The sequence below is a fragment of the Salmo salar genome, chromosome ssa16 (assembly GCF_905237065.1).
Source record: "Salmo salar chromosome ssa16, Ssal_v3.1, whole genome shotgun sequence".
NCBI lineage: Eukaryota > Metazoa > Chordata > Actinopteri > Salmoniformes > Salmonidae > Salmo > Salmo salar.
In genome coordinates this window covers 30,101,452-30,325,973 of record NC_059457.1, presented here as the reverse complement: position 1 = coordinate 30,325,973, position 224,522 = coordinate 30,101,452, and the positions used below count along the sequence as shown (strand labels likewise).

Genomic DNA, 224,522 nt, shown 5'->3' with positions numbered 1-224,522 from the left:
ACATAAACCCATGTAACCGCAGTGATGATGTTATACATTTATTAAGCAGAATAGAAAACTGTCATTATCTTTAATTCAGGTCACAAAATTATAAACTTAGTTTTGAAAATCCATTATTCTAGCTTTAGTCAACACCTTACAGTTGCTCAAAATCACAAATTACACAAATTACCTTCTATGTCCTTCTACAAATCACATACTGTATCGAACCCATGACCTGAAGTCTTCTGAGGACCATGTTCCATCTGTGCTCAGGTTTAATCTAATGTCCCAGCCCGTTTGGAATTAGCACTCCTATCAGCCTTGTCTGCCGGTGGCTTCACTCTTTTACTCCTGTGGTGATCACAAGATGCTGCATCACTGGTGGCAGCCAACCCATCAGCAAACCTATAATCAGGTGACTACTTGAAGGAAGTGTTAGGCAAGAGGCAGATAGTACAGTCATGAATACACATTCCTCAGAAAAGTAGGCTAAATCAGATGTAAAATATTTGATTACACATTGATTCCCTAACCCATGTATACAAGGCTTCTTTTCCTCCTACATCTTAGAAATGGTCTTCATTACAAGATCCAGTGGTTGCTAAATTTGTTGTTATGGACCCCAAAAGTCACCAAAACACATTGTATGTCCAGGCAAAAGTCCGATTTTTTTCTCAAATTGTATTGCTTCGCTTCTTCTTCTTCAATGTTGTTGGACATTGCTTCTCACTTGAACCTACAAAGACAACCCCACTTTACAAAGATACTTCACACTGAAAATGAATGAAACTAACATGGAAATAAAAAAGCTATAAAATCCTAACATCATATAATCAAACATAATCTTATTCACAAGTGGAATGCTTTCAAGGTGTGCTTTCTTGTCTTACAATTCAGAGACCATGTTATGTTTATAGTGATGTCTGTCTGTCTAACGTTAACACACAACGTTTGCCTTGGTACACCCTGATTCAGACCTAGAAATGGCCTCTGTTTGTGTTGCGGTTGAGCTGTATGTTCAGCAATATGTTCCATCTCTGGCGCCAGCCCCCAGGAGCCTCCTCCTCATAGAGCCGATCCCTTTGTTTCTGGTGCATCAACAGGTATTTCCTGCACACTGGAGAGGAGTAGGAGACATACAATGGACAGTTTACTGGAATTGAGACTTCTCAATTGGTAAAGAAGTCATTTCAACATCTATTCCACATTGGTTCAACGTAATTTCATTGAAATTACTTGGAAACAATGTTGTTTCAACCAGTGTGTGCCCAGTGGGTTGAATACAATATCACTGTGGGTTGAATGGGGTAACTTTGATGTTGTCCTGTATTTGTCCTGAATTTTCCATAAAGCATTTATTGTAAATTAAATAAAATGTTATTTGTCACATACGCCGAATACAACAGGTGTAGTAGACCTTACCGTGGAATGCTTAATTATAAGCCCTTAACCAACAATGCAGAGTTCAGAAAATAAGAGTTGTAAGAAAATATTTGCTAAATAAAATAAAGTAAAAAATAAAAAAACACAACAAAACAACAATAGCAAGGCTGTATACAGGGGGTACTGGTACCGAGTCAATGTGCGGGGGAACAGGTTAGTCGAGGTAGTTGAGGTAGTATGTACATGTTCATTGAGAAAACCTCCTTGTTAACATTTTGGAGTCCATACTTACAGTATACTGTGTGTAACATGGTTACATTTTATCTGGAAGTGTTACCTCAACATTTTTGAAGAGGACAAGCTGGCTAGCATTATTTAAAATGTAATGTCATCTAAAAGTGTGGGTCTATGTCTAAAGATCCATTAGGTTAGTCCCTTCCTGTAAAATAAAGTACAGCTAATGTGAACTACCCATCCTCTCCTGGCTCTTAGATATCTTGGTTTGGGACTAGGTGAACAGTCCTTCAAAACACACCATAAATTGTTGTGCATCCAACCTAGTCATAGCGTGTGCCATCTCCAAACTGAAACATGACTGGCAGCACTTAAACTTACCTGATTGCAGTAGCGGTGTGTGCGTAAAATCACTGAGGAAGCCAAGCCAGTAAAAAATACATATTGCAACCTACAGTACCAGTCAAATGTTTAGATACACCTACTCATTCAAGGGTTTTTCTTTCTTTCTTTTTTTTTAACAATTTTCTACATTGTAGAATAATAGTGAAGACACCAAAACTATGAAATAACACATATGGAATCATGTAGTAACCCAAAAAGTGTTAAACAAATCTAAATATATTTTATATTTGAGATTCTTCAAAGTAGCCACACTTTGCCTTGATGACAGCTTAGCCAAACACTGATTGGCTAATTATTATTATTTATTTTTTTATCAAGGGAGGCTACAATGTCTATATAAGGGTGAAAATTAAAAATACTCATAAAAGCTCTGATGAAGGCCTTGAGGTCGATACGAAAAACTTAATAAAGAGAACTGAGACTAGAAAGAGCAGTGTGCGGGTTTCTTCTTTTTTCTCTCATGTTATCAAGGGAGGTCAAATGCTTGCTGGCATCACCCCATCAAATGCTACTGTGGCAACATGTTATATTCTTTTGGTCCAGACAGCATCAGATACATGGGCTACACATAGCCTACTGAGACCGAGGGGCTCCATTTCCCTCGCTCAGATGATTTCTCCGGTGCGATTCAGGCCCTTGCAAATTGACAAAACATTCGGAGAACACAGAGATAGACCAAAGATAAATTATTTTATTATTGGTCAAATATTCGGGTAAGCCTGGCTTTCCTTGGCATCCATGAATACACGCCACTGCCTGACTTTGTCCTAATATAAATGTAGCTATCTTTCCATGGTACAACCAGCATTGACATAATTGGCCTTTGAATTTCTAATACTGACCCACCTTTAATCATGCTTGGGGATATGGTACAGCTGATTCCTATCACTTCCTCATTGGGGAAGGATGTATACGTCTGTAAGGATCTGCAGTGCCATACCTTTCCTCCTCCACTGAGTCCTCACACACAGTGCCAAGAACAGGAAGCTGATAGCTTTGATTTGTGCATCCGTCACACAGACTTCCTGAAAGAGCCAATTATACATGATGTTGCTTTGACCAAATGATTAAAAACATATGCAACAGAAAAATGTATTCCTCCCTATACTGTTTAGCTTTTTAAATTATTGACTTGAAAACAGGAATGGGATGATTGAATCTGACACTTTCCCCTAATTCTGTCTCACCCAAATTCAACATGTACAATACAGAGCCTTTTGTGTAAACCAAGCACAGAGCATAAGGTAATGGTTTTGATTTTCACAACTGCCTGTGCAGCTTTACTATTTTCAATATCATGTAACCACATAACATGTGTTGACATAGCAACACTCCCTGTTCTAAATAGAAATTGCGATGAGAGACGATGGGCATTTTCCTATGCTTAGAATTTGCTGATGCCTGACAAATCTAGCAACGCCTGGATTGGTATTTTAAGTATCAGCTAACCATATGTAATAGCAATTTGTCAATCGAGTACACAGTCGATGACGTAACACTCACCCATTAGTTGTTGCGTCACCTCGCATTAGCTGTGAAACAGGCCCTTTGACTGCGTTTACACAGGCAGCCCAATTCAGATTGTTTTTCTCACTAATTGGTTTTTTGACCAATCACATCAGATATTTTCACATCAGATCTTTTTCAGATCTGATCTGATTGATCAAAAGACCAATTATTGAAAAAATATCCAAATTGGGCTGCTTGTTTTGTGAACTGGCAGCAAATTGGAATCAAACACAATGTGAGACTGCCTTACCTTTCTTTTTGATGGTGTAGAATCCAACTGCCTCTCCATTGTGCCATAGAATTTTGCCAAATTCCCTCAGAAGTAAATCTCTTCCCCAACCTCTCCAAAACTCCCCAAATAATCTAAGCAGGAACAGTATATCTTTCTGTAACAGACTTCCCCTGTGAATGACCTACACATCTAAGCCATATCCTAAACACATAGACAAAAACCCCATTCAGTGGTTTAAAACCTAATTTGATGTATTTGTGGGTATGAAGGGGCCTTTGCATGTTACTACATGTAATAATACACCCTTTAGATGTAATAACCATGTAAAAACATAGCATTTACGGTATTATATTTAATATATGTGCACCTATCCCATCTAAACATGAAGGTAATGGGAAGTCCTATATTTAGTGACACCATTGCCAATTACTTACCATAGAGGACATAAGCGCAAATGAAAATAACATACAAGACCAGATCTGTATTTGCTGGATGTCTTGAACATCATTTAAAGACCACCAGTTTCCAGGCAGGTTCAGGGCCACCACTGTGAAAACATATTACATTTTCTGTAACATTATACTGTAGCCTATATAACATCAACCAAACTAAGCGGATCTGAAAGTTTCTCTGTAGGGTATCAACATTGAGTTTCAGCTGCAGGCATGTGCAGAGCCAGCACAGTACAAGGTGGATCATGATCACCGAACAGCAGGAGTTTGCCCTCATTGTCGTGTGTCACCACCACCTGATGGAGGGAAGCAGGGGTTCTATGTGCAGGGGTTACATTTGGCAGGTGATAGATCTGTCACAAACATTGGATGGTTGTCACTTTAGATAGATGCTCAACTCTAGCCTACAGCAGCATGATGATTTATTTGGAGTGAGTGTAACCAGAAACTCGTATAATTGAATACCTTGGAGCCAGAAACTCGTATAATTGAATACCTTGGAGCCATTTGAGGATATAAACCAATGCTCTCCTTGATAGGTTTTTGACTCCAGGGATAACAATATGTTCTCAGAGGTTGAATTCAAGGTCTTGTGATCTAGATCTGGGGGGTCAATGGGATATATTTCCTAGATTTATCCTTAGGCAAAAGTAACATTAGTCTACACTAAAAGTAACTTGAAACTTTATCTGACGTCTATCGCTGCTTGCACATGGGCTATCACCTATTTAATAATGGCACCGGAGGGGATGGCTGCCGTTTTATGGGCTCCTAACCAACAGTTCTATTTAATTTGTTTTTACGATTTGTTTGTAACTCATTTTGTACATAATGTTGCTGCTACCATCTCTTATGACCGAAAAGAGCTTCTGGACATCAGAACAACGATTACTCACCTCCAACTGGACAAAGATTTTTTCTTTAATGAGTCCGTGTCACGTCCTGACCATAGAAAGAGGTTTTCTATGGTAGAGTAGGTCAGGGCGTGACAGGGTTTTTTCTCTCTCTATGTTTTCTATTTCTATGTTTAGGTTCTAGTTTTGTATTTCTATGTTGGGGTTTTGTTTGGGATGATCTCCAATTAGAGGCAGCTGGTCCTCGTTGTCTTTAATTGGAGATCATACTTAAGTAGGGTTTTTTCCACCTGGGTTTTGTGGGTGATTCATTTTGAGTTGTGTATGTGTTCATCTCTGCGTCACGGTTTGTTGTTTTTTCATTCAGTGTATTTATGTATTGCATAGTTTCACAGTATAAATAAAATGTGGAACGACACACACGCTGCACTTTGGTCCTCTTCTCCTTTCGACAACCGTGACAGTCCAACGCAAAGGATATACTGTTTTGTCAAGACAAGGCCCAAATCCCCATCATCAGCGTAAGAATTCGCCAACGAGTAGGTAAACCACCACTACCCTCTGTATTATTGGCCAACGTGCAATCATTGGAAAACAAACTGGACGATCTGCAATTAAGAATATCCTACCAACGGGACATTAAAAACTGTAATATCTTATATTTCACCGAGACATGGTTGAATGACGACACGGATAATATAGAGCTGTCTGGCTTCTCCATACATCGGCAGGACAGAGCAGAGTTATTTGTCAATAACTGCTCGTGCGTAATTTCTAATATTAATGAAGTAGAATACTGCATTATAAGCTGTAGACCACACTATCTACCAAGAGAGTTCTCATCTACATTATTCGTAGATGTCTATTTACCACCACAAACCGATGGTGGCATTAAGACCGCAGTCAACAAGCTGTATAAGGCCATAAGCAAACAAGAAAATGCTCATCCAGAAGCAGCGCTCCTAATGGCCGGGACTTTAATGCAGGCAAACTTAAATCAGTTTTTACCTCAATTTTACCAGCATGTCACATGTGCAAACAGAAGGAAAAAAACTAGACCACCTTTACTTCACACACAGCGATGCATACAAAGATCACCCTCGCTCTCTATTTGGCAAATCTGACCATAATTCTATCCTCCTGATTCCTACTTACAAGCAAAAACCAAAGCAGGAAGTACCAGTGATTCACGCAATATGGAAGGGGTCAGACGATTTGGATGCTATATGACTGTTTTGCTAGCACAGACTGGAATATGTTCCGGGATTCATCCAATGGCACTGAGGAGTATACAACCTCAGTCACCGGATTCATCAATAAGTGCATCGACGACGTTGTCCTCACAATGACCGTACGTATAATTCCCAACCAGAAGCCATGGATTACAGGCAACATCCACATCGAGCTAAAGGCTAGAGCTACTGCTTTCAAGTAGTGGGACACTAATCCGGATGATTATAAGAAATTCCACTATGCCCTGAGATGAACCATCAATCAGGCAAAGCATCAATACAGGACTAAGGTTAAATCCTGCTACACCGGCTCTGATGCTTGTCGGATGTGGCAGGGCTTGAAAAATATTACGGACTACAAAGGGACACCCAGCTGCGAGCTGCCCAGTGACTTGAGTTTACCAGATTAGCTAAATGCCTTTTATGCTTGCTTCGAGGCAAGCAACACTCAAGCATGCATGAGAGCACCAGCTGTTCCGGACGACTGAGGGATCACGCTCTCCATAGCCAATGTGAACAAGACCTTTAAACAGGTACACATTCACAAAGCCGCGGGGTCAGACGGATTACCAGGACGTGTACTCAAAGCATGCGCATACCAACTGGCAAGTGTCTTCACTGACATTTTCAACCTCTCCCTAACTGAGTCTGTAATCCCTACATGTTTCAAACAGACCACCATAGTCCCTGTGCCGAAGAAAGCGAAGGTAACCTGCCTAAATGATTACCATCCCATAGCACTCACGTGGGTAGCTATGAAGTGCTTTGTTAAAGGCTGGTCACATCAACACCATCAACACCATCATGCCGGAAACCCTAGACCCATACCAATTCGCATAATGCCCTAGCAGATTCACAGATGATGAAATCTCAATCGCACTCCATACTGCCATTTCCCAACTGGACAAAAGGAATAGCTATGTGAGAATGCTGTTCATTGACTACAGCTTAGCGTTCAACACCATTGTGCCCACAAGGCTCATCACTAACCTAAGGACCCTGGGACTAAACACCTCCCTCTGCAACTGGATCATGGACTTCCTGACTGGCTGCACCCAGGTGGTAAGGGTAGGCAACAACACATCTGCCATGCTGATCCTCAACACTGGGACCCCTCAGGGGTGCGTGCTTAGTACCCTCCTGTACTCCCTGTTCACCCACGACTGCGTGGCCAAGCACAACTCCAACACATTCATTAAGTTTCCTGATGACACAACAGCGGTAGGCCTGATCACCGACAGTGATGAGACAGCCTATAGGGAGTAGGTCAGAGACCTGGCAGTGTGTTGCCAGGACAACAACCTCTCCCTTGATGTGAACAAGACAAAAGAGCTGATCATGGACAATAGCAAAAGGAGGGCCGAACAGGCCCACATTAACATCAACGGGGCTGAAGTTGAGCGGGTCGAGAGTTTCAAGTTCCTTGGTGTCCACATCACCAACGAACTATCATGGTTCAAACACACTAAGACAGTTGTGAAGAGAGCATGACAACACCTTTTCCCCCTCAGGAGACTGAAAAGATTTGTCATGGGTCCCCAGATCCTCAAAAAAATCTACAGCTGCACCTTCGAGAGCATCCTGACCGGTTGCATCACCGCCTGGTATGGCAACTGCTCGGCATTTGACCGTAAGGCGCTACAGAGTGTAGTGTGTTCGGCTCAGTACATCACTGGGGCCAAGCTTCCTGCCATCCAGGACCTATATACTAGGCGGTGTCAGAGGAAGGCCCAAAGAATTGTCAAAGACTCCAGTCACCCAAGTCATACTGTTATCTTTGCTACCACAAGGCAAGCGGTACCAGACCATCAAGTCTAGGACCAAAAGGCTCCTTAACAGCTTCTACCCCCAAGCCATAAGACTGTTGAACAATTCACAATTAATCAGATGGCCACCCGGACTATTTACATTGACCCCCCCCCCATTATCTACGCATAGTCATTTTACAAATGACCTCGACTAACCTGTACCCTCGCACATTGACCCTGTATATGTCCTCGTTATTGTTATGTAATTTTCGTGTTAGTTTTGGATTTTATATTTTTACTTTGTTTAGTAAATATTTTCTTATTTTCTATATTTTTGGAACTGCATTGTTGGTTAAGGGCTTGTAAGTAAGCATTTCACGATAAGGTAAAATACACCTGTTGTATTTGGCACATGTGACAAATACAATTTGATTTGATTTGAACTCTGAACTTTTGCAAAACGCTTGGATTACAACTGTGTAACTTGCTCAACTGTCAGCGATCTCTTAAGAGGATAAAAAATGTATCATATATCGGCTACTGAACATTATAACCAATTGTCATGCTAACATGTCACATTATGTGCTCACATTACTCTCTTTTACCTGTGTTTTGTGTTTGGAATGTCTGGTTGGATTCCATTTTGAAAACTGTCAACTGGATGACAAAAGTTATGCAACACTACCACCTTTTGGTGACAGAGAAAACATACATTAAAACCTTGTTTTTTAGAAGCACTTCAGTAGACAGCAATACACAATGAGTGCCTTCCAATCTGTCTACTTTGCAGATGGATTGGGCAAATTATCAGGGCCTGGTCTCCCAAAAGCATCTTAAGGTTATGCTGGACCAAACCTGCCATAGTTAAAAATAAATGAATAAATACATGGACTCATAGAAAAATAAATAAATAATGCACACATTAGATAAATAATTATTTAATTATTTAATCACATTTTATTTCATTTTATTCATTTATATTATTTCTTCCTCTATTTACAGTACCAGTAAAAGGTTTAGATACAACTACTCATTCAAGGGTTTTTTCTGTATTTTTTTTACATTTTCTACTTTGTAGAATAAAGGTGAAGATATCAAAACTATGAAATAACACATATGGAATCATGTAGTAACCAAAAAAGTGTGAAACAAATCAAAATATATTTTAGATTTGAGATTCTTCAAAGTAGCCACCCTTTGCCTTGATGACAGCTTTGCACACTCTTGGCATTCTCTCAACCAGCTCTCTCAACCTGGAATGCACCTGGTGTGCCTTGTTAAAAGTTAATTTGTGGAATTTCTTTCCTTCTTAATGCGTTTGAGCCAACCAGTTGTGTTGTGACAAGGTAGGAGTGGTATACAGAAGATCACCCTATTTGGTAAAATATCATTATGGTAAGAACAGCTCAAATAAGCAAAGGGAAACGACAGTCCATCACTATTTTAAGACATGAAGGTCAATACGGAAAATGTCAAGAACTTTGAACGTTTCTTCAAGTGCAGTGACCACCACAGAAAAGGAAGACCCAGAGTTACCTCTGCTGCAGAGGATAAGTTCATTAGAGTTACCAGCCTCAGAAATTGCAGTTTAAATAAATGCTTCACAGAGTTCAAGTAACAGATACATCTCAACATCAACTGTTCAGAAGAGACTGCGTGAATCAGGCATTCATGGTTGAACTGCTGCAAAAGAATCCACTACTAAAGGGCACCAATAAGAAGAAGAGACTTGCTTGGGCCATGAAACACGAGCAATGGACATTAGACCGGTGGAAATCTGTCATTTGGTCTGATGAGTCCAAATTTGAGATTTTTGGTTCCAACCGCTGTGTCTTTGTGAGACGCAAAGTAGGTGAACGGATGACCTCTGCATGTGTAGTTCCCACTGTGAAGCATGGAGGAGGAGTTGTGATGGTGTGGGGGTGCTTTGCTGGTGACACTGTCTGTGATTTATTTAGAATTCAAGGCACACTTAACCAGCATGGCTACCACAGCATTCTGCAGCGGATACGCCATCTCATCTGGTTTGCGCTTAGTGGGACTATCATTTGTTTTTCAACAGGACAATGACCCAACATACCTACAGGCTGTGTAAGGACTATTTGACCAAGAAGGAGAGTGTTGGAGTGCTGCATCAGAAACTATTGAGATGGTTTGGGATGAGTTGGACCGCAGAGTGAAGGAAAAGCTGCCAACATGTGCTCAGCATATGTGGGAACGCTTTCAAGACTATTAGAAAAGCATTCCAGTTGAAGCTGGTTGAGAGAATGGCAAAAGTGCGCAAAGCTGTCATCAATGCAAAATGTGGCTACTTTGAAGAATCTAAAATCTAAAATATATTTTGATTTGTTTAACACTTTTTTGGTTACTAAATGATTCCATATGTGTTATTTCATAGTTTTGATGAATTCTACTAGAATGTAGAAAATAGGAAAAATAAATAAAAACCCTTGAATGAGTAGGTGTGTCCAAACTTTTGACTGGTACTGTATTTCTGTATTTCTTCCTCCAATATTAAAATGAGGGGGTTTCAAGCAAACTCATGTGGGCAGTATCTAGCACACCATTGGTTACACACAATTAATGCATTACTTATTTTTATTTTATTTTATTTATTTATTTCACCTTTATTTAACCAGGTAGGCCAGTTGAGAACAAGTTCTCATTTACAACTGCAACCTGGCCAAGATAAAGCAAAGCAGTGCGACAAAAACAACACAGAGTTACACATGGAATAAACAAACATACAGTCAATAACACAATAGAAAAATCTGTATACGGTGTGTGCAAATGAAGTAAGGAGGTAAGGCAATAAATAGGCCATAGTGGCGAAGTAATTACAATTTAGCAATTAACACTGGAGTGATAGATAGATGTGCTGATGAGGATGTGCAAGTAGAAATACTGGTGTGCAAAAGAGCAGAAAAAGAAAAAACTAATATGGGATGAAGTAGGTAGTTGGTTAGATGGGCTATTTACAGATGGGCTGTGTACAGCTGCAGCGATCAGTGAGCTGCTCTGACAGCTGATGCTTAAAGTTAGTTAGGGAGATATAAGTCTCCCACTTCAGTGATTTTTGCAATTCGTTCCAGTCATTGGCAGCATAGAACTGCTAGGACAGGCGGTCAAAGAGGTGTTGGCTTTGGGGATGTCCAGTGAAATATACCCGCTGGAACGCATGCTACAGGTGGGCGTTGCTATGGTGACCAGTGAGCTGAGACAAGGCGGAGCTTTACCTAGAAAAGACTTATAGATGAGCTGGAGCCAGTGGGAATATGTAGCGAGGGCCAGCCAACGAGAGCGTACAGGTCGCAGTGGTGGGTAGTATATGAGGCTTTGGTGATAAAATGGATGGCACTATGATAGACTGCATCCAGTTTGCTGAGTAGAGTGTTGGAGGCTATTTTGCAAATGACATTGCCGAAGTCAAGGATCGGTAGGATGGTCAGTTTTACAAGGGTATGTTTGGCAGCATGAATGAAGGAGGCTTTGTTGCAAAATATGAAGCCGATTCTAGATTTAATTTTGGATTGGAGATGCTTAATATGAGTCTGGAAGGAGAGTTTACAGTCTAGCCAGACACCTAGGTATTTATAGTTGTCCACATATTCTAAGTCAGAACCGTCCAGAGTAGTGATGCTAGTCGGGCTGGCGGGTGCGTGCAGCAATCGGTTGAAGAGCATGCATTTCATTTTACTCGCATTTAAGAGCAGCTTGGAGGCCACGGAAGGAGTGTTGTATGACATTGAAGCTCTTTTGGAGGTTGGTTAACACAGTGACCAAAGAAGGGCCAGATGTATACAGAATGGTGTCATCTGCGTAGAGGTGGATCAAAGAATCAAGAGCGACATCATTGATATATACAGAGAAAAGAGTCGGCCCGAGAATTGAACCCTGTGGCACCCCCATAGAGACTGCCAGAGGTACGGACAACAGGCCCTCCGATTTGACACACTGAACTCTATCTGAGAAGTAGTTAGTGAACCAGGCGAGGTAGTCATTAGAGAAACCAAGGCTATTGAGTCTGCCGATAAGAATACGGTGATTGACAGAGTCAAAAGCCTTAGCCAGGTCGATGAAGACGGCTGCACAGTACTATCTTTTATCGATGGCGGTTATGATATCGTTTAGGACCTTGAGCGTGGCTGAGGTGCACCCGTGACCAGCTCGGAAACCAGATTGCATAGCGGATTAGGTACGGTGGGATTTGAAATGGTCGGTGATCTGTTTGTTCACATGGCTTTCGAAGACTTTAGAAAGGCAGGGGAGGATGGATATAGGTTCAATCTTTAGGAATCTCAGATGATACGAAAGAGAGGTTGAACAGACTAGTAACAATGGCGGCGGATAATTTTAGGAAGAGAGGGTCCAAATTGTCTAGCCCAGCTGATTTGTAGGGATCCAGATTTTGCAGCTCTATCAGAACATCAGCTGTCTGGATTTGCGGGGGGGGGCTTGGGCCAGTTACTGCGAGGGGTACAGAGCTGTTGGCCGGGGTTGTGGTAGCCAGGTGGAAAGCATGGCCAGCCGTAGAGAAATGCTTATTGAAATTCTCGATTATCGTGGATTTATCGGTGGTGACAGTGTTTCCAAGCCTGTGGGCAGCTGGGAGGAGGTGCTCTTATTCTCCATGGACTTTACAGTGTCCCAAAACTTTTTGGAATTAGTGCTGCGGGATGCAAATTTCTGTTTGAAAAAGCTAGCCTTTGCTTTCCTAACTGACTATGTATATTGCTTCCTGACTTCCCTGAAAAGTTACATATTGCGGAGACAATTCGATGCTAGTGCAGAATGCCACAGGATGTTTTTGTGCAGGTCAAGGGCAGTCATGTCTGGAGTAAACCAAGGACTATAAATTCCTTGATAATTTGTGTGAGATCGACAGTATCTAGTTTAGATTGTAGGACGACAGGGGTGTTAAGCATATCCCAATTCCAATTCTTTGCATAGTCAATTTACACACAGCTCTGACACACACACTTACCCACCAGACATGCAACCAGGGGTCTTTTCACAGTCCCCAAATCCAGAACAAATTCAAGAAAGCATACAGTTTCAAATCAAATCAAATTTATTTATATAGCCCTTCTTACATCAGCTGATATCTCAAAGTGCTGTACAGAAACCCAGCCTAAAACCCCAAACAGCAAGCAATGCAGGTGTAGAAGCACGGTGGCTAGGAAAAACTCCCTAGAAAGGCCAAAACCTAGGAAGAAACCTAGAGAGGAACCAGGCTATGAGGGGTGGCCAGTCCTCTTCTGGCTGTGCCGGGTGGAGATTATAACAGCACATGGCCTAGATGTTCAAATGTTCATAAATGACCAGCATTGTCAAATAATAATAATCATAGTAGTTGTCGAGGGTGCAACAAGTCAGCAACACAAGAGTAAGTGTCAGTTGGCTTTATTATAGCCGATCTTTGAGAGTATCTCTACCGCTCCTGCTGTCTCTAGAGAGTTGAAAACAGCAGGTCTGGGACAGGTAGCACGTCCGGTGAATAGGTCAGGGTTCCAGCAAGTCTGGGAAAACAGGTCTGGGACAGGTAGCACGTCCGGTGAACAGGTCAGGGTTCCATAGCTGCAGGCAGAACAGTTGGAACTGGAGCAGCAGCACGGCCAGGTGAACTGGGGACAGCAAGGAGTCATCAAGCCAGGTAGTCCTGAGGCATGGTCCTAGGGCTCAGGTCCTCCGAGAGAGAGAAAGAAAGAAAGAGAAAGAGAGAATTAGAGAGAGCATATTTAAATTCACACAGGACACCGGAAAAGACAAGAGAAATACTCCAGATGTGACAGACTGACCCTAGCCCCCCTACAAATAAACTACTGCAGCATAAATACTGGAGGCTGAGACAGGAGGGGTCAGGAGACACTGTGGCCCCATCCGATGTAACCCCCGGACAGGGCCAAACAGGTAGGATATAACCCCACCCACTTTGCCAAAGCACAGCCTCCGCACCACTGGAGGGATATCTCCAACCACCAACATACCATCCCGGGACAAGGCCGAGTATAGCCCACAAAGATCTCCGCCATGGCACAGCCCAAGGGGGGGCACCAACCCAGACAGGAAGACCACGTCAGTGACTCAACCCACTCAAGTGACGCACCCCTCCCAGGGACGGCATGGAAGAACACCAGTAAGCCAGTGACTCAGCCCCCATAATAGGGATAGAGGCAGAGAATCCCAGTGGAAAGAGGGGAAACCGGCCAGGGGGTGGTTCGTTGCTCCAGCCTTTCCGTTCACCTTCACACCCCTGGGCCAGACTACACTTAATCATAGGACCTACTGAAGAGATGTGTCTTCAGTAAAGACTTAAAGGTTGAGACTGAATCTGCGTCTCTCACATGGGTAGGCAGACTATTCCATAAAAATTGAGCTCTATAGGAGAAAGCCCTGCCTCCAGCTGTTTGCTTAGAAATTCTAGGAACAATTAGGAGGCCCACGTCTTGTGACCGTAGCGTACGTGTAGGTATGTACGGCAGGACCAAATCGGAAAAATAGGTAGGAGCAAGCCCATGTAATGATTTGTAGGTTAGCAGTAAAACCTTGAAATCAGCCCTTGCCTTAACAGGAAGCCAGTGTAGGGAGGCTAGCACTGGAGTAATATGATCAAATTTTTTGGTTCTAGTCAGGATTCTAGCAGCCGTATTTAGCACTAACTGAAGTTTATTTAGTGCTTTATCCGGGTAGCCGGAAAGTAGAGCATTGCAGTAGTCCAACCTAGAAGTAACAAAGGCATGGATTCATTTTTCTGCGTCATTTTTGGACAGAAAGTTTCTGATTTTTGCAATGTTACGTAGATGGAAAAAAGCTGTCCTTGAAACAGTCTTGATATGTTCTTCAAAAGAGAGATCAGGGTCCAGAGTAATGCCGAGGTCCTTCACCGTTTTATTTGAGACGACTGTACAACCATCCAGATTAATTGTCAGATTCAACAGAAGATCTCTTTGTTTCTTGGGACCTAGAACAAGCATCTCTGTTTTGTCCGAGTTTAAGAGTAGAAAGTTTGCAGCCATCCACTTCCTTATGTCTGAGACACAGGCTTCTAGCGAGGGCAATTTTGGGGCTTCACCATGTTTCATTGAAATGTACAGCTGTGTGTCATCCGCATAGCAGTGAAATGTAACATTATGTTTTCGAGTGACATCCCCAAGAGGTAAAATATATAGTGAAAACAATAGTGGTCCTAAAACGGAACCTTGAGGAACACCGAAATTTACAGTTGATTTGTCAGAGGACAAACCATTCACAGAGACAAACTGATATCTTTCCGACAAATAAGACCTAAACCAGGCCAGAACTTGTCCAGTATTACTGTATATATAGAGCCATAATTGCATGGAACTCTCTTCCATATCATATTGCTCAAATGAACAGAAAACCTGGTTAAAAAAAATAGATAAAGCAACACCTCACGACACAATGCCTCTCCCCTATTTGACCTAGATATTGTGTGTATGTATTGATATATAGACGTTGTGTGCCATTTTAAAATGTATGTAGTTCTATCCTTGAGCTGTTCTTGTCTGTTAATGTTCCGTATTATGTCATATTTCATGTCTTGAGGAAGAGTCGCTGCTGCTTTAGCAACAGCTATTGGGGATCCTAATAATATACCCCAAAATTGGTTGATCAGTGCCATAGTGCTTTGCTCGATTGCATTTGCCTGGGCTGCGTTCAGTATGACAGAACAGTGTTCAAGGTTTAAAGGCCATGTTTCACATTGGCACCTCCCCAACAGTAATGTGTAGCGCATATACATAGCTACAGTATGTTGTATGTATCCAGTGGTGATTTAAGCATGTAACATTTTTTCAAAAGAAAATGATGCATGCCAGCAAAGCCACAACACAACACAACCAACGCTGTACAATACATTCATTGCACTATAACGTGAAAAACGGTGCCCACAAACTGTCCCAACAGCAAATCTTTCTTTTCAGCACTATGGAGTGAATCCTTACCACGGCTACACCTGACTATCAGCGGAGCCTTGTCTCCCAGCAAAACAGTTCATTCAGCCTCATTTACTGTCTTTTTAAAAAAACATAGCTGAGATGTCTGACTTGCATAAACAAATGTGGTGTCTACTGACAATTGAGATGTACAAACTATGGGATAAGGGAACGACAAGCGGATAAGAGGCAGTCCGTAATTTAGATTAAGTCATTTAAACGTAGTCAATATAACGGACGTAGTCAATATAACTATTAGTTCAGCACTTTTGAAATGTACAGCGACAGAATTCAGAACATGGCCCTTTCTTACAGTATTCTCCCTGTATGTCATGGCCGTCGTAATAGAGCATTCACGGGTACGTGAATGCTCATTTTTATTCATCCAAAACAAAACATTAAAAACGGACGACAAAACAGTCTTGTTGGCAACACACAGCAATACAAGAAACAATCTCCCACAAACCCCAAAACAAACATAGTCCTAATTATAGGACCTTCAATCAGAGGCAACCATAGACAGCTGCCTCCAACTGAAGGCCCCAACACCAATTAGCAAAACATAGAAATACAAACGACTAGACAGAACATAGAACAATAACCAAAACCCCCGGAATACATAAATCTAACACCCCTCTACATACACAACCACCCCGAACCATATAAAACAAATACCCCCTGCCACGTCCTGACCAAACTCAAATAACAAATAACCCTTTTACTGGTCAGGACGTGACACTGTACACCAAGTCAGAACCGTAGGATAAATAAAGGGGGCATATAAGCAGACAATGAAAGCTCTTACAATATTTGCTGATTACATTTCTCTAAAACAGGATATAGGCTACATGTGCACCATCAAGTCAGAACAGTAGGCTAAGTTATGACGGAGGAAAGGCACCAAATTATTAGGGTGAGGCACATGGGCTACTAACAGCTTACTATACAACATACACTTAGTATTACTTTTCTGGCTACAGTATACATATCTCCCTGGCATATTACATCATTTATACAGCAGCATACAAGACATTTTTGGACTCACCTTGTTGTGCTGTGCTCACATGAACAGGAAGGTGGCGCAGCAGTCCTTCATGTGGGCTCTAGAAAGAGGCCCGAAATCCCGACTTGGAATTCCGAGTTGGATGACCTTTCAAAATTATTTTCCATATTTTCCCAGTCAGAACTAGTTTTATCCAAGTTCCCAGTTGTCTTGAACTCACTGAAGTCTGAGATTTCCCAGTTCCGATTTTCCAGTTGGTTTGAACGCGATTGACAGCATGGCCAACGTATTCAAACTTTTCTGGCCCATGGTGTTACCCCCTCCTTTTTCATGATATTATCCAATTAGTAGTTACAGTGGCTTGCGAAGGTATTCACCCCCCTTGGCATTTTTCCTATTTTGTTGCCTTACAACCTGGAATTAAAATAGATTTTTTGGGGGGGTTTTTATCATTTGATTTACACAACATGCCTACCACTTTGTAGATATAGAATATTTTTTACTGTGAAACAAACAAGAAATAAGACAAAAAAACTGAAAACTTGAGTGTGCATAACTATTCACCCCCCCCAAAGTCAATACTTTGTAGAGCCACCTTTTGCAGCAATTACAGCTGCAAGTCTCTTGGGGTATGTCGCTGTAAGCTTGGCACATCTAGCCACTGGGATTTTTGCCCATTCCTTAAGGCAAAACTGCTCCAGCTCCTTCAAGTTGGATGGGTTCCGCTGGTGTACAGGAATCTTTAAGTCATACCACAGATTCTCAATTGGATTGAGGTCTGGGCTTTGACTGGGCCAGTCCAAGATATTTAAATGATTTAGGTGCTTCATAGCAAAGGGGGTGAATACATATGTACGCATCACTTTTCCGTTTTTTCTTTTTTAGAAGTTTTTGAAACAAGTTATTTTTTTCATTTTTCATTTCACTTCACCAATTTGGACTATTTGTGTATGTCCATTACATGAACTCCAAATAAAAATCCATTTAAATTACAGGTTGTAATGCAACAAAATAGGAAAAATGGCAAGGAGGATGAATACTTTTGCAAGGCAAAGTATGATCTTGTCTCATCACTGCAACTCCCCTACAGACTCGGCGAAGGTCGACAGCCAAGCCTCACTGCTTCTTGACACACTGTCAAACTGATGACCGAAGTTAGCTTGCAGGCACCCGGCTCGCCACAAGGAGTTGCTAGAGAACGATGAGACAAGGACATCCCAGCCGGCCAAGTCCTCCCCTAACCCGGACGATGCTGGGCCAATGGTGCACCAGCTCATGGTTCTCCCGGTCACAGCCAGCTGTGACACAGCCTTTGCACTCATTGTTGAATTTGAAATTTTCAACTTGTTGTGTAATGTTTATGTCCAATGGCCGATGAGCAACGATACGTTTTATCCATAATTTCTCTTCATATGACAAGAATTGAAAAGGATTGCCAGTAGATTGCCGACTTGATGCATGGTGATGACTGCCTTTCTAGCTTGATAGCTAAGATTTTGAAAGTATGATGTTGACATGCTCTATATAAAATATAACCCCACTACGGTAACATGCAAAAAAGAATTGACAAAAGAAAAAGGAGAACAGACGAGGTACTTGAGCTAGCTACCGAGCTAGCATACGAACTCAGTAGCACCACTGAGTGTATTTTACTATCTGTATTTTTTTCCCTCAATATATTCCATAATGTGTAACATGTGCGCAATGATGTGCCAAATCAGTGATTTGGCGCATTATTATTGGGTAGGCTAGAAAAGCTGCAATATTTGTAACCATATAGGTGATAATATCACTCTAGGAGCTGCTCCATCATCAGTGTTGTGGAATAATTCTAATGTTAGGGTAAGATTTGAATGGAGAAAGCAGGTCTGAGATTAGAGATTCTATCAGTAGGCCTATCAGTAGGCCTATCAACACATGCTGCAATGATGCATGATTGAAAGTTCTCCCTACATGGTGTTTTGGGAAACACATGTAAGTTGTTTGGCTGTTATATATCACAATAGGAACGATATATTGTTAAAATACTTATAAGTTTAAGTTCCATTGCTATCAGGAAACCGGGCCCAGATCGTTATCATACTGATTGTGGTCCTGCAATGTAAAACTCTACTTCTGCATTTGTAGAGCGCTATCAGATCTGTATCAGGACCATGTTCATTAAGAAAACGTTTCAGAAAGTTGCATTCAGAAATGAGCCGACGTGATTATTGTCTGCTAAATGACTTAAATGTAATGTAAATGTAATTATTGTACATGTCAAAGAGGCATGTTTGTTCTACATATATTTCTATCTGAACTTAACAAAACGTTACGCAACTTTCATTATGTGACAGTGCAGGGGCCTTTTCTCAATTAGATTTGCTCAACTCGTGTGTTCTCTGTCCTCTATCGCCTCCTTTTGAAAAAGGTCAAAGGTAATCGTTGAGAGGCAGTGAGGAGAGAGGAGAGGAAGAAAATGGAAGAACATGGAAGAAAATGCGCTTGTATGAAATGAGAAGCTCCTCCACTTGTGTGTCATCAAGCCAATTACGTTAACAGGGGTGTATCCCAAAATAAATGTTTAAAGTGATAAAAATGAATAAGTTAGTTGTGAAAGACAATTTATATTGTAGATAAAAGGATAAGTCCCATATAGTTTTTCATGTGTGCATACTTTTCTCCTCCAAAAATACAACATCTGATTCAAAGGGGGTGTGTAAAATATCAAACTATTTTGAGGTAGGATACACTTGTGCTTCCCCACTAAAAGGAGGCTATTGAGGAGGGGAGGACCATCTTCTGTTTGCCTACTAAAGAATTGACACACTCCTCGACCAATTGACCACTTATCGTTTCTGAGTCACGGAGGAGAGAGGACGGAGGAGAGAGGACAGACTTGGGTAGGATCCTTAATTTTTGTCAGTGTTTCTCTTAGGACCCTAATTAGGGAGGGACAGGTCAACAAGTATAAATCTGGGACACTCTTTTCAAGCCATTTAACCCGATGGGCGATGCTACAGTGCCTTACAAAAGTATTCATCCCCCTTGGCGTTTTTCATATTTTGTTGCATTACAACCTGTAATTTAAATTGATTTTTATTTGGATTTCATGTAATGGGCATACACAAAATAGTCTAAATTGGTGAAGTGAAATGAAAAATGAAAAAAATTACTTGTTTCAAAAACTTCAACAAAAAAAACCCGGAAAAGTGGTGCGTACATATGTATTCACCCCCTTTGCTATGAAGCCCCTAAATAAGATCTGGTGCAACCAATTACCTTCAGAAGTCACATAATTAGTTAGATTGCACACAGGTGGACTTTATTTAAGTGTCACATGATCTGTCACATGATCTCAGTATATATGCACCTGTTCTGAAAGGCCCCAGAGTCTGCAACACCACTAAGCAAGGGGCACCACCAAGCAAGCCACAACATGAAGACCAAGGAGCTCTCCAAACAGGTCAAGGACAAAGTTGTGGAGAAGTACAGATCATGGTTGGGTTATAAAAACATATCTGAAACTTTGAACATCCCACGGAGCACCATTAAATCCATGATTGGAGTATCTGTCCATAGGATCACTTTAAGCTGTACACTCCACAGAGCTGGGCTTTACAGAAGAGTAGCCAGAAAAAAAGCCATTGCTTGAAGAAAAAAATAAGCAAACACGTTTGGTGTTCGCCAAAAGGCATGTGGGAGACTCCCCAAACATATGGAAGAAGGTACTCTGGTCAGATGAGACTACAATTGAGCTTTTTGGCCATCATGGAAAATGCTATGTCTGGCACAAACCCAACACCTCTCATCACCTTGAGAACTCTATCCCCACAGTGAAGCATGGTGGTGGCAGCATCATGCTGTGGGGATGTTTTTCATCGGCAGAGACTGGAAAACTGGTCAGAATTGAAGGACTGATGGATGGCGCTAAATACAGGCGCTAATGTTTCAGTCTTCCAGAGATCTGAGACTGGGACGGAGGTTCACCTTCCAGCAGGACAATGACACTAAGCATACTGCTAAAGCAACACTCAAGTGGTTTAAGGGGAAACATTTTACATGTCTTGGAATGGCCTAGTCAAAGCCCAGACCTCAATCCAATTGAGATTCTGTGGTATGACTTAAAGATTGCTGTAATTCAGCGTAACCCATCCAACTTGTAGGAGCTGGAGCAGTTTTGCCTTGAAGAATGGGCAAAAATCCCAGTGGCTATATGTGCCAAGCTTATAGAGACATACCCCAAGAGACTTGCAGCTGTAATTGCTGCAAAATGTGACTCTACAAAGTATTAACTTTGGGGGGGTGAATAGTTATGCACACTCAAGTTTCTTTTTTTTGTCTTATTTCTTGTTTGTTTCACGGTAAAAAGTATTTAGCATCTTCAAGGTGGTAGGCATGTTGTGTAAATCAAATGACACAACCCCCCCCCCCAAAAAAAATCAATTTTAATTCCAGGTTGTAAGGCAACAAAATAGGAAACATCCCAATGGGGTGAATACTTTCGCAAGCCACTGTATATGTCACAGTGGATGTAGATTTCAGCGTGCATACAGATGCACACATTGTGGAATCTAGTCAACACTACATGACTCAAAATCCTAACATCGCTGCGCACCTCACATTAAATGACAGTCTTTCCTTTTGTTATTTTGTCTTGTAATGGATGTTACTGTTTCATCAGGGAGCTACAAAGATGACATCAACAAATGTCATCATGTTATGTTTGCTATTTCAAATGATTTTGTATTCGAATTTTACATTGTTTAAGGTTGAGAGATATCATTCACGCAAAGTAAGGGACTGTACAATGAGACTGTGTGTGTAAGTATGGCTCCAGGATAATATGGTAAAGTTTTCCTCATGTATAGGCCCTGAACAAATAAATAAGACCAAGGACATCCAAAATCCATCATATTAATAGTTTTTAATGAAGCCAGCAACGCTGATATCAAATGAATTTCCTAGAAGAGGAAAAAGTTGTCACATTGAGCCCGTCCTCCCAAATGAAGGTCCCACCAACCTCCTGTGAACTATTTCGGGAGATTCTCCCATTCTTCTCTGCAGATCCTCTTAAGGTCTGTTAGGTTGGATGGGGAACATCGCTGCAGAGCTATTTTCAGGTCTCTCCAGAGATGTTCAATCGGGTTCAAGTCCGGGCTCTGGCTGGGCCACTCAAGGACAATCAGAGACTTGTCCCGAAGCCACTCCTATGTTGTCTTGGCTGTGTGCTTAGGGTCGTTGTCCTGTTGGAAGGTGAACCTTCACCCCAATCTGAGGTCCTGAGCGTTCTGGACCAGGTTTTCATCAAGGATCTCTCTGTACTTTGCTCCATTCATTTTCCCTTGATCCTGACTAGTCTCCCAGTCCCTGCCGCTGAAAAACATCCCCACAGCATGATGATGCCACAACCATGCTTCAACGTAGGGATGGTGCCAGGTTTCCTCTAGATGTGACATTTGGCTTTTAGGCCAAAAAGTTAAATATTGGTTTCATCATGCCAGAGAATTTAGTTCCTCATGGTCTGAGAGTCTTTTAGGTGCCTTTTGGCAAACTCAAAGCAGGCTGCCATGCGCCTTTTACTGAGGAGTGGCTTCTGTCTTGCCATTCTACCATAAAGGCCTGAATGGTGTAGTGCTGCAGAGATGGTTCTCCCATCTCCACTGAGGAACTCTGGAGCTCTGTCAGAGTGACCATTGGGTTCTTGGTCACCACCCTGACCAAGGCCCTTCTCCCCCAATTACTCAGTTTGGCCAGGCGGGCCGGTTCTAGGAAGAGTCTTGGTGGTTCCAAACTAGAGGCCCCTGTGTTCTTGGGGACCTTCAATGTTGCAGAACATTTTTGCTACCCTTCCCCAGATCTGTGCCTCAACACAATCCTGTCTCGGAGCTCTGCAGACAATTCCTTCGATCCCATGGCTTGGTTTTTGCTCTGACATGCACTGTCAACTGTGACCTTATCTAGACAGGTGTGTGCCTTTTCAAAATAATGAACAATCAATTGAATTTACCACAGGTGGACTCCAATCAAGTTGTAGAAACATCTCAAGGATGATCAATGGAAACAGGATGCACCTGAGCATGAGTAGGATGCACCTCAACTTCGAGTCTCATAGCAAAGGGTCTGAATACTTATGTAAATAAGGTATTTCTGTTTAACAAACAAACCAAAAATTGCAAAGAAAATGTTCAACCTGTTTTCGCTTTGTCATTATGGGGTATTTTGTGTAGATTGGTGAGGGAAAAAATATTTTATACATTTTAGAATATGGCTGTAACGTAACAAAATGTGGAGAAAGTAAAGGGGTCTGAATACTTTCCGAATGCACTGTATATCATTTGTATTTATTATTTGTTATTTGCAAACTTTGCCATGAAATGAGCAGCAGCAGTACAGAACCATGGCTAGGTCAGAACATTAGACTGCAATTCCTCACTTGCTAGATGCGCAATTGAAGGGTCACGTGCACAATTAAAGGGGAATTACACAAAAAATTTAAATGTGTTAGTTTTCTTCCAGACTTAAAATAATTTTTTCTTCTGATGTGATTTAAGCATTGGCATGGACTCAGAACTTCCAATTTTGTTGTTTCTCTATGAACAATTGTAATTTTGAGAGTGAAAAACAGAATTCGGGAAAATATTAAATATCATTTTGGGTGCTGCGCAGGGGGAACAAATCGCAGATTTTATATTTAATACTCACCCCCCCAGTGTTTTTTATGAACCATTATCTTAGAAAACCAAAAGTAAAAGATGCAAAAACTAAACTTAAGAAAGGGAAGCATAGAAATAGCGCACATAAAACCAATCTACTGCTTCTTAGACTTCAATGAGAATGACAGCTCTATAACACACATTTCTATGTGAATAGTTAAATATTGCAGCTTTAATCTGATTTTGTTAATCGAAAAGCAAATAGAGCCGCGACGCTTGGTTGGAACATTAACACAGATCGCTTGCGGTACAGTTTTGGAAGCATAAGGACCTTATCTTTCATATCGGCAAGAAATAATAATAATAAAAAAATGTGACATTTATACCTTTAGAGGGTTAAGGTTTCCCAAATGGCCATTATTCCATGTTACAGCGGTTGCTTACGGAAAACAGAACAGATGGAAGACAGAGTGGACTACCTGTTCTACTTAGCTATCTGCGTCACCTTAACACCTGTGTGTAAACGGAAGACGGATGCCACAAAATTGTTGTCACTGAAAAATTGTCGACTGCAACTATGTTAACACTGGTTTAAAAAATGTACATTAAGTGTGTATTTTGAATTTCTGAAATGATTTTGATGTGATATTAAAGTAGAGGGATTTATGTTTCTAGAACTGTACCACTGCAATTGAGAATTGATTCACATTTAGACTTACACAGTAATTATGACAACTTCCGGAGGACGTCCTCCAACCTATCAGAGCTCTTGCAGCGTGAACTGGCATGTTGTCCACCCAATCAAAAGATTAGAGAATGAATCTAGTACTGAAAGCATAAGCTACAGCTGGCTAGCACTGCAGTGCATAAAATGTAGTTGACTCAAAGAGTGAAAAAGACAATAGTTGAACAGTTTAGAACAAATGTATTTATTTAAAAATTAAGGAGACGCGAGAGAGAGAGAGAGAGAGAGCAAGAGAGAGAGCTAGCTATATTTCATTCTATTTTTTTCACTTTGACTTTCACTGAATGCAGCTAGCTAGTTTAGCCTACTCAAACACCCAGCTCAAGCAGAAAGGGATGCTTTGTTAGTTATCTGGCTATGGCTATCCAACACTGGAACTCTTCCAAGTCAAGGTAAGCTTTTGGTTTTATAAATTAATTGCCACCGGGGCCCACCAGTGTAACTGCTAAACTGCTTGCTGACTGTACACTGTACCGTGATTGTAGCGGGTTTACTAATGTGTTAGTTCTAATAGCTATGTTGACTGTGACGTTAGCTAATATGGTGACAATGATGTGTATAGCGGTTAGCGGTTATGATATGAAAGTTTGGCTTAGAAAGGTTTTTTCGCCAAGTCACAGACAGCTGATGTGTTGTTCACTGAAGTCCACAAGCAAAGGGAAAAGGTGACAGGAGGAGAGTGCGTAGATGTGAGAAGGAATTATACAGCAAGCAAAATGATCATACTGTTTGTATGAGGCTGCTATGAAAGTGAACTGTGTTTGCGTGTGATCAGTGGTGTATTCATGCCGCCGATTCTGTTGAAAAACGTTTCTTAAACGTAAGCAAACGGAACAAAATGGGGATAAACATACCTGAATTTGTCCAATAGAAATTCCTGTTTGCAACTGGTGGACTAATGACTACACTCTAGATCAGTTAGATGCAGGCAAGAGTGTGCAAGTTGGTATTGAATGTGTCACTGTCTGTCACCTTGATTACTCAAATTTTTCTCTTGACCTGTGCACCTACGTTGTAAACTTTCATTCATAGGCTAGGTTGTAGCAACCTCATGATTTGTATAGGGAAAATCCGGGTATCACGGAGCCTAAACCTATCAATGTTACAATGAGCTGGGTGAATGGAATATGAATGACTGACATCCAATATGGCTTAATAGAAATATGGCCATGCTCATAAACAAAATAATCGTCCTCCCCATCTTAAATGTTACCGACCGCCGCTGCTGCATACGGGTCTGAATACCAACTACTGAGAAGTGCTTAAATCAAATTGGCCTAAATTACTTTAAATATGCACTCAGAATACTAAAGGTACATAATGTAGTTAGGCATAGTGTTTAAGTTACTGTTGGCAAGTATGGATTCAGTGACAATTATCCATTAACATGCTCCAGATTTTTGGGGGGATTAGGATTTCAGAACTGTAATTTATTTTCTCTCCCAATCATAACTTCCTAAAATGTATTTTCTACTGCATGAGTGCTGTGAAGAACAAACAGCCACTCATTAGCATATATGACCCACTGGTGGTAAACACTTATTTCCACTTGAGTGCTAGGGCAGAATGAAATCAAACAAGTGGTGGTCAAGGTAGGTAGGCCATTCCGCCACTCTTTATGAGAAACTGTTTACAAGGATTTAACAAATGCAAGTGGACAGGCAGGTCAATCACTGGAGACCGGGGATAATTATGCAGGGATGACTCATCATATCTGCAGTCTGGGTGGCCAGATATCCTCTGCTTGTTTTTTGTAATATTTCTCAGTGGAAGGCTTTATCTCATTGATACAGTTTTATTTTCTGATACAAAAAGGTTCTCCTGACACGCAAACAAGTTACCAACATAAAAGTTACCAACATAAAATAAAGTATTTATGTTGTCAGTCATTACAACCAGAACTACTATTTAACCATTAATTAACTAATATGACCTTGGAATATTTTCCTTCAAAAACTACTTCTACCTATTTGTGAGGATTATTGCAGCCTCAAAAATCCTCCAAATCGAAGTGTTTGGGCCACACTACAAAGCTTTGATACACCTTTTCACTGGTTCTAGTTAGGATCAAAAGAACAAAGCGAGAGTAGTCTAGATTTATAACTGATTGACCATTTGGTCTATTGGCTTGCAATAATACTTGCAATACAACAGGGTTTCAGACAGAACAGACTCTGAAAAAGCTTTGACAGAGCAACACAGTCATATACCCAACACAGTTTCAAATACCCTAGCATCAAGGTGAATTGTCCTCAGTAGTGCATCAATACTATCTTTGTAGCAACAGAGGGCGCCAGTTATAGAAATTGTGCATGATATAGCTCCTTGATTGCATGGCATAGAAGTGATCTAGACATATGGCAAAACAATGCTGAAATGAATGGTTTGCAAATGTTTATAGGAGCAGTAGTTGATAGTAACATCAGTAGTGGTGGTATAATAGGGGCACAAGAGTGCCAGTAAAATTGCTTCTATTCTGTGTCTCATTCGCTGTGTTATTCTTTTGCCTTGGGTTCAGAGGCATCTTTAAATATACTGCTCAACAAAAATAAAGGGAACACTTAAACAACACAATGTAACTCCAAGTCAATCACACTTCTGTGAAATCAAACTGTCCACTTAGGAAGCAACACTGATTGACAATAAATTTCACATGCTGTTGTGCAAATGGAATAGACAACAGTTGGAAATTATAGGCAATAAGCAAGACACCCCCAATAAAGGAGTGGTTCTGCAGGTGGAGACCACAGACCACTTCTCAGTTCCTATGCTTCCTGGCTGATGTTTTGGTCACTTTTGAATGCTGGCGGTGCTTTCACTCTAGTGGTAGCATGAGACGGAGTCTACAACCCACACAAGTGGCTCAGGTAGTGCAGCTCATCCAGGATGGCACATCAATGCAAGCTGTGGCAAGAAGGTTTGCTGTGTCTGTCAGCATAGTGTCCAGAGCATGGAGGCGCTACCAGGAGACAGGCCAGTACATCAGGAGACGTGGAGGAGGCCGTAGGAGGGCAACAACCCAGCAGCAGGACCGCTACCTCCGCCTTTGTGCAAGGAGGAGCAGGAGAAGCACTGCCAGAGCCCTGCAAAATGACCTCCAGCAGGCCACAAATGTGCATATGTCTGCTCAAACGGTCAGAAACAGACTCCATGAGGGTGGTATGAGGGCCTGACGTCCACAGGTGGGGGTTGTGCTTACAGCCCAACACCGTGCAGGACGTTTGGCATTTGCCAGAGAACACCAAGATTGGCAAATTCGCCACTTGCGTCCTGTGCTCTTCACAGATGAAAGCAGGTTCACACTGAGCACGTGACAGACGTGACAGAGTCTGGAGACGCCGTGGAGAACGTTCTGCTGCCTGCAACATCCTCCAGCATGACCGGTTTGGCGGTGGGTCAGTCATGGTGCTCGCCAGAGGTAGCCTGATTGCCATTAGGTACCGAGATGAGATCCTCAGACCCCTTGTGAGACCATATTGCTGGTGTGGTTGTCCCTGGGTTCCTCCCAATGCAAGACAATGCTAGACCTCATGTGGCTGGAGTGTGTCAGCAGTTCCTGCAAGAGGAAGGCATTGATGCTATGGACTGGCCTGCCCGTTCCCCAGACCTGAATCCAATTGAGCACATCTGGGACATCATGTCTCGCTCCATCCACCAACGCCACGTTGCACCACAGACTGTCCAGGAGTTGGCGGATGCTTTAGTCCAGATCTGGGAGGAGATCCCTCAGGAGACCATCCGCCACCTCATCAGGAGCATGCCCAGGCGTTGTAGGGAGGTCATACAGGCACGTGGAGGCCACACACACTACTGAGCCTAATTTTGACTTGTTTTAAGGACATTACATCAAAGTTGGATCAGCCTGTAGTGTGGTTTTCCACTTTGATTTTGAGTGTGACTCCAAATCCAGACCTCCATGGGTTGATAAATTGGATTTCCATTGACTATTTTTGTGTGATTTTGTTGTCAGCACATTCAACTATGTAAAGAAAAAAGTATTTAATAAGATTATTTCTTTCATTCAGATCTAGGATGTGTTGTTTAAGTGTTCCCTTTATTTTTATGAGCAGTGTATATATACAGTTGAAGTCGGAAGTTTACATACACCTTAGCCAAATACATTAAATCTCTGTTTTTCACAATTCCTGACATTTAATCCTAGTATAAAATTCCCTGTCTTAGGTCAGTTAGGATCACCACTTTATTTTAAGAATGTGAAATGTCAGAATAATAGTAGAGAGAATGATTTATTTCAGCTTTTATTTCTTTCATCACATTCCCAGTGGGTCAGAAGTTTACATACACTCAATTAGTATTTGGTAGCATTGCCTTTAAATTGTTTAACTTGGGTCAAACGTTTCGGGTAGCCTTCAATTAGCCGATCAGAAGCTTCTAAATCTATGACATCATTTTCTGGAATTTTCTAAGCTGTTTAAAGGCATTGTCAATTAAGTGTATGTAAACTTCTGACCCACTGAATTATAAGTGAAATAATCTGTCTGTTGTCACGACTCCCGCCGAAGTCGGCCCCTCTCCTTGTTTGGGTGGCGTTCAACGGTCGACGTCACCGGTTTACTAGTTACCACCGATCGATGTTTCACTGTTCGTTTGGTTTTGTCTTTATTGTGTACACCTGTTTTTGATTTCCCTAATTATGTTCATTATTTAACCCTCTGCCTTTCCTGTTTGTCTTGTCCGTGATTGTTTCCTGTTTTGTGGTTGTTGGTGGTTTTTAAACCATGTTATTTTCTGTGAGAAGTTTATTGATAAATTTGAGTAAACACGTTTTGTTTACACTTATTCCTGTGTCCTGCGCCTGACTCCTCTACTTGTCAATAGAAACCATTACATCTGTAAACAATTGTTGGAAAAATTACTTGTCATGCACAAAGTAGATGTCCTAACCGACTGGCCAAAACTGTAGTTTGTTAACAAGACATTTGTGGAGTGGTTGAACTTCCGACTTCAACTGTATATGTCTGTCACAATACATTTGAACAGACAGTATGTATTTTATGTTTATACAATTTTTAAATTCATATTTCCTAAACAATTACTGAATTACACCTGAGCAGTGGCATCATGCACCAACAATTTTTGAGAAGGCACTGATGGTCACTGTGTATATATATACTGCTTAGGTGTAATTAAGTAATTGTTTATGAGATATGAATTTATAAACATTAAATACATGCTGTCTGTTCGAATGTATTCTGACAGACACACATTCTAATGAGAATGCCTTCATAAAAATAAATGAGTAGCAACACTAATTGATTACATATCAAAACATTATTGGAGGTTTGGGGCCACCCAGATAGCAAAATGTGATGAATTGCAGGAAATTAGCTTTAAAACTGCAACATTCTCTCTCAGCATCATGGCAAAAAATGTAGAATTGCAGGAAATTTGCTTTAAAACGGCAACGTTTTCTCATAGCTTCATGACAAAATGTTTAGAATAACATGATAAAACGGCACCTTTTTCAACAACCTGGAGGTTGTTAGTCCGGCCCTGATTCTCCACATTATTTATGTATTATTGCTGGACAAATATGCTATAAAAAATATTTATTAATATTTCGTAAGTAACAAAATATGCTGCAAAATTAAATACGTTATGAAACAAATGCAAACAATTGAAACTTTGTGAAACAAAAAGCATGCACCTGCAACAAAGATGGCTCAGAAGTGCAAGTGCCTTTTGAATTTTGAAACAACAAGCATGTCATGACGTATCTATAAGCTAACACCACAAATTAAAAATAAGAATTTGTGACCTGGCTGACTGCGCCGGCTGTGGTGTATCCTATTCAAATTATAATGTTACTTTTGCAGAATTAACATTGATTATTTCAGCCCTGCCCATTGCGCGCTATCTATACAAAACAAGCTAGAGAGAGAACACAGATGAATGAACGCTAATATTGAGTCCAATCCGTGTATTTGAATGAAACTCCAGGGCGGATTTTACTACTCGCTTTGGGCTATCGTGTGTCAGGCAAAGTACTGTAGGTGCACATCAAAAATGTGGAACTGGGTAAGATTATCAATTTGAAAATGTTCAATATAGGCTATACAACACATACGGCAGTCTATTATAAGACTAGAATCAATAATCATATACATTTAATTCCAAACATAAAGGTAGGCTATATAAACCTACATTTCCATCCATGTACAACCAACATATCCCGAAAGAATCAAACAGGCACTGCGGAAAACAGACTAGCATTGGCTAGGCTATTTATATGTTCTGTGTAAATTTATAGGCCTACCAATAATCTAATATAACAAATTGTTTTGCATTGTAAGCACAATGCATCCAATAATAAAATGTTGTAGCCTACTGTGATTGTAATTATTTGCTTGCTAAATGTTTATCCCGGACACAGGATATTTTGAATTCAGAGGGAGCTGGATTCTAAAGTGTTTTTACATTTCAAATAACGTTCAGGCAACTGTTAAATAATTCACTACTCCCAGGGAATAACAAATAAATGAGCTCTTCTTCCAGATATCGCACTTATTAGGCTACTACACAAAATAATATATGGAAAGTAGATATAGCCTGTAGGCAGAATAATGTATATTTACTTTGCTTTTATTACCCTATAGACGAATATGGAACGTTATAACCTAATGACCATCAATCAAACCAAATAGCTTAATTTAAGGCAACACCGTTGGCTACATGGCATAACGGTTATAAAAGGTTTAGCTGTATGTAGATTATAAACTCTTAATTATTAGTTAAGATATTATAAATGTAAATGTAATAAACAGCTATAACACATTGTTTGAAACTGTGTGTTTGTTATGGTGCTTGCCCATGACTGCACGGGAAATAATAAACGTAGCCTAATAATGAATAACAGTAGCCTGGTCATATATAAAGATACTTAGAAATAACAATCTCACAAATGTTTATTACAGATTTACAAATGTAGCCTATACAACGGGAGCTATAATTAACCGTTTACAAACGATGTATAACCTTTTGTTACACTTTTTTTTGCAGGGCTGCGTCTTTTTTAATAGGCTAAATTACATTTAAAATTACCTTAACATTGGTTATCCATGTCATTGGCTGCCTGCTCCATTCCAGCTTTTCTCCGTGACTTGCCGTATGCTTAGTGCTATGTGTTTCTGTGTGAGCGGAGCTTACTCTTGTTTACAGCAGTGATTCTACGGACTGGAGACCGACAACTAGGGCAAGTGATAGGATTGCTGCTTACTGGAGCTATACGGGAAAACAAAAAAATACATTTCATCACCCATAAATGGCTCACAGGACATAACGGAATCTTGAGTTTGGTGCAAGTATACCATACTACACCCCAACCGAAGCTCTTAAACTTGATAGTCTACTGTTGCGTGGCATAAGTCTTTTTTCAGCCGCAAAGGAGACGATTGACTGCGTTAACGGCGAAAACAGACACTGCAGGGGGCGGGAGAAAAGGGGGGTGAGATTGGTGAAACAATTTCTGTTGTGGAGGATATTTTGGATTGCGCCCTGTTGGAAAGGCTCATTGAACGGAGTTACGTTCTCATTCATTTCCCATCTCAGCCACCACCCTGTGGAACTGGCCGTAGATTCTCCTTCTAATTTTCATCACTCAGACTGAAATGAATGATAGAAGATTGGAATTCCATTTGGTCTACTACAAGTGAACGTTGTTCGATTGCGAGTCATAAAAACTCCTGTGCACAATTACTGGGGTTTCAAGAAATGGAGACTGAGGATGCGGATTACCATCATCTGTCGAGTGAAATCAGTGGCACGAATGTCTTGCCAGCAATCCTTAAATCATTGTGTCGTTGGCAAGAATAACGAATTGTTTTAATTTATTTAATCTTACATTTTTTTTAAATATATAGGCATATGCTATATATAATTCCACCAAAACACAAAACTTGGAAATATAGTAGACTATACTCTGAACACGAATTTGTATCGACCTGTCAAACAGTGTAGCCTATTTGCTGGACCACGTTTTTTTTCCTTTTTACTTTTTGTGAACTCGGTGGCATCATCTCCCTTTTCCACTATTTTGGAATTAAGTGATTTGCTTTTTAGAGAGGTGAATAACTAATTGATCAGGAATGAGATCTGGGACAGAGAGGAATAATTTGACCTTGTTTTGGGGTCTGACGCTATCTGTCTCCACTATCTGCCTATGGACCGCAAATGGAGAAAGTAAGTGCCATTGTGATGTCCTACTCAAAATAATACGGTATACCTTGTCAGGTTTCTTCGGGTTTATCCTCATTCATGCGGGCCGTTACAATGCAACAATGTTTTGCCGCCAATGGTTTAACATTGTAGCTATTTTATGTTATTATTATTTAGTTACAGCTGTATTGTTGGTCTGACTACAGTATCAGTATCTTGTTTTGGTCCACATGACTACTGTAAAGAGATACATAGGCCTACATGCTAGGCTACATGTTATTGTAGGCTTCATCGCCAGGCTCACGTCAGTTCAGAGATTAATTAATTTGGGACTAGGCTGAATAGCAAAAGCAAATTGATGATTTTTTAAATAATGCCGTATCTAGCTTGTCTTAGCTATGGAAATATCTTAAAATATGGTCACATTGCATAATGTAAACATATATCATATTAGGCTTTGGGATTGTTGATTTTTCCACAGTAGCCCACAAACATATTATCCTATATGTTTTTGATTTTGTTTCAATCTTATAGGCTCATATATTTTAGCAATGAATTAGACCTACACCCGTAAAAATGTGAGCCTTTATAATGATGCTTTCCCGCAAACGAACGAGGATGAATCCATGGATGAAGGATAGCCTACTACTTCGACCATGTGGCCATTTTGCATTCGTAGCGGTGGTGGTAGCGCGCGGTTTCCGAGTCCCACCAATGTCATTATGTGTATGCACATGCACGCGCATAGTATAGGTAAATACTGTCCTATTGGTTTAGCTTAGCTTTTGGCCTTTTATTTTAGCGACAAAAAATGCATTTAGGACCTGATGTCACATCCTGGTGGACTGTGTTAAATGAAATAAGCCTAGTTTTTCACCAGTTTACAATAGCCTATACAATGGAATAGTGTGTCTCTTTATCCACTTCAGTGCATTCAAATAAAGGTACAGTCTTAGAATAAAAGGTGCTATCTAGAACCAAAAAGGGTTCTTTGGCTGGCCCAATAGAATAATCCTTTGAATAACCCCTTTTGGTTCCGTGTAGAACCCAAACTGGTTCCACAGTTGTTTTTTTAGTTTACTCAACTTTTCGATCAGTCTTACCTGAACGTAACATTTTTTTGTTGGCCCAAATTTAAATCCAACTTGAGAAAATGTTGTCGATTTAAAGTTATGTGTTTGTTCAACTTGTCTCATATGTTTACTCAACTAGAAATTATTATTTGGGCATCTTCACTAAAAAATGCTGTGGAACAAGTTACACACACAGTGCTTTTGGCATACAATGTTTTCACCATACATATTTGACACACTTTGACATACATGATGACATTGTGCATGTTCATTTATACAGTAATTATTATTCAACATCTCCTCACCTGGGATTTTAACTCATAATCTCTTGGTTCACGGCACACCGATCTTCCTCCTACGCCACCAATTCTGCGTCAATGACTGATTTAATCTGTATTGCTATACTTTACACTTCAAAGTAAATCTCAGCTCTGTTAAAAGTACACTCAAGTAAAAGTATTATTAAAGACTAACATTAAAACAAAGTAATATTCCCCACCAACATTAGACAACTATACAGGGGAAAAAAACAAATTTCATAAATAAGTCAATCAAATCAATGATCAGTCAGATTAACTGCTAATTGGCACAGACATGGTGGCGTAGGAAAAAGATCGGAATGCTGTGAACCAAAAAGTAGTGAGTTCAAATCGCAAACACGTTGAATAATAATTACTGAATAGATGAACATGCACAATGTAATCATGTGTGTCAAATATGTAAGTTGAAAATATTGTATGTCAAAAGCACTGTGTGTGTGTGTGTTACTACACAGACTTTTTTTGTGTGAAAATGGCCAAATAATATTTTTCAAGTTGAATGAACATATGAGACAAGTTCAGCAAACACGTAATTTTAAGTTGACAGAATTTTTGCCCAAGTTTTCTCAAGTTGGTGCAAAGTTTGGGCCTAAAAATGTTACGTTCAGGTAACACTTTGACCGAAAAGTAAACTGAAACAGGCTGTGGAACCAGTTACTTAATAATAATTAGTTGAAACTACTATATATATTTTTTTTGCAGTGTATGCAACCTCTTAAAAGTGGTTCACTAGGCCTATTCAGAAACAAGGACAAAGTCATTGGATACCCAAGTATCCAAAATTATTGTTTATATGCCATGAGTGGGCAAACAAGTGGTGGAATGCATATGAAATGCAGAAGACCTTCTCTGCCAAATTAAATTTACAACTGAGCTGCTACTCAGTCCTATTTCTATTGACAGTGCCTCCAGTCTTATCCACATGCATGTTCTATGTCAAGGAAATAAACAGTTCTCAACAATTTTCTTTAAAGAATTTATATCTAGCTCACACAAGTGCACCACAATGACTTTGAAGGAATGAGCAGCTTGTAAAGATGTGGATTATTTCCCATAGCATAAAACAGTGCATCACTCAATGTTTTGAGGACTGTTGCTGTTGTCAGATCAGCGTTATTCTTTACATTTCCTGTACCTCATCTGTCTTGCAATTATTTTACATTTTAGTCATTTAGCAGACACTCTTATCCAGAGCAACTTACAGGAGCAATTAGGGTTAAGTGCCTTGCGCAAGGGCACATTGACAGATTGTTCACCTAGTCGGCTCGTGGATTCAAACCAGCAACCTTTCGGTTACTGGCCCAACGCTATTAAGCGCTAGGCTACCTGACAGCCATTAGCTATTGCTTGCTCTAGTGGTTACCCTCAACAGCTCAGGGAACCTGGGCACCTGGTTCCTGCAACATGTCATAGCATCTTCCAATTGTGCTGATTTATGTTAATAGTGTGCTTCATCATGTTTTGAGAAGGCTATGAAAAGGCAATGGCTTATTAGTTAGTGGAGAAGACAACTGGGCTTTGCTATAGCTTCTGACATCACTATTTGGAGCCGAGTTTCCAGCCAGCCTTCAAGAAGGGGCAGGTGTTTTTGGAGAGTGAATAAAGGGGTCAAATGTAATAAGGTTTCGGAGCAAGGTTTGTGCAGTATCCAATTTTCTTGTCTCATTCATTTACACCAGTAAAGACAGGTGGAGGTGTCTAACTAAATAGAAAATAGAACAAATGTTTAATCCAGTCATTTATTATCGGAATGGGAAAAGTCTAATGAGGCTCAATGCATTTCTGAAGATTGTGTCCCTCTGAATTGAGCATATGCCCAGTTTGTGACCATTAATAACATTTAGGCTACTGTAACAGCTCACTTCGATCATGTTTGAGTTTGACTGCTGTTAAGCAACTTAGTGGAATCTCTAAGGCTAAACACCATGTGGTGGAGCAAAGTGACCCAACAGTGATGGAATCATGTCTCCTGCAAAATCGATTAGGGGTGTAAAGGTACACATATTCGCACCGAACACGGGAGTCAGTTCAGTCCGCACTGTGAACCTGAATGAATGCATAAAAAATATACTGAACAAAAATATAAATGCAACATGCAACAGTTTCAAAGATTTTACTTAGTTACAGTTCATATAAGGAAATCAGTCAATTGAAAAAAATGTATTACTCCCTAATCTATAGATTTCACATGACTGGAAACACAAATATGCATCTGTTGGTCACAGATACCTTAAAAAAAAAAGTAGGGGTGTGGATCATAAAACCAGTCAGTATCTGCTGTGACCACCATTTGCCTCAGGGAGCGCAACACATCTCTTTCGCATAGAGTTGATCAGGCTGTTGATTGTGGCCTGTAGAATGTTGTCCCACTCCTCTTCAATGGCTGGTTATGGGAGGAAACTGGACACGCTGTCGATCCAGAGCACCCCAAACATGCTCAATGGGTGACATGTCTGGTGAGTATGCAGTCCTTGGAAGAACTGGGACATTTTCAGCTTGTGGGAATTGTGTACAGATCCTTGCGACATTGGGCCGTGCATTGTCATGCTCAAATATGAGGTGATGGCGGTGGATGAATAGCATGACAATTGGCTTCAGGATCTCATCACTGTATTTTGGTGCATTCAAATTGCCATTGATAAAATGTAATTGTGTTCATTTTCCGTAACTTTTGCCTGCCTATACCATAATCCCACCGCCACCATGGGGCACTCTGTTCACGATGTTGACATCAGCAAACCGCTCAGCCCACACAATACCATACACGTGGTCTGCGGTTGTGAGGCCGGTTGGACGTACTGACAAATTCTCTAAAATGACATTGAGGAGGCTTATGGTAGAGAAATTTACATGAAATTATCTGGCAACAGCTCTGGTGGACATTCCTGCAGTAAGCATGCCAATTGCACACTCGCTCAAAACTTGAAACATCTGTGGCATTGTGTTGTGTGACAAAAGAGTGGCCTTTTATTGTCCCCAGCACAAGGTGCACCCGTGTAATGATCATGCTGTTTATTCAGCTTCTTGATATGCCACACCTGTCAGGTGGATGGATTATCTTGGAAAAGGAGAAAGGTTCACCAACAGGGATGTAAAAACATTTGTGCACACCATGTCTGGGATCTTTTATTTCCGCTCATGAAACATGGCACCAACACTACATGTTGTGTTTATATTTTTGTTCATATAAAAACTAAAAACACTAGGCCTATAGGCTATGCTTATGCTGTGTTGTATGCCTCTTGAGTAAATCTGAGCTGTAAAAAAATTCAGGCTATTCCGTTAAAACAACTGGAGCCTATGCGCACGTTGTAATCAAAATTCAAATCTTAATTGGTGCATTTCGTACTGTCCTTTTGTGAGGCGGAGCCGGGAACTAGTTCTGTACGATGGTGAGGGGTGGGGTCGATGAACCAGGAGGATTTTCCATCATTGTTTAAATCTCCAGTTTGGGAACATTTTGTCTTCCCAGTAGATTAAATAGCGTTGGACAGAGAGTACGTCGCCACTGCTCAACGTGAATAACCTATACATCTGCCAACACCTCAAACATGTTGATGCATTTACACCGACATCACCCCAATATTCCTACCTGCGGAGCAAGACGGAAACGCAAAAAAAACAACACAACTACGTCTCCCCTCTGCACTCAAGCAGCCCTTCGCAGCTGATTCTGACCGGGACAAAGAACTTACCAGAGCGATAGGTATGTTTATAGCCATGGATATGCGCCCATTCTCGGTGGTTGAGAAGAATAAGGGGTTTCAGCACCTCGTGAAAGTGCTCGAGCCACCTTACGGACATTGTCCTCGGACCCATTTTAGCAAGCATGTAGTACCTGCTCTATATAAGCAGGTTAAAGCCGAAGTTGTCAATGAATTGGCCAATGCATCTTGTGTTGCGCATACTACAGATGGATGGACCCCCAGGTCTACGGAGAGCTACTTAACAGCGAACGCCCATCAACAACAAAAACAAACAACTAAAACTACAGTAACTGTTGGCATTTCATTTCCCCCCTGTACTGGAACCGAACTGAACCGTGACCTCAAAACCACATTACCTACCGAACTGTGGGTTTGGTGAACCGTTACACCCCTAAAATCAATACATTAAGGCCCTTCAGAAGCGAATGTTCAGAATTACTCAATAAAGGGGTGCCATTTGTTTATTAGTTAAACAATGACATTACAACTCACAGATTATACTCACATACAGTCTTTATTGCTACTGTCTGTTAGTTGCTATTTATTGGTTGTGGGCTGTTTATTTTAGATAGAGGCCTACATCTGTAGTACTTTGGTGGTTGCATTTACGTTATAAGTGAGTATGGGTATCTATCAGAAATTAAACTGACACTTGGCTTCTTTAGGAGGGTTGGTTGTTTATCTATGTGATGTCTGGTTGATTTTGTATAGTTACTAGCTAGTGTGTTTGTGTAGCCCTGTGGATGTAATTCATGAGAACGGCTGTGTTTTGTACTATGAGGAAAGGAAGGGGATGTGGGATATTGGAGATGATTTTGACATGGAAAGGAAACGGAACGACCTCAATTAGCATTAAAAAAGGAGGAGGACTCAAGCAATTGAGAGCTATTGACCAGTGTGGTCAGGCCAGTGTCCTCACCACTGTGAATCACAGAGTGGGGCATTTCTCAGCATCCTGCTGAGCACGGCAGAGTTCCACCGCCTCTGTAGGGGCATGAACATTTTTTACTCTTGAACTTTGGAATTCCATTGGACCTCAGTCCCTCAAGCCATGGGTGGAGTTTCTCAACATATAGCTCACCATCATAAGTAGGAGGACTGGAGACAAGTTCAGAACTTTCAGGTGTCAGACCAATACAGCCAAGATAATGGTAAATAAGTACATGTTTACCATTTCACTTAGAGCAACAAACCTTGGTCGCTTTCATTTCGTGGTAAAAGTTTTTTTTACCCTAAATTAGTGTTGATGCCGGTCAATCTGTTTTTACAATATACACGGTACAGAATATACATGTATATTACTATGATATTGCCCATTTCCCAAAGGTTTAAAAAAATCAGTCTGGGCAGTCCGGCGGCTCGGGGCAGTCTGGCCACTCCGGCAGCTCGGGGCAGTCTGGCCACTCCGGCAGCTCGGGGCAGTCTGGCCACTCCGGCAGCTCGGGGCAGTCTGGCCACTCCGGCAGCTCGGGGCAGTCTGGCCACTCCGGCAGCTCGGGGCAGTCTGGCCACTCCGGCAGCTCGGGGCAGTCTGGCCACTCTGGCAGCTCGAGGCAGTCTGGCCACTCTGGCAGCTCCTGACTAGTGGGTGGCTCTGGCGACTCCTCACTGACGGGCGGCTCTGGCGATTCCTCACTGGCGGGCGGCTCTGGCGACTGTTGACTGGCGGGCAGCTCTGGCGACTGTTGACTGGCGGGCAGCTCTGGTGACTGTTGACTGGCGGGCAGCTCTGGTGACTGTTGACTGGCGGGCAGCTCTGGTGACTGTTGACTGGCGGGTTTACGCACTTGAAGCCTGGTGCGTGGTGCTGGTACTGGGCGTACCAGATTGGGAACACGCACCTCCAGGCTAGTGCGGGGAGCGGGAACAGGACGAGTCGGACTGGGTTGACGCACTTCCGGGTCCGCACGAGAGACAGGAGCTGTAAACCCAGGGCTATGGAGGCGCACAGTCGGTCTTGATCTTACCTCCTGCACAACCCGTCTTGGCTGGATGGAACTAGTAGCCCTGTACGAGCGGGGTGCTTGAGCAGGGCAGACTGGGCTGTGCAGGGGCCTGATGGTAGACGTGCGTAGAACGGGAGTTGGGTAGCCTGGTCCTCGGAGGCGTACCGGCGACCAGATGCGCTGCGCAGGCATCCTCCTACCAGGCTGGATGCCGCTCTAGCACGGCACCTGCGAGGGGCTGGAATAACGCGCACCGGACTGTGCGTGCGTATGGGTGAGATAGTGCGCTCCTCAGCGAAACATGGCGCTCTCCACCTCATACGCTCCTCCATATAACCACGGGTAGCTGGCTTCCGGCTCTTCCTAGGCCTAGCCAAACTACCCGTGTGCCCCCCCCAAAATATTTCTTGGGGGTGCCTCTCGTGCTTCTCCCTCAGCGCTTCCAAGGCCTCGTACCTCCGCCTCTCTGCCTTGGCTGCCTCAATTTCCTCCCGTGGGCGACGGTACTCCCCAGCCTGGTGCCAAGGTCCAGCCCCATCCAGAACTTCCTCCCAGGTCCATTTCTCCCGCCAGTCCAACTCGAAATCCCTTTTCTTCTGCTGCTTGGTCCTTAGTTGGTGGGAGATTCTGTCACGTTTATCGTCGGTGAAGGAGGACCAAAATGCAGCAGGACTGTGTTTGTTCATTTTGAACATTTATTAAATCAAAATGAACACCAAAAACAACAAACAAGAGAACGAACGATCCACAGACAGTTTGGCAAGGCACAAGGCTAAACACAGAACAATCTCCCACAAATACAAGACAAAACACACCCAACTAATATAGGACTTCCAATCAAAGGCAACACCAAACAGCTGCCTTCAATTGGAAGTCCACCCCAATTAACTCAACATAGAAACACACTCACTAGACTACACATAGAAATACATAAACATAGACCATAACTCAAAACCCGGAAATAATAAATCAAACGCCCTCCTAACTAACACACCACCCTGAACCACATAAAACAAATACCCTCTGCCACATCCTGACCAAACTACAATAACAATTAACCCTTTTACTGGCCAGGACGTGACAATAGAATATACAATTATTCTGGGCATAGCAAATTAATGGTCATGCTCCATCAGGTCTTGTATACTTTCAACCCTATGTATTTTAATAATCTGTCCAACGCTAATAAAATGTAATTAAGCTCGCTTTTAACTCTCACCACAGTAAACTTTCCATGCCATTGCTTCCAAGTATACAGCAAACAAGGCTCAATGATACATTGAGAGGGAGGGAGGGGGAGAGAGAGAGAGAGGGAGAAAAGGTGTGAGAAAGAGTTAGAGAGAGGAGAAAGTTGGTGTTTGGAAATAGAATGTGCAAAAATACTCCCACTAGGGAAACAGACATGGTTTTGTTGATTGAAAGAGTAGAGAGTTTGTGAACTGTTTTATTGGTCTTTGCTGTTCACACGAGCGGTCTCTGGACAGCCTGGCCTGGCAGCAGACAGATGCTCCTATCGAACCCCAGCTCCAGCCACACTCTGACACACACACTATTTGAGGTATTCCTTTTGGCTAGCATGACTCATCATTTTACTCAGCTGCCTCCTTGTTGGAGCTCAAGTAAAGGTTTAAGTGAAGTGTGGGATTCAGGGCTAAAATCACAATTTAGAGTAATGATGCTATCCTCACCTGGAGGGTCTTGAATGAAGACAGATCTCACTGTTTGTGTGTATTGTTAGACTCAGCTTCCACTGTTTGTTCATGTCCTGTGACTGCTGGCTCTTGTTTAACACATACGCACTGGCATTGCTATTGCATAGTTACGACAGGACCCATTCCTCCTGGAAAGCAGAATGGCATTAGCTGTCACCAAAGTTACGCAGAATTGGGGTTAGATGTTCCTCTGCACTTGACATCCACGCTCCCTCTCTACCTTTGGCTGAGTGGTACAGAGGACTGTGATGCAGGGGTCCTCGTGACTGGGGCTTGGGCTAGTGACTCAGACATGAATGCATCCTCTCTCTCTCTCATGGGTGAGACAGTAAGACTCTAGGGATGTAACGATTAACCAATACGCATCAGTCCCCGGTTCAAATGTTTAAGATGCTAATGCATCGGTTTGCGGGAGCCCAAACTGATCCAAAATAAGCATGCATCGGAAAGAAAACCGATTCAAACGTTACGAATCATCGGTTTATTCATGTTTTTTTACTCCTATTGTTTTATTCTGAAAATAAATCAATTTTGTGACTGAATTGATGCGTCTTCTCCTTCCGTTCTGTAGCCCAGGGGTTCCAAACTTTTCCCTCACGCCCCCTTTCCAGCATTGGGGAACGTCCCACGCCCCTGCTGCACGAGCTCGTGCCATATGGGCGCAAGCTCTGTTCATGACATAAATTGTTCACCTCTTGTTGCCGGAAAGAAAATGTTGCAGATTTAAAGCTTATTTCCTGCAGTCATGCACATGTTGTCATAGGGTACAGAGAAAATGTTGCAGGTTTAAAACACATTTTCTTGAAATTCTATGTATTTTGCCATGTTAAATGTGTATTCATGTGATATTTGAGTAACTCGAACATTACTACAAAATCTACGGGATAAAAAGCCTAGCTAAAAAATGTTAGCTGACATGAGCTAGTTGATCTGGACATTTCTGACTAGTTATAAATAGCTCTCTAAGGTATACAATGACTAACATGACAAGAGGAATACTGATGATGCACTACCCAATTTAAAAATGTCACCTTGTGCGTTCTACTATTACAACATTCAAGAGTAATTTGATATACAGTACCAGTCAAAAGTTTGGATACACCTACTCATTCAAGGGTTTTTCTTTATTTTTACTATTTTCTACATTGTAGAATAACAGTGAAGACATCAAAACTATGAAATAACACATATGGAATCATGTAGTAAGCAAGAAAGTGTTAAACAAATCAAAATATATTTAATATTGTAGATTCTTCAAGTAGCCACCCTTTGTCTTGATGACAGCTTTGCACACGCTTGACATTCTCTACTTTGGGCTATTTTTAAATTGTTTAACACTTTTTTGGTCATTACATGATTACATATGTGTTATTTCATGGTTTTGATGTCTTCACTATGTCCCATAAGGCAGCACACAATTGGCCAGGCGTCATCTGGGTTAGGGTTTAGCTGGGGTTGGCCATCATTGTATTTAAGAATTTGTGTGCTGCCCTATGGGACTCCCAATCACGGCCGGTTGTGATAAAGCCTGGTTCGATTCCAGCCTGGAATCAAACCAGAGTCTGTAGTGACGCCTCTAGCGCTGAGATGCAGTGCCTTAGACCACTGCGCCACTCTGGAGCCCAAAATGGGTAGAATTGTGTTATAAAACCTGATATTTATTTTTAGGATGAATAAATCCCCTCCCCCAAAAACAATATATACCACACGCGATTGTCCTGTCCTTTTAATTTCTAACATGCTGACCACACCGATCGCGTTGCAAAATAAGTTTAAACGTACATGTTATCCAATTTTTGCACGCACACTGCTCGTGCGCACCAACGAGCGTCTGATTTGCCAAGCACTAAAATAGAAGTCAGTTCTATTTGTGAAGCTGAACGCGATGCAAGTCCTGCCTCTTCCATCTCCTCATTGGTTTATAGAAGCAGATACCCACGTGCCATCTCCTCATTGGTTATTCCCACGTGGGTGATTGAAAGATGAACTGAGTTCGGTCGGTAGTCGTGGTAACTATGAAAGTTAGATGCCAATCGCCATATAAGTCCAAAGAAGAAAAAGCCTGGAAGGAGGAGAGATGACTAGAAAATATTTGGTTTACCCTTTTATCTGTGGATTAATTGTCAGAGTAGAGGACCTTGTGCATTTGAGATAAAATAACAACTCACGGTTTATATCCTAGGAGAAATTAGCTATCAACAGCAAGCTAGCTAAATAGGACAAGTTAGCTAGCTAAATTGCCATAAATGTTTAATGCTTTTCGACCTGTCCCCAAATTAATATAATTGGTTCAGAGTTTGTTTTGATATTTAAACCTGCGTGTCATGATCGGGTTTGATGTGGGGGGACAAAATCAATTTGTGCAAGATGGCGCACGCTCGCGGCCGGTTTGGGTATGGTGTAATTGTAAATGTTGATATAGTACTATCTCAAAAAAAAATATGATCTGCAAACATGACAAGTTAATCATTGTGTGAAGATGATTTCAGATGAAAGTGGGATGGTAGATGCTGAGTCTGACCTATGGCTCAGCTCAGGTGCCTACACACACCATTGACAATGACACACACACACACACACACACACACACACACACACACACACACACACACACACACACACACACACACACACACACACACACACACACACACACACAGAGCTTAGAAAAGTAATCTCAGAACGATCCAGCTCAGAGAGGCCCAATTCCTGAGCTCCCATCAGCAGCAGATATTCATTTAAAATGGAAAGTAATGTGTCATTCAAAAGAATTGTGTGCATCGAATTGTATCGAATTGAACCGAATCGCATCAATTCGTTCCCCTAATCAAACCGAATCGTACACTGAATCGTTTCAGACTAAAACGTATTGTTCCTGTATCGTATCAGAGCCCATGTATCTAGATGCGTATCAAATCATTCATGAAAGGAGAGATGCACATTCCTATAAGACTCCCACTCTGTCTCGTGACTGGAAGTGCTGTCTTTCCCACTGTGCCTCTGCCCATCCCTTAGCCCTGGTTCCGCTAAGGGGGCAGTGATGCCGGCATATCGTGTCTCACCCCCAGCGAGGGAGTCAGCGCCGTGTGCATGCCTGTGTGTGTGTGTGTGTGTGTGTGTGTGTGTGTGTGTGTGTGTGTGTGTGTGTGTGTGTGTGTGTGTGTGTGTGTGTGTGTGCGCCTTGTGCTTGGCTCTGCTCTCTCACTGCAGTCCACACAGCGTGGCAGGCAGCCTGACAGGGACTGTGCAGGCAGGGATGGGAAAGTGTGTCACTGTGCTAGTTTATGAGAGTGCAGTCAAATCCTGTCCTATGGCCTCTCTAGACCGCCAGCTGAGGTTTACAATGCTTAATTAAACACTTATTTAAAGTGGGCTGTCAAGAGTATTTGCTCATATGCAATCTCTGGCCAGACGCATACATGGTCATGTACTGTGGCCCACGGGTTTAATAGCCCATGGAGTATTGTACAATTTGCAGTATGATTGCAAATGTTATCTCTTCTAATAGATTGCACAGTGACAGGCTGCAGATCAAGAGACTGTGGCCAGATCCATATTGAAACAGTGACTTTCATCATTTTTATGATTGTTCTGAGGGAAGATCCTCTCTTTGGTAATGTGCAGCTCTTTGATTTGTAACACTTGATATGGACAAACCATATAAATAAGCTGCAACATACTGTGGATGTCGTTTCAAATGGCTGGGGAGGTAATGTTTCAGCCTTAGTAGCTCAACTGCTAAACTTAAGTGGTATTGGAATGTGACCTGATTGTGCAAACCCATTAAATGTGACTATAAACTATATTTAAAAGACGGCAGGTATGCGTGTGTTTACCCCTTCTCTGCCATGCTGCAGTCGGGCCGAGGAGAGGGTTTGGAGTGTGTGTAAGGGGGTGACAGTGTTGTGTTACTGGTCTGGGCCTGATATCTGAACCTGTGCTTTTGAAGTGAGGACCATGCAGGGGAAGTGGCCCACCAGACCACTGGTCAGATGACTTCCAGCATGTGGACGATTAAGTCGAGTTGAGGTGTCAGGTGTAAGGGACAAGTTTCAAGTTTTATTAGTCGTATGTACAGGATACACCTGGTATACACCGTCCAATTAAATCGTTACTTGCAGGTTCCTTCTCGGCAATACAACAGCAATAAGAAATAAGAAAAGATAAGAATACGAACATAAAGTACATGGCTCAGAATAGAATAAACATTTGAGCACAGTATAAAAAAACAAACCAAGGTTGAGCAGGACCTGGGAAGACTCGTGCCCTCCTCAGCGCTGCCATCTTACATTAAACTCAGCGGGATGGAGCGACCTGGTCCACTGCATTTGCAACTGCTCATCAGGCTCTCACATTTGTCTGCATTAGAGGTCGACCGATTATGATTTTTCAACGCCGATACCGATTATTGGAGGACCAAAACATGCAGATACCGATTAATCGGATGATTTTTATATATATATTTGTAATAATGACAATTACAACAATACTGAAAGAACACTTTTATTTTAACTTAATATAATACATCAATAAAATCTATTTAGTCTCAAATAAATAATGAAACATGTTCAATTTGGTTTAAATAATGCAAAAACAAAGTGTTGGAGAAGAAAGTAAATGTGCAATATTTGCCATGTAAAAAAGCTAACGTTTAAGTTCCTTGCTCAGAACATGAGAACATATGAAAGCTGGCGGTACCTTTTAACATGAGTCTTCAATATTCCCAGGTAAGAAGTTTTAGGTTGTAATTATTATAGGAATTATAGGACTATTTCTCTCTATACCATTTGTATTTCATATACCTTTGACTATTGGATGTTCTTATAGGCACTATAGTATTGCCAGCCTAATCTCGGGAGTTGATAGGCTTGAAGTCATAAACAGCGCAATGCTTGAAGCATAGCGAAGAGCTGCTGGCAAATGCAGGAAAGTGCTGTTTGAATGAATGCTTACGAGCCTGCTGCTGCCTACCACAGCTCAGTCAGACTGCTCTATCAAATCATATACTTAATTATAATATAATAACACACAGAAATACGAGCCTTAGATCATTAATATGGTCAAATCCGGAAACGATCATTTCGAAAACAAAGCGTTTATTCTTTCAGTGAAATACGGAACCGTTCCGTATTTCATCTAACGGGTGGCATCCCTAAGTCTAAATATTGCTGTTACATTGCACAACCTTCAATGTTATGTCATAATTATATATAATTCTGGCAAATTAATTCCGGTCTTTGTTAGGAAGAAATGGTCTTCAGACAGTTCGCAATGAGCCAGGCGGCCCAAACTGCTGCATATACCCTGACTCTGCTTGCACAGAACGCAAGAGAAGTGACAATTTCCCTAGTTAAAAGAAATTCATGTTAGCAGGCAATATTAACTAAATATGCAGGTTTAAAAATATATACTTGTGTATTGATTTTAATAAAGGTATTGATGTTTATGGTTAGGTACACGTTGGTGCAATGACAGTGCTTTTTTCGCAAATGCGCTTGTTAAATCATCACCCGTTTGTCGAAGTAGGCTGTGATTCAATGATAAATTAACAGGCACCGCATCGATTATTTGCAACGCAGGACAAGCTAGATAAACTAGTAATATCATCAACCATGTGTAGTTAACTAGTGATTATGTTAAGATTGATTGTTTTTTATAATATACGTTTAATGCTAGCTAGCACCTTACCTTGGCTCCTTGCTGCACTCGCATAACAGGTAGTCAGCCTGCCACGCAGTCTCCTCGTGTAGTGCAATGTAATCGGCCATAATCGGTGCCCAAAAATGCTGATTACCGATTGTTATGAAAACTTGAAATCGGCCCGAATTAATCGGCCATTCCAATTAATCGGTCGACCTCTAGTCTGCATATCTGAGAAAAACAAACTGTGAAAAATAGACTAGAACTGAAAAGTGTACAGGATAGCATAATGTGTTCTGATGGACAGGAACTTGTGGGTGAGTAAATTCAACAAGGTCCAGCCCCAGTGTTTTTTCCCCCATCACATTACATTACATTTCAGAACCAAGAAAATACTTCCTCCTCATAACAACTTTTCTGGAGTTTACAGTGGGAAAATATACAATTAATCCCATTCCAAAAATGGTATCATACTGGTCTTTTAAATGGTTTCAGTAACCTCTGATAAACAGATACTGATCTTGAGTTGGGACTGACTTCCTCTCCTGTTATGGGACGCAGCTTAACCGTGAAAGTTCAGTTAACGCAGAATGTGCATTTTTTTATCTGTTAAAAGATTGTGGCTGATATATTGTGATAGTCAAGTGGTTTACTACCCTTGGATTTTTACTTTGTTTGAGGATAGCAATATGCTGCGCAATGGCCATGTCTTGATTTCACTCTTTCACAGGGTCACCTGTGTGTGTGTTTGTTTGTGTGTGTATGACTATGTGTGGAAGGTCAGGGCAAGGTTATCAATCATAACCATGAGCCGCTGGATTCCATTACACGCTGGAGATATGTGTGTTTACTCAGCAGTGTGAACAGCGCAAAGGGACAGGAAGAAGCACTTTATTCTATGTGTGCTTATCCCACTGTGAGGACAGTGGCCAGACACAGCTGTTACACAACAATAGGAAATTACACCTGTCATGGTTGGCATTTTATTCATTTCCCCCATACTCTCTGTTCAAATGAATTTGGACAAATATGAAGATTGTTTTAGATATAAAATACAGTCAAAAGGGATGTCAGTGTAATGCACCATAATTCACCTTTATTGCTTATTAAGTGATAGCCCATCACAACATATGGATCAGGCTTAGCAGGATGCACAGATCTCCGATGGCTTACCTTTGAGGCAGATCTACTCAAGCCTTTTCCAAGGAAATTATTGGAATTCCTGGTGCTTAACACAGTTAATGACTATAACAAGTGGGTGAGAAAGGAGGGAGGTAGGAGTCTCTTTCTCCTGCTCTCTCTTTCCCCCTTTGTTGGCATTATGTGGGAGAAGAGGATGTGGTGTTTTGTTGGTTTGAGAACAGAGATGTCGCGACATGTTCAGGTGGAGGAGTGTCACAGGTTTACTAGTACTATTAGACATTCTGCTAGTGTGGTCTTTTGCAATCAATCAATCAATCAATCAATCAATCAATCAATCAATCATCAATCAATCAAATGTATTTATAAAGCCATTTTTACATCAGCAGTTTTCACAAAGTGCTTATACAGAAACTGAGCTTAATACCCCAAAGAGCAAGCAATGCAAATGTACTTGCAACAATAGCGTTACTAAATACTTCTAATTTAATTCACCTTCTCCTTTTATCACCGACGGGTTTTACACCAATAGCAAGGCCTCAGATAGTCTTGCCTGGCAGAAACCCTATCTCCTCCGTTGCCACAATATCCACCACTGCCCCTGCTCCTGTCTCTTCCCCAACAGACTCCCCCTGATTCTATTAATGCCTCCAACAGGAAGTGAGGCCAAGAGTTTCTCTTTACTTAACAAACAAATTAGTCTTTGTGTTTGAGTTGCTCCACCCCTCCTCCCCTCTCTCTGGCTGGTCGAGGAGCAGAAAAATTCTCAATGAAACAAAGAGGACATGCAACTTGATGGCTCAGAAGTGGATCCCCAGAGCTTTAGTGTCGATAGGAGAAAGCAAATACTATTTTCAACGAGAGTAATCATTTCCGTTCTAAATTTGAAAAAAGTCTACCACACTGACAGGAGAAAATAAAGTCCATTCATCCTGATAAACAATGTGCTCACTATTTTTGGCAGGATAGATTGAAAAAGGAACTTCAAGCAGGATATTTTGTTATTACTGAAGTTGAATCTCTTTTAGGCTAGCCTACTGCTAGAAATAATTTGAGTAAATGTTTGGCCGATGGTGCAGTATGTGTTCTATGGATGTCATTCATATGGAAGTAGAGATGGCATCTTTTGGCTTCCATTCAATTTCAATAAAATTCAAATCTAAGTAGCAGTAGATCAACATGATTCAACTGAGAAGCTTTTGTTATGGTCATTGTTGTGAAGTTAGATACAGTTTAGCTCATTGTTCAACTTTGCGGAAATTAGCAGAAAACATAGCGTCAATTAAATAGTGTGTTGACATGGATCAGGGCCGGGCGGTTTAAAACAGGACTATTTGTCACTGCACAGGCCCTGTGACGCTGTCACTCATTGAGAGGGTGTCCTAAGCCTCTGTAAGAACATTACAGGTTTAGCCAAAGGAGCTCATATGTCAAGACATTTCTTCTACTGATTACTTCACCTTCCAAGTAGCATTTCAAACCTCTTGTAGATCTGTTGGGTTTTCTATGTTTTTTTTTGTAGTGTTTAAAAAAAAAATTACAAAAAAAAAAATATATATATATATATATATATATATTTTTTTTTATATCACACATTACTGCCTTGACCAATACCTGCCTTGACCAATACCTGCCTTGGACAGGGAGTTGGTAATGAGTGTAGCAGGTCTCCCTCCTATTGTGAAAGGGCATATGTTAATACTGCTTGTTTTGTTTTGCCTTTGTACTACAGTCCTGAGAATTTTAACACATTCCATGGTATGTCATGGCTACAATGTAGCTCTGCTTCCCTGGTGTGAATGGACTGTTAGAAGAAATCATTATTACATCATTACATACTGTACGTGTCAATAGACCCAGAGGAGATGGCTTGCTCCAAGTGTTACAGTGAAAGGATTAGCTTGGGTTTATAGGGAGACAGGGGCCAAGCAACAGCCAATACAGGTAGATGTGGGACATATATTTGTGTTTACATTCTGACAGTACATTTAGTGTTATCCATGAAACACTTAGATAAACAGGGACTGGGTTTTATATGGTTTATTATCATAGCAGTCTTTCAGTGGTGATATCCCATTATGTATGCTTGTATCCATTCCCACTTTGAGTAATTGACAGACACAATTAAAAGCAGAGATGATTGTCATTAATGAATAATTGATCAAGGTGTCTGTGCGTATGAGTGTGTGTGTATGGGAGAGATAGTCAACTTCGGGCACTTTGGTTTCGTGTGTTGCTTTCTGTGTGCTGAGCTAAGATGGATGGGATCTTTTTAAACACGGGTTATCCCGGTAAAGGAGAGGAACCTAGGATCCCAGATCTTACCAAAATATATAGCAAGAGAATCTCAAAATATTGACCCTTGTCATTGAGAGAGAACTTCCTACGCCTGCTCAGAATGAAGAGCACACTCACCTCAGATGACCCTGTCTGTTTGTCTCTCTCTTTTGTCACAGTAAAATGAATAGTTATATCCATAAAACAAAAGCAAAAATACACTTTTGTACATGAAGAGAACAACATAACATAAGACATCCTGTTTTAAGCACTATCAAGTCCAGATATTTTCAGAGATGATCTCAAGAAGATTAGATTACATCCTATTAATGGCTGCTGTGCTTGTTATTTTGGTGCTGTCATCTTACAGTATGTCTGGGACTGGCTACAGTGAACCTTTAAGCCAGGTCACTACCTGAAAATACTTGAAATTGGATTTACATCATAGGCATGGTAAAGAGATTAACACAGTGAATAGGTATGCAGACAAATTGATAAATAAATTCTAAAATCAAATTAAAGGGTACATTTTATTTAGGTACATTGAATAAAGGAAAAACAAATACTGTGTTTTAAAATGATAAAGTAAGATGTGTAATAATTATGTAATGTGTGATTTTTCTTTCCCTTTCTCTCTCCTCCAGTCTGTGGTCCAAGTATTGACATACGTAATGACATCAGTGAGTTCAAGCGTCTGGAGAACTGCACGGTGGTGGAGGGCTTCCTGCAGATCCTCCTCATCGGAGACAAGACCAACAACCTCAACCAGGAGCTCTTCCGCTCCCTCAGCTTCCCCAAGCTGACCGTCATCACCGACTACCTGCTCCTGTTCCGTGTGTCCGGCCTGGACAGCCTCAGCACGCTCTTCCCCAACCTCAACGTCATCCACGGACGCAACCTCTTCTACAACTACGCCCTGGTGATCTTTGAGATGACCAGTCTGAAGGACATCGGCCTGTACAACCTGAGGAACATCACGCGAGGGGCCATCCGGATCGAGAAGAACCCGGAGCTCTGCTACCTGGACTCTGTGGACTGGTCTCTCATCATGGACGCAGAGTTCAACAACTTTATCGCGGGGAACAAGCAATCCAAGGAGTGTGGTGATGTGTGTCCAGGCATCACGGAGGACAACGCTCAGTGTATCAAGACCAGCTTTAACGGCAACTTTAACTCTCGCTGCTGGACATCCAACCACTGCCAGAAAGGTAAGGAGCTCTGAGCTTTTCTCTTTACAGTGTGGGCAGCAGAGACCCAGTCAGGGTCACAGAGGACAGCCTGTCCACAGAGCTCCTGTTTATTTCTAGCTAATTTTTTTTTTACGATCTTTGTTTACACCTGCAGAAAAGGAGATATTTTTAATTTTTTTAAAAGGTTTTAAGGTAGATTATTTCCCAAATACCTAGGGTATTTGGCAGTGTTTGTCTATCCCACTTGTGATGCAAGCCTTTTGCATAGGTCTCTGATATAGGTAGGTGGGTTCCAGTCTCGCAAACATTCTCAAATTGTGCATTTCTTCCCCAGTGAACAAATCCCATGAATCTATGCAGTGTTTTCCCTTCATATTCAGCAGGTAGGAGGATTGTCCCTTGTCCAGTTAAAACCTTTCCTTTCTATTTATTATGGAGGCCTTTTCTTTAGATCAACCTAGTTGCTGACAGAACTAAGGATGGGTGCATTATACAGCTCTTGGTATTAAATACATGCTCAGTTGAGGTTACTTTTGCTCTTCCTGTCTGGACCATATCAGGTCAATATTTACTATATCTTACCTGATGTGATGAATAAGTTATGACACACCACACTACAGCACAAGTATTTATAGGCTATGAAAAATGAAGGATATGTTTCAGGTAGCCCAGTATTTCTACTTTGCACATCTACCATTCCAGTGTTTAATTGCTATATTGTATTTACTTCGCCACCATGGCCTATTTTTTGCCTTACCTCCCTTATCTCGCCTCATTTGCACACATTGTATACAGACTAGTTTTTCTACTGTATTATTGGCTGTATGTTTGTTTACTCCATGTGTAACAACTGTGTTGTTGTATGTGTCGAACTGCTTTGCTTTATCTTGGCCAGGTCTCAGTTGTAAATGAGAACTTGTTCTCAACTTGCCTACCTGGTTAAATAAAGTTTTTTTAAATTAAAAAAAAATATTATTAAGATGTATATCTGTCTGTTACTCACAGATATAACATTTTAATTAAGTAAATAAATGCAATTAATGTCTGGTTGTAAGACTTTAACAGCTAACAATTTACTTATTTAGGACTGGACTCCTTAATTGGTGAAACTGACACACCTGTTTGGGATATTGCAACAAGAAAGATGTTTCTGCAAACAACAAACACAGTTTTTTCTCATCATTGCACACATGATAGGACAGCAAAATATGCACTGCAATGCTCTTCTTTCTTTTCATCAACAAAACAAAAACAATAACAAAGACACTGGGCGAACAGTGGTGCTGTTCCCCCTAATGCGGATTCCATCTTTAAGGGAAAGGCATAGTGTAAAAAGTAGTTTTGTTGTCTTCCCTACGCATAGTGGGTGTTGTTGTTGATGTTGATGTGTGGTTGAGAGGGTGACAGCATTGACCAACCAGACTCCCACCATAACGTATTTATTTGTTTTGTCTAGACTATTAGTGAGAGCTTGAGTGAGACGGTGCCTGTTTAAAGCCTGTTTAGAGTGTCTCTCTGTGTGGACAGTTTCTGCCGAATCTCCCAGGTCCAAATCAAAGGGGTTCACATAAATTTGACAGGTGAAGGAGATGAGGTCGACCTTGACTCCAAAAAGGTTGGGATGAAAACAGGGCTTCTAAGCTCCTACTCCTCCTGCCTGCCTGTCTGCTCCCCTTTTCACTCATCAACATGGAATAATGGTGGTAAAATGTCCTCCCAGCCCTGGCCTTTTGAAGACCTGTCTACAGCTCCCATGGATAACTGGTAGTTCTAAACATCTCCCCTTCCCTTCAGACCCAGAAAACAAATAGAGGAAATCAACCTCTAGCGACTTCCTTAGTGACCATTTATGTTTCTATAAACAAGGAATTGTCTTTATTGTTGTGATTATTGTTCTTTGAATGCAGAATTAAATTAATCAGGATGTTGAAGGTATTTGTAGGGCCTCTGGTGTAGCTAACTGTATGTTGCATTATAGACAGTCTGGACTGGCCGTGATGGACATACAGTTGAAGTCGGAAGTTTACATACACTTAGGTTGGAGTCATTAAAACTCATTTTTCAACCACTCCACAAATGTCTTGTTAATAAACTAGTTTTGGCAAGTCAGTTAGGACATCTACTTTGTGCATGACACAAGTCATTTTTCCAACAATTGTTTACAGACAGATTATTTCACTTATAATTCACTGTATCACAATTCCAGTGGGTCAGAAGTTTACATAAACTAAGTTGACTGTGCCTTTAAGCTTTTAAACAGCTTGGAAAATTCCATAAAATTATGTCATGGCTTTAGAAGCTTCTGATAGGCTAATTGACATAATTTGAGTCAATTGGAGGTTTACCGGTGGATGTATTTCAAGGCCTACCTTCAAATTCAGGTCCTCTTGCCTTGACATCATGGGAAAATCAAAAGAAATCAGCCAAGACCTCAGAAAAGAATCGTAGACCTCCACAAGTCTGGTTCATCCTTGGGATTAATTTCCAAACACCTGAAGGTACCATGTTCATCTGTACAAACAATTGTGAGCAAGTATAAACACCATGGGACCACGCAGCCATCATACCGCTCAGGAAGGAGACGCGTTCTGTCTCCTAGAGATGAATGTACTTTGGTGCGAAAAGTGCAAATCAATCCCAGAACAACAGCAAACGACCTTGTGAAGATGCCGGTACAAAACTATCTATATCCACAGTAAAATTAGTCCTATATCGGCATAACCTGAAAGGCCACTCAGCAAGGAAGAAGTCACTGCTCCAAAACTGCCATAAAAAAGCCAGACTACGGTTTGCAACTGCACATGGGGACAAAGATCATACTTTTTGGAGAAATGTCCTCTGGTCTGATGAAACAAAAATAGAACTGTTTGGCCATAATGACCATCGTTATGTTTGGAGGAAAAAAGGGAGGCTTGCAAGCCAAAGAACACCATCCCAACCGTGGCAGCATCATGTTGTGGGGGGTGCTTTGCTGCAGGAGGGACTGGTGCACTTCACAAAATAGATGGCATCATGAGGTAGGAAAATTATGTGGATATATTGAAGCAACATCTCAAGACATCAGTCAGGAAGTTCAAGCTTGGTCACAAATGGGTCTTCTAAATGGACAATGACCCCAAGCATACTTCCAAAGTTGTGGCAAAATGGCTTAAGGACAACAAAGTCAAGGTATTGGAGTGGCCATCACAACGCCCTGACCTCAATCCCATAGAACATTTTTGGGCAGAACTGAGAAAGCGTGTGCGAGCAAGGAAGCCTACAAACCTGACTCAGTTACACCAGCTCTGTCAGGAGGAATGGGCCAAAGTTCACCCAACTTATTGTGGGAAGCTTTTGGAAGGCTACCCGAAACGTTTGACCAAAGTTAAACAATTTAAAACCTGTTTGGTCGCATGAACCGCTAGCGGGACACCTACGACAACATCCGGTGAAATTGCAGAGCGCGAAATTCAAAATACAAAAATCATAATATTAAGCTTTCATGAAAATACAAGTGTAATAAATCATTTAAAAGCTTAACTTCTTGTTAATCCAACCGCATTGTCAGATTTCAAAAAGGCTTTACGGCGAAAGCATACCATCGAATTATCTGAGGACAACGCCCCACATCAAAATTATTTTTCAACCAGCACAGGCGTTAGAAAATCACAAATAGTGATTACATAAATCACTTACCTTTGGAAGATCTTCCTCTGTTTGCAATCCCAAGGGTCCCAGCTACAAAATTAATAGTAATTTTGTTTGATAAAGTCCTTCTTTATATCCAAAAAAGTATGTTTAGTTGGCGCCAATGATCTCAGTAATCCACTCGTTCAACATGCATACAAACGAATCCAAAAAGTTATCGGTAAAGTTCGTCCAAACAAGTCAAACGATGTTTCTAATTAATCCTCAGGTACTCTAATATCGAAATAAACTATAATATTTAAGACGGAGAATAGTATGTTCAGCAGGGAAGATAAATAACGAAGAGCGCGCACCTCATTCACTCACCAACAAGACTACTTTTCTAATGAGAGACACCTTGAAAAATCTACAAATGCTTGCTAATTTAAAAAAAAACAAGTGGAAGCCATAGGAACTGCAATCTGGGTCCTATCTATTTGTATTTCCCATAGGCTAACATTGAAATGTCCTGTGACCTCAAAAAGAACATTTCCAGATGGATTTTCCTCGGGTTTCACCTGCCATATCAGTTCTGTTATACTCACAGACATTATTTTAACAGTTTTAGAAACTTCAGAGTGTTTTCTATCCAATGCTACCAAGTATATGCATATCCTAGCTTTTGGGCCTGAGTAACAGGCAGTTTACTTTTGGCACGTCAGTCATCCAAAATTCCGAACAATAACCGGTATGCTAGTGAAGTTAAAGGCAATGCTACCAAATACTAATTGAGTGTATGTAAACTTCTGACCCACTGGGAATGTGATGAAATAAATAAACGCTGACCTAAGACAGGGAATTGTTACTAGGATTAAATGTCAGGAATTGTGAAAAACTGAGTTTAAATGTATTTGGCTAAGGCGTATGTAAACTTCCGACTTCAACTGTACTTAAGTGACCTTCCACTGGGCACAGACATCATTTCAACATCTAGCTTTGATTTATGTTTGCTGGAGATGTCAACAGAAAATACAAAATTCCCTTACGTTGATTACTTTTTCCAAATCCAATCAGTTTTACACATTGATTCAGCATCATCAGATTTAATTTTGGGTTGAAATAACATGGAAACAACGTTGATGCAACCAGTTTTTGCCCGGTGGGCTATGCGGAACGAACTTCCCTGATGTACAAAGATTTGCTTGTTCTTTATCTGATGTTGGTTGGAACCAATGTTAGGGGCCAACATCTTTGTTTTTCATAAGATTTGTAACAGAAAGTAGACAAAGGGCATTTTTGATCAGCTCCCACAGATCCGCTCTCCCACCTTAAAGTAGGATAAATCCTCTGAGCTTTGAGGTCTCAACTCTGAAGATAAAGGCTATCAGAGATAGACTGCGTTGTGATATCACGATAGAATGGCTCATTTAGAGGGTGTGTGATTGTAGTTTAGTGGTAGTACTGCTAGATTTGTAGGCTCAAGTCTCACCCATACAATGGTCAAGACTCTGAGTCTAGTAGAGATGAGACTTTCTCTGGCTCTCACTGAAGGGCGGATATTCCACTTGTCTCCACCCCTCTGCATAATTGCCTTGTTTTTCTCCAGTACAGATGTTTCTTCAAGGGCATGCAGTGCAGTGGTTTCCTAGTCAATCCAGACCAGTCCTCTACTCTGAATGCCTCTCTTTAATTACAGTACGTGACTAGGAGATGCTTTTTGCTAGTAGGACTAGTTTAGCCTCCGGCGGATGTTTTTTGGAGCACTATTGTTTGTCAGGTCAAACAGGCCTTTACTCTATACTTGCCTTGCCTGCTTGTATATACACACTGTGTACAGATTTAAACACCAACCTGCATAATGTTAGATTAAAAGGAACAGATAGCCTCAGAGATGCGCATGAAAATAGCAACACATGACAGGTTAATTCCTGGCTCTATGGCTGGGCGTGGGTAGGACAGGATAGGGTTACCTGGCTGGTATTTGGCTCTTTGTCTGGGATAAGGCAGAGCCGGGCCGTGGAGATTACTGAGTTCTCTTTAGTAGCAGGCTGCGGTGTGTGGCGAGGCGCTAACGGAGGGCTTATATGAGGAGGGGGTTGAGGGAAAAATGTCACAGAAATGTCAAGTGCACAAGCACAATGGCAGGCTCTCACTAACACCCCGGAGGAGGCATAACACAGCCCAGCTCCCTCCTTCTCCAATGTTCCCCCTTTCCCTCCTTCCCTCCCTCCTTCCCTTTCTCCTTCCTTTCATCAAGTTTGGTCCGGACGTCTTCTTTTATTGCCCTTCTTGATAGTTTTACCAGTAATTTCTCTTCTCTCTTCCACCAGCCTTATCAGAGGCTGTTAACAGCTTTGACTGTGCGATATCTCTTGACCGTTTACACACCCCAGCCGCCATGCAGTGAAGTTGAGTGGTTTGGCTGGCCATGGCCCTGTGACATTGCGTGTTGTCGGTGTGTGTTTTTGGGTCTTGTGACTGAGCATGCTCTCTGGCCTGCTTCAAATGGTCCCCTCAGGTCGCTCTGTTCCAGACAGGCATGTCTTCCTCCCCCAGAGGAGAAGGGAGCAAAGCCGGCCAACGGGAGAGAGAGAGGCTGGTTGATAGGCAGCATACAGGCAGGCAGGCAGGCAGGCAGGCAGGCAGGCAGGCAGGCAGGCAGGCAGGCAGGCAGGCAGGCAGGCAGGCAGGCAGGCTGTCCCAACTAGAGCTGTTGCGGTGACCGTATTACCGCCACACCGGCGGTCACGAGTCATGAATGCAGTCAAATTCTACGTGACCGTTTAATCACAGTAATTAGGCTTCTCCAAACTCTGATGCTGCTGATGGTCATTAGTAGCCTATCAAACTTGCTAACTGCTTGGTACTCAGCACTCTATTGTCCCTCTAATCACTCTGACAACAATGCAAATGTAATCGGAAATATAATAAAACACTTCATGAGAGCCCATGAGTTCATGTTACGCAACATTTCTGTAGGCTATGCAATTGCGCGAGAAAACAGAGTGATGGCCTCTGCTAAAAGGAGGAGGTTCCCATCAGCTTTCTATAGACTAGGCCTACTATATTTATTTCTAAACTTTCCTAATATTAAGCACATTGTTTATCTTTACAACAGGATAATAGCCTACCTGGCTGGCATGAAAATGAACAACAGGAAAAGCATCTTTCATTTGCTATTTAAGTGCATTTTTTGAGAGGTGCATGATAATGGTCCATTCAAACACATAACAAATTTCACACATATATTATTTAGTATATGTAAAGAAAAGATTAAATCTAGAATAGTCTGATGGATGACAATATTAGCCTATCACTTATATATATATATATATATATATATATATATATATATATATATACTTATATATTGTCACTTGTGAATGATGCCCAGCATAAGAAACAAAACATTTTTTGCGACTTTTTCAAATCATAGTCACACACCTCATGTAGCCTAGCCCATAGGCCTATATGTTTTGATAAGGTTTGTACCACAACTAAAGTGGCCAAATAACTTCTTAAAATTAAGCACGTTAATCCGCTTTACAAGGGGTGTAGAGCCTAACTGGCATATATAAGCAGCGTGTGAGTTTCAAGTTTGAGGAAGATAATTTTCACCATAAAATGCACCTTTATAATAAAAGCATTACACGCTTAATCACATTTGCTGTCACTTTTGATATTGGTGTTGTCCCACTCATGGAACTTTCGCGGTTATACTGCCCTAACAAGCAAAAAGGCAGTAACTGCTAATTTGGTCGAATAATGAGTTAATGTCATTTTTGCTACATTAAATACATGCTTAATCATGTGGACAAGTATCCTGCCTCTATTGTGTTTTGGAGAAAATGGGGGTCATGTTAGCAGTAACTGCATAAAGTTACTGTGAAACCAAGGTAAATAAAAGCCATATTTCTCAGTTCCACGCTATGAGCAGTTACTGCCTTTTTGCTTGGTAGGGCAGTATAGCCTACTGCCATGTGTGGATAGCTGTGCTTATAATGTGAAAAAAATAGCCAAATAGTTTATCAACATTTGCGTTTGCCACATTGCATAAAACATGTTTTTTTTTATGCCAGTGGTTGTATTTATTTTGGATTTATTGCACCCCACAACTGCCCCAGACGATGTTTGGGATATTTATTTTGCACACAGGATCAAATAGGTTGACTTTTGTACTATGGGGGATAGTAGATTAACATAGGCTAGTACTTTTGCTGTTCATTAGGCCTACTCATCTTGTTGGCTGACGAAAAGTAAATGTGAACAGTTCTTCCAATATCTTCAATATGCACCTGGGAATTGGATAAGGACACGCACAGTTTCATCCTCGATGTGTCTGTCTTCACTTGTAGCCTGTGAGAAAGCACCGATCACGTGACGAGAGCCATGTGAGTGAGAGGCGCTTCGGATTGCGCAGCACTCGGGGAGAAGGGCACAACGCAGCATTCCGGGCCGCAAAAGACATGGATTTTTTGAGGGTGCATTACGGCCACAAAGGGGAAGCCTGCACAAAAAACAAAGCAGAGCTCATACCTTTCAAGCAACGTTTTTCAAATCATCATTAGAGTCTCATCATGCAGCCTTAGAATGTATTAAAAATCAAAACATATTGTATTCTTCATGCTATAAAATTAAATAATGCCACAGAATTATAAGAAAATCTTGTCTGCTAAATAAACTAGTGTAGTCCACAGCCATTTAGCATAGCCACATCAGGACCTAACTCCAGAGTATGCTATTCTTTTCTTCTGAAATAAAATACATTTTCTTCATAGAAATATAATACATTTTCTTCATATCATGCTTCTTTAGACCTGTCTAAAATAAATAATGGATTTATTGTGAAGGTGAAGGTGTACATGGATTTATTATACTTTTAAAAATGTAAATGTTCCAAAGGTCTGCATCAGTGGAAGCCAGGAGATGCTAAATGTGTTTATGTTAATGAACTGTCATTTACCGTGAGACCGACAGTTATTTAGTCCCAACCAGCCTTGTTCTATAAGGGCAGGTCACACCACACAGCTCTGGAGAAAACTACTGAGTAACAGTAACAGACACTCCTCGTCTGACCTCACATATCTAGCATATTTGTGTTTGAATAATTACTTAAAAATTGCTCAGCTCCAATGAAACTCTGTTGTCTGGTTTCTTAACCACACTGCCCTTGACTTACATATTATTAAGCAATAATGCCCGAGGAGGTGTGGTATATGGCCAATATACCATGGCTAAGGACTATTCATTAGCACGACGCAACGTGGAGTGCCTGGACACAGCCCTTAGCCGTGGTATATTGACAATATACCACAAACCCTCGAGGTGCCTTGTTGCTATTATAAATTGGTTTCCTACGTAATTAGAGCTGTAAAAATACATGTTTTGTCATACCCGTGATATACGGTCTCATATACCAAGGCTGTCAGCCAATCAGCATTCAGGGCGCAAACTACCCAGGTTATAACACATTTACATTTACATTTTAGTCATTTAGCAGACGCTCTTATTCACTTTTTTCCAAATGTGTCAACTGTCCAAGGCAGCTGGTTTGTGATTTGTGATAAATCATCTGTGTGTCTACACGTTTCTACTATGCCCCGTTAGTCTGCATCTTGCAAGACTGGTTGTGTGTTTTCCTCAGTCTACGTAGTAGTAAAACTAGGCACTTGCCTTTCCTCGTTTGATGAGAAGGTTAATAAAGGGTCTTTGTGTGAGTTGATATGAGGGTGGGTCTTTAGGAGTAACTGTGGTATTAACTCAACTAGTGTTGTTGTGTCAGTGTTAGGGCCAAGGTTGGAATGACTGGTCACAGAGAAAAAAATCAGATGGCAGCTGATTTTACAGTTTCAAAATAGCCTAGAATCACAAGTTATCACTTTTAAACTAAATACCTTTTGGGGGGATTCTAATGAGGCTACAATGTTTTTTTGGTTTATTGTTTGAACAGTCACTGAGATTATATTTGGTTATCAATGAAAAAATAGGCTACTTTGATGCATAGCCTATATAGATCAGCTCAGGGAACCAAGCGAGTTGGTGGTAAAATACAGCGTCATTGCCTACACAACAACTGCCTCCACGGCTACGCAAACAATTATACGGTGCGTTCCAAATTTAATGGCACACAAGAGTACATAGAATGTTTGCACGTACTACAAGTAGCCACCCCTTTTGTGACGAAAAACGAGATTGCTACACTGCGCTACGCCCCAATACTTCCGTCTCCATAGGGTATAAATACTCCTTAACAGAGTAACAGACACTCATCCTCGTCTGACCTCACATAGCTAACTTTTCCCTTGAACGTGTTTGAATATTTACGTACAATATGCTAAGCTTCAATGAAACTCCGGTGTCTGGTTTCTTACATCTGGCCCTTGACTTACATATAACACCTGATAACACCCTGTTGGTTTGTATCTTTTACTTTGCTCCAAATGTGTCAACTGTCCAAGGCAGCTGGTTTGTGATTTGTGATAAATCATCTCTGCATGTGTGTCTACACGTTTCTACTATGCCCCGTTAGTCAGCACCTTGCAAGACTGGTTTTGTGTTTTTCTCAGTCTACATTGTAGTAAAATAAAAAACGGTGTCAGCTTTTTGGCACTTGTGTTAATAAAGGGTCTTTGTGTGAGTTGATATGAGGGTGGGTCTGTAAGAGTCATTGTGGTATTAACTCAACTAGTGTTGTGTCAGTGTTAGGGTCAAGGTTGGAAAGGGAAATACCTAGTCAATTGTACAACTGAATGCATTCAACTGAAATGTCTTCCGCATCTCTGAATCAGAGAGGTGTGGGGGTTGCCTTAATCAACATCCATGTCAGCGGCGCCCGGGGAACAGTTGGTTAACTGCCTTGCTCAGGGGCAGAACTAAATATTTTTATCTTGTTAGCTCAGGGATGTGATCCAAAAACCTTTAGTTTACTGGCCCAACGCTCCTACCCACCAGGCTACCTGCCTCCCCTAGTGACTAGTGTTGAAAAATGTATATATTACACATTTAACCAAAGTAATGCGTTAATTTACAATATCACTTTGTATGGAAAGGAATGCCTTATATTACTTGTTATATTACTTTGCATTACATTCATGAAATAAATCTCAAACCTCACCTTTTTGACTGTCTGAGGGAGTGAGGCGTGCAGCACACACTATCAACGATAGGCTACTTAATAACTCAGTTTTGATCACTAGCTTCTCCTTCCATCTGTGGTGCTGCTTTCCTGTGCTAGTCAAGAAGTGCTGCACAATCATATGGGCTGCTTAATTAGCCATACTGTACCAGTCAAACGTATTAACCAAAAAAGTGTTAAACAAATCAAAATATATTATATTTTTGATTCTTCAAAGTAGCCACCCTTTGCCTTGATGACAGCTTTGCACACTCTTGGCATTCTCTCAACCATCTTCATGAGGAATGCTTCTCCAACAGTCTTGAAGGAGTTCCCACATATGCTGAGTATTTGTTGGCTGCTTTTCCTTCGCTCTGCAGTCCAACTCATCCCAAACCATCTCAATTGGGTTGAGGTCGGGTGATTGTGGAGGCCAGGTCATCTGATGCAGCACTCCATCACTTTCCTTCTTGGTCAAATAGCCCTTACACAGCCTGGAGGTGTGTTTTGGGTCATTGTCCTGTTGAAAAACAAATGATAGTCCCACTAAGCACAAACCAGATGGGATGGCGTATCACTGCAGAATGCTGTGGTAGCCATGCTGGTTAAGTGTACCTTGAATTCTAAATAAATCACTTACAGTGTCACCAACAAGGCACTATCACACCTCCTCCTCCATGCTTCATGGTGGGAACCACACATGCGGAGATCATCCGTTCACCTACTCTGCATCTCACAAAGACACGGCAGTTGGAACCAAAAATCTCTAATTTGGACTCATCAGACAAAAGCAGTTTTCCAACGGTCTAATGCTCCATTGCTAGTTTTTCTTGGCCCAATCAAGTCTCTTCTTCTTATTGGTGTCCTTTAGTGGTGGTTTATTTGTAGCAATTTGACCATGAAGGCCTGTGAAGCATTTATTTGGGCTGCAATCTGAGGCTTGTAACTCTAATGAACTTATCCTCTGCAGCAGAGGTAACTCTAGGTCTTCCTTTCCTGTGGCGGTCCTCATGAGAGCCAGTTTCATCATGACTGACCTTCATGTCTTAAAGTAAAGATGGACTGTCGTTTCTCTTTGCTTATTTGAGCTGTTCTTGCCATAATATGGACTTGGTGTTTTACCAAATAGTGCTATCTTCTGTATACCCGCCCTACCTTGTCACAACACAACTGATTGGCTCAAATGCATTAAGAGGGAAAGAAATTCCACAAATTAACTTTTAACAAGGCACACCTGTTAATTGAAAGGCATTCCAGGTGACTACGTCATGAAGCTGGTTGAGAGAATGCCAAGAGTGTGCAAAGCTGTCATCAATGCAAAGGTTGGCTACTTTGAAGAATCTCAAATATAAAATATTTTTTGATTTGTTTAACAGTTTTTTTGGTTACTACGTGATTCCATATGTGTTTTTTATATATATACATATATATATCATTCAAAATCTCCAGGTCCGGTTAGACCGCACGTACACGGACCCATAAAGATGTATAGGCATACTTGCCACTAGATGGGAAAGCCCTCTATGCGGGCTTTGCTATCAAAGAAGCGATCAATGGCAAAGATCAGATGTGCGCCCTCTATACATTTTTATGGACAGCAGCTGTCATGACATTTCTCCAAACACTCTTTCTCCTCTCGCTTGAGAACTAAATGAGGAAGCAAGTCGAGATTGGATCCTGGAAACATGCACCCGGTAGAGATATGATTCTGAAAGTAACACACGCGTTACTTAACAAAGTAACTATAATTATATTACCCAGTTTTCAAAACTAACGCAATAAATTACTAGTTACTCATAAAAAACACCCGATTACATTACGTGTCACTTTTGTAACAGGTTACCCCCAACACTGGGAGTGACTGGTCATACAGGGCTGATCACAGCATGTCCCAGCCCTGAACCCCTACAGAACCCAGCCGGCCAGCAGAGGAACATCATTAGGAGCCTTGGCAGTTGGCACCATTGCTCTCTGCTCTCTCCTGCTCTGGGAGACTTAATCTGTTTACTCCCTGGATGCCAGAGACACACTTGATATCACTGCTCTGTGTGCTCTGACCTGAACTAGGCCTATGGTACAGAGGACAGACTGTGGGTGTCATTGTGGTTAAGGATTTTAAATGAAATGTTTAGTTTGTGGGATCTGATACATTTAACCTACCTCTACAGCAGACCTAGAGTGTGTACTGGACAGGAGTTGGGAAAGGGGCTTGTGACTGTCTCTTTAAGTAAGTATATAAGGTAGGAATTCCTGCTGGGTATGTCATTGCAGCTCTGAGAGGATAAAGAGGGGAAACACACAGAACAGCCTGTATGTACAGAGGCCATGTGGTATGGGGGGGAAGAATGTTTGTGAAAAACCAAGAGATCAATGAATGGAAGTACGGATGATGATGGGGGTGGCAGAGACAGGCGCTGGGAATGTGTTTGTGTGTGTGCACAGCGTTAGGTGGACTGTGTTATGCGATCGGTTGTCTTGTTTTTGTTTAACCAACGTAATCCCAGACCTTTGCCTCGACATGCAGGGAAGGCTTTTCAATTTTTAATGGCGTCTCTGAAGCTTATCAAAGGGCCGTAGTGAGGGACAGAAAGCAGGAAAGGCTCCAGTTCCAGCAGCCTCGCCTGCCCTGGCCTCCGAGAGGCCTGTGCTTTCCTGGGGGTACGGTATTGCTGCTGGTGACTCACTGCCTGGATCCATCTCCCTGTGCCAGGCCTGCCTGGCTCTGCTCAGGCAGTGTGCCACAGTGAAGACAGAGCCATGCCACTCTGTTGATCAACCTCACACCATGAGCACTCCCTCTCTCTCTACTCCCTCCTCCCCCACAGTAAAGACGGCATAATCAAATTCATCATCTTCTTCTCCACTGCCCTCAGCCCTGAAGCATTCTCAATGGGTCACGACAGTGAAAGAGGGAAAAGCCATGGGAAACTGGGTCTGCACTACACACATTAGCTAGCTAGCCTAACCGCCATGTTTGTGTTGTGCCTCAAGGCCCTACCCACCAGTTTATCTGAGAGCAGTACAACAAAGCATTACAGGAAAGGTTCCCCATGTGGAATCTATCCCCGATAGGTGCGAGAAGGGGGGTATTAATCAACACGTGAGACACAGTCCTCCTGTTCAGTTAACCCTGAGTCTACTACTGCTGTGTCTGCCGCTGCGCCCTTGTCTTTATTATTTCCCCAGAGGACTGAGCACTGTTGATTCCTGTTGCTACTCCATGGTGCCATTGAAAATAAATACATAGAGAAGGTATACAAGCCCCTCCCTCTATTTGTTTTCTCAGACTGTCTTTTTAAAGAGAGGTCGGGGGCAAGCAAACTGACAACAGGCTGTAAATAGGGTTATATGGTAGCATAGAGAGCTGCTTTATCAGTGGACAGAGGCTCTCCTCTCTCCCCTCACTACTGCCCCCTGTAGACAATAAAATCAACACCGTCAACTTGACGACAGTGAGACACTACAACTTGTATCTGTATGAACACAAATATGTTATAGAGTGCTTATTAATGTTTAAGACTTGTGTAAGCACAATACAAGGTTTTGTTGCCCTAGAGTGTGTGTGTGTGTGTGTGTGTGTGTGTGTGTGTGTGTGTGTGTGTGTGTGTGTGTGTGTGTGTGTGTGTGTGTGTGTGTGTGTGTGTGTGTGTGTGTGTGTGTGTGTGTGTGAGTACATTCCATGCAGCTCTTCCCTCCCTCTCACCCCTTGCCCCTCTTCTGGCCTCTGACACATTTTCTCTCATCTAGGTCACATTCATAAATGTCATTCTTGAGAAATGTGAGCAGGAGATCTTAATATGTTTAGCTGTTACAGAGCCGCTCTTCAGTCGGCCCCAAGAACCTGAGCCCTCGGAAAGCAAGGAAAAAATCTATTTGGTTACAAATAGTTTTTCTTCACAATTGGTTTTATAGGTTTCCTTTGGACTTTTTCTAGCCATAGAGGTTGAGTGGCGAGTGTTATTGGTCGGACAGGAATTCTTTTCCCTCACTGTTTAGTATGTTTTTAGCTCTCCCCAAAAGCATTTTTTTACATATTATATACTGTTTCACTGCATTCACTGTTTGTAGTGATGAGGGAAAAAATCAGTATAGTAACATATCAGGTTATTATTTTTGATGATGTATCGTTTTGACAATATCGCAATATTATGTTTGCGCTAGTTGGCTGTACCTGTACCTGCACCAGAACTTCAGTATTCTTCCTTCATAGATTGTTCTTCATTTCCTTTTTAAATAGGGAGCCAATTTCTTTTCAGCACTTTTATTTCCATGACTGATCAAAACTTGTTTTCTCATGGCTCTCTCGTCCCTCTGCAGCAGACATACTGTTTGGACCATTGGATCGCAAATAAAATCACAGTATCGAATCGCAATAGATATAGAATGGTGAGAATCGCAATACATATTGTATCAGCACCAAAGTATTGGGACAATCGTGAAGTCCCTACTAGTAAGTCCCAACCACTTACATGCCTGCCATGGTTCTGTCAACAACAAGTTTACTACAAAGCATTTTGAACAGTAATGTCTTTCAAGTTGTCATTTTAAATGTTTTGTTTATCTGTTGTTTATTTGTAAAATGTGAATACTTTTTATCAAAATACTGTCCTCAATGCCCTTCTAAAGACATTAAAAGGCTGGACAGTGTAGCTTATGCTGCCACTCCGGAACACACACACACACACACACACACACACACACACACACACACACACACACACACACACACACACACACACACAGTGTGTGCGAGCCACTCAGTGCCTGTGCTGATGGGCTGCCTGCTGCCTTCTGGCCGCTCTGCGCGGCAGCTGTGACTCATCCGGCGCTCTCAACACTCTTTCATAAATCTGTGTGAATACTATAACTTCCTCTCTCAGCGCCATGGGGCCTCCGCTCCGTGGTAGATTCCGCTCAATCCCATTGTAATGGCAGGAAGGATGAGGCCTATCTCGTCTCCGCCTGTTAGCACTGCTACTCGCTAGCTGCTCCATACGGAGGTGAAAGGAGTAGCCATGCCATGCCACCCTGCTCTGTTCCTCTCCACGCTGCTGGGACTGAATGCGTCATGCCCGCAAGTAAACTCTTAAAGCCCAAGTTAATTCCACAGTTTGAAAAATAATATCTCATGCCGACAAATCTCTCCTGCAGAATTGAGGGTGTGTGCAATGTTGGTGCCTTGCAAAAGTATTCAGACCCCTTGGATTTCTTCACATTTTGTGTTACAAAGTGGGATTCAAATTTATTTAATTGTAATTTTTGGTGAATAATCTACACAAAATACTATGTAATGTCAAAGTGGAATATTCTTTTTGGGGGGGGAATATAGTCGTTGCATAAGTAGTCACCCCCTTTGTTTAGGCAAGCCTAAATTAGTTCAGGAGTAAATCACATAATAAGTTACATGAACTCACTCTGTGTAAAATAATAGGGGTTGACATGATTTTTGAATGACAAACCCTTCCTCTATCCCTCATCTTTAAGGTCCTACAGTCAAGTATTGAATTTTAAGCACAGATTTAACTACAAAGACCAGGAAGATTTTTGAAAGCCTCATAAAGAAGGGCAGTGATTGGTAGATGGGTAACAATAACAAATCAAACATTGAATATCTCTTTAATCATGGTCAATTTAATTATTATGCTATGGATTATATATTAAACCACTCAGACACATCAAAGGTACAAAGGTCCTTCTGAACTGAACTGTAGGAGACAAAATAATCTGCTCAGTAATGTTACCAAATTGGTGAATTTAAAACAGCTACAGAGTTCAATGTCTGCGATGGTAGAAAACTGAGGATGGATCAACAATATTGTAGTGACTCCACAATAATGACCTAAATGACAGTGAAAAGAAGAATACAAATATACAGAATACAAAACTTGCATCTTGTAAGCAAAAAGGCACTAAAGTAATACTGCATAAAACGCAGCAAATGAATACACTTTTTGGCCTAAATGCAAGGCCTTATGTTTGGCTGCAAATCCAACACAACACATCACTGAGTACCTGCCTCTTTATTTTCAAGCATGCTGGTGGCTGCATCCTGTTATGGGTATGCTTGACATCAGAAAATATACTGGGGAGTTTTTCAGGATAGAAAGAAATGGGATACACAGGCAAAATCCTAGAGGAAAACCTGCTTCAGTCTGCTTTAGCCCAGAGATTGGAAGAGGAATTCACCTTGCAGAAGGACAATAACCAACGACACAAGGCCAAATCTACACAGGAGTTGCTTATCAAAAAGACATTGAATGTTCCTGAGTGGCCAGTTTTGACTTAAATTTGCTTGAAAAACTTTGGCAATATTAGAAAATTGCGGTCTAGATGATCCCCAACATCTTGACAGAGTTTGAAGAATTGAAGAATATTGAAGAATATTGCACAATCCAGGTGTGCAAAGCTCTAAGAGACTTACCCAAGACGACTCACAGCTCTAATCAATGCCCAAGTTGTTAATAACATGTATTGACTCAGGGAGCTGAATACTTACGCAACGACTATATTTTTGTTATTAATTTCTAATCATCTAAAAAAAATTAATAGAATGTTTCTTCCACTTTGACATTACAGAGTATTTTGTGTAGAGTGTGGAAAAAAATGGCAATTAAATACATTTGTCCCACTTTGTAACACAATAAAATGTGTAGAAATACTTTTGCAAGGCATTGTATTTGACATACCGCAGAGAAAGAATATTTTTCTGCCATGGTTGAATAGCTAGTTTCAGGGGAAACAGGATCAGATACGTCTCTCTGCTGGCATCTTCCCCTGCTCCCTTTATGGTGTGTGTGTTTGTTTATGTGTATCTTTTCTGTTCATGTATGAGGCCCCTCACATTGCATAAATGTGAAGGCAGAAGCTTATGACAGACGCACTGAAGGGACAGTGTGTGGATGTGGAACGTGTGATAACTGAAAAGCACGTGGGTCCATCCTGAGATGCCCAGTGGAGCTACATGGATCTGTGCCCTGACCCAGTCCCTTTGGGTAGCGAGGAGATATCAGCTGGTAGGTAGACGAAGGTTGAGACCCCAATGATGTCTCAGTTCCAGAACATTGTTGTCCAATGTCTATCCTTTCTAATGTCTTTTATAATTTTGCTTATTATTTTAGCTAGGGTTTTTGTTACTCTTTACAGCTAGTATGTGATATGGGTAAAAGAAATCACTGGTCAATGCCATCATGAGTTTATATCATGACGCAATATGGTAAACGAGCAGTAAACGGACACTTTAGGAGTGTGGGGCAATTTAAGTGTGGGCAAAGTGTGTGGGGCAAAATAATAATGTGTGTGTGTGTGTGTGTGTGTGTGAACAGGCTGCAACGTGACAGCAGCACCAACGTTTGTTCTTATGCTAGCTTGTACACACTGAGGAGATGAAACGGTGTCATAAAATTACTAAGGAAATCTTATGGAGTTACTCAGCTCATTGAAATGCCTGACAGCCACACTTCCCCTTTAACCCTTTACTGAGCTTTTTCAGTCTTCAATGTGAAGAGAGAACAGAATGCCTTGTTGATATAGATAGGGCTCACTCAACGTTTATAGGTAGCTAGCTTCCAGAGTCCTTTAGGTTCTAGCTTCAAATCAAATCTAGCTTCTGTGTATCTTAGCATTGTAATTCATGTGTGCTCTGTCTGCGATTGTCGGTGTTCGAAGGATGATCTTGACACCATCTGGGAGGAGAATGAGAGTGCTTCCTTTTCCTCTGTCCCTCGTTCTGTTTGAGTGTAATCCCCGAGCAGTTGTCAGCACCCTGGGTAATATGCTCAGGTGTCTGGGGCTCCTGTGGTCTGCTGCTGCTGCTGGCCCTCAGTCTTGGCCTGTCTGTCTCTCCTGGTCCTGGCAGGCCCGCTGCCTCTTGGCCAGACGCCCCAAAGGGCTACTCCAACAGACCAACACGCCTATAACCAGTTGGCGCTTTGCTAGCACCAGGGTGGCCAAGGATGAAATATGTGATCTTCAATGCGCTGAGTTGCTCCTGTTCAGAGAAGTGTCTTTGGGCACACAATTTTTTTTCTTGAGGCAAGCCGAAGTTGGTAGCTGAAGTCTACGCCCCTTCGTGGGTGATTGGTCAACAGTAGGGATTCGTCAGTAAAGTCTTTGTTGTCATTCAACGAGAGACGACTCGTTTTCATGTACATTTTTTCATTGAGAAATAATGCACCAAAATTGCGGGACTAAGATCTCCTTAGCAAAAACATAAACATTTATGACAGATTTCTTGAGGTATCTTTGATTAATTCTGATTATTTTGAGGAAGTGTATACTGACTACGGCATCTCAAAATGGACAAACAGTAGTATTGTCGTTTTTTTCTCATTTTTCATGCGAAGGTCTTTTAAGGGAGCATGCAAGTACACTCGTTCGGTTCACCAAGCCAACTTTGGGTAGCTGCCAGCCGAACTGAAGCATGCTAACTCCTTAAAGAGGAGTTAGACAGTGCTGCAGTTTGTTTCAATATAATTTCAGGCTGATCTTGTTGGAGGTGGAAATGCTCTTCATTCTTGTAGGATGTTATGTTATTTGATATATGTTTATATCTGGGGTGTATTTATGTGCCATACCCTCACCCCTGTCCTCACCCCAGTCCTCACCCCTGTCCACAGCCCTGTCCTCACCCATGTCCACACCCCAGTCCTCACCCCTGTCCACAGCCCTGTCCTCACCCCAGTCCTCACCCCTGTCCACAGCCCTGTCCTCACCCCAGTCCTCACCCCTGTCCACAGCCCTGTCCTCACCCCTGTCCTCACCCCAGTCCTCACCCCAGTCCTCACCCCTGTCCACAGCCCTGTCCTCACCCCAGTCCTCACCCCTGTCCACAGCCCTGTCCTCACCCCAGTCCTCACCCCTGTCCACAGCCCTGTCCTCACCCCAGTCCTCACCCCTGGCTGTATTACTGTAGTAAGGTCGGGGGGCTGAGGAGGTTCAGCACAGCTGCACTCCAGTTTCATCAGCAGACGGAAGGACGGACTGTGGGCCGTTACTGTGTCAGTTAAATATAGACCATCTCTGGAGCAGCAACAACAGCAGCTCTATCTCAGCCTGTTAGGAGGCGAGGGAGAGGCCACGTCACCTAGGGAACCTCACTATCCTCATTCATCCAGCCGGCTATACACTAATTTAGTGGTCCTTATTGTCATTTTAAGGCTGTAGTTTAGGGTTAAAGAGGGGGTAAGGGTTAATATAAGGTGACACCAGGGGATAGTCTCTCTTTTCCCTGATACGTTTTCCATATTCCCACAAAGTATCCGAAGGTCACCCCTGGTATCACTACAGGTAAATTGTTGGAAAACAGCCTATTTGTAAGTGACATCATGGAGATGGACACTGTTCATGCCATGTGTGGCCATCTCTCTACCATTCCAAGATGGAGTTGTTTATTGGGTATTTGTTTATTGGGTATATGTCCTACCGAACCCCCCACACTGTCTGGGCTGTTTCCCTATTTCATGTCGTTATCTGGCTCCCATCCCCAGGCCCAGTGCTGAAAGAGCATAGTAGAGTGGAGCTGTGGGAGCGAAGGTGCATTAGTCTTCCTTTCATCTGGCCGTCCTCTTGTGTCTGATGAGAGCACGTTTGTTGATAAGTGTCCAACAGGCCTTTGAAGTCCCAGCCTCCTTTACTCTCTCCCCAACCATCCCCAACCCCCATCCCTCCCATTAGTGCATCAATTACTGAGACATGACCAACCGAGCCAGGCTTGTTTGCACTTGAGTGTGTTTTAGGGTCCACCTCTCTCTGGTCTTCTGATAAACATGACAGCGCTAGCCCACAGCGTTCATGTAAACACCTCTGATTCTCATTCATGTTTTATTAGGCCACATTACTTACACTCATTTACACAAGGCTGCCTCTTGTTGCTAAACAATGTTTTTGGAGGGTTTTTGTTATACTTGCTTGGGTCCTTTGGATATAATTGTAACATTGACTGCACAAACGTGAATTCTTGTGGATACATGAGTTAGAATGGTCTTTTCCGTCACGATACATGGCATCATATCTCCTCTGCTGTGTGGTCCCATCTCCCATCTCTCCAGTCATGAGTTTTTCCCATGTACTGCAGTTAGCGCTGTTTCTTGGCCAGGCATGTACTAACGTGTTAAAAGGCTTGTTTTTACATTCCACCCTCTTCACTAGGTGATATATGGTTTATCTTGCTGTTTTGTTTAGTTTTTCCCTCCATCTACATGTGGTAATAATACTGATGCTCTGGTTGAGGAAAGCCCCTGGAATCTCAGGCTGGTGGTTTTAGCTGTTACAGTTATGTAACTGCTCTGTCTGTCTGTCTACCGAACCAAACTACTGCTTTATCTGTCCATGTACTGTATCTGCTGTTGATACTGGCACTGAGGGTGGTTAAGATGTTTCTGAAGAATTTAAAAACAATTATGAAAACATATGTTACATAAGGTTGCTATAGGGACGCATAGTATATTGGTGAACATATCGGAATCTAGTTTAATGCCGATGTTAAAAACCGATGTCAAAGCTACTGTGCAAACCTATTTAACGTAGGTACACGACATAATGACGCCACGTAAAGTTTTGCGCTACACGTGCAACACAGCATTTCTAACCTAGCCCACACAATGTTTGTGTGTGGATCGAGCAGTCAACAAGTCGAGCAGTCATTTGAAAGAACATTTCAGCGAGACAACTCAAAGGCGAAATTCATTAAAGCCAATATAATGGAATTCATCGCTCTTGACAATCAACCGTTCTCTGTCGTGGGTGATGTTGGCTTTTGCCAACTGGTCGATCACTGGTACACACTACCAAGTGGGCTATTTTTCTCCTACCGGAGTTACACAGTAATAGCGTCACTGTTATTAGCTTCAAGACATACATACTATGGAACGCCGTTTGGGTCTTTGAGTGTCAAAAAAGATACAGTAGCATTGTAAAAGCTGCACTAAAAAAGTCTGCAAACAACAAAACCCTGGACACGAACGATGTGTTTACAGTACCGCGTTGGTAATAAAGCATAATTTGTTTGACCGCAACTTCTGGGGTAGCTAGCTTAGCTTGGTACCTAGCTCGCACCAATACAACCAGCCTAAAAACAATGACCAGTAGAAACTGCAGTCATTTTCATTATTCTTAGCAATGATTTAGGAATCCTTGTGAGTAAGTATTAGCTAGGTAGCCACTTGTTGCCACCTATTGAAATTGAACTTCAGTTCATGAAAATAAATAGCTAGCTACCTACTTAACGCTGTTGCCCAAAGCTAACGTTATAAGCAGCCAGCTAGCTTCATCAAATAAGAACTGTCTTATAAATTAGGGTTATTTTAGATGATGACACCTAGCTATCCTGAAACAGATTATGTCTTTTTGCTTTGTTTTTGGGGAAGAACATTGCTTGCATCCATCAGCTAGCTAGCTTTTTTTTATGACCAGCACTGTAGGTGCGCGAGACAACTTTACCAGCATCATAGCATACGTATCGATGAATTGTTGTGACATGAAATACAAGAGATAGTGTAATCAATGTGTAAAAATGTATGAACACATTAAATTATTATGTGACGTGCAGTCATATTCAGGTCCTGATTGGTCAACAAGCTTATTTGACACGTCAAATAGTGTATTTTTTTTTTTGGCACGCAAAGACCCAAACGGCGTTCCGTAGACATCTTGGTTGAGAATGAAACGACTGAACAAATGAGCAACGAAATAGCACAGCTTGAAAGTGAAAGAAATAGGTTTTGATTATGTTTTACTGGTAATGGGAACATACGTAAATGCCAACAAAATAACTTTTTGGTCTGTGTGTGTGTGTGTGTGTGTGTCTGTAACCTTTGTTTAACTAGGCAAGTCAGTTAAGAACAAATTCTTATTTGCAATGACGGCCCGGACGACGCTGGGCCAATTGTGCGCCGCCCTATGGGACTCCCAATCACGGCCGGATGTGATACAGCCTGGATTCGAACCAGGGACTGTTGTTACGCCTCTTGCACTGAGATGCAGTGCTTTAGACCGCTGCGTTCATGTGTGTGTGTGTGTGTGTGTGTTAACTATTTAACTGTACTAGAATACTTAAAAGGCCGCAAAAATGTTAAATATCGGTATTGGGCTTTTTTTGGCAAGGAAAATACTGTATATCGGTATCGGCCAAAAATGTCATATCGGTGCATCACTAGTTGCTTTACACAATTATTTTGTTCGGAACCACATTGTGTTCTCTCCGGCCTGGTGCAGTTGAGAGCTGACAGACCTTTCGTCTGTTACCAGCTTGAGTGTGGCTGTCTGCGAATAACTCTAGGCCTACATACTGGATGCATGTGTTTAGACAAATACGCCCTTAAACGTCAAAGCCCAAAGCCCAGCTCCAGATGTGTGTCCTCCAGGGTTTGGAGGCGTGGTGTGATAGGAAGTGTGTGTGTGTGTGTGTGTGTGTGTGTGTGTGTGTGTGTGTGTGTGTGTGTGTGTGTGTGTGTGTGTGTGTGTGTGTGTGTGTGTGTGTGTGTGTGTGTGTGTGTGTAGCATGCCTGTAGCATGCAGGAACACAAAGTGGCTTTTGTTCAAGGGGATTGCAGCATTGCTACTCTGATGCTTTTCACTCTGCATACGAAGTCATTCATCCGCACCATGGAATGCTGTTTCCTCTAGGTCATATTTATGCGTGTGGAGTTATTTTCTCTTTCGCTCCATTTTTCTCATTCGCAAATTTTTCAAAAGACTGGCTAATTTTGTTTATATCAGAGTCATTAAGGGTGAATCGTGTCCCCAGCACCGAAGAGCGTCTGCATTGTGCCACACAAATGGCCAATTGTAGTCGATGTTGATTATTAGATTAAGCACTTAGTTGACCCCCCTTTCCAATGTGTTTTCATCTGTTCTCGTTAACTGTGGATTCATTCACTCTCTGCTTCCATTGCTCTGCTCTGTGTTTTATACATGGGCAGAAAATGGAATCCAATATGTTTTTAACTGTGGGCTGTCCCACAGGGACTGTGAATATCACTGGGCTGTGTGAGAGAACAGCAGCATGCAGCATAGATGGAACTGAAATAAACCATAAACCAGGCTGTCTCTCAGTCCAAGACCTCCGCTTTCCTTTGTTTGATTACCACTGGCTGACAAGACGCTTGATCAAATAAAACTGATATGAGAGGACATTGAGTTTCATTGGCTGGCAGTGAGAGGATTATATTACGTATAGTACCAGTCAAAGGTTTGGACACACCTAGTCATTCAAGGGTTTTTCTTTATTTTTGCTATGTTCTACATTGTAGAATAAGTAAAGACATCAACACTATGAAATGACACATATGGAATCATGTAGTAACCAAAAAAGTGTTAAACAAATCAAAATATATTTTCGATTTTAGATTCTTCAAAGTAGCCACCCTTTGCCTTGATGACAGCTTTGCACACGCTTGGCATTCTCTCAACCAGCTTCACCTGGAATGCTTTTGCAACAGTCTTGAAGGAGTTCCCACATATGCTAAGCACTTGTTGGCTGCTTTTCCTTCACTCTGCGGTCCAACTCATCCCAAACCACCCCAACTGGGTTGAGGTCGGGTGATTGTGGAGGCCAGGTTATCTGATGCTGATGCTCCATCACTCTCCTTCTTGGTCAAATAGCCCTTACACAGCCAGGAGGTGTGTTGGGTTATTGTCCTGTTGAAAAACAAATGATAGTCCCACTAAGCACAAACCAGATGGGATGGCGTATCCCTGCAGAATGCTGTGGTAGCCATGCTGGTTAAGTGTGCCTTGAATTCTAAATAAATCACTGACAGTGCCACCAGCAAAGCACCCCCACACCATCACACCTCCTCCTCCATTCTTCACGGTGGGAACCACACATGCGGAGATCATCCGTTCACCTACTCCGTGTCTCACAAAGACACGGCAGTTGGAACCAAAAATCTCAAATTTGGACTCATCAGACCAAAGGACAGATTTCCACCAGTCTAATGTCCATTGCTCGTGTTTATTGAACCGAGCAAGTCTCTTCTTCTTATTGGTGTCCTTTAGTAGTGGTTTATTTGCAGCAATTTAACCATGAAGGCCTGATTCACACAGTCTCCGCTGAACAGTTGATGTTGAGATGTGTCTGTTATTTGAACTCCATGAAGCATTTATTTGGGCTGCAATTTCTGAGGCTGGTAACTCTAATGAACTTATCCTCTGCAGCAGAGGTAACTCTGGGTCTTCCTTTCCTGTGGCGGTCCTCATGAGAGCCAGTTTCATCATAGCGCTTAATGGTTTTTGCGACTGCACTTGAAGAAACTTTCAAAGTTCTTAAAGTTTTCCGCATTGACTGATCTTCATGTCTTAAAGTAATGATGGACTGTCATTTCTCTTTGCTTATTTGAGCTGTTCTTGCCAAAATATGGACTTGGTCTTTTACCAAATAGTGCTATCTTCTGTATACCCTCCCTACCTTGTCACGACACAACCGTTTGGCTCAAACACATTATGAGGGAAAGAAATTCCACAAATTAACTTTTAACAAGGCACACCTGTTAATTGAAATGCATTTCTCATGAAGCTGGATGAGAGAATGCCAAGAGTGTTCAAAGCTGTCATCAAGGCAAAGGTTGGCTACTTTGAAGAATCTCAAATATAAAACATATTTTGATTTGTTGAACACTTTTTTGGTTACTACATGATTTCATATGTGTATTTTTGATGACTTCAGTATTATTCTACAATGTAGAAAATAGTAAAAATAAAGAAAAGAAGGAGTAGGTGTGTCCAAACTTTTGACTGGTACTGTATCTGTATTGCTGACCTTGTATAGCAATGTGTTCTGTAGATCCTGGTGGTCCTTGGCTTTATCTGTTGTGCAGCACAGTGAATGTTGATGTGACATGATCTGGTTACAGCCAGACAAACGGGCTGGCTGGAGCCTCGCTAGGGGCTGAACTGAGGAGAGAGGACATCTCGCTACCTGACATTTACCCTCCACTCTGCCGTCGCCGTGGAAGACAGTGCTGACATTAGTGCCGTATCACAGGATTCCTCAGCACAGCACCTGCTGACCGGGTGGAAGAGCGGCAGGTGCAGCGAGTGCTAAAGTTCACAGGTTTCCCAGCCAGGGCTGATGACTGAGGCCCCTATTGGTGTTAATGTATTGTCTGCTGCATATCACTCCCTGTCTCTCTCCTCCCCCTCCTCTAACCAACAGAGAAGCTAGGAATTGGGGTTAGTTAGAGTCTGGAATGCTTTTTGTGTGTGTTTTTGATGTTGTCCTCAGCCAGCTGAGTTGGTGTTGGTTATCCTCAGTACAGAGTAGCATGGATAGTTCAGGCTTGAACCCAAGCAGTGATATGGGTTGAAAGGGGGAGTATGTAGAGGCTTTTAAAGTTTTACAAAGTTGCACAGCACAGGAGGTTGGTGGCAACTTAATTATGGAGAACAGGCTTGTGGTAATGACTGGAGCGGGATAATTGGCATGGTATCAAATACATCAAACACATGGTTTCCAGGTGTTTGATGCCATTCCGTTCATTGTTATGAGCCGTCCTCCCCTCAACAGCCTCCTGTGGTGTACAGGATAAAACAGCTGTAAAACAGGTGTAAAACAGTACAGTGAAGTTCTTACCTTGAGAGCTCTTTCTCAACAATGCAATGATAATAATACTAATAATATAGATAATAAAATAAAATATAATCAAAAATATAAATATAAACCACACAAGAACTACGATGTGAGTTAGAGACACGAGAATGCAAGTATATAGAGGTAAGTGCCAGTACGTCCCTCAATGGGGTGGCAAGTAGCCTAGTGGTTAGAGCGTTGGACGATCTTGCAACTGAAAGGTTGCAAGATCGAGTCCCTGACCTCGCAAGGTAAAAATCTGTCATTCTGCCCCTGAACAAGGCAGTTAACCCACTGTTCCTAGGCCATCATTGAAAATAAGAATTTGTTCTTAACTGACTTGCCTAGTTAAATAAAGGTACAAAAATAAATAATAAATAAATGTGCAGGGGTACTGGAGTGGTTGTGGTGGGTTTATACATAAAAAGTGACTAGTAGTAGGATATACAGTGCCTTTAGTATTCACACCCCTTGACATTTTCCAAATGTTGTTGTGTTACAGCCTGAATTTCAAATGGATTAAATTGTGATGTTGTGTCACTGGCCTACACACAATGTCCCATGATGTCAAAGTGGAATTATGTTTTTAGAAATGCTTAGAAATTAGTAGAATATTTTAAGATGAAATGTCTTGAGTCAGTTTGTATTCAACCCCTTTGTTCTGGCACGTATAGATAAGTTCAGGAGTAAAAATGTACTTAACCAGTGATATGAGAATGCTGAGGATGGATCAACAACATTGTTGTTACTCCATAGTACTAACTTAAATGACAGAGTGAAACTAAGTAAGCCTGTACAAATATTTATTTCCCAAAACATGCATCCTGTTTGCAATAAGGTACTAAATTAAAACTGCAAACAATGTGGCAAATAAATGTACTTTATGTCCTGAATACAAATTCATATTTTCATATTTTCAAGCATGGTGGTGACTGCATCATGTTATGGGAATGCTTGTCATGGGCAAGGACTAGGGAGTTTTTTTAAATAAAAAGAAACAGAATAGAGCTAAGCACAAGCTAAATCCTAGAGAAAAACCTGGGTCTGTCTGCTTTCTAACAGACACTGGGACACAAATTCACCTTACAGCAGGACAATAACCTAAAACACAAGGCCAAATATACACTGAAGTTGCTTACCAAGACGACATTGAATGTTCCTGAGAGGCCAAGTTACAGTTTATACCTAAATCGGCTTGAAAATCTATGGCAAGACTTGAAAATGGCTGAGGTGTGAATACGCATGTAAATTAGATATTTCAATATTTCATTATCAATAAATTTGCCAACATTTCTAAAAACATGTTTTTACTGTGTCATTAATCCATTTTGAATTCAAGCTGTAACACAACAACATTTGAAATAAGTCAAGGGGTATGAATACATTCTGAAGGCACTGTACATGTAAACACTAAAAGTGACTGGTAGCAGGAATATATAAATACGTATGGTAATATACTAATGGTAATATATACATGTAAATAGGAGTACCCGTGACCAGTAGCAGGATAATAGATAAATACTAATGGTAATGTCAATCAATAATTGTATTTATTGAACCTTTATTTTGACAGAGAAGACATATTAAGACCTAAGTCTCTTTTCCAAATGCACCCTGTATAATACAACATAAAATACATATTAAACACACAAAAAAAGAAAACAAATATATATACACAAATATAACACAAAATCATGGTAAGCACAAATAAAACACCACAAATTACCCAGAAAAACTGTTATATTATCCACAAATAACTCCCCAATCAATATTTTAAATTGCCCAGACGGGAATGTATTTTACATTTTGTTCCAGCAATACGGTGCTTTAAAACTAAAAGCAGATTTACCTAACTCGGTGTAGACCCTAGGAACCTCAAGAGTTAACCAACCCTGTGAACGGGTTAGGAAAATTAGGTGTCTATACTTCAACAGCAAATTTAGATAAGATGGAAGTTTATGAAGTAGAGGCTTGCAAACAAAAAGGGGGTAACGTAGAGATCTACGGGTCTTTAGCAAAGTGCAGCCAACCTTTTGATACAGGATACACCGATGAGTGTCAAAACTGTTGCCAGTAACAAAATAAAGGACACTATGGTAGATGGCATCCAACGGTTTAAGAGTAGTAGCAGCTGCACTTTTATAAATAATATAACCATAATCAATAACAGATAAAAAGGTTGACTGAATAATCTGCTTCCTACTGCTTAAAGAAAGGCACGATCTGTTTCTGTAGAAAAAGCCAACTTTAAATCTTAGCTTCTTAACCATCTATATGTTTTTTTAAAATCAATGGACAGCAGTGTAATGGAGTAATACATCTAATCAATAATCATTTTAGCAGCAGTGTAGGTTGTGTCTGAGTGGGCAGAGACCTGTGGATGGGCAAAGAGTCCATGTGGATAGTCTGTGGGAGAGGAAGAGCAGTAGTTGTTAGCCATTTATACTGAATGCTGATTGGTTAAAACCACATTCCAGCCGGTGTCTTTTCGACAAGTTACCACTGGCTAAATCTATGACGTTAAAATGCCTATTTACTCTGTTCCATCTGACTGCGCAATCCACTGTCTCATCAGCCCAGCCAAGCAATTTATAAACTTGATCTCCACTACAAAAAGCATCTAGACATTATCTCACATTTCTTTTAGATTAACATTTAGTTTTCAACAGCAGAGATTTGTATAAACCTTGCTGTCTGTCTCTCCGACATTTGCAACATTGTTTCAATATTCAAATTCGATCTCCATCTGTCCCATAGTAATGAGCGTGTCTGGAGTCGGGACGAGACAGACAGGCAGGCAGCATTTCTCAATCTGTCGAAATCATGAATCAGTATCATTTTTATGGATGTATACAAAGAAATGTCAATTGAAAAAAAGGTCAGACGAAACAAAGAGCATCTAGTTTGTAGTCTTTCCATCTTCAGTTTGAAGTGATTGTTTTAGCTGTGTTGTTGGCTAGCTCCTCTGAAGAACTGTGTCCTGACGAGTGAGTGCATTTTCTATGCAACCAGAAATCGCGCCTCAGTAGCTCATTGTTATGGATGTGTCCAAAAAAAAATCCCTAGAAAACAGCTTAAACAAATGCAAATGCAGCTACTTTGCTGTTATTCTGGCTGCACTTTTTGAAGTGACTGTAAGTTATCTGTAGTTGGCTAGCTAGCAAGCAAGGGATAAGAACGTTGCCAGCCAGTATAGATTTTTGTCGGGACTATATCTTGTGGAAGGATGAAATAGTAGGAATAAATTCATCAAAATACATTTTTTTACAAAAATATGTAAATCATTATTTGAATATGTAAATCATTACTCGACTTCGTCTCGGGCCTAACAACACACGTGCCAATATATCCTCCAAACGCCGGCTTCTCGGGCATTATCACTTAATTAACAGTCTTATTGTATTGATCAGGGTTGATTGTGACATCTCTACTTCAGTCTGACAGAGAAAAGGCCATGTTCAGGGTCGTCTGTGTCTGTATGCCGCACAAGCCCACTCACTGGGGGTCTGCTCTAGCACTGACCCTGAACTCACTATAATCTGCTCATGTGGCTTGTGTGAGTGTCTGAGGCTGCGATTACACAGGCAGTCCAATTCTGATCTTTTTTCCACTAATGGGTGTAATGACCAATCATATCAGCTCTTTTGGCAAAAATTGGGCAAAAGATCACAATTGGGCTGCCTGTGTAAACGCAGCCTGAGTGTCTTTGTGTGAGAGTTCATCTACACTCCAGAGAGCACAGCTAAGATGGAAAGATACATACTGCACTAGGACATCGTGTGTCCCCCCTTCCGAAATAAATGTTTAACAGTTTTCTTGAACCATCTTGGATTGCATAAATATTCTTGAACATTGTAATCCATATTGGATTCCTAGTATGTCAGATAGGCTACTGTAGGAAGGAGAAGGTTCAGTCAGCCAGGAGAAGTCAGATGGTGAGGCACTATGTTTGCATGACTGGCACATAGTCAGACATGCTGGACTCTGTCCTGCTCCCTGAGTTAGTCAGTGTTACCATTGGTACACTAAAAATGAAGTGCTTTGTAACACTAAAACTAGTTGCAACTGAGCTGCCATCACCTTAAAGGAGACAAAACCTTAATTTTGCTGGAGTATTGAAAACACATGGTTGTGAAGGCATTGGGACAGATTTAAGGTGTACTTAAACATTTACCCTGAGGTCTTCTGAAACATGACATGGTGTGTTGTAACACCACATAATCAAAAGTTGTGCAACACCTTGCCAGAGACTGGGAGCCCTAACCCAGAAAAGGTTGTACACACTTATGTTGTTTCGAGTTCTGTGTAGTGCAGAATTAGATCTCTTCTGGAGTTTTCAAATACTGTAAATGGGAGTCTCTCCGTTATTATATATTCCCTGCTATTATAAGGTGTTTATAAATGCCTCAGTAATTCTAAAAGGTCAAATGGACAGTGTTATGCTCAAAAGACACACAATTTTTTTTTTGTTAAAATAGAAATGAATACGTTTGTCCAGGATAGTAATTAATGAGTACAAAATTACATTTTCAAGACACGATTGGAGCTTTAAGTGCTTTATCTTTTAGTAACAAATTATCACATGACAAAACATTAAAAGGTCTTACAAATTTTTATATTGATAAAGACAGTTCAAAAATCTGCAAGGTATTTATCATATCCTTCAAAATCAGCGTGTGGCATATTTCACATTCATGGAAAAAAATAGACAATGACTGCTAATGTCAGAAGTAGCACTCATACAAAACCTGAAACAAAAACACTTCAGCCCAAGGCTCAATGCTATCTACCTGTCATCCATTACGCTAATTCCTGAACAAGGCAGTGTTCCCCGGTAGGCCATCATTGTAAATAAGAAATTGTTCTTTATTGACTTGCCTTGATAAATAAAGGTAAAATAAAAAAATTTAAAAAATTGCTCCGATGAATTGAATCACAGTACAGTTGAGTTAGATGATATGATCGACAGTTGACAGTTCAGTTGACTGTAGTCTGATCCTGGTCTTAATTGACTTTGGGTAGGGTTTGCCAGTCGGTGGGTAACATGTATGTTTTTCTGCAGGGAGACAGAAATAGCAAATAATAACAAGCAATAATGATAGTACATGAATACATAATTAGATTATCAAATACCATATTAATATGAAGTAGTATTAACTCAAAAGCAGGCCTTAATTTGTATATAAAACAAGTGCAAAAAATTACATGTCGATTAACAACATGTAGCATCAAGAAAACGGATCAATGAATCAAAATGTCTGAAATGCTACACAAAACAAATGTTCTTATAGAGTGAATTCCTTTTCTGTTTCCTTCAATATAATAACATTGTGTACTCATTGACGCATAATTTCTTGGATTGTTTTGGAGAGTTTCATCTGAGCGTTTGGTGTGCTGTCAGGTGTCTGAGTTCGTGAAGAACCTGAATACAGTGGACTTGCTCGCAAACTTGCCTGTTTTTATACTTGACCATAAAGTTTGCTAAATGGCACGAATGTATTCCCTCCACCTCTATGCCTCAGACTGGGGGAATTCTGAACAGTACAAAAGCACATGTTTGAAGTTCACATGTTGTCTTTAAACTAAACATCTGTCTTCTGATATGAAGGTATGAAAAAATAAAGGTAGAATTTTACGCAAAAAAAAACATTCTCCGTAGGCCCTATTCAGACTTGAGATAATTTGATTTAACGTGGACTAATTATGACTGTAGTCCATTTTTCTTCAGTCCATGTTAAGTCTACTTATGTCAAGTCTGAATCAGGCCCTATGTGATCAGTGTAACAAGGGTTGTTCAGCACAACAGTTTACTCCTGAAGACTGGCTGAGTGGACTAAAGGCGCTAGAATGCTTCAATTCGGCTGGTGGCTAGCTGAAGTTGGCTAAGCGAACCAAACGAGTGTGCTTGCATACTCCCTTAAAAGACTTTAAAAACTAGAAACAAGTGCAATAATCTTAGAATGAATCTAAGATAACTCAATAAATCTCTCATAAATTTTGACATTTTTACGGAGGAGATCTTAATTGCGCTATTTTACATCAAACTAAGATGTTTGGTGCAGTATTTTTCAATGAAAAAATGTGCATGAAAATGACTCGTCTCTTGTTCAATGACAATAAAGACTTTATTGAATAATCCCTACTGTTGACCACTCACCGGCGAAGAACCGTAGACTTCAGCTCCGAACTTCAGATTGCATCCAGAAAAAATGTTGTATGCCCTGAACAGCTGGGAAAAAAACACACTAAAAAACGCACAAAAACGTTACAAAATGTCCTCAGAATATATGCACAAACTCTACCTAACAGTTTCGGCTTGGAAGCATGCAGACGCCCAAAGGCAGTGTTTTGACAAGCAAGAGACCTGGGTTCACATCCACCTTCTCACATCCATGCATACCAGTGATAAAGGCTCACTTTATACGTGTCACCTCTGCTATAACTTACATAGCCCTAAATAACATTATTTAGAATCTCACAAAGTTGCCTGGCAACTGTAGCCTATAACTAGTGCCAAAGTCTACCCTAGGAAAAGTATTACTTTCCCAGTGTCTTCTTTAAAATGTTAATTCAAATATTGACTGAGAATTCAATCAATATTTATAATCAATCAATATTTATGTTATGTTTATATGAGAGACAGTCTGCCAAAACATTTGTGCTACCTTTTACATGCACTGAAACACCAAAAAGTGTTTTCACAACACTCTTAAAAACACAATGATTCAGAATGAAGAACCACTTTGGGTGGCTCAGAATACTTCCATTCTGTTTTAGAAATCCATTCAGTGTATCATAGCACTTACATTGGGTTTACATTCAAACACCCTCCAAACACTAAACATCTCAGCTTAGGTGCATTACTTTTCATGGTTTTACTACACAATAATGATGTTTTGAGTCTTTCTATTTTAACAGTGTATTATTTTAGCCCGTAATCCCTCAGGAAGGCCTCATGGTAATAAAAAGACTTAGCCGCTCCCTTGCCCAACTGGTTATGGTATCGGAGTGACATGGAATGCTCTTGAAGTGATACACCGGCCAATGTTTTAATTAACTGAAAGCAATAAGTGTTGGTGTAGTTGTGTAAGTATTTCAGACCACCAGGGATGCTTTTGACTCTTGACCTTTTTCCACTCAGTGCTTCCTTTGCCACTTAAATCAAGGATTACAGTAAGACTTGATTTTGAGCTCTCCTGGAATTCAGTTTTTCTAGTTGGTTTCACTTCAAGCTAGGCAATTGTTCTTTATTAATGTTCTCCGCTTAAGTGCTTGGTAGTTTTAAGATTTGTATTAGGGTCTTTTGTTTATTTTGGAGTAGATTTTTATTAATAGTGTAAAGAGTCATGCTCCATACGGTGTGAGTGAACTGCTCCTAGGCTGTGGGGGAGTACAACCTCCCTCTACCAAGCTTGATACATTAAAAGTGCTTTAAGTGATCTCCTCTTGGTTGTTTCTCTTCAAGCTGCACAGCAGAACACACTAGCCCATTGTGATTTTGCATTGAAGTGTATGTAAATATCAAAGGCGTTTGCTATTTCTTAGCGTGTAAGTACGTGCTTCGGAGAACGCACTCCCCACACTGCCATGGAGACAGACACCTCTGTGCGCTGTACGTCACTTTGTGCCTGCAGGTGACGAAAAGTGCTGCACACAAGTATGTGTTTTAAATCTTGGCTCCTCACAGGCCAGCGCAGTGGGAGGAAGCGGTCTCTTGGAGTACAGCAAAGAAAGGCAGCGCTGCGGCCTCTTTTTTCAACTGCACAGTGGAGACGCGGCCTGTGATTTATGGAGTGAGTGGGAGCTGGGCAGGTCACGTCCTGCCGGAGAGTTCTGCTACTGGGGAGGCGGATGGACAGGCAAAACTTTGGATGGAGGAAGGGAAAGAGAGAGAAAGTAGAGAGAGAGAGAGAGACAGAGAGGGTGAGAAAGTAGAGAAAGAGAGAGAGGGTGAGAGAAAGTAGAGAAAGAGAGAGAGAGACAGACTATCTCTCTACTGGGCTCAGAGGTTTCTGGCCTGGGCCACACACAACACTAAGATCTCTGGTCCCAGTGCTGGTTCTCAGGGTTGATACTGCATATGGGCCTTTACTAATCACCAACTAAGGCTGCTGAGAACCTCACAGGAGATGGAACTGAATATCAGAAGGCCCAAAACACTTCTGTTTGATAAAATAATTTTATTTCAAAGTAGGCTTACATGTAATTAGCAACGCGCATGCCCGCCCACCTGAGGATCTTTCCTTTTCAGCCACTTAAATCTTGCTAGATTGATTGCTTTCATTCTATTCTGGTGACTCTTTCCCACTCTTGCTTGTGCCATTTTGTTTTTTCCCTTTAACGTAACGACTGTGGAAACATTTGTAATGACCTGTCAAACACACTCCAGTAATGGCTGAAATGGGCTCAATTGAATACACTAGGCAGGTTTCCATTGACCCAGGTTTATTCAACAAAAGCAATGTCGCGACATTGCGACATGTGTAATGGAAACGGCAGCTAAAGGAAAAATGTTCTAAAGATTTTTTGAAATATCTGTTCAACAGGGTTAGATTTCTTTTCTCAAACTTTATTGCAACAAATTATGGAAACAGTGTTTTTCAAATAAATTAAGATATAGAGGCTAACTATAAAGCTCCACTCCACATGCAATTCTAAATGCCTATTGCTTAAAAAAAATTCAACTCTAAAATAATGTTTCTGCAGGACAAAAATTGTCCCGACTTTCACAAATTTCAGATCTACAGGAGTGCAAGTTTCCTCATGGCACGGACTGTGGTGATACGTTGGTACATGAGAATTATTAGAATATGGCAAATATTTGTCAATTCTTGCATTCTATCCATGGTGGATTTTGTGAGCTATCTGAGAAATGAAACTTTATAACGACACAGAGTGAGACCCAGATGCAGACCCAGGAGGCAGATGGTTTGAGTCTCTGATATTTATTAAACAACAAGGGGCAGGTTGAGGACAGGCAAAAGTTCATTGACCAGGTCAGAGTTCCAAACGGTACAGGGAGGCAGGCAGGCTCAAGGTCAGGGCAGGCGGGCTTAGAGTCAGGGCAGGCAAAAGGTAAAAACTAGGAGGTCTAGAAAAACAGAGACAAGTAAAAAGCAGGAACACGGAAAAACAAGCTGGTTGACTTGAGAAGACGAACTGGCAACAGACAGAGAACACATGAATAAATATCCTGGGAATAATGGGGAAAATGGGTGACAGCTGGAGGTGGGTGGAGACAATCACAAAGACAGGTGAAACAGATCAGGGCGTGACAGTACCCCCCCTAGTGATGCCACCTAGCGTCCTACCTGGGCGCATACCTGGTTGACCGGGGTGCCGGCGGTGAAAGTCAGCGTTGAGGGCCGGGTCCAGGATGTCTTTAGCGGGAACCCAGCACCTCTCCTCCGGGCCATAACCCTCCCAGTCAACCAGGTACTGGAAACTCCTGCCCCGTGGTCAAACCCTCAGGAGGCATCACAGTGTATGGTGGCTGGCCATCGATGACACGGGGGGAGGGATGGGTCTAGAAACAGAAGACAAAGGGCTGTGAGACAAGGGCTTAATCCTGGACACATGAAAAGTAGGGTGTATACGGAGGGTACGGGGTAACAGCAGGCGAACAGCAGTGGGACTAAGGACTCTAGAGATGGGGAAAGGACCAATGAAACGGTGGGAAAGTTTGCGGGATTCCACCTGGAGAGGCATGTGCTGTGTAGACAGCCATACCCTCTGCCTGAGATGATAGCGGGGAGCCGGAGTCCGGTGGCGGTCCGCTTGTTGACGGTACCCGGATGTGATCTTGAGAAGAGCTGACCGAGCTCTTTTCCAGGTACAACAGCGGCGGACGAACATTTGGGCTGAGGGTATGTTGACCTCTACTTCTTGCTCCGGGAAGAGCGTGGGCTGACTCCCCCTTTGAGTGCTCCATGGGGTGAGTCCAATGGCTGAGCAGGGAAGAGTGTTCCTAGCATACTCCACCCAGACCAGTTGCTGGCTCCAGGTGGTGGGGCTACTAGAAACGAGACACAGAAGTGTCGTTTCCATGTCTTGATTGGCTCGCTCCAACTGGCCATTGGATTGGGGATGAAACCCGGAGGACAGGCTGGCCAATGACCCGATAAGGGTGCAGAACGCCATCCAGAATCGGGACGAGAACTGAGGACCCCAATCAGAGACAATGTCGACCGGGAGTCCATGGATTCAGAAGACGTGCTGCACCATGAGCTGGGCCGTCTCCTTGGCTGACGGTAACTTGGAGAGAGGGGTGAAATGGGTGGCTTTAGAGAACCTGTCCACCACCGTCAGGATGGTGGTGTTGCCATCTGACTGGGGAAGCCTAATGACAAAATCCAGGGAAAGCTGGGACCAGGGGCAATGAGGAACAGGGAGTGGCTGAAGGAGGCCAGATGGAGCTTGCCGCAGAGTCTTATTTTGAGCACACACCATGCATGTGGTGACGAAGGCCGAGACATCAGGAGGCGTGGTGGGCCACCAGAAGCATTGTCGGAGGAAAGCCAGGGTACGACGGGCACCAGGATGACAGGTAAGCCATTCCAGGAACTGAGGCCGGGCTGAATCAGGGACGAACATCTGGGACCGTTGTGCCTGCCGGACCAGAGCTTCAATACCCCAGACAACCGAAGCCGCCAGACATGAGGCAGGGAGGATGGTCTCAGATTCCGAGGGGGTGGCAGGAGAACTGTACAGGCGAGAGAGGGCATTCCTGCTTCACATTTTTGGACCCTGGGGCGGTAGGAGATGGTGAAATTGAACCTGGTGAATTTGAACCTGGTGAATAACAGGGCCCAACGGGCTTGCCTTGAGTTAAGGCGCTTGGCAGTGCGGAGGTATTCTAAATTCTTAAGGTCAGTCTACACCAAAAATGGATGTTCCGCCCCTTCCAGCCAGTGCCTCCACTCCTCCAGAGCCATCTTAACCACCAGGAGTTCCCGGTTCACAACGTCATATTTCCTTTCAGCATAGTTGAGACGATGGGACATGAAGGCACAGGGATGAAGCTTTTTGTTCTGGACGGGTCGCTGGGAAAGGATGGCCCCTACGTCGGAAGCGTCAACCTCTACCACAAACTGACGGGTCAGGTCCGGATGGATGAGGATCCACTAAAGCCCTGTCCACTGCTGGGGACCATGTGAATGGTACCTTTGGAGAGGTGAGTGCAGAGAGGGGAGCCGCCAGGGTGCTGTAGCCCCGAATGAAACTGCGGTAGAAATTAGCAAACCCCAGAAACCGTTGTAGCTGCACCCTGGACGTGGGTTGGGGCCAATCCACCACCACTTTCACCATTTCCGGATCCATCTGGACATTCCCTTCAGCGATGACGTATCCTAGAAAGGACATAGTGGAGCGGTGGAACTCGCACTTCTCAGCTTTTATAAACAACTGTATCTCCAGGAGGCGCTGAAGGACTTGTCGAGCGTGTTCTTGTGCAGAATGAGAGAAAACCAGGATGTCCTCGAGGTAGACGAATACAAAACAATTCAACATGTCCCGGAGCACATCGTTGACCAGGGCCTGGAAGACAGCGGGAGCATTGTTGAGTCCAAACAGCATGACCAGGTACTCATAGTGTGCACTGGCAGTGTTGAAGGCCGTCTTCCACTCGTCTCCTTCGCGTATCCAGACAAGGTGGTAGGCATTCCGAAGGTCCAGTTTGAAAAAGATGGTAGCCCCCTGGAGACGTTTGAAAGCCGAGGAGTGCAGTGGTAGAGGGTAACGATTCTTGATCGTGATATCATTGAGGCCCCGGTATTCAAGGGTCTTGTCCTTCTTCCCCACAAAAAAGAGGCAGAAGGGTGAATGCTCCCAGCAGCCAGAGAGTCCTCAATGTACTCCTCCATGGCCTTGGTCTCAGGGCCAGACAGGGAATATAGCCGGCCTCGAGGCGGTGAGGTGCCCGGGAGGAGGTCAATTGCACAATCGTAAGGACAATATGGAGGAAGAGAGGTAGCGCGAGCCTTGCTGAAAACCTCCAGGAGGTCATGGTACTCTGCGGGAACGGCAGAGAAATCCGAGGCCACACTTAACACTGGAGGCGGACTTTCCGGGGGAGGCTGCGCCACCTTCAGGCAATGTGAATGACAGAACGGGCTCCAACCCAGGATTGAACCCGTGGTCCAGTTAATATCGGCGGTGTGCTTCTGGAGCCAAGAAAATCCCAAAACAGGGACGTGGGGAGACTCAATGAGGAGAAGCTGTATTGACTCAGTGATTTCCAGATACCCGCAGATTAATGGGAACTGTGCGTGACTCTTCAATGGAGCGGTCGTCCAGTGCCATGGCGTCCATGGGAACGGAGAGCAGTTGAGAGGGGATACCTAGTTCCGATACCAGGGTAGCATCCATAAAACTCTCAATCGCCCCATAGTCAGTGAGCACCCGGAGAGACTTAGACTGGTCTCCCCACAGCAGGACCACAAAAAAGGAGTTTGGGTAATGGGAATTAGAGAATTCCCAGTCTGGCTCACCAGTGTACTTGTACCTACTAATGAGTCAGATCTCTTCACTGGGCAGGTGGCAATGTAGTGCCCCGTAGCACCACAATACAGACATCTGTTGGAGCTTAGCCTACGTGAACGTTCCCTAGGCGATAATCTAGCTCTGCCCAGTTGCATAGGTTCCAGTGTATCCGACTCACCCGTCGCCGATGATTAAAGGGAACTTGGGTGACTTCGGATCTTCTCGGAAATGCAGCTGTCGGGACTTCCGGGTTCCTTCGGAGGTGAGCAAGCAGCAGCAGATGAGCGAGCGTTACCGAGACCTGACCTCCTCTCATTCCTGCATTCCCGTAGACACCCATCAATCCTAATGGTAAGAGTGATGAGGGAATCGAGGTTCAAAGGTAACTCCCGGGCTGCTAGCTCGTCTTTTATCTCCTCTGATAGTCTGTGAAGGAAGGTATCGAACAGGGCCTCTGGATTCCAGGCACTCTCGGCGGCCAATGTGCGAAAATCTACCACGTAATCTGTCACACTACGGGAGTTCTGATGTAATTTCAGTCGTTTTTGAGCCGCCTCTCTCCCGGGCACCGGAAAATCGAACACCTTCACCTCCGCCATAAAATCTTCCAGATGAGAGCAAACGGCGGATTGTTGCTTCCAAACAGCTGTAGCCCAGGAGAGCGCCCTTCCAGACATTAGCGTAATAAGATACGCTATCGTCGACCAATCCAAAGGGAACAAAGATGGCTGTAGCTCAAAAATAAGGGAGCACTGGGAAAGAAACGCCCGGCAGGTTCCAGGATCCCCAGCATATTGCTCCGGAGGTGGTAAGCAGGGTTCTTGGGGAACCGGGGTAGGCTGAACAAAGCCACCACTGGTAGGGGGGTTACTGAGTGACTGGGAGGTCTCAGACGTGGCATGCTGCCTGTGAGATAATTCACGGAACTGCTTCATTAATGCCTTGAACCCCTGGTCGTGGCGTTCCGCCAGAGATCGGAACCCTTCCATAAGGTTCTGAAGTAGCTCGTCATGTTTTTTAACGGTGGCTCCCTGCAGGGAGGAGCTGGTCCAAGTCTGCTGAGTCAGTCATGGCCAGTTCATACTATAACGACACAGGGCGAGATCCAGATGCAGATGGTTCAAGTCTCTGATATTTATTAAACAACAAGGGGCACCCAAGAGGCAGGTCGAGGACAGGCAAAAGTTAATTAACCAGGTCAGTGTTCCAAACGGTACAGGGAGGCAGGCAGGCTCAAGGTCAGGGCAGGCTGAATGGTTAGGCAGGGCAGGCAAAAGGTCAAAACCAGGAGGACTAGAAAAACAGAGACAAGGAAAAAGCAGGTGCACAGAAAAACCCGCTGGTTGACTTGACATGACAAACTGGCAACAGACAAACAGAGAACACAGGAATACATACCCTGGGAATAATGGGGAAAACAGGTGACACCTGGAGGTGGGTGGAGACAATCACAACGACAGGTGAAACAGATCAGGGCGTGACACAGAAGGTGGAAGGGCATACAGGCTGTCACCAATTGATACATTTTTGGGGGTGTGATTATGTCCAGGTGTTTTAATTCCATGACAGTTCAATGGAAACGCACCATAGCAGGTAACTGACACGTCTATTTTCTTTGCAAACTTTTTAAATGTTGACAAAAAAAATCACTGGACAAGTTTGTTAGGCCTAATGGAAAAATAGCTAATGGCTTTCTGTTGCATCTATAAAAACACTAACACTAACACACCGTCTCTATACCAACATCACAAAAAAGAGAAGAAAGATAACTTTATTTTGGTGGTTGTTGTTCTTTTGTGCATTTGAAAAAAGTAATGATTTAATACAGTTGAAATGTTTACAAATTAGATATGCTGAAATGAAAAGGAACACTCGGAATATAGTGATATTGTGTCTTATCTCGCAAACAATGTAAAGTATGTATAGATAGGTATAATCTAGAGCGAAGTGTTTTGATTTTAAATTGCGTGGGTTTCTTTCTCTTGACACACTTGTTGAATTATGAAAGTGAAAGTGACAACAACAGTAATGACTCATGAATGAGGCAGTTTAGACAGTGCAGGTGCTATAAGTTGGCCTAGCCCTGGCCCTGGCCCTAGCCCTAGCCCTGGCCCTAACCCTGGCCCTAGCCCTGGCCCTAGCCCTGGCCCTAACCCTGGCCCTAGCCCTGGCCCTATCCCTGGCCCTAACCCTAGCCCTAACCCTGGCCCTAACCCTAGCCCTAACCCTAGCCCTGGCCCTAGCCCTGGCCCTAACCCTAGCCCTAACCCTAGCCCTAACCCTAGCCCTGGCCCTAACCCTAGCCCTAACCCTAGCCCTGGCCCTAGCCCTAACCATAGCCCTAACCCTAGCCCTGGCCCTAGCCCTAACCCTAACCATAGCCCTAACCCTAGCCCTGGCCCTAGCCCTAACCCTAGCCCTAGACAGAGCAAGTTTTTGTTGGTTGCAGCACTGTTCCACCCCTTTATATTAATTTAGTCATGTATGCAAATACACCCAGTGTAAATACAAATGAAGCACATATAATTGTCTTTATTTTATCACAAAGTATTAAAAAAATACCTGACATACTAAGGCATTTTATATTTCAGTGCATATAAGAAACATTTTGAAATTTTACAATAAATGAAACATCTGGATTCCCACCAAAATGCCTGAACTGCATTCGTTTTTTGTCTGTGTCAGTACAATGTTTTATGTGCTATAATTCAGTCAGTATCTGATACATTTTTTAAATTCTAAATGTTTGTAGTATCCTCGTCCATTTATTCAAATTTGTATTCAAATTCAAATGTTTAACCTTTTAACTATTTTGATGACCGTTGCTGATGTAATGTCTTTAGTAAGGGTGAGTGAGTACCTCAGCCCATTGGGGATTATAGCTGAGGCATAGCCTTGATGCTGTGGGAGAGAAGAGTAAAAGAAAAGCAACTCTGTCTCCTCACCGTTTGCCATCTGTAATTGTAGCGAGGGCATTGTGCTGAGAAGAAGTGCATCCGTCTTTGACATTTTCTCTCTTTGTTATTTTTTTGTGTGTAAACGGACACACCCATTACAGGAATCTGGTGGTTTTACTGAGTTGAACTTTCCCATCTAATTACATCCCCTTTGACTGGGGGAAGATTAGGGTTATCATAGATTGATTCAAATATTGGCAATAGGCCATGGTAGGGATGCTTATAGTGTGGTATTCTCTGGCAGCACTCGATGGAGGAGGTCTTGTCGGTCTCCTTTTAGGTGGTGGGGGCAGGGGTTATGAAAAAACAACAGACGACAGCTCTGGGGTCTGTCGCCTGTTCCTAGCCTCTTGGCAGTGAACTTGATCCGTGAAGAAAAATACACACTCTGCCTTTACAATGAAGCCCTTTGTCTCGGGTCGGCATCAGAACCGTCAACCATTTTAGAAATAGTTTCCAGCTTATTAAAACGGTTCCAGACCGTGACTGTTGAACCAGTGAGTTTCCATTTAATTGCTTGGCATCCATCTCCCTCTTGGGCTGCGGGCATCCTTTGAGAGCAAAGGCATTCTCATTCGGATTAAAGTCCTGAGAATGATGGTGTCACCTCACTGGTATAAGCAGCAGAAAGAGGGATGGAATGATGACTGGACTACCCCCTCAGAGGGAAGACACATCGTCACTTCAATCCCCTCTGCTTGAGCCTTTCTTTCTCTCCTTTAGTTTACCCTGCCTAATCTTCCCTTCTTCCTGTCCTCTCCTCTTTGATCAACTCTAACATATTTGAAGTGTGGCCTCAGTCTTGAGGACTCATCCTGATTGTGAGTGTTGTAAGCTAAAGCTAGGCTATGTTACTCAAGAGAAATGAAGCAGCTCTCTGTGCTAATGGACTCTTACAACTGGGGATTAATGAGCTGTTTGTTTAGTTTGGAGTCAACACGGGAAGAATGCACTTATTCTGGACTTATTCTGCTCCACGCAGTTTGACACTTGGCTCTCCCATTGGAGGCCCAGACAAAAGGCCCCAGATGACCTCACATTGGTTTCTTGAAATGTACATTGGAATGGAGAAGTAATTATTTTGTAGTCTTGTTGTTACGTTGGTTGACATTTGGCAAAGTAGCACCATTGCCTTTTTATTAAATCTGAATATTGAATATTTCACCGCTGCTATCATTGTTGAATTGGTTCCAAAATGTAAATGAGCCTATTGTTGTATAATCCAAGGCTAGTCCGTGTCCATCTGGGCAGCCCGGTTGCCCTCTCTCTCTCCCAGGCCATGTGTGACTTGAGGCTGAAGGGCTATAAATCTGTTAATTGAGTTTTCGAGAGTGTGCCGCTCTGTTAAACCCATAGAAGCAAATGTCTCAACCAGGAATAAACAAGCGAGCTCACAGACGTTATTGAAAAGAAAAGCCTCTCCCATGATTTAATTTTGCCCTGGCTCTCCTGGCATTTTGTCCTCTGGGAGGGGAGTACACAATGCCTTGTATAAACTCTAGGTAATAATGCTCTGTCATCTACAGCGTTCAATGGCTGTGATGGGAGAAAACTGAGGATGGATCAACAACATTGTAGTGACTCCACAATGAGGACCTGAATGAAAGAGTGAAAAGAAGAATACAAATAAAAAATATTCTAAAACATGCATCCTGTATGCAACAAGGCACTAAAGTAGTACTGAGAAGAAAAAAACACAGCAAATGAATACACCTTTTGGCCTAAATGCAAAGCCTTATGTTTGAGGCAAATCATGGTGGTGGCTACATCATGGTATGCGTATGCTTGACATCGGCAAAGACTTGGGAGTTTTTCAGGATAAAAAGAAACGGGAAGGAGCTAAGCACAGGCAAAATCCTAGAAGAAAACCTGTTTCAGTCTGCTTTACACCAGACACTGAGAGAGGAATTTACCTTTAAGCATTTACCTTTAAGCCTACAACAACAGGCCAAATCTACACTGGAGTTGCCAAGTTACAGTTTTGATATAAATCTGCTTGAAAATCAATGTCAAGACTTAAAGATTGCTTTCTAGCCATGATCCCCAACACCTTGACAGAGCTTGAAGAATTTTGAAAAGAATAATGGGCAAATATTGCGCAATCCATGTGTGTAAAGCTCTTAGAGACTTACCCAAGACGACTCACAGCTGTAAAGGTGTTTCTAACATGTATTGACTCATGGAGGTGAATACTTATCAAATCAAGGTATATTGGGGCGGCTGGTAGCCTAGTGGTTAGAGCGTTGGACTTGTAACCGAAAGGTTGCACGATTGAATCCCTGAGCTGACAAGGTAAAAATCGGTCGTTCTGCCCCTGAACAAGGCAGTTAACCCACTGTTCTGACTTGTTCTAGTTAAATAAAGGTAAAAACTAAAAAAACATTTTGGTTATATTTGTCACTAATCTTTAGTTTGACATAAGAGTGTTTTGTCTAGAATGTTGACAAAAAATGACAATTAAATAGATTTTAATCCCACTTTGTAACACTTTTTTTTTAAAGAATTCCAACAGGGGGGAATACTTATGATAGACACTATTTCTGGCGACTGACCATGATCAAACAGACACTCATAAAGGTTACTGTGAAACCCAACAGTATATGTTTCTTGGAAAGAATACTGGCATGGAGAATGGGATATGAGCTTGGGTGGGTTATTCTTCTCTAACCTGCTATCTATCCCCTGTTGGAGGATCCTTGATCTTCCTCAGAGAGAGAGACTCACCTGAGGGGTCAGTTGTCCCAGGGCTGGCCTAAAGTGTGGGCATTCCTGCTGCATTCTGGGGATTCCTCTGTCTGGGCCAGAGATAAGGAGACGAGACAGACAATGGTGTCTGGATCCGAGAGAGACAAAGCGATGAGGGATGAGGCTCTTCAAACCAAAGTCAAACAAAAGTCAGATTCTTAGTTAGGATGGGTATGTGGTGTTGGTTGGTATTGACCCAGGCTCTCAGAGTGCCCCTACTTGATTGTCATAGCTTTGTCGTTATTCATCGCCGGGTGATGTCATGTCTAGCTTATGGCAGTTTGTTTCTTGTTATTTTTTCAAAGCAGCGTACGGTACGACTTAGTTACAGCTTACATAACAGCACAATAGGAGACGGCTAGCTCCTCACTGTTATTGCTTTTGTAGGCCACTGCTGTGGGCGCTCATTTCATTGGCTTCAACTCAAATCAAATGTTATTCGTCACATGTTCGTAAACAACAGGTGTAGACTCACAGTAAAATTCTTATTTACTGGCCCTTCCCAACAATTCAGAGAGAAAGAAAATAGAGAAATAATAGAAAAGTAAAACATGTAATAATAATAATTCTCTCAGAGAGAGAATGATTCCAGGAATGTCTATTGTTTTCTCATTACTTGTCTGATGAACTCTGGACCAGCTCCATTTGGTCCACAAGCTGATAGCCTCTCTCTTCACCTACCCTATTTATTCTTTATTTAGTCTCCACCTCCTCCTCATTCTCTTCCTCCTGCTCCCCCTGGTCTGCTCATCTTTAGTAGAACAGCTGCAGAGCAGAGCAGGGAGAACTCTCCTCACCCTGTGGGCACTGCTGGCCTGCTTACCCAGGATAAAAAGCCTTGATCTGGACAGGATTACGTAAAGGATACTTTGTCTCTCTCACGTCATGGCTGCTGCTGTTGTTGTTACTCTTCTATTGTTACAGAGGGCACAGTGTGTTTGTGTGTGAGTGAGTGTGTGTGAGTGTGTGTATGTGGCGCTTTATGTAATTACATAGGAAAAATGAGGACACAACCTCTGTCCTCCCAAGACCCAGTTCCTCAATCCACCCTCAATCCAGACAGACAGCTGGCACTCCTCTACCCATCTTTTCCTACCCTCATTTCACTGGATAAGTACAATTAAACAATGTAAGCCGGCACATTTAAGCTATGACTCATTGTTTTTCCTTGTGTCATTTTGTCCAGAGAGTGCAAATGGAAAATTTGGAGGAGTTCTGAGAGGGTATCATCTTGAATTTTCTTTGTAGTCGCTAAATAAAAGAGAGCATTGGGGATGTGGAGTTTCTAATTGGCTAGCAGTGTGTTGTTGAAGAACCAGAGGGCCTAGTTCTGGTTCTGTCCTCTCACCATGACGATGCCGTAGCATGACGTGCGTTAGATTAGTTTAAACAGTCACGGGAACACGGCTCAAGTAAAGAATGTATGATGGGAAATTAGCCTCCCAAAACGTCACTCCCTATTCAGCTCACGCCAGGGCGTCAGAACACAGCTACTCCATCATGCCTCACTTAGCCTCTTAGGCCCCAACAATCAAGGTATTTGTAGCAAATTCCGCTCTTCTTACGATTTTTAAAACTGTTAATCGCGATTAGCGGATACCGAATGGTATTTGGGATTTCCATTGTTTCTCTCCAAGCATTGGAGGTGATGGGAATCAGGGTGAAGAGTTAAGGGCTATACTAGGCTGTCATGCAGGTGGTGTCATGACTTGGCAAGTTTATGCTGTTTTAAGGAAGCTGATCTGGTGTGGAGGGGCATTGGTGTGCTGGTGCTGTTACTCATAGCCTGCCCACCACCTGTGTGTCGTTCTAACCCGGGAGAAAGAAGAGCTGGCTACATGGCCTGCTACTCCTCACTCTCCCATTGTCTCAGTGCCATATTACAACCGTTCCCTATCTCACAAGACCCTCTCTACACCCTTTATTGTAAATCAAATTAAATATAGATTTATCCACCTCCTCAACAACCCTCGGTCCCATCTATCCTGCTGCTCGGCGGTGTCTGTTTTTTCAGAGGTTTGGAGTAATGGCTTGGAATGCACTCATGGAACGGTTGCAATTGAATTCCAAAAATATTGACAAATGTTTAGACTGTCGTAGGCTTTGGCGGTATACCGTATACCAGGGTATTTAGAGCTTTTTTTTAGGGGGAGGGGGTTGGGTGCCCCCTAAATTATCTCCAGCTCAGGTCTCCAGCTATGCATTTGGTTTGCCAACTTGCTAGGTAAGTGGCTAGATTGCAAGATCAAGCTTCTTGTTTACAAGACAATCAATCCCCTGCTTGATCAAGATCCCTTTAGCGTCATTTATCAAAGGCTCTAAACCTTGCGTGCGCCAGTTTTTCCACAAAGGTTGGTTTTAATCAATTTTGAACTCGACGTGAAAGTATGAGTATCTCCACGCAAATCTCAGATCATCCGTACGCACAACTTCTAGTGGTTGATCAACTATTGCAAGCAAATATTGTTATTTTTTGGGAAATGGAGGTGTTTGATGTGCACAGGAATTATAATAATGATAAAACAGATACATTTGCTGTTGATAAGAGGATTGCATAGCAGTGTAACGGCCATCGTAGGAAGTGGACCAAGGCGCAGCGGGTTGAGCGCTCATTTTAACTTTATTAGAACACTGATTAAACAAAACAAGAAAAAACTAACGGACGACAAACAGTCTTGCAGGCAACACACAGCTATGCAAATATATTTAAAAAATAAAAATAAAAAACATCCCACAATTCCCATAACAAACACACTCCTAATTATAGGACCTTCAATCAGAGGCAACGATAAACAGCTGCCTCCAATTGAAGGCCCCAATTCCAATTACCTAAACATAGAAATAGAATGACTAGACGGAACATAGAAATACACTAACATAGAACATAGACCAAAACCCCGGAATACATAAATCAAACACCCCTCTACATAAACACACACCCCGAACCATATAAAACAAATACCCCCCTGCCACGTCCTGACCAAACTACAATAACAGATAAGCCCTTTACTGGTCAGAACGTGACAAGCAGCATTTCTCCTAAAATATTTTTTTCCCTTTCATTATATAGGCCTAAATTATAAGCATATTGCAGGGCATGTCTCTCCTTTTTTGATATGACTGGTTTATTCCTGCTACACAACAAATATTATGCTACCATTTATCCATCACTCATTCAAATGCCAAACATGCTTGAAAGTAAATAGACTGGTAGCCTATGGCAGTATGGGTAGGCTACAGTATTGTTGTGCGATAGGAGCGCAGCATAATATCCTATTTAATCTCAGAGCCTATACCAAGGCAGGATATTGTAATGACAATAATGTATTGATAAACAAAATATTGAACAATTTTTCTTAAAAGTTCTTTTTTTAAAGTGTGGGCTGTATGCTGCATTTATTTCTAAATTGTTCAATAGACAATCAGTCTTGCAGAATGTGTGGCCAATGTTTGGCACTCGCTATAGGCGGCATGCATTTTTTATTTAAAAAAGTCACTGCAAAAGATTAAAACATTCTGTCCACACCTCTACAGAAATGTCATAACATTTGTCATTGCGCTTTAGAAACTGTCATGGCCCAGTTCCAAAATCTCAATCATACAGCAAATGAGGGCCTTTTTCCTTTCATAAAATGTGAATGGAGGGCAGGGTTGTACGCTCATTCACAAGCGCAGAATATAGTATGGCTCTGATTTATCAGTGAAAACATGTGGATGTTTGTTGTGTGCGACAGTTTGATAAATCCCAATAATATGTTGCGCATGCAAATCCTAGAATCTTCACATACGCCAGAATTTTGTGAGAAATTTTATGCATGGTTGATAAATGAGGCCCTTGCTGCTTAAATTCGTTTTGTGCGTAAAAATAAATACAAACTTTTTTAAATAGCGCCCTTTGTGTGCACTGCCGGTAATACTGTATACCCGGGTTTGGTACAGGAACGGTATGAACATCTGGATACCGGCCAACCCTAGACTGGTGGAACCTTTTGAAGTCCCTCTCGAGTCTACCTTTTTTTCCTGTTCTCCTTGTGATTGGAGGATAAGTGGGATGGATGCCTTGGAACCATTACCCCTGTTTAATTCACTAAATGGATTAGAGGTACCCTCTGGAGAAAGGTGCCATAACGATATTTTACAACAGAACATGGAGGTATTCCCACAATAGCCCAAGTCTCAGCGCTCTCATGGCTATTAATCATTTTGAATCCCACCGTATGCAATCTGGTTTCAGAGCTGGTCATGGGTGCACCTCAGCCACGCTCAAGGTCCTAAACGACATCATAACCGCCATCGATAAGAGACATTACTGTGCAGCCATATTCATCGACCTGGCCAAGGCTTTCGACTCTGTCAATCACCACATTGGCAGACTCAACAGCCTTGGTTTCTCCAATGATTGCCTCGCCTGGTTTACCAACTACTTCTCTGATAGAGTTCAGTGTGTCAAATCGGAGGGCCTGTTGTCCGGACCTCTGGCAGTCTCTATGGGTGTGCCACAGGGTTCAATTCTCGGGCCGACTCTCTTCTCTGTATACATCAATGATGTTGCTCTTGCTGCTGGTGTTTCTCTGATCCACCTCTACGCAGACGACAACATTCTGTATACTTCTGGCCCCTCTTTGGACACTGTGTTAACCTCTTACATCTAGACGTTCCGCTAGCGGAACACCTGCTCCAATATCCAATGATGGGCGTGGCGCGAAATACAAATTCCTCTAAAATCCGAAAACTTCAATTTTTCAAACATATGACTATTTTACAGCATTTTAAAGACAAGACTCTCGTTAATCTAACCACACTGTCCGATTTCAAAAAGGCTTTACAGCGAAAGCAAAACATTAGATTATGTCAGCAGAGTACCCAGCCAGAAATAATCAGACTACCCATTTTTCAAGCTAGCATATAATGTCACAAAAAACGAAAAGACAACAGCTAAATGCAGCACTAACCTTTGATGATCTTCATCAGATGACCACCCTAGGACATTATGTTATACAATGCATGCATGTTTTGTTCAATCAAGTTCATATTTATATCAAAAACCAGCTTTTTTACATTAGCATGTGACGTTCAGAACCCGCAAACCTCCGGTGAATTTACTAAATTACTCACGATAAACGTTCACAAAAAACATAACAATTATTTTAAGAATTATAGATACAGAACTCCTCTATGCACTCGATATGTCCGATTTTAAAATAGCTTTTCGGTGAAAGCACATTTTACAATATTCTCAGTAGATAGCCCGGCATCACAGGGCTAGCTATTTAGACACCGACCAAGTTTAGCACTCACCACAGATTATATTAGAAAAGTTGCGTTTTGTTCGTGATGCGCTCCAGGACACTATTCTCAAATGGTTTGGTCCAAAATAACGATCGTTATTCCGAATAGCGGCGCATTCCGTGACAAGAGATTTCTAAATATTTCATTACCGTACTTCGAAGCATGTCAACCGCTGTTTAAAATCAATTTTTATGCCATTTTTCTCGTTAAAAAGCGATAATATTCCGACCGGGAATCTGCGTTTCGGGAAATAGAGGGAAAAACAGAAAGACGGGGGCGGCCAGTGCACGAGCCTAAGCCCTTTGTCCTCTGATAGACCACTTAGCAAAAGCGCTCGTGTGTTTCAGCCAGGGCTTTGAATTACGTCATTCAGCTTTTTCCCGGGCTCTGAGAGACCATGTGAGCCGTAGGAAGTGTCACGTTAGAGCAGAGATCCTTTGTAATGGATAGAGATGGCAAAGAAGTTCAAGAAATGGTCAGACAGGGTACTTCCTGAACAGAATCTTCTCACGTTTTGGCCTGCCAAATGAGTTGTGTTATACTCACAGACACCATTCAAACAGTTTTAGAAACTTTGGAGTGTTTTCTATCCAAAGCTAATAATTATATGCATATTCTAGTTTCTTGGCAGGACTAATAATCAGATTAAATCGGGTACGTTTTTTATCCAGCCGTGAAAATACTGCCCCCTAGCCATAACAGGTTAACTAACCTCCAGACGAGCTTCAATGCCATACAACTCTCCTTCCGTGGCCTCCAACTGCTCTTAAACGCAAGTAAAACTAAATGCATGCTATTCAATCGATCACTGCCCGCACCTGCTCGCCCGTCCAGCATCACTACTCTGGACGGCTCTGACTTAGAATACGTGGACAACTACAAATACCTGGGTGTCTGGTTAGACTGTAAACTCTCCTTCCACTCACATTAAGCATCTCCAATCCAAAATTAAATCTAGAATCGGCTTCCTATATCGCAACAAAGCATCCTTCACTCGTGCTGCCAAACATACCCTCGTAAAACTGACCATCCTACCGGTCCTCGACTTCGGTGATGTCATCTATAAAATAGCCTCCAACACTCTACTCAACAAACTGGATGCAGTCTATCACAGTGCCATCCGTTTTGTCACCAAAGCCCCATACACTACCCACTGTACGCTCTCGTTGGTTGGCCCTCGCTTCATACTCGTCGCCAAACCCACTGGCTACAGGTTATCTACAAGTCTCTGCTAGGTAAAGCTCCGCCTTATCTCAGCTCACTGGTCACCATAGCAGCACCCACTCGTAGCATGCGCTCCAGCAGGTATATCTCACTGGTCACCCCCAAAGCCAATTCCTCCTTTGGTTGTCTTTCCTTCCAATTCTCTGCTGCCAATGACTGGAACGAACTGAAAAATTCTCTGAAGCTGGAGACTCATATCTCCCTCACTAGCTTTAAGCACCAGCTGTCAGAGCAGCTCATAGATCACTGCACCAGTACATAGCCCATCTGTAAACAGCCCATCTATCTACCTACCTCATCCCCATATTGTATTTATTTATTTATCTTGCTCCTTTGCACCCCAGTATCTCTACTTTCACATTCATCTTCTGCACATCTACCATTCCAGTGTTTAATTGCTATATTGTAATTACTTCGCCACCATGGCCTATTTATTGCCTTAACTTACCTCATTTGCACTCACTGTATATAGACTTTTTGTTTTATTTTGTTCTACTGTATTATTGACTGTATGTTTTGTTTATTCCATGTTGCAATTGCAGTTGCAATTGAGAACTAAATAAAAATCACATACCTGTATATGTAGATGTATGGGTAGAGAGCCTAGAGCCTAGTGACAGAGGAACTCAGCTGGACACCTGTCTAGAGAGCCTGCCAAGCAGACAGGTTACCAGTTAATTTCCTCTCATAACCACTTCTTAACCTGCCCCCTGTGGAGGCAGCCTGGCAGGCAGGCTGGCAGTTGAGGGAATGTATGATGGAAGCTCTCTGCTCTGCCCCCTATGTGAGCTTGGTAAACAGAACACTCACTCTTCTGGGCCTCCCTGACGGCTGCAGCGATCTGAGAACTCCAGGAGTCAGGCGACCTGGAGGAGGGGTGTAGGGACACACCTTACAGAAACAGCATTGAGCTGAGGAGGGACAGAGAATGAGGCATAGAGAGAGAGAGAGAGAGAGAGAGAGAGAGAGAGAGAGAGAGAGAGAGAGAGAGAGAGAGAGAGAGAGAGCCATGTGTCCCTCTTACAAAGTGGGGTTAAGTGCCACCCTGCCATGTTCTATTATGAGTTGCATTTCGAGGAGGAGACTGAGGGAGCACAGGGAATTTTTCCCATCAGGACTGGGTGTAACTGAATGGTTTGAGTAATGCCTGGAATTAATGTGCACACACACACACACACACACACACACACACACACACACACACACACACACACACACACACACACACACCAGTGTTTCAGTTAGCCGGCAAAAGCCGGCTTTTGGGCGCAATTTCTATTTAATGGTCGATAAATACAATTGGCGCCTGGCCAATTGTCCGGGAGAAGAAGAAAAAATCCCATTGCGAAATAATGCTTTTTAGCCTATTCATTGATGAAATAGCAATTGATGTAAATACATTTGACTTATCGGTCTATAGGCAAATTTGCATAATTTTGTGGAATTATATTGGCGCGTGTGTACAGTATATTCGTTATGTATCTTATTTATTTCACTTGTACAGCATACAGATACAGAGCCTTTGAGTGGAAAATCTGCTGCTACAGCATCTCAAACAGCAAATGCAAAGACAACGGAAGGCAGGCTTCATCAGCGCGTCACAAACCACTTTGCAATGAGCTGGAGGCAATATGCATTTTGAAAAAATATACTTAATTGATTGAAACCTGAACGTTTTACTACATATTATGAGGCATATCTAACCAATCTTCAAAGTAGCCTAGTCAAAATCAGACCATATCCGTGGAGGCAATTATTTTATATCAACTTTCTTTCATTGTCCTGTAGCCAAAGGCACAATCCTAGTCATATTAGCAACCCATGCTAATTGTTGCATATTAGATCTCCCCTCTTTCTAAATGTCTAACGGATATTTTCATCTCTGTCACATGAAACCACTCGCATGTGCAGTGTGCGTTTGACAGCGGTGTTTTTCAGCAAATGGCATTATGGAACGAACATTTGTGTGTAGCCTACTGCCTTGTGAGCATTGAAATATCAATAATAGTTTATCAACATTTTAAGATAAATGTTCTGATCTGTTGCACCAGACTCATTGCTTTTTAACAGTTTTTTTGTTGCCTAGCCTTCTGGGTAGGCCAGGGTAGGTAACAAAACATCCGCCAATGCTGATCCTTTACACGGGGGCCCCTCAGGGGTGCGTGCTCAGTCCCCTCCTATACTCCCTGTTCACTCATGACTGCATGGCCAGGCACGACTCCAACACCATCATTAAGTTTGCCAAGGACACAACAGTGGTAGGCCTGATCACCGACAATAATGAGATAGCCTATAGGGACGAGGTCAGAGACCTGGCCATGTGGTGCCTCAACGTGATCAAGATAAAGGAGATGATTGTGGCCTACAGGAAAAGGAGGACCGAGTACGCCCACATTCTCATCGACGGGGCTGTAGTGGAGCAGGTTGAGAGCTTCAAGTTCCTTGGTGTCCACATCACCATCATCATCATGGTCCAAACACACCAAGACCTTTGTGAAGAGGGCACGACAAAGCCTATTCCCCCTCAGGAGACTGAAAAGATTTGGCATGGGTCCTCAGAACCTCAAAAAGTTCTACAGCTGCACCATCGAGAGCGTCCTAACTGATTGCATCACTGCCTGGTATGCAACTGCTCGACCTCCGACCGCAAGGCACTACAGAGGGTAGTGCGTACGGCCCAGTACATCACTAGGTGTCAGAGGAAGCCCCTAAAAATGGTCAAAGACTCCAGCCACCCTAGTCATAGACTTTTCTCTCTCCTATCGCATGGCAAGCGGTACCGGAGGTCCAAGTCTAGGTCCAAAAGGCTTCTTAACAGCTTCTACCCACAAGCCATAAGACTCCTGAACAGCTAATCAAATGGCTACCCAGACTATTTGCATTGCCCCCCCATCCCTCTCTTTTACGCTGCTGATACTCTCTGTTTATTATCTATGCATAGTCACTTTAACTCTACCTACATGTACATATTACCTCAATTACCTCGACTAACCGTTTCACCCGCACATTGACTCTGTACAGGTACCCCCTGTATATAGCCTCACTATTGTTATTTTACTGCTGCTCTTTAATGATTTGTTATTTGTTATTTTTTACTTATCTATTTTTAACTTAACACTTATTTTTCTTAAAACTGCATTGTTGGTTAAAGGCTTGTAAGTAAGCATTTCACTGTTGTATTCGATGCATGTGACAAATAACATTTGATTTGATTTGGAATTTGGGATCTAGCTTCCCACAACTGTCCCAGAGTCTGTTTGGAATAGGCTATTTATTTCTCGACAAGCTGACCAATAGAATAGGTAAACTTTTCTACTATGGGATAGTAGATTGACATAGGGTAGTGATTTTGCCATGATGTCAAGCAAAGAGGCACTGAGTTTGAAGGTAGGCCTTGAAATACATCCACAGGTACACCTCCAATTAACTCAAATGATGTCAATTAGCCTATCAGAAGCTTCTAAAGCCATGACATAATTTTCAGGAATTTTCCAAGCTGTTTAAAGGCACAGTCAACTTAGTGTATGTAAACTTCTGACCCACTGGAATTGTGATACAGTGAATTATAAGTGAAATAATCTGTCTGTAAACAATTGTTGGAAAAATGACTTGTGTCATGCACAAAGTAGATGTCCTAACCGACTTGCCAAAACTATAGTTTGTTAGCAAGAAATTTGCAGAGTGGTTAAAAAATGAGTTTTAATGACTCCAACCTAAGTGTATGTAAACTTCCGACTTCAACTTTAATTTCAAATACAAAGTGCTGGAGTACAGAGCCAAACAACAAAAAATATGTCCCAATACTTTTGGCGCCCACTGTATTCTAATATCTTCAAAGTGCGCATCAGAATTCAGTAAGAAGGGCGGCACATCGTTGCATTCTCGACTTGTTCTGTTAATTTGAGTTACCATGGTCTACATGGGATTTCTGTCATTTTGAACGCTGTGGGTGGACACCCTAATCAGGTTACTAACCCAATGGATATGGGTCTGGTACATTTGTCAAATGTCCGGTAAATTAAAATGCTGCTGGTCAAATGTCCGGCACCACATTTTCCTAACTGAAGCCCTGACACACACACACACACACACACACACACACACACACACACACACACACACACACACACACACACACACACACACACACACACACACACACACACACACACACACACACACACACACACACACACACACACACACACAGATCCCCTAGCTATCACAAGTAATTCATGCAGTCATTCCTCTCAGGCTGATATCTGGTTAACAGCAAAGGGAGAGAGGGCAGAGATAGAGAGTACTGTGCTGTACAGCTGACAAACAGGCTCCATCACACTGTTGTTGTTTTCCTCCTCCCCTCCACATTGTTTGGACCACAGTAGCTCTGTAGCTGTTATAAGCTGGTGTGGAGGGAAATGGCTGCTCTGTGTGTCACACACTCACTTTCCTCTGGTAGATTATGTCTCTTACACCATAGCAATGCCATAAATGACAGTTTGAACAGCAGGAGACTAAAGACATGGCTACTGCAGAGCTGCGAAGTACATGTTTGTGTAATACACTGAGAGAGAGACAGACGTGTGTGTAGCTGCAGTCCGATCTGTACATCAGTCACCGTCTGCTACACACCCACCCACCCTCCACAGGAGGCTGTGGGCGGTAAAGATGGCGGCTGATCCTGAAAGTCCATAACGAAGGAAGTTAATATTGCCTTTTGTTCTGATGGAGGAGAGGTTGGCGGTTGGTGGCGTAAATGGGAGGAGTGGCCGCTGCACGGGAGTGTGTTTAGCCTGTCAGAGCACTCCCTTAAGTCAGTGCGTGAGTGAGGCGCTCTCTAGCCGTCTTTAGACAACAGACAGCTGGTCAAACAGGGTTTAGGAGAGCAGTGGGCAGTCTGGACACTCACTTAAACCCATTAGGCCTCCGCCGCTCCCCATTGGTCACAAGGCTCAGTTCAAACGCTGCTCCCATGTTTTGATGGTAACGTGGTCTGGATGATGGGCGGGGAGGTCTGTAACCTTGACCATATGGAGCCTCACCAGCTCACCAGCACAGGAACATAACAGATATCACAAATCAAAACATTTGGGAAAGGCTTCAAATTTTTTTTTTTTAAGCTATATTATGACATGGCATTGTTTGTGGGAAGGTCTTTGTATTGAGGCCATGCATCCTGTTGTGATTGAGTGTTATTGGTTGTGCTGGGACTGCCCCATTCCTGCCATTGTGTCTGCCCAGCTAAAAACAAACGTTACCACAACTTTAGAGAACGTTCCCTTATGAGTCTCATTAGGTCATTAACATTTTCACAGGAATGTTCCCGTGATGTGCAAGAGACCATTCCCTTAATGTCAATTAGAACTTAAACAGAACATGGTTGCCATGTTCTCGAAACATAAGATATTAATGATCTAGACACGTTTCATGGGAACATTCTCCCTCCTCAAAAAGTGTTTCATTACCTATCATGCCCTCTTACTGTTGCCGAGCCAATCAGTATTTTTGACTTACATATTTGACAATTACATTGTCCTTGTTCTTTCATACAGTAATTATTATTCAACATGTCCTCTCCTGGGTTTTGAACTCACCAATCTCTTGGTTCACAGTAGTCCAATCTTCCCGCTTCTTTCCTTTCCTTGTCTTCGTCAGGTGACAGTTAATCTGACTATTCTCATTGATTTGATTGACTTATTTCTACAATTTAAAGGCTTTCTGTATAGTTGTCTAATGTTGGTGGGGCATATCAACCTTTTTTAATGATATTCCTGATTCACTATGATCAGTAAATGTTTATCTTGAGTGTAAACATGGGACCAACACTTTACATGCTGTGTTTATATTTTTGTTCAGTGTACATTAGTGCCTAGAGAGGAGGGGTTAGGGTTTCTTCTGGACAGGTCCTAACTATACTGACCCAATAAGCACATGCTTATTGATATTCCTTATTAGCACAGTGGTTAGGGTGCTTGACATTGGTGTTGGTGGTTTGGGTTTGATATCCACTATAAGGAATATAAATTCCACTACTCTGTTGTATCTTAATGTCATTATTTGGCAATAGTTACAACACACATATCTGATCTAATTAAAAGGAGTTTGTCAATGATACTTTTGTATATATAGTGTATGTGGACACCCCTTCAAATTAGTGGATTCGGCTATTTCAGCCACAAACATTGGCAGTAGAATGGCCTTACGGAAGAGCTCAGTGACTTTCAACGTAACAGCATCATAGGATGCCAACTTTCTAAAAAGTCAGTTAGTAAAATCCTGTGTGGCTCAGTTGGTAGAGCATGGTGTTTGCAACGCCAGGGTTGTGGGTTCGATTCCCACGGGGGACCAGTACAGGGGGAAAAAATTTATGAAATGTATGCATTCACTACTGTAAGTCGTCTGCTAAATGACTCAAATGTAAAATCTCTTCCCTGCTAGAGCTGCCCTGGTCAACTGTAAGTGCTGTTATTGTGAAGTGGAAATGTCTAGGAGCAACAACTGCTCAGCTTCAAAGTGGTAGGCCACAAAAGTTCACAGAATGGGACTTGTATTGCATAAAAATGGTCTGTCCTTAGTTGCAACAATCACTACTGAGTTCCAAACTGCCTCGAAGCAATGTCAACACAATAACTGTTTGTCAGGAGCTTCATGAAATGGGTTTCAATGGCTGAGCAGCTGCACACAAGCCTAAAATCACCATACACAATGCCAAGTGTCGGCTGGAGTGGTGTAAAGCTTGCTGACTCTGGAGCAGTGGAAATGTGTTCTCTGGAGTGATGAATCACGTTTCACCACCTGGCAGTTCGACGGACGAATCTGGGTTTGGCGGATGCCAGGAGAACGCTACCTCCCCAAATGCATAGTGCCAACTGTAAAGTTTGGTGGAGGAGGAATAATGGTCTGGGGCTGTTTTTCATGGTTCGGACTAAGGCCCCTTAGTTCCAGTGAAGGGAAATCTTAACGCTAGCGCATGCAATGACATTCTAGACGATTCTGTGCTTCCAACTTTGTATTAACAGTTTAGTGAAGGCCCTTTCCTATTTCAGCATGACAATGCCCCCGTGCACAAAAGGAAGTCCATACATAAATGGTTTGTTGAGATTAGTGTGGAAGAACTTGACTGGTTTGCACAGAGCCCTGACCTCAACCCCATCGAACACCTTTGGGGTGAATTGGAACGTCGACTGCAAGCCAGGCCTAATCGCCCAACATCAGTGCCTGATCTCACTAATGCTCTTGTGGCTGAATGGAAGCAAGTCCCCGCAACAATGTTCCAACATCTAGTGGAAAGCCTTCCCAGAAGAGTGGAGGCTGTTATAGCAGCAAAGGGGGGACCAACTCCATATTAATGCCCATGATTTTGGAATGAGATGTTCGACTATCTGGTGTCCACATACTTTTGGTCATGTAGTGTACTTTTTTTCCTACGTGGTATATGGGGTGTAGATTTCAAAAATATGATAGAGTTATATTTGAGATGTTCAGATGTGTAGAATTAATAAATACTGAATTCATGTTGAAAGTGGAAATTTGGTCATAATTCATGCTAAAAGGGAAATTGTGACCTTGGGACTGTATGGTTCAATCTGCGCAAACCATAGTTCTGAGATATTGAGCATCAAAGTTTTCACAGCCTAGATCTCAGAACTGTTTTGTAGTGAATATTTTTTTTATCAACCATTATTAAGGTCCTCACCTTAAAGGTACCTAAATTGCAGACTATCAAAATCCTTAAACATTTGTAAATAATCTGTTTTAGGGTTGTGCAAATGCAGATAGAGGATTATGGTTCTGAAATGTCCATCTGGGTTCAGCCATAAGGTTCTATCTGGCACAGAATGTTATAATTATTTACATTTCAATAGAAAAGTACAGACATTCAATTATTAAATGAAGAGAATACCCTTGCTTCTTTCTAATTACATCATTAAATATATTAATTCATGTTCATAACACATTTGTTAAAGCGATAGTTCACTAAAATTACAAGTACACAATATTCTATGGAAAACTAGCAACATTGCTAAAGCTTAGCTCTGGATGAGCAAACTGATAAATCTGGTCTCTGACACTCAAAGTCAGTAAACTACTTACTTCTTATCAATACAATTTCATTTTTTGTGAAATACTCCTTCCATGGATGTTTTCATATTGATATAGAACAGGGATGGGCAACTCCAGTCCGTGGTGGCCGGAGTGGTGTCACACTTTTTCCCCAGACCCAGCTAACACACCGGACTCCAATAATCAACTAATCATGATCTTCAGTTTAGAATGCAATTAGTTTAATCAGCTGTGTTTGCTAGGGATGGGGAAAAAGTGTAACACCACTCCGGCCACCACGGACTGGAGTTGCCCGTCTCTGATATACTGTAGAACAAGACAAAATCAGCAATGCCTCCCCAATGGGCCTTAAACATGCTCTAAGGGACCTGTATTTATTTGTTTTTACCATAAAGAGCTTAAGTGATGGCCATTCTTCTGAAAAAGTGGTGAAACAAATCAAAGTAATTGCAAAAGAGGACAATAACCTATGATATGAATAATCAAGGACTTGGGACTATAAGGTTCTATCTGCTAAATGTATGGTTTTGGGATAATGAGTATTTATCAAGTCCCAGATCTCAGAACTGTTTTTTTTTTGTCTTCCTCTTTCATGACTCAAAAAGTACATCACATTACACAGAATTATTCACAACCCAGCATTGTGTGATTGGATTGCAGATAGAACCAAGTTCAAAGGTGTTTGTGCTGATAGAACTTTAATTATTCATTTTTTTTCATTGTAAATGGACTTTTTCACAAATCTGACACATCTCACGTGAGGGACCTAAAGAGCAACTCTATGTGAATATCTCATTTTTTACCAAAATGTCAGATAGAAATGTATATTCCCAAAGTCTCGAAATCCTACATATCCCCATCTTTCAATGAAAAACACATTTTAATTTGATCAGATAGGTGTGTTGCAACTGTTGTCAAATAATGTCAGTAACATATTTTGGTAAGGATTTTAGAGTAGGGTGATTCCCTTAGCAGGTCTCGAGCCCAGGCCACCAGCACCAATGAGGAACAACCTAACCACTGTCCCAATAAGGGATATATCTAGTACATGTGCTTACTGGGCCAGAATAGTTAGGCCCTGTCCTGTACAGAAGAAAATCGACCCCCTCCTCCATAGGCACTTGTATAGATTTGAAACAACTTAATAGGTGTAAGGCTGTAAGCAATAGGGTGAATGCACTTTGAAGTAAATCTCATCTCTGTTAAAAGTACTCAAGAAAAACATTTATTGATCATAGTGATTCAGTATCCCTGACCTTGCCAACAGACGAAGAGCTATAAATGGATCAGTGGTTCACCAATCAGGGCCTTGTAGTCACAAGGTGTGAAGTGTAATAAAATATTTTGGGGTAGAGAACATTTCTTTGGTTCCATCATGCAACGTCCTGACAACTGATACACATAAATGTTCTTGCAACGTTCCCATGAAAAGTGTCAAGAAAATTCATATTGTATGTTCTGATGGTAACCACGTTCTGGCTATGTTCTGTTTCACATTAAGGGAACTCTAATGCCAAAACATGCTAAAAAGGTTCTCAGAAAGTTTTTGCTAACATAAAATGTTCCCCTAACTAATGGAAAACTGGACACTTTTGTAACATTACAAAAACGTTCTCTCTACCTAGAATTGTTAGCTGGGTAAGCTGTTGTGTGGTGTTGCAAGTATCCCTGTGGAATGTCAGACCCTGCTCATGCCTCATGCCGGGTGGCCCTAGGGGAGGAGTCCCAGACTGAGGCACAGGGAGGCTGCAGAGGGAGGGATGGAATGCACTCCGAGGTGTATGTTTATGTGTTTTTTTTCTCTCTCTTTCGCTAACCCCCTTCTCCCAACCCAGAGCTACTCCCCTTTGTTTCATTCATCCAGTCATATCTAGACAACTCAGTTGAGCGGCAACAGGATGCCATTTATTAGTTAACGTAATACAATATCAACCCTGTCATTCTGTTATCCCTCACTGGACAGAGCTGGAGTACATGGAATGTTGACTTAAAGAAGTCAGTTACATGATTTCATTTGAGAGACCTGTTTATCCAATTGGACTTGACTTTGATGTACATTGTATCTTCCCCTGTTTAAAAAGAATTGTGTTTATTACTATACACTCTGCCATCCTTATCTCTTCTCTGTAAATATAAGTCAGCACCCACAGGTCAACTAGACGCAAGTGTTTCTATGAACTCTGGCCATGCTGTGGACACCAGTAATACTTCAGCGTTATTGGAGAGGAGAGCAGACACATAATTATTCCATTACACAGACAGTGATGCTTGCATTGAAATACTGCTGTTTTATTTTGCTACTCTAATCAAAGCTGATCTCACTCTCTCTTATGGTGGGCCACATTTTCAACATGACATCCAGACAGTTTTTTCCCTCCTGTTGAAACCAAGTCCTTCAGGCTTCTGGTCAAAGCACACATCTGTTGACGTCACACAGGCTGCTTGCGGGCTGACGTCGTTGTTCATCTCTGGGTATATCAGAGGAGAGAGTGGGCTGCAGTGTGGCTGGGATCTCAATCCACAATGGCTCCTGTTCAGACCTCATACTGACTGAGATACCACAACCACACATGTTTGTGTGTGCGTGCTTGCGTCTGCTTTCACAATGCAGGCTGGTGCAAATCTGATGCAACACTGGATCAAAAGTTCAGTATGTAATTTCTGAGAATACTGAGCTGAGTATACTTATACTGAATACTTTTCTGTCCACGTCTGAAAATGCATGGGAGTACTGTACTATGATTATAGAGCCAGAGGTGACTGGATTACTGGTTGACCAGATTCTCCATTGTCTACAGTCTGAAAACCGCTCTCTTGACTGGACATCACATGTCCTGTAAGTCTATGACAGTCGAGGTCGAGAGAGAGACTTTAGTAGGGTTCATCTCTCATCAGAGGCCACTGCAGGAGGAGTGAGTGTCAGAGTGAAGACCTCCTGGCCTATGTGGCCCTTCCAACCCCCTGCGAGCTGTGTCCAGGGATTGATGATGTGTCATTGGTAGGTTGGCCACTGGCAATTCATCATGAGGGGTCACAACACATTTAGCCAGGTCTCACAAGCACTCATTGTCATTCAAATGTTGTGGTCCTGCAGGGGCGGGGAGAACTACGCTGGGCTAAGCTCTTCAGATGAGCACACACTTTACCCTGACTATTTCTTAAAATGTCCAATACAGCTTGACCAGGGCCAATTAAATATTAAAGAAAGGTTTACCCATTTTGAATGTTTTATTGTTTTTGTACATCTCTGAGTGATGTTCTATCGATTCCCTGGGTAATTTAATGTTTTGATGTGTATCTGAGTTATTGGCGTTCAAGTAGGCAGAAATCGTCCGGTATGACGCAGCACTGTGATAGTCTCTCTCAATAACTGGAAGTTAATAGGAATATGACTTTTAGATCACGAAAACATCTATCATACATTTCAGATTTCAATACTGGTCGATTTCATAAATCGGGAGGATGTCTTCTCTCGATTAAGCCATTGATCATATTTTTGTGATATTCCTACCTCGAGAAATGTGTAATTTAACAGAGGGTCTAGCATATTTTTCCTATTTGTCTGGCTCTTTCGTCCAGGGTGCATTGCATGGTGCAGTTGCCATAGATATTATAGAAAGGAGGTAGAAATCCAATGAATGAAGGAATGTATAACGCCCCCCACGTATAACTGTCGATCAATCGTGTTCACGTTGTCAAGTCAGTGTATATGTCGAAAAACGTGCCTATTTTCCTCTAAAGTAAGTAATGTCAAAATGTAATGTTCCAAAGCTATACGATACTACAGATAGCAAGTTAATTATCTCACATATCGGAAAAGATTTGTAATGTTGTACTTCTTGTTGATGAAATTCGTGCTAATGTTAGGTTTTTGAGCTAGCGCCCAATCGACTGCCATTCACTCCTTGAAGGAGAGTGCTCTTGTCCCAGAATAACCCAGAATGCATCGCGATGTCTCCAGTCTCCTCAAAACTATATCTGCCATGTTGAATGTTAGACTCCACTCTGTGAGGCACATCAATCTGCAGGTTGAACATGGATTTTACAGCTAACTAGCTACGTTACATGCGGATATTGTCTTTGGTATTATTTTGTTTGTAGCTACATTTGCTAGCTAGCCAGCCAGCCCATAGAGAGAGCATTGCATTGTGGATTTTGTAGGCGACTTGAGCCGCAACAGATTTCCACAACAATTTTCCATGTTGCTAGCAACGTTATTATGAAGCCAAAATGAAACATTTGTTCACAAAAAATATTGTTCTCACATACTAGTGTAATTTAACACTGTAAATTACTAGTGTAATTTAACACTGTAAATTACTAGTGTAATTTAACACTGTAAATTACTAGTGTAATTTAACACTGTAAATTACTAGTGTAATTTAACACTGTAAATTACAGGAATGAGTGGTTTTGGGTGGATTTTTCCTTTAAAGTTCATGGAAAAATCTGGACATCGATTCAGACACCGTGGCCCTTTTAGATTACCTACTTTCACATCGCTCCTCTTTGTGTACTGTATGTAGTCTACTGTTCAAAAGTTTGGGGTCATTTAGAAATATCCTTGTTTTTGAAAGAAAAGCTACTTTTTTGTCCATTAAAATAACATCAAATTGATCAGAAATACAGTGTAGACATTGTTAATGTTGTAAATGTCTGTTGTAGCTGGAAACGGCAGATTTTTTTATGGAATATCTACATAGGCGTACAGAGGACCATTATCAGCAACCATCACTCCTGTGTTCCAATGGCACGTTATGTTAGCTAATCCAAGTTTATCATTTTAAAAGGCTAATTGATCATTGGAAAACCCTCTTGCAATTATGTTAGCACAGCTGAAAACTGTTGTTATGATTAAAGAAGCAATAAAACTGGCCTTTCGACTAGTTGAGTATCTGGAGCATCAGCATTTGTGGGTTCAATTACAGGCTCAAAATGGCCAGAAACAAATAACTTTCTTCTGAAACTTGTCAGTCTATTCTTGTTCTGAGAAATGAAAGCTATTCCATGTGAGACATTGTCAAGAAACTGAAGATCTCGTACAACACTGTGTACTACTCCATTCACAGAACAGCGCATAGTGGCTATAACATTTTCTTTCTTCAAAACAAGGAAATGTCTAAGTGACCCCAAACTTTTGAACGGTAGTGTATGTGTGTGTGTGACTGATGATGGGTGATGTTTTGAACAAATATGTTTAGGATGTTGGTATGTGCACTGTCCCGCCCTACACATCACACGGTACTGTCCAGTAACGTTATAGGAATGTATGTGCTTGTGAACTGTTTGAATGTTCATATTTCCTGTCTTAAGTGTGTTCATCTGTACTTGACCCATATATGAATGTGAGAGTGTGTGAGAGTGACATTGATCTCCTCTGGCCTCTCTAACTTAGTATTATCTCCTACCTGTTTTTTTGTGACTGAGTGTTCCCTGTTCAGACACAGTAGGCTGCCACTCTGGCCCAGTCTGTCTCCTCCAGCTCTTGTTCTGTCTTGTGCCTTCTGTCTGTCCTCTCACATCTGGATTCAATAGGTCCAGCTTCCTTCTCTGAAGAAGAGACACATATAAATAGCCTGGCTGCAGTAACCACACTATGCAGCAGGGCCTGTGTGTTAGACCGGCCCTTCTCCCATGTCGGCCCCTCAGATATGTGTGACGTCGCCATGCTGATGCCTTAGCCCGCCCCCTGGAGTCAGGCTGTTGTCTCCTAGCTCCGCCCCTGTGGCAGCCTCTGGTCCCCAGGCTGTGGTGTGGCTGACGCAGGCTGCGTGCACCGACCGCCACAGAGCCCTTGCCCAACTGTGGAAAGTTTGAGTGGAGCTGGGCCAGGGCTGAGAGACAGGCAGGCGGTGGGTGGGTGGGCTGCCGGTATCCTGCGTGGGTAGTGGGTTGAGGAAGGGAAATTTAATATCCTGGTTGTAGCTCAATAACTCAAAAACTAAAAATACAGGCTTTTTAACAGTGTTAGACAGTACAGTACATACAGTGCCTTCAGAAAGTATTCACACCCCTTGAATTATTCCACATTTTGTTATGTTACAGCGTGAATTCAAAATGTATTTAACTATGCAAGTCAGTTAAGAACAAATTCTTATTTTACAATGATGGCCTACCCCAGCCAAACCCTCCCCTAACCAGGACAACGCAGCGCCAATTGTGCACCACCCTATGGGTCTCACGATCACGGTCGGTGGTGATAGAACTCAGGATCGAACCAGGATCTGTAGTGATGCCTCTAGCACTGAGATGCAGTGCCTTAGACCGCTGCGCCACTTGAGAGCCCCCCAAAAAGCTAAACCCATCTAAACACAATACTCCATAATGATGAAGAGAAAACATGTTTTTAGAAATGTTGCTAATTTATTGAGAATGAAATACAGAAATATCTAATTTACATACAGTACCAGTCAAAAGTTTGGACACACCTTCTCATTCAAGGGTTTTTATTTATTTGTACTATGTTATACATTGTAGAGTAATAGTGAAGATATCACAGCTATGAAATAACACATGGATCATGTAGTAACCAAAAAAGTGTTAAACAAATCAAAATATATTTTATGTTTGAGATTCTTCAAAGTAGCCACCCTTTGCCTTGATGACAGCTTTGTACGCTCTTGGCATTCTCTCAACCAGCTTCTCCTGGAATGCTTTTCCAATAGTCTTAAAGGAGTTCCCACATATGCTAAGCACTTGTTGGGTGCTTTTCCTTCACTCTGTGGCCCAACTAATCCCAAACCATCTCAATTGGGTTGTAGTCGGGTAATTGTGGCGGTCAGGTCATCTGATGCAGCACTCCATTATCCTTCTTGGTCAGATAGCCCTTACATACCCTGGAGGTGTGTGGAAACCACACACGCAGAGATCATCCGTTCACCTACAGTGGTTCCTCCTTTAAAAGTTGCGTCATACTGCAGCACACCTTGCTGGCTGCTGCAGCATTCTATGGCACGTTAATTAATTGTCAGCCATTTTTTTATCTTAATGCAAGTTAGTGCTAGTTTGATCACCAGAGGGCAACTTTGAGAAGCATTTGACAGTCTCCCATATTGGCATTATTAGAGAATTTAAACACTTTTTCGTAATAACATAGTAATGGGATTGATTTTAAAAATGTTGGCTTAATTAATTTGATTAATATTGTGGTGTTTCTATTCCGAGAAAAACTAAACGAAACGCAGTATAACATGATGGTCGGGAGTAGGCTACAGCTTAAGAGGATTGGAGGATTCAAAATGAATATCTAAGGGGCATAACATTTCCACACCCTAATTGTAGTGTAACTAATACTCATTTCACCTATGGTAGGCCTGCAGTATATCTACAAATATTTTTTTCAATGACGTGACTCTCCGCCAATAATTACATTTAGCGGATTGGAGGATTCAAAATTAATATCTAAGGGGCATTTTCCGTTAGGATCTGTGAGAATATCTAGGGGACTTTTATATACTTCTAAATTAATTAATAATAATTATCACTTTGTTTAAAAAGTAATGTTATTTTGGAGATTTCGTTTTCATTTAACCTAGAGTGAGTGAGAAAAAGACAATTATTGAACATGGGGTGAGACATTCTCACTAATTTGTAAATACAGCCAGTTTGTTATTTAGAATTATTTATTTCTGGAGAAAACGAACTTGATTATTTAGCAGACATCACTTGCTTATATTCAGTAAACACATATATGTTTCAATAAGCATTTTTCTACGGTTGGCCATGCTACCCCTAACCCGGTCAACAGCTCTGCACCCTCCACAGCAACTTGCCCAAGCCTCCCCCATTTCTCCTTCACCCAAATCCAGATAGCTGATCCCACTGGCTCCAGGTCATCTATAAGTCTTTGCTAGGTAAAGCCCTGCCTATCTCAGCTCACTGGTCACCATAGCAGCACCCACTCATAGCACGCGCTCCAGCGGGTATATTTCACTGGTCATCCCCAAAGCCAACTCCTCTTTTGGCCGCCTTTCCTTCCAGTTCTCTGCTGCTAATGAATGGAACAAATTGCAGAAGTCACTGAAGCTTGAGTCTTATATCTCCCTCACTAACTTTAAGCATCAGCTGTCAGAGCAGCTGACCGATCATTGCACCTGTACATAGCCCATCTGTAAATAGCCCACCCAACTACCTCATCCCCATATTTCTTTTGTTTTTTGTTTTCTCATTTGCACCCCAGTATCTCTACTTGCACATTCATCTTCTGCACATCTATCACTCCAGTGTTTAATTGCTAAATTGTAATTATTTCACCACTATGGCCTATTAATTGCCTTACCTCCCTAATCTTACTACATTTGCACACACTGTATATATATTTTCCTATTGTGTTATTGACTGGACGTTTGTTTGTCCCATGTGTAACTCTGTGTTGTTTGTGTCGCACTGCTTTGCTTTATCTTGGCCAGGTCGCAGTTGTAAATGAGAACCTTTTCTCAACTGGCCTACCTGGTTAAATAAAGGTTACACACACACACCAAACTGACCAAAAGGTTCTTTTGTTAGCATTTACGCATGTCCTCATTACCAGTAAAACATAATAAAATGTCACGTTCTTGAAAATGAGCGAACCAAGGCGCAGCATGAGTATAGTTCCACATATTTATTTAAGTGAAACTAACAAAACAAAATAACACAACTTACGAAGACTGTGGACGTAGTGCCCAAACACACTAACAATCAATCAATATCCCACCAACACACAGGTGGGAAAATAGCTACCTAAATATGAACCCCAATCAGAGGCAACGATAAACAGGTGCCTCTAATTGGGAACCATATTAGCGCCAACATAGAAATAGACACACTCGATCACCCCCTAGTCACGCCTTGACCTACTACACCATAGAGAACCAAGGGCTCTCTATGGTCAGGGCGTGACATCAAAACCTATTTCTTTCACTTACTTGCTGTGCTGTTTCGTTGTTCATTTGTTCAGTCGTTTCAATCTCAACCATGATTTCTATGGAACGCCGTTTGGGTCTTTGCGTGTCAAAAACACTATTTGATGTGTCAAATAACACAACATCTGTTTCAGTAGCTATAGTTAGCTAGCTAACTATATAGCTGGGGGTCATCATCTAAAATAACCCTAATTGATAAGACAGTTCTAATTTGATTAATGGTGGTCGGATCCATCTATGTGAAGCTAGCTACAATAAGGATTAACCACAATAGTGGACTTTGCGGTTAGCCTTCAAAATAAAAGTATGGCATGATTCTGCTATATGTATTCATTTGCATCACTTTCAATGACATACTTTTAGTTTGAAGGCAAACCGCAAATTCCATTATTGTGCCTAATCCTTATTGTGGCTAGCTTCACAACACATAACCCGGTCAGGTCAAGCCTCACTAGCCAGATGAAGCTAGCTGGCTGCTTATAACGTTAGCTTTGGGCAACAGGGTTAAGTAGCTGGCTAGCGATTTATTTTAGTTCAATAGGCGAACAACAAGTTGCAACCTAGCTAATACTTACTAATAACGATTTCTAAATCATTGCTAAGAATAAGGAAAATGACTGCAGTCATTGTTTTCAGGCTGGTTGTATTGATGCTAGCTAGGTACCAAGCTAAAGCTAGCTACTCCAGAAGTTGCGGTCGAACAAATTATGCTTTATTACCGGTATTGTAAACACATCGTTCGTGACCGGTGTTTGCTTGTTTGCAGACTTTTTTAGTGCAGCTTTTACAATGCTACTGTATCTTTTTTGACACTCAAAGACCCAAACGGCGTTACATAGTATGTATGTCGTGAAGATAATAGCAGTGACGCTATTACTGTGTAACACCCGGGAGGGCAACATCGGAAAAATAGCGCACTTGTTAACCGGTGCTCGACCAGTCGGCGAAAGCCAACATCACCCACGACAGAGAACGATTGATTGTCAAGGGCAATGAATTCCATTATCTCTGCTTTAATGGATTTTGCCTTTGAGTTGTCTCGCTGAAATGTTGTTATTCTTTCAAATGACTGCTTGACATGTTTTTTATTTTATTTCACCTTTATTTAACAAGTTCTCATTTACAACTGCGACCTGGCCAAGATAAAGCAAAGCTGTGCAACAAAATCAAATAACACAGAGATACACATAAACAAACATACAGTAAATAACACAATAGAAAAAAATCAGTCTACAGTGTGTACAAATGTAGGGAGGTAGGCAATAAATAGGCCATAGAGGTGAAATAATTACAATTTAGCATTAACACTGGAGTGATGGATGTGCAGATGATGATGTGCAATTAGAGATACTGGGGTAAAAAAGAGCATGAGGGTAAGTAATAATATGGGGGCCAATTATACATATAGAGGATTGGAGGATGTTTCTGTAATTCAGTGATATTTATTCCCATAGTAATTCGTTATGGATCCATAACTAAATTAACATTGGTATTTTGAAAGATTATTTTTCTCATTATTTTATTATTGAAAGCATAAAGATGACATTATTAGTTACATTGTTTTAGTTTGAAAATGCAGACTGGCGCTAAGAACAGAACAGCGGAAACGTTTCCCTAGTCAGCGCCATTATTAGTACAATGCCCCTTAAATATTTTGGAGATTATTTCATTTTCAAATAACGTAGTATGAGCGAGGAAAAGGCCATTCTTGAACATGGGTGAGACATTGTTACTAATTTCAAAATAAAGCCAGTTTGTTATTTAGAATTTTTTATTTCTGTTTTTAGAGGGAGAAAAACCGAAAACCTACAGTCATCTCAAGAGTAAAATAATCCTAACAAAATAAAATAATAAAAACCTTAGTGTAACAACAGTTTTAGTAAGTAATACTGAAGTCATGCACAATTATCTGTTTCTATTTAGGTTTATGTTGCCCATTCATTGTCAGTTAGAGACACAGTAGGACCCAAAAGCATAATCAGTGCTCTAACTCCCCCTTGCGCTGGTCTGGGGCATTGAAGTGGTGACGCAGGGTACCGTACTAAACTACAAATTACCCGCGGCGTAAGCTCGCAACTTTTTGAAGGAGGAACCACTGTACTCTGCGTGTCACAAAGACACGGCGGTTGGAACCAAAAATCTTGAGACCAGAATACATATTTCCAGCGGTCTAATGTCCATTGTTGGTGATTCTTGGCCCAAGCAAGTCTCTTCTTCTTATTGGTGTCCTTTAGTAGTGGTTTCTTTGCAGCAGTTCGACCATGAAGGCCAGATTCACGCAGTCTCCTCCGTACAGTTGATGTTGAGATGTGTCTGTTACTATAACTCTGTGAAGCATTTATTTGAGCTACAATTTCCCGCATTGACTGGCCTTCATGTCTTAAAGTAATGATGGACTGTCGTTTCTCTTTGCTTATTTGAGCAGTTCTTGCCATAATATGGACTTGGTCTTTTACCAAATAGGGCTATCTTCTGTATACCACCCCTACCTTGTCACAACACGACTGATTGGCTTAAAATAAATCCCACAAATTAACTTTAAAGAAGGCAAACCTGTTACTTGAAATGCATTCCAGGTGACTACCTCATTAAACTGGTTGAGAGAATGCCAAGATTGTGCAAAGATGTCATCGAAGCAAAGGGTGGCTACTTTGAAGATTCTCAAATATAAAATGTTTTGATATGTTTAACAATTCTTTGGTTACTATTTGTGGCCATATGTGTTATTTCATAGTTGTGATGTCTTCACTATTATTCAACAATTTAGAAAATATTAAAAATAAAGAAAAACCCTTGAATGAGGAGGTGTGTCCAAACTTTTGACTGGTACTGTACGTATTCACACCTCTTCGCTATGACACTCCAAATTGAGCTCAGGTGCATCCAATTTCCTTTGATCATCATTGAGATGTCACTACAACTTGATTGGAGTCCACCTGTGGCGAATTAAATTGTTTGGACATGATTTAGAAAGAAACACACCTGTCTATATAAGAACCCACAGTTGACAGTGCATGGCTAAGCAGAAACTATAGCATGAAGTCCAAGGAACTGTCTGTACATCTCAGATATAATTGTGATGAGGTATATACAGTATCTGGGGAAGGGTATTAAACTATTTCTAAAGTTTTAAATGTTTCCAATAGCAGTGGTCTCCATCATAGGGAAATATATAAAAAATGGAACTTCCCAGACTGCCTAGTGCTGGCTGTCCGTCCAAACTGAGCAACCGGGCAAGAAGCACCTTGATCAGGGAAGTGACCAAGAACCCAATGACCACTCTGACAGAACAACAGAGTTCCTTGGCTGAGATGGGAGGACCTGCCAGAAGGAAAACAGTCTCTACAGCACTTCACCAATCTGGGATTAATGGGAGAGTAGCCAGATGGAAGACACTCCTGAGAAAAAGGCACATGACAGCAAGCCTGAAGTTTGCAAAAAGGCATGTGAAAGACTGAGAGCATAAGGCAAAATATTCTGTGCCGTGAGACAAAAATATAACTATTTTGCCTGAATGCAAAGTGCTGTTTGGAGAAAACCAGGCACAGCTCATCACCCGTCTAACACCATCCCTTCCGTGAGCATGGTGGTGGCAGCATAATGCTATGGGGATGCTTTTCAGCGGCAGGAACTGGGAGACTGGTAAGGATTGAGGGAAGGAAGGAACAATGAATGGAGCTAAATACAGTCAAATCTTTGATGAGAACCTGGGGCGAAGATTTACATTCCAACAGGAGGAGGACCCCAAGCATACAGCCAAAGCAACGTTGGAATGGCTTCAGAACAAGAATGTTGCACAGCCAAAGCCCAGACTTGATTCCCATTGAAAATCTGTGGAAAAACTTCAAGATTACTGTTAACCTCTGCTCCCCATCTAATTTAACAGAGCTTGAGAAGATCTGCAAGGAAAAATGGGAGAAAATCTCCAAGTCCAGATGTGCAAAGCTGATACAGACAAACCCAAGATACAGACAAACCCAAGTATTGACCCAGGGGTGTGAATATTTATATAATAACTTTTTATTTTATTTTAAAAACATGTTTTCACTTTGTCGTTATGGGGTATTGTGTGTAGATGGGTGCTGAAAAACATCTATTTAATCCATTTTGAATTCAGGCTGTGGAAGTCGAGGGGTATGAATACTTTCTGAAGGCACTGTATGTGCACAACGACACTCTTTATAGATGTACAGTTGAAGTCTGAAGTTTACATACACGTAGGTTGGAGTCATTAAAACTCATTTTTCAACCACTCCACAAATGTCTTGTTATAGTTAGTTTTGGCAAGTCGGTTAGGACATCTACTTTGTGCATGACACAAGTAATTTTTCCAACAATTGTTTACAGACAGATTATTTCAGTTATAATTCACTGTATCACAATTCCAGTGGGTCAGAAGAAGTTGACTGTGCCTTTAAACAGCTTGTAAAATTCCTGAAAATTATGTCATGGCTTAAGAAGCTTCTGATAGGCTAATTGACATCATTTGAGTCAATTGAACGTGTACTTGTGGATGTATTTCAAGACCTACCTTTAAACTCAGTGTCTCTTTGCTTGACATCATGGGAAAATCAAACGAAATCAGCCAAGATCTCAGAAAAAAAATTGTAGACCTCCACAAGTCTGGTTCATCCTTGGGAGCAATTTCCAAACGCCTGAAGGTACCACGTTCATCTGTACAAACAATAGTACGCAAGTATAAACACCATGGGACGACGCTGCCGTCATACCGCTCAGGAAGGAGACGCATTCTGTCTCCTAGAGATGAATGTACATTGGTCCGAGAAGTGCAAATCAATCCCAGAACAACAGCAAAGGACCTTGTGAAGATGCTGGAGGGAACAGGTACAAAAGTATCTATATCCACAGCTCAGCAATGAAGAAGCCACTGCTCTAAAACCGCCATAAAAAATCCAGACTACAGTTTGCAAATGCACATGGGGACAAAGATCGTACTTTTTGGAGAAAGGTCCTCTGGTCTGATGAAACAAAAATAGATGGCCATAATGACCATAATGACCATCGTTATGTTTGGAGGGAAAAGGGGGACGCTTGCAAGCCGAAGAACACCATCCCAACCGTGAAGCACGGGGGTGGCAGCATCATGTTATGGGGGTGCTTTGCTGCAGGAGGGACTGGTGTACTTCACAAAATAGATGGCATCATGAGGTAGGAAAATTATGTGGATATATTGAAGCAACATCTCAAGACATCAGTCAGAAAGTTACATTTTGGTCGCAATTTGTGTCTTCAAAATGGACAATGACCCCAAGCTTACTTCCAAAGTTGTGGCAAAATGGCTTAAGGACAACAAAGTCAAGGTATTGGAGTGGCCATCACAAAGCCCTGACCTCAATCCTATAGAAAATTTGTGGGCAGAACTGAAAAGGCGTGTGCGAGCAAGGAGGGCTACAAACCTGAATCAGTTACACCAGCTCTGTCAGGAGGAATGGGCCAAAATTCACCCAACTTATTGTGGGAAGCTTGTGGAAGGCTACCCGAAGCATTTGACCCAAGTTAAACAATTTAAAGGCAATGCTACCAAATTCTAATTGAGTGTATGTAAACTTCTTACCCACTGGGAATGTGATGAAAGAAATAAAAGCTGAAATACATCATTCTCTCTACTATTTTTCTGACATTTCACATTCTTGAAATAAAGTGGTGATCCTAACTGACCTAAGACAGGGAATTTTCCCTAGGATTAAATGTCAGGAATTGTGAATAACAGAGTTTAAATGTATTTGGCTAAGGTGTATGTAAACTTCCGAATTCAACTGTATATTATCCTGTTCAAAAGGAGACTCAATTCCATTATGAAGTAATGGGTCATACAGGGGTTGATATCCATATTTGCTCATTAGAGAGTAGTGATGATATGAGGGGTGACAGCAGGTGGCAGCAGGGTTTGTTTTTGTCCTCATGCATCTTGAGACTGGCCCTTGTCAGTCACTAGCTCTGTGTGTGTCCCCTTATGTTCCGTAAACACATACCCCTTTGTGTGGCACATGTTGTGTCCTGTCCTGCCATAGAGCCCCCCCCTCCACTGCCCCTGTCTGACAAGGGGGCTGCAGCAGCAGGAGGGAGGAGAAGGGGAGTGGAGGGTAGGGTGGTGGTGGGGGAGGGGGGTATAGCCAAGCCTCTTGCTTGAGCGAGTTTTAATTTTTATCTGCTTACAGCAGAAGACACTGCAGTGTGGTGGAAAGGAGGAGGAGACGCAGTACTGCTCATGCACTCATTCACCTCATATACACACGCACACGCCTATACACACACTGGCTGATGCAGGATGCCTGCCTGCGCCCTGTGGCTTTGTCTGAACGGTTTTGGTGCTGCTGTCTTAGTCATCTCCCCTGGAACTCAACCCTGGTACCGTCCCACTCCCTCTCCCTCTGATTGATCAATTCATAAGGGTGTGTGGCAGTAGCGAATGAGCTGCTCAGGGACACAGTCCATTGGTGCTCCTTGCCTTGTCTGTTTTCTCTTTTCAGATGCAATCTCTCACTGGATCTAGATCAGGGGTGTCAAACAAATTTTGCCTCTGGTGCCGCATTTGGTCTTCAAGGATGTATGGAGGGCCGCACTGAAAATTGGCTATATTTCCTTGCCGTCAAAATGTGCAGAAAATAGTCCTCTATCAATTTTTGCAGGAATTTTCAGTGCGGCTCTCCATAGAATCAAGAAACAGAATAACTGTAGGTCCATTATCATTTCTACACAGTTTTGATTTGGTTTTAGTCATTTTAAAATATATTGAGTTTGTTTATAAAATAAAAAGTAAAAAACAAAGTGTTTCTGTAGAGAGAAACAGCAGAGCATCATACAGTAACAGTAGGTTCTATGTTTCCTTGCCTCAAGGCTCAGTGTGTGATGTAGTAAAATGGCAGACACATGAATGTTGTGTTCCTGAGCTGGAACGTGAGAATGTCCCTGCCCCCTCTCGCTGGCCTCTGAGGAGGAGCCACCCACTCCTACCCCCACTCCTGTCCCCGCTCTTACCCCTTCTACTGCTCCCTCTCTCCTTGCTGGAGACAGAGCTTCAGTTTCCCTCCCAGGCCTTTGGGGTATCAGGTTTGTTTTGGTGGGGAAGGGAAGGGGGCTAGGACTGGCATACGCATAGAGAAGAAACTGACTACTGGTGGGAGAAATCTTTACATCGTGCGTAATGAAAAAAGCATGTGTGGAATCAAACATACAGACCGACAGAGCGAAGAAAAATACAAACACCACTTCCTCCCTCCCGTTCCGCCACTGCTGATGACCCTTCATCCATACATCCCATGCCAGCAGCTGGAGTTGTGAAGCGGCCATTTTATGAATGAGGGTGGGAAGGAGGTAGGAAAAGAGAGAGGGAGGTGGAGTTGGTCAGGTGGTGTGCCTGACGCGGCTCAGCGAGACGCTAGTGGGGAAGTTGTGTGTGTTTGTGTATATTCACTGGCTGAGGAGGAGTCTGGGGTCGGCCCACACACTCTGCTTCTCCTCTCCGCAGGCTTTATGCGTTTGTGTTTTGTTCCTGCCTTTTCCGAGGCACAGCGCAGTGTAACAAAAGGCCTAGTTTGGACTGAGCTTCCCTTCCGCCCCGAGCTGCCTCCGTCTGAGGTGTTGAAGGAAGAATGGCCCACTCCAGCGCTCTCCGTTTTCCATTCTCTAATTCACATTGTGAACACCTCAATGACTTGCAGGAATGGTTTTATGTATTTGTTTGTGCATGTTTGTGTGTGAGGTGTTGACGGTCTGGCTCAGCCTGTTCAAAGCCCTTTCTCTCCTATCATGTCCCCCATACATCACCATCTGAAGATTCGTTTCTCTTTTTGCATATGCATCTCCAGTATCTTCAGTTTACCCACAAGGAGAGTAAAAAGCTGCATGTACTATTACAATTGATTGGTGCCTGCTTCTTTTCAACAGTTTTCCCAGTAGAATGACATCAATATCAGTGTGTCTCCTGAAGGCATAGAAGGAACGATAAAAACTGTGAACACTGGAAGTGCTCTCTTTGTCCCAATCTGAGGGAACATTGTTAGTCACATTTTTCTTATACATTGTCAGTGTAACGTCACAGCGAGGTGAACCCTCTGTTCTCCTTTGTGGAGGCAGTATATGGGAGCTCCTGAGGGGCTCCTGAGTGGCGCGGCAGTCTAAGGCACTGCATCTCGGCGTCACTGTAGTACCTGGTTCGAATCTACGCTGAGATTGGAGTCCCATAGGGCGTCGCACAATTGGCCCAGCATCGCCCGGGTTTGTCCGGAGTAGGGCGTCATTGTAAATAAGAATTTGTTCTTAACTGACTTGCCTAGTTAAATAAAGGTAAATAAACTTATATTACGCAGTGTGTGGGTAAGATCACTGAAGAAGCCAAGCCAGTAAAAAAGCCATATTACAACCTATGTTGTGATAATTGCATCGTTTGCTCTATATCCCATTAATTCATACACCAGCGTGATATACAATAAGACTGAGACAACAGTAGCAGAATAAAGTCAACTACACATACGTTTGTTTCATCACAAAACCGGGGAGCAATGTCTGTCCGTCCAAGTCCACAAAGCAAATATTACACCTAACAAACAGTTACATGACCTACAACATGGTCAAGCAAGTTAATGTTTCCAACAGTTTACTAAACAACCACAGATTTAAATCCACTGAGAGTTACCGCAAGTCAGCACAAAGAAAACAGGAGCACTGTTTCCGCTATTCCATCACCATTTCAACATCATTAAATCAACTAGGCTATATTCACTGAGTGTACAAAACATCCATGACATCACTGACCAGGTGAATCCAGGTGAAAGTTATGATCCTGTTAAATCCCTTTCAATCAGTGTAAATGAAGGGGAGGAGACAGGTTGAGGAAGGATTTTTAAGCCTTGAGACAATTGAGACATGGATTGTGTATGTGTGCCATTCAGAGGGTGAATGGGCAAGACAAAATATTGAAGTGCCCTTGAACGGGGCATGGTAGTATGTGCCAGGTACACTGGTTTGAGTGTGTCAAGAACTGCAACGCTGCTGTGTTTTTCACTCTCAACAGTTTCCCATGTGTATAATCTAGGCTACATATTGAACTTCAATCGTCTCAGGCCAGTGGCACAATATATGAATGTATGGTTCGATCAGAATGTCTGTTGTAATCATTGGCCTGTACGGAGAATAAAAAAAAAAGTCAAAATCCCCATCTCTATCCATGACTTATGAAAGGGCAGATTTAGCTAGCTAGCTACAGCTGGACAAAAACACAAGCAGACCAGAAACAGACACATTTTTCTGACAATGATATTTTGCTTTTGATGTGATTTGATTGGTGTGAAGCCAAATCCAAACTGGCCTCTCTCAGGGGGTTGTTTTGCTGCGCCAGGACGATCCACTGTTGAGCTCAGCTCAATGCTGATTGGCTAATTATTCTCTTTTTTTATCAAGGGAGGCCAAATGCTTGCTGGCATCAATCAATCAAATGCTATGGCGGCAACATGTCATACTCTTTTGATCCAGACAGCATCAGATACATGGTCTATACATATTGAGACAGATGGGCGCTGTTCCCCTCAATCTGATCATTTTTCCAGTGCGATAGATTCAGCGAATTGAAGGAAAATTACGAAAACACAAACTAATATATTTTTATTGGTCTGATATTTGGGGAAGCCTGGCTTCCTCTGACGTGGTGTTCAGATCGCAAAGAGTTATCGATCCATGCTCCCATTACTAGTTGACCTGCATCCATCCTTAAACCGCCAACACTGCTAACATGGCCACCACTCCGTCCCGAGAAGTCTGAGAGGCGTGCAGCTTTGTTTGATGCATGATGGGACCAGGGGCCCACATCAGGGGAAATGGGTCAACATTCACCCCCCCACCACTACTCCCTATTTTTATTTCCAGATAACTCAGGCCTGCTGTTAAATACGCAGACAAGGGCTTTTATGAAGGCAGAAGGCCATTTTGTTCAGGCAAAGAGACATCTGGGGGAGTCTTTTTCATTTAGCCTGTCCCCTCCTGACACACATTTGTATTTATCTCCCTTTTGTTCCGTCTCTGAACATTTTAGCATTTGTTTTTTCCTTACGTAAAATCACACCCTGTAAAAAGGCAATGACCTAGCTCATTAAGAAATGAGAAGGTATAGTGTAAACATGGAAGGGTAGGCTAATGCTTGATACACTGTGGATGAACTGGAGGATATTTGAACTGGAGTTAGATTTACCTGAGACTTGGCAAGCTTCCCATGAAAGCTGGTAACTCAGAGGTGAACGAGGTTGTGTTTTTCCAGGGCCTGTGAGTTGTCGTGGTGATCCCTGCCCCCCCCCAAAAGACAGTGCAGGTGCCATTACACAGTAATGGCCAGTAATCAGAGCTGACACGGAGTGGCACAGTAGATAGGAGGACATGTTGTCGGCTGGCCCAGGACATGAGTAGGACGTCCCCAGTGTTGTTTTCTACTCACCATCTGCACTTACTCAACAGAGGCTGCCCTTCCTCTCTTTAGCCTGACCTTACACTGAGGCCATGGAGACAAACAACAGACCCTGGCGCCATTACCATGCTCTGCACACTGTTTTAGAGATTGTCTCATTCAAAGTTAAAGCCATATTAATCAAAACACCAACTGCTGAGGTGTGTGAGCTTACAGGTTGTAAGGTTTTATTTGGTCTGTCTAAGTTCCCTCCAGAGAAGGTAGGCGGGCGGGTAATAAAATGTGCCTTGTATTGCATGTAGTCAGTAAGAATGTCCTCCTGCAGGCAGAATAGGGCCGGAGCATCAGAGGGAGGTTGGAATGTGCCTTTGATCTGCAGGCTGTCTGGTGCTAACCTAACCTTCAGCTGGGTTGTGTTCCTGTTCCCCCTCTCTCTCCCACACTGTAGAATACACAGACAATCAATCCCAATCCCACCCCTCCCCTTCCCAACCTTTCCCCAAACCCATACTTTCCTGAAAACAAAGTGCTGCAAACCCCTACTTGTCTGGAAGCCCAGTACAGTGTAGTGGTGGGCTGGGCAGTAGCTGGATATAGCCTAGAAGCAGGTACCACATCAGGCTGCAGGACAGAGGGAACTCTTCTCTGAGGGGTCACAGCACCAGTGGTTCTAATCAAATCACCACAAGTGAAACCAATGCTTGGAAATTTGGCCGGTAAAGTCTGAAGTCCTAGCCAGCTCTTTGAAGGGTTTCTTTTGAGTGCTAGTTAAAGGATATGGTCTCTAGTTTCCTGTTTTTGCTCCCTCTCTCTCCATCTCTTCTCTCCCTCTCTCTCCATCTCTTCTCTCCCTCTCTCTCAGTCTCTTCTCTCCCTCTCTCTGTCTCTTCTCTCCCTCTCTCTCCATCTCTTCTCTCCCTCTCCATCTCTTCTCTCCCTCTCTCTCCATCTCTTCTCTCCTTCTCTCTCAGTCTCTTCTCTCTCAGTCTCTTCTCTCCCTCTCTGTGTGATTGATGGATCATTGATTGAGCAGCGTGCTCCCACTTCCTCTCTGAGCCAGGCAGCTATCTGCTCCCTGTCTGCAACCCAGCTCAGCCAGCCAGCACTCACAGCCTGTTAGGTTAGGAGGAGACATGTTAGTTAGAGGACCTAACTAATTGATCTAGCAGGTGGGATTTGACATCTCACCCAGTCTCTACACTGTTATACCATTGTTACACAGTAATATATTTATAATATGTGACTAGCAGCAATGCAAAACCAGGGCAATGTTTAACACATTGGGGAAATATCACTTGGTACAAAATCTGTCTCAACTGACATGTGAGAGAAAATGACTTTTGATGAATCAACTTGAGCTCCTGCCCAAGTCAAGCACTGCACACTACACTCTTAAGCTCTTGATGGTTGCTAGGCAGCGCCCGTTACTACAATCCTCCTGGCAGTTCTAAACTTTGCGAGCCACGTCACTTTACCAATCTTTTCTTATAGCCCACCACATGCACTGTTTTCTTAACCACAACTGGATGGATCCATTAAGAATAACCTTGGGAATAAATATCACAGAATGACGAAAATATTGGAATAAAGTAGGCTAGTGCAATTGACGGCATCAAATTGTTGCTTACTGAAACTCCCAAAGTCATCCAATTGTTATAATACATTTGAAACAATAGCCCGCCCGCGTGGTCAACTATATCAGCACCGTTTCACGCTGCTTTGAGACTCACCTTGATAAATCAGTTAATAGGCTTCCCTGTGGCTCAGTTGGTAGAGCATGGTGTTTGCAACACCAGGGTTGTGGGTTTGATTCCCACGGGGGGCCAGTACAACAAAAAAAAAATGCATGAAATGTATGTTTTCACTACTGTAAGTTGCTCTGGATAAGAGTGTCTGCTAAATGACTAAAATATAAATATCAGATTTTTCTTTTCATTGATTTTCCCTTTGGATATTGCTTGGGCTACAATTAGGCTGGGGAAATGTTAGCTAAGTTGAGGTGAGTGCTGCTCATGATCATCTTGTCTGGTTGGCTCATTTATTTGCTCTGATCAGAACATTTAGTCAGCATGTTATGTAGCTTAACAAGTGGATTATGTTGCTCTTCACTCGCAGTCGCTTAGTAGCTTAGGCCTACTCCCGACAAAAAGCCTGTGACTTGTCTTAATCAATTATTGTGGTTTTGTTTCACTAATCAATGTGATTTTGTTTAATTGAATCTCCGCCTGTATATTTGGTTAATTCTCTGGTTGGGCAAATAAGTTGAGGGGGTAAAGCTCATCTATTCGTTGTCTCATCTATCACTGATCAGAAACATTTAGCATGCAGTAATGTAACCTGAATCAAGTGCAGGCCTATTATTTTACTCCCAACTCCAAAAGCCTGTGGAGGTTGTCAAATATGAATATGAGACTCACATGCTTTTGAAAATATAGATTGCTACTTGGCCTATTTTCTATGGGTATCATGATAAAGATACTGTCAATGTAAGACCCTATGCCTGCTCCCTAACAAAGTGGAGTGAGGGTAGGAAAGAGATGAAACATGGATAAAGACCAGCGTGGGCTTGCCTTGGCCTCTGTTTCAACATATCTATTTTTTATATGACAGCGGTTCCAAACGTTGTGGTGGCGCAAGTTGTGTGGTATTGAATTATTTTTTATTTATGATATATTTGTTTACGTTGTATTCTTACCCTACTATTAACTATATGTGTGTTGACTGTGATCAGGGTACCCTAAGTGTGTCTTGTCTGTTTAATGAACAAAATAACTGTTGATGTCCTGTGCATACCACAGCCATGTAGCCTATAGGCTGCACAGATCATTAAACCCAAAATATGCCATTCTATTCCTTTGAAAATACATTTTATTAGTCTTATAATGTTTCTTAGAACCTGCCTAAAACAAATGAATAATAGATTTCTTTGTGATGGTGCATATTCAATGGATTTATTAAAATAGAAGTCCACCCACATCGGCCCACGTCGACTTACACTCCTAAACTTGCCGCCATGTGCACTGGAGATATAAAAGGCTTATCCCAGCAAGAATGTGGTAAAAATGGGACTGTAGGAATTGGGTTAAAAAAAACAGGCAACATACCGTAAAATCTGTCTGTAAAGGGTATTAGTTACTTGGTTGTGGTAGGCTAGGTTTGGGACTTGTGCTGAAAGGCCAGGTCAGGTGCAGGAGCCTCCTTTTTCAGGTTCACACTGGCATTTGAGTGGAACAAAATATCTTCCTTTTGATTGAAGGGAAAATAGAAGTATAGCAATGTGTTAGGGAAAGCCCCCAGGCAGAATGAGCTAAGCCATAGACTGTATTCTTTGAATGAGAAGAAGTCTGATGTGGCCAACAATTGTTCCATCTTAGACAAGCCCATTAAGTTGACTCAATGAGGAATTGTTAGTTTGTTATTGTGTCTGATCGTGTAACGTGATTGGCTGGTAGTGACTCACCTTGAGTGTGACTGGAGAACCTGGGAGTCATTTTTCACTTTGGGATCATGTATGGAAAACAAATATTTTGTTTTATTTTCATCAACAGATTAAGATGAAATACTCTAGGGACCATATACAAATATGCTGTAACTAAAAACACCATGAATCTTTATTATAATATTGGGGGCTGGAACTAGGGCTCTGGTATTGGTAATAATCCCCATGATTAGGAAACAGTTGCTTCCTACATTTTTGTTTGGGTTGTTCACATGTAATCATGTGGGTAACATTAATCTGCTTCTCATTCCGCTGTCGTAAAACAGTACAAAGTGGCAGCAGCAGCTTGTTTTTCTCCTCAAGTCTAATCTGGTGTAGTCCAACCCCATAGCCCCCCATTGGCTGCCAGCGGTAGTGCTGCTGAACCTGGGCCTGCATGGCTGTTGAGCTGTGTGAGGTCTCTGGCGACAAGAAGACAAAGGGCATATTTTTCAGAGCAGGGGCCCCGGAGTGGGCTGGGGCATTGCCTGGCCTCATCAATGTCCCATCTGAGAGGGAGAGGGTTTGGAGAGGGGAGAGCCTTTTTCAAACTGTGTCTTTATGTCTCCCCTGGCTGTGAGTGTGCCACAACATTCCACAATGGCTCCATTGTTTGTTTGGGGGGGAGAGCGTGGGTATTCCGTTTCAATCATTTCTGGAAGTCTTAATGTTTGACGTGGTGGGGGCTAAGCACTTCCTGTGGCTCGGACTCTTGTTTTTGCCCCCTGCTCCTCCTCCTCTCTCAGTAGAGGTTTGTAGGGACTGACTGACTAACTGACTGACTGTTGCCTGTGTCGTGCCGTGGTGTGCCTGTGGAGTGGGAGCAGAACTTTGGCTGTCTGCCCCTGGCCCAGCGGCCTACTCCCTGAGCCCCCCGCTGTGCTGCACTCCTCACTGCAGTGCAGCCCCTTTGACTTCTCCTGCAGTGCTCTGACGACATTTCACCTCTCCTACGTGGAGCTAAAGTTGACTCCTCCTTAATCCGACTAAGGGCTAATCTGTCACGGGGGGATGTGGGTTGTTGGGCCAGGCCTCAGATCAGAACAGAACAGAGCAGAGCTGCCTAGTAGACTGGCTGAGTCACTCCTCCCCTTCCCCCTATCCATCCCTCCATATTTGTCTCTCCCTCCCTGCCCTGCCAGACAAGAGACACCTGTCTAGTACAGAGATCAATCCTTGTGATTCAGAGACACCTAAACCCCACTGTTATGTCGCACAGTCTCTCTGTCTGTCTCTCTGTGTCTCTTTTTCTCTGTCTCATTCTTGGGTTAACTATATTTTTGTGAAACTCAGCTGGTGTTGACGCAAGTTAACACACCATAGCACATCTACTTTCAGCTGGGGAGTACTGGCTAGTTGTTAGATTGAGGAGCGCTGTGTTTGGGTGCGTGCGCGTGCGCACTCCTGCCCTGTCCAAGCTGACCACACACTGACTCTTGGGAGCCCACACTGACTATGGACATTAATGTTAACTGAGTGTGATGTGGCAGAGGGTGATCACTGGGGGTGGGCTCTGTAGCCCTGCGCACATGCCACATCCTGTGAGTGTCACACACACACAGCGTGCACTTTCCACACCAACGCACGAATGCTGGCCTCGCACAGCTCAACCACCAGCCAGCTCCACCAAGAGGCACAGTATCAAAACAAGGGGAAGCACGGAGAGAGAAAACGGTTTAGTTAAGCCTTTCTACATTATGGGCTTTTGTAGTTCTGATGCTCATACCAGTGCCTACAACTTCTCGTTCTCTCCTTTTTCTCTCTTGTTCTTTCCCTTGTTCTTATTTCTCCTCTCGCACTAGGTTGGCCATATGAGCTGCTGAGGTCCCTGAAAGGGGGGAGAGACTAAAAAAAGAGAGGTGGAGAGAGAGAGGAAGAGCAAAAATCCCCTCCCACTGAAAAGAGGAGGTAAAATGATGATGTCACTGGCAGCCAATAGGAAGTGTGGGCTGCAGACTGTTTAAGGGCTGTCAGCTGTCCTGCTCCATCCACATCAGCTGCCTGCTTGTACTGTTGGAGGGCTGACTAGGCCAGGCTTTCTCTGGCCCTGGCCCCTGGCCCTTATCCTCAGTCCCGTGATCCCTGTGTCAGACTACGTGTGCCAGCCAGGGGACCTCACAGTTTGCCCCTCTTACTGACTAACAACAGGACTTGGGTTTTTCCCAGCAACCCTCTCCATGAACTAGATAGGAGCAGAGGCTACACACAGCCTATCCTTTTTTTCCTTTTAGCTCTTTATATTGTTCCTTCAACCTTATATCTGAAGCCAGTAGTGCAAAAGGTGTGGTATAATACTTTAGATAACTTCAGTTCTACTGCAAAGCTACGACTGTGTTTACTCAGTCTGGGAGAGAAACTTAGGTGACGTAACCCCCAATTTGTTCAGAGACTGTAAACAGTGACATTTTTTATACTCTACTGCATATGTGTAACTGTAGAGCCTTATTTGGTGCTGTTGTTACCCAATGCTTAATGAGGACAAGCAATTATGAGTTCATTGTTTACGGCAGTGTAATAGCTTCTTAGTGTAATCAAAGCCTTTTAATGCTCACCGTAACCCATACCGGCTGTTTTTATTGTCCTCTTTAACAAAGGAGCATAAAGAAGAGTGCTAATATCTCGTCTGTACAGTTTGTATTCTGATGTGCCCCTTTGATACAACATGATCAAATTGAAAACAGGGGAGGCTATAATACTCATAAACATTTCCTGTGTAACCTATACAAAAGAGTATATCTTCTAATATGATTACACCTCTATAATGTTATCAGTGTGTAAACATGGCAAAAATGGAGTATTAAAGACCTTTTTCTGCTCTGTATGTGTGTTCAAGTGTCCATGAATGACCAGGGAGCCCTGGGGTTTAATATAGATAGGCAGGTATGAAATGAGCAAAACAAGCATTGAACCCTTGATATTCCTGTGATGTGAAAGACCATCTCTTTCATGTGAAATGAAGCTAATGGTACTTTGTGTTGGATACTTGGTCTATGTTATCATGTCCTACCTATTGATACAGTCAGGCTGCGTAGAACCTTAGCAGGCCATTACACTTAAGGCCTAAAACCCAAACAAAGTCCTCAGTGAAGTTGGGCAGACTGCTGGAATAGTCTTTCTGCCCGATCTGAACAGATGTCAAGACCAGGCACAACTGCACTTGTTGACCCTGGGCTTGTCCTTATTAAAAGGAAAACAGCCACACACCTCCCCTATATAAGTCCCTGAGAAACACAATATGAACATGAAATGACACTGGGAAAACAGGGCTCCCTGCCAGATGTCAGATCTTAAGTGGCCACCAGCGTTCTCTTGAAGATCGGAATGCCAGCCGGAGAGGTGGCAGATGCATGCTGGCATCCCCATAACAAAATGAAACCGAGAAAGCCAGTGAAATGGGCAGCAAAACAAAATGTCTCTCGCCACAGGCTGGTCTGGGTGTGCCAGCTGCCTGGCCACGCTCGTACGAGAAAGAGGGAGTAAATAGAAAGTGGGAGGGAGAGAAGAGAGAGAGGGAGAGAGAGGAAAGAGAAGAGTGCAGAGAGTCTGAGGGACTGTGCAACCTAGACTGTGCAGTTAGATGTATCGCCCCTGACAACCTCTGTTAAAGAGTGGCTCAAGACAACATTACTGTCATCTGAGTTATAACACACACGCAGCTTTATTTTCATGAAATTTCTGTACTTTTTGGGGAGTAAAAATGTTTGACCATTAAAAATGATATTTTTTCTAAACATATCCCTACCTTTAACCTAACCCTAACCTTAACCCCCAAACCCTAAACCTAACCCTTAAGCTTAAAATAGCATTTGAACAAATTTGGACATGAAAAAAGTTTTTGTTTTCCTACCTTGTCAGGACATTCGGATGAATTGTTAGGACACCGGCATCCTGGTGAAGTAGGAAAACCAGTAGACACAATTTTGGGATTTTATATCCATCAGCTGTCTGATTAGCAATTCACTAATGACCTTATCAGTTTTGGTAACGCACTCCCATTTTATCCAAATGAGGAAGCCCAGAGTGAATATGAGCTAGAGCTGACCCCATTTAGTCGACTGGTCGATTGTTTGGTCGATAGGCTGTTAGTCGACTGAGATTTCTTTAGTTGAGTAGTAGCAAAAAAAAGGAAAAAAATGTCATGGTGTTGAAGACCTGTCTGAGTCACACCTGTCTGAGTCACACCTGTCTGAGTCACACCTGTCTGAGTCACACCTGTCTGAGTCACACCTGTCTGAGTCACACCTGTCTGAGTTACACCTGTCTGAGTCACACCTGTCTGAGTTACACCTGTCTGAGTCACACCTGTCTGAGTTACACCTGTCTGAGTCACACCTGTCTGAGTCACACCTGTCTGAGTTACACCTGTCTGAGTCACACCTGTCTGAGTTACACCTGTCTGAGTCACACCTGTCTGAGTCACACCTGTCTGAGTCACACCTGTCTGAGTTACACCTGTCTGAGTTACACCTGTCTGAGTCACACCTGTCTGAGTCACACCTGTCTGAGTTACACCTGTCTGAGTCACACCTGTCTGAGTCACACCAGTCTGAGTGGACTGATCCATTGTGGAGGCTGTGGGGATGGCACAGTCCATCACTCTAAGACATGTGCTACTGAAATTGTATATGGCTATATTACAGTAATTTAACCATATACAAATTAAAAATGATATTATTTGATAACAAATGCGCTTTCTCCCGCATCAGATAGCGGTTGCTGTCCACGGTTCTGAAACACATCAGTGCACTGTTGAATTAGCACCTTGTCCTTGACCATGTGCGTAATAGCAAAGTTAACCAGCAATGCGACGGAGGAGAGAGAACACCCCAACTTAATTATGTCTATAATCAATATCCTAACTGTTAAATGTGCCTGGCTTTATAAATCATCCATATATATCTACAGAAATAAGACAGATCCTGCTTCTGTTGCCTGTTTGAGTGTTTTTAATAGCTTACTGATTCCTTGAGCACCAAACCTCATGCAACCACAACATTCACAAACTGTTCCAAATTGTCCAAAAAAGAGTGCATCCTGTTTAGTCTTAATACCGTAACTTACTTAGGCCTATATTTCAATACTTATATAGGCTACTGTATAAATAAATAATTCAATTTGTTTAAGTCATCGCACAGCATACGAGTCATTCATGATTTTAAATGCTATCAAGGATTTTAGTTTTAAAATAAAATAACAAAGTGAAACTTGAATAATTAGTGTAAACAACAAATAAATTGTTAAATGTTTTGTGTTTTTAGTCTTTGCTATAATGTAGGCTTTACAAAAAAACAAAAACGTTACAACAGACTTTCTGGTATGCTTCATTTATTTAGTGTTGTTTACATTATTCCAAACGGTCTGAAAAATGATATTGTAATCTAACAGCACATGTTTGGCACACATATGCACGCAGCTCTTGCTCCTTATCTTATTTTTCTTGATCTCCAGTATTTTCCACAACTTGTCAAATTTATCCCATACATCTGACTTCCCATTTACCTCCTGAGCAACCAGTAAACATTCCCCCGTTTCGACATCCAATTTGCTGTCCCATGTGTTGCTGTGTGTATACTAGAGGTCGACCGATTAATCGGAATGGCCGATTAATTAGGGCCGATTTCAAGTTTTCATAACAATCGGTAATCGGTATTTTTGGTCACCGATTTGCCGATTGTTTTATTTACATTTTTTACCTTTTTTTAATATATTTTTTTGCACCTTTATTTAACTAGGCAAGTCAGATTAAGAACACATTCTTATTTTCAATGACGGCCTAGGAACGGGGGTTAACTGCCTTGTTCAGGGGGGATTCGGGGATTCGTTTTTGCAACCTTCTGGTTACTAGTCCAACGGTCTAACTGCATGGCAGGCTGACTACCTGTTACACGAGGGCAGCAAGAAGCCAAGGTAAGTTGCTAGGTAGCATTGAACTTATCTTATAAAAAACTATCAATCTTAACATAATCACTAGTTAACTACACATGGTTGATGATATTACTAGTTTATCTAACGTGTCCTGCGTTGCATATAATCGATGCGGTGCCTGTTAATTTCTCATCGAATCACAGCCTACTTCAACAAACGATGATTTAACAAGCGCATTTGCGAAAAAAGCACAGTCGTTGCACCAGTGTACCTAACCATAAACATCAATGCCTTACTTTAAAATCAATACACAAGTATATATTTTTAAAACTGCATATTTAGTTAATATTGCCTGCTAACATGAAATTGTGTCACTGCTCTTGCGTTCATTGCCTGGCTCGTTGCGAACAAATTTTCCAGAATTTTACGTAATTATGACATACCATTGAAGGTTGTGCAATGTAACAGGAATATTTAGACTTGGGGATGCCACCCTTTAGATAAAATACGGACCGGTTCCGTATTTCACTGAAAGAAAAAAACTTTTGTTTTCGAGATGATAGGTCATTAATATGGTCGAATCCGGAAACTAAGGCTCGTATTTCTGTGTGTTTATTATTTTATAATTAAGTCTATGATTTGAAAGAGCAGTCTGACTGAGCGGTGGTAGGCACCAGCAGGCTCGTAAGCATTCATTCATACAGCACTCTCGTGCGTTTTGCCAGCAGCTCTTCGCAATGCATTGCGCTGTTTATGACTTCAAGCCTGTCAACTCCCAAGATTAGGCTGGTATAACCGATGTGAAATGGCTAGCTAGTTAGCGGGTGCACGCTAATAGCGTTTCAAACGTCACTCGCTCTGAGACTTGGGAGTGGTTGTTCCCCTTGCTCTGCATGGGTAACGCTGCTTCGAGGGTGGCTGTTGTCGATGTGTTCCTGGTTCGAGCCCAGGTAGGAGCGAGGAGAGGGACAGAAGCTATACTGTTACACTGGCAATACTAAAGTGCCTATAAGAACATCCAATAGTCAAAAGTATATGGAATACAAATCATATAGAGAGAAATAGTCCTATAATTCCTATAATAACTACAACCTAAAACTTCTTACCTGGGAATATTGAAGACTCATGTTAAAAGGAACCACCAGCTTTCATATGTTCCCATGTTCTGAGCAAGGCACTTAAACGTTAGCTTTCTTACATGGCACTTTTACTTTCTTCTCCAACACTTTGTTTTTGCATTATTTAAACCAAATTGAACATGTTTCATTATTTATTTGAGGCTAAATTGATTTTATTGATGTATTATATTAAGTTAAAATAAGTGTTCATTCAGTATTGTTGTAATTGTCATTATTACAAATAAATGAAAAAAATCGGCCGATTAATCGGCAGCGGCTTTTTTTGGTCCTCCAATAATCAGTATCGGTATCGGCGTTGAAAAATCATAATCGGTCGACCTCTAGTGGATACCATGAAATTGGGGAGAAAAAAGGGGTAAAAAATAAAAAGAAATGGCTATAATTACATTGCAGCTTCAACAACGCGTACAGCGTGATAAACTGTTGATCTTCTGTGGTGATCACTGCAGCAGGGAGGAGAGCCCAGCACAATCACATCAGTTGCAGTCAGACTCCCTCTAGTCATTTGTGTGTCTTATTTTTTTCATCAAACAGTGCACTTAAAGCATCAGACAAGCTCAGTGCATACACTGTAGTTGATTTGATTAAAACATAGGATGTGTCTATATATGGAAAAATACACGTTTACATTTTTTTGGGACCAAGACTTGTCTATTCTTTCAACTAATCGATTGATAAACATTTTTTAAATGTCTATTTTTCCATATATAAACACATCCTATGTGTTATAATCAAATCAACTACAGTATATGCACTGAGCTTGTCTGATGCTTTAAGCGCACTGTTTGATGAAAAAAATAAGACACAAATGACTAGAGGGACCAAGATTTGTTTTAGTCGGGGACAGCCCTAATATGAACACAGCTTCATACACTTTTTAAATGAGGGTAAATGTTTGTATGCTTAATCAGGATTAGGGCATCCTTGAATTAAATGTAAAATACAGATGTGTCGTTTTAAATCCAGATGTTGTGCCAGCAGAGAGAGTGTGTGCAGGCCGCAGTGCCAGGATGAAGTGTGTGTGCTGTGTGCCAATCGTACTGAAGCCTGCCGCAAAGCTGCAGATGGCTATCCACAAAAATAGGGCTTGGCAGCATCAGAACCACCACAATCCAGAGGCTCTGATTGGCTCTGTGCTTGTGGACTCTCAGTCTCTGTTCCGTGCAGACAGCGTACTTACAGGCAGTGTAATAATCCAGTTAATGAAAAAAGGACCGGTTTGCAGCCAAGGTGTTGGCCTGTTTTAGTATTAGCTTTTGTTGTGATGTAATGTTCCCCTATAATGCTCCTAGTCTCTGACTCCTGCAGTCTGGGGATAGGGAGGTGCAGAGCCACACTCAGGGAGGTGCAGAGCCACTCATCCCTCCTTCAGTCAAAACAAGTCATGTAGTAGGGGACAAAGGCCATGTGTAGTGATATTGTTGTGACTGGAGTCTTATACAACTGAATAAAATATGGGATATGCTATAGAATGTGCCGAGTAGAAGAATGGGGCATGTCTTAGGTGAACATGCACACCCGTGGCCAGAAATCATGGGCTTAGTTTTTTTTTCACTTTTGGAAATGGGGAAATAGTACAAGTACATAGTGTGTGGCTGTAGCGCTTAGAGGTGTGATGGTTGGACTCTTCACTGCTGGCATATCTGGAGGGAGGCTGTGGCTGGTGGTTCTACCCCCAACCAGTCAGCTAGCCAATCTGCCAGTCAGTCAGCCAGCTAACTAGCCAGCTAACTAGCCAGCCAGCCAGCTAGTAAGCCAGCCAGCCAGCCAACTAGCCAGCCAGTCAGCCAGCCAACTCAGTGCTGCCAGGAAACACAGTGCATTTAATGAAGCAGATCTGGGAACTCAGGTATTTTTAGAAGCCACTTACAGTGAGAGGAAACACCTCTGAATCTGTGAAAAAAAGCCTGGTTTCTCTCCGAGTTTGCCTTTTCCCATACTAATGTGGGTTTAAGCCATGGAGAAGGCATGGCTGCTTTGGCCCTGCCAGATAAAACCTTGAGTGCCGGAATGCTTCCCATGTTTGTGTTCTACCAATAATGTCATCATCATCATGCCTGACCAGAAAAAAAATGGACAGTAATTTGATTTGCTCTTGCTGACAGTCTTTACATGGCTTTACATTCTTTTGTGAATGGGTTTACCACAGAAATGCAGTATGCACTATATTCCCATAGTTTATTTCATGATACACTTTGCTGGCTGTCTAGTAAGGAAGTTCACAAAACAGGCATCTCAATAAAACCCCTTGATTTAAAAGTGGTCTACAGTGGAGCAGAGTGGAGATCAAATGTTGTACTGTTGTGAATTTTAGCAATGTCATAGTGGGCAGGTTAGTCACACTGGGAGATGACAGACGAGAAAACAAGACCAAAAGAAGAGTGTTCCATGCCAGCGAACACAAACAGTTTTTCACAAACACGCCAATTCAAGACAGCCAGAACCACCGTGAGGACTCCCTAGATGAACTTGGAGAGTTTTCTGAATTAACAAGGGAGACTGCTGAAGCCACTGTTTGGCCTAAAATAAGATCCAGATGCGCCAATTCAAGACAGGGCTGGGAGACTGGGAGACTGGGCTGGGAGACTCTGTGTGTCTGTGTGTATCTGGGGATGAGCTGAGAGACTGGGCTGGGAGACTGAGCTGGGAGACTGAGCTGGGAGACTGGGCTGGGAGACTGAGCTGGGAGACTGGGCTGGGAGACTGGGCTGGGAGATTGGGCAGGGAGACTGGGATGAGAGACTGGGCTGGGAGACTGAGCTGGGAGACTGGGCTGTTTCATCTGTGAAGCCCACGACCTCACACAACCGCTATAATTAGACAACACATTTAAGATCCAGGAAGGTTCCGGGTCAAAGATATTCGATTTTTTCACTATCTATTGATTATGACCAGAAAGACTCCCTGTATATACTGTACTTGTGTAACACTCAGTACTGATAGTTGATAAATATGAGATGTGTGTCCACTCCCTGATTCCTAAAAGCATTTTGATATTACAGACATCCTGAAAAAAAGTACAATAACAATATTTCCAAATGTTTATAATAGAAGACCGTGTTTGTGGTTCCTTACTGTAGCTGCTAGAGAATAGGCCTCAAAATGATCTCCACTAAATGGTCTCACACTCATCTCTGATTGGAAAACAGATTTCTATATAATAATGTAGTGCATATGTGTAAGTACATATGAACAACACAACAACAACATCAATAACAACAGCAGCTGCAGTGGGTTGAGGCCTGAGGGTGGAAGGAAGGGTGTGTGTTGTTGTGTCTGAACGCGGGTGATGGGAAATGCCATGCATGCCTGAACACACAGACCAGCACATACCTCAGTGAAAAACACAGTGCTGGTCTTTAGTGTGCATGGGAGTGGAAGAGACCCAAACACACTGGGCTGGGAGGAATGAGTTCACATACACCTATTTGTGCAAAACACTGAAGATACATTTTTCAGGCTTACCTAAGGCAGCTGTCTGCATGAGAAAAATAGATCTGGAATGATTGTAGATTCTACAGAGTTTGACCATGAAAAAGACTGTTTAAAGCAAAACATGTACAGTAACTCCATAAACGTGCAGGGGATGTTGTGTCTCTAAGTGTACAAAACATCTGATTAAATTGTCCCATTTAAAATAGTCCTTAAACTCTTTGCTGTAATAGGTTAAATAAAGGTTAAATAAATCAAATAAAATAATAGCAACAGTAGTATTGGATTGGTGGTGCGGTTTGTCTTTCGGCTGTGCTAGTGTAGGAAGCATCCTCTCCCTGGCTCTCTGTGCTGATGTGGTTTAAACAAGTGTCTAGAGTGAACCGATGGGGGCTCCAGGGGAGAATCGGGTTGCCGGATGAGGATGTGGCCTGATGGAGCCCAGGGAGCTGGGGGTCGGGGGGAGCTACACAGCCAGACGGATGCAGACTGCTGCTCCTGCCTCTGCTGGTAATCTGAGACGCAGAGCTTTGACTGTATACAAAATGAGGGGCTACCGTACCTGACTGCTGGGGCCAGCATTGAGCTCACTATTTTCAACCTTCATAGATGGCCTTGGTGTGCAGGCTGGAAAATGCAATAAATGGATGCTTGTGCAGATTACTTGAACCATTAATGAATCTATGTTAATAGTGCAAGGAAGGAGATAACCAATCTGATCGAACATATGGTACATTTGATTTGCCACAGATGTAGGGTTTGTTTCCAGGTCAGATGAAATACGAAGATCTTGGTTTTGTTCCAGCGAAAGCAAAACAACATCCTCTACAACAAAGGGGACTGGCCTATTGGGTTTAGGAGAGTAATATTGTATTGTATCGTATCAAACAACATATTTTCAGGCTTTTCCTGAAGGTATAAAGACACTGCATGCTGAAAAGGGCATGTTTAATCACCATGGTTACAGCTCCCCCTCCCACTCCCCTCACCAGAGAGGACTTGTTTACCATCTCTACTCCAGACTCAATAACATGTCAATCATCCAGAACCGCCCCTGCAAGCCTGCTATTGGTCCACAAGAAATCTCTCCTAGTTACACCCCTCAAATTCCTCCCCCGTTAATAATGAATGATTTCCAAACAGTCTGTCCTACATCCTATTCATGACACTGGCAAATTGGATATTTATGATTAGAAAAATATGGAAAATAATACGTATACTAATACTAATAATAATCCAATGTGTATAATAATAACAGTTATTTTTATTATTACTAGAGTATATATATATATATATATATATATATATATATATATATATATATTTAAAAAATAAATGTATTTCTGTTTCTAGAGGTCATCTAAATTGGCCTTGAAAAGCATAGATCAATTGAAATAGAAATCGAAAAGATATATGATCACCTCACATTTTGTCATCTTCATGGCTTTAAATTACATTCCTTTGAATCTGTATCCAGTTCGATTATTTTACCTTCACCTTATGACTTTGTGAGATAGCAAATACAGCAGTAGAGGTATGCACATAGAATAGGCTACTATTCCACTGCAGCATCGTTGCGTGCGGGCTGCAAATGCGTCACTAGTCTCCCCAGATGTAAACACTGTAGTAGCCGACGCAAGCACCTTGGCTAGAGCGACATGCCACGCATTCAAATAACCCAGAGGAGGATTGGTGCATAATGCTCTCTGCAAGGATCAGTCTTTTAAGAAAAACTGAAATTCTGTGATAAAATATTAGGATTATAAATGTCAAACGGAGAAATGTGGTTCTCCCGATCAACGAAGCGTCATGTGGGAGAAAAACAGGCATCAATTGAAACCTCACTGTCTCCTTATCAGATCAGAACGAAGCAGAGCATATTGTGACAGACAGACAGACAGACAGACAGGCAGGCAGGCAGGCAGGCAGGCAGGCAGGCAGGCAGGCAGGCAGGCAGGCAGGCAGGCAGGCAGGCAGGCAGGCAGGCAGGCAGGCAGGCAGGCAGGCAGGCAGGCAGGCAGGCAGACAGACAGACAGACAGACAGACAGACAGACAGACAGACAGACAGACAGACAGACAGACAGACAGACGAGAGAGAGAGGGCAGGGGGGCGTCGGGCGGGCGGACACATGATGTTCCCATAGGCTACTAAACCCAAGATCGCCGATTCGCAACAGCTCCCAATCGCATGTCCCCCGCCAGCCAAGCAAGGCGAGCCCTCTCGATGCAGGGATCTGACGCTCTCTCTCTGATGCAGATGCTGCGTGTCAGCAAACCTCCGTTTGTCTCAGATCACTTATCGGCATCCTGGCCCTGCAGTCACATTCCTGCAGCAAAACAAGCATTCTAATCCTTCTGCTACATCCATAGCCCACTACAACATATCCAGGATTGATGATATACAGTATTTGAGTCAAGTCATAACAAGCTTTCATATTTCTTCTTAGTCTCCTGAAATGTGTTATTGTATGTTGGTGAAGAGGACAAAGGGATTTACATTCTACTCCTTGACTACTGAGCTGATAGATATTCTTTGTATACTCCACTGACTTCAGACCACAGGCAAACAACATGTCACAGGAAAAACATCCAAGTGGGTCAATGGGCTTTTAAACAGCATGTAGGTTTTCCAGTCTGTTACAGCACTGTTGTGACTGTAGCTCTTCGTTCATTCTCTGTTTATTGAGGGTACAGGAATGTGTGGAAGTCTCTGTGGGGAGCCCACTCTGTCGCTCTCTCTGTGTTCATTGTGTTGTTTACTACAGAGGAGATGGACCGTGCCGCTCCTTACATTGCAGTAATTTTGCTGCGTGCAGCATGGCAGGCTGGGCAGCTGCAGTGTCTATGGCGTCTGACCTGTCAGTTTTCTCTAGGAGGGAGAGATTGTGCAGAAATGAGAGTGTGGTACATAACCCCTACACCCACTCCCCAACCCTCTGGATCTCTGCAGCAGGAGTGTGTTGTCAGCTGTACGAAGCCTCTCTCCTCTACTGACAGTCACACATGACTGGGCACAACCACAACATACCGCTATCTTAGCTTTCTTAATGGGGCCATACAATCTTATCGGAGCCCAGTGTTTGGCATTGATTATTCCAGTATCATAATCAACCCTTGAGTTACTCATTTAAAGATAACTGTAAGTGCACTATTTACACTGTATCTATTTACATGTTATCCTCAATTCATTGAAATACATACATTGCCTATAGATACAATACTGTGCAATATAGACCATTACTTCCTGATAAGGAGTATTGGGCCTAACTAACTAAACTGATGAGACATACTCTCTGATCAGTCGTGCATTTCTTGTTAGGTATTCTAGTGGTCCCTTTCCTCTGAAGCAGTGGAAACCCACGATGCCACGCATAGCTGTGTGTAGAGCAGAGCAGTGTGGAAATAGGCTGGCTGCACTTGGAGCATTTATAAATATAGGATTGTATTCTTGATACCACATTTTGTTTGGTCACACAGGGAAATTGGCTTGACTTATATGGATTGTGAGGCAGCAGCTACCCCCTCTTCTTCCCAGCGAAAGGTGTACATGTTTGGAATTTCTCTTCATTGAGGGATCTGTTCAAATGATGCGGAACCTCTCCTAACGAGGCCCCTTTGAGCTTGTCTGGGCTGCCCCCTTTTGGTGGAATTCCAAAAAATGAATGGCTTCCAGTTTTTTTCCCCCTCTCTCTGCTTTTCTCTCTCTTTGCTCACCTCCATCATGGGATTCAACTTCTAGATCAGTGCCTAGTATGTGTTGGTATTGGATAGGTTACTTAAAATAATGCTTTTGTCTTCATGGGCTAGGTCCAGAATGGCTAGGTATTTATGGAGCATTGAGCTAGAGCCTGGTTAGAGAGTTGGAATTGGAACAAGTAACTGTCCATCTATATATAGCTTATAAAAGGGCCATATGGCTATTTAAGGAAGTGCAGTTCTCATTTACCACCCATACTCATTCCAACCCACCAATCCTGTGTTATGGTTTAGAAAAGGTTTTCAATCAATCCTGTGTGTTAAAGGTGATGAGCGGATTAGTAATAAACCAATTATTACATAATGGATGGCAATAAATAGAGTGATTAGCCTAAGTCTTGGCTAAAGATATCAGCAGAAATAAGAAGGATCATGTCTGTGTTCTTTTGACCAAATAGCTGATTTCTATTTAATTTTTTTCTATTGAAAAAACTTGCATCTTTCTGTTGGTTACAAAACTCTAATGGAATGTTTGATGACTAATTTCACCTCTTGTATGTTCAGCTTGTGATTTGACCAAATGTGAGAAAGAATCTCAACTATTTGAGAAATGGTTAAGAGTGGGAATGATGAGTCTCCTCCCTTGTGAAAAAGAGAAGCACTAGGCTAGTTGGTACTGTGGGAGTATGATGTGTTTGCTTTGCAACATTGCTGTAGTGCATTGTCACATTCTTCTTCACTTACACAGATGTTTGCTAAAGCAGCATGAAATATTCATGTTTAGATTAGTTTAGCAGCCCCACTCCCTCTCTCCCCTGGTTCATAAAGCACCGCTGATCTTCTGACACTAGACACATCTTACACAACCAAACACACGTCTCGAAGGAAACACTCCTACTATACACACACTCTCTCTCTCTTTCTTTTTCTAGTTCTATCTCTGCACCACACCCAGTATACACCTAATATGGAGGAGGCTGGTGGGAGGAGCTATAGGAGGACGGGCTCATTGTAATGGCTGAATGGAATCCATGGAATGGAGTCAAATGTGGTTTCCATATGTTTGATCCGTTTGATACCATTCCATTTATTCCATTCCAGCCATTACAATGAGCCCGTCCTCCCATAGCTCCTCCCACCAGCCTCCTCTGACTTAATACAATAATCATTCTATATGTCAGTATGCAGATGAATTACCCCAATAAACACACAGTTTAAAAACCTTTGATTTCCTTATTAGTGCGGAGGCTAATGAACAGACAGAATGATGAAGACGTGTCGTGTGTGTTTGGTTGTGCCCCCCCCCACCAGCCTGCAGGGCTCGGCACCAAGAGGCCGTTGCCTAGGAACCAGGAGTGTCACCGTGTCGCTCGGTGGCCTTCTCAGTTGGAGTTAGATCCTCTTCAGACAGGGGTAATCATTTGTAAAAAGCACTAGGTCACCAAGAGCTCCTCCACATCCACTCACTTGGGCCCACACCCAGGCCTGTCTCTGTGTAGTAGACTTCCCTTGGCCTCCAGATTAGAGCTCCTGTCATTCAGTTACCATGGGCACATGCTGCCTCACCTTCCCTCATGCATACCTGGGGCCCCTGATAAAGTATTTTCCCCTTTCCTGTCCAAACTCAGGTGGCCCTTGATACATTATAAATAACTACTGAGTTTCCTCACTAGACAGAATCACCTCACCTCCTCTTCCCCTCCGGGAACAACATCACCAAATAATACATAAGGATTATAATACACATAATAACTATGGTCTAAACATCTAACAGCATAGGCCTAATACCTGGGCGGATAGTCAGAGCTGATTACAGGCAGATTAAATGTATAGTATTGCGCTTATAGAGTTCATTGGGCAACAACTCCAAATGAACTGTTTGAAGCCTGTCTTTCCCACCATTGTAACCAAAGTCAGTGTATTTCTCAACCAGAGGTAATGCTGGTGTTATTGATACCACATTTCTGTGTGGTTTAGTCCCTTTGCTATTCTCAGTAAACACTGACAATTGTTATTCGTGAAGCTAAAATCTTAATTTGAAACATGCCAGTGTTCTCCACATAATTGTTTTACTGTTGATTTTCTCACGGTCTTGAAGGAAGTTCATATGTCTTGGAAGCTACTCTAGGAGTTCTGATTTCTGTAAGTGGCGTCACTTTTGTCCCGTTTCTGGCACAGAATTGGTAAACCAATGAAATGTTGTTTCTCAAGAAATTGACTGCAAATGATCTATTAGCTGAGGGGTTTTCTTTGCTGCAGTTTTTTGGTCTTGTCTTGGGTGGTAGCTGCTTTAATAAAATCTATACTTGAATAAAGGGATGCACTGTAATCTGGTAAGGGTGCGCTGTCCATCAGTAGGTTCTTGTCAGTGGGACCTGGTTCAGGTCTGCTCCCCCACTGCCATGAAGATGTAGTATCAGAGAAGCTCAGTCTGATTGGAGCCCTCCTCTGCTCCTGGAGTCAACGGCAATCCATCTACTGGCGATACAACTGCTTTATTTCTCCCCCCTCTCTCTTTCCCCTCCCCAGAATTCCCTTAATAGTCCCAAACAGCAATAATATTTATCTGTAGTGGGGCCAGCTCTGCAGTTTACTAACAAGGCTGGCATAGAGCAGAGTGGGGCCCTGCGCAAACATTCGACGCCCTGATGGCACACCACTTCCTCTCTGAGAACGTTCTCCAGCTCCCCAGCTCTGCTCAGCGATTACCATTTTACAGCCCACTAATCCTAAAGCCTGCCTCTCCTCCACCTCCAACGAGCACAGTACAGGCTAGGCATGCACACACACACACACCATCCAGCTTAATCAGAGTCTCATCATGCCACCCATCCTCACTCCTGTCCTCAGAACTTGATATAGGTCTAATAATAGTTAACCCATTTAACCCTTTTTCCTCTCCAGGGAAAGAAGCTCATAAATGTATTCCAGTTTAAAAACCGTTGAATTTATTGTAATTTGACACTGTATATAAGCTAATTAGAGTGATCTGTGCTTTATCTGTTAGCTCCATTAGTGTCTTTCCTCTCTGACCCTGTCATCCAGACCTATAGTAATATGGTGACTGTTTACTCTGACCCTGTCATCCAGACCTACAGTAATATGGTGACTGTTTACTCTGACCCTGTCATCCAAACCTACAGTAATATGGTGACTGTTTACTCTGACCCTGTCATCCAGACCTACAGTAATATGGTGACTGTTTACTCTGACCCTGTCATCCAGACCTACAGTAATATGGTGACTGTTTACTCAGACCCTATCATCCAGACCTACAGTAATATGGTGACTGTTTACTCTGACCCTGTCATCCAAACCTACAGTAATATGGTGACTGTTTACTCTGACCCTGTCATCCAGACCTACAGTAATATGGTGACTGTTTACTCTGACCCTGTCGTCCAGACCTACAGTAATATCGTGACTGTTTACTCAGACCCTATCATCCAGACCTACAGGAATATGGTGACTGTTTACTCTGACCCTGTCGTCCAGACCTACAGTAATATGGTGACTGTTTACTCTGACCCTGTCATCCAGACCTACAGTAATATGGTGACTGTTTACTCTGACCCTGTCGTCCAGAGCTACAGTAATATGGTGACTGTTTACTCAGACCCTATCATCCAGACCTACAATAATATGGTGACTGTTTACTCTGACCCTGTCATCCAGACCTACAGTAATATGGTGACTGTTTACTCTGACCCTGTCGTCCAGACTTACAGTAATATGGTGACTGTTTACTCTGACCCTGTCATCCAGACCTACAGTAATATGGTGACTGTTTACTCTGGCCCTGTCATCCAGACCTACAGTAATATGGTGACTGTTTACTCTGGCCCTGTCATCCAGACCTACAGTAATATGGTGACTGTTTACTCTGACTATGGTGACTGTTTACTCTGACCCTGTCATCCAGACCTACAGTAAAATGGTGACTGTTTACTCAGACCATGGTGACTGTTTACTCAGACTATGGTGACTGTTTACTCTGACCATGTCATCCATACCTACAGTAATATGGTGACTGTTTACTCTGACCCTGTCGTCCAGACCTACAGTATTATGGTTACTGTTTACTCTGACCCTGTCATGCAGACCTACAGTAATATAGTGACTGTTTACTCAGACCTGGGCAACCAGACCTACAGTAATATGGTGACTGTTTACTCAGACCTGGGCAACCAGACCTACAGTAATATGGTGACTGTTTACTCTGACCCTGTCATCCTGACCTACAGTAATATGGTGACTGTTTACTCTGGCCCTGTCATCCAGACCTACAGTAATATGGTGACTGTTTACTCTGACCCTGTCATCCAGACCTACAGTAATATGGTGACTGTTTACTCTGACCCTGTCGTCCAGACCTACATTAATATGGTGACTGTTTACTCTGACCCTGTCGTCCAGACCTACAGTAATATGGTGACTGTTTACTCTGGCCCTGTCGTCCAGACCTACAGTAATATGGTGACTGTTTACTCAGACTATGGTGACTGTTTACTCTGACCTTGTCATCCAGACCTACAGTAATATGGTGACTGTTTACTCAGACTATGGTGACTGTTTACTCAGACTATGGTGACTGTTTACTCTGACCATGTCATCCATACCTACAGTAATATGGTGACTGTTTACTCTGACCCTGTCATCCAGACCTACAGTAATATGGTGACTGTTTACTCAGACTATGGTGACTGTTTACTCAGACTATGGTGACTGTTTACTCTGACCCTGTCATCCAGACCTACAGTAAAATGGTGACTGTTTACTCAGACCATGGTGACTGTTTACTCAGACTATGGTGACTGTTTACTCTGACCATGTCATCCATACCTACAGTAATATGGTGACTGTTTACTCTGACCCTGTCGTCCAGACCTACAGTAATATGGTGACTGTTTACTCTGACCCTGTCATCCAGACCTACAGTAATATAGTGACTGTTTACTCAGACCTGGGCAACCAGACCTACAGTAATATGGTGACTGTTTACTCTGACCCTGTCATCCTGACCTACAGTAATATGGTGACTGTTTACTCTGACCCTGTCATCCAGACCTACAGTAATATGGTGACTGTTTACTCTGACCCTGTCGTCCAGACCTACAGTAATATGGTGACTGTTTACTCTGACCCTGTCGTCCAGACCTACAGTAATATGGTGACTGTTTACTCTGGCCCTGTCGTCCAGACCTACAGTAATATGGTGACTGTTTACTCTGACCCTGTCATCCAGACCTACAGTAATATGGTGACTGTTTACTCAGACTATGGTGACTGTTTACTCTGACCCTGTCATCCATACTTACAGTAATATGGTGACTGTTTACTCTGACCTTGTCATCCAGACCTACAGTAATATGGTGACTGTTTACTCAGACTATGGTGACTGTTTACTCAGACTATGGTGACTGTTTACTCTGACCATGTCATCCATACCTACAGTAATATGGTGACTGTTTACTCTGACCCTGTCGTCCAGACCTACAGTAATATGGTGACTGTTTACTCTGACCCTGTCATCCAGACCTACAGTAATATGGTGACTGTTTACTCTGACCCTGTCGTCCAGACCTACAGTAATATGGTGACTGTTTACTCTGGCCCTGTCGTCCAGACCTACAGTAATATGGTGACTGTTTACTCTGACCCTGTCGTCCAGACCTACAGTAATATGGTGACTGTTTACTCTGACCCTGTCGTCCAGACCTACAGTAATATGGTGACTGTTTACTCTGGCCCTGTCGTCCAGACCTACAGTAATATGGTGACTGTTTACTCTGACCTGGGCAACCAGACCTACAGTAATATGGTGACTGTTTACTCTGACCCTGTCATCCTGACCTACAGTAATATGGTGACTGTTTACTCAGACCCTGTCATCCAGACCTACAGTAATATGGTGACTGTTTACTCTGACCCTGTCATCCAGACCTACAGTAATATGGTGACTGTTTACTCAGACCCTATCATCCAGACCTACAGTAATATAGAGACTGTTTACTCTGACCCACTAACCTGTTTCTCTCTGTCTGTTTTGCCCAGTGTGCCCAGAGAAGAAGTGTGAGCGGCGGGCATGTACGGACGGTGGTGAGTGTTGCCATGCCCAATGCCTGGGAAGCTGTACGGAGCCGGACGACGACATGGCCTGCGCAGCCTGCCTGCACTACTACCACGAGGGCCGCTGCATGCAGGACTGCCCCCCAGACACTTACAAGTTTGAGGGCTGGCGCTGCATTACCATGGACCTGTGTGACCGTGTGCACCTGGCCGGTGACTTTCACTTTGTCATCCACGGAGGGGAGTGCATGCCTGAGTGTCCATCAGGCTTCACACGCAATGAGAGCAATAAGTAAGAGAGTAGAGATCACACTTCACCTCAAGGTCTCCCCAGTATCAGGCATGGTCCTGGTTATGGGTTGTCTACAGTATTATATTAAGTACTACCATGAGTTCACTCCAGTCATTGTTACTGTAAACAGTCCTCTGACATATTGATTGTGGGGTGACTTTCTGGCCATGTGTGTTTTGTTACATTACGAATCTGCATGCAGATGTCTTCTGAATAATTCACCTCTATCTCAACACCTCCTCCGCCTGGTCCTTTACAAGATAACATTCTTAAAAACAAAAAAAAGTGTTTTATTGTCACATACACCAGATAGGTGCAGTGAAATGTGTTGGCTCGGGTATTCAAACCAGAAACCTTTCAATTACTGGCCCAAGGCTTTAACCCACATGTCAAACTCATTCCACAGAGGGCTGAGTGTATCCAGCTTTTCACTCCACCCTTGTACTTGATTGATGAATTAAGGTAACTAATTAGTAAGGAACTCCCCTCACCTGATTGTCTAGGTTTTAATTGAAAGGAAAAAACAAAAACCTGCAGACACTCGGCCCTCCGTGGAATGAGTTTGACACCCCTGCTCTAACCGCTAGGCTACCTCTCCAAGGAGAAGCTTCAGAGCTAAACATGCTTCGGGCAGAATGTATTGTTCCGTCATGATTGATTGAAGCCTGTGGACTTTACAGGTAATTCCGAATCAGAGGAAGATGCTCAACTCAGTACCCAGTACACAAGACTCATCCATTGGTGAATTTCTGTAAATTACGGCCGGGCCCGTAGGGTGTGGTCATACTGTAGCAAGCATAAATGTAAACATCAGATACAAAAGGGACTTTCTGAACATTACTTGAATGCGTTCAGGAGGGATTTATCATAGCAGCGCTGTAACTCAGAACATTTCCCCTGTTTGACATTTCCCCGTTTGACATTAATAAGTTTGATTAAGAGAATGTCTTTGTTCATGTCTCATGGTAACTTATCTCCGTATTTAGATTTTTCATTCTCCAAACTTTCCATGTTGAGTCTTTGTTGCAGGTTTCATCATATTGAGTAGGGCTGTTGCGGTGACGTTATTACCGCCACACTGGCGGTCACGAGTCATGAAGACAGTCAATTTCCACCTGACTGTTCAGTCCCGGTAATTAGTTTCTCCAGGCTCTGATGCTGCTGATGGTCATTAGTAGCCTACCAAACTTGCTAACTGCCTGGTACTCAGCACTCTATTGTCCCTCTAATCACTCTGACATCAATGCAAAGGTAATCGAAAATCTAATCAAACACTTCATGAGAGCTCACGTTGCGCAACATTTCTATAGCTATACAATTGTGCGAGAAAACAGATTGATGGCCTCTACTAAAAAGAGGAGGATCTTATCAGGTTTCTATAGACTAGGCCTACTATATTTATTTCTCAACTTTCCTAATATTAATCACATTGTTTATCTTTACAACAGGAGTATAGCCTACCTGGCTGACATGAAAATAAACCACAGGAAAAACGTCCTCCATTCGCTATTTAAGTGTATGTATTTTTTCCCTCTGCCCGTTTTGAGACAGGTGCATGATAATGGTCCAATCCAAATCAAAAGAAATTTCACACATATATTATTTTGTATATGTAAAGACAAGATTAAATCACGAATAGTCTGATGAGTGACAATATTAGCATGTCACTTGTGAATTAAATATTATCACTTGTGAATGATGCCCAGCATAAGAAACTGCCTTTTTTTGCGACTTTTTCGAATCATAGTCGCACACCTCATGTAGCCTAGCCCATAGGCCTATATGTTTCGATAAGGATTGTATCACAACTAAAGTGGACAAAATTAATCACCTTAATCTGCTTTACAAAGCGTTTAGAGCCTTACTGGCACACATAAGCAGTGCGTGAGTTTCAAGTTTGGAGAAGATCATTTTCACCATAAAATGCACCTTTATAATAAAAGCATTACATGCATAATTGCATTTGCGGTAACTTTTGATAATGGTGTTTTCCCAATAATGGAACATTTGCGCTAATGGCCTACTGCCATGTGCGTATTGCTGCTCTTATAATGTGAAGAAATAGCCTAATAGTTTATCAACATTTTAAGCTAAACGTTCTGTTCTGTTGCGTCAGCCACATTGCGTGAAATATATATGTTTATTAAGCTAGTGGTTGTATTAACTGTCCCAGACTATGTTTGGAATATTTATTTCTCGCACAGAATGAAAAAGGTTGACTTTTGTACTATGGGGGATAGAAGATTGACATAGGCTAGTAATTTTGCTGTTCGTTAGGCCTACTTATCTTGTTGCCTGACGAAAAGTAAATGTGGACAGTTCTTCCAATATCTTCAATATGCACCTGGGAATTGGATAAGGATGCACACAGTTCCGTCCCCAATGTGTCTGTCTTCACTTGTAGCCTATGAGAAAGCACCGATCACGTGACGAGAGCCATGTGAGTGAGAGGCGCTTCGGATTGCGCAGCACTCAGGGAGAAGGGCACTACGCAGCACTCCGGGCCGCAAAAGGCATGGATTTTTTTAGGGTGTATAATGGCCACAAAGGGGATGCCGCCATGAAATTTCGAGGCATTATCAAGTGCTTGTCAAATTGTGAATGAGAGCACCTATTTCTTTGTTAACCGCTCAACACAGCGGTTAGAATAGAATGTGCACACAAATATTTATATTTTATTCAGCTTTGTTCAATTGTATTCTTCATACCATAAGATAATATAAAATAATGCCACGGAATTATAAGCAAATTTTGTCTGCTAAATAAACGAGTGTAGCCCACAACCATTTGGCATAGCCACATCAGGACAACTCAGAGTATGCTATTCTTTTCTCCTGAAATAGACTAAATTTTTTTCATATCATACTTCTTTAGACCTGTCTAAAATAAATAATGTATTTATTGTGAAGGTGTAGGCTATATTACATGGATTTATTAGACTTTTTAAAATGTTGATGTTCTAAAAGTCTGCATCAGTGGCTTCTAGGCTATTTGTGGAAGCCAGGAGATGCTAAATGTGTTTATGTTAATTCACTGTCAATTACCTTACCGTGAGACCAACAGTTATTTGCTTGACAATCACCAGCTGACGAAATTTCGTGACCGCCACAGGCCTAGTCATGAGTCTTGACCTGGAGGCAGCACTGAGCGATTTCCCCTTAGATAGGCCAGCTGCAAAATCAAAATTGGCTATATTGTAAAAATCCATGAAAACAAAAATGTGTTTTTTGGTCATAATTTAAGGTTAGGGTTAGGCATTATGGTTAACAGTGTGTTTAAAGTTAAGGTTAGTGTTAGGTTTATATAAGATTTTATGACATTGTGGCTGTGCCAGCTAGTGACCACTGCAGAGCTGCCTACAGAACAAGATTCATGACGAAAAACGACAACCTCCTATATTTTTTTACCATATCAGTCTTGTTTTGTCTTTAGGACTGTTTAGTGAGTCATTTTCTCATGAAACCATGGCTTCATATGAGGACTCATAAAAAATACATTGTTCACAAAGAAAGTGCCCTTGTATTTTAGAAAGCTAAAATTAGATACATTTTTACTTCTGGAAGTTTGAGATTTTTAAGGTGAGTTGGGGTGAGGCGTCTTAATTATGTTTCTTGGAAATTGTCTTTTTTTGTAGTTTTATTTAGTTAAGGTCATTCCTTGACTGATTTCCCTCTTCTCTCCCCCTCCTTTCTCTTCCTCAATCACAGTATGTTCTGCAGTGCCTGTGATGGCTTGTGTGATAAGATCTGTGACTCCAAGACCATCGACTCAGTGGATGCTGCTCAGTCTCTAATGGGCTGCACAGTCATCAAAGGCAACCTGCAAATCAACATCCGCCGTGGCAGTGAGTACCAGTAACCAGGACCACTCAGTCTGTCTGTCTCCCCAGAGACCGGGAGGGGAACACAGAGCACGGGGCCACTGGGAGAGCTAGTGTGGGCCACAGAGTCAACATTACATCAGCTGCCTGCTCTGTGCCCCAAACCAATTATCACATTATGCTATTATGCTATTTATTTGCTCAGTTGACAGAGTGACTTACAGCTTATCTTTAGATATGAAAACGTTTGTACAACTCTGGATTTGCTGGAGCCAGGGTAATTCTCCTCTAGAGCATTGAGTATAGTCATACAGTATAGTCATACAGTATAGTCATATAGTATAGTATAGTCATACAGTATAGTCATATAGTATAGTATAGTCATACAGTATAGCAGTACAGTTGCCTGTGGGATTTGATGTGTTCAGAGCTGTGGTTCTCACACACTGGCTGTTGTGTCTGACTAGTGTTTGCTGACTCTCTCCTCTCCCCAGATAACATCGCCTCAGAGCTGGAGAGCTTCATGGGGCTGATCCAGACAGTGACAGGCTATGTGAGGATCCGCCACTCCCACACGCTAGGCTCACTCTCCTTCCTCAAGAGCCTGCGCTACATCAATGGGGAGGAGCTCATGGAAGGGTACGGCAGGCTGCTCTCTGAGTCTGAGATGTGTTTGGGGACGTGTCAGCCTTGAACCACAGCCTAGAGAGGAAAGATGTTCTCACTCCAATATCAGCGTGGTCCAGCCATATTTTCGACCAGGAAAAATGACACATGGATGATTTAAATTGATTTTTGGAATCCATCTCATGTCAAATGTATCCCAGCAGGTTTTGAATGCCTCATTCATTATTTATTTATGAGTAGAGGCTACCAGCCATAACATTTACAGTACAAAGGAATTCACACAACCACCATAACAAGGCACCTCTCCAAGTTATATAGTGAAAAAGTGGATGAACTATCCCACTGGGCACACCATGTTATTTCAATGTGGATAATTGGGTATTATTTGGTTGAGATGTTGATCAATGAGATTACAACCTACAGTATATTCACTCAAAAAGGCTGCCAAAAGTTTGTTGAATTTCCAATGTGTTATCACTATGCTTTCAACCATCTAAAAACACAACCAAATTCCAATCGAAAAACAAAGCCTGAGTTTTGATTCAGTTGTCACCCAAATGTCTATCACTGTGCTTCCAACCATTTTAAACCACAGAAAAGTTCCAATGGGAATACAATGACAGATATTTTGTTTATTTATACAACAGATTAATATCACTGTGCTTCATCTAATAGCAGAATCAAAAGAACTGGATTGCAGTTGAAGTTACATTAAAAGCACATGGTGCAAGTGATCAATGCTATTCACGATTCTGCGCAGAATATGACAGCGATTGTGCATGCTATCTTGAACATGCACGCGGTCACTTTATATGATTACATAAGAAAGGTGTAATTACAGTAACTTCAAAATGTGGCCATTGATGTGTTACTCATTTCAAGGTTGAATGTTACATTCGTTTTTAAGATAGCCTTAACTTTAGGCTATTTACTGTTGACAACACAACCAAATATCAACGTTTAAAAGGGGCATATCTACTGCTTGGATAGTTCCAGCTGAGCCACTGGCTTAATCCTATTATTTAACTGTTATTTTTGGTTGAGTTGGAGACTCATACATATAATTTTCAGCAAGTTAATAGGCTATATATTCTATATAAAAAGTGATATTGAATTGTGTTTGGTTGTCAACGCAATAAGATATCAACATTAGAAGGAGATCTATCTTCTGCTTGGATAGTTCCATCTGTGCCACTGATTTAGTCTAGCTTTAAAGGAGAATTTAGAATTTAAATTTGGAATTTAATTTTCTATGTAAATGTGATGTTATAGAAGATTTCAGACATTTTCTCCCCGCTATTTGACTTGTTTCTGAGAAACTTAGCCCAACCAGTGATTCATTACCTCATCCTCATTGTGCAGTACGGGGGCTCTGAAAAAACATGAACAGACGGAAAGGCTCTCAGTATAGTGATGCAGGTCTTTAAATGTTGTACACATGAAATTGCGTCATTCCAAACTTTATCCGCAATGTTATATTCCATTTTGTTGCGACTCGAGCGATACCTCTGTCCATTCTAGCAGCAGCCTACACAGAGACTGGAACAGCTGGATAAGGAAAACAGCTTGAGTCGCACAAAATGTAATATAATGTTGAAGATAAAGTTCGGAATGACACAATTTCATCTAAAGTCCCGCATCACTATAACTAGAGCATTTCCATTTCTAAAAGGATGTATTTGGGTCTTTTTGGAGCATTTGTTCATGTTTTTTCAGAGCAATGCACAACGAGGATGAGGAAGTGAATTGCTGGTTGGGGTAAGTTTCTCAAAAACAAGTAAAAGATGCAAAACAAGTGTTTGGACCCTTCTATAACATGCCATTTACATCAAAAATAGAGATTTTGTTATTAAAAAGCAAACTTCTCCTTTAATTCCAGTTGTCGATAAATTAGTAATAGATATGTTAGATTCACGTCTTCTCAGTTAAATAAAAGACTAAATAAAATAAAATAAAAGTTCAAATGCACTTTAAATAACATTTTATTTTATTTAGTCTTATTCCTTAACTTATATTTTTGGATGAAATGGAGATATGAATCCAACATATCAATTATTAATCTGCAGTGCATATAACAATGAAGGTCTGACATCGTCTATGTTGAAATTTGGTTACCACGATGGCATAATCCTGTGGTTTAAATTTCACCCTAAACACAGCAATTGATTACTTAAAAAAAATTCAATGTGCATTATTTTCCACGTAGATTCCACGTCACAATACGCTGACAAATTACGTTGAAACAACGTTGATTCAACCAGTTTGTGCCCTGAGGGCTCTATCTGAATGGAAACCCAGGTGTCCCAGCTTAATCTGGCTGTAGCATGACATCACCAGGGTCCTATCCCCTGTCAGAGATAGGGAGAGTGTTTCTGGAGATGACCAGGAGGGTCGTGGGAAAGCCTCTCAGGTCTCTTGTTGTCATCCCTCCCAGGCTAGAGTTACAGAACAAGGAATGCTCTAGAGAAGGGCTGGCATTCCGCTCGTTCCCAAGGTATTCCATGTAGCTGAGAGGCTCTGAGTCGCTCTGTTTCATCTCTGGCCCTCTCTGTGTGCACAGTTCAGTGTTAGACAGACACACCCACGCACATTGAAACACAATCCGCTCTGACGTCTTCTCCTCTTAACACTTTACATATCCACCAGATGGAAAACTAGGCCAACCACTCCACAACATTTTGACGACTTTATCCTCAGTGCTCTATTGTGTGCTTAAAGTAAATAAACTGACTGATTAAAAAGTGGTTTGGTCCCATCTATGCCAGCACAGCTGCTAGGTGTGTTAGTAAGTTAACACCTGTCTGTTGTCTCCCCTCAGGATGTATGCTTTTTCTGCCATTGACAACCAGCGCCTGCAGTACCTGTGGGACTGGACCCAACACAACCTGACCATCAGAGCTGGGAGGCTATCCTTCCGCTTCAACCCCAAACTCTGCATGTCTGAGATCCACAATATGTGGGAGAAGACGGACATCACTGAGAAGTTTGAGGAGGGCGATTTCCGCAACAATGGAGACAGAGCAAGCTGTGAGTACACCAATGTGATTTAATAAGAAGCCTTAATCTAATGCAACACTGTTATCACAACTAAGTTTTCTGTATGTGTTGTGAGGAGGTTATCTAAGACAGGGGTTCAGAACTTTTGTGAAACAGCACAGTTAAAAATATATGGCAAATAGAAATCAAACTGAATGGACATCAGAAATCGATGGGAGAGGTTGAGTGTAGAGGAAGGACAGGACTAAAAACAAACAACATATAACTATTGTAAAATAGATTATGTCTGTAAATATATATAGTGTGTATTAGAGGTCGACCGATTATGATTTTTCAACGCCGATACCGATTATTGTGGGACCAAAAAAAAGCAGATACTGATTAATTGGACAATTTTATATATATATATATAAACAGTTGAAGTTGGAAGTTAACATACGCCTTAGCCAAATACATTTAAACTGTGTTTTTCACAATTCCTGACATTAAATCCTATGGAAAATTAGGATCACCACTTTATTTTAAGAATATGAAATGCCAGAATAATAGTTGAAAGAATGATTTATTTCAGCTTTTATTTCTTTCATCACATTCCCAGTGGGTCAGAAGTTTACATACCCTCAGTATTTGGTAGCATTGCCTTTAAAGTGTTTAACTTGGGTCAAATGTTTCGGGTTGCCTTCCACAAGCTTCCCACAATAAGTTGGGTGAATTTTGGCCCATTCCTCCTGACAGAGCTGGTGTAACTGAGTCAGGTTTGTAACCCTCCTTGCTCGCACACGCTTTTTCAGTTCTGCCCACACATTTTCTATAGGATTGAGGTCAGGGCTTTGTGATGGCCACTCCAATACCTTGACTTTGTTGTCCTTAAGCCATTTTGCCTCAACTTTGGAAGTATGCTTGGGGTCATTGTCCATTTGAAGACCCATTTGCGATCAAGCTTTAACTTCCTGACTGATGTCTTGAGATGTTGCTTCAATATATCCACATCATTTTCCTCCTCATGATGCCATCTACTTTGTGAAGTGCACCAGTCCCTCTTGCAGCAAAGCACCCCCACAACATGATGTTGCCACCCCTGTGCTTCACGGTTGGGATGGTGTTCTTCAGCTTGCAAGCCTCCCCCTTTTTCCTCCAAACATAACGATGGTCATTATGGCTAAACAGTTATATTTTTGTTTCATCAGCCCAGAGGACATTTCTCCAAAAAGTACGATCTTTGTCCCCATGTGCAGTTGCAAACCGTAGTCTGGCTTTTTTATGGCAGTTTTAGAGCAGTGGCTTCTTCCTTGCTGAGCGATATAGGACTCGTTTTACTGTGGATATAGATACTTTTGTACCTGTTTCCTCCAGCATCTTCACAAGGTCCTTTGCTGTCATTCTTGGATTGATTTGCACTTTTTGAACGAAAGTACGTTCATCTCTAGGAGACAGAACGCGTCTCCTTCCTGAGCGGTATGACAGTTGCGTGGTCCCATGGTGTTTATACTTGCGTACTATTGTTTGTACAGATGAACGTGGTACATTCAGGCATTTGGAAATTGCTCCCAAGGATAAACCAGACTTGTGGAGGTCTATAATTTTATTTTCTGAGGTCTTGGTTGATTTCTTTTGATTTTCCCATTATGTCAAGCAAAGAGGCACAGAGTTTGAAGGTAGGCCTTGAAATACATCCACAGGTACACCTCCAATTGACTCAACTGATGTCAATTAGCCTATCAGAAGCTTCTAAAGCCATGATATCATTTTCTGGAATTTTCCAAGCTGTCTAAAGGCACAGTCAACTTAGTGTATGTAAACTTCTGACCCACTGGAATTGTGATACAGTGAATTATAAGTGAAATAATCTCTGGGTCTTCCTTTCCTGTGGCGGTCCTCATGAGATCCAGTTTCATCACAGTGCTTGATGGATTTTGCGACAGCACTGACATTTTCCGTATTGACTGACCTTCATATCTTAAAGTAATGATGGACTGTTGTTTCGCTTTGCTTATTTGAGCTATTCTTGCCATAATATCGACTTGGTATTTTACCAAATATGGCTTCTTCTGTATACCACCCCTACCTTGTCACAACACAACTGATTGGCTCAAACCCATTAAGGAAAGAAATTCCACAAATTAACTTTTAACAAGGCACACCTGTTAATTGAAATGCATTCCAGGTGACTACCTCATGAAGCTGGTTGAGAGAATGCCAAGATTGTGCAAAGCTGTCATCAATGCAAAGGGTGGCTACTTTGAAGATTCTCAAAAATAAAATATATTTTGATTTGTTTAACACTTTTTTGGTTACTACATGATTCCATATGTGTTAATTCATAGTTTTGATGTAACGGAAAACCCTTGAATGAGTAGGTGTGTCCAAACGTTTGACTGGTACTGTATATTTACAAACAATATATATGGGGGATTGGAAATGATGCAGACAATTGTGTTTTTGGAAGCTACAATCTATCTGCAACATTAAACCTGATCTACCCCTAATATATACTTTTTAATAATACAAATTAAAAAAAGACAGGGGCCCCCAAACTTTTTCACTCAGTCCCCTTCCAGCATTGGGGATTATCCCATGCCATGTCTATTTCTATGGCCACAAGCACTGTTCATGACACAAACTGTTCACCTCCTGTTGTTGGCGGAGAGAACATTTTGCAGGTTTAAAAATTATTATTCACATTTTGTCATGAGGTGCAGAGAAAGTGTTGCAATTTTGAAGCAAATTTTCTTGAAATGCTACACAATTTGCCATGTCTAATGTGTATTCATGTGATATTTGAGTGACTCGAACATTACTACAAAATCTGTGGGCTGAAAAACCTATCCCAAAAAAGTTAGCTGACATGTTCTCGTTGATCTGGACATTTCTGACAAGTTATAAATAGCTCTCTGAGATGAAGATGATGATAATGCAATACCCATTTTTGGAATTGCATTTTACGTATTCTACTATTAGCTACAACTTTCAAGAGTAAGTTGAAAGCCGGACTGAATTCCTTTTTGGCAGGGGCACACAACAGTTTGGGAACTACTGATCTAAGGTGTGGTTTGTGTTTGTAGGTGAGAGTCATATCCTGAAGTTCAAGTCCAACAGCACGATGAGTAACCGGATCAAGCTGACTTGGGAGCGCTACCGACCACCAGACTACAGAGACCTCATCAGCTTCATCGTCTACTACAAGGAAGCGTAAGTATTCTCATGGAGATATACCATTCCCTATTGTACTGCATAAATGTACTGCATTCCCTATTGTACTGCCTTTATTTTTTAAATGTTTTATTTAACCTTTATTTAACTAGGCAAGTCAGTTAAGAACAAATTCTTATTCGCAATGACAGCCTAGGAACAGTGGGTTAACTGCCTTGTTCAGGGACAGATTTTTACCTTGTCAGATTTTTACCTTGTCAGCTCGGGCATTCAATCTAGCAACCTTTCGGTTACTGGCCCAAATACTTATACTTGTAGACAGGACATTATCTGCTGTATTTGTGGATTCAGAGTTGCTGTACTAAATTGACATAAGGTGTCTTAACCATGCAATCCAGACCGCACCAGAATATCACAGAGTTTGATGGCCAGGACGGGTGTGGCTCCAACAGTTGGAACATGGTTGACGTGGACCTACCGCAAGACAAAGAGATAGACCCTGGTGTGCTGCTCTCCCCACTGAAGCCCTGGACCCAGTACGCCATCTTTGTCAAGGCCATCACCCTGGTGGTGGAGGACAAACACATCCCAGGAGCCAAGAGTGACGTGGTCTATATACGCACCAGCCCCTCAGGTAAGACACTGTACAGCTGCAGTACACAGACTAAACTACAGTACAGCTACTGTACACAGCAGCAGGTCGCCTCAGCCATGGACATGTTTTCACCCAAGATAAACTGAAACACTTCTTATCAGAACTTTCAATAAGGAAATGTATCACTCTTATTTTAAGCTTCATGAAAACAACACATTTAAAACTTTATACACTGACCAAAAATATATATAAACACAACATGTAAAATAAAATATCCCAGAAATGTTCTATATGCACAAAAAGCTTATTTCTTTCAAATGTTGTGCACAATTTTGTTTATATCCCTGTTTGTGAACATTTCTTCTTTGCCAAGATAATCCATCCAACTGACAGGTGTGGAATATCAAGAAGCTGATTAAACAGCGTGATAATTACACAGGTGCACCTTGTGCTGTGGACAATAAAAGGACACTAAAATGTGCAGTTTTCTCACACAACACAATGTCACAGATGTCGCAAGTTTTGAGGGAGCGCGCAATTGGCATGCTGAGTGCAGGAATGTCCACCAGAGCTGTTGCCAGAGAATTTAATGTTCATTTCACTACCATAAGCCACCTCCAACGTCGTTTTTGAGAATTTGCCAGTGCGTCCAACCGACCTCACAACCACAGACCACGTGTAACCACGCCAGCCCAGGACCTCCACATCCGGCTTCTTCACCTGCGGGACCGTCTGAGACCAGCTACCCAGACAGCTGATGAAACTGTGGGTTTGCACAGCCAAAGAATTTCTGCACAAACTGTCAGAAACCATCTCCGGGAAGCTCATCTGCGTGCAGATTGTCTTGACTTGACTGCAGTTCAGCATCGTAACTGACTTCAATGGGCAAATTCTCATCTTTGATAGTCACTGGCACGCTGGAGAAGTGTGCCCTTCACCAATGAATCCCTGTTTCCACTGTACTGGGCAGATGGCAGACAGCGTGTATGGCGTCGTGTGGGTGACCGGTTTGCTGATTTCAATGTTGTGAACAGAGTGGCCCATGGTGGTGGTGGAGTTGTGTTATGGTATTGGCAGGAATAAGCTATGAACAACAAACACAATTGCATTTTATCGATGGCAATTTGAATGCACAGAGAAACCGTTACCAGATCCTGAGGCCCATTGTCATGCCATTCATCCGCCGCCATCACCTCATGTTTCAGCATGATAATGCTGCAAGCTGAAAATCTCCCAGTTCTTCCATGGCCTGGATACTCACCAGACATGTCACCCATTGAGCATGTTTGGGATGCTCTGGATCAATGTGTACGACAGCGTGTTCCAGTTCCTGCCAATATCCAGAAACTTCGCACAGCCATTGAAGAGGAGTGGGACAACATTCCACAGGCCACAATCAACAGCCTGATCAACTTTATGTGAAGGAGATGCACTGCATGATGCAAATGGTGGTCACACCAGATACTGACTGGTTTTCTGAGCCACACCCATACCTTTTTTTAAGGTGACCAACAGATACATATCTGTGTGCCCAGTCATGTGAAATCCATAGATTAGGGCCTAATGATTTCATTTCAATTGACTGATTTCCTTATATGAACTGTAACTCAGTAAAATCTTTGTAATTGTTGCATGTTGTGTTTATATTTTGGTTCAGTGTAGTAAACACCACTCACAGCATTTCAACATTTGTGTGTTTTTGTCACAGAGCCGTCTATGCCAATGGATACCCGGGCGTATTCCAACTCGTCCTCCAAGCTGGTGGTTAAATGGTCGCCTCCCCTCAACCCTAACGGCAATCTCACTTTTTACCTGGTCCGCTGGCAGCAGCAAGCTGAAGACAGGGAGCTGTACCAACACAACTACTGCTCCAAAGGTCAGCATTCCAACTCCTCTTTCTCTTCCCTTGTCTACTTTTCATCTTTGTGCATTATGGAGTCCAAACTGTAGGCATCTCTCCTCCCCTAGTATTATAATGCTCTGTACACACTCTGGTGGAAATTCAACACCAGCGACACCTGAAGTCAATCTTAAATGAATCACTCTTTATTATCAGCAAGTTGGAGAAGTTACAACAAACTCTGCACACCGTACAGGTCTATCAGAAACTCCGCTGGATCATTCCCAGCAGTTGTCTTATATACCGCTATACACAGACAAGTTATATTTGCATGATTTAGCATTATTAATTCATCATTACTGGTGGCTCGCACATGTGACTGACCAATACCTCACGAGGCTTTCGCTCTCCAAGTTGAGACCTTAAAACTGAGATACCTTGGTTGTTCCCATAGCAATATTCTGGGTGTACTGCCAAGTTGCTTATCAGTGATAGTGAGGATTCCTCCATACACGATCAGTCAGTTACCTGCATGAACCCAGCTAATTAGTTATTGGAAAAGTAGCATTGATTTGATACACAAACATTAGATTTCCCTCACAACACCACCTAATCCCTTTTCATTTTTGCTTTTTTTGGTGAATGCTGTCATTTGCTAACGAGTCCTGTTCCCCTCCAACTCTCAACAAAAGAGCTGAAGATCCCCATTAGAATTTCAGCCACGGGGTTGGCAGACATGGAGGAGGACACCAAGCCCACCAAGCCTGACCTGTCTGGGGGGGACAAGGGCCCCTGCTGCCCCTGCCCCAAGACCAAGGAGGACCTGAAGGCAGAGATAGACGACGCATCCTACCGCAAAGTCTTTGAGAACTTCCTACACAACTCCATCTTCACCCCCAGGTATGTGCCAGGCAGCAGGCAGTCTTTCTCTATGGTGAGAGATCATTCAACAGTGTGATAGTAAAGCGCTGGCTATAACCTCCCCCATTTGATTACAGCATTTTTGACCAAACCCTTCTTTGAGACTTTGTTGATTATTATCAAAGAGCTGAGCTCACAGTCTGGGTCCTGTTTGCTTTAATAGCCCAGAGAGATATCCAGGATCAGGAGGCAGTGGGACTGTAATTACCCAGCCCTGAGACTGGGACTGACAAGATCTAAACATCATGAGGGTTTGGAGGGAGGGAGGGTGTAGGGCTGCTGGGCTGTAGCTGTGTCAGAGGACCATGCCTGACAGGGAGAAACATGGGGAGCAGGAATTCAATGCCTGCTTACGGCACTTGTGGCTTTTCCATCGCCATGACGACGGCGGCAGCGGATATTAAGGCCTAGCAGGCTGTAATTTAGGCAGCACAAACAAACCCAGGGAGAGGGATCTGGTTAATGAGTCTGAAGGGCCTGCGCTGCGCACTGCTCGCTGGGCTGGCTGCACCCTTTCAGCCCGTTAGCCTTTTGTTTGCCAGAATGGGGTACGACATCTGTGTTGTGTTATAATTTTACCTTCTCATGGCTACGGATGCTTTACAGTTTCAACCCCTTTCCACACACACACACTCACTCTATGTCATACACACACACACAGACACACACACACACACACACACACAGATGTACTCATTGTGTTTTGAAATTGATAATTTTTCAGGGTAAACTCAGGCCACTTGTTTCTCCATACCAGATGGCAGATCAGGCCCTGTGTGTGTCTGTGTGTGTGAGGTGAATGAGTGCATGAGTGATACTGCGTTTGTGTACTCAGTGTATTCAGGGTACAGGTTTGAGTATTCACTGAATTAGTACAATTTCATCGCAAAACAAATTGAATGGAAAACAAATTCTAATGCACTTGTTAACCTCCATAGACTTCTCTGGTGCTTGATACATTCCAGTGTTTATATCTTGCCCTGACGCCAGCCTGCTTAGTACAGTATGCTCTTCATCACCTGCTAGGCTATGCTCATGCATTTATGTAATGTTATGATGCCCTTTCCTTCGCCTCTGTGATGCTCTCTTTCACAGTATTAAAACAAACAATTAAATAAGACCACTATTCTGCCCTATCAAGCAAAAAGGCAGTAACTGCTCATAGCGTGGAACTGAGAAAAATTGCTTTTATTTACCTTGGTTTCACAGTAACCGAGTGCAGTTACTGCTAACATGACCGACATTTTCTCCAAAACACAATACAATAGAGGCAGGATACTTGTCCTCATGATTAAGCATATATTTAATGTAAAAAAAAATGACTAACTCATTTTCGTCCAAGTGAGCAGTTACTGCCTTTTTGCTTGGTAGGGCAGTACTGTTACTAATTGTTTTCTTTCACTCTCTTGTTGATTTGTTATAGTTGTCTAGGAAACCGAGGAGTGCCAGGTCTCTGGCCTGCCGCTAAGGACTGTGCTTGTGTATGCACAGGTACTCCACCACAACAGAGCCAGCATTATCACAAAACACTCTAGGGAAGTGCCTCTGAATGAGTGCATTTTTTCCCCTCAAAAGTCCAGGGTTAACAGAGAAGGGGAAAGGGAGGGGGAAACAGAAACAGGGAGAAGAGGAAATGTTTTCCATTCTGTCGCCCTCCTCGCTGCTCTCCCTCCTCCTTCCCTCACATGCTCTCTTTGTCCGCGGCATGGTTCGGAGTGACCGGCTGCCAGGAAATGTACAGAGAAGCCATCTGGAATTCAAATGAATGAGAAGAGAAAGGGAAGATCCCCTTAAAGCTGGCCAGACCAGTGAACACCATTCAGCAAGACAGACTGACTGGCTGGAGAAGTAGACGAGAGTAGTCAGGGGACAGGGACGGGTGACAACCTTTCAGATTCACTGAGTGGACATCAGCTGATTGGGTTGTTGCAACCATGACATCACCTAACTCATGATGGACAAGGACATTGAGAAGTACAAGGACACACAGAAGGACATTGAGAAGTACAGCGAAGGTCCCTGTGTTTTTCCTGTTGTTGGCACTGCCCTTACCATCTGGTTATCACCCTGTATGTCCTTCAGAGAGCACTCGCCATCACAGCTGTGCTTTCATATTGTATATGATCATGAAGTAGAAAAAAGTGTCCTTTCTCTGGCCTCTCTTTTCACTGGCATGAGAGGCTGCTATGTTCAGCTGCTGTGGTAAAAGAGTACCGCTAAATCATGCTGTTCTGGCTCCAGACAGAGGGTGCAGTCATGTCTCTCTTAGGATCCCTCATACAGCGTAAAGGTGAGAAAGAGGGAGGTATTTTTTTAGGAGGGGAGCTGGGGAGGGAGTACACCAGCTGCAGTCAGCAGCGCCTGGTTAGAAGGTCACGCTTCAGTATCAGTCCTCTGTCTAAAGTTCATTTGAGGACAGGTCTGCTTTGCTCTGCTCTGCTCTGCCTTGTAGCTCTCTGGCAACCCAGCCATCTGTCCCCTCTCCTGGGCAAATTGGCACATGGGGGCGTCTACCCATCACCCCTCTCATTCATCTTGGGGCGACCCAGTCTTCAATGGCAGGCTGTCTCGTGCTCCCTTCCATGCACTTGTCTCTTATACAAGATGTTCATTAAAGCTCTGCCAGTCCTCAGTGCTGTTGTGTATTGTTAATAGTAACTGATCGTTTTGGAGCGCTGTGCAACGTGGACTTTGCTGGAGCAGTTAAAACTTTCAGGATGGAATGTTAACAGAGGTGTGCGATGGCTACTGTTTTCTTCCCACATATCTGTGTGCCTGTCTGTGCTTTTCCACTCACCGTAAATACTTTTTCCCCGTGGGTGCCAGTCAGTCTCAAGGTCTTTTGTCACCCGCTCATATTTGTAATTTTTTAGAAGAATAGTTCTGAGAGAACATTGGCTTTGTACAGTATTTCTGAAGGTCTAGATGTTGGAATGTAAAATAAATCAGAAACCACATTCTCTTGTATTCCTGAGTGAACCCTGCTGGCCTGTACTGTTAGGTGGAGTTAGAGAGAGATACTCAGGAGATCACAGTCATTTCAGACACACTCATCCATCACAGTCACTTTCATTCACTAATGAATTTATCTCTCCTTAAAGACTCTTTACATATTTACTTTATCTTGTTCATGTGTACTGTAAACACCCTATGAATCTAAATATGTTCTGGATTCATTGTTGTTTAAGCCAACATATACACAGCACATCCCACCACTGTCAGACAGTCCTGTATTCTCCTTACCTCAGTTGACTGCACTGTGGGCTGACTGCACAAGAGGCTGCTGAGGGGAGGATGGCTCATAATAATGGCTGGAATGGACAGATCGGAGTGGTTTCAAAGACATGTGAACCATGTGTTTGATTAGTTCGATACCATTCCATTTATTCTGTTTCAGCCATTACTATGATCTCGTCCTCCCTAATTAAGGTGCCACCAGCCGCCTGTGGCTGACTGTTGAATTCTTTCAGAGACCCAGAGAGAGCCAGTCGTTACACGTCTCCTAAAGGTGACTCTAGGTAAGGTCTGCTCCTCTCGGTATCGGCACAGCGCCCGTGTGTTGTGGAGTCCCAGTGGCCCCGCCTAGTAGTGTCTGGTGATCTGCTACTGCTACCGCTGCCTGCATGTTGTCAGTGGCTCCAGCCAGGGTCCACTTACAGCCGGCCGGCTCTCCAGCTTCTGTGGCTCTCCCCATCTTCTCCTCATCATCCTCATCATTGTGTTTACAACCATCTCCATCACTCCATGAAAGAGGGCTGCAGTCCTGTTGCAGGTTCTCTTGTTTGCTCTTTATGACGGAATGTACCATTTGATTTCGTGTTTATTGCTTTATTTGCCTTTTTTTAGTATCATGCAAAAAAAACGCCTCTCTATGCATCAAACAGGTGGTCATTATTCTCCCATAACTTTCCCTTGAAAAGTGCATTTGTCCTGTGAATGAGGACAGGCTAACAGCGTCAGTAGGGGTCTGTATGGACAGGCAGGGTGCTGACAGTGTGTGGATGTGTGCTCTCTCTGCACCTCTGTCCCACCTCTCTGACCTCATCACACCACACAGCTCCACAGGGATCCGACCACTGCAGCTGGACAGACACACTGCAACAACAAATACAACCAGGCCACTTCAACATACTGTACTCTACTCTCAGTTCAGTTGTATCCCACTGGAAATGGTCATTTTACTGCTTGATAGTAGTTATTACTACTTCTTATTCCCATATTATATTCCTGTAGAGGACCCCGCCCTGTCCAGTGAGGTTGAAGGGGATGCTTTTGCTCAGTGTGACTCGTGTCAATGACATCATGTGGGTTGTGTATGAAGGCTACAGTATACTGTATGTACAGTATGGTGTTCCTGAGTATATTACTGCAGCGATTCTCAACTGGTGGGTTGCGACCGGGAGGTTTTGATTGGGTCGCAGAGTTTTTTTTTTAAAACAGCAAGAAGTGTGTTGAAATGATAATGAACTTACATTTTTAATAATTTAATCTCAGATTTTTTCAATTCTATCACAGAATTTTCAATATAGAGCTATTAGCAGCACTATTTTGGTTGATTTTGTGCTCTCAAACCAATGAGTTTATTAACATTCTTCATCAAGAACATGGGAATGATTTCATTATTGACAATGAAAGAGGTGGGAATGTTGTTCCCTTGTCATATAATTGCTACATTTACTATCAATATAGCATTAAAAATAGTTTTCCATTTTGTATTTTTCGCAATATGGATATTAGGTTGCGACGGAGACAACCTCGTTCAATTTGGGTCCCGAGGCAAAACCAGTTGAGACCCACTATATTACTGTATGGCTAGCTGACTTGATATTCTCCTCTCTCCTCTTTAACTGTGCCTCCGCTCCCTTCCAGAGAAGCTGAAAGCCCACACATCTTCTCCACTCCTTCTTCTCCTCAACATTTGTCTCTTATCCTTTGTCTTTCTTTGCCACACATGCCTTTTCTGCTACAGTGAGTCAGTGGGTCTCGCTCTCTAGCATTTCTTTATGCTACCCCCTTTGTCCTTCAGGCCCCCAGACCGGCGGCGTAGGGATCTATTTGGGGTGGCTAACAGCACCTTGGCGCGGGGTGGCAACACCACAGGCCTGGAGGTTAATGGGACGGACGGAGAATCCCCCGAGAGGGAGTTCCCCTTCATGGAGGACCGGAGCAAGACAGAGTTTATAGAGATCCCCAACCTACAGCCCTTCACTGTCTACCGCATCGACATCCACGCCTGTAACCAGGAGGTCCACCGCTGCAGTGCTGGAGCCTTCGTGTTTTCCAGGACCAAACCTGCAGGTGAGGCAGTCACACACACAGACACAGACAACGTTAGACACAAAGGCTTCAACAACAACAGCTTGACCATGGCCATCTGCATAGCGTTATTGTTCTAGGCTAACTGTGCCTTTTTGGAAATGGCTTATGTGTAAGAAGCCATCTGATATTTAGTGTTTGTGTCTCTGCCCATCAGACAAAGCGGATGACATGCCAGGCAGCGTGATCCAGGAGAGGGATGAGAAGGTGGAGGGGTCGGTGCTGCTGAGGTGGCCGGAGCCTGTCAACCCCAACGGTCTCATCCTGATGTATGAGATTAAGTTTCGCCAAGGCACCGAGGTGAGTCTGTATGGGCCAGGGCCCCTGGGATTTCTGCAGGGCCTCAACCCCTCAACCCACTGTGGCCCTCAGACATCAGGTTGACACTTTGTCTGTGTGTGTGTGTGTGTGTGTGTGTGTGTGTGTGTGTGTGTGTGTGTGTGTGTGTGTGTGTGTGTGTGTGTGTGTTTTCCAGGCTGAGAAACATGAGTGTGTGTCACGCCAGCACTACAGAGTGCACAAAGGAGCTCGTCTGACCAACCTGGGCTCTGGGAATTACTCTGCCCGCGTGCGTGCCACCTCCCTGGCAGGAAACGGGTCCTGGACTGAGCCAGTGTCCTTCTACGTGACCCCACGCGCACGTATGGAGAACACGTGCATTTCCTCATTAAAATGCCTTTTTATGGATGATTTTCATGCCCAGAAATGATATTTCTGTTAATTCCTCCTTTTCTCATTGGTCAGATTTGAATAGTTGTTCTGTTATCATCTTGTTGCAGGGGACTACGACATCACGTTCTATCTGGTCATCATCATCCCCATCATAGTGATAATCCTTATCGCCAGCCTCATCACTGCACTCTTTTTTATCAACAAAAAAAGGTAAGAGGAGCAGAATGATCACTATAACAAACAACTGTGTCTCTGTAACAAAATGTTTGACTAGTGCGATATTAATCAGTTTAATAATATAATAGTGCTATTGTGATAATTTTCCTGCCTTAGGCAGTTCATAAGATTGTCGGCTTTTCTGCTGAATGAACGATCCCATTTATCTGTTGCCGACGCTGCCTCCACTGGCTCACACAGATGTGTTTGTGTCCACAGGAACAGTGACAGGCTGGGGAATGGTGTCCTCTATGCTTCTGTCAACCCTGAGTACTTCAGTGCTGCTGAGAGTAAGAACCATCTGAACACCTACAGTGTCATTTTAAATGCAAAATGTCCGACTGTCAAGGTCTCCTCGGGTGATGGTGTTTTGTGTCTGTCTCTGACTGTCCTCTCCTCCTGTGTTCAGTGTATGTTCCAGATGAGTGGGAGGTGGCCAGGGAAAAGATCACCATGCACAAGGAGTTGGGCCAGGGTTCCTTCGGCATGGTGTACGAGGGCCTCGCTAAGGGCGTGGTTAAAGACGACCCAGAGACGCGTGTGGCCATCAAGACGGTCAACGAGTCAGCCAGCATGAGGGAGAGGATAGAGTTCCTCAACGAGGCTTCCGTCATGAAGGAGTTCAACTGTCACCACGTGGTGAGAGAGACAAAACACCAGTTAACATCAGGGACATTGGCTCAGAAACACTAGCTTTGAGTGATGAGATTATTGCTTCAATTTCACAAGGTTCACAACTTCAAGGTTAGAAACAAAGGGCCCCAGGCAGAGACCACTGGCAGAGACCGCTGCATAGGGTCGGAGACACCTGGCTGGCTGATGAGGTCAGAGGTCAAAGCCAGAGCAGACGACCCAGGGCACAGGGAGCTGCAGTATAATTCCAGTATAACCTGAGGCCAGCTGTAACTGTGTGATCTGAGACCTCTGTGCTCTATCACAGCTGAATCCTCATTAATTCAGCTAAACGGAAATGTTAAGGATTTACCCCTTGGAAAAACTCTGTTACAACCTTTTAGCATGTCTGGGTGATTAAAAGCCAAACAGTTAATTATTAAGCTCAATTTGAATAATTTAGAGGCAAGGAGGAGTTTTTTTCAAAGCTCAAAGCTCCACAGTAGTTTTAGTTAAGAGGAGCCAGAGTAGTTTCAAAAGCAAGAACATTTCACATCACTTCAGTCACTTAGTGAATATTAGCACTTAGAAATCTGTTTCTTGCCCAAAAGTTTCAGAAGGAATACTACGCCAACGAGAATTGTTTGTGCTCATTTACCCTGACACCCTCTCTGTGCTGTGTTCTGATTGGTGCGTCTGCTGTAGGTGCGTCTGCTGGGCGTGGTCTCTCAGGGACAGCCCACCTTGGTGATAATGGAGCTGATGACCCGTGGAGACCTGAAGAGTCACCTGCGCTCGCTCCGTAAAGAGGTATGTACATTACCCCTCCTGCTCTTTCTAACATAGTCTCACACAGAACTCAAGTCTATGTGTCAGTGCATTAATCATGTATTAATACGGCACTCACACACCTCCGTCAGTTGGTCTCTCACATTGTGTGGTGTGGCCTGGCCATGGTTCAGTGCTGCAGACAGCAGGGAGAAGGAGGTTGGAGGGAGAGACTGAATGGCCTGCTTGTGCTCACGTCTCTGCCTCTTTGCCTCTTTGCCACAGAACACGTCCAGCCAGGTTCTGCCCCCGCTGAAGAAGATGATCCAGATGGCAGGGGAGATTGCGGACGGCATGGCATACCTCAACGCCAACAAGTTCGTCCACAGAGACCTGGCTGCCAGGAACTGCATGGTGGCGGAGGACTTCACCGTCAAGATCGGAGGTGAGTGCCTTAAAATACTGTATTACTTCTACTTCCCCCTGTTTGTTTAATGCTAAACTCCCTCTGCTCTGCTGTACTCCAAAGTAAGTATTTTGAGATCACTGAGTGCTTGAAGGGGAGGAATAGCTTGCAGATGTAAATGGACAGAAGAGAAGGAGAGGTGAGGAATGGATTAGGCCTCATGAGCATCCACTCCCTCACATTAGTGGGATATTTAGTGGCCACTCAAAATTCTCTTCTCTTCTTCTCAGACTTTGGCATGACGCGAGACATCTACGAGACGGATTACTATCGGAAAGGAGGGAAGGGCCTTCTTCCAGTCCGCTGGATGTCCCCAGAGTCGCTGAAAGACGGAGTGTTCACCACAAACTCTGATGTCTGGTAAGAGCTCCTCGCCGTCCTCTCTGACTCATACACACGCGCATACACAGACCTGCGCAGTACACTAGCTGTATGTGTGCTAGAATATTGCATGCTCTCTCCGGGACTAGCATGGGGAAAACAGGCCTATCACTTCACACACACAGTCCATGTCCTAAGGAAGTTAGGAATTCATCTGGATGCTATTATAGTTAGTAGGTACAGTACATTTTGGCAGTGAAAAGTAGTTCCTGTTTAGTCAAGTTCCTCTGTGCTTTCAGGAACATAGAGTGAGTTTAGAACAGCAGATCAAGGCTCCTTCCAGTTCTCTCTCTGGAATGGGTTGCTTTAGAGAAATATAGCTGTTTCCTAGCTCCTTAGTTTTTGTTTCCCAATCGAAAGTGTCCCACGGGTCTGTCCCTACAAGCACACTTAAACTCCTCCAGATGTTTTCAAATGATGGTTTAGAGTGCCAACAGAAATTCACCTCCACGTCCCGCTCCCTATCTTCCTCTTTGAAGTCACGCAGATGAAAACAAGCATTGTGGGAACTTATTCTGGGCTCCTATGATATTACCAGTAGGTGTATTTTCTTGTTTATCTAAAAAAAGTCTCTTAATGTGGTTTTGTCTTTCAACACACTCCTGTTTCAGCCAATTAGATACAAGTCAATGTTATAAAAGGCTTTTTTAACCCTCATACTACTAACATCTTTTACATACATGGATTACCAACTGGGGTCATTTTCACCCTAAGAAGAAACTATTGGAAAAAGCAACAATCATAGCAAACTATCAACATATTTCTTATTAAAACATTATCAGGCATGTAAATGTGTATCTGATTTTTTTGTTTTTTATTGACAAAACAGATTGTTATTCTAGCAAAATTACAGTTCATTTTAATATTCTGTAAAACAACAATATATATATTTTCCCTTAAATGATATGCAGCTCTTTTTTTTTGAAGTACAATCCACATTAGTACTAAAAAGCTGATTTGCCATAATTTGGTTGTAGTATCATTTAGTTCTTAGAATTTTGAAGTAAATTCTGATTTTGTCATATATGGTAAAAACTCGACTGCCATTTAAAGGTGTGGTACACCAAAATTTGAAGTATTCTACATTTTATTCACAAAAAGTGATTCATCTATTGATCCTGAGAGACAATGAACAAAAATATGGCATAGTTTTCTTTATTTATTTACCTCACAGATAGCATTAGTATCGCTGCTAGTGAAACAATGGGAGTGGTAAGGCAGTGGTAAGGCCTATGGCAGGATGCTTCAAAAAGCATGCCCAAATCCTCAATGTCACGTTAAACCAAATGTTATAGCAACCAAAATACCATCAGAAGTTGCACATATAGCATATAGTATAGGATTTCTGCTATTTATGTAACATTTCCTGGAGAATAACTATTATTCGGAGAATACACACTAATACAGCACTATGTGTACATTCGGAGGGTAGGTGATTTCTTTACTCTAGTTCTATCAAGTATTCATACCACTGACAGACTTTTTATGAGATGTTTTGACTGCAACTATGTATATATGTAAGGTCATTGTGATTCTGTACACAGTCATACCTAATTATAAACAGTAATAACCATAGGTGAGTATATAAGGTGATCCATCTCTGCAGGTGATATGTTTATCTGGTCAAAATCACTAATACAGGTCACCCTTCACCCTCTGATGATATGTAGAACTTAATATTATGTCTCCAGAGTATCCTGGATTCAAATAAAGACTTTTCTCTGTAGATTCAGAGTGTATCTGAGTTCTGTATTGCAGTTCTATCAAGTATTTATATGAGTTTTATATGCAAAAAAAGAAGGTAATTCTCTTTTTGTGCACAGTCATATAGAAAAGTACAAACTTAGTACATGGGGAGCTATATCTCTGCAGATGATCTGTCTGTCTGGTCAAAATCTCTGTTACAGGTCCCCCTCTAACCTCTGTTGGTAAGGATAACTTGTTATTACATCTCCAGTGAAACCTAGATTCAAATAAATGTCCTATTCATCAAATGACTAGGCGGAATTATGTGTGGGTTTTTAAAAGTCCATATTGATACAGGAACACTTAACAATGATTTTGATTTATTGAGAACAAGCTGACTGACAAAGTCATGATGATGCTGTCTACACACAATACACAAACAGGGCAGATGGAGAAATGTTGTTTTTCATCACAAAAGGGGCGGCTCTTGTAATGCGCTCCAGCATTCAACACAGTTTTTTCCTACCTGGAAATTGAGACCCGACGTATCATTCCTTGCAAAGACTGAGGGGTAGTATGAGGTGAGTTTTGCACTCTTTCATGGAGAAAGATTTGGGACCGGTATGTTCACAATCCGAAAAGCGTGAAGGAGACGAGGACTGGGGCTGCCTCTGGTGTGTCCCCCACCGATTTTCAGACAACTGGATTGGCTTCGTGTTCACGTGAAACATCTTCAGACAGACACAGACACAAATATGCCAGAAACGGTATGTACTCGTCATACAGCCGAGTCCTTTTGTATAGTCAGTGTGTGTGTTTGTGACCTTATGTTTAGCAGACATAGTTAGAACATGTGAAATCAGTTATTTTCTGGATGGAGAAATTGCGTGTGGGAAATATTCAGTGCCTGTGTTATCATAATGTTTAGCAGCCTAGTTCAAACATCAGAAAACAGACAGTGTGTTGTGATAAGTAGATTGAGATGTTGATGAAATCAGTTATTTGGGGTAAACATTTTAACTCAAAGGAGCCCATGGAGATGTTTTAAGATTGCTTACATTGTATTCTAATACATTGGCCATCTCCTTGTTGGTGTTGGAGGGAGTGGTGTTTTGGACAGTTCAGAGACGGAGCTGAGCCCTGAGGACCCATCTACAGGTGGTTCACCATGCCTTCATTCAACCCCTCTCCGACCTCTCTCCCCAACGCCCAACCCACCGTCCTGGCGCAACCTTTTCTCTTCCCTGTAACTCCATCAACCTCTACCTCATCTCCCCGACCCAGATCCAGTGGCCGGAAGAGGAAGACAACTGAGGATCCTTTGGACACTGACATTATGCAGCGGGTGGATGACTTAAAGAAATGGCAGCAGGAGTTACAGAAACAGCAGCAGTGTTCAGCAAAGGCTGTCTACAACGTCATGGTACCATGGATGGTGTCTATTCCTGCTGATCAGTCTCCCGTTTGTCTCACCCCCAAAAATATGTTGTTGTGGGCTTTTTTTTCTTATTCATATGTTAAGGTCGTAGGTCATTTCCTAGATTTTTTTGGTGCATGTTTCTTGCTTTCGGAAAGTGTTCAGACCCCTTGGCTTTTTCCACATTTTGTTATGTTACAGCCTTATTCTAAAATGTATTACATCATTTTTCCCTCCTCATCAATCTACACACAATACCTCATAATGACAAAGCAAAAACAGGTTTTTATACATTTTAGCAAGTTTGTTAAAAATAATGATATCACATTTACATAAGTATTCAGACCCTTTACTCAGTACTTTGTTTAAGCATCTTTGGCAGTGATTACAGCCTTGATTCTTCTTGCGTATGACGCTACAAGCTTTGCACACATGTATGTGGGAAGATTCTCCCGTTCTTCTCTGCAGATCCTCTCCAGCTCTGTCAGGTTGGATGGGCAGTGTCGCTGCACAGCTATTTTCAGGTCTCTCCAGAGATGTTAGATCGGGTTCAAGTCTGGCCTCTGGCTGGGCCACTCAAGGACACTCAGAGACTTGTCCCGAAGCCACTCCTACATTGTCTTGGCTGTGTGCTTAGGGTTGTTGTCCTGTTGGAAGGTGAACCTTCGCCCCAGTCTAAGGTCCTGAGTGCTCTGGAGCAGGTTTTCATCAAGGATTTCTCTGTACTTTGCGCCGTGAAGCGCCACCCGCATGCTTCACCATAGGAATGGTGCCAGGTTTCTTCCAGATGTGATGCTTGGCATTCAAAGAGTTCAATCTTGGTTTCATCAGACCAGATAATCTTGTTTCTCATGGTCTGAGAGTCCTTTAGGTGCCTTATGGTAAACTCCAAGTGAGCTGTCATGTGCCTTTTTACTGAGGAGTGGCTTCCGTCTGGCCATTCCACCGTAAAGGCCTGATTGGTGGAGTGCTGCATAGATGGTGGTCCTTCTGGAAAGTTCTCCTATCTCCACAGAGGAACTCTGGAGCTCTGTCAGAGTGACAATCGGGTTCTTGATCACCTCCCTGACCAAGGCCCGTCTCCCCCAATTGCTCAGTTTAGCCGGGCGGCCAGCTATAGGAAGAGTCTTGGTGGTTCCAAACTTCGTCCATTTAAGAATGATGAAGGCCACTGTGTTCATGGGGACCTTCAATGCTGCAGAAATGTTTTGTTACCCTTCCCCAGATCTCTGCCTTGACACAATCCTGTCTCGGCACTACGGACAATTCCTTTGACCTCATGGCTTGGTTTTTGCTCTGACATGCACTGTCAACTGTGGAACCTTATATAGACAGGTGTATGCCTTTCCAAATCATGTCCAATCAATTGAATTTACCACAGGTGGACTCCAATCAAGTTGTAGAAACATCTCAAGGATGATCAATGGAAACAGGATGCACCTGAGCTCAATTTTGAGTCTCATAGCAAAGGTTCTGAGTACTTATGTAAATAAGGTATTTCTGTTTTTATTTTTAATACATTTGCAATAATGTGTAAAAACCTGTTTTTGCTTTGTCATTATGGGGTATTGTGTGTAGATTGATGAGGAAAAAATGAAATGTAATCAATTTTAGAATAAGGGTTTAACGTAACAAAATGTGGAATAAGGAATGGGGTCTGAATACATTCTGAATGCACTGTATTTCCTCATTCACATGTTACAGGTGTTTACTTTGTTTTTTTGTCTTATTTCCCCTTTCATCACACTTTTCACCTGTATATTGCATTGTTTTACATTGCACTATTTTCCTCTTGTGATAGTAAATGCATATCTAAAAGGCTTGCAAATGTATTTGTCTGGTTCTTTGTACTTGTGGCAGAAAATATTACGGTTTTGAATCAGTCACTCAGTAAACTTGCACTGCTTTGTACATGAGCTATGTAGATGAGGTTAATGTCTTGGGGGGCGGGGGTCTGTCCTTATTGTCCACATTTGGACACACCCATGTACCAAAGCAGGAAGGTCTCCATTGAAAGGCCACTACACATGACCATGTACAAACCTGTGTTATGTAGATGAGGTTAATGTCTGGAAGGCCTAGACTTTTTATCTCCAGCTGGATGGCCGTTCTCACCCATTTACCATAGCAGGAAAGTTGTCATTGAAAGGCCACTTCACATAACACAAGGTTAGGTAAAACGAAAACAAGGACGACGTGATAGTACTCTTTATTGTGATTTATAAAGTGTGACTAAGAAAAACACCTAAATCCAAACAGCAAAACCAAATTGTGTAGTTCACAACATGAAACAAACAGTCATCAACCAGAAGAAGAGAATGTATGTGTGCTTATGTTTTCCAAACCACACCAACATTTACTGTAGGGTGCCATATGTAATAGCAGCATCTTGGAAAGACACTTGACCTGCTGGTGTGAGGAAGTAGTCCTTGAGGTTGTTGAACACGTCTATAGCCACTCTGGTTGCCCTGTCTGCCGACATGTTTCTTGGGTCCAGGAAGCTGGTGTCCCCTTTGCTGTGTGCTGCCACTCGCCAAAAACCAAAGGGTCACAGACAGCCTTTCTGCAGCACTTACGGGCAAGCTGTGAGTTCTCTCGTGCGAGATATGAGGGGCAAGCCGCTGAAGCAAGTCGTAAAATCTGGCAACCGACATCCGAAAGTATTGAAAATGTCTTTCCTCGTCAATGTTGGACAAGAGACGTGCATTCTCCATCGTCCCCTCTTATAGTGTTCAGTGGACACATTTTCTCCGTCTTTTTGTTCTTTACCTCCTTAGTAGTAGTAGCAGTTCAAACTCTAGCAATTTCAATTAAAAAAGAGTGTCACGTATACTCCCTCTCCGGCCTCACCTGTCACCATCGTCAAGCGCACCAGCGCCTCATGACACTCACCAGGACTCCATCATCTCCTTGATTATCTTCCCTACATCGGTCACTCCCCTTGGCTCTTTCCTCAGGTGTTATTGACTCTGTTTCATGTCAGTGTGTTGTTTGTGTTTCGTGTTTATTGTTTTGTTTATTTATTAAAACACTCACTCCCTGTACTTGCTTCCCGACTCTCAGTGCACTTGTTACAAAGAGACATGTTTGGTTCTGTGGCAAAAAAATGGTGTCATAAAGCATAGAACACCAGACTAGCCTGACAAGTAGCTAGCATTTGTAAACAGGCACATAAGACCGGATCCGGAAGTTCAAACGTCGTCGCTAGCTAGTCAAAAAGAGTGCCTCGGCCCCTCTTGCTTGGTAAGCTACTCTGGCTTCCCAAGACCCTAATGGATTTACACTACACAAGGTGGACTTCCTCTCTGGGTGAAACGCAACGAAAACAGTCTGCTGCTTCCCAAAAAACGACTCCACCCACGTGCATGCACGCACGTAGATCAACAGAGTGGAGCTTTTAGCCGCCTTTAGATCCCACAACAGCGGGGGAAATATGGCTTAAGAGAGCTAACAAATAATCATTGGCAACGATGAACTCGTAGTTATTTTGTGTCAAGCTTAGGTTTTAGTTTTGTTTTCTGTTGCAGTTCCTTAGTCTCTGGGTAGTATACAGGCTCATTGTATGCATAAAATATGGATAAGGCAAAATTACACAAACATTTACATTTGTCCTTAATTAATATATGTAGCATGAATTTATGAATAAACGTTTCTTCTGTTCTTTGCACAATCTGCTTCCCACTGTTAGAGAACAGTCTTACTCAACATTACACAGTGCAGCACCATCCTTGTAAAGCGCTGCCAGAGACTATTTACATGCCCTGCTGGGCCCTGTGTATGGATGTTTTTGCCTGTATTACCATGCATGGTCCTACTGCTGATGATGGAAGATGCCGTTTCCATCGCTTTTCACTAGGCCTGGACAAGAGGAACACCTACAGTATGTGAAAATGCTGTGCATTGACTAGTGTTCAGCATTCAACAATATTGTTACCCTCCAAGGTCGACACCAAGCTCAGAGCCCTGGGACTGGAAACCACTGTCTGCAACTGGACCCTGGACTTCCTGACGGTGTTCTGCACGGGCTGTGTGGTTTGGAAACAACACCTCATCCACACTGAGCTCTTAACACAGGGGACCCCCAGGGGTTTGTACTCAGCCCTCTGCTGTAGTCCCTGTTCACCCACGACTGCATGGCTTTGCACGACTCCAACTCCTTCATCAAGTTTGCTGATGACACCAGAGTTGTAGGCCTGATAACCAACAACGACGAGTCAGCCTATAGGGAGGAGGTAAGTGAACTAGCATTGTGCTGCCAGGACAACAACTTCTACCTCAACATCAGCAAAACAAAGGATGTTGATTGTTGACTTCAGGAAGCAGAGGGAATCAATTGGACTGCAGTAGAGAGAGTCAGCAGTTTTAAGTTCCTCGGCGTCCACATCACCAAGGACTTGAGATGGACCAATAACACCACCACTTTTGTCAAGAGGGTGCAACAGCTAACTAAAGTTTAAATAAAACAATTAAAATAAAAACAGCGTGCCTACTTCCTAAGGGCAGCTAAAGAAATTCAGCATGCTAGTCCGGGTCCTCTCCAAATACTACCGCTGCACAATCGAGAGCGTCCTGACCGGTTGCATCACGGCCTGGTATGGGAATTGCTCAGTCTATGACCGCAAGGCCCTCCAGCGGGTGGTGAAGATGGCCCAGTACATCACTGGGACCATGCTCCCACCCATCCAGGACATCTACCTGAAGCTGTGCCCGAGGAAGGCCCGCAGCATCATCAAGGACCCCACACACCCCAGCTACACTTGAACTGGACTGACCACCTGCACTGACTCTCCGCACCTTAGCTTAGCTCACATGCACTCACTCATGCAAACTCCCACGCAGACACACATGCATGTACACACGCACGTCACATCACATCACATCTGCTGCTACCAGACTCTTATTATTATTGCTAAATACTGCACAATTTGAACACTTGCCCCCCAATCCCCCCATCCCCAAAACGGGTAAATATTGGACAATAAATTGTGCTTTCCTGTATTATACTTATACAAATATATATATATATATACTGCTCAAAAAAATAAAGGGAACACTTAAACAACACATCCTAGATCTGAATGAAAGAAATTATCTTATTAAAGACTTTTTTCTTTACATAGTTGAATGTGCTGACAATAAAATCACACAAAAATAATCAATGGAAATCCAATTTATCAACCCATGGAGGTCTGGATTTGGAGTCACACTCAAAATTAAAGTGGAAAACCACACTACAGGCTGATCCAACTTTGATGTAATGTCCTTAAAACAAGTCAAAATGAGGCTCAGTAGTGTGTGTGGCCTCCACGTGCCTGTATGACCTCCCTACAACGCCTGGGCATGCTCCTGATGAGGTGGCGGATGGTCTCCTGAGGGATCTCCTCCCAGACTTGGACTAAAGCATCCGCCAACTCCTGGACAGTCTGTGGTGTAATGTGGCGTTGGTGGATGGAGCGAGACATGATGTCCCAGATGTTCTCAATTGGATTCAGGTCTGGGGAATGGGCGGGCCAGTCCATAGCATCAATGCCTTCCTCTTGCAGGAACTGCTGACACACTCCAGCCACATGAGGTCTAGCATTGTCTTGCATTAGGAGGAACCCAGGGCCAACCGCACCAGCATATGGTCTCACAAGGGGTCTGAGGATCTCATCTCGGTACCTAATGGCAGTCAGGCTACCTCTGGCGAGCACATGGAGGTCTGTGCGGCCCCCCAAAGAAATGCCACCCACACCATGACTGACCCAACGCCAAACCGGTCATGCTGGAGGATGTTGCAGGCAGCAGAACGTTCTCCACGGTGTCTCCAGACTCTGTCACGTCTGTCATGTGCTCAGTGTGAACCTGCTTTCATCTGTGAAGAGCACAGGGCGCCAGTGGCGAATTTGGCAATCTTGGTGTTCTCTGGCAAATGCCAAACGTCCTGCACGGTGTTGGGCTGTAAGCACAACACCCACCTGTGGACGTCGGGCCCTCATACCACCCTCATGGAGTCTGTTTCTGACCGTTTGAGCAGACACATGCACATTTGTGGCCTGCTGGAGGTCATTTTGCAGGGCTCTGGCAGTGCTTCTCCTGCTCCTCCTTGCACAAAGGCGGAGGTAGCTGTCCTGCTGCTGGGTTGTTGCCCTCCTACGGCCTCCTCCACGTCTCCTGATGTACTGGCCTATCTCCTGGTAGCGCCTCCATGCTCTGGACACTACGCTGACAGACACAGCAAACCTTCTTGCCACAGCTCGCATTGATGTACCATCCTGGATGAGCTGCACTACCTGAGCCACTTGTGTGGGTTGTAGACTCCGTCTCATGCTACCACTAGAGTGAAAGCACCGCCAGCATTCAAAAGTGACCAAAACATCAGCCAGGAAGCATAAGAACTGAGAAGTGGTCTGTGGTTACCACCTGCAGAACCACTCCTTTATTGGGGGTGTCTTGCTAATTGCCTATAATTTCCACCTGTTGTCTATTCCATTTGCACAACAGCATGTGAAATGTATTGTCAATCAGTGTTGCTTCCTAAGTGGACAGTTTGATTTCACAGAAGTGTGATTGACTTGGAGTTACATTGTGTTGTTTAAGTGTTCCCTTTATTTTTTTGAGCAGTGTATATATATATATATATATATATATATAATATATATATGTATATATTCTACTGAGCCATTTACTTTATGTTCGTATTCTTATCTTGTATTATTTCTTATTGTTGTTGTATTGTCGAGAAGGAGCCTGCAAGTAAGCATTTCACTGGACGGTGTATACCATGTCTATCCTATATATACGACTAATAAAACTTGAAATTTAAAATGTGTGTTGTTTCTAACATACCTGTCTCCTCTCTGTCTCCCCCTGCAGGTCATTTGGGGTGGTGCTGTGGGAGATTTCTACCTTGTCTGAGCAGCCGTATCAGGGCATGTCCAACGAGCAGGTGCTGCGTTTCGTCATGGAGGGAGGACTCCTGGACAAGCCTGACAACTGTCCTGACATGCTGTGAGTCCCCTGCTCTTTCTTTCAATGTCACTCTTGCTCTGGGACTGAGTCAGACGCAGGAGAATTTCTCAATGACAGTATTAGCCACACCTTTCAATATGTGGTGTTTTTCCTGTTGTCTGTTCCACTGTTAGGCTTATTCCTTAGGTGCATTTTCTGAAGATATTGTCCTCTAGTACCATCTCACTGTCATTGTTAAATGAAGGTTCAATTAAATAAAGGTTCTCTTGCAGATACTATTTAGAGTTGAGGGGCAAAATGTGCGTACTATATCATGAGAGCCATATGCCAGTGGGGAGCCAAGCGAAGGCCTGACTGGTGACATTTACATCACAGGTTAAATGGAGCACAGTGACATCATGGCCCACATGCTCAGCTGGTGTTACGGGAGCTCCCTCCTCAGCAGTAAGCCGAGGCCCATAGAAGGGATGCCGCGGCCCGTGTGTGAAAGATGCCGCTCATTCCCGATTAGTGAGGGTTCTGTACATTTTTTTATATATATTTTTTTCACCTTTATTTAACCAGGTAGGCCAGTTGAGAACAAGTTCTCATTTACAACTGCGACCTGGCCAAGATAAAGCAAAGCAGTGCGACCAAAACAACAACACAGAGTTACACATAAACAAACGTACAGACAATAACACAATAGAAAAATCTATAAACAGTGTGTGAAAATGTAGAAGAGTAGATAGGTAAGGCAATAAATAGGCCATAGAGGCTAAATAATTACAATTTAGCATTAACACTGGAGTGATAGATGTGCAGATGATGATGTACAAGTAGAGATACTGGGGGGCAAAAGAGCAAGAAGATAAATAACAATATGGGGATGAGGTAGTTGGATGGGCTGTTACAGATGGGCTGTGTACAGGTGCAGTGACCTGTGAGCTGCTCTGACAGCTGGTGCTTAAAGCTAGTGAGGGAGATATGACTCCAGCTTCAGTGATTTTTGCAGTTCGTTCCTGTCATTGGCAGCAGAGAACTGGAAGGAAAGGCGGCCAAAGGGAGGGTTCGCTTTGGGGATGACCAGTGAAATATACCTGCTGGAGCGTGTGCTACGGGTGGGTGTTGCTATGGTGACCAGTGAGCTGAGATAAGGCGGGGCTTTACCTAGCAAAGACATAGATGACTTGGAGCCAGTGGGTTTGGCGACGAATATGTAGTGAGGGCCAGCCAACGAGAGCATACAGGTCGCAGTGGTGGGTGGTATATGGGGCTTTGGTGACAAAACGGATGGCACTGTGATAGACTACATCCAGTTTGCTGAGTGGAGTGTTGGAGGCTATTTTGTAAAGGATTGGTAGGATGGTCAGTTTTACAAGGGTATGTTTGGCAGTATGAGTGAAGGAGGCTTTGTTGCAAAATAGGAAACCGATTCTAGATGTAATTTTAGATTGGAGATGCTTAATGTGAGTCTGGAAGGAGAGTTTACAGTCTAACCAGACACCTAGGTATTTGTAGTTGCCCACATATTCTAAGTCAGAACCGTCCAGAGTAGTGATGCTGGTCGGGCGGGAGGGTGCAGGCAGCAATCGGTTGAAGAGCATGCACTTAGTTTTACTAGCATTTATAAGCAGTTGGAGGTCACGGTAGGAGTGTTGTATGGCATTGAAGCTCGTTTGGAGGTTTGTTAGCACAGTGTCCAAAGAAGGGCCAGATGTATACAGAATGGTGTCGTCTGTGTAGAGGTGGATCAGAGAATCACCAGCAGCAAGAGCGACATCATTGATGTATACAGAGAAGAGAGTCGGCCCAAGAATTGAACCCTGTGGCACCCCCATAGAGACTGCCAGAGGTCCGGCCCTCTGATTTGACACACTGAACTCTATCTGAGAAGTAGTTGGTGAACCAGGCGAGGCAGTCATTTGAGAAGCCAAGGCTATTGAGTCTGCCGATAAGAATGCGGTGATTGACAGAGTCGAAAGCCTTGGCCAGGTCAATGAAGACGGCTGCACAGTACTGTCTTTTATTGATGGCGGTTATGATATCGTTTAGGAACTTGAGCGTGGCTGAGGTGCACCCATGACCAGCTCGGAAACCAGATTGCATAGTGGAGAAGGTACGGTGGGATTCCAAATGGTCGGTGATCTGTTTGTTATCTTGGCTTTCGAAGATTTTAGAAAGGCAGGGCAGGATGGATATAGGTCTATAACAGTTTGGGTCTAGAGTGGGGATGACCACGGCAGCTTTCCAATCTTTGGGGATCTCAGACGATACGAAAGAGAGGTTGAATAGGCTAGTAATAGGGGTTGCAACAATTTCTGTGGATAGTTTTAGAAAGAGAGGGTCCAGATTGTCTAGCCCAGCTGATTTGTAGGGATCCAGATGTTGCAGCTCTTTCAGAACATCAGCTGTCTGGATTTGGGTGAAGGAGAAGTGTGTGTGGGGTGGGGGAGGGGTGCTGCAGGGGGTGCTGAGATGTTGGCCGGGGTAGGGGTAGCCAGGTGGAAAGCATGGCCAGCCATAGAAAAGAAAAATGCTTATTGAAATGATCAATTATCGTAGATTTATCGGTGGTGACAGTGTTTCCTATCCTCAGTGCAGTGGGCAGCTAGGAGGAGGTGCTCTTATTTTCCATGGACTTTACAGTGTCCCAAAACTTTTTGGAGTTAGTGCTACAGGATGCAAATTTCTGTATGAAAAGTTGCATATCGCCGGGGCTATTCAATGCTAATGCTGAACGCCACAGGATGTTTTTGTGCTGGCCAAGGGTAGTCAAGTCTGGGGTAAACCAAGGGCTATGTCTGTTCTTAGAGAGAGAGAGAGAGAGAGAGACTGTCTGTCTGTCTATCTGTCGGTCTGTCTGGGTCTTGGTCTTGGTCTGGTCTTTCTGGGAAAGTGGAATGGAACAGCCTCCCTAGCTGTCAGGCAGCTCTGCTGCGTACATGCATTTCTCCTCTCTGCCTCTGATCTCAATGCGAAGGCATTCCCTCTTTCTCTCACCTTACAGAGAGGGGAGAGAGGGGTGGGTGTTATGCAGACACAAACCTTGGGTTTCTATGGCAGCCTCACAGTGGTGTCCTGATTGCAAGAGAGTGTGAATTGTGTTACGCAGGGGAGGGAGAGTGTGGGGTGGGGGAGGGTTTGTACTGGAAAGGTTGCCGCTGCTGGTAGCCTCTCCTGTAGTGAGTTAGTGGAGAGTTACAGTACGGAGACCTGCAGAGCCAGGAGTCAGCAAGGGCTGCAGAACAATGCTGTAGTCAGTCTGAAGAAAGAGGGGGAATGAGAGAGAAGAAGACAACGAGAGAGAAGAGAAGAGAAGAGAGAGAAGAAGACAACGATAACATAATAAAAAAAGTATGAGTCATATCTGAAAGGTTTTCCCATCTTTACCATATACAGTTGAAGTTGGACGTTTACATACACTTAGGTTGGAGTCATTACAACTCGTTTTTCAACCACTCCACAAATTTCTTGTTAACAAACTATAGTTTTTCTACTTTGTGTATGACAAGTAATTTTTCCAACAATTGTTTACAGACAGATTATTTCACTTATAATTCACTGTATCACAATTCCAGTGGGTCAGAAGTTTACATACACTAAGTTGACTGTGCCTTTAAACAGCTTGGAAAATTCCTGAAAATTATCTCATGGCTTTAGAAGCTTCTGATAGGCTAATTGACATCATTTGAGTTAATTGGAGGTGTACCTGTGGATGTATTTCAAGGCCTACCTTCAAACTCAGTGCCTCTTTGCTTGACATCATGGGAAAATCAAAAGAAATCAGCCAAGGCCTCAGAAAAATAATTGTAGACCTCCACAAGTCTGGTTCATCGTTGGGAGCAATTTCCAAACGCCTGAAGGTACCACGTTCATCTGTACAAACAATAGTACGCAAGTAAAAACACCATGGGACCACGCAGCCGTCATACCTCTCAGGAAGGAGATGCGTTCTGTCTCCTAGAGATGAACGTACTTTGGTGCGAGAAGTGCAACTCAATCCCAGAACATCAGCAAAGGACCTTGTGAAGATGCTGGAGGAAACAGGTACAAAAGTATCTATATCCACAGTAAAACGAGTCCTATATCGTCATAACCTGAAAGGCTGCTCAGCAAGGAAGAAGCCACTGCTCCAAAACCGCCATAAAAAAGCCAGACTACGGTTTGCAACTGCACATGGGGACAAAGATTGTGCTTTTTGGAGAAATGTCCTCTGGTCTGATGAAACAAAAATAGAACTGTTTGGCCATAAGGAAAAATGGGGAGGCTTGCAAGCCAAAGAACACCATCCCAACCATGAAGCACGGGGGTGGCAGCATCATGTTGTGGGGGTGCTTTGCTGCAGGAGGGACTGGTGCACTTCACAAAATAGATTGCATCATGAGGGAGGAAAATTCTGTGGATATATTGAAGCAACATCTCAAGACATCAGTCAGGAAGTTCAAGCTTGGTCACAAATGGGTCTTCCAAATGGACAATGACCTCAAGCATACTTCCAAAGTTGTGGCAAAATGGCTTAAGGACAACAAAGTCAAGGTATTGGAGTGGCTATCACAAAGCCCTGACCTCAATCCTACAGAAAATGTGTGGGCAGAACTGAAAATGCGTGTGCGAGCAAGGAGGCCTACAAACCTGACTCAGTTACTCCAGCTCTGTCAGGAGGAATGGGCCAAAAGTCACCCAACTTATTGTGGGAAGCTTGTGGAAGGCTACCCGAAACATTTGACCCAAGTTACACAATTTAAAGTTAATTCTACCAAATACTGAGTGTATGTAAACTTCTGACCCACTGGGAATGTGATGAAAGAATTAAAAGCTGAAATAAATCATTCTCTCTACTATTATTCTGACATTTCACATTCTTAAAATAAAGTGGTGATCCGAACTGACATAAGACAGGGAATTTTTACTAGGATTAAATGTCAGGAATTGTGAAAAACTGAGTTTAAATGTATTTGGCTAAGGTGTATGTAAACTTCTGACTTCAACTGTATGGGTTTCAAATCAGTCAAATAAAAAAAAACTTACAGTGAAATGCTTCGTTACAAGCACTTAACCAGCAATGGAAAAGAAAGATAAGAGTTAAAAAATATATTTACTAGATAAACTAAAGTTAATACAATAAATGAGCAACAATATAATAACAATAACGAGGCTATATACAGGGGGTACCGGCACTGCATCAATGTGCGGGGATACAGGTTATTCGAGGTAATTGAGGTAATATGTACATGTAGGTAGGGGTAAAGTGACTGTGCATAGATAATAAACAGCGTGTAACAGCAGCGTAAAATCTGAATTATTATGGGGATGAGTGAAACTTTAAATACACATAGGCTATACTACACTGAACAAAACTGTTGGTCCCATGTTTCATGAGCTGAAATCAAAGATCCCCGAAACTTTCCATACACACAAAAAGCTTATTTCTCTCCAATTTTGTGCACTAATTTGTTTACAATCCATGTTGGTGATCATTTCTCCTTAGCAAAGATAATTATTCCACCTGACAGGTGTGGCATATCAAGAAGCTGATTCAAAGGCATGATCATTACACAGGTGCACCTTGTTCTGGGGTCAATAAAAGCCCACTCTAAAATGTGTTTTGTCATACAACCCAATGCCAAAGATGTCTCAAGTTTTGAGGGAGCGTGTAATTGGCATGCTGACTGCAGGAATGTCCACCAGAGATGTTGCCAGAGAATTGAATGCTAATTTCTCTACCATAAGCTGCCTCCAACATCGTTTTAAAGAATTTTGCAGTACTTCCAACCGGCCTTACAACCGCAGACCACATGTAACCATGCCAGCTCAGGACCTCCACATCTGGCTTCTTTACCTTAGACCAGTCACCCGGAGAGCTGATGAAATTGTGGGTTTGCACAACCAAAGAATTGTCAGAAACCTTCTCAGGGAAGCTCATCTGCGTGCTTGTCATCCTCACCAGGGTTTTGACCTGACTGCAGTTCGATGTCGTAACCGACTTAAGTGGGCAAATGCTCACCTTCAATGGCCGCTGGCATGCTGGAGAAGTGTGCTCTTCACGGATGAATACCGCTTTCCACTCTACCGAGCAGATGGCAGACAGCGTGTATGGTGTCGTGTTAGCGAGCGGTTTGCTGATGTCAACTTTGTGAACAGAGTGCCCATGGTGGCGGTGGGGTTATTGTATGGGCAGACATAAGCTACGGACAAAGAAGACAATTGCATTTTATCTATGGCAATTTGAATGCCATTCATCCGCTGCCATCGCCTCATGTTTCAGCATGATAATGCACAGCCCCATGTCGCAAGGATCTGTACACATATCCTGGAACCTGAAAATGTCCCAGTTCTTCCATGGCCTGGATATTCACCAGACATGTCACCCATTGAGCATGTTTGGGATTCTCTGGATCAATGTGTACGACAGAATGTTCCACTTCCCGCCAATGTCCAGCAACTTCGCACAGCCATTGAAAAGGGCTGGAACAACATTCCACAGGCCACAATCAACAGCCTGATCAACTTTATGCGAAGGAGATGTATCATACTGCATGAGGCAAATGGTGGTCACAGCAGATACTGACTTGTTTTCTGATCCATGCCCCTAGCTTTTCTTTAAGGTATATTTGACCAACGTGAAATACATGTGAAATCACAGTCATGTGAAATACATAGATTTGGGCCTAATGAATTGATTTAAAATGACTGATTTCTATATATGAACTGTAACTCAGTATAATCTTTGAAATTGTTGCATGTTGGGTTCATATTGTAGTTCAGTATAGATAGAATTATGGCAATATCTAAGATACTGTTCTATGGTGAAATATGACTAGACATTTGGTCCAATGTTAGAAAGCTGCATGAGAAGAACTGATTTTCTGAGTGGTGATATTGTGGAACATGTTGACGGTCAGGCCTGCAGCTGCAGATTCCTGTTTATTAATGGTCTGTCATAGCATAGGTTGCTCTCTTATGTAGCTCTCTCTATCTCTACTCCGGTAGAGGCTTGCATTGGTATGGGTATTTATAATGTTGTGAACGATGCGAGATTTACATATCGTGATGTGAGTGAAATGATGTGAAAAGTAAAATGTGCTGGAATGTGTTTGTGTGTGATGAGGAGCTGGGTGCTGACATGCAGACATGATTTATTGTAGCGTATTTTCTCATTTCACATCAGCGAAAGTTATACACAGCGACAGATTGTCCAGGAAGAATTTTCAGCATGCCAACGTCAAGCAGACAGGTTACTCTGGTGCGTGGGCCAAGCTCCAAGCATTACAGCCATTTTCATCGGAGGTCTTGGAGCCGGGGTTTAGTTTAGCCATCTGAAAGTCAACTTTAAGAGACTAACTCACTGAGAGGCTAAAGAACAAGCCATGACCAACCCTCCCTCCCGCTGGCTGAAACTTAGTTTGAAGTTAAGTGTCTGCTTCAGAGAGAACTACCCAGAAAGCTTTGGTGCGCAGAGGCTGAGATACCCAGCTGTACAGGCTGTTGTGGGATCGGACATAGAGAGGTGGCTGCTGGGAGAGAGGGAGATGACTAAGTGGTTTATGTCAGTAGGCTGTAGAAGGTATTCTTAGCTTGTTTGTGTATAATGTAATATGTGGTGTGTGGTCGAGCACCACACCAAACTGTAATGATTCTTTTTTTATGGTGTTATTTTGATGTTTTCTGTGTTCTGTCGCTAGCCTAGCACAGTTTGCTCATGTATGATTTACTGTCTAGTTGTACACATGCTGTAGTATGGTATATGATGGTAGATTCTTACTGACATTCTATTCATAGTTGGCAGTAGCTGTTTGTATAGAAACCTCTGGAAGTTGTTTGTTTCAGTGAGTATCAGAAACATTTTCATTGGCTCTAGCTTGGTGCACTCTGCCACCTTATGGTGAGAAGATGCAATGATAGATGTACAGTGAGGGAAAAAAGTATTTGATCCCCTGCTGATTTTGTACGTTTGCCCACTGACAAAGAAATGATCAGTCTATAATTTTAATGGTAGGTTTATTTGAACATTGAGAGACAGAATAACAACAAAACAATCCAGAAAAACGCATGTCAAAAATGTTATAAATTGATTAGCATTTTAATGAGGGAAATAAGTATTTGACCCCTCTGCAAACATGACTTAGTACTTGGTTGCAAAACCCTTGTTGGCAATCACAGAGGTCAGACGTTTCTTGTAGTTGGCCACCAGGTTTGCACACATCTCAGGAGGGATTTTGTCCCACTCCTCTTTGCAAATCTTCTCCAAGTCATTAAGGTTTCGAGGCTGACGTTTGGCAACTCGAACCTTCAGCTCCCTCCACAGATTTTCTATGGGATTAAGGTCTGGAGACTGGCTAGGCCACTCCAGGACCTTAATGTGCTTCTTCTTGAGCCACACTTTTGTTACCTTGGCCGTGTGTTGTGGGTCATTGTCATGCTGGAATACGCATCCACGACCCATTTTCCATGCCCTGGCTGAGGGAAGGAGGTTCTCACCCAAGATTTGACGGTACATGGCCCCCCGTCCATCGTCCCTTTGATGCGGTGAAGTTGTCCTGCCCCCTTAGCAGAAAAACACCCCCAAAGCATAATGTTTGGCGTTCTTGGGGTCATAGGCAGCATTCCTCCTCCTCCAAACACGGCGAGTTGAGTTGATGCCAAAGAGCTCCATTTTGGTCTCATCTGACCACAACACTTTCACCCAGTTGTCCTCTGAATCATTCAGATGTTCATTGGCAAGCTTCAGATGGGCATGTATATGTCCTTTCTTGAGCAGGGGGATCTTGCGGGCGCTGCAGGATTTCAGTCCTTCACGGCGTAGTGTGTTACCAATTGTTTTCTTGGTGACTATGGTCCCAGCTGCCTTGAGATCATTGACAAGATCCTCCCGTGTAGTTCTGGTCTGATTCCTCACCGTTCTCATGATCGTTGCAACTCCACGAGGTGAGATCTTGCATGGAGCCCCAGGCCGAGGGAGATTGACAGTTCTTTTGTGTTTCTTCCATTTGCGAATAATCGCACCAACTGTTGTCATCTTCTCACCAAGCTGCTTGGCGATGGTCTTGTAGCCCATTCCAGCCTTGTGTAGGTCTACAATCTTGTTCCTGACATCCTTGGAGCGCTCTTTGGTCTTGGCCATGGTGGAGAGTTTGGAATCTGATTGATTGCTTTTGTGGACAGGTGTCTTTTATACTGGTAACAAGCTGAGATTAGGAGCACTCCCTTTAAGAGTGTGCTCCTAATCTCAGTTCGTTACCTGTATAAAAGACACCTGGGAGCCAGAAATCTTTCTGATTGAGAGGGGGTCAAACACTTATTTCCCTCATTAAAATACAAATCAATTTATAACATTTTTGACATGCGTTTTTCTGGATTTTTTGTTGTTGTTATTCTGTCTCTCACTGTTCAAATAAACCTACCATTAAAATTATAGACTGATCATTTCTTTGTCAGTGGGCAAACGTACAAAATCAGCAGGGGATCAAATACTTTTTTCCCTCACTGTATTGGATCATATTTTAGTTGAATCCTTCATATTATGTATAATAAATGAGATCATGTGTTTGTGCCCTTAGGTTTGAGCTGATGCGGATGTGCTGGCAGTACAACCCCAAGATGCGTCCCTCCTTCCTGGAGATCATCAACAGCCTCAAGGAGGAGCTGGAGCCTCCGTTCAGTGAGATGAGCTTCTTCTTCAGCGAGGAGAACAAGCCCCCAGACACTGAGGAGCTGGACATGGAGGTGGAGAACATGGAGAACGTGCCACTGGACCCTGCACCCAGCAGACCCCCCACTGCTGTTCCTCTGCCCTCCCAGGGACCCATGGGGGCCACAGGGGGCTCAGCGCCCCCTCCTCCCCAGCAGTTATCCCCAATGCAATGCCCTTCTAATACCCTGAAGGGACCTGGCTCTCCCTCCACCTCAGTCCCGGCTGCCTCTGTCTCGGCCTCCCCAGGCCTGGCCTTGGACAAGCACTCAGGACAGATATCGGCCAACGGGCCAGTGGTGGTGCTGCGGCCCAACTTTGAGGACACACAGAACTACGCTCACATGAACGGGGGGCGCAAGAATGAGCGGGCGCTGCCACTGCCCCAGTCTTCAGCCTGCTGATCCCCTCCTCCCCCCTCAGCCAGATCACCCCACTCCTCCTCTTCTCACACAGGGTAACATAAACTTCTCCCCTGCTTTAGTTATAATGGGGTGATGGATGAGTGAATAACTGACACATTATACTACTCTACTGCAGTAGGAGTCTTTCATTTTTAAATAATATTATCAAGATTTATTATTGAATACCAAGACTGAGAAACAGCACAGAAACCTGCTAAAGCGTTTGGAGTATGGTGGCTCAAAACGAACAACAACACTGGGAAGCTCTAGTGTTTACTTCTTGTTTAGTATTTGTTACTTTAAAAACATCATTAAAGAAGAACATCATCAATATTCCCTGACTGACAGGTATTGTAAGTGAGAGACAATAACTTAAAAAAAGAATTTGAAGCATATCTGCTAGAAAATCCAACAGACGAGCCCATTTAGATCATTTCCGAGAGAATAATGTGTATATCTGAGTGTGTTTATACTGCCTTCGGGAAGGATTCAGACCCCTTAACTTTTTCCACATTTTGTTAGGTTACAGCCTTATTCTAAGATATTTTTTACCCTATAATGACAAAGCAAAAATAGATTTTGCAAGTATTCCTGCCCTTTGTTATGAGACTCGAAATTGAGCTCCGGTGCATAATGTTTCCATTGATCATCCTTGAGATGTTTCTACAACTTGATTGGAGTCCATGAGTGGTAAATTCAATTGATTGGACGTGATTTGGAAAGGCACACACCTGTCTATATAAGGTCCCAGTTGACAGTGCACATCAGAGCAAAAACCAAGCCATGAGATCGAAGGAATTGTCCGTAGAGTTCCATGACAGGGTTGTGTCGAGGCACAGATCTGAGGAAAGGGTACCAAAAAAATTCTGCAGCATTGAAGGTCCCCAAGAACACAGTGGCCTCCATCATTCTTAAATGGATGAAGTTTGGCACCACCAAGACTCTTCCTAGAGCTGGCCGCTCGGCCAAACTGAGAAATCGGAGGAGAAGGGTCTTGGTCATGGAGGTGACCAAGAACCGGATGGTCACTCTGACAGAGCTCCAAAGTTCCTCTGTGAAGAAGGGAGACAATCATCTCTGCAGCACTCCATCAGACATTTATGGTTGAGTGGCCAGACGGAAGCCACTCCTTAGTAAAAGGCACATGACAGCTCGCCTGGAGTTTGCCAAAAGGCACCTAAAGAACTCTCAGACCATGATAATCAAGATTCTCTGGTCTGATGAACCAAGATTGAACTCTTTGGCCTGAATGCCAAGGGTCACGTCTGGAGGAAACCTGGTACCATCCCTGCGGTGAAGCATGGTGGTGGCAGCATCATGCTGTGGGGATGTTTTTCAGCGGCAGGAAGACTAGTCAGGGTCAAGGCAAAGATGAACAGAGGAAAGCACAGAGAGATCCTTGATGAAAACCTGCTCGGGACAAGTCTAAGCACGCAGCCAAGACAACTCAGGAGTGGCTTCGGAACAAGTCTCCGAATGTCCTTGAGTGGCCCAGCCAGAGCCCGGACTTGAACCCGATCGAACATCTCTGAAAATACCTGTGCAGCGACGCTCCCCATCCAACCTGACAGAGCTTGAGAGGATCTGCAGAGAAGAATGGGAGAAACTCCTCAAATACATTTGTGCCAAGCTTTTAGCGTCATACCCAAGAAGAATTGAGGCTGTAATTACTGCCAAAGGTACTTCAACAAAGTACTGAGTAAAGGATCTGAATACTTATGTAAATGTAATTAAAAATATATATTTTTAATAGATTTGCTAAAATGTCTAAAAACCTGTTTTTGCTTTGTTATTATGAGGTATTGTGTGTAGATTGATGAGGATTTTTTTTAATCCATTTTAGAATCAGGCTGTAACAACAAAATGTGGAAAAATCCAAAGGGTCAGAACTCATTCCAAATGCACTGTATTTCTATACCAACACATGATTCTCTCGACAGCAAAATATAGCTCCTCTTACAAACTTATTTTCATCAGTATACTTCTCCCACATTTCAGACATTGTGTTCTGGACTAGGATAATTGGTTTTCCTGTAAATATTCCTGGAATGATTTCAGGAGTGGGTAGATATGATAGAGGGAGGGCAATTGTGAATCGGACACATTTTTTGCCAAATCAAAGTTAGTAGTTTTCTCCTTCTTGCTCTTCATTTGTCCTTTTGATTTGACATGGAGAGAAACATAGTCAAGCATCCTAAAAAACCCAAATTGCTGTTTATTTTGTTTTCTACTTCACAATTACAATCAAAATGTAAAAGGAATTTGCCTGTTTTCTCTTGTTTTTTCCCGAGTTACATCAGAGCCCTTATTGGATTCCTCTTCTATTGTATGTGTCATCTGAGAGATGAAAATACCAACATCACCAACAGAGACATTGAGCAAAAAGGACTTTGCGCCAAAAATGCAACACATACAGAAACAAACCTGAAGTGGAAGGTATTGGATCAGTTCTGATACAAGGAGAACTAAAGGACTCAACAGAAGTCCACCTTGTGACTCTACATACGTCTGCTAAAAGCATGCGAGGCATTGTACGCAGCAGATCTTTTTTAGACTCGTCATTAGTCTCTCTGTACAATTCAAACATTTATATAAAGGTCTTACAGTTGTATGTTAGACCTTAGGATCATTTTCACACACATCATTGGTTTGTCACTTTTATAACTTTTGTACTGTTCAGATGTTCACCTGTACAGAATGAAGCTGCTATTTTATTATTTTTCTTTTTTAGATGTTATATATATATATGTATATACACATATATGTATATGTATATACACATATATGTATATACACATATACACATATATATAAAGAAATCCTTCAGGTTTAATAGTTTATGATCTCCACTACAGTCCATTTCTTATGCGTCATACTTCTCCAAGCAAAGAAAATGATCATTTAGATATAAAATGACTTTTCTCTCTTCTTTACCCCAGAAAGTTGTCTGTATCACCACATATTCTCCATTGCCTTTAACTTTTTTATGAACATGTTTTCCTTTGCATTCTTTTTTTGTAGATTTCTATATTATTATTGTTATTATTATTATTAGTTTGAATGGACACCTTAGCTCCATGTGTGAGCGTGTACGTTTGTCACCCTTCTTGTACCAGTTGTCTAGCACTGCGCCTAGTTATTCCCCCCTAGGTGCAACTCAATCTCAGGTCGAAGTAAAGGTTTTGCTTTCTCCATACATTCTCATTACTGTCCTCTGCTTGTTTCACCTCTCTGTCGAGTCCAATAGTGCCCTCTCCCCTCCCCTCCAGCCCCACACTGAAATGTACAGTATACCTGCCTCCCCCAGTGCCTCCTTTTGAAGTCAGGATCAGTTACACAGGATTTTATTTTTTTCTACTGCATCTGGTGTTTTAACCCATCCATTTTCCTGCCTCTCAATTAATAGGGCTAATTGGGTTGTCTTGTTTGCCTTAATTATCCCAACCACTCACCATCCCCTCAAAGAAGACTCATCCATAATCATGGTTCTCTTTTTGTGTCTTAGATTTCAAACGCAGCATTACTGCTTATTCTCCTTTATCATTCGATTCATTTCTGTTGTCATACTCATTCTCTTATGATGAAAGTGAAAACAGTTTCTGTTGTTATTCTCCTTAAACATGGCATCTGTAAACCAAATAAGGATGGGTTAAAGTCCAGGGAAGTGGTCACATTTCAATGTCATGAATGGAATAGGTCTTAGTGGGGGTGTCGGTATGAAAAATGTTTTTGAAGCACTTCTCCTTTTGAAAAAGTGTTGCTTGGTGATTATTTTTTCCTTCTTTGAAGGTTCTCTCTGTAGGATTGTTATTTATTTTTTTATTTTCCTTTTGTGATATCAGTTTAAATCACTGTATAAAGGCCCCATGATTCAGTATAAAGTTGGATTTTTTTATGTATTTTCTTTGGTGTCATGACTGGGGATGTTTTTCTTTTTTTCCCTTCAAGTATATATCTACCTCACTCTTTTAAAATATATGTATGTGTATGAAAAACAAAAGTACATCTCACCTTTTCTCATTAGTCCCGTATAAGGTAACCTCACAGTCCTCTGGATCCGGGTAGACCTCGTTATCAATACACACCACACACACACCTAGGTTGGAGTGGAGATGGGATGTAGCTAGGGTGGTTCTAATTCTATTTAGTCCCATATGCTTAACGATTTCTGTATCAACTCAATTTTCTGCTGGTCCAAAGATTTTAAATAGAAAATAAAGTATGTTGGTAGTTAACTGAAAGTATGAGGATTTTTAATGTATGTGGTACAGATTATGTTACGGGTTTGATTTAATAAAAGACATTGTCTGGCCTGTATTTCTCAGGAAATGGCTTAAGTCCGACTCTCATGGTTTGAGCGCTAACATGCTAACCTGGTAACCTAATAATGCTAACTTACAATAACATCAAATGACTATTGTGATAGGAAGTGTTTACAGTAGGCTACACAAAGTCACAGTACAGTATGTATTGGTAGAGAAGGACACAGCCACCTCAGACATCCAGGGCCGTAGCCAAGACATTTTAATAAAGTTGAATCTCATTTACTGCATTTCTATACAATTTAAAAACTGTAAAATGCTATTTGGAGAACAGCAAAAACAACCATTGTCATATTGGTTGCTGTAGCTTCATTCACCTCAGTCGATCTACGAATACATAGCCTACTAGTTATACAATTAGATTAAAAACTATAATTGAAAATGTACAGAGTTTAGCAGATAAAGTATTTTATTAACAAAAGGTGAACAAATACATTTGCTATACAGACCTTTTGTTGTTGTCTTTGCAGTTTTATAGTTCATTTCCTGCAATTCTACACATGACTTATGCCATGTTAATATGATATCTGAGTGAGAGTAACTAACAAAATCAATGGAGGCCCCTTGGAGGTCTGGGCCCCTGGGCACGTGCCCTGCGTTCCCGGTCAGTAATTTGGCCATGATTACTACAAGTTTAGATAGCTAACTAGACTAATTTACCAATCTACAATGTTTTCTGACATGGGCTGATTGAGTGACTGTCAGTGACATATAAACAAGAGAGAAACTGCTAATGCACAGCCAAGTTTCAAAATTGCACCTTATGTATTCTATTATTCTAACTCTCAACAGTAAGTTGAGAATTCCTTTTTTTAATTCAAAATAATTACTGAGGTCTGGACCTCGGTGTCCTCATATGTAGCTACACCCTGCAGAAATCCCATCTCCCCTCCTCCGCAAACAAGGATTTCACAACAAGAAATCCTCAGATCATACAGCTGCCAAGAAGGGTGAAGCTGAACGATAACTTCTTTATTTTCAATTGTATCTATGTATTTAGGTAGATTTCAAACAAATCAGTATGTTGGAGTCAAGCAATTTTTATAAAACAAAAAATGGGAAACATTGCATTTATCATCTTTAATCATTCTAGACATTTTGCAAGGCAGAAATCCTTTGCTATTGTAATGTACTGTATATTGGAAAACAAGGTAGATCAGAGGATGTTTGGCTTTAGCCTGAATTCTGGATAACTAAAGCACTACTGACATTGAAACAACTCCTGTAGAATGTTTGCCAACACTGGCTTCTGGTTTCAGCTTACACATTTCTTCTTGTAAAAATGGTCATTGCTAATATCCTATGTAAAGTACTGATTTCCCCTAAAGTAAAACTGACGGCACTTATTTCTGTGAAACCCTCTTAGTGAAGACAACATAAACCATACTCACTTACTCCTACACTCAATAGCCCCACAAGTTCTCAAAGTCAGTGCTACAACTACGAAAATAAGCTTTGTCCCTTATGTTCCTGGGAGCAGTTGAGTGTGGAAATAACCGGCATTAGAGAGATAATAGGTCAATATGGAGTAATTGTGGTACATGAAGGCGAACGCAGGTTAAGACACCACATACTCTGTCCTGGGAGGGATGTCTCAAAGCAGACCAACTGTAGAGAGAACATCTCCAGCCATCTGCTGCTGCTCCATCTCCCCATGCATCTGTCAGACAGGACACTGTTGGTTCCTCTGTGCTCCTTCATCATCTAATCTCTCCATCCTATCCACCTGCTCCTAATGACTCACTTTTCTAAATAGCACCTACAAAGCTCCCACATTCAAATATTGTAGTATTTTTTTTTTGTCCCCTGTTAAGATTTTTTAAACCGTTCCAATTGGCTTGGAATAGACTTAACCTCTGAATAGACTCAGATGTTGAGGTAGTTGATGTTAATGTCCCTTCATTGTAATCTTCATGATCCTCCTCATTGTGATTAGTCTTAAGACTGCACCCCTGCTTTCTCTACTCTACTGCTGCTGATAATGGTGCCGCTTCAGAAAAGGGTGTCTCAATCTGTGGGTGTAAATCCTCTAAGACTGGGCCAATATCAATGGAAGTGTTGTTGAGATGGCATGGTTGGATTTAGACCTCAAATTCTCATCAAAGGTCTTTGTCATTAAGGTTCATAGAAAGGTGAAGCTCAGATTATGTAGAGCAAAAGACAAGTGGAGTTGAGGGCATATAAACATGATTCTGATTTATGGAGCGGAATGGAGAAAGGTTTTTGGTTCACAGCTCAACAAAACCTGGAAGGCTTACGTGTTCAATATTCTAAAGTTATACTTTTTGTAGGCTGTAAATCCATGGGGGGGGGTGCAAAAGAGACTTGGTTGGATGAATGGCACATTGGCAGAAACAAATGGCATATATATATATATATATATATATATATACTACCAGATTTTTAAGAAATAATTCAGATCACCGTTTTAACAAGGGCCCTGTGCTTCTGTTGTTGAGTACAGTATAATGGATGGGAGTGTTTCACATTTAGATGTAGTGTTTCAAGTGTTGGTGTCTGTAATGATAAAAGATAAGAGATATGTGATATTTATTTCTTCTTTTTTTCAGTTATCAAAATTGGTTAAAGTGTTGGCCTGTTACGAAGTGATTATTTGTTTTCTTGGAATGCTGGCTGTGTTCCTTAGTTACCATAAGGTTACATACCTATTATAACCACAACTCAAGTAGATACATGGACATAAATAGGACAGACATGTCCAGTAGATTACGGGTAGTCATGGCAGAGAGTAAATAGCATGACTAGAATTTTAAGAAGAGTTGTTTACAGTAGATAAATGGTTTCTTTTTGCATTGCCAATTTGCAAACATGGAGATAAGATTGACTGAAAAGGTTGCATTTCAATTATTATTAATATAATTGTAATTCTATTTTCTTCAGAATGTTCTATATGCAAACCTCAGGTTTATAGAAGAGGCATCCATGCAATCAAATCGCAATAATGAGCTTGAGGTTTATCAGTATAATTTTTCAGGCACTGTTGTTCTGCTTTGCATTCCGACAACTTCAAAAAGGGGCCTTGATCTACTGAGAAGATTTTACTTCGTTTTTATTTACTTATACTTTCACAAAATCTGAGTCTCTGTCATTTCAATGATTGGCTAATATATTTGGTTAAACAGCTTGGCTAGACTCTGTCTTTTTGCAAGTTCTGTATCTGAGGCCTCCTGGTTTTTCACACGTATAGTTGAGATGGTGTATTTTTGACATGCCATTCTCTTAATGTGTATCTATGAGAATTTCTTGTATTTTTTTCTTAAAATTTGAATAAAAAAGTGAATGAGAAAGATGACTTGCTGTCATGACTGATTGCTTATGAGTTATACATTATCCACATCTCAACATACCTGACTATATTCCATACTTGTATATTTAGCAGAATGACTTACTGTTTACAACACATTGAAACAGTATGAATAGTAACAATACGAGTGGCATGATCTAACCGGTCATGGATCATCTCCTGTGTGTACTATGCCTGAGGTAGCCATGGTTGGGTCTTCGGGAGTCTTGGAGACAGTTGTCATGTGGTCTTTGGCTGTTTGTAGGGCCTCCAGCTGTTTGAGCATGGCCTGAATGACAGTCTGCAGCAGTGGCACCAGTCTGTCAGGAGTGGCCATGCTGCCTGAAGCTGGCACATGGATGAAGGCTGCCCTCACATGGCCATGGTGCAGAGAGCAGTAATACACAAAATCACACAGGTACCTGGATAAGAGGGAATGCCTTACAAATCATTGTCTTTACTATTAATGTACAGTATATCTGGGATATATGGAACCCTACCTTCCTGCGTCCCTTGAGTAGATGACATCCAGACCCATTTGTTTCAGGTCCTTGGAGAGGGACCTCATGTCTATGATTGAGTCTAGTCTATCTGGTCCTCCCTCAATGCAGCAATGATTAACAGGACAAAAGGCACACACATCTCTATCTCTGTAACCATGGTTCTTGCCTGTCTGCTCCAGAGAGATGCCTCTAGAGCCCGGGGCTATTCCAAGGTGTATGGCAAACTGGGAATCACAGACAAAAGTCAGTAAGTCAACCTTTACATGTGAGTACTGTACAGTAATGGGGCTGAAAAGCAGTATAGACACAGGTAAAGAAGCAAAACATATTTTAGATATTTGACTGTTAGAAGGGGATTGCACTCTTGTCCCAACCCCCCCTCCCATCATGGTATGCATATTTACCTTTGGGTTAACAGTTTCCCACATGCCAACTATCACCTGATGTGATTTGAGTAGCTCACTGATACCTCTTTAATGTAGATATTAATGTTCTCTCCCAGTCCAACCTTCTCCAAACCCTATTGCAAATGCAGGACATGATGTTTGCACAATAATGAAATGTATTGAATTAAATGTACACATTCAATTGAGATATCCAACATGTTACATTACCTGAGCTGCCTGCCAGCTAGGATTTACCAAGTAGTCTCTGAAAGGCCCGAACCCTGATCAAAATTAAAACAGAACTGTACAAAGGGGAACACCAGCGCTTTCCATTCCAGTAGCCAAACAATAGCCTACATAGCAGAAGCCTACATTTGCTTAGCTGTCGATAAAACATACAATAGCCTAATATAACTTCGAAATAAAACTTTAAAGGTAACACAGACCAGTTAATACCACGGAGACTTCATCTGCGTCCATTACGCGCGACTGATACTCTCCATTTTAAGCAGGCAGATGAGTCAGACATATTCTGTACGTGCAGAAATTAGAATCCCTACCAATGAATAGCATGTATATCTGTGAAGTGTAATCAAGAATAGTTTGTTTTAAAAAAATTGTTACATTTTCATTTGATTTTATTTGTAGGGTGTAGTGAACTGTCTCTGTTGGAACGGGTGTGCGGTTGCATCGTACATTTCTCTCCACTTGGTAGAGCTATAGCCCACCATAGGAAAAGCAAAGAAGATTTTCAACCCACTAACATCTGCCAGGATAACGGGCCGCTGGAAGCCATGATTAAGCCTCCGCCCACCTTCTGCACTTAACAAGCCAAGCCCTCATGCTGAGTTGCATCACAGCTCTGCTCCCAGACGCACTCGCAAATAAGACCAGAACAACATTTTCTCTGTACTGAAATATAAAGACGCGAAGGAGTAACATTTGTAAATGACAAGATGTTACAATTCAGGAGAAGCGTTGAAGCAGAAAAACATCAATTACAGGAGCTCAACAACAGACTGGGCCAGTACCTGTCAAGAACAATGCAGTTGGAGCATGACAATGCAATCCTCATAACTGAAATAAACAAGATAAGACAAGAGAAGATAGTGGAATGGGACAACCAATGTATGGTCGACATACGGGACCTGCGGAGAATGGTGGGGCAACTATCTTTCGAGAAGTCCCGAGCCGAGACGGAACGAGAGAAGCTTTGGCAAGAGTTTCAGATGTTACAGTTGATGTGTTGTGAGGAGCAGGTGGTATGCAAAGACATAGATGGAGAGCTAAAAGTTTGCGAGAAGCAGCTTCATAAAGCTCAACAGACCAATGGGGAACTTGAAGAACGTCTGTTTCAGCTTGAGAACGAGTACAAATTCATTGAGGATGCACACAGACAAGAAATGACCAAGCTCCGGAGCCAGGTGCATTCACGACCTATTGTTACCCAAACGTACCATGGTCCTCCAGCGGTCTCGATGGAAGAGATGCAACATTATGCCCTCAGCCTGTCCGAAGGATGGACAGACACTTCAGAGATGTATCGAAGGAAGGTCGAAGATATGGAGGAATCGATCAAAGCGGACCAGACGAGGCTGGGGGATCTCCAAAGGGAAAAGATGAAGTATGCCTCAGAGTTTGACAAATTACGTAAAGAGGCTGAAAAGCAAGGTCAGATTCAAATACACCTGGAGGAACAGCTCATAGACATGCAGGAGAACTTCCACGGGGACATCACCCAGTATCAGGTCAGCAAATAGGGTTTGCATCCCATGTTTAGACACCATTCGGTGTGTCTGTCTTTTGACAGTATATATACAAAAGTCATAACAATGCAGAAATTTGTGTTATTTTTGGTTCTGTTCATGGATCATGAAATGCATGCATTTCTACAACGTGATTGGTGCTGCGCACAGATCGCACAGCCTTTCCATTAGAGATGACTGCCTCCTCTAGGTGCCACACCCACTATTTTAGGAGAAAGAGCTGTATTGTTACTCCATACTAAATTCAATTGCTGCAGACTCGAACATCGTTTTTTAGTTCGTTTTTTTTGGTTATTTCTCATTATCATATTTTATACTATGATGCATAATTATTATGATGAGTGAGATGGATCCTTTACCTCCTTATAATAAATTATACTGCTAAAGAAATGTCACTATATGACTGAATTTATTGATCAGATATTTCTTCAACGATAATGTTCACAGTATGCTTCAAAGTTATGTTTAAACGACACAAAATGTGCATATATTTGTGCATGTACTTCAATCACATTGGCCCACAGGAATTAAAAATGGAGCAAAGTAACTGCAGGAACTGAGAAATTGATATATGAGCCACACCTCCTTGTGAAGTATCACTTTCCTACTTGGAGGGGCCTTGTACTACTTTGCGATTCTAAATGAGCACAACTACTCCATATAAACTCTCAACCAGCACCTGTTCCCTGACAGGCCTGTTGGGACCACAGTGAGGAGTGACATTTGGCTGTATCACACCCACTGCCTACCATCCATCCACTGGGATCAGCCTCTTATAGATGATATCAACACTCGGTCGATGGTTCTGAAGCCAATAAATATTGAAAATAATCTCAGCAGCTTTGATTTATAGACCTTGCCATTAAAATGGCAACCCCAGGGTGGTGGAAGGCCCATAACTTCCCTCATAACTACAGAGAAAAATGCATTCTGCACCAGTTCAATGTTTCAGGCCAGACTAAAAGGATTGACTGGCCAAACATATTACGGTTGTTAGCTGTACCAGCCACTTAAACCAATTAGCTGTCACAGAGACTAATCCTCAGTATCCTACTAACGATGGAGCCCTACCAAGCAGATCAATCATTTTACTCCAATGCACATTTCCAAAATAATTTCAAGGTACATTATGCATAAAGTTGTCATAAACTCTTAAGTGATGTCTAATTGTTCAAAATAATCTTCAAATTCCTGGAAATGGGTTTAAAATTGAACCTGACCCTCATTCAGTGGGATGCCATATGTCAGGGGTCATCAACTAGATTCAGCCGGGGGACGATTTCTTTTGAGCGGATGGTCAGGGGGGCGGAACATAATTACGAATCATTTGTAGACTGCAAATTGACTGCAAGAAGCCCAAACAGATATAATATTTGACTAAAACATAATCATTTTAAACCTTGCTTATATTTGTATATGATAACGTCTCTTTATTATGCATGTAAATACTTGAGAAAAGATTCCCAAAAATAACATCACTTGGAGCGGATTTCCTGGTGTTTTTTCATTTCCAACAACAAACGTTTTTTTTGTATTATTATTTTTAGCTCAGAAAACCAAATAAAACCACCCACGGGCCAAATTCTGCCTGCGGGCTGCCAGTTGGGGAGCCCTGCCATATGTCGACATCAGACTAGACTTAAAGGGACAGTTGTTTACCTAGCTGTTTAGTCTGATGCGTTTGAGGGATCACCCATGATTCAGCCAGTCCATCCTGCTTTTCCTTTAAATGATAGGTGACTAGGAAAGGTGTCTCAAGGGCCTTTAAAACAGGTGCACAACACAAACAGCAGTGCCACATTCACCTGTACACACTCAATACAATTGGATCGGTTACCTACTGAGGGAGAAACGAAGAGGGTTAGATGGTGAACCAAAATACCTTATTGAAACTGACACGTAGTACAATAAATGATCATATGGGTACCTTAGAGGGACAAATCTGGACAGTAAATTGTGGCCTGAAAGATGGGTTTATATTCGTATTCAGGGTACCACCTCTCATCTGAATTCCCTACATCTGATATTGCCATATGTAATGAGAAATGTAATAAATATATTGATATGTAATCCATATAGACCGACCCTATAATTATAGTCTCATAACAGTATTTGAGAAAAATGTATGACAGGATAGAAGACAATGCACATGCTCACAATTACATTCCATCGTCTCTTTGCAGGTGATTATTGATCAGTTGGAGCGGGAGCGGGAAATGTTGGCCAACACCATGGCGGAAAAGGTCAGAGACCACCAGCAGCTCCTGCAGGTCAAGATGGATCTGGGCATGGAGGTGGCTTACTACAGGTAGGTCTTCTTCTGTACTGCTAGTCCTTTCTGAGTTCTATAGAGGCCACTATAGAGACTTTTAGCAGAGATTTCTGTTATGCAACCAACAGTAGTTACCAAGACATAGTGCTAACAACCTTACTTCCCACATGATCCAAGCACAGTTAAAAATGTCATGTTACATTATTCTGCCTCATGGGTTAGACCTTGTGTAGTGCTCCTTTTTACTATAGTATCTTTGGAAATCAGTGGAGGTGGCTGAAAATGCTGATTCTGAGGAAATGCTGAGAGAATTGTGGTGTAGTGCTTTTGTAAATACAGTCAGTTTATTATTGCAGCTTAAAAGTACCATAGAATTACAAAGCAGCCTTTACAGTATAGTAATACATCGGTTTTGCCTGTCGAACCAGAAATGTGATTTGATTTGATTCTGTCATGTTAGGCCCAACACTGACCCTTCAATGCTGCAGTGTTGTTGGACTTGAAATGTATTTATAGTGATTTCACCCTTCACTGTAGCTGCAAAGCAACTGCTCTGCTGCCCTCCCATTTGGCAGGGGCACTTAGCATTCCTCCACACAGCCTTCTCTAATATTAACTCCTAATGTTATCCACAGTGTGATATCTGTAGGAATATTTTGCTCATTTGTAAACAGCCAAGACCTAAACAGTTTGGTCTTAGGTGAACAGGAAATATTTGCTATTTATATCTCTGTTAGAAAAAAAGTATTAAAGTGATTTGTGAGATGTCTTGTTGAGCCCTGATATGGCAATGCCAGACTAATACCATGTCACTACAATTCACATTGGATTACTTCAAGAACACTTCAATATTATCAAAACAGAGGCTAGTTTAGTCCCACAACACTAGTAAAATCCATGCACATGGTTATATCAAGCAATGGCATTTAAGATGAAATAGCCATGTCAATACTCACTTGCTTCACACTTGTTATCCTGCTTTATTTTATTTTATTTATTTTCAATTGAACCTTTATTTAACTAGTTAAGTCAGTTAAGAACAACTTCTTATTTACAATGACTGCCTACACCGGCCAAACTTGGGCGACGCTGGGCCAATTGTGCTCCTCCCTATTGGACTCCCAATCACATCATAGCCATGATAAAAATGTCATAACACATGGCTTCTCATGAATTATTGCTTAATTCAGAAATCTAATACAAACACTAGTCTCTTTTTGGTCTCTTCCAGGGTCTCTCTTTGTGTCATCTGGTCTGTGGCCCATATAAAGGATATTATTTACATAATATTCCCTGGTCTCCCTAGGCTCTTTATCGAGCTCTCTTGTAAGCCTACTTAGACTGGTACATCTGCACTTTGTTTAAAATATTTGGAAAAAATGTCTTCCTTGAAGAGTTAGCGGGAAAGCTGGTCTGTCTCTTAGTGTGCGTGCCTGTGTACACATTACAATCCATAGTAGAGAGCAGACAGCAGCACGTTGTAGCTGTTATTTTTAGGTCAGCCTTTTGGGAGAGACACCGGCGACTTTCACAGGGGTTATAGCTTCAGCAAAGTCTCATAAGGTAGCTTTTGTTTTCCAACTCTTATTTTGTGGAGCCATTACTTTTCCGAGGTAGGTGAGCTGTTCAACTTTACTGGTACAGTAGGTTTGTTGTTAGACGTCTTTTGGTCTGTTGTGGTAAAGTGTTGATGTTGACCTCTGCTCTTTTTTGTATATGGCCAGATCCATGGGTTGTGTTCATCGTTTGGTACCTGTGTGTTTTATTTGAGGTTTGAGATGGCAGGGCAGAAAGATCAACATCCTCCTGTGAGGTGATTGTATTTGTGTGAAAACAAACCATTGCTTAATTATGAAGAAGCAATATTGCCCTAAGAATACAAATCAAATAATTTCATTGCCATGTATGTAACCTTGGTTTTAATGCCATTGTGTTTTTGTTTCTCTATAGGGCACTTATTGAAGGAGAGCATCAGCAAAATCTGCAGTCAAGAGGAAGAGTCATAGGTATTGTACATAACTTTCAAATAAGTCATACTTTCGGCCGGGACGTTTGTGTTACTATACATTTGAGAGTAAATTTACTTTAGACATTTCTTCTATTGCTTACATCCTTTTGGTAGCATTTATTTGTTTTACTCAATTCTACAAACTTACTGTATATACAGGTAATTGCCAAAATAAAGGAAACATCAACATAAAGTGTCTTAATAGGACTTTGGGCCGCCACGACCCAGAACAGTGTTAAATTGGGTTGATATCTGGGGACTGAGACGGCCATGGCATATGGTTTATATAGTTTTCATGCTTATCAAACCATTCAGTGACCACTCGTGCCCTGTGGATGGGGGGAATTGCCATCCTATAGGGGCATAGCTATGGTAGCCAAAATAATGGCCTGCCCTGCAGTTTTTAAACATGACCCTAAGCATGATAGGATGTTAATTGCTTAATTAACTGAGGAACCACATCTGTGTGGAAGCATTTGCTTTCAATATACTTGGTATTCCTCATATTTCCATGATTTTGTCAGTTACCTGTATATACACTGAGTGTACACAACATTATGGACACCTTATCTTTCCATGACATAGACTGACCAGCTGAATCCAGGTGAAAGCTATGATCCCTTATTGATGTCACTTGTTAAATCCACTTCAATCAGTGTAGATTAAGAGGAGGAGACAGGTTAAAGAAAGATTTCAAAGCCTTGAAGCAATTTAGATATGGATTGTGTATGTGTGCCATTCAGAGGGTGAATGGGCAAGACAAAATATTTAAGTGCCTTTGAAAGGGGTATAATAGTAGAAACTAGGTGCACCGGTTTGTTTCAAGAACTGCAATGCTGCTGGGTTTTTCACACTTTTCACTGTTTTTTCCTGTGTGTATCAAGAATGGTCCACCACCCAAAGGACATCCAGCCAATTTGACACAACTGTGGAAAGCATTGGCATCACAATTGGCCAGCATCCCTGTTGAACACTTTCGGCACCTTGTAGAGTCCATGCCCTGATGAATTGAGGCTGTTCTGAGGGCAAAAGGGGGGGTGCAACGTAATATTAGGAAGGTGTCCATAATGTTTTATACACTCAGTGTATATGCAGTGATAGCCATTTCCCAATTTATAACAACATTCATTTGGTCCTTCACTCTCCACCTCAGATATTAAGATGATGCCTCCACAACAGTACAAACCAAGAGTTTCCACATCAACCAGACAGGATGTAAGGAAACATCTGGATGTGAAATACATGGAGCCAACCTCAAGCTTGAGAAGATCACCTGTTCCATCTCAGTATGGTCGCACCAGTCCTTTCAGGGTCATTCCTATCTCAGTCAAAGGCAGCAGCTACAACATGAATCAGAGTCCTTCCGCCAGAAGGGACATGGTCTCATTCACTAAATCCCAGTCTGCATCCTCAAGCTCTTCCTCCACTACCGTTAAACCTGTGGCCCAGAGTACGGACAAGACAAATATAGATGCTCAGAAGAAAGTTGTGGAGGAGAGGAGTGTGAGAATCAAAGAGGGGTCACAACACTCAGCTAAGGATTCTCTTGACCATTCTCGAGGCACAGAAAACACGTCCAGTCCCATTTCCTCACCCACTGCTGACCCCAAATCAGTGAGAATAGTGTCACCACCAATGATGAGTCTTAGCAGAAACACAGAGGAGGACAGCAAAAAGAAAGCAGAGAGGCAAGTTGAAAGAGAGGTGAGAGGAGATGCATTTGGTCTTCAGAATGTCAAGATGCATGCCAAAGATGGCAGCATTACAGCAACCACGACAAGTGATAAGATGGTCCTAGACTCTGTGTCTATGGAGGAACTCATTGAGAAGGTCATGAAACCTGCTGGTTTGGATCGAAAGGTCTGCAGCTCATCTCCAGACTCCAAGATCACTTACCATGTGGAGAAAACGGAGAAGGAGGACGGGTCAACAAAGACACAGATTATCCTGGAGTCCAAGGTGCAGGAGGAGCTGGATATGTCAGAGGACTTTGCACTGGAGGAACTTCTCAGCAAGGGAGTGAAACACGTGTCACTGGAGGATATCAAGGGCACTGCAACAGGAAACATGATTCAGAATCTGCTCAGCCTTGGGCTGCATGGAGGAGAGGACATGGAAAACAAGACTGTCAATGTGGAAATCTTCGAGGAACCAGTGGAGGGTTGCAGTGACGAGGAGTACGAGATTGAGGAGAAGTCCACACCCAAGTTCTCCCAGCCCTCTTCAATGTTCTTTCAGATTGAAGAACTAGAGAATGACCCTCACGGCACCAAATACCATGAGAGTGGTGCTGAAGTAATGAAAACCACCATGACAGCAGCAAACTATGGCAGTAGTGGTGGATCTGTGAAGGTCCAGGAAGACTTCAGAGATAGTGAATCTCCATACTACAGCCACAACCAAGAGTCTCAAGAGTATTTCGTCTCCACACCTGATGGAAATCTGTCAGAGCCTGAGGAGGGTGGTGGTATAGCATCATATGGACATGGTGAACGACCCTCCAGTGGTGGACGAATGGTGGACGACTTTTCAGATGAAAGGTATTACCAGGAGGGGGAAGTCTCAAAGAACAGATTTTTTGTTGAGGAAATCGATAGTTACAGACCTGCATCGGACAGCGGGTACATGAAAGATGACCACTCCTTGGCCCAAAAGAGTTACTCAGAGTGCATCATTGAAGAGGAGACCATCCGTGTCTCCCCCACAGTGCAGGAGTCAATGCTCGGATACCTGAGAGAGGAAACTCTACGCCCCAAAGAGCAGCTGAGGGGAGCCCTAGAGCAGCTCCAAGGAACAGTGTCAGGGAGCCTGAAAGAAGAGCTGGCTCTCCTCACAAGAGGCGGCAGTGATAGTCCTGAGAACATATCTGTGGACATAAAAAAATTACACCAGTCCTCTGACAACGGAACCACGACCATTGTGGCAGAGCTCAAGAGCTCAACAACTCTAGAGGACTCTGGGCTGCTGGGGGAGCAGGGGGATGATGTATCTGAGGAGCAGATCATGGCAGCTCTACGCTCCTCCAACCCCAACCTTGGAGCAGAGGGAGGATACACCTTGGACACAAAGGAGATGTGCTGGGTGACTAGCAGTGAGGGACAGGGAGGCGAGTCCTCAGCTGATGTCACTGAGAAGAACATCAAGCTGGGGCAATCAGAGAAGTCATTCACCTTCCAGATGGATGTAAATAATGGCCAAGGACAGGATCCCCCACTGAAGGTCACTCATAAGAAAAGAGTTGCCACAGTCTATCTTGAATCTAATGAAGATGAGTTCTGATTCAAATTAGATATTTTTATTATAATACTCCCCATATTAAGTCACACACCAGTCAATCAGTTGCAGCGAACTGTAAGGTGACGTTATTCGATGTGATTCATAAATTGCTATGCCTACAATTGTGATAAGAGTACAAACTATAGCCACTGCATATATATAAAAAAGTTTTAATAGCATTTGTTACCCATTTTCAAATGTCTCTCTGCTTCTTTTTAAGAATATGTTATATTCATTTCCTGCTATATTTTTGTACTAACCTGTATCACAGAATAGGGCTGTCTTTTTGCCTGAGATACTATAACCAAATATGGAACAATGCTAATATATCCTCCATTGTTATGGTTAATGCTGCAGTCTTAAAATATGTTCAACATTTACAGTATGTATCTAGAAAAAAAACATTATACCTATTGTTTCCTGTAATGCCATGTTATTTTTAACCACATTTAAAGCTAGTGGTTTGTTACTGAGGGAGTTCCTGTGGTTAATAAGGGAAATCCTCCAATACAATGCTAATGATGGCTATATTTGAATGTGTTTATGATAGGGCACAAAAGTATGTGTATCATGTCTTGTCAAATGAAATCTACTTGCTATTAACAATTTGAATTGGAAAGAAAAAAAGAAAAAAATCAAATGCAATTCTAAATCAGATGGGGTGTAATCGAGTGATTCTGATCACCACTTAGTAAAACCACTAAACATTTTCTGCATGTTTGACATTACTATTAAGTTTCAAAATGTACAATATTGTTCCCTCAAAAGTGTTTTATAGGTTATCCTTCCGGTTCCCTCACCATGATCTTTTAACCTGTAAATGGCTTTAGAGGGAGCAAAAAGAAATCCAAACATCTTGAATTCCAAAGAGAGGTGTTTTTCTCTGCTTGTAGGGGCACTGGAAGCAAGACAGACAGACTGTAAACAAGGTGGAGTGAACTTAAGGAAAGGAGAGACGGACAACTAGAGAGAATATGGAGATAAGCATATGGTTAATGTCTGAGATAAGACCTGTACATTTACACTGAACAAAATATAAACGCAACATGCAACAATTTCAAAGATTTTACTGAGTTACCGTTTATATAAGGAAATCAGTCAAATTAAATAAATGAATTAGGCCCTAATCTATGGATTTCACATGACTGGGAATACAGATATGCATCTGTTGGTCACATATACCTTAAAAAAAGGTAGGGGCGTAGATCAGAAAACCAGTCAGTATCTGGTGTGACCACCATTTGCCTCAATCAGCGCGACACATGTTCTGAATGGTGTCCCACTCCTCTTCAATGGCTGTGCGAAGGTGCTGGATATTGGCGGGAACTGGAACACGCTGTCGTACTCGTCGATCCGGAGCATCCCAAACATGCTCAATGGGTGACATGTCTGGTGAGTATGCAGTCCATGGAAGAACTGGGCCATTTTCTGCTTCCAGAAATTGTGTACAGATCTTTGCGACATGGGGCCGTGCACTATCATGCTGAAACCTACTGAGGTGATGGCGGCGGATGAATGGCAAGACAATGGGCCGCAGGATCTCGTCACTGTATATCTGTGCTTTCAAATTACCATCAATAAAATGCAATTGTGTTCGTTGTCCGTAGCTTTTATCTGCCCATACCGTAACCCCACCGCCACCATGGGGCAGTCTCCTCACAACATGGACATCAGTAAACCGTTCGCCCGCACGACGCCATACACGCTCTCTGCCATCTGCGCGGTACAGTTGAGACTAGGATTCATCTGTGAAGAGCACACTTCTCCAGTGTGCCAGTGACTATCAAAGGTGAGCATTTGCCCACTGAAGTCAGTTACGATGCTGAACTGCAGTCAAGTCAAGACCCCGTTGAGTACGACGAGCACACAGATGAGGTTCCCTGAGATGATTTCTGATAGTTTGTGCAGAAATTCTTCAGTTATGCAAACCCACAGTTTCATCAGCTGTCCGAGTGGCTGGTCTCAGACGATCCCACAGGTGAAGAACCCGGATGTGGAGGTCCTGGGCAGGCGAGGTTACACGTGGTCTGCGGTTGTGAGGACGGTTTGAAATATTGTCAAATTTTCTAAAACAATGTTGGAGGCAGCTTATTGTAGAGAAATTAACATTCAATTCTCTGGCAACAGCACTGGTGGATATTCCTGCAGTCAGCATGCCAATTGCAAGCTTCCTCAAAACTTGAGACATTTGTGGCATTGTGTGACCAAACTGCACATTTTAGAGTGGCCTTTTATTGTCCCCAGCACAAGGTGCGCCTATGTAATGATCATGCTGTTTAATCAGCTTCCTGATATGCCACACCTGTCAGGTGGATGGATTGTCTTGGCAAAGGAGAAATGCTCACTAACAGGGATGTAAACAAATTTGTTCACAATATTTGAGAGAAGTAAGCTTTTTGTGAGTATGGAACATTTCTGGGAGCTTTTATTTCAGCTCATAAAATATAAAACACTTTACATGTTGCGTTTATATTTTTGTTCAGTGTAATTTCAGTAAACCACAGTACATATGAATTCCCTTGGCTTGAGCCATGTTGTGTTGGTGACCAGTGTCAGGATTCACCTTGGCTTAGAGGTGAGTCAGGGCTCTAGTCAATCAGATCCGCTTTAGCCGACATCCACATAGCGGTTGTTTTGAAGGTGTCAGAAGTGGAACTGCATTAGAACTGTCAAATCCACAAGTGGTTCCCGGCATTATACCTAAAGCGGACATTGTCAATTATTTCTATATAGCCTACACTTTCTCATTCTGAACTTCTTAACACGAGTGGGGGTGTGGCTTCGAGACAGTGATTGCAAGAGCAGCTGCTCACTGATTTTACCACTCCAATGCAGTACCACCTCCAACACCACTTCCAACACCTTCAAAACATCCACTTTGTGAGAGTGTCTGCTATCGGTTAATGCTTGATCTGATTGAATCTGACCTTACTGTACATGCTGACCACACTGCTTGCGTTGCGTGCTCGAGCGTTGCAAAATAAATGTACACATACAGTACCAGTCAAAAGTTTGGACACACCTACTCATTCAAGGTTTTTCTTTAAATTTACTTTTGTCTACATTGTAAAATAATAGTGAAGACGTCAAAACTATGAAATAACACATATAGAATCATGTAGTAACCTTGCCTTGATGACAGCTTTGCACACTCTTGGCATTCTCTCAACCAGCTTCATGAGGAATGCTTTTCCAACAGTCTTGAAGGAGTTCCCACATATGCTGAGCACTTGTTGGCTGCTTTTCCTTCACTCTGCGGTCCAAACCATCTCAATTGGGTTGAGGTTGGGTGATTGTGGAGGCCAGGTCATCTGATGCAGCACTCCATCATTCTCCTTTTTGGTTAAATAGACCTTACACAGGCTGGAGCTGTGTTGGGTCATTGTCATATAAATGATAGTCCCACTAAGCGCAAGCCAGATCGGATGGCGTATCGCTGCAGAATGCTGTGGTAGCCATGCTGGTTCATTGTGCCTTGAATTCAAAATAAATCACAGACAGTGTCACCAGCAAAGCACCCCCACATCCTCACACCTCCTTCTCCATGCTTCACGGTGGGAACCCCGCATGGGGAGATCATCCATTCACCTACTCTGCGTATCACAAAGACATGGCGGTTGGAACCAAAAATCTCAAATTTGGACAGATTTCCACCGGTCTAATGTCCATTGCTCGTGTTTCTTGGCCCAAGCAAGTGTCTTCTTATTATTGGTGTCCTTTAATAGTGGTTTCTTTGCAGCAATTCAACCATGAAGGCCTGATTCACACAGTCTCCTCCGAACAGTTGATGTTGAGATGAGTCTGTTACTTGAACTCTGTGAAGCATTTATTTGGGCTGCAATTTGAGGTGCAGTTAACTCTAATGAATTTATCCTCTGCAACAGAGGTAACTCTGGGTCTTCCTTTCCTGTGGTGGTCCTCATGAGAGCCAGTTTCAGCATAGCGCTTGATGGTTTTTGCGACTGCACTTGAAGAAACTTAAAAAGTTCTTGAAATGTTCCATCATGCATGATCTTCATGTCTTAAAGTAATGATGTACTGTCGTTTCTCTTTGCTTATTTGAGCTGTTCTTGACATAATATGGACTTGGTCTTTTACCAAATAGGGCTATCTTCTGTATACCCACCCTACCTTGTCAAAACACAACTGATTGGCTGAAACGCATTAAGAAGGGAAGAAATTCCACAAATTAACTTTTAACAAGGCACAACTGTTAATTGAAATGCATTCCAGGTGATTACCTCATGAAGCTGGTTGAGAGCGCCAAGAGTGTGCAAAGCTGTCATCAAGGCAAAGGATGGCTACTTTGAAGAATCTGAACTATATTTGTATTTGTTTAATACTTTTTTGGTTACTACATTATTCCATGTGTTATTTCATAGTTTTGATGTCTTCACTATTATTCTACAATGTAGAAAAAAGTAAAAATAAATGAAAACCCTTGATTGAGTAGGTGTGTCTAAACTTTTGACTGGTACGGAACATGTTTTTCAATCATTTCATCTAAACTGCTTGCTCGCGTCAAAGAGCGTCGGCGTAGCCAGGCGCTAAAATAGAAGTTGGTTCTATTTTTTTATGCTTGACGCGCTGCAAATCCCACCTCTCCCATCTCCTCATTGGTTTTTAGGAGCATAAACCCACTTGGGTGTTTGAAAGATGAACTGAGGTCCACACTCCAGCCCAGTTGGTTGTGGTAATGCACCTTAAAGTTGGTTGCCAATTGACAAATAAAGTATACAGAAGAAGAAGAATACTACTACTACTACTACTACTACTACTACTACTACTACTACTACTACTACTACTACTACTACTACTACTACTACTACTACTACTGAAGGAGGAGAGATTACTAGAAACTAACTAGGTTTCCCGTTTTGTCTGTGGATTAAATGTTGGAGTAGAGAACACATCATTTTGTGTGACTCAAATTAGTCAAAAATCTATACAGATCCAGAAAACAAGGACCTTGTGCATTTCAGGTGAAATAACAACCCAATGTTTATATCCCAGGACAAATTCGCTAGCAACAGCAAGCTAGCTAGCTAAATGCCCATGAGTGTTTCATGTTTTTTTGACCTGCCCCAAATTAATATATTTGGTTCAGAGTTTGTTTCTATATTTCATCCTGCGTGTCTTGGATCGCGTCTGGTGTGGATGTACAAAATCAACATGTGTGCGATGGCACACACGGACGCACACGCGTGTCCGGTCTAGACAGCATGTTTGTATATGCACAACTATGGCTATTTTAGGAACAGAGTACCAGCTTAGTATCACTGCCTTTGTGTATGTGTGAGTTTGCATGTGTGTGTGTGAGAGTTTGAGTGTGTGTGTGTGTGTGTGACTACGTGTGCAAAATAAAAATACCTCCAATATGGATTCACCCCACAAGCCCCTTTCTTTTTTCTCAGTAATGTGCTTTAGAGTTCTCCTATGCAACAGTGCAGAAACACCGAACACAGGTCATTCACATTATGCTTCCTTGGCACTGTCTTGCTATAACAGATTATAAAGAGCATGGAATTACAATATCATTGCTTTACAAATGCTATTGCGACTAAGCTAAATGCAAATTAGGTAAAGTAGAGCATTTTAGAGTTGAACGATTTATAACTGATAATAGTTTGTTGCACTCAGAGGCATCATGCCCATAGGAGGCACAGGGGCACGTGCCCCCTTGTTTTTTTCTCTGTAATATTAATACAATTTTAGGAAGTTGGCTTTAGCTAGCCCAGATAGGTTTCCAACCTCCTAACTAGCTACCAATAAGACATTTCAGGCTATCAATCAAGTTAGAGTAGCTAGCTTGTCTAACTATCTTAGCTGGCATGCCTGCTGGCAAGGTTGGTAGACTTTAGAAAATCAAACAATAACTAAATGTACTGAATAAGACTCACATTCCTTTCAAGCTTTTACCCAGATTTTTTCAGAGAAGCATATTAAGTTTCTTTAAAAAAATAATCAGTCAGGAGGATACAGACAGCTCAAGGCATACGATTATTTTACATAGAATTAAGCATAATGATTATGGCTCTTGATGAAGCTGAAGAAATAAAGCCATCCTCACATACTTTGTGCCCTTTCAGATTTTTGGGGTGCATGACGCCCCTGGTTGCACTTGCACTTAAGTGCCCAGATACATTAGAAAACAGGTGGCCTTTCACAGTGCTTAAAAATCTCTTTAGTGTGTGAATATAACATAAACACTGTTTGATCAATACACATATATTGTAGGTTAATTTTGGGCTTAAGAACATTGTCAAAAAGGCAATCTTTTTGATACAAATCATTGTAGGTTAAATTAAATCTCCAAACTATCCAATGTGCCGTGTTGCATTTCGTTACACTCGCAATAACATCTGCTAACCATGTGTATGTGACCAATATAATATGATTTGATTTAAACACACTGCGGTGCCCAAGAGCCTTTTATGCCTCCATGTTTTATGTTTATAAAGGGGTGCGCTACCCTCATAGACTGATAGGTGTAATTCACATATTGAAAGTAATTGCTTCATGAATTAGCCTACATTGTTCTTTTATGGAAGATGGGTGAATTGTCAGAATCTTTTGAACCATTGTTTAAACACCAGTTCATAATGCAAAAACAATTAAATTACTACTCGAGTGTGTTTTACTGAGTTTGAGTCTTTATTAATAAGCCTCGGGTCATTTATTTTACAAAATCAACAACATTGGTACAGTTAAGTACAGCAAACATAACATGGAATCTCTTCATTGTATACACAAAGAGGAATGGAAGAGACAGATAGTGATCTGCTGTAGCTCTTCTCTGAGCAATAGAACCCTCTGCCACTTCATTCTGAAGAGTTCTGTCTGTGTGGTCTTAACAACAGCCTGACACCAATTTCTCAGAAAATGGACAATGAAAACAGAGATGATTGTCAGGGGTCTTCTTGTTTCAATTGTATCTAATTTCTACTTGCGACAAAGGGAGGGTATCTATTTTCTTAGTGGGCCCAAGCCCATTCATCCAGCTCAGCTCTGATGGCATGTTAGGAGTCAGACATTTTGGCATTTCCTCCTGCCTTGCTATAGGAAGGTAGGACTGCACAGATAGGAGACCTTGTTTTCAGGTTGCCTTCCCTCCGTCTCCCAGCAACCTTGGGTGCCCTGGAAAAAAATACAGTACTGTAAACAATTATATGACTAAAATGCATTTAACAGAGTAGACAGTGTTGGGAATATACTTTATCATCGCGCTAAGACACTATGAGTTGCTTACAGGGCCAGCGTGTCCACTGTCTTCTGCGCGGCTCTTGTTTTATGCGGAGGACCATACAGGACACTATGAATGTCCAGACACTGGAACAAGAACAAGGATGGGCTAGGTTCACTGTGGGGTAAGATGTGGTTTACAATAGAAGATAAGACATGCTTTTGAATAATTTGGCACAATGTGAGATTAAAGTTCATTAAAGTTCAAAGCACTCAGTGAATACAGTGCTTTTGTGTGAAATGTATGACAAAAAGTAGGGAGGCTGATGGATTGTTCTTGTCAACAAACGATATGAAAAGTTAGAGCTACACTCAGACAGCTGAGGGGTAACAAAACACTTCCTGTCCAGTTCTGTAGAGAGCTCTTCCCATCCAGAAATAACTCCTCCTGTAAACAGGGTTCAGTTAACACTAGTCTGTCTCACTCCGCCCAGTGAGTAGACACTGACCAGCACAGACCGGCTCATTGCAGGGTATTTCTAGAACCAAACATTAATAACCCTGACATCTGCTCTGGTTTATACTGGTTTACTGGCCCATCACTGCTAACACAAGTAGCAGTGATGGGCATCTTCCATTCCAGAATTACTTGCCTTCAATCAATTAAAATAAGAATGCCATGACCACGTCTATTTGTTTATTTATGTTGTCAGAGCATATTTGCTGAATGTACAGTAGCCATGTACCCAAAACACTATGTTGTTGTTGTCACACACATACATTTGATGAAGCAACAACAAAGATTATTCATCGTTTCCACAATCAACATAAATCACAGGATGTGAACAGAACTTTGTGAAAGCAAGGAATGTGAGTGCTCAATGTTTCCTACCTAGCGATGGAAGAGTCAGAGTAATGGACTCAGGGAACGTTTTACAGATGGCCTTGATTAATGTTTTTATCAGTTGTCCCTGCTGCATTATTTAATGGAAGAACTACAACATGGAGGAAAACTCCAAGTGTGTGTGTGTGTAAGCCATTGCTTTCCCCTTTCATCAACATGTCATGTTGGAGTCAGGTTTCCTTGGTAGCCCCTATAGAGGAAAAGGTTTAGGATAAGAACAACTCTCACTGTCAGCTTTCATGTATTTTTCCCTCTGTCAAATCATCTTTGATCCCATCCAGAATCCTAAATTGAACATCATGGCTCCATAGAGCAGCTGTTGTCATGATTTACTGGAGGAAGAACATGATATCACTGCATGTTATCTGTCAGGGGTAATTCAGAAAGGTTATAAGTCCCGTCCTTACGACGAGCAGCAGAGTGTGAGAGCTCTGATTCACTCTGGGATACTTGGACCCCCTTCGCACTTGGATGCAATAACAAGGCAACATAGCAACGAGGCTCCTTAATTTACAGCCATGTTATTACTAGTACTCTGAAATCCCCCTGAACTAAGCTATTTCAGTGTCTTTCTGAGGACGGAGAGACTGTGGTCGCAAGGCCAGGACGAAGAAAGTGTGTCAATGTGTATGTGCATCATACTTTGTATATAAATATTGATGATGGGTATTTGCTATAAGCATTAACTGTGTCTTTTATAAATCAAACATAATTGGAATATAATAACAATGGTGTTGACAAGGAACTTTGTAATGCAACTTTTTGTCACTTGTTTGCTAACTGAGTGAATGTCATCATATACAGTACTTCTCACATTCCATCCATATACAGAGACATATTTAGGAATTTCACTTTTGGCTTAGAAGGACGTAATGGATTGCCATCCTAATTGGGGCCAGTGGTCCTTTAATTGACAGCAGTCAGAAAAGTTCTACTCTCCATCCACCCTCACCAGGCCCATCTCTCTGTCTGGCTGTGTCCAAAGAAAAAGCAGCACAATGTCCTTCTGTATGACATTTTACACCAGAGATTGACTGGCTGAGCCTGGATTAGCGTATGTTACTCTCAGGGCACTGAGCCTCAGAGACCTTGGTGTAAATAGCTGCTCTCACAATGACAGGGACTCTGTGTGTGTGTAAATAAATAAGTGAGCTTCATAAACATACTCTCAGTGGTGTATTCATGTTAGGGTGCCACTCCCTGTGACTCCTGACCTTTAGCAGAGCCCTCTCAAATAGCTTGGCAATAAGAAAGGTCAATATTCTATACGTGGGTGAGAGAGAGAGAGAGAGAACCCCACTTAAACACAACATACACATTTTTCCCAAGCGGAAAATATAGTCTATCCAACTGAACAGTAATACAGAATTGATGGCAAAGTATTAAATATAACTGTGCCTGCCCTACTACATAATTGACAGAATATTGCCCAGAAATCCTCAAACCACCTTAAATCAGTGTTGGGCAACAGAAGTGAATGGGGTGTATGTTGCCAGTGTTAACCTGTGTCATCTTCACCCCTCCAATCAGCTGCAGGGTGTCAGCCACCTCAGGACTCAGGTCACAAAAAGTCTCTCTGCTCAGGGGGCAGTGACTCCCTCTGGATCTCTACACACATCTAACATAGTACATTCCAGTTAAGAACGTCAAACTTCTCAGAGCAGCAGAACAGAGTCTGTGAGGCTGTAAACACCTGGAAGACATGTGTTACAGGTTTTGGTTTTTCCATTTATGTTTTGAGGTTGTACTTTAGCATGTAAGCTCATTAGCACATAGGGCATGCCGATTGGTGTCACCTCATTAGTCAGTATGTGTTACACCTGTGCTGGTTGCTGTCTCATTAGTGGGAATTTGTTTCGCCTGTGCTGGCACAGGTGCTATTTAAGATTGGCTGGCCCTGTGCTCCAGTTGTCTTGAGAGATGTGTAGGGTTAACACCTTTAGTTGGTGTGCCCTAGTGTGATGTCTAGACAAACAATCCTTTATCTGATCTTCCCTGTTTTTGTTTTGCCTTAACCTTTTGGTTTCCTTTCTGTCTTTAAGTTTGGTTTTGGTTTTTCTGTTTGCATCTTCTTGCACAAATTTAGTGGGTCTCATGGTGGGTGTCTTTTAGGTCCCAGTTGTTGTTGCTAGTCAACTTTCAGTGGACACCCCCATGAGTGTCTTTCAGAACCTCTCCTAAAAACCCACCTGTTTCGTTTTGATTGTT

General features: G+C 42.3%; 3 protein-coding genes and 1 long non-coding RNA gene across 4 annotated transcripts; 2 read left to right on the top strand and 2 right to left on the bottom strand.

Moving 5' to 3' along the window:
- The first annotated feature begins 31,525 nt into the window (after nucleotides 1-31,525).
- LOC106573762 (insulin-like growth factor 1 receptor) lies at nucleotides 31,526-197,011 on the top strand. Its single transcript, XM_014149105.2, has 21 exons — nucleotides 31,526-32,568; nucleotides 51,004-51,567; nucleotides 153,576-153,882; nucleotides 157,590-157,726; nucleotides 158,197-158,341; nucleotides 161,148-161,356; nucleotides 164,389-164,515; nucleotides 164,875-165,110; nucleotides 166,780-166,947; nucleotides 167,604-167,811; nucleotides 172,859-173,130; nucleotides 173,306-173,448; nucleotides 173,624-173,789; nucleotides 173,928-174,030; nucleotides 174,256-174,326; nucleotides 174,446-174,675; nucleotides 175,354-175,458; nucleotides 175,702-175,861; nucleotides 176,113-176,242; nucleotides 186,222-186,356; nucleotides 195,857-197,011. Exons 1-21 carry the CDS (start codon nucleotides 32,475-32,477, stop codon nucleotides 196,389-196,391), a joined length of 4,245 nt encoding a protein of 1,414 aa, XP_014004580.1. The 5' UTR covers nucleotides 31,526-32,474; the 3' UTR covers nucleotides 196,392-197,011.
- On the bottom strand, nucleotides 87,166-116,592 carry LOC106573763 (uncharacterized). The gene is made up of 3 exons (XR_001321416.2): nucleotides 116,002-116,592; nucleotides 91,713-91,742; nucleotides 87,166-87,360 (listed from the first exon to the last, which is right to left on the bottom strand). It is a non-coding gene; the product is annotated as an uncharacterized lncRNA (long non-coding RNA).
- A 6,178-nt stretch (nucleotides 197,012-203,189) lies between the features above and the next one.
- On the bottom strand, nucleotides 203,190-204,777 carry LOC106573764 (pyroglutamyl-peptidase 1-like protein). The gene is made up of 2 exons (XM_014149106.2): nucleotides 204,518-204,777; nucleotides 203,190-204,439 (listed from the first exon to the last, which is right to left on the bottom strand). Exons 1-2 carry the CDS (start codon nucleotides 204,583-204,585, stop codon nucleotides 204,184-204,186), a joined length of 324 nt encoding a protein of 107 aa, XP_014004581.1. The 5' UTR covers nucleotides 204,586-204,777; the 3' UTR covers nucleotides 203,190-204,183.
- A 952-nt stretch (nucleotides 204,778-205,729) lies between these two features.
- LOC106573765 (synemin) lies at nucleotides 205,730-214,692 on the top strand. Its single transcript, XM_014149107.2, has 4 exons — nucleotides 205,730-206,654; nucleotides 208,856-208,980; nucleotides 210,895-210,950; nucleotides 212,106-214,692. Exons 1-4 carry the CDS (start codon nucleotides 205,863-205,865, stop codon nucleotides 214,229-214,231), a joined length of 3,099 nt encoding a protein of 1,032 aa, XP_014004582.1. The 5' UTR covers nucleotides 205,730-205,862; the 3' UTR covers nucleotides 214,232-214,692.
- The last annotated feature ends 9,830 nt before the right edge of the window (nucleotides 214,693-224,522 follow it).

Excerpts from the sequence above, each read along its gene's own strand:
- LOC106573765 (XM_014149107.2), top strand. The coding sequence starts at position 205,863 with ATGTTACAATTCAGGAGAAGCGTTGAAGCAGAAAAACATCAATTACAG. Across the intron at positions 206,655-208,855 it reads GGGACATCACCCAGTATCAG|GTGATTATTGATCAGTTGGA; the intron begins GTCAGCAAATAG and ends GTCTCTTTGCAG. Across the intron at positions 208,981-210,894 it reads ATGGAGGTGGCTTACTACAG|GGCACTTATTGAAGGAGAGC; the intron begins GTAGGTCTTCTT and ends GTTTCTCTATAG.
- LOC106573762 (XM_014149105.2), top strand. The coding sequence starts at position 32,475 with ATGAGATCTGGGACAGAGAGGAATAATTTGACCTTGTTTTGGGGTCTG. Across the intron at positions 166,948-167,603 it reads ACACAACTACTGCTCCAAAG|AGCTGAAGATCCCCATTAGA; the intron begins GTCAGCATTCCA and ends TCTCAACAAAAG. Across the intron at positions 173,449-173,623 it reads AGTTTCGCCAAGGCACCGAG|GCTGAGAAACATGAGTGTGT; the intron begins GTGAGTCTGTAT and ends TGTGTTTTCCAG.
- LOC106573764 (XM_014149106.2), bottom strand. The coding sequence starts at position 204,585 with ATGAGGTCCCTCTCCAAGGACCTGAAACAAATGGGTCTGGATGTCATC. Across the intron at positions 204,440-204,517 it reads TACTCAAGGGACGCAGGAAG|GTACCTGTGTGATTTTGTGT; the intron begins GTAGGGTTCCAT and ends CCTCTTATCCAG.